We start from the raw sequence: 288,358 nt of genomic DNA on the forward strand, positions 1-288,358 counted from the left end.
AAGGAGAGACGGGGAGCCTGACATCCAAAAGGGAAAGAACAAGATAAGAAAGCGAGAAAAGGGGATAGAAATAAAAAGCCAAGTCAGGAAAAGAGAGCAGTGTGCTGGGATGGGGAATAAGGCCGTAGAAAAGGGGAAAGGTTTGAGAAAGGAGATGAAGACTAGAAAATTATGTGCCTGCCCTTTCAATTCAGAATGTTTCCTCCAATTGTACAACATTATTCTACATGTACCTGGAGAGATGTGAATTTCCACCTGTGGGCTATGGGCTATCCTGGTTTTCTTTAGAAATTTTTCTTTTTTTCTCTCCTGCCTTCCTCACTTTCCTCACGTCACAGAGCCTGAGGAAATGCTGATTTAGCCGCGAAACCATCCTTTTCAGTCCTATCCCTGATTGCTACCAGTGATATGTAAACACGTTAGAAAACACGCATTTCATGAAGCCACATGTATGCAGGGTTTATATACCACCTCTGCACATCCTGGCCACTGCCTCTGGAAATGACTGTCACTGTCTCCCTTGTGGTTTGGGAGTTGCAAAACCAGTTAATCAGTTCATCTGCACGGTTACCAGTGACTACCAGCTAAGCTAAAAATTTGTTTCATTTCCTTTATAATAACTTTGCTCTATTCCATGATTATCAGTCTATACCTAACCCCAGCCCACTGTCTTCCACTGGACAAGATAAAAGACAAGATTGGTCAATAGAAATCTCTCACTCCCCTTAGGACAGCTTCTCTAATACTGATGATGGGTTAGGAGGATTATAGTATTCAAAAGAGGGCATGTAAAAGAAAAGGCCTTTGTTAGGCTTACTTTTTTTTCCCATCTTGTCACTTAGTACCAAAGTTGGGGTCAGGATTATAAGCATCCTCTGTGAAAGAATATAAGTTTCAGTATAAAAGGATATTCCATACTGATTTATGTTAAACTACTCAACAGAAATCCAATTGGAGTTTTTGTTTTAAATTACGTAGTTTTTCTTAGTTTCCTAACTTCTTCAGCTGTTAACAGGATTAAAATGGCTCGAAGGTATTCTGATCAAATGGAGAGACCTAAAGGGAAAATTGAGATAGACCAAAAGAGACCTTGATTTGAGGGGAAAAGGGGCAGATGACAGCCAAGACAAGATTCCACCTGCCCTCTTCTTTCCACTTACCCACTACTGAGAGGCCCAAGTATAACATAGTATATTAGCAACTTGGAGAAGAAGGGACTGTAGTAGGAAAAAAATAAGAGTTCTTTACAAACACTATCAAATATTTACATTAAAAATGCTGGAATTATCCCACAAATGTATATTTTAGTAGAGGTTAATTGAAAGATTTTAGGTTTAAACATATGAAAAGCGAAACAACAATTTAAAACAGGTGAGTCATTAGCTTTCAGGTTCTCAGTGTCAAAGAAATATTCTAAAAGAGACTATAAGTTACATAACCCACTGATTTGCTGCTACACCCAAATGATTCTGCTAATCTCTCTAACTTCATAATATAAAAAGGAACAGGCAAATATAGCTGCTGTGGTCCTAATTCTCTCTGCAGGGTGAAGAGGGGCCTACCTCCTTTCATGTGAGGTGCATTCTTTCATGCATTTAAGGACCGGAGCCCTCTGTTTACTTTTACCGTGTTGCATCATGCAGGGATTCTGCCCCCCTTCACCATTTGACTATTGGTACACTCACTTCTTTTAGCACAGTGTCCCCCATAAAGTTTGAATCCTGTTCTGTGATTATAATTAACACTTGTTTCTCAACACTGGCAAAGTGATGACAAGAGTTGAATGAAGTTCTGTAATGGGCACATGGATGTGTATTATCCTACTGTTGTTTATGTTTGAAAACTAATAATAAAAAATTAAAAATAACTTTGTTATATTATTAGACTGGTATATCTAGAAGATGATCGAAGAACACATTCTTCACATGGATTTAACTGCAGGAGACAGAGCAGACTGACAACACATTCTTCACAGGAACTTCCATCTTCATGTGTATTCCAAGAACATGATTCAGTTGACTATTGTAGAGGCAGATATCCAAGAGATACGGAACAGCACAAGAGGTCATATTTTTAAGCTACTGCTTATAATTATAGTATGCCTGTCAATTGCAGAGCTGGAGAGCATTATGACTTAGCTTTAGAAAAAACTGCAAATGGTGCTGAGTAGTTCACTTTAAAAACTGCCCACCACTTATCTATATTTGCCCCCTTTGCATTATTACTGGGCCAAAAATAATTTCATAATAAGTTGTATGTCAAAAGGCAACCTATGTTATTACAAAATTAGCCATCTACATCTTTCAATTTTTTGTAAGAGTATAAATATAAGGAAACTATAATGTGGAATATATATAATTATTGCTTTTTCAGATTTATTGAAGCTCTATTTTTAGTTATATATGCTAATGAATTGCATTTCTGGTTGCAAACTATAAAAATAAATAATTTCCTTATGATTTTTTTTATTCCTTTTATAAGTACTTTTTGTATGCGTATAGCAAGAGATTAGAGCTTCCACCTAGTTGATTAAGCTACAAAATCATAGAGTTCAGAAACCCATCAGAACTAAATTTTTAAGTCAATAACTCTTTTATCCCTGGTAGTGACAGGAGAAGGAAAAATCCATCATAGATAGAATAAGAAACTACCTGAGCTTTATAGAATTTTTAGTTTCCACGTAGGCTTGCATTATGGATCACCTACCAGCTCTTTCCCATGGATTTCTACCAAAAGCACAGGGGTAATACCCTGGCAGAAGAGCTGGGAGAAATCCCTGCAAGGCCCACCAGATCGTCACTGAGTGCTAGGCAGTGGCTCCCTAAAGGTAGACAGAAATCTCAAGGCACAGAAAACTGACAAAGAAACCCTTGAGGAATGATGTGTAAGAGAAAGAGGAAGCTTTGTAAATTGCCCTTGAGCTGGCCACTGGAACAGGCTGCCAAATGACATATGGCAGTCAGGCGGAAGACGACCACTTACCTGAGAGCCAGTGGAAGGAACTCCATGGGATGCTTAAGTAATCTAGGCCTTTGATACTCAAAGTGTGCCTGGACAGCAGCACTGGCATTACCAGGCCGCCTGTTGGGAATGGGGATCCTCAGCCTCACCCCAGACCTACTGAATCATTTTTTATTAATTAATTTCTGTTTCAACAAGATTCCTAGGTGAGTTACATACACATTAAATTTTGATAAGCATGACCATTTTTTAAAAGATTTTACTTATTTGAGAGAGCGAGCGAGAGCAGGAACACAAGCAGGGGGAGTGGGAGAGGGAGAAGCAGGCTTTCCGCTGAGCAGGGAGCCCGATGCAGGGCTCAATCCCAGGACCCTGAGATCATGATCTGCGCCGAAGGCATACACTTAACCCACTGAGCCACCCGGGTGCTCTGATAAGCATGACCTTTTAAGGTAGATTCTTATCCTTAAAATTCTAATTAAATAATATGTGTGATCAAGTGCTGTGTGGTGAACTATACAGAAATTAATGCATGGTCCAAGAAGGAAACATTCAATGTAGGTAATGCAAGGAGGTATCATTGAGGACCCAGGATTTGAGCTGGTCCTGAAGAGCTGGAGGAAGATATAGGTCATGTCAAGAGATAATGAAATAAGTACACCAAAGTAGAAATAGTGGTATGGACCAGCCTTCCTGCAGTGGAGAGGGAGATTAACTAGGACTATTACCTTAGTTCCTGCTAAAATACCCCATGAGGCCAACTTTTCAGAAAGAAAGAAGTCACTTACCTTTCTCTGAGGATCTTAAGCCAGACATGGAATAGAAGGGTCTGAGGTCTAATGCAGGCCTAGGCCAAGGGCTGCAATAGCACAGGGAAGCAGCAGTTTATTCTGACCTGGAGATGTTCACTACAGGCATTTGAGCTGAGGTAGAGTAGGGCAAAGGTGTTCTAAGTTGAGCAAATAACCTGAACAGTGTTGGGTGAAGAAGCAGTCTACCCTGTCTGGAGTGTAGGTAACATCAGAGGGGTGGAGTGGGATGAAGCCTGGAGAGAGCTTTACAGGCATGGCTCAAAACGCTTAAGTGTTGGGCGCCTGGGTGGCTCAGATGGTTAAGCGTCTGCCTTCGGCTCAGGTCATGATCCCAGGGTCCTGGGATCGAGTCCTGCATCGGGCTCCCTGCTCAGCGGGGAGCCTGCTTCTCCCTCTGCTTCTCTCTCTCTCTCTCCCTCTGTCTCTCATGAATGGATAAATAAAATCTTAAAAAAAACAAACAAACTTAAATGTCTCTTGGAAAGTTTGACCTTATTTTGTAGGCAATGGAAAGCCACTGGTAATTTTAGTTAGGGGGCAATGTGATAAAGCCTGCATTTTTTTTTTAAGATTTTATTTATTTATTTGAGAGAGAGCAGAGGGAGAGGGACAAGCAGACTCTGCACTGAGCATGGAGCCTGATGCAGGGGCTCCATCTCACAACCCTGGGATCATGACCTGAGCTGAAATTAAGAATTGGATGTTTAACAGACTGGGAGCCACCCAGGTGCCCTAAAGCCTGTTTTTTATAAAGCTTATTCTGGCATTAATAGATTGGAGACAAAACCACCATTCCTGGTGGCAGGTCTTATTGGGGTGATAATGATAAGACTGGAAAGGGGAATCAAAATGAAAACTGTTGCAAAGGCAAAATACACAGGTGCTATTGATGAAGTTGATGAAGTCCTGGTTACTTGACACAGTGGTGTCGTTAAGGCGGGGCAGGTTTAAGAGGAAAAATAGAGTTTGGTTTTGGTCATTCTAAATACACAGTGTTCCCCATCTAGCTCCCAGGGTTGCCTCGCCTTTCTTCTTAGAACTTCATTATAAGGAGTGAGGCTGTTTCTTAGGTGACCATATCTCATTTGTCACTGATCCGTGTTCTCTGGTGAGCTTTGCTATTCACTATACATTCAACAGGGATATAAAAACAAAAAGTCAACTCAGGTATTGATGAGGGTGATGCCATCACTGTATCAATTTAAATTTAGACATTTATTTAAAATAGATAAACGCAAAAGGCATAGCAATGCTTCTATCACATGTACAGTCTTAAATACCACTTTCCTAGAGAAGGTTCATGGAGATACTCCTTCCCCCATTAAAAAATCCATTCTCCCTGTGATAAAACCAAATGTACTCAGCTGTATTAGATTCATGTACAAATAAAAACTTGGGTAGTTAACTACACATTGTCCTAAACACATAAAATAATTTAAACAGATCTATGTTCTCTTAGGAAATCCAGAATAGAGAGGCTTTTTTAGAATATGAGGCTAATTTGCGAGCTGCTACAGCATCCTGATGAAGGCTGTGGAAAGAAGTTGCAGACTGATGACATCTTGGAAGTAATGACATTTTTAAAAAAGAATATTCCTTGGCAAGATAAGTGGACTGTAATTGATAGAAAACACCCTTTATGTTTTAGTTAATGAGACACTGTGGTAGGTTCAATCACTGTGCCCACTGTTTCACTCCTCTTCTGTATTAGAATGAGTCATCCATGTCCTTTGCCATATGACCTAGCCACTCCTTCCAGTATTTCTCCAACTTGCTAATTGTTGGGTTTGTTCATATGACTTATTTTGGTCAGTAGAATGTAGATGAGAGTGACAGGGGCCTGTCCTGGCCAAGGCTGTAAGAGGCATCCTGTTCCGTCTTCCTCTCTGGTGTCCTTGCCATTCGTTTTTTGTAAGAGATACAAGATACAGGAGCAGGCCTGAACCACACCTACTGCCTGAAGGAGCACTACCCAGCTGATGCAGATCCATGAACACGAAAAAGTTGATTGTGGTAAGCCACTGAAACTCTAAGGTTATTATAATAAGTTTAAAAGATAAAACTCACACAAACTGAAAAGAAATATGGTTAGTGAGCACAACTAACCATAAGCAACTGTCCTATTCTAACAAGATAGCAACTATTAGAATCTGAATCAGAGAGGGACCAGACCAGTCTGGGTGAAATTCAGCTCATCTTTCAAACTGACAATAAATGAGAATATATTTTAATAGTAATTTTAATATAACAATATGGTAATCTTTGTGAGCTATTAAGAAACATTTATTTTAATATTCAAATTTACAATTTGATTATAGAATAGAATCATCAAAATTATCTTGTATCATCTTTGAATCCAGATTGCATTTTCCAAAGGTCTTTCAGCAGGCGTCTTGGCCTGAATAACAGGCATCTCTGCCTTCACAAAAAAGGCAACAAAATCTGAGGAGTAAAGTGAAATTCAGAGCTGAGATCTTAAAGAAGAATGTCTAAGAATATTTTAACTTCATATATAATAAATAATAGCAAGATGTTACAGTATCTATAGCTGTTTTTTTTTAATTTCCCCTCAATAGAAAGACAAAATATTGCCTGTCTTTTTAGCTTTGAATGTATTTTTAGACACGTGCTGTCCAATGTAGTAGTGACTAGTCATACATGGCTCTCCATCACTTGCAGTGTAGCTAGTCCTGATTAAGATGTGCTGTAACTGCAATATATGCAACAGCTTTCAAAACTTAATATGAAAAGCAAATATTAATAGTTTTTATGTAAACTACATGTTGAAATGATAATACCTTGGATATAGTCACTTTTTTTTAAAGACATTTTTTATTTATTTGACAGAGAGATAGCACAAGTAGGCAGAGTGGCAGGCAGAGGGAAAGGGAGAAGCAGGCCCCCAGCAGAGCAGGGAGCCTGATGCAGGGCTCGATCCCAGGACCCTGGGATCATGACCTGAGCTGAAGGCAGCCGCTTAACCGACTGAGCTACCCGGGTGCCCCAGATATAGTCACTTTCTTAAACTCTTCTTAGTTCTCTGGTTTGATTGCACCTTCTTTTACTTGTTGACTGATACAACATTAGAATGAAGTATACTTTTTTTTAAGATTTTATTTATTTGAAAGAGTGAGTGAGAGAGAGAGCGTGAGCACGAGTGGGGTGGGGTGGGGCACAGGGAGAGGGAGAAGCAGACTCCCTGCTGATCCCAGGACCCTGAGATCATGACCTGAGCCAAAGGCAGACGCTTAACCGACTAAGCCACCCAGACGCCCCAGAATGAAGTACTTTTAAAAACTTTTATTTATATTACATTTTATATTTCTTATTAAGAATTGGGTAAAGTGAAAATTCTCTCTCTCTCTCTCACACACACACACACACACAGCCTACTCAAGTAACTTCATTCTTTTGTCTACAGAAGTAACCATTTCTGATGTTTTCCCCTTATGGGTTCATAGAAAAAAGTTACCCACCTTCTAAAGGAATGGTAGAACCAAGTTTAGGTGAATGGCTGGGAAGGAATGGTAATCATTTATAACCAGTGGCCAATTCAATATTAAAATCAGTTGACAGTGACCCATTTTATTTGGCCCTTCTCATCTAGAATGGCTCAAAGCAGATTCCTGAATCTGACACAAAACCATATTTCCCTCCAAAGGAAATGAGATTAGGTTGTGCCAGCTGATCATCTCCATGAGTTGAGACTTAAAACAAGTGGAATTTGACTCCCAAATACCTTAATGGATTTTTTTTTTTGGACCCAGGCTGCAAGACAAAAATGGAATAAGAAAAGGTTTCAGTTTATTGAAGGAAACTGGTGAATTCTAATTCTAACTTCCTGAGGGGCAGTGTTTAGAAAAGACAAAACAATAAACTTGGGGCAAAAGACATGAATTTGCATATCTACTCTAACATCTGTTAGTTTGTGTGACCCTCATTCATAAAATGGAAATAGTACTTACACCCTCATGGGGTTTTATTAGAATAGAGAATGTGCATGACAGTGCTTTGTATACGTAGGCATAAGGAAGAAGGAAGCTGCCGTTGGCTCTATTTTATGACCTTTTATTTTCATTTTTATTTGATGCAGAATTGCTGTGCAGGGAGCAAGCATTATAATTAAGAAGCCAGGAATATGGGGAAATCCTTGATGAGCATCATACTCCATGTACGTTACCATAGTATGTGAACAGAATATCAGTGTTGCCATGACAGCCTTTGTGGACTTAAAGCAATATTAAATCACTAAGTCCATCAGGGAACAGGTCATCTGTCTACTTCCCTCTCTCTCATGGCCTGTATTCATACAGAGTTAAGTGTGTGCTTAGAAGTTACAAGGAGACAGTCTAGTATATTTGGGAAAGAAAATAATGGTTAAGTGCGTTGCAGGCTTTCAGGTCAGCGACTTGGGCAAGTGAATTAACCTCTCTGAGCCTCAGTTTCTGGTTCTATGAAGTGGGAAGACTGTTGTGAGGATTAAATGAGAAAATGAATGTAATGCACTTGAGCACAGAGCATGGGACACAACAAATGCTCAATAAATACTAAGTGTAACAATATAACCACTAGCACTAGCAGAAAGAGTTTAAACATGTTCAAACTTGGCTTTGGGTTCCTAATCCAAGTACAACAAGTTCAACTGTGAGTAGCAGAAAAGAAAAACTTCCTGCCCACAGCTTTATAAGCTTGTATTCACCTTGATATTGTAAAAAATGACTTGGTTATTCAAGAGTGTTAGGACATTTGGCTTCCAGTTCGTGGGAAAGCTTTTCTTTCCTCACCCCAGTCCCACCCTACGTCAATCAGCTCGGCAGTCTGTCCCCAGATCCAGAGATGGGGAGCTTGGGACAACTTTGGAGTGACACATCACCACTCCACCTGCTCACAGCAATCATTAAAGGAAGAAAGTATAGGGTCTCTTCATGTTTCTGTGACAAGGTCCATAGCTGCTGCTTCTCCCACCAAATAGTCCATGGAATAAGTAAATAGAGCCCATACTTGTGCGACAGGGGTGGCAAGCACACTTTCAGATCTGGTTCCTGGCACACTTTGATGAGCAAATACCATGACAGTGGAAAGGCGTGTTGCAGCTCTCCCACTACATTAAACCCTGGGACAAAAAGATATGGCATGGCTTTAAAACTCAAGGGGCATCTTTGCGGTACAACTGATGAGCATATTTGGCTGTTAACTGGAAGTTTGGTGGTTTGAAACTACCCAGGGATGGTCTTGCCTCCAGCTAATTTCTTGGTGGGGAAAATATTCCAGAATTAGACGGTCGTGATGGTTGCACAACACTGCGAAGATGCGAAAGGTGGCTGAATTGTACACATTAAAATGGTGGACTTTATGTTATATATGTATGACTACAATAAAAATAAAACCCCAATAGATGCACTGAAGGATGCATTTTCCAAACTCTTCATTGTAATTGTATTTTTCTTCCTGACATGTATACCTACCATGTAGTATGCCCTGATAGCTGAATGCCTATATGTTACATTAGCTTTAAAAAAAAAAATCTCTGGTCTGAGGGGGCGGGGTGTCCCACTCCATAGCATTTTGGCACCACTGAGGAATATATAACTAATCCACATCCCTGTTTTGGATTGGATTGAGTATCGTATAAACGATACAAGCACATAAGTTCCCTTGCAAGACTCTTTGGCCCTAGCACATATTTGTCTAGTCTAGAAAATACTCCTGTGCAAACAGCAGGATGGGAATGAGATGTGTGTCTGCCTTCTCCAAAGGCATTGTATGGCATTCTTAATAAATGGGCAATAGGAGAAAGAAAGGGTCTAAGTACAACTGAACCAGTTCCTGAGATCTTTTAGCCAGCACAACTTGCCAGTGCAGGACTCAGGACTCTGAGTTCTTCGGGACAAAGTCATGGTTGTTTTTTTATAAAGCAGAGATCATGAAAAGTAACAGGTCTTTAAGACCTACACAAGCACAGAGTACAAAAGAGAAAAGGGGAGTTGAGGACTCACAAAAGAGACGATGTCTTCTGGGTAGTCCTTGAGGCAGAAGGTGGTGAATACCTTCCATGGAAAGGCTTCAGCAAAAGCCATGGAAGCTTCATGCTGGTCAAGACTGGCCTTGGTGAGCAAGGAAGGATGATCTTGTACACCACTGTGGAGGAAAGTGCTCCATGGGCAAGTTTTTTTCTCACTCTAGCCAGCAGATTTCAGCTGCTCCTGCTATACCATGTCTTTCCAGAAATATGAAGGCTTGTGAAAGATAAACAAACCAACAATGGCCACTGCAACCAGGATCAGGGAGAAGAGGACCATGAGGAAGACATAGGTGGAGTGGGAGAGAGGTGTGGACAATGGCTGCTCAGCTGGGATCATGTTGGTCAGGTTCAGCATGTAGCCCAGAGTCCACCCGACATTGCTGCTCTGGATCTGCAAACAGTGGGGAGAGGCTGTTGTTTCTGGTTTGAAGATGAAATGAGCTTTCATGCAATCGCATCCATAACACTGAGCAACAGGAGGTGGAGAGCACCACGTTCAGTTCTCTAACTGCATTACTTCTACATTCTAAGCTGGGAATATGGTTGTGGGGAAAATGGAGCCCAAGCGAGTGATGAGGCAGAGTTTGGAGTCTCACTGCTCTATTCCTGAAATTCAGAGGAATTTGGTAAATAACTGCCCAAGTCTCCTGCCTCTGCCTAGTAGAACTTACTTCGAACAGCCTTTGGAGATTTGCATTCCTCTTTGGTTGTTAGAGTAAATGTGGAGGGAAAAGTGTAGAAGGCAGGGTGGTGACAGAAAGCAGGCAAAGGATAAGAGAATAATGATTGTCCCTGGTCTCTTACGTCTACGTCAGGCCCAGGAATCTCATCCTTATGTAACCAGGATGTCTTTATGATTCAATGAGGGAAGACTGGGAAATAATCCCAGCAAGTCAGTGTTATGTTATGGAAGTTGGAAGACTGTACACATGTTTGAGAAAGGATTCTTCCTAAATGATAAGACATGCTCTGGCCCTGCCATCTTCCTAGGAGTATTTTCCAGTCACCTCCAAACATATTAGAATGTAGATAGTCTGTGAATAATAAATAATTTTGAAAATGTTTTTATTACATGAGTTGTGCATGGTCATGGTAGAAAAATCAGGACATACAGATAATCCTCAAAAAGAAAATAAAAACCAGCTACATTTCGCCACTCGGACAGAAGTCACTGCTATTATCTTCTTGCGACACATCCTTCCAGTCTTCTCTGTGCACGTTATATGTAGGATTATTCACTTAACAATACCTCTCTAAACATCAACCCCTGTCTCAAAAGATCATCACTGCATGAACTGCCTTCTATGTTTACTTTTACTCACTTTATCCAATTATTTATAAATCCTAGGAATGAAGTAACTGGATAAAATGACATTCATATTCTAAGGCTTTTAGCATATATTGCCAAAACAGTCTCCAAAGATTGTGCCATTTGACATTCCAACCAGTTTCTGTGTGGAAATGCCCCTCTCCCTTTAACCCTTACCAGGACCGGGAATTAATAATTTGTGAAAGGTCCGCTTCCCTTTAGAGGGGGCAGGAACCTTATCTGATGGCTTGTATCAAGGAAAGCTCCAGAGTTAGAGGAGTTACCACCTATGGTTTAGAAATACTAGATCATTCACTGAAGTCCAAAGAATGTAAATCACTCGCAAATTTGACATAGACATATCCTTCAGAGAAAAAAAAATTGTGATGAGAGGAAGACTAAGGATTAAATCAAGGAAAAGATTAGTATTTGGATTAGCAGTCAATATCAACAAGAGTGTAATGAAAATAGTATCCTTTAGGCTGCTACAGCCCTCTGCCTCAATATTTTGCTTTGCTTGAAGTCACCATATTTAATAAAGGGAGTTAATTGTTTTTGCCATTAGTGGGTATGGGTTTAAAAGGTAGAGAAGCACTGCTCTGGATACTTTTCAAGCAGTAGTTGCTCATCAGTCAATGTAAATGTTTCTCTACGCCTGGATGCCTGCAGGTGGCGCTATGGCAAAGCACCGCGGTGAGGTTGCTTGCGTAAGGCTCCCGCTAAACCTGACTTCTAAGCAAAGACCCCCACTCACAGTCAGTCATCTCCTTTATGCTAAGCGTGCAGATTAGTGAACCTTGACGCTACAACCAACAAGGCCGTCAGCCCTTATGAGAAGCCATAATAATCAGTTCCAGATCATGGAAGGGGCCTTTGGGATGGATGTTGAAGTCAGCGAACAGAATCATTGAGGCTACTGAAATACGGTTACGTTTAATATTTCACTGTTTCATAAGGAACTAGTCACTGTTACATGAGCAGAAAGGCGAGGCTGAGAAGGCAGGTAGCTCTCCTTCGACAGGATATCCTCAACATAGGAAGGCTTGACACAAAATATCTGCTTGGGTTAGAGGTGAAATGGTAGAACAGGACATCAGGCTGACTCCTACCTCTTTCAAGCCCAAAGCTGCCTCCGTCACCCCATCTCCCCACAACCCGACAAGTACCCAAATTACCTTGCCCATGAAATGAATATTCTTCCAGGAATCAGCTGTGAAATGATAGCCACTCAGAAGGAGAGTTAGGATGTAGGCTCCGGAAAAGCAGTATTCACTCAGGTACTTCTCCTTCACGTCACCAAAAGAGGTCTTCAGCTGGAAGGGAGGGGAAGGAAATCTCACTCGTGTAAACGGGCACCTCCTCACGGCCCTCTTCGCCATTAGAGCTGATCAAGACAAGGGAAGGCCCAGCTCACCCAGGCGCGAGCGTGGGCTTCTCCAGAGAGCCCTGGCAGTGGGGCTGCACTCCTTCAGTGGGGACAGGGCTATAGTTTAGGGTCTGTTAAGGAAACTTTTCCTCCACTGGGTTCTGTGGGATCTTAAGTGCTCCAGGAAAACAGTGGTTTCCGTGACCTAGTAGTTTCCGAAACACGGACTTGCAGGATACTTCACCCCTTCTGAAACTTCCGTTTCACAATCACATTAGCATTTTAAAAACTGAAAAATCTTGCATGAAAGAAATCCATCAGTCTGTTTAATAGACTTTTCTATGTTCTCTTTTTAAGATTTTATTTATTTGTCAGAGAGACAGAGCGCGCGCACAAGTAGGCAGAGCGGCAGGCAGAGGGAGAGGGAGAAGCAGGCTCCCCGCTGAGCAGGGAGCCCGACGTGGGGCTCGATCCCAGGACCTGAGCTGAAGGCAGACACTTAACAACTGAGCCACCCAGGTGCCCCTGACTTTTCTGTGTTCTTGACCAGAGTCTGAGTTCAGAGCCTCTGAAGGAACTAGTGCATCTGACGCATGTTAAGGAAAGAGTGTCATAAAAAGCCTTGCCACTCCTGGGACGCCTGGGTGGCTCAGTCGTTAAGTGTCTGCCTTCGGCTCACGTCATGATCCCAGGGTCCTGGGATGGAGCCCCACATGGGGCTCCCTGCTCAGCGGGGAGTCTGCTTCTCCCTCTCCCTCTGCCCCTACCTCCACTCATGCTCTTTCTGTCTCAAATAAATAAAATCTTAAAAAAAAAAAAAAAAAGCCTTGCACTCAGGTTAGCACCTGGGCTAGCAGCGTCGGGGTGTCCCAGGAGCTTGTTAGTCCTCACTCCAGAACTACCAATGCAGAATGTGCTGTTTAATGCGATCCCCAGGTGATCACATGCCCAGTAATGTTTGAGAAACTCTACAACACAGTTTAGGATGCACTTTGCTCAGGACTGCTAACAGTGCCAACATCTCACCTTCTGCCCTCAGCCCTTACCTGACCTCTTTTTTTGCTTATGAGTCATGCAAAGGGGTCTTCTTGAGTCCTTCGTGTGTTTGCTCATCCTACTCCCAAACGAAAGCTGCCTGTTGACCCTTACCTCTCCTCCTGTTTAAATATATGCCCAGATGCCCACAGCTTGCTCTGCTCCTCTCTGAACCTCAGTAAGAGAACAACAGGCCAGAACATCTCTAGCTCAGCCCAGAGCTGTCTGCTGCCCTATTCCTCAGCCCTTGAAACAGGTATTCCCTCCTGGGCACCCTGGGCAGAGAGAGAACTAACATTTGTTAAGCATGTATCAAGGACTAAGAATCAGGCCAGATGTCTTATATGTAGGACCTCCTGGCTACCTGCCCACCCACACCACTACCTCACTTTTGCCCAGATTTCGCTCTCTTCCCAAGAAACACCCCATCTCTAAATGCCCTGCCGGCTGGGGTCAGTTTCTCACTTGGTTTCTGCCAGCTCCCAATCTCTGGAAGGCTAAGTCCATACCTAGCCTGCCTTGGCCTGCTCTGATGGAATTCTCTGAATGACCCAACCTGGAACTTGTCTTTTTCTCACAGTCCTAGAAACTACTCTTTGATCAACTCCTCTGCATGGGACATTTTCCCAAGACCTCGGTGTAACATCAGTGCTTATCCAGATCCTACCCCCTTCTTACAGTAACTGCGCTCTTTTTTTCCTTCATGGAAAGACTTCTCCTCCTATTTGATGTAGTCTCAGCAGGCCCATCAAACAAAAAACCACTATGAAAGTCCAAGAATCCACTCGGGCCAGACTTGAAACTGCTGCAACCCACAGGTCCTTAAAAGCTGGCCTATCCCTTGGGGGAATGCCGTTTTGGTCTAATTTTCCTGAATTCTACAAAGTCCTACCCCCTCCTCTTCCTGGAAAGGTGTACATTGCCAAGCAGTCTAATCTGCTGAGGATTAATTATGATAATAGCCAAAAAATATGGAAGCCAAAGGCATCTACCTGGTTCATCAGTCCAGATCTGATCATCTTAATGCTTTGTGGACTCAACACTATGTTCTCTCCATATGGGGGGATGGTTTGCCTTTCTCTCTCATACTCCTCTCTCTGCGTCTCTCTCCTCTCTCCCTTCTATTCCCAGGGCAGTGGGACAGTACTGGCTTCTCTCCTCCTCGTCCATTGCCCCTTACCACTCCCCCATATGAAGGGGCATCGCAAGTCTTCAAGAACGGGATGCATTTCCCTAGAAAGGGTAAAAGTCCATGAGGTTGAATGTCAGGACCCAGAATACATAGAGAAACCCTAGTTAGTAGTATACACAGAATCTTACAGCATTGTAGGCTGACCAGAGATCTTGAGCGAACATATTTTCTGAGTGGAAAAGTGATTATTCTGGTTGTCAAAATTAGAGGGTTACCAACCCTCTAATTAACCTATTAGAAGACAAGCGTGAAATGTCCCTTTCACCCACTTTATTAACCTCTCCTCCTCAGGGATCCAAGGACTGGGGGCCCCCGCAAGGATTTGGAGGACATCAGTAGGTGTAGTTTGCATTTTATTTCTCCCGCCAAAGCAGGGGCAGGCAGCACGATATAGTATGTACAAAGCTTCTAGCTCACTTTTCAGCACATAATATGTGCCTAAAAACTGTCAGTTCTCTCTTGGCCAAAGGTGTCTAGACAGGACACTCCCAAACTCCAGTCACACAGGCGTAGCAGGAAAAGAGTTGCCCTGTAAGAGCATACTTGAAACCTATGCATTCCACCTGGACAGACAATGAAGTTGGGGAAAATGAACCCTGGGTCATAACACCCACCTCAACATCAAGGCTGTGGGTGAGGGTCTAGGTCTCACCCTGCAACTCCCCCCATCCCCTGCCAAAAATTTCAGAATTTCTCGCAGGTGCAGGCCCTAATGAGTCTACTTCCAGGACCCGTACAGGTCTGCATATAGACACTGCCAACCTAGGGTAACCTGATGAAATTAAAACAAAACAAAAAAACAGACAAGGGTAAGAAAACAAAATGTGATAGAGCTTTCACTCTGAACAAGAAGTAATTTTTTTCCAGGGGCACCTGAGTGGCTCAGTGAGTGAAGTGTCCGACTCTTGATTTCAGCTCAGGCCTTAATCTCAGGGTCATGGGTTTGGGCCCTGCATTGGGCTCCACACTGGGCGTGAAACTTACTTAGAAAAAAAGAAAGAAATAATTTTTTCCAAAAAGCAGCTTAAATCTACCTCCTTCACAGGCATACACTGAGGTTGTTTCAAGTTGCCTCGACTCCAAGATGCTCACCTTCGTCCATAGATCACTACCAGCTGCAAAAAGCCTCCCTCGAGTGTTTTGCAAACTGTCAAGTGCTATGGCATTTCGAGGGGCTCTTTTGGAAAGTCCTGAATCTTCTTCCTTCCCATTTTAACTCAGACAAAATACGGAGGGAGAAGTCCACGCCTCTGGCTCTTGCACAACCTTCCTTCCTCTGTCAGCGCCAAGGAGACTGCATCCATTTCTAGTTAATTACACCTCCTCAGAATGAAAATACCACTCATGTGGACAACGCTGTCAACTTAAAACAGCTGCCGTTGGGAGGCACCCTAGCTGATCTATTTTGATTAGGGTAGACCCCATACCTCTCTCCTCCCTGGAAACTTCCATCAGGTAGTACTCGATCTTGAATGACTCAGTGCCTCAGACAAGAAACAGTTGTGCTTCAAATTTATGAACAAGTAGGAAGTACTTGGGACCTAGGCGGGGAGAAAGGGTCTTACCACAGTGGTGTTTAGAGCGGACTCTGAACTGCCAGTCTTCCTTGCTAATAAAACTCTGATTTGGGACGTGGGGAGAGGAATGTGCAACAATGTACCCAGCTCCAGAGAGTAGCTCAGGCTGGATCTAAGGCTCTAACCAGTCCTAAAATCCTGCTTTCCCAGCCAGTCCCGGCTAATGAGACGTAAGAGAAAGACTGCTATGGAGCTTCTGGGGTAGCTTCTGCTTTCTTGTTAAATGGAACAGATGTATCTGGCTCTGCCCTTCTTCTGACCTGGAACATAAGTGATCTCTGAAGCCACATCTTGTGTCCGTGAAGAAAACAGGCCTAACGACAGAATTGAAGAAGGAATGGTTGAGACAGAGTCAAGCTGCTAACCTCCCACGAGTGCCACGGGCTGCCAGGCTCGGTGTCAGGTGAGAAAAGTAAGACCGTGTTGGCTTCAGCCGGTGTATGCCCACTTATCAAGAAAGGCCCATGGGCTCACTCCGGACTGAGTGCACCCTCTGGGCTCCTCTACCCTGTTTGCTGGATCTCTGTCCGGGTCGCAGGACTTGACGAGCAGACTCCCATCCTCTGTGCCGTCAAGGGCATAGCTGCTCTTTCTCATCACTTACCTCCTCCCAAGGCTGAGAGCAGAACTTTTTCATAGTCTCTGTCATCTTTTCCTGCGAGGGGGTTTCCTCTGAGGTAAAGTTTAAAAATTCCATCACATAGTAATAAGCCGAAAATGCCTGCAAGAGAAAATGCAGTTTTGCACTGTGTCCAACACAGAGGGACACTGACTCACTCTCCAGAAGGCTGAACCCCTGGTGAAGGTGCCTTGGAAAGCTCTGTTGAGTGAATTAATGAACCAAGTAATATTCCAGACCCAAAAGTTGTTTCTTTCCTGGAAGAGGTGTCACTTTGTTGCTGTTGCTTTACTGCTGACATGCATTTCTGAGCCACCTGGTAACTGTCTGTCTCTATAATTTTAATGGAAGAGTCAGGGAGGAAAAAAAATGAGGGGGGAGAAAAAAGAAAGAGGTTTAAAAAAATCCCATCTTTAAAAAACTGTGTATTATATGTGAGCTTTTATAAATAAAAACTGGGAACTTCTATGCAGAGATATTAAGAGTTATCTCTGAATGGCAATTATAAGGCGTTTTCCTTTTTAGTTCTGCTTTTTTGGCTTATTTTCTAGAATGTCCATGCACTGCTTTCTTTAAATATTAGTCAATCTTTATTTAACAAATATTTATTGAAGTCCATCATGAACTAAGAACAACTGAAATGTTTTTAAAAATCATTATTATGACCATACATGAGTACTATGGAAAAGGGTACAAATGAGTAAAAAGGAAAATAGTCAATTAAAATTCACAGGATAGGTGCTTGGAAGCGTTTTCGACAATACTGAGTTCCATGTCTTCACTTTCCACTCATTTTTCTCACCCTTCAGTTGAACTTTGTGCCTCTCCTCCACTAACCTACCCACTCCAACGGCCACTTAGAAACAACGTGGATCAGGTTACTCCTCTACTTAAAAGCTTCGATGACTCCTAATTATACGTAGCAGCGTAAGTCCAAACTCTACCAGGTCTCTCAAAGCCAGGCGTGCTCCAACCCTTCCCACCTTGCTAATCCCATCTCCTACCCCCGCCACCTGCACACGCCACCCCCCCAGGCCTTCGGTCACTGCCAAGGTTTGCTTCCCCAGGGGGGCACACCTGCTCTCCCCGCTGGTGCAATTCCCTTCACGTTGACTCAGAGAGGTTCTCTAATCATGCCCCTGGACCAGGACGCTGTCTTATTCCCTTTCACGGGACCCTGCTGCTTTCTTCCCTGCGGTTGCCACAGTCTAATTTGCTTTTGTTTGTGTTTCCGGTCTTCTGTCTGCTTGCCTTCTAGAATGCCAGCTCCACAATGGCAGGGACCACCGCTGCCTTGTTCTCGGCTGAATCTGCTGCACCGGCAAGGCACTTGGCACGTGGGGGAGCGCGACAGACGTGTAAGTGGCAGAAAACCGCTCTCTCTCAAATTCCTAGAGCGCAGCCTCGAACGTAAGAGACGCTGGGTGGATCTTTGTTGACTGAGAAACTGGATAGATCCAGAGACTGGATAGCTCCAGTATGCATAGCTAATGCCCAGAAATGTTCCCCTCTATCAATTAAAACCACTCAGAGCATTTTCCTCTACTGAACTGACTGTGGGCCTGGAGGGAGAAGAGGACTTTTTAGGGTGTACTTTTAATTTTGTTGACATTGTTGTGTAAGAGCTTTTAACAGGAGATCTACCTTCTTAACAAATTTTTAAATGTACAATTCAGTATTGTTAACTACAAGAACAATGTTGTACAGCAGATCTCTAGAACTGAATCATCTTGAATAACTGAAACTTTACACCTATTAATTAGCAACGCCCCATTCCTCCTCTCCTCGGCCACCATTCTATTCACTGAACACATGGGGTGTCTTTGCATTTGTCTTTAATTTCTTTCATCGCTGTTTTGTAGTTTTCAGTGTACAAGTCTTTCTCCTCCTTAGTTAAGGTTATTAGTAAGTATTTTATTCCTTTTGAGGTTATTGTAAATGAGATTGTTCTCCTAGTTTCCTTTTCAGATAGTTCATTGTTAATGTATAGAAATGCAACTGATTTTTGGATGCTGATTTTGTACCCTGCAACTTTACTAAATTCATTTATTAGTTCTAACAACTTTCTTCTTTTTTTTTAATTGAAGTATAGTTGACACAATTTTACATCAGTTGCAGGTGTACAACAGTGATTCAGTGCGTCTGTACATTACGTTAGGCCCACCGCAAGTGTAGCTCCCATCCATCACCATACAACACTATCACAATACCATTGACTATATTCCCTATGCTGTACCATAACTAGAGGCCTCTATCTCCCACTCTCCTTCACCCATTTTGTGAAGGCAACCACCAAGTTTGTTCTCTGTATTTATAAGCCTAACAGGTAGGTTTCTTTTGCTGTGTGTGTAGACTTCAGGGTTTTCGTTACGTACAAGTCTTGTCATCTGTAAACAGAGACAATTTTACCTTTCTTTCTTTCTGATGTGGATCCCTTTTATTTCTCCGTGCCTAATTGCTCTGGTGAGTTCTTCCAGTACTATGCTGCATAAAAGTGGTGAGAGTGGGCATCCCTGCCTGGGTCTTGATCTCAGAGGAAAAGCTTACAGTTCTCACCACTGAGTACGATGGTAGCTGTGTGGTTTTTATATACGGCTTTTATTGTGTTGATGCAATTTCTTTCTATTTCTACTTTGTTGAAACTTATTATCATAAATGAGTGTTCAATTTTTTCAAATGCTTTTTCTGCATCTATTGAGATGTGTGGTTTTCATCCTTCCTATTAATATGGTGTATCACACTAATTGATTTTGTATGTGGAGCCATCATTGCATCCCAGGGATAAATCCCACTTAGTCATGGTATATTATCCTTTTAATGGACTGTTGAATTCACCTTGCCAGTCTTTTATTTTGGTTGTTCCAAAGTGTGTTCTTTCATTTCCACATACCTGTGGATTTTCCAGTCTCCTTCTGCTATTGATTTCTAGTTTCATTCTACTGTGGTTAGAAAAGATACCTAATGGGGTGCCTGGGTGGCTCAGTTGTTAAGTGTCTGCCTTCAGCTCGGGTCATGATCCCAGGGTCCTGGGATTGAGGCCCGCATCGGGCTCTCTGCTCAGTGGGAGGCCTGCTTCTCCCTCTCCCACTCCCTCTGCTTGTGTTCCCTCTCTTGGTGTGTCTCTGTCAAATAAATAAATAAAATCTTAAAAAAAAAAAAAGAAAAAGAAAAGATACCTGGTATAATTTGTCGTCTTAAATTTGTTGAGACTTGTTTTATGACCTAAGATGTGATCTGTCTTAGAGAATATTCCATGTGCACTTGAGAAGAGTATATATTCTGCTGCTCTTGGGTGGAATGTTCTATATTTGTCTGTTAGATCTATATGGTCTACAGTGTGGTTCGATTCTGTGATTGTTCTATCCAGTACTGACAGTGAGGCACTGAAGTCTCCTACTATTCTGGCATTGCCATCTCTTCCTCCATCAGTCCTGTCAATGTTTGCTTCAAAGATTCAGGGGCTCTGATTTGGGGTACATATATACTTTTGATTAATGTATCTTCCTGGTAAATTAACTCTTTATCATTATATAATGTCCTTCTTGGCCTCTTGTGACAATTTATGACTTAAAGTATACTTTGTCTTATATAAATATGACCACCCTTGTTTTCTTTTGGTTGGCGCTTGCATGGAATATCTTTTCCATCACTTCCCTTTGGCCTATGTGAGTTCCTTAAATCTAAAGTGAGTTTCTTGTGGAACATATGATTGGGTCTTTAAACTTTTTGTACAGTTTGATTTTTTTATAATGAGCATGTCTTAATTTTTACAATAAATATTTCCTTAAATTGTTACATTTCAAAAGACTTTCTGATATTACTCCTAGAGCTCATTCTACTGGCAAAGGGCTTAATGAGTTAAGCACCTAGAAATTCTCTTGCTTTTGCTAAGGTGTGACATGGGCTTTTTAAAGAAATACAAATTATTTTTAAAAACATTAACAAACAGGGATGCCTGGGTGGCTCAGTCAGTTAAGCATCTGCCTTCGGCTCAGGTCATGATCTCAGGGTCCTGGGATGGAGTCCCACGTCAGGCCCCCTGCTCAGCAGGGAGCCTGCTTCTCCCTTTCCCTCTGTGATTCCTCTCAAATAAGTAAATAAAATCTTTTAAAAAAAATCAACAAAGAGAAAATTTGTGTAGGCAGATATAGCAAAATATCGAGCCTTCAGTGGGATACATAGCTTGTCAGCAGGAACTCCTGGTCTATGCTACTGCCTACCCCCATAGCCCTGCATGCCATGGACTCTTGAAAATTTTCCCCAGTGGGGCACCTGGGTGGCTCAGTTGGTTAGGCATCTGATTCTTCTTTCAAAAATGTTGGATCACTTTATAACTGTAGAAGGGAATTTCTCCCAAAAGCTTAAAATATGTTCTGTTTTCTGTGAGTCCCACAAATAGTCCATTATATGCCCCTCAAACGATGTTATTCATTTCTTCCAAAACCTGGAATCATTTCTTTCTAAACCCCTGAATCATATCTTCATCTTTACTCTTCCTAAAATTACCCCCATTTTCCTGTACTATAGGAATCTCTGAGTTTATAGATCATAAACCTCAAACAAAAGCATCTAATGATCACAAAGGTGATCTTTCAGCTTAGGGGAGAAAGCTTCTAAAATACTAGAGGCAAGTCTCCGGCCTGCCCACATGGAAAAACCCATTGAACTACTTTCGGGTCTCTGAACACACTTCATGTTTTCCCACCTCCAGGCTTCTGTGCATGCTGGACATCTCACTAGAATATTCCAAATACTGAAGTTCTTTTACTGAGAATATACAATATTCTAGGCACTCTAGCAGTAATATATCTAGCAGGCCTAAAAATGAAAAGATGACACGTACACCATCCCTGCCTTCCAGGGCCTCAGGACATAGTTGGGGAGACAGATATATCAACCTATAAAGACAATACCCATTCTTGCCAGCCAAATTTTGTGCAACTTTTAACCTACACAGAATGCAATACATGCATTCCTGTTCAATTTAACTGAGCTGGTTTCAGTGCAGCATCTATCCTCTCTCAAAATTTTGTTTCTGTGGTATCAATTGCCCACCCTCCTCCCTGTCCTCCAACTTTAGAACATCTCCCAGGGAGTTGTTTACTTTCACATGGCTTCTAAAACTATGCTCATTAAAATCACCAGTAACCTCCTAATTGGCAAAATCAATAGCCATTTTATTTTCATTCCACCTCTTCCTTGACTTTTGGCTGCATATCATGCATGCCTGCATTCATTCAAAAACTATTGGCGAAATAACAACTATGTTCCAAGAAGTGATGGAAACAGATGAGAATCCCCACCCTCTAGTGGAAGACAGTGCAACTCAAACAAGTAACAGATGGTATGATAGACAGATAGATAAATTCTATAAAAATACTTTTGTTACATATTCTATATACATAGAGCCTTTATTCAGATTAGAGAAGTACAGAATAGGCATAGTTCATTAATTTCTTCCAATCCAGATACAATTAATTTCAGGGGTCACTTTTTTTTTTTTCATAAGAACTGTTGCCTAGTAATACAACTGACACTCCCATCTTTATCACGTTTCCAGGGAAACAAATCCAGAAAAGTAACCCAAAGCCACATTTGTCTGTAAAGGAAGAAAGGGGGTTTATCAAGTCATTTTCCAAAGATCCAATCAAAAACATATTTCTAGCACTTTGGAGTAGAGACTAAATGAAGCACTCATAGTCACAGAAGGGACAAGTATTACAGTCTAGCCCCAGGTTCTGCCCAAACTGGACCACTTGACTTGTTCCCCTACCCTCCCCCATCTAACTTCATTACTCATGCTAACTCGCTTCTCTAGCACGGCCTGCCTGTTTTTATTACTAGATACTAGGTTTGCTCTGCCCTGGCAGGAAGCATCTTAGAGGCAGGTGTGGCATCAATTTCAGGGTCATCTGTCTCTGGCACATGTGTCTACATTTACTTTCCATACCCATAAAGAGACTGACCTCTAACATTTGTGTGGTGTTCAATCCCAGCCATTGGCCTGCTTGGGCTCATGGTTCTACTTTAATCTCTACTTTCTGTGTACCTTTTGTTCTAGATTAAGGGCTCTTAACATGGGGCTCACAGGTCCATCTCAAGAAATCATGATGTCTTTTAAATTGTATGCAAAAATTTCAACACGCCTTTAAATGTCAATTTTTCTGTTTAGACGATCCTTAGCTTTCAACACATTCTCCAGAGTCTTGTTATCTCTTGAAGAGCTAAGAATGACTGGTCTATTGAAGACATTATGCTAAGTGAAATAAACCAATCACAAAAAGACAAATATATGATTCCACTTATATGAGATACCTGGAATAGTCAAATTCATAACGACTGAAAGTAGAATGGTGATTGTCAGGGACTGAGGGGGAAGAGGAGTTGGGAATTAGTGTTTTGTTTAATGATGGAGTTTCTGTTTGGGAAGACAAAAAAAGCTTTGGAGGTAGATGGTGGTGATGGATGTACAACAATGTAAATGTATGTAATGCCACAAAACTATACTCTTTAAAGTAGTGAAAATGGTCAATTTTCTATTATGTATATTTTACCACACACACACACACACACACACACACACACACACAAGAATGGTTGCTCCAGACAACCTTGATATTTTGCTTCCAGGTGTTGTCTTGATTATGCAGGTTATGATTTAGAGTCTTCTCTCAAAAGAGAATCAAATAAGCAATATGCAACTGTAGAATAATGCCATTATATAAGGAATAGAAAACAAAATAAATACAAATATGCCAGGGCACCTGGGTGGCTCAGTCGATTGGGTGTTTGCCTTCGGCTCAGGTCATGATCCTGGAGTCCTGGGATCGAGCCCCGTGTTGGGCTCCCTGCTTGGTGGGGAGTCTGCTTCTCCCTCTGCCCTTCACCCTGCTCGTGCTCTCTCTCACTCACTCTCTCTCTCAAATAAATAAATAAAATCTTTTAAAAAAATACAAATATGCCCTTCTAACTATTAGAAACACCTGAATCAAATTTGAAGTAATGTTTAAAAACTCTCTCCTTTATAGATTTTTTTAAGTGTCTCAGATAATAATGTTACTTTTATATTCCATATAGAAATGGCTATTTCTCTGTAGCCACAGTAGAGATCAAGTCTTAGAATTAGAATCAAGGGCAAATCCTGATTGTTGTCTGAGCTGGGAATGTGTCTATTCATCTTTCTTTCTTGGACAGTTGTGCTCCAGAATAAGGTCATCTATTTCTCTTCCCCTGCTCCAGAACCAGTCCATTCATACTCATATTCATATTTATTTTTTTCATTTTATCTACCTGTCAATCTTTCTGAAAGTCTTCCATGTGTCGAGGACTGATAGTCTTCCTGTCTGTGTATGCTCTTCAGAAACATACTCAATTGAGTTTAATATCTAATGTGCCCTCTTAAATCCTTTGGAAAGGTTTCTTCTAGGGTAGAATATTGTTTACACTAGCCTACAGTAAAATTGAACCCAGAAAAATTAAGCGCTAATGGGATGGGATGATGATGTTTAGGATGAATTTTTTTCCCTTGATTTATTTATATTATGTGATGAAAAAGAAACCTTAACCCTATTCAGAATGCTTCTATTTTTAATCCCAAGAATGATACTGAATGACAAAACCCACCTTCTTCTTTTAATACCTCATAAGGATACACTGATCAAAATCAGATGGTTCAAGGACCCATCACCAAGTTTCTTCCTATGGCTGTGGCAGATGACTCTTTGAAAGTCTTGAAGAAAAAAAAAATCATCCTGATTCTGTTCTTGGGGTATGACTTGGGAGACTCAATACATCAGATGTTCTGTTTCCAGAATGGACCCAAAGGTGATTCTTGAGGGAAATGCTGACTCAGCTCTAAGAATCCCTGATCTTGCCTTTCAGTACTGGGGAGATGCCCTATACTACTGAGGTCAAAATCTGTGATCAGCTTCGTAATTTCCATATTAGGGATTAACCTTACCATATAAACCTTTACTTGATTGTTATCTATAACCCGTGGGCCCATATTTAAGCAGCAACTGAGAATAGTAACACTCTAGGCCATCTTTAGAGAACATAGAGCCTCAAAAGTTCAGCTCCTCATCTTCCAATTTCCAGTTTAGATAATTAATATTTATGGAAGATGGACTTGAAAGATATTTGTCTCCCCCCTTTCCAGCCACTCTGAATTCTTTCTTTCTATCAAGTTGAATATCTATCAAAGACCTATACTGCCTCAGTCCATCACAGAATTGCTATGACTGAGTTGGCTTTTTAATATTATGCCTCTAGGTTACAGTTGCTATAAGAAATTGTGATTTTAAGAAATATGGTCAAAGACATTGTCTAATAAAATCTCCTTTATAAAATATCCTTGAGAAACAATTTTCGAATAGCTCTGCTTTGCCCTGGGACCTGGTATGCTATGCATAATAAAAACTATATCTGATTTTCCCCCTTGGCTACTAGGAAGCTCAGAGCTAAATACACACACTCACACACACACACACACACACAGGTATATGTATACATATGGAAACAAACAAGTTTTTAATGTTCTTTAATTCCAGTTCCTTGAATTTTTTTATATTCTTTCTTGTTTATATAAGTGATATGATGTGATCTTTTAAAAATTTCCTAAATTACCTCATAAATAATTCCCTGCCAATGTTCCCTCTTCCTTTTGGGTGTTTCTAATTTGCCTACAAATTGGATTCTGTCTAGCAACCAATGTCGCCAAACTGAGAAAAAGAATTGACAGTTTTTCATACTCTATTTACAGAGTAAGAATTAATCACCAGTGCTGAATACAATTGTGGCAAACATTCCTTCCCTGCAAATTCTCTGTGGCTTGAGAGTACCCAGGCTAACTGGTCCTGGAAATAACTGGAATGCAACAGGATTTTTGTGTTGCAAATAGCTATGCTTCCGGGTGCAGGACTGGGCAGTGGGGACTTCTGCAGGTATAACAGCCTAGAAAAAGGACTGCTAGAAGAAAGAACTAACCTTACTAAGGGCCCACCTGGTGCTAGGGTATGTTAGCTTTCTGCTACTGGCAGATATGCTGGAGGTGGCTCTTACCCACTCACAAGAGCTAACTGTAAAAATTTCAAGAGTTTTGTGAGCCAGCTGGTGTTATGTTGATTAAACTAGACCATGGTAGTACTTACACCACGTAAATTGGCAGATGTCACAAACCAGCCCCTACATCCCCAGAGAGCTGGTTGGTAAACACTTACCTATCCACCACCATTGTCTGGATTATTACTCAAAATTAGCAAGGAGATAGGCATTTCTGTCCTCATTTTATAAATGAGGAAATAGACCCCCCCCCCAAAAAAAACAATCTTTAGGCTTTAGGGAGAAATTACAGAGAGGGAAAAGTTCTGTAAGAGAAACTGCCAAAGCAGGAATAGGTAGAGGCACAGTGCTAACCAAAGGGCTATATGCAGAGGGAAAAGGTCCTCTTCAGAGGAAAGCAGTGAGCTAATGGGAGGAGACCGCCAAGCTGAGGTTCAGAAGGCTGTGAGGAGAACAATTTCAGTGAGGGACTAAGAGACCAAACAAAAAGGCATCCAAGGGGAGCGCAAGTCTCCTTCACCTCTTCCAACTCTCCACTTCTCCCTACCTAGGTTGGAGGAGTCACTTTCAAAGGTAAGAAATTCCACTACTGCCACCCTCCAGTAGAAAGGGTTTGCTCAAGCTTGAAGACAAGAATTGGGCTGTTTCCCAGGAGGTGAAGCTTTCAGAAAAGTTAAAAAGTCAATACACAGCAGCATATTTCTTTTCCTTCAGAGATACTTCCTATCAAGGACTGGAATGAAAAGGGCTCTTGGCTGTTCCCAGCACCCCTAGCCACCTTCCTCCCTTTTGTGGTCCCCTCTTTTATCTTCCAGCAACTAGATTCAGGGCAAGGGTGTTAGCCCAAAAAGTCCAATATGGGCCTTAAGTGCCAACTCAGCTATAGGGCAACCAGGTGAATTTCTAGTTTGTTCTCAATTTAGGTTTGGAGCTAAATAACCAAGTATTACTCTGCCAGGCATTGTCCTGGCATGTTATTTCCCTCAGGAACCTTGAGGGGAAGAGTAACTGTGGTCTGGGCCACGGTAAAGTTTAGCCTGGATCCACGGTACTGCCCATTGTTGTTTTCCCAGAGATGATAGGAATGAAGAGCTTGTATAGTTTATAAGTGGCAAAGCCAGATTTTAAACCAGGTGCAATTACTACAGGGCCTGTGCTCTATCCAGGGAGCTATTTCTGTGACACTGGGCTGAGCCAGGAGACTTGGGAGGAAATCTCCTGCTGGGGTCCCATAGGAGAGTTGAACCTCCCTTCTCACATGCTGATCTGTTCTCTGAAAAAGGGAGAAGGAGTGTGAAGGCAGACAAAAGCCCTTGTTTCTATGCATGATATCTTAAGTAATTAATGAGATAATGTATATACATTATTTAGTCAATAACTGCCTCTTGACTGATGGTAGCTAATTTTGCAATATACTACTATGATTATAATAATGCTTCGTCTCCAGGACCAAAATATGAAATTTGAATTATGAGTAGATCAAGGAGCACCTCTTCTACCTCTGCTCAAATATTTTATCTTATTCTAGAGTAATTAAGAAGAAACTGGCACTGGGATTCAAAGAGTCCCCCAGCTGTTCAAAATGTAATGCAAATGATGCTATCTTCAATATTTCCTTGGGATTTCTTGAATTTCTAACTTCAGTTTATAGAGGAAAGCCTTTAGCAGAGACATCTAACTGCTGCCTCTCCTTCTTCTGACATTAAGAAGCCAACTATGGCAGATCCCAATGGGTGTGCCTACCCAACAGCCAGCTCCTTCTTCTGGCTTACAGATTCCTGATCTCACCCATGTAGAGGAAAGCAATATATGTAGGAAAGATTCCCCAGTTCCAGGGATGAACAGTTATTAGTCTAAACCAAACATAGTAATCCATTCCCCTTTATCACAGGTTGGTTTAGAAGTGTGTATTTCACCAAATTCTGGCCAATGGCATCTTTTTGCTGGCACTACTGAAAAATTGGACAGAGATGTATGCAAGAGAAACTTTTCTTTTTTTGCATGTGGAACAGTAGCTGCCATCTTAGCACCACAAAAAAAGGCCAAGAAGATAATAGAAAAGCTGATCCCAAGTCCTGACATTGTTAAATCAAAGAACTAACCCTGAATTATCTACCTCAAGGTTTATCATCATATGAGAGAAAAATAAATCCTATTATTTAAATCCTTCGTAGGCATCTACTCTACAACTTGCAACCCAAATCATCTTGACCAATATACCTTATTATTTTACAGACTTACCCCAAAATCCCCGTGAACTGGTGGCAAGAAAATCCCATTGAAGGAACAGTGGGAGTAAGGGCAGTAACTGGTGTTGAAGAGTTGAAGAATGCTTTGCTGGCATTGTTGATAGTTTCCAGTGCCCTGGATGTGAAACTGATCGAATGGAAGAGTCATCTCAAATCTCTTGGTGCAGGGGCTACTGTAGAGATCACTTACATTCATTACTGTCTCGTATCCAGGGTGAAAGCATGGGTCCCTGAGGATTCCGTTTGTACCCTGAATGGAAAAATCACTTGAAGACATCATGTGCAAACGTGTTGGGTACAAAAAGCACCACTCTGACTTCCTTAATGTGTAGGAATTTTATAATAGCTTTGGCACCAATATGCCCCTGCCATGCCTTTTTCACCCTTGGGAACAGTCAGATTTGTATAATAGCCACCAGAAATGGTATCAGATGTGAATCAACTTTCACTATTCATAGAAAGCTAATAGAGCTGAAGCTGGCAGAAAGGCCATTGGTTTGGAATGTCCACTAGTGCTTAGTATGAATGAAATACATAGGTCAGAAGCAGATTCACAAGGAACACTCTCAAGGCTCTCACAAGTCTGAGCTGGGGGTAGTTCCCCAGGAGGAGTCTGCCCATACCCCAACCCCACCTCCAAGCAAAAAATCAGAAGCAACATGCCTTGAAAGTGCCTTAGATCACTTAACCCGGGAGTATCAAAATGATTTTTAACCCACAACCTAATATGTTCAAGAGAAGAAAGGGGGCTGCTGTGGATAAAAGGCTTCGTGGAGCCTTGGGGCTCAGTAGGCATCTCTAAGCATCGCCTACGCCAGTGGGGGTCACCTTACTGACAGTGCTTCTCAGAACCAGAGCAGGAACTTCGGAGGAGAGCAGAGAACTGGTTGTCCTTTCAGTGGAGACAGGGAACAGCTGGATGTGACAGCCTTGCTCTGTGTGTGTTTGTCAGGGTGTGCCTGGTACTCACATGATTTTGAGTGTGTTTAACTTCTCTTGTCTTCAGAAGACAAAAAGCATCTGGGGACAAGACATGAAGTGTTGATGGATAAACTCTGCGTTTTCCCTGAGTGTTTTCTCCTCCCCTCCAGGTTGTTTCTAACAACCCTGTTTTCTACGGTTGTAGGAAATGGAGACTAAAAAGTGCTAAAGAGCTTATAAATTACACACCTGTCCCAACAATACTCGAGCATGTAATTTTTACTGTCAAGCCCCCAGGGGTGAGAAATTATTTGCAAGAAAGGATTTGAGTTGTGTCCTTGAAGACAGTGCAGTACACAAACACAGGAGGTTGATGTCTAGATGGGAAAATTCACAGGGGTCGACCAGATGTAGTTAGATATCCTGCTTATAAAGGTTTGGAAAGTACAGTAACCAAGTTCAGACCAGTTACTGAAGTAAAAAGAGACAACAACAGGATGTGGGGGCTGGTGGCCCAGATGTGGGAAGGGTGGGTCTGCATTCAGTTATACTTGCCTGAATGTCCTTGGCCAGTTTCTGCCTGAGTGCTTGATCCTTCCCATAGCACAAGAAGCTGTGTGTGTACACGCTGTAGTCCCTGCCATAAAGGCGGAAGTGCAGAGCATTGCTTGGAGACTCGATCTTCTTGTTTGGGGGCACAAAAGTGATTTGTGTAGAGGCTCCCCCAAGGTCTAAAGCCCCGTACGTTTCAAGAGCACTGTCCTCATTTGGCTTCAGGTTGAGCCAACTCAATTTCTGAAAGAGAGAACAGTCACCAGTGGTAGCGGGCTCTGGATACCCACTTCACACTATATCTTGGACTCGGGGACTTGCTAAGGTGAAGGAAAGGGGGCGTAAGGTGACACAAAGCTCACTGGATGCTCCTGAGTCTGCATCAGATCAACAAGAAACATCAGATCAGCAGGAAAAGAGGGGCTTCAAAGATAGAGCTCAGACTGCAACGACACAGAATTGGCATAGCCAGTGTTTACAAACAAGGAGTCTGGGCTGAAAAGACTCAAGTTCAAATCTCCACTCATTTGCTCAATAGCCATGTGACACTGAGCAATAACTACCTTCTCTAGGCCTCAATTTGAGACTTGAAAATGAGAGAATTCCTCATGTAGTTGTCCTGAAGATGAAATCAGACAGTAATGAAAAGTGCTTAGCACAGCACAAGACACATAGCGCTAGGCAAATATTAGCTATTCTTATTTTTAATGATAGACTTTTAATTTCCTCTATGTCTCCCTAAGGTGAAGATATGATTTCCTTCTTCCCCAATAAGAAAAGTTCTTGTAATAAAGTTCTTGCAAATGTGGGGATAAATTAATTTGTCCATTCATCCAACATTCATTCTGGCTACAGATCCAAATACTGCCTGAGATAGCAATGGCATTGACCCCCAGCGAGCCACCTCCCTGGGGGCTTCGAGATAATCACCTGCGTGAATTTGCCCAGCAGATAGTTGATAGTAATCCAGCCGTAGGCCCCCTCCTCTTGGCCGGTGATGATTCTGGCACCCTGGAAGTCAAAGTGGTAATTGCTGAGGCTCCTCGCCACTGCAGCCAGGACCTTGTCTGCCAACTGTTCATTTTCTATCCTGCACAAAGGAAGATCTGCGTTTACCAGTTTCGTTTGAATAACTACAAGTACTCAGCTTTCGGCAGTTCTCCTAGCAAGTGAATCATAACTCCCTGGAATAAACAGAGACATGGAGATTCCCACACATGGCTATCTGAGGAACCCTGCTTTTGGGTGAGGCAGAACTAGTCTTTTGGCCCTCCTCTCCTCTCCAAGTCCAAATCCTTCCAGTCCCTACATAGGCTGCTCTTCCTAAAATACCATTTTTGTTGTTACTCCCTGGCTCCAAAATATTATCTAAGTAATGTTCATTTTTGTGGTGGTGGTGGCTGGCTGTTATTTAATCATCACACCTAGAGATGACGCATGCTACACCTAGAGATGACGAATGCTACATTAGCCATCGCTGGTGGCTTCCAGCTGGTTCCAGAGTCAGGCTCTGCTTGAGGTTTTTAATTATGGCTGTAGCAGATAGCAGGTGGCAAATGTCCTGGGACAGATACCCAACTTCTACTGGGGGGCCAGACTGGGAAAAACATCTTCCTCATATTGTACCTCAGTTCTTGGGTCTGAGATGTTGAGACCTAAAGAAGGAATCTTTCAGGGTTGTCCTAGTAAATATGGGATGCAATTACTTCCAACATTGAGAGCCTCTGGGTCAGAGGATGCTGTCTTCCAACCAGCGTTGAACCCTCTCACCACGCATCTGAATAGCTTCACAGCCTACCCCTGGCCTCCCCATCCCCAGTTTTCTTCCCTATCCCCTACCCCCAATCCCCCTCTCTCCCCCAGTGTGACCATTTGTGTACCACCCTGTAAGAGCTTCCCATTGTCTCTCAGATGAACACCAAATTCCCAGCGTGGGCCACAAGGCACTTTGTGAGCTGGACCCTGCCTCTTCCGAATTCCACTCAGAATCCTGGCTCTACCACTTTACCAGGCATGTGACTGACCTTGGGGTGACTTACTCAACATTTGTAAGCCACGGCTTCCTTATCTGGTTAATAAAAGTTAATAACTCTGCATAGAGTTTGATGACTAAATTAAAGCACAGTGCTAACAACATAGTAAGGGCTCAACAAATACAAGCTGCTTCATCATCGTTATTACTTTTTTTTAGTATATGTAGCCTATGTTCTATTTATGCAGAACTATATATGGTCCTCTGAGTATGCCCTGGTCTCTCACTCATCCCGGCCTTCGCGTGTCTGTTAGAACGCAGGCTCCAGGAAGGCGGGGACTCTGTCCTCTTCACTCTGTACCCCAGCACCTGGAACAGCGTCTGCCACACAACAGATGTGGAAGAAACACAGGTAGTGGGAGGCGTGATGTCTCCTCTGCCTCTAACATGCCCTTCCTCCACCCTCCAACTCCTCCTCTGTGATTCAGCTCATATGTTCTCTCCCCCCATTCTGGCAGGGCCAAGTATGCTCCCATAGCAGCTCTGAGCACTCCTCTGTTAAAGAATTGATGGCCTGTACTGACACTCTGATCTCCTTGACAGCTGAGTCGCCTACTTTCATGTCCTAGGACTGAGTAGGCAGGCAATACAAGCTGAGTGAATGAATGAACAAAGAAACAAATTATGCACACAGGTACTAAGTGGTGACCAATGAAGACGTGCTAGTTGTGATTATTTGTGTCTTGGGACATTTGTGGGTCTCCTCTGGTCTTTCTCCTCCCGGACACTGGATGGCTAAATTGGTAGCCTCAAATCCCAGAGTACATAGGCTCAACATTTCTCTTTGTGCCCCTTCCCCCGTTGAATTCTCTGTGGGGAGATGGGCAAGAAGACTTTTTTTTTTTTAATATACTTAAACTCCTACTGTTACACATACCAAATGTTTGGGAGTTTTACCCAGTTACTGAGATTTTCTTTCTCAAGTGTGGACCGTTAGGATGTTTAGAATGTGGGGTGTTAGGGAAGCATGGTGCTATCCCATAACTTCAAAGGCTCTCACAGTACCCAACCTAACCCCCAGACACTCTGTGTCTCCACGTGCTGCTATACCTGAGCAAGCGCATGCCTGCTGTAGCTCCCAGGTAAACGGGGGTCTCCTGGTGCTGGGACTTTGGAACCACTTGAGTGGCTCTTATCATGCATGCAGTCAGATAAATGTCTATTTCACTTAATTTTTGAGCATATCTTGAGATTCCAGGACCTAAGGAAAGATGTAGAAGCAGATGACAATTGTTTTTAAAAGTACAGGACACACCTGGACAATATTAGAGCAAAATACTGGTGTTTTCTGAGAAAAATCAAAGAAGACAATTTCTTAATGTGATATAGATTAGGTTGCTATACTTGTAACTCTCTGAACCTGGCCTTGGTAGGATCTATTTTCAGACCTCAGGCTGGGTCTGTCCACTGTTCAATAATTTTGCCGCTGGATGGCGCAATTTTCACATTTAATTGCATAACGTCTAATAGGGTCTCTCACATTTTAAGGGGGATAACTAGAATTTAAATAAAAAATTGAATTTAAAAAATTAAATGGGGATCTTATAGATAGTTACCCTATATATGTGCTTTTTCATGTTTCTTCTACAAAACTGTAACTAACACCACTAATTCCTAGAAGACCTAAAAGGAGAAATAAGAAATTTAGAACAAAAATTAAAATAAGCACCAGGCACACTGAAGAGATAGTAACTGCTGCTAACTAGCTATGTGATCATGGCCAGTCCCCTGAAATTTCTGAAGCGGAGTTTCTTCCTTTGTTAGAATAAACAGGTATAGAATCCGTGTCTCCTTAGCAATCTTTCCACTCTGAAAATACCGTTTTCCCCAGTACAACTGTTTTTCTAGTTCCAGAGCAAAACTGACTGTTGCTAAGAAGAGGATTAGAGCTAAGATTCCTTAAGTTTTTTTGAAGTTATGGTTAACAATCTCAGCTCACTTTAAAATGAACACCTACACTTTAGTGAAGATGTGCATTAAAGATAATTGTCCAGATATGTGATCCATATCTTTCACAGGTTTTTAAAAAGCCGGTTTGTTCAACAGTAATGAAAAGATCAGCTCTAAGTTATCAGGTAACTGTTTTGATTCAAAAATTCTGGCCTTCAAGAACTGGTGGCCTTCCACTCACCTTTCATCTAAATATCTGATTAGAGAACTCTCTTTTGAGAGGGGAAAAGTCCTGCACTTCTTTGGCCAGACATACCTGGGATGAGTCTCAGAAAAAAAGATAGCTGCTAAATTTAAAAAATACCAACATTTTTTTAAAAAGGGAAAACAGTGAATTAAATAGAAGCCAATAAAATGAGGGATTTGGGCTTTAAGAAATGCTCAGTGTACTGTCTCAGAACTGATGGGACCAATGTCTGCAGATATCAGGCTACTGGGTAAAATGACTTGCTCTCTTGGAAACATCTCCTCTCTACTGCTTTCTTGGCAAACTTTGAAAATTGGGGGACCTCACAGGCCATCAAAGTAAAAGTCAATCTTCTGGGAGCTAGGTTACCTGTCTGACTAAAAACAAATAGTGGGATGCTGCCGCAACAGGCCCAGGGCTATAAGCGGGTCAGAGAGAGGGTGGTGCAGTACGGTAACATTTGCAGGTGGCTGTGTTGAGTGGAGGGAGTGGAAAGGGCTGAACTGACATTAACCTGTTCTGTGGCCTTAGAAGAAAACAAACTAGGGGGAAAAAAAATCAATCTGTAATGTGGCGATTCAGAGTAGAAGGAAGCCTGGAGTGCAGTAAAGAGACCTAGACTCTTGCCCTGGGTCTGTTGCTGCTTGTAAGTCACTAGTCTCCCAGGTTTTTTTCCTTCTCTGAAAACAAGATTTAAATGATCCACAAGGTCCTTTTCCCAGCCCTAGGAATCTATGCTTTGGCCTCCCCTGCCCATATGAAAGCTATAGGCTTTTGAAAATTTCTTCTAAGCTGTAGCTTAAAGGACAAAGACTAAGAGCAACAATTCTTTGGACCAACAGCTTCAACATCACCTGGGAACCTGTCAGAAATGCAAATTCTGGGGCCTGTCCCGGACCTACTGCATCAGAAATTCTGGGGGTGGGGCCCAGCATCTGTGTTTTAACAAACCCTCCAGGTGGCTCTGCTGCAGATTCAAATTTGAGAACCACTGGAGAAGTCATGGTTTCAAAGTTGGGCAGATCTCCATTTGAACCCTAGTTCCATCACTTACTAGCTCAAGCAACCTTAACGAGTGGCATCACCTCCCTCTACATCAGTGCCCTCATTTTTGAAAAATGGGAATAGTAAGACATATCTCCCAGGGAGACTGTGAAGATGAAATCATGTATTTTCAGTACTTGGTGCATGGCCCACAGATGTGTGCTGTTGACAGAAGCCACTATGACTCGACGACTTTTACATTTGTTTCTTCTTCAAGGGCTCCCTCATTCAGGACTGATTTCAATATTTGTACAGTGACAATAAAATAACAGCAGCAGCTGCTCCACTATGTTCTTCACTGAACTTCCTTTTTCTCATGTGTTCCCCCGCCTGCCATCCATGTTCTCACATACGTTCCTCTCATGCCCCACTGTCTCCCTCCCCTTTTCCTTCACCTTACCTCTCAGCTTGCACTCTGTTATCTGACGCACCACCCCCGTGTCATTCTCCTTTTCTGCTGGCCACTTATAGATGTACAAACTTGTGTGAGAAGAGCCTGCGTCGAGCACAATCCCGTACTGAGGGTAAAACAACAAATCAAGAACTTATCAGGATTATATTATGTTTCTCCATACTCAGCTTGCAACAGAAAGGAAACAAAGACAAGAGTGTTCAAAAACATGAGGAGATGTATTTTAATTCAAGAGGAACATGTGGAGAGGGGAGGGGTTGCCTGGTGTCACCCTGATCACAAAAACTACCAGGACACCAAATCCCTCTAGAATAGTGGCTCTTAGTGCCGGTGGCACATTAGAAATAGCCAGGCCTTACCCACGGTGGGGCCTGAGCCTCATTACTGATTAGAAGCTTCTCAGGTTATTCTGATGGGCAGCCAGGAATCAGAACCAGATGCTAAAGCAGCTGAGACAACATGGAGGGAATAGAAAGCCATGAATCCAGTAGTTCCCACACTGGAATCGTCAGAATCACCTGGAGAGCCCCCAAAGCTAGAGATACCTGTGTTCTGCCAGATATGGGATTTAATTGGTCTGGTGTGTGGCCTGGGCTTTAGAAGAGAGACATGGAAAATACTAAGCATGCTTGCTTTTTCATTATGAATGTAACTAATCATTGTATTGAATAAATTTTAAAAGATATGTATTTTCATGTTCACGGCTCTTATGACTGAGGGGGGATGAAAGGAAGAAAAAAGGAAAAAAGAAGGTGGGAAGAAAGAGGGGGAAAGACAGTATGAGAAAGAACTCATTGGTCAGAGGGGAAAGGGCAAAGAACCAATTCCTCACAACACATTTCACAAGAACATTAAATGTACCAGGTAGGTGTTGCACAAAGCTTTTCATGAGAATTATCTGACTTAACCCTCAGAGCAGTGCTGTAGGGTAGGTACTCTGTTCATTCCTGCTATATAGGTGAGAAATTAAAGTACAAAGAGGTTAAGTAGTTTACTCAAGATACACAGCTAATAGGTGACAGAGCCTGGATTTGGATCAGTCAGACCCAAGACCTTATGCTCCATATACCAAGGGCAGAACAACCGTTTTTAAAGACTTTTAATGAAGGATAACTACAGCAAAGTGCATCTCAGTGAATTTTTGCATATGTGCACGTCCATATACACCACACCACCAAGATCAAGATCAAGATTCAGAACGTTTTCTACTGCCCCTCTCAGTCAGTTCCTCCTGAGGGTAACCATTGTCTTGATTTCTATCACCACGGCTGAGTTTTGCCTATCTTTGAGCTGCACAAAGGGACTCACACAGTGCGCCTCCTTTATGTCTAGCTTCTTTTGCTCTACCCTATCTCTTAGATGCCTCCAGACTGTGTGCAGCCATAGCTCATCCCTTTTCGTTGCTGTAGAATATTTCCTATTTTATTATATGTACTGTATTTTTATCCATTCTACTGTTGATGGACATTTGAGTTGCTTCCAGTTTGGGACTATTGGGAATACAGTCACCAGGAACATCCTTCCTTGCACATGTCATTCTGTGGATATAAGCTCTCATTTATTTTGGGTATTTACCTAGGAGTAGACTGCCAAATGCCCCTCTTGATCATTTGATGTTCATCTTTGGTTACATCCCTAAGTTTAAACAGGAAAAATGCCATGGTTGAGTAACAGTGTCTGCCATGGGCTTGTGAGGAGAGCATGACGGTACCTGTACTTTATCATCCCTCTACTAGAGAGAAACATGGAGGAAAGTAAACGGGGAAGCAGAAGGAAGAGAAAAAGGAGGCATGTCTAAAATGTGAGCCAACCACTCTTCACCACACTTCACTGCTGTGGACCTCAAAGTGCCATCTGCCTCTTGATAATACTTAACTCAGCAGTTGTTTGATATATATCCTTCCATACTGTCTTACTACCTGGTAAGAACCTAAGAACTTCCAGGGAGAAAAGAAGACAATGAGGATTAAGAGACCTCCCTGGACCACTGGCAATAGCTGAAAGCTGAGTCTGCTGAGGTGGCAAGCTTTATTCTGTTTCTCCAGATTAGGAGAGTATCAGTGTGCAGCAGAGGGCAGATCCTTGGCCTTCCGTAACCTCATGTCCTCGGCCTAGTTAGGCACAGCAGGACTCCCTATGGCAATGAGCATTATGACCTTAAAAAGAAAAAGGCCTGTATACTTGGCAAGAAAGCAAGCTGGACAGACTTCTCTGCAAACAGGCTTGCAGTGGGAGGAAACCAGGAACTGACTTAGGTAGTGACTATCGCAGGCCCATTGAGGAATGCCTGGGGTCCGGGGCCGTTGGAACCATGGGCAGCCTCCTGGGATGGAGAGAGAGGCTCAGGGGTTACACAGCAGAAAATTCTGTTGTTCCCTAGCAGGGTCCGTGAATTCTTCCTGCCAGAAAATGTTCCAACCACAGCGCCCTATGATAAAATCTGAGACAGCAGCAGCAAGCAGCCTTTATCTGGGATCAGGACATTCTAGTCTGTCTTTGTTGACATGAAAGCCACTCTTCCCTCAGAGCAAAGGAATCAGCCTTGCTTCTACCAGCCTGTTTCTCGAAGGCCTTACACAGTGAGGTGGTTGCAAAATGAAAGTTTCACTCCATTTGGTTTGGCAAGTGTTTGAGGGGGAGGCAGTGTATACTGTAACCCAGGAACTGAGGGCACTCCACCTTGTGTATACAGCAGGCTGGAATGCTAACCTGCCCAAATGTGCCATATATTTTTTCTTTTGGAAATGGTTTGCAGCTTGAGGGACAGATAAAAGCTTGATTGTGTAAAAATTCTGTTTGAGCATTTTGGAAGTTTGCCTTCCATTGTTACAAAACTGTCAGCATATTTACTCATTTTCATAGCTGGCCCATCATAGAGCTATAAGTTCATTCCATGTGATCTTCTTATTTGAGAGCTGAGAGATTGTGTCCGGTATAGTTCAAGGATCTAACTAAAAGTACAGATGGTGAAAGCCTTCAAAGACCCATCTAGAGCCCGGGTAGCCACCATCTTTTGTTCCTTTTCACCATACCAGCATTTTCCAATCATGTTCCAGAGAACACTAAGCCTGCAAGGATCTAGGCAAATAAGCCTTCCCAGGAGTTTGGGGGATGCTGAGTGCACTCACTCTCTCTCTCGCTCGCTCTCTCTCCCCTGGGCTCACAAACCCATTAGGTAGTGAATGCTTCAGAGAGTCTGGCAGTGGAGAAACTTGCCTTTGTTTGAGCCAGCATTCCCCAGACTCCATGACAACAGAATTCTGTTTAAAATAAAAATCTCTACCCAACAGAAATGCTTTGACCAATGCTGTGCTTTGCACCATGCTATCACTCCTATCCAGTGTTTCTCTGTAGCTCATATTTAAAACACTTCTAAAAGCCCCTGTGAGTACATTGTTCACATTAAAGAAAAATCAAAAGATGTGTGGTGATGAAGAGATAAGACATTCCCCTAATATTATTTCAATATTACTTTCTATTTTACGACTACTAAAAGTTTACTAAATAGCATCCATAAAATGAAGGGAAAAGATCCTACCAACTAGACATCACTGTTATTTTGATTTATCTCCTTCCAGTCTTTCCTAAATAAATTTTTATATGGCTGCAATCTTACTGTGTATATACATCTTTATCCTAAGCTAGTTTTTGATCATGCACATGATTTTAGCAATCATAACTGATCTTCATAAGCTATGGTTGAGTGAACAGAAGCAGTGTTCCAGGAAAGGGAACAATAAAAATGACCTTGCTTTGTTCATGGAGACACCAATGTAGGGCCTTTGGTGTAGACCTGGAGATGTGGGTGACCACAGACCCTGAGCTCACAGAGACTGGAGGCCATGGGGAGGTGGGCCAAGACTCTCCTTAAGATGGAAGTAATTCTAGGGGTGCCTGGGTGGCTCAGTCATTAAGCATCTGCCTTCGGCTCAGGTCATGATCTCAGGGTCCTGGGATCGAGCCCCATATCAGGCTCCCTGCTCAGCGGGAAGCCTGCTTTTCCCTCTCCCACTCCCCTTGCTTGTGTTCCCTCTCTTGCAGTCTCTCTCTCTCTCTCTCTGTCAAATAAATAAAATAAAATAAAAATCTAAGATGGAAGTAATTCCACCTGTACAAATGTCATAGGTCCAGGCATCTGAGTAAATCTCCCTAGATGTGGAAAGAAATAGAAAACTTGAGCATCATATGATCTACTTCTATTCCTGGCTCTGCAGAAGTGGGATGTTCAACCCTGTGAGTCTTCTCATTCAGAAAACACCTCCCCTGACACTGGCCAGCTCTCAGTTCCCTATAAGCCGCATAGCTTCTGTTCCAGAGCCTTAAACCAGAATTCCCTTCACCTGAGATCCCAGTCTTCTATGACCTTTTCAGATTTGACTCTACCCTCCTAATCCATGGCTCAGAGTACCTGTATTTTTGCTCCAAAGACAGCACTTACCATGATGCATAACTACATGTCTATGTGGCTATTTGATTAATATTTGTCTTCCCCATAAGGATGTGAGCTACATTATTAGGGCAGGTTTGTTTTGCTTACCATGGTATATCCAGCATCCACCACAGGATATCCTACCACATGTTAGGCATGAAGAAGAAATTCAACAGACAATTGTTGAATCAAATGAATGAATGAGGGGGTTAGAATTGCATGATTCCTGAACTCCTTCCAGTCCAAAAGAACTTAATACTCACAGTCTAATATAAAGTAGTACCATCGGGGTTGCGTTCCACCATCACCACTACCACCACCCAAACAAACCCCCCGAAGCCAGGGTACACAGGCAACAGTAAGAAAATTAACTTCTCTCGGTCACTTCAGACATATTGGTTCTTCAGAATCTTTCTTAAAAGTCCCTGTAGCTTTGGGATGCCTGGGTGGCTCAGTCAGTTAAGTGTCTGCCTTCGGCTCAGGTCATGATCCCAGGGTCCTGGGATCGGGTCCCGCATCGGGCTCCCTGCTCGGCAGGGAGCCTGCTTCTCCCTCTGCCTCTGCCTCTCTCTCTCTGTCTCTCATGAATAAATAAATAAAATCTTAAAAAAAAATTAAAAAGTCCCTGTAGCTTTAACTGTACTTTTAGCAACGTCACCAGTTTGTCTCAGTGAGTCCTACAAAATAAACAAAGCTAATCCTTTCGAATTTGACTCCAGTACTCTATAAACAAATCAGGTCTCCATTAGCTACAGCAATGCTGGCAGGGCCTATAAACAGAGATCATTTTCTGCTTTTTTTTTCTTTAATTGGAATTACTAGACCTTAAATACAAACCACAGTTTTATTGCTATTGGTTTGTTAATTGTGGTGAAATACACCAAACATAAATTTACCATTTCAAGTGTACAGTTCAGTGGCATTAAGTACATTCACACTTTGTGCAACCATCACCACCATCCAGCTCCAGGATTTTTGGGGTTTTTTTTAAGGTTTATTTATTTCAGAGAGAAAGAAGAGAGCACAAGCAGGAGGAGCAGAGGGAGAGAGAGAGAGAATCTCAAGTAGGCTCCACCCTGAGAGCACAGCCCGACGTGGGACTCAATCCTGCAAACATGAGATCATGACCTGAGCCAAAACCAAGAGTCAGCCACTTAACCAAATGTGCCACCTAGGCACCTCTCCAGGTATTGTTTTTTAAACAAAACAATATTAAAATCCAGTGAAGTAAAAATAATATAGATATTTTCCAGGAGTATTTGAGGTTGAAAATTGGAGCACGTTCTTCCAAATTCTCCATAAAAAGATACAATCACAAATGCTTAACGAAGAATAGCACTTTAGTTCCTTGTGAAAAAGCAGATGTATGGAGACAGGTCACTACCCTTTAGCTGCAGCTGGAAATCCTGGGAGCACCAACTCGGGGACCTTAACACGTTAGCAGAAAAGAGCCTTCCCTAGAACTCATCTCCCTCAAAGCAGTGTGGACAGCTGGTCTCCACTGAGGGCTTCTGATGTGCTGTATACTCTGATAAGGGAGTCACTAGTATCATTCCATGTAATCCTCACAACCACTTCCATCTGTGATATGAGGAAGCTGAGGGATAGAGAGAGAGACTTACTTGCCCAAGTCTCATAGTAGAAAGTAGCAGATCTGGGATTGAAATCAAAATCACCTGGTCCCTGAGCTAACAGGCATTCCACAGAAGTGGCAGCTGTTAATGAAGGCATGTAGTTTGGTATTGGGTCAGTCTGGTGCCTTCGAGAGAACCTTGTGGGGATCTGTGTGTGCCAGAATGTGGAATGTTTGTGCTAAAAGGAGTATCTGACAACTCGCTAAATGCCAGTGTTCACTAATGAGCAGGAAATTAAGGAAGTGATGAACTGAAAAGATCTGAAAGCTACCTCCCCACCTGGGTTCATCAGGACAAAGGCAGTTTCCCAGGGGACACTAAGGTATAGCTAAATGACTCTTCAGTTCGTTAACGCCTTTTTTTTTTAAAGTGTTCATTGCATATCTATAGGACAGTGGTTCCCAGACTTCAATGGCACGAGAATGTCCCAGAATGCCTGTTCAATGTGTAGATTCTCAGACCCTACAACCTGGAGGTTCAAACTGATTAGGGTCTGGGGGTGAGAATAGGGAACCCTGGTCTCCAGGGGATTTGGAGGCAGGGTCCTGCCTTCCACATTGACAAATTCTGTCATCAGGCTGGTCCTTCACATGCTTTTCACATCCAAGGAGGAGGCAGTTTTACCTGTTCAAGATGTTACTCTATTCACTGAGTCAGCAAACTTCCATGAGGCAACCAGCCAAGTCAGATTGCTGGTTGTAATTTAATATTTATTTTGTGATTATTTGATTAATGATTATCTCTTCCACTAGACCTTAAGTTCCATGAAGGTAAGGACTTTGCCAGTTTTGCTCATTGCTATATACCTAGGGCCAAAAATAAGAGTAGGTGGTCAATGACTATTTGTTAAGTGAGTAAATTGAGTGAATGAATAATAAAATGCGTACAAAGAGAAATGAAACCCAGGCCCTATCCTCAATACCCTTAACCATCTCAGTAGCTGGGCAAGTAAACAACACATCAGTACAATAAGAAGTTCTTGGTTTTGCTAGATATGGCCTGGGCATGAGGCCACCACCACCCCAGCAAGGCTGAACCCAAACCGGATCAGGCAGGAAGATGACAGGACTGGATCATCAGGATGGGAGGACTGACCCGGGCTGGGTTAGACAAGGGTGAGTTCGATGGGAAGAAGGGGGAATAAAATGGCAACTTGTGACCAGGCAGACAGGCTGCAAAGATGGTAACATATGAGCTATCAATCACTGAGTGTCCACAGTGGACCAGGACACCTGCTCATCACTTCACATTTGCATTTATTAATCCTACTTAATTCTTGTAGTAATCTATGAGATATTGAGCCTTGAGCAAGAGAACCTCAAAGGCCCTCATTTTGCTTATCTACATAAGATGAGGATAATTTTTCATTCCTCACAGCATTCCTGGAAAGAAAAAATATAAATGATTTATAAACGGCAAGCACTATATTTGAATGCTAGAATTCCTCAGGACTTGATCCTTGCCCTCTTGTTGCTTTTAACCCTCTTCCTCTAATCTCATCCACGTCTAGGGCTTCAATACATCAAGGCATCAGAGACATATCTTTAATCTAGACCTGTACTGTCCAATAAGGCAGCCACTAGCCACATGTGGCTATTGAGCACTTGAAATGTTAATGGCAGTTGACCCTTGAAGAACACAGGTTTGAATTGTGCAGGCCCGTTTATACATGGATTCTTTTTGATAAATGCAGTAGAGTCCTATAAATGTATTTTCTCTTACGATTTTCTTAACATTTTCTTTTCTGTAGCTCACTTTATTGTAAGAATACAGTATAGAATACATACAACATACAAAGAATGTGAGAATCAATGGCTTATGTTATTGTAAGGCTCCTGGTCAATAGTAGGCAATTAAGTTTTGAGGGAGTCAAAAGTTATACATGGATTTTTGACTGTGTGTTGGGGGTGGCTCTCCTAACCCTCATGTTGTTCAAGAGCCAACTGTAGTCTGAACTGAGATGTGATTTAAGTTAAAAAATCACACTGGAATTTGAGGATAGCATAAAAAAATAATGGAAAATATTTCATTAATAATTCTTTATCTTGATGAAATATTGAAATAATATTTTGGACATAATGAATTGCATTAAATATGTTATTAAAATTAATTTCAGGGGCACCTGGGTAGCTCAGTCATTAAGCGTCTGCCTTCGGCTCAGGTCATGATCCCAAGGGTCCTGGGATCGAGCCCCACATCAGGCTCGCTGCTCAGCGAGGAGCCTGCTTCTCCCTCTCCCACTCCCCCTGCTTGTGTTCCCTCTCTCTCTCTCTTTCAAAATAAGTGAATAAAATCTTTTTAAAAAATAAAAAAATAAAATTAATTTAATCTCTTTACTTTTTAAAAATGTGGCTCCTGGAAAAATTTAAATGTGGCTTACATTATATTTCTAAGGAGCACTGTGGGTCTGTACCTCTTCTATGAGGTCCAGATCTGATTATCCAACTGCTTGTTTAACATTTCTCCTTGAATAGCCAATACCTCAAAAACAAAAAAATTTTCTTCAAAAATTTAACTCCAAACTTTCTCCTCCTTCCAAACTACTGTAATAGCCTACTCTCCTATATCTGCTCTTATCACCCCACCCTCTACTTCATTGCAGCCAGAGTGATCTTTTCAAAACACAAATCTGACCAAGTCACCGTCTTCTCATTGCTCTTAGGATTAAAATTAAAATCCCCAACCTGACTTGCAAGACTCTGACTGAACCACCTCCCTCACCATCTTTATCTGTGAGATTCTTGGACTTGCTTTCTTTTTGCCTGGAATACTCTCTATCATTCTCTATCTCGGCTAACTTCCAATCATAGTTCAAATTTTACTGAAAATGTCTTTTCTTTCAGGGAAGACTCCCTAGCTCCCAAAACTTTTACTTGGTGGCACCCATCACAACTATAATTAATAATTTGTATCATCTATTAAATGTGTTTAATAGTAAGCTCAATCATATCTATATTGGCTTCCCAATTCTGTAGCGAAAATACAGTACCTAATACAGATACTTAATACATAATTGTTGATACATGAATTTGTGAACAAATGAAGAGCTGCTGAATGAGGTATGGTCATGAAGAGATGATATGTTTTTATTTATCTTAATTCCAGTATTGTTGCATACAACGTTATATTAGTTTCAGGTGTACAACATAGTGATTCCACAATTCTATATATTACTCAGTTTTCATCATGGTAAGTATACTGCACTTATTTCACCCATCCCCCCACCCACTTGCCCTCTGGTAACCATCAATTTGTTCTCTATAGTTGAATCTGTTTTTAGGTTTGTCTCTTTTTTTGCTTGTTTTGTTTCTTAAATTCCACATATGAGTAAAAACATATGGTATTTGTCTTTCTCTGACTTATTTCACTTAGCATTATATTCTCTAGCTCTATCCATGTTGTTGCAAATGGCAAGATTTCATTCTTCTTTATGGCTGAATAATATTCCATTGTATATATGTACCACATCTTCTTTATCCATTCATCTATCAATGGATGCTTAGGTTGCTTCCACAATTTGGTTATTGTAAATACTGCTGCAGTTAACACAGGGGTGCATATATCTTTTCAAATTAATGTTTTTGTATTCTTTGGGTAAATACCCAGGAGTAGAATTACTGGATCATATGGTAGTTCTATTTTTAACTTTTTGAGGAAGCTCCATACTATTTTCCACAGTGGCCACGCCAGTTTGCATTCCCACCAACAGTGCACAACAGTTCCCTTTTTTCCACATCCTCACCAACACTTACTGTTTCTTGTGGTTTTGATTCTAGCCATTCTGACAGGTGTGAGGTAATATCTCACTGTGGTTTTTATTTGCATTTCCCTGATGATGAGTGATGTTGAGCATCTTGTTTGTCTGCTGGCCATCTGTATGTCTTCTTTGGAGAAACATCTGTTCATGTCTTCTGTCCATTTTTTATTTGGATTATTTGTTGTTTTGTGTTGTGCTGCATAAGTTCTTTATATATTTTGAATACTAACCCTTTATTGGCTATGTCATTTGAAAATATCATCTCCCACTCAGTAGGTTGTCTTTTAGTTTTGTTGATCATTTCCTTCGCTGTGCAGAAGCTAATGGATTATTTTTGCTTTTGTTTCCCTTGCCTCAGGAGACATATCTAGAAAAATGTTGCTACACCTGACAACAAAGAAATTACTGCATGCTCTTCTAGGATTTTTATGGTTTCAGGTCTCACATTTAGCTCCTTAATCCATTTTGAGTTTATTTTTGTGTATGGTATAAGAAAGTAGTCCAATTTCATTCTTTTGCATGTAGCTGTCCAGTTGTCCCAACACCATTTGTTGAAGAGACTATCTTTTTTCCATTGCACATTCTTGCCACCTTTGTCAAAGATTAACTGACCATATAATTGTGTTCTGTTGATCTGTGCATTTATTTTTGTGCCAGTACAACAGTGTTTATAGTAGTATAGCTTTGTAGTATATCTTGAAATCTAGGATTGTGGTATCTCCAGTTTTGTTTTTCTTTTTCAAGACTGCTTTGGCTATTCAGGGTCTTTTTGGATCCATATACATTTTAGGATTGTTTGTTCTAGTTCTGTGAAAAATACTCTTGGTATTTTGATAGGGATAGCATTAAATCCATAGATTGCTTTGGGTAGTATGAACATCTCCCAATCCATGAGCATGGAATATCTTTCATTTGTTTATGTCAATTTCAATTTCTTTCATCAGTGTTTTATAGTTTTCAGAGTACAAGTCTTTTACCTCCTTGAAAGGTGAAAGAAAGTTTATTCCTAGGCATTTTATTCTTTTTGGTACAATTGTAAATGGGATTGTTTTCTTTCTTTTTTTTTAATTTTAAGATTTTATTTCTTTATTTGAAAGAGAGAGACCAAGCAAGAGAGGGAGAGAGAGAGAGCACCAGTGAGGGTGGGGGGAGCAGAGAGAGAGAAGGAGAAGCAGACTGCCTGCTGAGCAGGGAGCCTGACACGGGCTTCAATCCCAGGACCTCAGGATCATGACCTGAGTTGAAGGCAGATGCTTAACTAACTGAGCCACCCCGGCACCCCATGGGATTGTTTTCTTACATTCTTTTTCTGTTATTTCATTAGAGATGTGTAGTGTATAGATATGCAATGGATTTCTATATATTGATTTTTTATCCTCTGACCTTACTAAATTCATTTATCAGTTTTGGTAGTTTTTTTGGTGGAGTCTTTAGGGTTTTCTATATATAGTACGATATCATCTGCAAATAGTGAAAATTTTCCTTCTTCCTTACCAATTTGGATGCCTTTTATTTCTATTTCTTGTCTGATGGCTGTGGCCAGGACTTCTATCACTATGTTGAATAGAAGTGGTAAGAGTGGGCATTTTTGTCTTTTTCTGATCTTAAAGGAAAAGTTTTCAGTTTTCACCATTATGATGTTAGCTGTGGGTTTTTTTAATATATGGCCTTTGTTATGTTGAGGTATATTTCCTCTAAACCTACTTTGTTGAGAGTTTTTATCATGAATGACTTTTGTACTTTGTCAAATGCTTTTTCTGCATCTATTGAGATGATCATATGATTTCTATCCTTTCTCTTATTAATGTGATGTATCATGTTGATTGATTTGCAAATATTGAACCACCCTTGCGTCTCAAGAATAAATCCCACTTGATTGTGGTGAATAATTTTTTTAATGTATTGTTGGATTTGGTTTGCTAATATTTTGTTGAGGATTTTTGCATCTATATTCATCAGAGTTATTGGCCTGTAGTTCTCTTTTTTTCTTTATCTGGTTTTGGTGTCAGGGTAATGTTGGCCTCATAGAATGAAATTGGAAGTTTTCCTTCCTCTTCTATTTTTTGGGATAGCTTAAGAAGACTAGGTATTAGCTCTTCTTTAAATGTTTGGTAGAATTCACCAAGGAAGCAGTCAGGTCCTGGATTTTTGTTTGTTGGTAGTTTTTTTTATTACTGATTCAATTTCATTGCTGATAATAGGTCTACTCAATGTTTCTATTTCTTCCTGATTCAGATTTGGGAGGTTATATGTCTCTAGGAATTTATCCATGTCTTCTAGGTTGTCCAGTTTGTTGGCATATAATTTTTCATAATAGTCTCATAATCCTTTGTATTTCTGTGGTATTAGTTGTTATTTCTCCTCTTTCATTTCTAATTTTGTTTATTTGAGTCACCTCTCTCTCTCTCTCTCTTTTTTTTTTTTTTTGATGAGTCTGGCCACAGGTTTACCAATTTGGTTTATCTTTTCAAAGAACCAGCTCCTGGTTTCATTGATCTGTTCTATTGTCTATTTAGGTTTCTACTTCATTTATTTCTGCTCTAATCTTTCTTATTTCCTTCCTTCTAGTGGTTTTGGGTTTTGTTTGTTCTTCTTCTTCTAGGTCCTTTAGGTATAAGGTTAGGTTGTTTAAGATTTTTCTTGCTTCTTGAGGTAGGCCTGCATTGCTGTGAACTTCCCTCTTGGAACAGCTTTGCTGCATCCCAAAGATTTTGGACCATTATGTTTTCATTTGCATTTGTCTACATGTATTTTTTTATTTCCTCTTTGATTTCTTGGTTGACCTGTGCATTGTTTAGTAGCATGTTATTTAATCTCCATGCTCTTAACAGATTTTTGTTTGTGGTTGATTTCTAGTTTCACAGTGTTGTAGTCAGAAAAGATGCATGGTATGATTTCAATCTTTTTGAATTTGTTGAGACTTGTTTTGTGGCCAATATGTGATCTATTCTGGAGAATGTTCCATGTGCACTTGAAAAGAATATGTATTCTACTGTTTTAGGATGGAATATTGTGAATATATCTGTTAGATTATTCTGGTCCAATGTATCATTCAAAGTCACTGTTTCCTTGTTGATTTTCGGTTTGGAAGATCTATCCATTGACGTAAGTGGAGTGTTAAAATCCCCTACTATTATTATGTTACTATTGATTACTCCCTTTATGTTTGTTATTAGCTGCTTTATGTATTTGGGTGCTCCCATATTGCGTGCATATTTACAATTGTTGTATCTTCTTGTTGGATTGTTCCCTTTATGATTACATGGCGTCCTTCTTTGTCTCTTGTTACAGTCTTTATTCTAAAGTCCATTTTGTACAATATAAGTATTGCTACCCCAGCTTTCTTTTCACTTCAATTTGTATGATAAATGCTTTTCCATCCCCTCACTTTTAATCTGCATATGTCTTTAGGTCTGAAATGAGTTTCTTGTGAGCAGCATATAGATAGGTCTTGATTTTTTATCCATTCTGTCACCCTATGTCTTTTGGTTGTAGCATTTTGTCCATTTATATTCCATCTGATTATTGATAGATATGTACATATTGCCATTTTATTACTTGCTTTATGGTTGTTTTTGTAGTTCTTCTTTTCTTCTCTTGCTGCTTTCTCTCATGGTTTCCTGGCTTTCTTTAGTGATATACTTGGATTCCTTTCTCTTTATTTTCTGCATATCTATTACTGGTTTTTGATTTGTGGTTACCATTACCTTTATATATAACATCTTATGCATATAGCAGTCTATGTTAAATTGATGGTTGCTTAAGTTTGAATCCATTCTTTATTCCTTTCCCCCCCATGTTTTAAGTATATGGTGTCACACTTTACATCCTTTTACTTTGTGAATCCCTTGACTGATTTTTATAGATATACTTATTTTAACTGTCTTTGTGCTTCCTATTTTTCTTACTCCTGCTTATGGTCTTTCCTTTCCACTCAAGAGTCCCCTTTAACATTTCTGGTAGTGGTCATGAATTCCTTTAACTTTTGTTTGTCTGGGAAATTATCTCTTCTTCTATTTTGAATGACAGCCTTGCTGGATAGAGTATTCTTGGCTGCAGGTTTTTTTCCTTCAGCACTTTGAATGTACCATGCCACTCCCTTTGGCCTGCAAAGTTTTTGCTAAAAAATTAGCTACAGCCTTATGGGATTTCCCTTATAAGTAATTATTTTCTCTTGCTGCTTTTAAAATTCTCTTTATCACTACTTTTTGCCATTTTAATTACTATATGTCTTGGTGTGGACCTCCTTGGGTTGATTTTTGTTGAGGGCTCTCTGTGCCTCCTGGATCTGGATTTCTGTTTCCTTCTCCTGATTCAGGAAGTTTTCAGCTATTATTTCTTCAAATAAATTTTTTGCCCCTCTTTCTCTCTCTTCTTCTGGGATCCCTATAATGTGAATGTTTTTATGCTTGATGGTGTCACTGAATTCCCTGGTTTTATTTTTTTATTATTTCTTTCTTTGCTCCTGTTCAGCTTGATTGCTTTCCATTACTCTGTCCTCCAGTCACTGATCCATTATTCTTCTTCTTCCAGTCTACTATTTATTCCATCTAGTGTAGGTTTAATTTGAGTTATTGAGTACTTCATCTCTGATTGGTTTGTTTTTGTTTTCCTTTTTTTTTCCCCAAAGATTTTATTTATTGAAAGAGAGAGAGAGAACGGGGGAAGGGCAGAGGGAGAAGGAGAGAGAGAATCCCAAGCAGATTCTCAGCTGAGCACACAGCCCGACACAGGGCTTGATCCCACAACCCTGAGATCACAACCTGAATCAAAACCAAGAGCTGGTTGCTCAACCAACTGAGCCACCCAGGTGACCCTCTTTTTTGTTTTCTCTGTTAAGAGTGTCACTCTTTTCTCAAGTCCAGTGAGTATCTTTATGACCATTACTTCAAATTCTCTACAAGCATATTACTTATCTCCATTTGTTAGCTCTCTTGCTGTGATTTTGTCCTGTCCTTTCATTTGGGATCTATTCCTCTGTCTCCTCATTTTGTCTAACTCTCTGCACCTGTTTCTCTGTGTTAAGAAAGACAGCTATGTCTCATGTACTTGACAGTAATGGCCTTATGAAGAAGAGGTCCCGTAGTGTCCTGCCATACAGTGTCCCCGGTTCACCTGGCGCTTCAGGGTTATCTCCTATGTGTGATGCATGTGTCCTGCTGTTATGGCTTAGCCGCTTTTGCCTTCAGTCCAGTTGTTTGCGATGGCTCTCTTTGCCTGTTGTGGGCAGAGTTTGGGCTGTGTGTTGTTAGTGGGCCAGTATAGGGCCACTTTCAGCTTGAGTTGAGTTAGACCAGGAGTTTGCCAGAGATGCAGTAACACCAAACTGTAGGGCACTTTCCTTGTGTTGTCTTCTGAGAGGCTTTCACAGGTGGGCAGGATCTGCAGTCAGACCAGACATCTGCTGCCAGCCCACTGCTGGGGCTGCAGTCAGATTGGTGTGTGTGGTTATCTTCCACTCTCCCCAGGACAGGAGTCACTTTGGAGTGGTGCTGGCCTATCAGGGCTGCTTGCACACTGCCAGGCTTGTGGCACCACTTTGGATGGGCTTTGGCCAAGGGCATACTGGAGGGGGCAGGTACACAGGAGAATGCAGGGATGGGGGGGTGGGGCACACAGTGTTAGCAAGGTTTGTTTAGGTCTGTTGTGAAAGGGGACCTGTAGCCACCAGAACCGAGGTTGGCTGGATTGGAGGGGGTGGATCCCAAGAAGCACTTGGGGGCAGGGTGGGTGGTATTAGTAAGGTCTGTTGTGAGAGGAGACCTGGAGTGAGGCCTGGCTGGAGCCAGCATGTCCACAGGAGAACACAAAGGCAGGGCATGCTGTTAGCAAGTTAGGTAGTATTGGAGAAGTGCTGGTTCACAGGTGTCCATGTGTTTATGCTGGAGGGTGGGGGAAGGAAATGGCATCCACCAGCTCCTTTGTTTTTAGAGAAGTCTCCCAATGATCCCTGCCCCTCCAAGCACATGCTGAGATTAGTAAACAAATCTCCTTCCCGCACACCCCAGATGCTTTTCAAACTGCTGCTTCTATGCTGTATCTCCACAGGGCTGTTTGTTTAAGGGTGCTATCTCTTTAAGGGTGGGGACTCAGTTTCCTCTCACCCTCCTGGCTCTTCCAGAACTGAGCCCACTAATTTTCAAATTTCCAGGCATTAATCCCTGCTGACTATAAGAACTTGGGAAATTAGGCCCCTCTGGTTTCATGTAGGATCCCTGTGTGCATGGGGTGCTTGGTGTGACAGTCTGGTCCTCTCCCCTTTCCATGCCTGTATTGATCCTCCTTCCTACAGACAGGTCCATTTAGCTTCCCAATATGTCTCCACCCTCCCTACCCTCTTTGATATGGCCTCTTCTCTGCATTTAGCTGTGAAGAGTCTGTTCTGTCAGTCTTCAGATCGTTTTCTGGGTTATTTACATGGATGTGGGTGTTATCTTGTTCCATGGGATGAGGTGAGCTTAGGATCCTCCTACTCCACCATCTTCCCTGGAAGTTCGATGTTATGTTTTTAAAACAAATGTACCAGGTACAAATATTGAAATAAGTATTATCCTTAAATCATAATTTTTGAAAGAAAATCAATTTATTCCAACAAACTACTCAAAGCACTTTAGTAGCTCATGATATCTGGGATGATCCTGGTATTAGTTTATAAACCACACAAGAAAAAGTCTCATTTCCTGTTCCTTATTTTAGATTTTATAATGTTTTATCATATACCTTATTCCTCAAACTTGGTTTTAAATGATTTCAGAGATATTATCAAAGAGTATGCTCTAAAGCAGCAATGTCCAATTGAACTTCCTTCAGCAGTGGAAATGTTCTGTGTCTGCATTGTCCAGTTTAGTATCCACCAGCTGCATGAGGCTATTGAGTGCTTGGAATGTGGCTAGTGCAATTAAGGAACAAAGTTATTTTATTTTATTTTATTTTATTTTGTTTTATTTTATTTTATTTTAATTAAGTTGAAATAGCTACATATGGTTAGTGACTATTAAATTGGGCAGCATACACAGCTTAAAGCCATCACCAAAGACAAGTTCCTAAAATATTTTTGCCCTCAATATATGCCAGCAATCTTATTAAAATTAGTGTATGACCTTAATAAATCACTAGTTTGCATATATAAAATGATCTTTGTGTAAAATAAACCAGTGATATTGCTATGAAGATTCATTTCAGATGCCACTGTCTACCCTTCAAATACTCATACCTCTTATTTAAAGACCTGTTCCATTTTGTGGGGCCAGCACAACACAGAATCACAACAGAGTCAATGATGACCACTGTGAAGGCAGGAAGGTCACCCATGACCAGAAGTATTCATGGGGCACACAGAGCTCAAGTCTGTCATGGATTTTGCCTCCTAGGCAGTGCCCCTCTGCAATGATGCAATAATGAACATGTAAAAAGGTCAAATAAAGGCAATCATGACTTTAGCAGCTGGTAAACAAAGAGCAGAACCAAGATGTCACGAGGCTTCAACTGTGAGTGAAGTTTTGCCAAGAGAGCCAACATCACTCAACATTAAAAGGCAAGAGACCATTGACAATGAGACAATATCAGCCTTCTGAGCTGACAAAGGGGTTGCTGTGTACGGCAACACTGAGTTGAGTTCATGTCGCAAAGGAATGCCAATGTAACTCCAGGCCTCCGCTATATAGCAACTGATTTGGGTGGGTGGCAAAAGTTTTAGAAGCCTGGCATATGCATCCATCTTTCCAATCTCACAGTTTAGTATCTTCAAATACAAGAAAATAAACTTCTGCCTATGTATTTCAGAGCCTCCATGGTCAAGTTAACTTCTGGATATGGCATCGTCTGTGTGTACATATGTGCCAATATGTACAACATTCGCATATTGGCATATTCTGGGCCCTTTTAGATTTATTTACTTATACATTTATTTAATTTCAATGAAAGTTTAAAATGGTGTACTTACAACATAAATCTAAATTTTCCACATCCTTTTTAATTAACATATTAAAATAATGATATTACAAGCTACTTGTAAGATATTCATGTCTTTGAAATTTTACTTTGATGAATTTGAAAGGAAGCAGAAATCACAGCAGAGTTAACGATCCTAATTATTTTTAATGATATTAACTATCTCTTCAAATGTGGAAATTTCCAAGAAATCTGTCCACCCATGAATTCATTCCAAATCACTATATTTGATACATGTATGTGCTCTGTTTTTTTTTTCCATGGATTTTGCTGCTTTCTTTAATATATTTTTTTAAGATTTTATTTATTTATTTGACAGAGAGAGAGAGACACAACAAGAGAGGGAGCACAAGCAGGGGGAGTGGGAAGCAGGGCAAGTGGGAAGCAGGGGAAGCAGGCTTCCCGCTGAGCAGGGAGCCCAATGCGGGACTGGGTCCCAGGACCCAGGCATCATGAGCTAAGCCAAAGGTAGACGCTTAACGACTGAGCCACCCAGGCGCCCCACTTTCTTTAATATTTTGAAGATGAGGAACAAGTCTTCTCCACAATCTTTGACTTTCAAAGAGCTTTATACAATGTTCTCTAATAAATTTTATTATTTTTGTGATAGTAATAATGATTAAGAAGATCAAAGAGTGCAGTGTTGTGACACATCCACGGTGAAACAATGAATAAGAAGAAGAGATAGTACTAGATCACAGAATATCAGCACAAAATATCACCACATGATATCAGTACATATCTGGATGTAGTGAATAAAGTATTTGTTTCTGTTAAAGTATTAACAATAATTATTGCTGAACAAGCATAAAGACAATTATCTTCCTACCACTAATTGATTCAAGACATTTCCTCTTCCAGAATAAGCATCATTCCATTTAACCTCCCTAATTCAGTGGATATTGACTTGCTCCTGGGCTGCCAGAACCTCCACCCCTCCTGTATGCTCTGATTTACCACAACCTCTTTCCCCTCCCCCACCGCACTCCAGCCAGAACCCCTCAGATTTGAGTTACCTTAACATTTTCTGGCAATGTTTTGTTCTGGGTCAGCCCCACAGCAATCAAAGAAATCACAGCCATGATAGAAGAGAAGCCAAGGATGATCAGTATATTTCTGCAACAAAAATTCTTCAGTTCAGACTCTAAAACCAAAAGCAGAAAAGAAAACGTCAACAAGAAATCAACAAACATTGATTTTCCTCCACTTTCCATAAGGTCTTGTGATAGCTATCTGAAGACATCAAAGATAGGTAAAAGTTCATCTTTATCCATACAACACTTGCAAAGTAATAGGGAAATAATTCAAGAACAAAAGCATTTGTCTGTCCTGTGATAAGGGCCAAGACTGAGTTAGTGCCTGTGGTAAGGAGAATGGACAGAATTAGGTCAATGACCAGATAAGGAATGAGGACAGGGAAGAATCCCAAATTGGCAGTTTAATAGGTCATACCGGTCTATGAGGGTACAAGCAACAACAAAAAAGGATTGCCCTCATTTTTCAAATCTACCACAAAATGTTTAAGATTTAAAAAGATTCTGATATATTCAGAATATATCATCAAACATCAAAGTCCCAACATTCCATGCCATTTTCTGGCTTGACACACCCCTTGCATTTCAACCACACTTATATGTTGTAATTGGTAATGGTGTATAGGCTGTGGAGTTTTGAACATTTCAACATTCACATTATCTTATCTATTCTTAGTCTCAACCTGTTGTAGAACATAATAAAGCTCCAAGCAGAAAATTATATAAAAGGCACAAGTTACTTTGATCATTACAAACATAGCATATAGCAGAAATGAACAAGAAATGAAAAGCTGCCCCATGCCCTCCATTCTGACAACTCACTCTCTTCCTCTCTCAACTTCCCAAACTATCCCTAAACTTTTTTCTTAGGCTTTGGGTAAGAAGGATAGGATAAAGCAATAAAGAAACACATGGAATGAGATGGGCTCTACAGAATAGATTGCACTTCCCTAAAGACAGGGATTAAAGCAGCTGAAAGAGGAGCCGGACTGACTCTCCCCCTCTGGGTCTCCCTCTTGAACAGCAGTAGCCCCCACCACATGCTGAAACAGGAGCTCTTCTGCAAGCTCTTGAGTAGAAGCTTGGACTTAATCCAAAGGACTGTAACTGTATGGGTCTCCAGTCTGCTCATCAACCTCTAGAATCTTGAACCAGTCTTTACTCATCAGACCAAACAGTACAAAACTTAGGAGAAAAGTTTTAGCAACACCATTAGTTACTGCTTCCAAACATAGGAACAATAGATGAAATATACAGCACTTCCCCTCCTTCTCCCCACCCAAAAGAACCTCAATTTTCTTCAGATGACTGCCACTCCCCAAGCAGTCCACATACCGCATGGGAAAAGGATACACTCCACCACCACCACCCGTGCCCCGCCCCCACCAGCCCCTGGCTCAGGGTCAGGCCTTATTGTTGTGCACAATCTCATTCCCTCACCAATGATTAGTTCAACAATGGATATGTACCCAAAAATGGCCCATGAGACCCTGGAGGAAGTCTGGTGGAGCAAGTCTAGGAAAAGAAAGGCAGCATTCTCGTCTTCCTCAGACATTGCCCTGCCTGGATGACATTCAGTGATGGCAGAACAGAGAAATGGACAGAACTTGAGTATTTGATACCATTTTGAACTGCTAAAAGAATAACCCTTGCTCCAATCTTCCCATGAGACTTATGCTTTGACCCAGTTAGAGTCTGGATTTTAATACTTTGAAGCCAAAATATCCTGATATAACTGGTATGCCAGAAGTTCCCTGTTTGATGCCAGGTCTCTGGAATGTGGAAAAGAATCACCCTAGGTACTACCTGCCTCAGTTCCCAAAGTGATGCTGTTGACAAACACAGCTCATAACAAGCAGCACTTTGGATGAACAATTACAAATCTAATACCCAAGGGCAGCACATTGCAGCAGTTTCTATTTTAATTGAATTTTGAATGCTTTACTCCCTCAAGCTGTTAAAAAAAATCATTATTTTGTTTTCATAAATATGACAATTTTGCAACCTCATTTTCCTTCCACATGTATTTGGACACTAATCTTAGTAGTGACAAAGACCAACAAGATACCTGCTCTTTGGAGTTCACGATCTGACTGGGAAGATAAATAAGCCAGAACAGAAGTCATAAATCAGTGAATCCAGGTCATGATACATACTAAGAAGAAATTAAAACTAAGGGATGTTATACAGTTTAATGGAAATTAGAACCAAGGAATGGGATATGCAGCAGAGTTGGGGTGAAGGATTCAACTGAGGGTCAGGAAAGCCTCTCCGAGAAGGTGACATTTGACTGAGACCTGGATGATGAGAAAACACCAGCTATGAGAATGAGCAAGAACATTCCAGAAAGAGGGAACAGCAGCTGCAAAAGCCCTGAGGTGGGAAATAGCCTGACATGACTCTGTCTCTTCCATTTCCTAATGAGATTATTTGCTAACATTATTACTCCTGAACAGTTGGAAATATACTTTTCCACATTTGCCCAACTTTTGCGATGACATCCATATTATCAGAATATATTGAAGACTTTCATATTCTTATTACAGATATGATAAGAAAAAGAACTTAGATGGGAGAGAAACTTTAGGAATTTTCCATACATGATTTTTAAAAGCTTTATTACCAAAAAAATAAAATAATAATAATAATAATAATGGCTAAGTTTGTTTTTCATGTAACTGGCTAGATTACCAGGGAGGAGTAATTAAAATACTACCATGTTTTCTATGGCTTAAGGCAGGTAGTTTTCAAAAGCCCTATACATGCAGGAAGCCAGACTCTTCTTAGGAGGTGGTACTAGCCATACCACTAGATGTGGGGGTACATGGGGGACTTAGCTGGGATGTGCTTATAAAAAGGGAACCACTTAGGTCACTGCCCCCTCTTCTCTGGTCCCCAGAGATCTTTCAGATGCCATGACTGCTAGTCAAATTCTGTTATGGAAAATTCACAGTGACTGTCCCTCCCCCACTTCCCTGAGAGCCCTTCATTTGCCTTGTGGATAACAGAAATTCGGTTTCTATCACACAATGTGAAACGGCATTTCAAAAAACAATTTCAAGAAACACTTTTTATCAAAATATCTAATAGCAAAGTGTTGTGTTTGTTTTCTTTTGAATTGTCTCACTATACTGGAGAATTAAGACTACCACTTCCCTCCCGTTTTTTCCCTTTCATATGACAAGTGAGAAAATGTTTCTATTTAAAGTGAGAGTCAGGTAGAAAGTTCAGCTCTTCACCTGAGAGACAAAACTGAAGGAAACCTAAGCTTTGAGAAAACAGATTGATTTCAAGCCAATTAACTATGTCAGAGGAAAAGAACAAAAAAGAAAAAATGATCTTTTGATTCTTACACAAACAGTCATCCTGACATCTATAGCTAGCATCCTATTAAAGTGAAGATCAAAATTCTGCCAGAGAAATCCCAGCCATCTCATTTCATGATACCAAAGATGTAATACCTTAAAATTTTACTTCATTAATAAAAAGATTTGGAGTGTTGGAGGATGTGGTAGGTTTCAGGCAAAAACAACCAAAGTTTTACTCTGCAGATCCTGTGTGACTCACTAGTTTCAGGCCATTTCCAGTTTGATGGGTTACATCCGCACTAAGCTTGGCTTGTCACATAGAGAAGAGCAAACACACACAAGCACTGGAGAGTAAACAGCAAGAGTACTGTGGTCCTTCCTGTGGGCCTTCACAAAGCCCAGTGATGGGACAGTAACTGAAGTTAGGGACTGATCCTAATCTGGCCTAATCTGGTCCCAAATCCCAGCATCAAAGTCCCTGCACCATCTCTGCTATCTTCCTTCCCTTCCATCAGGTAGTTGTTCTTGGTGACACACATTTAGATTATTCTCACACTCCGGGGCTTTAAGATCCTTTCTCAATTTCTCAGTTCATTCCAGGTGCCTTTGACCCACCCCCTTCTATGGTGATATCCACCCCCCTCTGTACAACAGCCCTTTCTCGGACCTCCCACCCTTTCCAATGCCCTTCCCTATCAGAATCCATCCTTCCTGTGGCTGCAGAAATCTCGCATAACTGACATTCTCAGGGTTCTTCCGGATCAAGAATCTAAAGTAGCTTCCTACAGGCTGCCAGATGAAAGCCACACTGATCTAGACCTCTCAGCCCTCTGGAAATATAAGCCCTTCCTAACTCACCATTCCAATAAGCAGATATTTTTCTCCAAGATCATACTGCCTGACATTATGACCACTAGAATGTAAGTACCTTGAGTGCAAGGACTTTTCTTCTGACTTGTTCATTGCTGTATTCCCAGTTGAATAAATGAATTTTGGATTCTGACTTTTCCTGAGAAATCTGAAATTTCCATCACCTAGAATTCTATTCCCCTTTCTCCACCACATCCTTTTCCTTGTCTCCTTTAAAATCAAGCTCAATAAGAGGCTATGTTCCCTCCAGATGCTTCAAAGCTCGATTGTTCCAGTAGTTCTCTCTTCGTGTGCTGCTTCTAGATACTTCGTGAATTGACCCACTTCAGTTCGGGAGTTCCATAGCTATTATCGGGGAGGGGCTATGCTTTGTTCGTTCTTTCAATTAGTCACTCAACAATTGTTTAGGGAATGCGTTATACTGTGCACTAGCCCTGTCCTAGGCTCTGAACTATAGTAGTGAACAAAACAGATAAGTATCCCCATCCTCACGGTACTTATATCGTAGTTTGGAAGAAAAGACAATAAACAAGATAAGTAAAATTTATGGCATGTTACATAACTATAAGTGCTAAGGAGGGGAAAAAAGCAGGAAAGGTGAAGAGGAAGGTTAAGTTGATTAAGAAAGGCCTCTCTGAGATGGTGATATTGAGAGTCAAGGAAGTAAAAAAGAAAGCATGCATACCTGTTGGGCAAGAGCATTAAAGGCAATTAGACTGCATGTGCAAAGGCCCTGAGGTGGGACAGTACCTGGCCATGAGGTCAGTACTCATGGAGAGTGATGCAGGGGGACAATAATAAAAGATGGTCAGGTGGGAGGGGCACCTGGGTGGCTCAGTCGTTAAGTGTCTACCTTCGGCTCAGGTCATGATCCTGGGGTCCTGGAATCAAGCCCCACATCAGGCTCCCTGCTCAGCGGGAAGCCTGCTTCTCCCTCTACCACTCCCCCTGCTTGTGTTCCCTCTCTCGCTGTGTCTTTCTCTGTCAAATAAATAAATAAAAATATGGTCAGGTGGGTAACCAAGTTGCTTGCTCATAGGACCTTGCAGTTTCCAGCAAGGGCTTTGCCTTACTCTAAGTGATCTGACTTATTTCTAATCATTTGTATAATCTACACTCAGCAGAATAGGGGTAAATAAATCATTGGGGCCTATGAAGTCCCTGAAGAGGGAGGGTGTGGACTTTTAGGCAGCACACACCTGTCTCTTGTGATGAGGTGCTGGGGCTACTCCAGTGAGGTCAGGTCATAGGACAATCAAACAACCAAGTGTAGACAGAGCCTGGCTCTGTTGGAGCAGAGCCTATGCCAAGACCAGGGCTGGTAATGTGAATCCAGGAGGAATAAACACCATTACATGGGAGGTCTTCTCTATATCTTCTGGTCTTGGTGGATCCATACCTAAGAATCTTTGTTGAGAGAACATCATCATGAGGGGTTACCAAGCCAACCAGGATCCATGAGCAGAAAGTTCAACTCCACGAACTTCTGAAGGGTGGCTCAAGCTAGAGCAGAGTCCAGACAAGCTCACCTTTGCTCAGCCTCTCTAAGCCTCCATTTCTCCATGTGCAAAATGGGAGTCATAATAGTACCTACTTCATAGGGTTGCTTGGTAAGATCCAATGAGCTAACAATATGTAGCAGCCTATATTTCAAGAGCCCTCACTGTATTCCAGATTCTGCTCTTAGCACTCTATTTTTTTAAGATTTTATTTATTTATATGAGAGAGAGAGCACAAGCAGAGGGGGCAGCAGGCAGAGGGAGAAGGAGACTCCCTGCTGAGCAGGGAGCCCAGTGCGGGACTTGATCCCAGCACCCTGGTATCATGACCAGAGCCGAAGGCAGATGCTCAACTGACTGAGCCACCCAGGTGCCTTGTACTCTTAGCACTTTAACTATAACCACTCATTTAACCCAACAATCCTGGGAGGTAGATGTACTATTATCATCTGCATCAGCTTCCTACGGCTACCACAACAAACTACCACAAACTTGGTGACTTAAAACAACATAAATTTATTCTCTCACAATTTTGGATGTCCAGAATCAAGGTGTCAGCAGGGCCAAAGTCTCTGGAGAGGATTCCTTTCTTGCCTCTTCCAGCCTCTGCTGGCATTCTTTGGCTTGTGGGGGCATCTCTCTAAACACTGTCTGCATACAGCCTTTCTCCCTATGTCTGTGTATGTCACATTTCCCTCTCTTTTCTCTTATCAGGACATTAGTCATTGAATTTAGGGCCCACCCGAAATCCAGAATGATCTCATCTCAAGATCTTTAATTACACTGGCAAAGACTCTTTCTAAATAAGGTCAGAATTACAGGTACTATTATCATCGTCATTATTGTCATTTTACAGATGAGGAAACTTAAGCCACAGGTTAAGGAAGTTGCTCAGAGTTACACTGATGTAGAAGCAAGCACAGGTATTCTGGACCCAGAGGCCAGGTTTTTAACCACTGCCCTAACCTGGACCACATGACTAAGGCTTAGTACAGTGCCTTAGTACAGTACACTATTACTGTGTAGTAATAGTGCTGTATGTGGGAGCCAATCCCATCATCCAGAAGTGAAAAGTGACTGACTTTGAGGATTTGGCTGGAGGGGTTGTCGGGATGTTGTCACAGATGACACCAGACAATGTTGTACCTTTTAAAACAGAGTCCCCAAGGTAATTCCCCAAGAGGTAAAGGGACTTGCTCAAAGTCATACATCTTACAAACAGCAGAGAGGAATCCAATCTGGGTCTCTCATGCCCACTCCACTGCCTCAGCCATTGCTCTGCATTAGGGACATGTAAAAATTACTCAGCTTTGTTCCTCGACTCAGTGCAAAAGAATTCACCCCAAGTTCTGTTCAAATGGAAAGATCTTACTCCATCTCACACCCCCACCCATATTTTTCCAATTAATAAATCCAGAGTCAAGTTTGACGACAGAGCATTTTAATTTGGTAGGGTTTTTTCCTGCCTGTGTTTTTAAGTCAAGGAAGTCAGTACAATGTCACTAAATACACAAATGCTAAAAATAAACTGCAAGGCCAGTTAGTTAAAGGGCAAAAGGCAAATGAGAGGGAGGGAAAACATGGTTTACTCAGGCTTAGGAGACACGTGCAAGAAGACAGAATAAGAGGGGAAGGGAAAGGTGGAGGACGGAATGGAAGAGAGGTAGAGATGGATACTTGAGTAGATTAACCACGCCCTGTCCCACTGATCTCTTGAACCACAGACTTCAGAGGAAGTCATTTGCTTTTATTTATGATCTTTTATTCCTACTCTTTGAAATGTTAATTAGTTTGTTAATCTCAGTTCACAGCTCTTTAGAAAAGGAGTGCATTTATCTTAACAAAGTAGCCTGGCTGATCCTGAGTGAACCCCTTCAGAGATTCAGCTTTGGGTGGGATGAGCCCATCTAGGGACACCAGGCAATGGAAATGGAAGTAGGGGTGCAGAACAAGCTCTTCCTGCAAATCAGATTCTGCCAATCTCATGTTCCCCACCCCACAGTTCTTGCTGTGAGCTGTGCTCTTTTCAGATTAGCAGCAAGTAACTGACTTTGCACTTGGTATGCCTGACTCTAAAAATGTTAATGACTGCAAAAATCAAATGCCGACAGGGGCTCTGTGTGTGGGAAACAAGGAAGCAAAGGAGTCCCTTCCTCACTCTTCTTCTCCTTACTTCCTCCCACCGCACCATCTACCTCTTCACCCATACCCCTTCTGGCCTCTCCTGCATTATTTTGCCCATAGACTGCATGGAGCACAATAAGTCTTTGTGGTCATCATGGAATTCCATATTCAAGTATAGGGCTGGCAAGGAGGAGGGTTGTTTCCAGCAAAATATCACTGAGACTGCAGACAGGAATTCCCTGTGTCCCAGCCAACACACGTAACAATCTCATGTATTGATGGTCTCTGCAATAAGTACATTGCTTCCACTAAATGAATCCTCTTCCACATCTGAATTGAAGAATTGCACCCTCAAGATTCTACCCTTTCTCAAAGCAGCTGCATTTGTCAATAAGCTTTGGTTCTTTATAGCCAGTGAGACAAACTAAGAAAATCTGTACTGGCCACATATCACTAGTATGGGGGTCGCAGCCAAGGTGGGGTAAACTGACTCACCCAGGTTGCCTGGCCTTATAGTCCCCTGTGTTCTATACTTTCCATTCATAAATTCTCTCATTTCTACTTCCACATCTTTGCACCATGAGATATATTTAATATAAAACATAAAAATATTTCTGCAGCAAAATATGCCATTAAAAAGGTAAAAAATTAGTTTGTTTCTCAGAGTCCATAGTCTCTCATGGCTTGTCTCCCCCTCCGATTTCCACCCCCTTCATTTCTCCCTTCCAACTATCTTCTTCTTTTTTTTTTTTAACATATAATGTATTATTTGTTTCAGAGGTACAGGTCTGTGATTCATCAGTCTTACACAATTCACAGCGCTCACCATAGCACATACCCTCCCCAATGTCTATCACCCAGCCACCCCATCCCTCCCACCCCACCACTCCAGCAATCCTCAGTTTGTTTCCTGAGATTAAGAATTCCTCATATCAGTGAGATCATATGATACATGTCTTTCTCTGACTTATTTCGCTTAGCATAATACCCTCTAGATCTATCCACATCGTTGCAAATGGCAAGATTTCGGTTTTTTGATGGCTGCATAATATTCCATTGTCTATATATACCACATCTTCTTTATTCATTCATCTGTCAGTGGACATCTGGGTTCTTTCCATAGTTTGGCTATTGTGGACATGGCTGCTATAAACATTGGGGTGCACGTACCCCTTCGGATCACTACCTTTGTATCTTTGGGCTAAATACCCAGTAGTGAAATTGCTGGGTCATACGGTAGCTCTATTTTCAACTTTTTGAGGAACCTCCATACTGTTTTCCAGAGTGGCTGCACCAACTTGCACTCCCACCAACCATGTAGGAGGGTTCCCCTTTCTCCACATTCTCACCAACATCTGTCATTTCCTGACTTGTTAATTTTAGCCATTCTGACTGGTGTGAGGTGGTATCTCATTGAGGTTTTGATTTGGATTTCCCTGATGCCAAGCTATGTTGAGCACTTTTTCAGGTGTCTGTTGGCCATTTGGATGTCTTCTTTGGAAAAACGTCTGTTCATGTCTTCTGCCCATTTCTTGATTGGATTATTTGTTCTTTGGGTGTTGAGTTTGATAAGTTCTTTATAGATTTTGGATACCAGCCCTTTATCTGATAGGTCATTTGCAAATATCTGGTTTTGCTGTGCAAAAGCTTTTTATCTTGATGAAGTCCCAGTAGTTCATTTTTGCCCTTGCTTCCCTTGCCTTTGGCAATGTTTCTAGGAAGAAGTTGCTGCAGCTGAGGTCGAAGAGGTTGCTGCCTGTGTTCTCCGCTAGGATTTTGATGGACTCCTGTCTCACATTTAGGTCTTTCATCCATTTTGAGTCTATTTTTGTGTGTGGTGTAAGGAAATGGTCCAATTTCATTCTTCTGCATGTGGCTGTCCAATTTTCCCAACACAGTTTGTAATGTATATAATGTATGGTGATTAACATAACATAATAAAATAAAATTTTAAAAAAGTAAAAATTACAAACTAAGGAAAATATTTGCAACAACTATGAACCAGTTGATTTCCTTAATATATAGAGTCATTAAAAATCATTAAGAATATGATCAACCTACCAAAAGAAGAATAAGCAAAAAACATGAATAGGCAATTTGAAGAAGAACATATATTCTTAACATATTAAGTGTACTGTAATGCCCTTAATTAAAGAAATGTAAATGAAAAAAATGAGATAGCTTTTATCACTTACCAGAACAGCAAAGTTTTTTTATTAGATAAATGTATAATATTACTACATACTTATTAGAATGGCCAAAATTTAAAAAAAATACTGACAATACCAAATGTTGGCAAGGATGTGGAGCAACTGGAATTCTCATATGTTGCTACTGGGGATGCAAAATGGCACAGCCATTTTGGAAAGAGTTTGGCAGTCTCTCATGAAGTTAAGCATACACTTGCCATATGACCAGGCAATCCCACTCCTAGGGATTTATCAAAGGAAAGTTAAGACATACGCCTACACAAAACTCAAAATAACCCAAATGCCCATCAACTAGTGAATGTACCAAATTGTGACACAACCATGCAGTGGAATTCTAGTTAGTAACAAGAAAGAAAGAAACTACTGATAATGGCAACAACATGGATGAATCTCAAAAGCATTACACTAAGTGAAAAAAGCCAGACTCAGAAGGTTATATACTGTATGATTTCATTTAAATGACATTCTGGAAAAGGCAAAACTAAGGACAGAAATCAGATCAGTGGGTAGAGGTTCAGAGACAGAGGACTGACTACCAAAGACCACAAGGGAACTTGCAGAGATGTTGGAAACACTCTATATTTTGATTGTGATGGTAGTTAGATGACCATATACGTTTGTTAAAATCCATAGAACTGTACATCTAAGAAGGGTGAATTTTCAGGAAGGAAATTCAGTAAAGAAATTCTATTTATCAACAATGATGTGGGGAAACAGGCATTTCTTCCATGTTGGTGGGAGTAAAAATTCATACAACCTCTTTGGTGGGTGGCAATTTTGTAATACCTATGAAAGAGTAAAATACATATATCCTTTGAGCCAAGAATTCTACTCCTAAAGATTTAACCTCCTGATAATACTTATGAAGTTACAAAAAGATGCACGTATAGGGATGTTTGGTGCAGCATTATTTGTAATAGCTAGACTAAAAATGACTAAAGGTCCATTAATTGGGGTCTGGATATATAAATTGTAATACACTATAGATAATATTATGCAGGCATGACAAAGATTTTGATTTATGAATGTTGATGCAGACTGTCTTTGAAATATTTTATATGTGAAAAGCAAAATGCGAAATAACACGTACAGTGTGTTCTCATTGGGTAAAGGCATAGACATCTCTGGAAGAATATGGATTCGCTAGGACTCAGGACTCAGCATACGGTCATACTCACAACTAAGATTTATTACAGGGAAAGGATATGAAGCATCAGCTAAGAGGAAAAAAAGCATGGGACTAAGTCTGGAGGAAACCAGGCACAAGCTTTCAAGGGTCTTCTCCCAGTGGAGACCACAGGACATACTTAATTCCCCCCGCAGTGAGTTGGGACAACACATGTGAAATATTGTCTATCAGGGAAGCTCACCAGAGAGAGACCCAGTGCCCAGGGATTTCACTGGGGGACAGCTACAAAGGCACCTTCCATTCAGCATTCACCAATATTCCACTCTCAGAAGGAGAGCAGGTACCCAGCACAAACCACACTACCTGCACAGTCCAAGCACAGTGAGCCATCCCCACCAATCCTCAGAACGGTGAGAACCCTTCTGAAATCCAGACACATCCAAGGGCTAACCCAGCAAGCTGGTCCCCTCAAGGATAGAAGTCCCAGGCTTGCATGTTGATTCCCTTCTGCACCAAGCAGTTCTTAAAATATTTTACCACGTGACCATCCTTACTCTCTCCTTTTCCCTCCCTCCTCTCTCCTCCTTCCTTTCCCCCTTCCCTTCTTCCTTCCTTATACTGATTCTCTGAATAATTTAAAATTCTTAATAGAAATTCCTAAAAACCCAAAGGCTTTGAGCTGAAGAAGAAAAATTTACAGAGGGTTTCCAGTTTGGAGTAAAGGGGCAAAGACACTGGGAACCCAGAAGGTAGGGAATGGGTAAATAGGAAGTTGTGCTTTGGTAGTTTGATGCTGACTTTGCTGATTCTCTGCCCACTCTGCCACCCTTCTACCCACTCACCAACCTGATGAGGCCAAGCAGCCATCTCTGGGTCCCCACTCATTCATTCTTCCTAGGTCAGTGTAATCTCTTTTGTACTCTTTGGGGCAGAATCGTCAGGTGTCACTGGGCCAGACTTTGGGTGGATTCAGAGCTTTATTCTGAGGGAAATTTGGTACCTCCTCTCAGGCACCTCTGCTGTTATGTAACAAAACAAGAGGGAAGAGCTCTCTGGATGAGATACCGTCAAGTTTCTAAATGCCCATGGTAACTTTGTCATAGATCATCAGTAATTAAACAGCTGGCTCTCTCTCTTTAATGATCAACACAGAGTATTTGCACTTTAGATACTTTAGAACTCAACCTTAAGTTGATCAGTATCTAGTTCCTGTCAAGAGTGTAACAGACACAATTGATATTTGGGAGGGACAATCTAAAAATCCCCTAGATTTTTTAGCTTATTTTCTGTACTCATTTAGTGTGGTGGAAGGAAGGAGGGGTTAAAGAAAGTCCCTGGACCTTAGAGAAAGGGGTGTCCTCCTAGAGCAAAACTAGTAAGACCAACACATAACAGATGAGAGCAGCTCCTACCAACATTGCCCACACTTTTTAAAAAATGTATGTTCAGTCCAGTTGATGTGGGAAACAAAGGCAGAAGAAAAATTATTAAATGTCCTTACTACCTACAGTCCATTGACGAGTCCTTGAACCAGGCAGAGTGACATTCCTCTAGGAACTCAGCTGCCTCAATGTTAATACTTCGCTGAGGGCAGAAGGCAATCTTAGCCCAATCCCCAGGATCCTGTGAGTCTACTTTAACATATAAAAATTCCTTTGGGGGACCCCTGGGTGCCTCAGTCAGTTAAGCGTCTGCCTTCAGCTCAGGTCATGATCCCAGGGTCCTGGAATCTAGCCCCGCATCGGGCTCTCTGCTCAGCAGGGAGTCTGCTTCTCCCTCTCCCTCTGCTCTGCTCCCTCTGCTTGTGCTCTGTCAAATAAATAAATAAAATCGTTAAAAAAAAATTCCTTTGGAAACTTCCTTTATCTCTACCCCCTAAGATACATGTTGGCAATCATCTTCCAAGCATATGACCCACCGATATACATCTGAGGAGTCTCGTGACTGAGTTTTTACTACACAGTAATAAATGATCTTTTCCTAACAATAGCTAGCCCCCTCAGGACCCTGAAAACCTTGTTTTCAAAATACCTGGGAGACTTCTGCTATCCCTAACTCCCACCCAACTTGAAAGTATATAATGGGCCACTCCCCATGACCCTGGTGCAGCTTGTTCTGCCCACAGGTCCTGTCCCATACTTTCATAAAACCACCTTTTTGTACCAAAGACGTATCAAGAATCCTTTCTTGGCTGTCGGCTTTGAACACAAACGTCTTGCCTGCATCACTGTGACTTGAGTATTTCCTCAAATGCAGAATACAACTAAGAATGTAGTGTCCTATTCAGTTTTGCACGCTGAGTGAAGAGAGAATGTGTAAATACGGTGGGGGGGGTCATCTGCATGGAGTGTAAAGGCAACTAAAAGAATTGGACAGTGTGGTGTGTGTCTCTAGCATGGTCTAGGGGTAAAGATGCCTTGGCCCATGGAATCAAGTATGCCATTTCCCTGAAAGTTCTTTCTCCAGAGTAACGAAGGATGTCGTCTCTAAGGTAACAAGACTAACTCCCCCAACTGTGATTTCATGTCCACTGAGCTGTCTTGCCATGATTTTTCTTTCTTTTTTTTTTTAATTTAACAGAGAAAGACACAGCGAGAGAGGGAACACAAGCAGGGGGAGTGGGAGAGGGAGAAGCAGGCTTCCCGCCGAGCAGGGAGCCCGATGCAGGGCTCGATCCCAGGACCCTGGGACCATGATCTGAGCCGAAGGCAGACGCTTAGCAACTGAGCCACCCAGGCGCCCCAATTGCCATGATTTTTCTAACAGGGTAAAAATAAGCTGTTAAACAATAAGTGGTTATTATGCCTTATATACTCATCATTTGCATGTTTAGTTTCATAGGATTCTCATTCTTTTTATTCCACTAGGTGAAATAGATTGTCTTTCCCTTAAAGACAGAGGCTACCTGTAGAATACTGATGCAATGTGGAGGCCACAAGAGCGATGTGTGCAGCACATTCCATGCATTTCTTGCTCACAGCCAGTCTGCTATTTTACTTGCTCAGACACACAGAGGTAGGAGGAATACAGCCAGAGAAGGAAACAGACTTGGGGGGCCAAAGCAGACAAGAGTGATTCCATATGCTTTATCTTCTTTGGAATTATAATATTGTTCTGAGTGGAAGGGAAAGTGTCTCCACCTCAGCAAAAGCTCAGGATTCCACACAAAAGGAAACATACATTAGGGTCCTTGGAAATGATGGCTAAAATAGTTCAAATTCTTTACAGAAATTCCTGCAAACCCAAAGGCTCTGGGGAACACATGAGTTGAAGAGGAAAATTTTACTCCACCTTCTGGGAAAGTCTTTGTTGCGTAGAACTGACCTCTGGGAATGACACACTGGTAGACAGACCCATCTTTAAGGATGGGATAGTTTAGATAACAAAGACACTATTAGGCCCACCCTCCACCTATTCTCTCAGGACTGGGTGGGGAAAGGCCACTTCCTCTCTTCTTAGAACTTTCTATGAAACTGGTATGTTCATTCCACTTCTCTAGCGTCCAGCTCTCCCCCCTCCAGCATCCCCAGTGAGCTGACCCACGCCACAGCAGTTCTTAAGATCTGACTTCCTCTAACTTGTTTTTTTTCCTCCTTATACTCTGTGTATTCCTAAATTCCACCTCCTCACAATGCATCCCTCCTTGATCTACCACACCTGGCTTCTGTCCCACCAGTCCACTAAAGCCACTCACAGAAATAGCCAATGGATGCTTTTCAGTATTTGCATTTCCTATAGAATTTGACACAGTTAATTTCTTACTACATACAGTCTCTACTTTCTTGGCTTCCATAACACCAGGTTCTTGTAATAGTCCTCCTATTTCTGACCCCTGCTTTGGTGGCTTCTCTTTCTCATCATACCTTTTAAATAGGGATGTTCCACAGTGCTCCATCTTGGAACCCTGGTTCATCTCGTTTTATATACATATTTCCAACTCAATGGTGATGACTCCCTAATATGTATGAAAATGACTCCCTAATCTCTATGGTGATGATGCTCTCATCTATATTTCCAGTCCAGAACTTTCTCTTGAGCTCCAAATCTATAATTCTAGTCACCTACTGGACATATGTGCTTTGATATTCTACAGCCAAAATCACCACGTATAAAACTTAACTCTCTCTGTCCTAATTTTTCTGCATAATCTGCTGAGTGAAGGTCACCACCATGCCACCAGTCTCCCTAAACTCCTCCTTCTCCCTCCAATCAAACTCAAAACAAACAAACAAAAACCTCTACATTTTAATGATTCTACCCCCTAAATAGCTCTCAAATCCTTTCATTTATCTCCTTATTCCTTGCCCAGACTCCTACGACAGCTTTCGGAAAGGCTCCCACATCTGGGCTCTTCCCCTTCTGATTCATTCTCTACTTCAGAGCTAGCATGATCATCCCAAAAATGCAAACCGGATTCTACAGCCCTACCAGTGTGAACTTCTGATTCTCTGAGCAATGTGTCTCAAACTAAAAGTAACACTCTTTAACAACAATTTTGTATACATGTCCCCAGGTACAATTCAAGGTGTTAGTCTCTACTTTGGCCCTTCTTTTTCATATTCTCATGCCTTGCACAATGTTTCTGCTTCTTTCTTCTGCCTAAAACACTCTTCCTTCCTCCCTTCTTGTAACTCTACCTTATGAGGAAATTAAGGCTGAGCATAAGCAGTTTATGTGTCATTGTTTCCAGAAAGTCTTCCAGAAAGCCTCTTACCCCTCCTCTAATGATGGATAAAATATAAATACCCTCCTTTGCATCTGTCTCATGGCACCTGCCCACAGTGCTGCAATGGCCTTTAACCTGTGTCAGTGTCCTCTATGAGAACAAGTACCTTGAGAACACAGTGTATCTTTTAGATCTCCAGAAACCAGCAAAGGGGTCTGGCCTATGTCAGTACTCCATATGTCAGCTGAATAAATGAATGGGTAAGACTGATTTGAATTTTTAGTATACAATGTTTTCCATCAAGAAAAGGAGTAGGGAACTTGATTATTTCAAATGTGTTTTAACTTCTCAACTCCATGGTTCTATTTCTAGTGAGCTGCCAGGAAACCTCAACTTTAGTCTGCATGTACTGTAGGAAGCAAGAGGACAAATGTTTGGGTAGTAAATCCCAAATCTGGATCCCAGGGCTTAGTCATAAACTCCATGGAATATTTTCCCACTGAATTACAAAGAATAATAGCCCTGAATGATAGGTTTATAATAGAAGGAACTCCACATTTAGCTAGTTCTTTCTAAGCAAGCACAGTTAACTCTACATTGTCTCTGGGAACAAGTCATTCTGATTAAAGAGAGGTTACGGTATGATTAAGTAGTAATGCATCTTCTTATTTATGAGTATGTAATAATCTCATAGGATGGACTTTCAACCCTGACTCTTACTAGCTGTTTGACTTGGGCAAGTTACTTAACTTTCTAAATCTTCATTTTCTAGACTAAAATTTTTAAAACATCTATCACTTACTTTGGAAAGCTGATGTGAAGATGTAGTGAGCTCTGTATGAAAAGAGTGATTAGAGTGATCCCAATTCGCCCTGTGGCCTCAGTTACTACTGTCCATATGTGGGCAATAGTCTTAACTCCTATTTAGTCCAGAAACATGTATTCTTGAATTTACAGCTGCCTCCTTGCCCTTTCAGCTTGGATGACTCATAGACACCTCAAACCTATTCTATCCAAACAGAATGCATGCTTCTCCCAAGCCTGGTCCTCCTCCAGCTTCCCATAGTTCAACATCCACAGCACAGTAAACATGTCCACAACTCATCCATTTGTGATATCAAGAACAACAGCATCATCCTCAATTTCTTCTTCACCCTCACCCTTCACATCCAAGCAACACACTCATTCAGGAAATATTTCTGAGACCTTGTGTGTTTTCCTGGGTCCTGCTTCCCAAAGATTCTGATGCCTACCCATCCCCTTCCATCACACTGCTGCCTCCCTAGTCCAACTACCACCACCTCCCATAGCAGGCTCCTAACTGATCTCCCTGCATCCACTTTTGCCTCTCAACAATTTACTTTCCACATTAAAGCCAGAGTGATCTTTTCAAAGTGCCTGTATGATCACATCACCCACTAGTTACTTCAAACACTTCAGAGCTTCCCATCACTTTTGAATAAAAGCCAAAGCCCTTCTTGTATACCATAGGTCCCACATGCTCTACCCTCCCAGGCTTCCAGTCTCTCTTATCACCACCCTCCCCTCACTCTGCCTCCCTTCAGCCTCACTGTACCACTCTGCCCCTGCTGCAGCCCCCAAGCACAATTTTTTTACTCTGCCTAGAACATTTTCCTCCCACTCCCTTTGTTTAGCTATTTTTTACTCAGCCTTCAGATCCCAACTGAAAGTCACTTCCTCAAGGACCCCTCAGAGACCCCTTTTATGAACTCCACACTAGCTGGCACTCTGCACGGCACTCTAAACTTTTTCTATCACTTAAAGCTTCATAATTATTTATCTCCACACTTGGGTCTTCCATCACACCAGCCTCAATTCTGGCTGTATATTAGATTCACTAGAGAACTCTGTGAAAATACCAACTCCTGAGTTCCACCCCAGACTAATTAAATCAGAAATGTGAGAGGTGGGGCCTGGACGTTGCTGTTTTTTAATGGCTCCCTGGTACATCCAACATGCAGCCAAGGTTGGGAACCACTGGTTCGGAGGGCGAGGACCAAGTCGGCTTATCCACAACTTCATCCCTAGTGCCAGGCACACAGCAGTGTGTGCACACAGTAGGCACTCAATAAATGGTAGTTATGATTATTATTGTTATGGCTGATATGGTTAAGATTATGATCATAATTTTTTCACATTTTTGGTATCTGTGATTCTTTACTACCTAACTCCAAGAAAATAAACCTATAGCACCCAAATTGTCTTCTTAAAATTCAGCGAGTTTCTATTTTCCTGTCAACATAGGGCTTTAATTAAGGAACCTACTAGAACCTACTAGACATAATGTTCTCACAATAAGCCACATCTCCAAGGTGAAACAAAATACAGTATATTTAAAAATTCAGCTCATATTATACAATTCCTTTTTATGCAGTATGTATTAGTAATTATAGTCACTTGAATAATGACTTTGTAATTTTGTAATGACATGAATTAATTGGATTGGCCACTGTTTTGTCACTCTGATTCTAGTTGATTTTACTCTTCCCTGTTAGTTTTTCACTCCTATCACATGACCTATTATACTAAGCAAATGTCAACCCCACTCCCCACCCTGGCTCAGTGGTTAGAACTGAAGCTTTCGGTTTGCAGTCTTCGAGTTCAGCCCTGTGTCAAAGAGCAGGCTCTGACAAGTCCTTTAGAGAACCTTTTAAAGACACAGTTTCTGTAATCCAGTTCTCAACCATAAACCTGCTCAGAATCACCTAGGTGGCTTGTTAAAACAAAACTGCTGGACCCCGTCCTCAGAGTTTCTGATTCACTACATCTATGTTAAGGCCAGAGGATTTGCATTTCTAACAAGTTGCCAGGTAATACTACTGCTGCTGGTCCAGGGACCATACTTGGAAAACTACTGCTTTAATTCATAATGCACTTTAACTACCTCCTAGTTAATGACTGCTATTAAAAAAAAAAAAAAGAGCAGAGCATTTGTGAGGCCTTCTAGGGGTACAGTGAGTGAAGACCATACCATTTATTCTTTATATTTAAAGCACAACCATGGGCACGTCTCTTATGATTTCAGATGGATTTTCTCTGTGCTATTTTTGCAAACAACTCAACATGTCCCACCCATATTCCTCTTTTTATGAGAAAGATATTGTGAAAGTATGTGGAGGCTGCATAACCCTAGCCTGTTCCTAATAGGCCATCCCTCAGCGACCTCTAGCCTAGGTTTTTTTTTTATTATTTAAATTCAACTAACATATAATGTATATTGGTTTCAGAGGTACAGGTCTGTAATTCATCAGTCTTATATAATACCCAGTGCTCATTACATCACGTGCCCTCCTTAATGCCTATCACCCAGTTACCCATCCCTCCACCCCTCTCCCCTCCAGCAACCCTCCGTTTGTTTCCTATGATTGAGAGTCTCTTATGGTTTGTCTCCCTCTCTGGTTTTGTCTTGTTTTATTTTTTCCTTTCTTCCCCTATGATCCTCTGCTTTGTTTCTTTAATTCCACAAATGAGTGAAATCATATAATTTTCTTTCTCTGATTGACTTATTTCGCTAGCATAATACCCTCTAGTTCCATCCACGTCATTGCAAATGGCAAGATTTCATTTTTTTGATGACTAATATTCCATTGTGTGTGTGTGTGTACCACATCTCCTTAATCCGTTCATCTCTCGATGGACATCTGGGGTCTTTCCATAGTTTGGCTAGTGCGGACATTGCTGCTATAAACACTGGGGTGCACGTGCCCCCCCTTCAGATCACTACATTTGTATTTTTTGGGTAAATACCCAGTAGTACAACTGCTGGGTCATAGGGTAGCTCTACTTTCAAGCTCCATACTGTTTTCCAGAGTGGCTACACCAACTTGCATTCCCACCAACCGTGTAGGAGGGTTCCCCTTTCTCTGCATCCTCGCCAACATCTGTCATTTCCTGACTTGTTAATTTCAGCCATTCTGACTGATGTGAGGTGGTATCTCATTGTGGTTTTGATTTGTATTTCCCTGATGCCGAGTGATGTTGAGCATTTTTTCATGTGTCTATTGGCCATTTGGATGTCTTTGGAGAAATGTCTGTTCATGTCTTCTACCCATTTCTTGATTGGATTATTTGTTCTTTGGGTGTTGAGTTTGATAAGTTCTTTATAGATTTTGGATACTAGCCCTTGATCTGATGGGTCATTTGCAAATATCTTCTCCCATTCTGTCCGGTGTCTTTTGGTTTTGTTGACTGTTTCCTTTGCTGTGCAAAAGCTTTTTATCTTGATGAAGTCCCACTAGTTCATTTTTGCCTTTGTTTCTCTTGCCTTTGGAGACGTGTGTAGCAAGAAGTTGCTGCAGCCAAGGTCAAAGAGGTTGCTGCCTGTGTTTTCCTCTAGGATTTTGATGGATTCCTGTCTCACATTTAGGTCTTTCATCCATTTTGAGTCTATTTTTGTGTATGGTGTAAGGAAATGGCCCAGTTTCATTCTTCTGCATGTGTCTAGCCTAGTTTTTAAAGGTAGACCTTGCACTCTCCCTGAAGCCAGCTAGCTTTGTTAAGTCACCTTCAAGACTATTTAACACCATGGTGGGAGGGGGACTGAAATAACAGTGAGAGAACTACTAGGAAGCTCTTCAAAGAAACAAGCTTCAAAATCTCTAAGAGGTTTCAGCAGGAGCTTCAGAGAGAGGTAGGGTAAGGGATTCCCAGGCACCCCAAAGGGGGTGCACCCTGACAAGATGCCCAGCAAGCAAGCAAGGCCCCATCACTGGAACCAACAGCTAGAGGAGCATGAATTGTAACCTCTGCTGTTGTTCACTGCACCAATGTGAGGCACTCAGGTGAGGCACTCAGGAACCAACAGCTAGAGGAGCATGAATTGTAACCTCTGCTGTTGTTCACTGCACCAATGTGAGGCACACAGCTTTAGGGGCGCCTGGGTGGCTTCAGTTGTTAAAGCCTCTGCCTTCGGCTCAGGTCATGATCCCAGGGTCCTGGGATCAAGCCCCTCATCAGGCTCCCTTCTCAGCAGGGAGCCTGCTTCTCCCTCTCTCACTCCCCCTGCTTGTGTTCCCTCTTTCGCTGTGTCTCTCTCTGTCAAATGAATAAATAAATAAAATCTTAAAACACACACACACACACACACACACACACACACACACAGCTTCACTCTGCAGGGGGAGGGTCTAGGATAACAAAAGGTTTCCTGTACTATCCTCATTTAGGGACCTGTGGAACCTTCTTAGGGTGACCAACCATCCCAGTTTGCCTGGGACTGTCCTGGATTTGGCATCTTCTTCAGACGCCCACATTCTTCAGTCATGCTTTCTTCCCCTCTACCATTCCCACTCAGCCTCATTCCTACCTTTTTCCTGAAGACACAGGCACCCCCTCTTCTAAGATGCAGTCTCTCTGGTAACCTCTGGTACTTTTAGTCTCACTTAAACAATTCTCTTTTCTTCCCTGAGCTCAGTTTTGTAGTTGATTTCACTGTCATCTTCAGGCTTTCCACCATTTTGACTTTTTAATATGCCATGAATGTAGTATGTCTTTTTCAGATCAAAAAAATCTCTAAGTGGAAAGAATCCTTAAGACTCCATGCACTCCAAGGTTCCCAGCCCCAGTTTTACAGGAGAATCACCTGAGACTTTTTTCAATCCCATCCAGAGCAACCGAATCAGAATTGGGACAGGGCTCAGGCACTGGTCATTTTTAAAGCCCTTCAGGTGATTCTAACGTACAGCCAAGGTTTCGAGCTTCTTCTAAGCAGCAAACCTACTTCTATGGAATTCTCGAAAGCTGGGTATTTAACCTTTGCAGTATCCTTCTCCACTGAAAGAAGTGCATGTCCATGTAGTCCAGGTCATTGCCAGACATTTGTAATTGCTGGGAAGCTCTTATCGTGATCCAAATTTTGTTTCATTCTAACTCCCACCCATTGACCTCAGCTTTAAGCTACAACACAATGCAGTATGTTTACTTCTTCTACATTACAAATTTCCTCCCAAATCCTCAAAGATAGCCAGTATACAAATCCCATCCTCCAGTTTCCCATTCTTGAGGATAAATAGCCCCAGTCCCATTAACCATTCTTTACATATCATGATAGTTAGATCTCATGTCACCCTAGTTACCCACCACTAGATGCCCTCCAGTTTATTAATATCGCTCTCAAAACACACTGCTATGAACTGAGGATAATACTGCAGAGAGAGTGAAGTTATTACATCCTTTATCTGGAAAGTTAACTTTAATTGATGCCACCTAATATGACTAGTTATTTTAGATACTCATATTGAGAATTGTGGTCCAGTAAAACCTATAGATTTTTTTCAAATAATCTCCAAGTCAGGATTCTCTCTCTGTGTGTATCATTTAAATGTCAGCCTTGTGGCTCCAGCCCATCTTTCCAGTTTGATAATACTTAAATCTTTCATGTAATATATTGCACTCTCACTAAAAGCTATGTATTTTTGGCAAATTTGCTAACCATGCTTCCAATGGTTTCATCCAAATCATTGATAAAATGTGCCAAATAAGACTGTGACAACTGATAAGGAAAATCTGTGTCCTAAGATGGCCCACCGAGCCAGCGAGAGAGTCCCAGTCATTGCCCTGGGGCTCTTCCGGGTTCTTATCCCTGCTCTGCTTCCCAAGCTCACCAATCCGGTTCTTCTCCCTGCCCCCGCTTCACAAACGCACCAAAAGTGCCAAGTATGCGGAAGTAGAAGTGTATAAATTGGCCCCTTTTTTTGTGCTCGGCCTTTGGAGACCACTCTCCTCTGAGCCCACCAGCGTTAAATAAACCTCCTATCCTCCAAGATCTCCAGGTGCCGCTTGGTTCTTCCGTCAGGCGATCCAGTCCAGCTTCCAGAACACAAGGACAGAACTTTGTGGTATATTCCCCTATAACCTTGCTTCAAGGTGGATCTCAAACCATTTGTTGACATGATTTAGCCATGATTCACATTAATGCCAATCCTCTAAGTTCATTCTTATCCAGTCCATGTTTATCCAGCTCATCTTTAAACATATCATGAAAGATTTTGTTATACATCTTTCTCATCCTGTTGTATGTTACACATTTTTCTCATAGTGAAGTACTTACAAATGATATACCTGGGATTTGCTTTAAAGTATTCCAATACCAACAATGAAAAATCTTGTAGAGGGGAGAGTAACAGGGAAAACAAGTCTCAGAATACTAGTAGTTGTTAAAGATGGGTAATGGGTATATAGAGGTATATCATATTATTCTTTTTAGTTTTGTTTCAAAATTTCTATAAAAAGCATGATGAACCTCTTGCTGAAATAAAATACACTATTTTTATGAATTTGAGAGACTGTCAAAAGTTACTAACTCTAGCACCCTCCTACACATTTTCCAAATTGGGGTAATTTGATATAACTTGACTTAATAAATCCATGCCAGTTTCAAGTGATTGGGACTTTCTTTTCTAGGTGCTAACAAATCTTCCATATTTATTTTAAAGATTTTGCCAAGAATCAACCTCATGTGAAGTTTCCTGAATCCACCCTCTCCCGTATTTTGTGATTTAGATTACTAACTCTTAGAACTTAAAGACCATCATGTCTGTAAAGTTCTTTTTTTTTTTTTTAAAGATTTTGTTTATTTATTCGACAGAGACACAGCGAGAGAGGGAGCACAAGCAGGGGGTGTGGCAGAGGGAGAAGCAGGCTTCCCGCGGAACAGGGAGCCCAATGCGGGACTCCATCCCAGGATCATGACCTGATCCGAAGGCAGACACTTAAAGACTGAGCCACCCAGGCGCCCCTGCATCTGTAAAGTTCGTTAAACTCATTTAGAAAAGTCATGGACTCTCTTAACTTCTTATCTGTTTCGATGACTTCTTAATGATGTATATTATACTTTGAATTGATTGAATTGCTTTTTCTAGATTGAAGCAAAAAGTTCAGAGGTTCCAATTCCTTTGCATAATCCATTATCATTGTGAATCTCTCTTCCTGTTCATGTCTTGCACTGAACCATAATCAAAATAATTTTTTTTTTGTTATCTTTAGCATTTCTTCCTGCACACCTCATCTCCAAGTGATACTTAGCCCAAGGGATGCTACTTTTAAAAGAATCTCCTAGCTCCTAAACATTCTTCTCAATTACCTGCCATCTTTTTTCTCTATTGTACAAATCCTTGAGGGGAAACTTTATTTTATAAAAGCCCTAGTCATCATAGAAATTTTTAGAAAATAGAGAAATATATAAAATAGAATTAAACTCACCCATAATTTCTAAGCTCCTTCTCAAAGGTCCCTCAGGTCACATAAGTATTTTAAATGCCTTTCACTTTTCTTACCCATTAAGATTACTTAGGGTCACATAATCAGATTTCTCACATAGTTGGTTATTTCACTTTTAGACTCTTACCCTTTTTGAGCCATATTCTTTGGTAAATCTGACCATGAGATCTCACCTATCATCTTTCTGATTTTTTCTTTATTGTGTCTGGCTGCCTTATGTTTTCCTCCTTCAGGATTATTAATGCCTAAATGAACTAGTCATTTCTCCTACTTCTAAACCATTTCTTTCTTTTGAACCAGAGTTAAATCAAGGAAGAAGGGCACTAAAATCTTCCTCTAAGTTGCAAAAAGTATCGGCAAGGAATATCAAGAATTTTCCACATGTTCTATTTTTTGAAAATTAGATTTCTAGTAAATGTTTCAGAATTTCATAATTGAAAGGGGTTGGGTGGGGGTAATGGAGGAAAATGTTGCCAACATCGATTGTGACCTTCCATGCCAGGCACTGTACTAGGGACATCATGTAATTTTTTTTCTCATTGAATACTTTTTTAAAGTTTTATTTTATTTAAATTCAATTAAATAATGTACAATACATTATGAGTTTTAGAGGTAGAGTTCAGTGATTCATCAGTTTTATATAACACCCAGTCCTCATTATATCATGTGCCCTCCTTAATGCCCATGACCCAGTTACTCCATCCCCCCCAACACTCCAGCAAACTTCTGTTTCCTATAGTTAAGAGTCTCTTATGGTTTGTCTCCCTCTCTGATTTCATCTTATTTTATTTTTCCCTCCCTTCCCCTATGATCCTCTGTTTTGTTTCTTTAATTCCACAAATGAGTGAAATCATATGATATTTTCTTTCTCTGATTGACTTATTTCACTTAGCATAATACCCTCTAGTTCCATCCACATCATTGCAAATGGTAAGATTTCATTTTTTTTTTGATGGCTAGTAATATTCCATTGTATATATATATACCACATCTTCTTTATCCATTCATTTGTTGATGGACATTTGGGCTCTTTCCATAGTTTGGCTATGATGGACATTGCTGCTATAAACATTGGTGTGCATGTGCCCCTTCGGATCACTATGTTTGTATCTTTTGGGTAAATACCTAGTAGTGCAATTGCTGAGTCATAGGGTAGCTCTATTTTCAACTTTTTGAGGAACCTCCATACTGTTTTCCAGACTGGCTGTACCAGCTTGCATTTCCACCAACAGTGTAGGAGGGTTCCCCTTTCTCTGCATCCTTGTCCACATCTGTTGTTTGCTGACTTGCTAATTTTAGCCATTCTGACTGGTGTGAGGTGGTATCTCATTGTGGGTTTGATTTGTATTTCCCTCATGCTGAGTGATGTTGAGCATTTTTTCATCTGTCTGTTGGCCATTTGGATGTCTTCTTTGGAGAAATGTCTGTTCATGTCTTTTCTCATTTAATACTCTCAAAGGAACTGTTTTAGTACTAAGTACTGTTTTAGGTCCTGTTTTACAGATAAGGAAAATACAAATAAGATAGGTTAAGCAACCTCTCCAAGACCAGGTGGTATAGTATCTTTCTTTTTTTCTTTTTTTAAATTTTTTTATTGTTATGTTAATCACCATACATTACATCATTAGTTTTTGATGGGTATAGTATCTTTCAAATGTTAACTAGCATATCCAATTTGCAAAGTCCTCCTTTAGTTGAAAAACTCCATTCATCGTTAATTTTGCTTCTGTCCTTGCTTTGTAATTTGTATTAGAAACACTTCATCCAAAGCCTCCACTTGCCTGTGGTTGTTTATCTTACACTCATAGAACAGTGTCCTTTTTACTCTCCCTCCTTTGTAGCCTCACCCAAAACCCTGCATCGAGCTGCCAATCTCATGCTTCTGTATATTCATACAAACAATATCTTAACATACCCTCCCTCTCCTAAAATGTTTAACTTTGAATAAGAAATAGAATTCATTGCCTCCAATCAATTAGGAGACCCATCCTTGTGTTTATGTACAGTGGAAGAAGCAATAATTTCAATAGGTTAAACTTTGATTTGGAAAAAAAAAATGACCAAAATAAAGCCTGGAATTCTGGATCAAATTTCCTTAAAAGTTGTATCAATGAATCATAGATTTATTCTCCTTTTTTCTCTCTCAGCTCTTTTCCTGAAAATTAATGCAGCTTATGCTTCACATTAGAAGAGGCAAAATCCATAGCCCAAGATCTTTCCATGCATCATTGCATCATTCTAATGATGGTAGCACATTACCTAAATGGAAAAGCAACAGCAAAACAACACCTAGAAGTTACTAGATCTGGGATCTTGAGTAAGTCACATTCTCAGTCTTTGTTTCTTCAACTATAAAAGGAGGATTAACAGTAATACCTATTTGATGGGGCTGCTAAAAGGATTGAATCATGTACACGAAACTGCTATATGAACTGTAAATCCAATGATATGATTATGATATGATTATAGTTTACAAGGCCAAAACTTCATTTTTAATCAATGTATAAAATCAAATATGCAAATGTGTAATATCCAAGTAACCAGAGGCTTTTTTTCTTTTTTTTCTTTTTTAAGATTTTATTTGAGAGAGAAGGAGAGAGAGAGAGAGCATGCACGAGGACGGGGGGGGGGGGGGGGGGGAGGAGGGGCAGAGGGTGAGGGAGAAGCAGACTCCCCGCTGAGCAGGCAGCACAGCTGTTGTCATGGGGCTCAATCCCAGGACCCCAGGATCATGACCTGAGCAGAAAGCAGACGCTTAACAAACTGAGCCACCCAGGTGCCCCCAGAGGCTTTTTTTTTTAACAGCTGTAAATGGTGTTGGACATTTTTAAAATTTCCCAAATTTCCGGGATTCTTCTTTTTCTCGTGATAGAAAAGTCTAGGATGAGAAGATTCCTGTCACTTCAGTATTTGCTGATACTTTTCCCTACTAGATTTGGTGTTTTAGGAGCCAGGTTTTGCGGCTGACAGTGGGTGTTGGGAGCCAGAATCTAGGACTGAACCTAGCTTGGTGGCTCTCAGTCCTGAGTCACCCTATTCCTTGGGAAGCAACATCACTTTCAGGTTCTAGAATCAGGGTTCACCTTCTCAGGCAAAGACGGGGGATGCTATAGGGAGGCTGGGGAAACCCACACTGTTTTCCTCCCCTGCTGATCCTGCCCTTCCTCCAGGCTTGTCTTTGAGGGCAATACTGAAGTCCTCGGGCTCAAAGTACCCTCTCTACTCCACTACTTCTCACTCATTTCCCATTCAGGGGAGTAAAGAAGAAATACTTCTGGTGGCCTTAAAAGTAGAAGGGAGTTGTATGGTTCTTCACATCTCAAAGTGAAATGTTCCCAAAACCTGGCTGCAGCAAAGCTGCAAAGAAAGAATATGGGTTTGGAGGCAGTATAGGAAGGGAGCAGGGGGCATACTATCCCTTGGGATGGTTTGGAACAAAGGGCCTTAGGCAACACCCGGGCACTGGGCAGTAGTGTGGAAGGACATAAGACTCAGGAGGTAGAACAGAGGGCCATAAATGAAACCCTCAGATGCCATATCTACTTTACCAGCACCCAGTTTTACCAAGTACCCATGCTGTCTCTTTCCTGCCTCCTTGGATGGAAAGAGCAGCACAGCAACACTCTAGACCAGAAAAACTGTTGTCCTCACAGTCATCATTTGTTATGTAGTTGCTGGGTACCAGGCACTGTGCTAAACACTACATGCATTATCCATGAAATCCTCACAACACTGTAGATATCATTAGCCCAATTTGCACTTAAGGAACCTTGGGGTCAGAACATTTAGTAATGTGCTCATGGTCACACAGTAAGTGAAGAGCTGAAATGTGAACACAAGCATGCCTGATGCTGGGAACTCTATGCTTTTAGTTATTAGGAGGAACTGACACTCATTTAACTCTTCCCTTTTCTACTTTCCCCTAGCCTCCCCCACCTACCGACCTATCCACTTCCTTCAGTCAAGTGTGGCCAGTTTACATAGCCATCTTCTAAGAAGGGCACCACAGGTGGTTTCTGCCTCATAAGTTTCTAGGTTGGGTTTTATGGCTGCCTTTCATGTCCTGTGACCTCATAATCTTGGCCACAATAGATTGTTCTAGCAACTGCTGCTTGAGCCAAAGCCAGGGTTGGGCTTGCATTACCTCACTTAATCCTTTTAACAAATCAATACAATATTAATTGCATTGTACTGGTGGGAACACTGACACAGAGAAGTTAAGTTACCTGCCTGAGGTGATAGAGCTAGTAAGAGCAGAACTAGGATTGGAAGGTTGGTTCATCCAAATGCTTGAACATTCTGCTGTACATCTTTTTCTTGGGAGATCAGTGGAATCGGTCTGGAATAAGAGACTCTCTTAAATGCAATCTGTGACAACAGAAGGGAGTTGTCCAGACACTGCAGCAGGAGATACAGACCAGAGTACAGAATCAAAGATCTGAGTTCTGGCAATGCAACAGTGATCAGAGGGATGACTTCCACAGTGGCTGTCTAGTCATGCAAGCTAGTCATGCGATGCCCTCATCAAAGGGTCCCTGCCAGCTGATAGGCGGCAATAGAAACTGTTACCTGTGTTTTCTGACTTCTCCAAATGGGCCTGTCAACCCCTCTCACCTCAAATAACTTAACCCTGTTTTTGTCACTTGTGCCTCACACATACACTCTCCCCTTAGGCTCAAACTCCCAATAACATACCCCATCACTATCTTGGACTGTTGGAATGGAATGGTGAGAGCCTTGGAGCCTTGTAGGCTCTGATGCTTGAGTCCTACCCCCACTATGACCTCCAGCGTTACTTCTTTCTCCAACAAGTAATTCTTCCCCTCCTTCATTGTCTGCCAGCTCTAGGGGAAGGAGTATTAAGCCTAAGGGTGCTTTCCAACAGGCGCTGAGTGTTTGGGGTGTACATCAAATATTTTCTGGGGGAACAGCAAGTCAAATGCAGTGTATAACTCAGAAGGTCATACAAGTACAGAACTTCCATGTCCTGGGTCCACCAAGGCTTTGGAGTGACTAGGGAATGAAGCCGAATCTTTTTCCAGGTCTTCATACTCTTCAGTTAGCCCCACTGTCTACAAGAGACATCAGAGCTCACAGAAATCCCGTCTAGAGGGTGGCCAGAGCAACAAGCTGCTGGTAAGTTGTCAGTATTGGAAATGCTGGCAAGGAGCCACATAGGACATTTTTAGTGCTCCCATAAAGTCTGTGTATTCTGAGGAACTTAGACCCATGAGCAGCTAATGTTGTAATGTCACACATATGAGGCTGTTCCAAGAAAGATCCAGGAATATAAAAAGCTGGATTTCCTGGCTTCGTTGTCTTCCCTTTGAAACCCTGTCTTATGAGGACAATTTGGCAGGTCCAATTGCTACCCTGATCTTTACACACACACACACATAGAGAACAAAAAAATCATTTGGTTATATTAAGCATCTGATCATATTCCTCCCCCAGGAGGCAGAGTATTAGTAATCAGAAACAGACAAAAAGAAAAAATTGATGAGGCACCCGTTTTTTACACAGATCTACTTCTTTCCACCTCTCTTTCAGGGCCTCCAGCTGTTCTATTACTTGGTCACCAATTGCCCCAGCTCCAAATCTGTTCCTCCTTTCCATAGTCAGTAATATCTAGAAGCTGGGTTCCCAAGGCAACCACAAATATTTGTTATTCTTTCTGCCATGATTTCCCCTAAAAATAAACTCAGATATTTTTCCTACCACCAAAATGCCATGAAGAATGTAAATGGATATTTTTTTAATGCATACCTGTGAAATAAAGAATGTGCAATGCTACTCAGGCAAAATGTCCAGGAATGCTGTGAAAGTCCTAAAGTAGAAGATTATATAAAAGGTGGGGTGTTAGATTATTCTACCTTTAAAATGGTACAAGCAAAGGAAGGCATGTGGGGAAAAGGATTCGAACAAGCTGGTTCATATATGCTCACACGCACCCAAACAAGTAGAATTTGTTTTCCTTTTTATAAAGGCAATTGTTCTGAGGTCTTGTCAGGATTTAGCCTCTTTCCTTCGAAATGCCCCCTTGATGTGCCAGCCAAGGACTCCCGGAGACCTCCATTTGAAGCTGACAGAACTTAAAACCAATTAACAAACAAGCTTTGCTTTCTGTTCTCCTGTGAATCTGGAGTGGATGACCTTTCAGAATCATGGATAAAGTCACCATTTAAGACTCCAACATAGTAATGACCCCACTACACAAGTCATTGTGGCTCAGGGGGCTTCTAATTTAAAGGAGATCCTGCAAATGGTAGTGTCACAATAGCAATAGTGATAGAAAACTTTATATTTCAATGGTCTCAACAACAGTTTGCAAACAGATTTATGTCCCCTCTCTTTTTGATCCTCAGAGAAACTCCCTAGGACACAGAGGATACACACATACACACACACACACACACACACACACACAATCCCATTTTATAGGTATATGAAAGCTGAGGCTAAAGAGCAAGGGAACTTGCCCGACCTGTCTGTGGCTGGGTGTCCAATTCAACCAAGCTTTCTACTTCCAGTCTCGTGTCTTTTTATCCTAGATATTCTTTATGCTCCACCTCACCATCCGCACTATCATCCAAGAATCCTGAAACCAGTAGAATTTGTGATACAGAAGACCAGGAATCAAGAAAACAGACTTAGAGCTTTAGAGCATCGATTCATAAATAGATAAAATAATGAAAAGACTGTGGGGCAAAAAAAGAGAAAACAGCAAGAGCTGAGATGAACTAATGCAGGATGCAGTCACTACGGCAACAGGGAAAGTTCTCACTCCTTCCTTCACATCCTCACTGCTCATGACTGTCTGTCCTAAGACCTAGGACTTCTCCCAAATGGCCCTTTAATAACCCTTTCCTCCAATATTGGATAGTCTCGTAAAATACTTTGGCTAACCTTCCTAACAGACCAGGAGCAAGTTTCCAATTTTTCTTAGAACTACCATGTTAGTACCAGTCACATTCATGTCACTGCTTCCTTATACGTCATGGTCCCTGAATCCTTTCCCATTCTGGACACATCCACTCACCCAGTTTGTCAATATCTTACTTCCAGTGTGATGCAGAAAGGGAATGTACCACCCATGGTGATTTCCAGTTCTTTACTCAATGAATCAACAAAAAGTAAACAAGTAAGTATTGAATCCTGAGGGAACTCTTTGGGGTGGTAGAAATGCTCTATAGCTTGATGAGGGCAAAAAGTATTGTAGGGATAAATGAGATAGTGAAAGTCAAGCACTTAGGGTGGGGCCTAGCACAATATAAGTCCTTTATGGACCACTGCAAATCAGTGCCTTCATGGCACTCGCTCTGCAGTATTATCTTCAGTTCAGAGCAGTGTATTTTGAGAGAGACATTAAACTGGAGGGCAGAAAGTTGAAAGGAGAGAAAGAAACGCCTACTCACAGAACTTATATCAGCAATTTGTCCCTCTCTGTGCCTGTCCAGCTTTGCCCTGCTCTGGTGAAGACATAATAGGTTTATTTCCTGAGGATCAACTCTACCTAATTCCTTCAGTATATTAGAAACTTCTTCACCGTGGGGCGCCTGGGTGGCTCAGTTGGTTAAGCGACTGCCTTCGGCTCAGGTCATGATCCTGGAGTCCCGGGATCGAGTCCCACGTCTGCTTCTCCCTCTGACCCTCTTCCGTCTTGTGCTCTCTATCTCTCATTCTCTCTCTCTCAAATAAATAAAATCTTTAAAAAAAAAAAAAGAAAGAAACTTCTTCACCCTAATGAGAGAGCACCTGAAAATCTATGATTGCTTCCATGCCTTGGGTCAAGTGTCCTGGAAGGAATTTAAGCCCCCCTTTGGGAGAATCTGGGAAAACCTCCTTAGCTAAATCCATCCCAGAGTACATAAGAGTCTGTCTAGCTACCCAAGTCCTGGTCTTGTTTCATCTCCTCTCTAGGACTAGAGTCAGACCACAAATGTTGACCAAATTGGTAGGAGGCTGACTTCCTCTACTGGTTTCAGTCCACTCCTCTCATGTAGGATCTGAATTTAGTTTCTAGTGACTCAGACCTCCTGCCCAATGACTTGGCAACAGACCAAGAATGTACTTCTCAGATGCCCCTGCAGCTGGACCCCACACCTTGGATCAAAGCCCTTGAATATAACCATGGCCTGGATCAAACATGAGTTTATTTGTCTCACTTGGACACAATGATCTGGACTACCTAGGGCAATGTCCTTTTACACTCCCCCATCTACAAAGAGCTTCAGGCACATCTCATATCTATGGATGTTCCATTTAGTACACTGACTGTGAGGAATGAAAAATATTACAAAGAGCAAACATATGAGCTCATAAAGCAAAGCAGTCTGTTGAAGATTTAGTATAGGGGCAAACAGGTCTAAAAATTTAATAGGCCTAAAAACTTTAAGGTCACTGCTATTTTATAATTTCATTCATTCATTATGTACTCATTCATATATTCATACTTGCACTGATTTGAGTAACAATTAATTGTCTGGAATGTGCTTGATACTGGATATATAAATATGAATAATACCTAATCCCTGCTCTTAAAGAACCATAAGAATTAATGTTCAGATGGGGAGCCTGGGTGGCTCAGTCATTAAGCGTCTGCCTTTGGCTCAGGTCATGATCCCAGGGTCCTGGGATCCAGGCCCATATCAGGCTCCCTGGTCAGCAGGAAGCCTGCTTCTCCCTTTCCCACTCACCCTGCTTGTGTTCCCTCTCTTGCTGTCTCTCTTTCTGTCAAATAAATAAATAAAATCTAAAAAAAAAAAAAGAATTAATGTTCAGAATGTCAATGTCATCACCTTGACCTATCAAATAAAACTTTATTTTATTTATTTATTTATTTATTTATTTATTTATTTATTTATTTTTAAAGATTTTATTTATTTCAGACAGAGAGAGAGTGCTAGAGAGCACAAGCCAGGGCGGCGGGGGGAGGGGGGCGGCACAGAGGAAGAAGCAGACTCCCCACTGAGCAGGGAGCCCGACATGGGCTCTCAATCACAAGATTCTGGGATCATGACCTGAGATGAAGGTAGACACTTAACTGAGCCACCCTGGCACCCCTCAAATAAAACATTTTATACTAGGTATGCTCTGTTAAAAGAAAAAGATGCAATACACCTCAGTAGGTTATATAAAATAATTCCATTCAATAATATTAGCTATAACTAGCACGAAATATAATGTGTGCACTTCAATTCTCTAGGTAACAGCACTGTCAGCCTTTAGTGTGGTGTTCCTAGGACTGCATCACACCATTGGTCCTCCTAGTTATATGGCATTGGCCTCACTCCCTCAGCTTTAAAATGGGAAGATCAGTATTTCTCATACCATAAGATTATCATAAAGGTCAAATTAGATAATGTGTACAAAGTGTTTAACATGGTGCCTAGAAAACTCCTGTTTACATTGTATCTTCCTTTTCCTATGCCTATGTTAGTTTTTATTTGTGTACTTTACATTAACAAAATCTTTCCATTTTTCAATATTACCTTAGCACCTCCATTTGGAGTTAATATCTAAGGTCAAGAGCAAATGGCCTTGTAAAGGAGATCCTAAGAAGTAAAAGCAGTAGCCAAGAAGAACAACATAATCGTAACCATAATCAAAAAGTTAGTAGGGATGCCTGGGTGGCTCAATCGGCTAAGTGTTCGACTCTTGATTTCAGCTCAGGTCATGATCTCAGGATCGTGAGATCAAGCCCTGCATCAGGCTCTGCGCTCAGCACGGAGTCTGCTTGAGATTCTCTCTCTCTCCCTCTCCCTCTGTGCCCCCCACACCACCCCTCATGCATGCTCTCTCTCTCTTAAAAAAAAAAAAAAAGGCAGCAAGTAAGTAGAAGTAAGCAGCCTAGAGTCCTAGAATTTAAAATTTGTGTGAAACTTATCAAAACTACTGCCTACTAGGGAAAGATGTTAGAGCACAGGGAACTTTGTAGGTTAAACCTAAATTTCAAGACACATTAATAAAGTGACAGTACCCCCACTCAAGGCTTGGGCTTTCAAAGCACATCTGGACTCTGTATTAAGTTACAGACAACACACTTAAAGTGAGGTCTTGACAGCCAGGAGTTGATCTGAAGCTTTCTAAAAATATCAGCCAATGGGAGCTTGACAAAACAGTGAAATACAGTAGGAAAGCCAAGGCCTCTTTAGTTGGGGAATGGCAGACATGGAGGAGTCATGATAATACCTTTCAAATATCTGAGGGACTATCCTATGGAAAGGGATTCAGAACTGTCCATATCTATGACTCAGAGGGAAGAATTATTGCGAATAGCAGAAGGAAGATGCAGGGAAGAAGAAATATTTCCATTAAACTTTAAAAAGAGCAAATCTTTCAAATGAAGCTGTCTAATATGTAAGACAATGGTCTCTGGGGGTTGGGGAAGGTGTATAGGAGGGTAAGAAGAGACTTTAGGATTCAACAAAGAATGCAACTTGATCAAGAAGCTGGACTGTGGATTTGGCTGATTTGTGATAACTTTTTCAGACATCCATTGTAAGAAAAATAAAATAATGATATGCTTTCTAAGACACATTAACCATAACATGAAGATAATAATAATATCAACCTGACAGAATAGTGTAGAGATAAAAATAATTTGTGGGAAAAGTCTTCTTTCAACAGGAAAGACTGAAATGAAAACAAACAAACCCAGAGGAAACAGAGAAGAAATCTTCAATTATTGTCCTCATAGGGATGAGAAAATATGGCATCTATGAGACCAAAAGTGTGTACAGTTCTGCTTAAATTAAGCATCAGAAAATAAAAACAAGTTTTTAGATATTTAAACATTTATAATAACTGAAAAAATAAACAAATTTCTTTGAAATATGAAAGATAAAGTTGAGAAAATACCCTAGAAGATAGAGCCAACTGTCAAAGAGTATGGGGAGAAAACATAAGAAATTAAAATTATTAATACAAGAGAGACAGCATCTGACTAATATACCTTCCAGAAAGAAAGATCAGAGAAAACCATGGAAAGGAAATTATCCAAGAAACCACATGAGAAAATTTCCCAGAAATGAAGGATCTGAGTTGCCAGATGGGAGGGGCTGAGTGCCCAACACAATAGATGAAAATAAACACACACCAAAGTACATCACCATAAATGTTTAGTACCTAAGGGATAAAGAAAAAATCCTAAATACTTCCTAGAAAACAGAGGCTGGGGTGGGAGTAACAAGTGACATAAAAATAATTGGGAACAGAAGAGCATCAGATCTCAAAAATCCAAAAGACACAAAGGCCTCAACATTTTTACTCCAATGCACCTTTTCTCAGGAAGTTACCGAAGGATGTGCTCCACCCAAATGAGGTAGTGAACCAAGGAAAAGGAAGAGACGTAGTACAAAGGGAGAATCAACACAGGAAAAAGGTCAGGGGAAGCCCAGGAAGACAGCTATGCAGCAGACCAGGAGAGCAACCAGCTTAGACGGGGATTGGACAGCAGGTACAGAAAGGAGGTTTTAAAAAAAGAACAGACAAGAAAAAGACAAAAAGAAAAATTACTGACTATGTAAGAGATTATATTACAGGTTTGCAAAAAAGAACTAGTAATATAGAGACATAGAAAGCTAAGCAGATAAAGAAATGAGGCCTTATTAATGCCAGTAAAAACAAACAAAAAATCACATAGGAAAGAAAATCTAAGGCACAAACAATACTTACCTAGTCATGCTAAAGGAAACCTTGGATATTAATTTAACCAAAACTTGTGATATCATATACAGGGATGGTGTGGAGAAGGCACCCCTGCAGGAATGTAAGAAAGCAAAGTACTCAGCTACCAAAATAAATAACAGAAAACATCTAAATTAGCAGTGTAAGCACAAATACCAGAAGAAATTCTGAATCTCTTCTTAAATCCTTTCTCTTCCCATCCCTTTGTTAATATTGGTGTTTCTTAGGTCCCATTCTTAATCCTCTTCTGTTTTCATTCTCGACACTTTCCCAGGAGATTTATTCATGCCCATACTTTCAGCCACTGATTCCATGCTCCAACTCCAACTCTCATTATCTCTGGATTTCAGCCAGACCCCTCCAAGCTCTCAAATTTCTAGCAACCAACAGAATATGTCTGCCTTGATGTCATTAACATCTCATGTTTAGCACGTGCCAGGATGAACTTGTTATCTCTGTCTTCCCCTGCCAAATCTACTCTCCTTCCCACCCCCTTCCCAACCTTACTTTATAAACATTTATTAACCCAATTATTCAAATCTAAACTTTAGGATAAGTCTTGATATCTCCCTCTCCTTTTCTCCCAACCGACCACCTAGCCCTCTACTTCAGACTCTACCTCAGAAATATTGTCTAAATCCAGCTCCTCCCATCCTTCCCCTGCCCCCACACCTTGCACCATCAATGGTTTAGTGCAAATCCCCATCATCTCTCACCTACTAAACTACTGCAGAAATCCAATACTAGTCTCCCCCCATTGCTCACCAGCTTCTTAGTTCATTCCCTAGACTGCTGTCAGGGTGATCTCACAAAGCCAAGTCTTATGGCCACTGAGCATGATGGTAGCATAAGTGAAAATACATTTCACCACATTCTTGTGAAAATCTCTATTCCCTAAAGAAATGGGTTTTTTTCCCCAAATGAAATGCGAATGCATTAGAATTAAGACATGACACTAATGGGGATGCCTGGGTGGCTCAGTTGGCTAAAGCATCTGCCTTCAGCTCAGTTCATGATCCCAGGTTCCTGGGATCCAGCCTTGCATTGCGCTCCCTGCTCAGCGGGAAGCCTGCTTCTCCCTCTCCCACTCCCCCCCTGCCTGTGCTCTCTCTCTGTCAAATAAATAAATAAAATCTTTAAAAAAAGACATGACACTAATGGCCAGGATCCTCTCTTCTGAGACATGGCAGCATAACCAGGGGCAAGTAAGCAGAGGCCTTAGTTGGCCCTCCCAACACCCATTAACTTGGAAACAACAAATGAGCATTATGGGAGAAGAACAGCAGAGTGTGATGGGGGGGGAATTCTTTGGGAAGCCCCAGGTGTGTTGTTTTGTCTTGCTTTGCTTTGTTTGTTTGAGTTTGCTTTTGCATTTGTGAGTTGGCAGCCATGTGTCTATCATGAGTATAAAGAGACCTTAGAATTGATCTCCATAAAAAATGCATTACTCAGCTCACTCTCCAGCTCAACATAAATTTGCTCTCAGTGGGGAAGGGACAAAAGCAAGAAAATAGTTCCTGAGATGGGTCCTTCCTGGATGTCTTTATGCCACTGGACAACAATATTGGGAGAATTCTGAAAACTGTAGACTATCCTCTCTAACATGACTATATGGCAACAGGACTTTTGCCTTCTTCCCTGGATCTGAGTGAGGTTATTTTGGCTAGAGGATTGAAATGTCGTCCCACACATAGAAGGGGATCTAACACTTGGTGACTGCATTCTTCCAGGATCCAAAGGGAATCTGAGGGAGAGCCAAGGGTAGACCATGCATTCCAATCATCTCTAACATTAGACTAGGATGAATTTCCCCTAACACTTCTTTAAATTCTTTTTAGAATAAAGTGAAAAATACACACATTCATTTGTACACACATACAAAAGGAATCTCTCTTTTTTTTTTAAGGGTAAGGCCTTAGGTTAAATAAATTTTGCAGTAAAATAGAAAGACTAATGAAGGAAAAGTTTGTCTCTAAAATAGATGTGATGCAGGAAAGAGAAAGAAATTCTCTTTGTTTATTTTTTTAATTGGATACAAGAGGATGTTGCTATGAGAAAAGAACAGATTAAGATAAAAGATTTCATGGTAACCAAAAATATTGCAGCTGAATGAAAGTTTATATTGGAAATAATTAAGGAAAATTGAATCAGTGATGTAGAACACAGTCTTAGGAAAATATTCTCAGAATACAAAGAAAAACAAATGAAGGGGGGAGGAGGGAAAGGTAGATGGTGTTCAGAGATTAGTGATCCAAATAATAGGTCCCTGAAGGAAAAGATAAACAAAGCAGGAACATTGATCAGAGTTATGACAAGAGAAATCTTTCTTACTCCTAAAGAAGTCTTGAATTTGGAAATCAAGAGGGTTTACCATATGCGAGGCAAAAATCTATGAAAGGAAGTCTATACTCAGTTGTCTTATTGTAAGAAGTATAAATGTCAGGAATAGAGAACAGAAAAAAATTTGGGCTGAAAAACAGCTGTCCTCAAACTTCTTTTCAGCATCAGAACATCTCAAGACAATGGAAGAATATCTCCAATTACTTGAGGGGATAAGATTTCTATATTTAGACAAGTTGTCACTCTCCTACCACACAGATGCCCTTTCTAAAAAATTACTTTGGTATGCATACTAGATTGTGAAGGGAAGCAAAAATAAGAACTCAAGGATGGGATTTAAAGGCATAGTGAGAAAAAAACTATATTGAAACCAATTAAATTCATGGACGGATGAGTATAATTATTAATATCTAAATAAGAAGGAAAAATGTATGAAATAAATGACTAATAGAGTTTCCAATACTGGAATTAATAATATCAGATTAAATAATTAAAATAAGAAAGGAGGACTCAGGGAAGCAAAAGCTCTTAAATTCTTATCTTTCATGACACAGTCAAAATTACTCTTGTTTTATGGAATATTATGCAGCCATCAAAAGGAATGAGATCTTGCCACTTGCAATGACGTGGATGGAACTGGAGGGTGTTATGCTGAATGAAATAAGTCAATCGGAGAAAGACATGTATCATATGACCTCACTGATATGAGGAATTCTTAATCTCAGGAAACCAACTGAGTGTTGCTGAGTGGTGGGGGGTGGGAGGGATGGGGTGGCTGGGTGATAGACATTGGGTAGGGTATGTGCTATGGTGAGCGCTGTGAATTGTGCAAGACTGTTGAATCACAGATCTGTACTTCTGAAACAAATAATGCAAGATATGTTAAGAAAAAAGAAAAAGAAGCAGATAGCAGGAGGGGAAGAATGAAGGGGAGTAAGTCAGAGGGGGAGAGGAACCATGAGAGACGATGGACTCTGAAAAACAAACTGAGGGTTCTAGAGGGGAGGGGGGTGGGGGATGGGTTAGCCTGGTGATGGGTATTAAGGAGGGCACGTTCTGCGTGGAGCACTGGGTGTTATGCACAAACAATGAATCATGGAACACTACATCAAGAACTAATGATGTAATGTATGGTGATTAACATAACAATAAAAAATTTAAAAAAATTACTCTTGTTTTTACTTTGATATGAAGATAAACTTAAGCTCAGGAATGTTTTTCTTTTAAGATAGCCACAGATAAAAATAAAAATAAGATGCCTGTTATCCACAACTTTGTAGAAATATAGATAAAAACAAATAAAGTGAAAGTGCAGAGTCTATATAGCAAAAAGCATATGAGAAAACATTAAACATCAGGGAGAATAAAATAAGAATGGCAAGTAAAATAAATGTGAACTAATATATTTAAATTCCTACATGAAAACAGACTCAACTTGGATTTTAAAAGAGGATATATGGAAAACAAAATGAAAATTCCAGCTGACTTCTTTGCAGAAATTGATGAGCTGATCCTAAAATTCATACGGAAATTCAAGGAACCCAAAACAGTAAAAACAATCTTGAAAAAGAAACAGAACTGAAAGACTCACACTTTCTGATTTCAAAACTTACTTCAAAGTTATAGTAATCAGGACAGTGTGGAAGTGACACAGAGATAGACATACAGATCAACAGAATAAAGCTGAGAGTCCTCACATTTATAGTTAATTGATTTTCAACAAGGATGCCAAGAAAATTCACTGGGGAAAAGAACAGTCTTTCCAACAAATGGTGCTGGGACAACTTGATATTCAGATGAAGTTAGGCCCCTACCTCATAGCACATACAAAAATTACTCAAAATGGATCAAAGACCTAAATGTGAGGGCTAATACTACAAAACTGAAAAAACCTAAGTGCAAATCTTCATGACTTTGGATTAGGCAAAGGTTTCTTCTCCAAAGAAGATATACAAATACCCATTAAACACATAAATAGATGTTCAAAATCATTAGCCATCAAGGAAATGCAAATCTAAGCCACGAGATACACTTCACACTCAATGGGATAACACTAATCAAAGATCAATTATAAAAGGTTTAGGTAAGGATGGTTATACACGGCTGGTGGAAATGTAAAATGATGCAGCTACTTTGAGAACCAGTCTGGCAGTTCCTCAAATGGTTAAGCATAGACATATGACCCAGCAATTCCACTTCTAGGTATATATCCAAGAGAAATTAAGAACATAGGTCCACAAAAAACTTGTACATGAATGCTCAGAGCAGCATTATTCATAATGTCAAAAAGTAGAAACACCCCAAATATTTATCAACTGATGAATGGATAAAATGTAGTTTATCCATACCATGGAATATGTGATATGAAATGTTGAGAATAGGCAAAACTATAGCAGAAAGTAGATTGGTGTGTGCCAAGGGCTGTGAAGAAGAAAGGGTGCATAGAGAGGGAGTAGACGTGACTGCTAGTGGATATAGGGTTTCTTTCTGGGGTGATAAAATGTTCTAAAATTGACTGAGGTGATGACTGCACCATTCTGTGAATATACTAAAAAAACCCTAAAAAGTAGATTTTAAATGGGTGAATTATGTGATATGTGAATTATATCTCAAAATAATAATAAGATCAACAACTATGGGCTCAAATCTCAACTTCAACACTTACTGATGGAGAGACTTTAGGTAAGTCACTTGACTACTCATTCTTCAGTTTCTCATTTGTAAGAGGGACAGTAAACAGTACCAATTTCAAACACTTATTTGAGAACTGAGTTAACATCTGTAAGAGCAGGAGGTGGCCCAATACACACTAAACCTGTAGATAAACTAAAGCCACCACCATTTCCATTTATTAAAAACTTAATGCATTAGTTTCCTATGGCTGCCATAACAAGTTACCACAAACTTGGTGGCTTAAAGCAAAATACACATTTACTCTCTTATTATAGTTCTACAGGTCCAAAGTCTGAACTCTGTTTCACCGGGCTGAAATCAAGGTGTTGGCAGGGCCACTCTTTCCTTTCCATCTTTTTCCAAACTACATTCCATGCATTCCTTGGCTTGTGGCCCCCTCCCCCATATTCAAAGCCAGCAGAGTAGCATCTTGCTTCAGTGGTTACATTGCCTTCTATGTCAAATCTCCCACTCCCTCCCTCTTACAAGGACATTTGTGACTGCATTTAGGGCCCATCTGGATAATCCAGGATAATCTCCCCAATTCAAGATCCATTTTTTTTAAAGATTTTATTTATTTATTTATTTGATACAGAGAGAGAGAGCACAAGTAGGCAGAGCGGCAGGCAGAGGGAGAGGGAGAAGCAGGCTCCCCCCTGAGCAGGGAGCCCGATGTGGGGCTTGATTCCAGGACCCTGGGATCATGACCTGAGCCAAAGGCAGACGCTTAACAACTGAGCCACCCAGGCGCCCCAAGATCTTTTTTTTTTTTAAGATTTTATTTATTTATTTTTGTGAGAGAGAGTACAAGCAGGGGGAGGGGCAGAGGGAAAAGCAGACTTCCTGCTGAGCAGGAAGCCCGATGCAGGACTCGATCCCAGGACCCTGGGATCATGACCTGAGCTGAAGACAGATGCTTAACAGACTGAGCCACCCAGGCACCCCTCCACTCCCCAGTTCAAGATCCTTAATGTAATCACATCTGCAAGACTTTTTTTCAATATAAGATAACATACATGAGTTCTAGGGATTAGGAGCTGTAATCTTTGCAGCCTACCTTAGTTACTATATTGACCAAAAAAGAAGAAAAAGAAAGTAAATCTATGAAAAAGCTCTATTTCTATGAAAGAAATCTTTCTAAGTTCACCAAAATAAAGCAATAAAAAGAAGACATTAAGCAAAAGAGGGTATCAACATTTTTACATAGTTTAAATTAGAAAATGTGAGTACTGCACTATTAAGTTCTGTTAACTAACCCTGTTCACTGGAAACCAGGGTTGTTCAGGTACTCCCTACCCTGCCTTTTCAGCACAAAGCCTAAAAAAATTATTTTGCTGGGCGCCTGGGTGGCTCAGTCATTAAGCGTCTGCCTTCAGCTCAGGTCATGATCCCAGGGTCCTGGGATCGAGTCCCACATTGGGCTCCCTCCTCAGAGGGAAGCCTGCTCTCCCTCTCCCACTCCCGCTGCTTGTGTTCCTGCTCTTGCTATCTCTGTCTCTGTCAAATAAATAAATAAAATCTTAAAGAAAAAAAAAGATGTTCTGTATCTATTTAAAAAAATTATTTTGCTGATGACACATTGCTTCAGATGTCTTTTTGTGCATGTGTCTGAGACTTTATCCACTTAAGCAATACTGTTTCAATTTATGGTTCAGCAATTCTGACCCCACCTCTTAAATCCTGCCAACCAGACCCAGGGCCTGGTTCCGGCCTCCTGGGGCCTGCCATGGTTAGTTGGAAGGGAAAGACTTGGTAATTCTCACACCCATTCTGTACTTCCTAAAGTTAGGTCACCAGGCAAGGCTCAGCTGCCTCAGAAGCCATCTGAGAACTTCATCTCACTTTCTTTCTCTTTCCCAACACTGGATTACTCCTTCTCTGCATCTACTTTACCTTCCTTCCATATTCCCAACTTTCCATCCAGCCCCCACTTTTCTAATAAGCTACAATAAAAATGACTCACATCACATTTATTCCCCCTTGAACTGAAAATAATGGATACAGACTATAATTTCACATAGCAGAAAATTATGGTTGGAGAGAGATTACCATATGATTGAAATGGCTAGATAGATTTGTAAATACCCATTTTTATATCTTAAAAACAGAATATATCTTTATAAGTATTCATAGATTTATAAAAATTCACTACATGCTTAAGCACAAGAAATCTCAGAGATTATAAAGCCATATTCTCTAACCATTGTGAAATAAAATGAAAGATCAATTAAAATTAATGGTTTAAACAAAAAATCACTTGGAACTTAAAAAATATATATTATCCTGCATTAAAGAGATAATAAAAATGCAATATTAAACTACTTTGAAAACCAAACCACAGCACCACAGATAAAAGTATATTGGAGCTATTTATAGCTATAAGTCTTTATATAAAAAACACTAAGGGAAGATTCAGAAAAACTGCTGTGGATATGGCAGAAAAACTTGAGTATCTTTATTTGATGAAGAGCTCACATAAATTAATTTGAAAACATAAAATCCAAATAAGTAATAAATGGGCAAAGGATAGAAACAGTATACAAAAGAAGAAGCATATATTATGTGAAAAAATGTTGAATTAACTGGGAATTAAAGAAATACAAATTAAAACAACATAAAAGTAGATTATTTAAAAAAAAAAACATGGAAGCTGTCAGGAATGCTTAACAGGAACTGCTTGCAGAAGCAGGAAGGGTCCACCTTTAGGGAAAGTAACTTGGCAACATGGAAGCATGTTACACAAACTCTCTGCCTTCTTTTCTCCACCAGCTTCCTTTTTCCTCATATTCCCTAAATTTTTCAAACTAAAGGAATTCCATTAGTCCTCTCTGCACCCACTTCCTCCCTTTGCACCTGGAATCATTCCTACCTCACTTCTGTAGAGTGGAGACAATGCCCAGGCACACTGTTCCCAGTCTCAGAGCCCTGAGTCCTACCCCAGGTCCCTGGCACTCCAAACACCCAGCAAAGGGTTCTAGAGACAGCCAAATGTTCTGCTCTGATACTTCTCAGGTTGGAGGCAAGGAATGAAAGCAGCTTAGGGAAACTTGAATCCATGGAGAAAAGGTGGGAGATGTTTAGGAACTCCAACACAGAGCCTTTTTGTGTAATAATAGTTTGTGTGCAATAAAGATTCAGACTTCTTTCTTTTATGGCAAATTGGAGGCCTCAACTTCCTGTTCTAGGACATATACTGAATGAATGAATGAATGAATGAATGAGTGAATGAATTCGATTTCCCATGATCCTGCAATGACATATAGCAGGGACCCAAAGTGGCAGCTTGGTGGGGGTAAGGTGGCACTGGGGGAGGAAGGGGTTGGTCATTGGTACAAAATAAGCCCTGAGACTAAGGCATGCAGTGATCCTATAATACGGCTAGTTGAAGTGTGGCCTATGGAGGGCACCATTACCATCACCTGGGAGCTTGTTAGAAATGCAGGATCTCAAGCCCCACCCCAGGGCTACTGGATCAGAATGTGCATTTTAACAAGATCCCCAATGTAGCACATGTACGTTAGAGTATGAGAAATACTGCCTTAGAACACACACATACTCATTCACCAAGCTAGAGCTAGTACCTCTGCTCTTCTGTACTTCCATCAAACCATCAAGAGATTTGATGGTTCTTTACCACAAAGGCTTCCCTCAATTCCAGCCTCCCTCCAAAGACTCACAAATAACAGACCCTATATGATTTTCCCCAGGCCTCACCTTCACTCTGCACAGGCTTGAGCTCAGCACTATTGCTCAACCTCATGGCAGGTGGAATTAAATGCTAACGCTCCTAGGCACAATCACTGTTTTAAAGTTCAGAGGCAGGGCGCCTGGGTGGCTCAGTTGGTTAAGTGACTGCCTTCAGCTCAGGTCATGATCCTGGAGTCCCTGGATCGAGTCCCACATCGGGCTCCCTGCTCAGCAGAGAGTCTGCTTCTCCCTCTGACCCTCCCCCCCTCATGTGCTCTCTCTCTCTCTCATTCTCTCTGTCTCAAATAAATAAAGAAAATCTAAAAAAAAAAAAAATAATAAGTGCAGAGGCAACTAATAAGACAACACAAAGAAGAAAATGCTCTTAAAATGTGGTATGGTCAAGTAAAAGTAGGACCAATCACGATCATTTGTAAAACCTCTTTATCACATGTGCCTAATGACCATGGAAGACAATCATGATTAAGGAAGTCATTTAATATGCAGCTGATTACTTTGCAAAGGTTTATTCCATTACATTACAAGTAATCCCAACCTCACAGTCAAGACCACACTTTGGACTTCTGCCTTCAAATCTCCAGGATGGACATGAAAATAGGTTCCCTGCTTGGAACTTAAAAAAGGTAAAAGAGCTTTTTACTCTTAAATATAGGCTGTAGTTTTGGTAAAAGAGAAAGAAAAGGTCTTTAAGCACTGCCGGGACTTGAAAGGAGATTGTTGTGCACACCAGACTACTCATCTTTCTAAGTCCAACGGAAGTTCCCAACCTTTGAGAAGTTTTCCCAGAAATCATCACTCCCTATTCTGTTTCTCATGGCATTTTATTTAGACTTCTATTACAGCTCTTAGGGAGGTAAGAGAATTTATCCATTAGGAATCCAGGCTTTGCAGCATAAATATGTGAGTCTAGATTCCCGATCTGCTGAAGGAAAGATTCCAAATGCATTCTATGAGGCCAGTATTACCCTAATACCAAAACCAGATAAAGACACTACAAAAAAAGAGAACTACAGGCCAATATCTCTGATGAACACAGATGCAAAGTCTTCAACAAATATTAGCAAACCAAGTCCAACAACACATTAAAAAAATCATTCAACACAATCAAGCGGAATTTATTTTAGGGATGCAAGAGTGGTTCAATATTTGCAAATCAATAAACATGATACATCACATTAACAAGAGAAAGGATAGAAATCATACGATCATTTCCATGAATGCAGAAAAAGCATTTGACAAAGTACAAAATCCATTCATGATAAAAACACAACAAAGTAGGTTTAGAGAAAACATACCTCAACATAACAAAGGCCATATGTAAAATAAAGCACAGTTAACATCATAATGGTGGAAAACTGAAAGCTTTTCCTCTAAGATCAGGAATAAGACAAAAATGCCCACTCTTACCACTTTGATTCAACATAGTACTGGAAGTCCTGGCCACAGCAATCAGACAAGAAATAGAAATAAAAGGCATCCAAATTGGTAAAGAAGAAGAAAAACTTTCACTATTTGCAAATGACATCATACTATATATAGAAAACACTAAAGACTCTACCAAAAAACTACTAAAATTGATAAATGAATTCAGTTTAGTTGCAGGATACAAAATTAATATATAGATATCTGTTGCATTTTTATACACTAATAATCAAATAGCTTAAAGAGAAATTAAGAAAACAATCCCATTTACAATTGCACCAAAAAGAATAAGATACCTAGGAATGAACTTAACCAAGGAGGCAAAAAAAAAACTGTACTCTGAAAACTATAAAATATTGATGGGAGAAATTAAAGATGACACAAACAAATGGAAAGATATCCCATACTCATGGATTGGGAGACCCAATAATGTTAAAACATCCCTACTACTCAGATTTACAAATTTAATGCAATCACCAAAAGTATTTTTCACAGAACTATAACAAACAATCCTAAAATCTGTACAAAACCATAAAAGACCCCAAATACCCAAAGCAATCTTGAAAAAGAAAAATAAAACTGAGGTATCACAATCTTAAATTTCAAGATATACTACAAAGCTGTGGTACTATAAGCAATATGCTACTGGCACAAAAATAGATACATAGATCAATAGAATAGAATAGAGAGCCCAGAAACAAACCCACACTTTTATGGTCAATTGATCTATGACAAAGGAGGCAAGAATATCCAAAGGAAAAAAGATGGTCTCTTCAACAAATGATATTGGGAAAACTGGACAGCGACATGCAAAAGAATGAAACTAGACTACTTTCTTACACCACACACAAAAATAAACCCAAAATACAGTGAAGACCTACATGTGATACTTGAAACCATAAAATCCCTAAAAGAAAACACAAGCAGTAATTTCTTTGACATCGGCCTTAGAAATAGTTTTCTAATATGTCTCCTCTGGCAAAGGATACAAAAGCAATATTAAACTATTGATACTATACCAAAATAAAAAGCTTTTCCACACATCAAGAAAACAAAAAGACAACCTACTGAATGCGAGAATATATTTGCAAATGACACATCTGACAAGTGGTTAATACCCAAAATATATAAAGAATTTATACACAAAAAAACCTAAATAATCCAATTAAAAAATGGACAGAGGACATGAATAGGCATTTTTTTCAAAGAAGACATACAGACAGCCAATTGACACCTGAAAAGATGCTCAAAATCACTCATCATCAGGAAAATGCAAATCACAACCACAATGAGATACCACCTCACACCTGTCAGATTTGCTAAAACCAAAAACATAAGAAATAGTAAGTGTTGGGGATGATGTAGAGAAAAAGAAATCCTCATGCGCTGTTGGTGGGAATGCAAGCTGGTACAGCCACTGTAGAAAACAGTATGGAGCTTCCTCAAAAATAAAAAAACTACCATATGACCTAATAATTCCACTACTGAATATTTACCCAAAGAAAACAAAAAAACTAATTTAAAAAGTATATGCCCCCTTAAATTTATTGTAGCATTTTTTACAGAAGCCAAGATATGGAAGCAACCCAAGCATCCATTGACAGATGAATGGATAAAGAAGAGGTGGTAGGGGCACCTGGCTGGCTCAGTCGGTGAAGAATGCAACTCTTGATCTCAGAGTTGTGAGTTTAAGCCCCGCACTGGGTGTGGAGCTTACTTAAAAAAATAAAATAAATAAAGAAGAGGTGGTATATATATTCAATGGAATACTACTTAACCATAAAAAAGTAATAAAGAATAAGATCTTGCTGTTTGTAACAACATAGATGGATCCAGAGGGTATAACACTATGAAATAAGTCAGTCAGAGAAAGACAAACACCGTATGATTTCACTCATGTGGAATTTAAGAAATAAAACAAAGAAAGAAAAAGAGACAAAAATAGACTCTTAAATACAAAGAACAAACTGGTAATTGCCACAGGGGTGGTGGGTGGGAGGATGGGTGAAATAGGTGAAGGGGATTAAGAATATACTTATGATGAGCACTAAGTAATGTACAGAACTGTTGAATTGTTGGGGCACCTGGGTGGCTTAGTCTGTTAAGCCTCTGACTCTCGATTTTGGCTCAGGTCACGATCTCAGGGTCATGAGATCAAGCCCCATGTCAGGCTCCGCACTTAGCACAGAGTCTGCTTGTCCCTGCCCCTCTCCCCTAAAAATGAATAAATAAAATCTTTTAAAAAAATAGAATTGTTGAATCATTATATTGTACACCTGAAACTAATATAACACTATATGTTAATGACACTTGAATAAATAAAATAAATTCTCCCTCTTCCTATACTAGCTCTGTGACGTTGGCCAAATCATTCTCTCCACAGCTATAAGAAGCAGAAACCTATATCACAGCTTTGTTGTGAAGATTATATGAGACAATGCCTGGCACATAATCAATGTTAGCTGTTATTATTAGCATTTCAGAGAGTCTGGTTTCGATTAGAGTTGGTTGTATATAAATCTGTCTTCCTCACTAGACTGTGAACAAACTGTTTATATCCCACACATCTGACATAGGGACATAATGGTAGACACATAATAATATTTGTCAAATTGCTTTAAAGGTATGCCAGGAAGAGGAAAGGGAGGGTGCTGGAAACAAATTTAATGTACTTTATGATTTTACCCAGGGCCAACCTCTGCAGTGTATGTTTTTCTTCTATTACCAGAGCACATTGTCTCAGACTATAAGGTTGCTATTTAATGGGGTTGGGGAGGCACTATTTCTGGAACCAGATGTTCTGTTCAGAGATAGCAAGGTTGTACTAGGAGGCATCTGAAATCTCCAGTTTGGCCCCTGGCTGAATGGGGAGTGGGGGCTGAAGTTCTGCGAGAGCTGGACTGGCTGAACTGGGTACCCTGGCATGGGGCCACATCAGCTCTGAAGCTCATCCACCTAGAAGGGATGCATCTCGTTTCTCAGTGTATTCACTCAGAGGGATGTCTTACTAGAGTGCATAAAAGAACAGTATGTACCAGTGGGAACTCTATTACATATTCATAAGTCTCCTTTTAGTTCTTATTTGTTTTTGTAGCACTAGGATTTATTAAATTGTGCCTTAGTACAGATACTGGGAATTGCCAATGGTGCTCTTGATGTATGAAGCCTGGACGCTCTGCCAATTCTTCTTGAGCAATGACACCAGGAAATTGACAGCCAAGTAGATGTTGTACACAAACTCATCGTGTGTTATCTTCACAGGCCAATGGCCACTGCCAGACACAGCACCTTCTTTTTCTGGAATTTGATTGTGGACTTCACTTCATCCACTCTGGCCACCATGTTCTCATTGTGGGTCAGCAAGGAAGAGAACATACCAGCCTTATTCAGGCCTAGGCCCAGGATTTGTGGGATCTTCTTGATCAGAAATTCTGAAGCCAAAAAGGCATCATACTTCTTAGCTAGCTTCTTGATTAATTTTTCATTTTTGTTGAGTTTCTTCAGCACCTTAATGTCCATGTGGGGAACATCCACAGCCTTGGCCTCATCACAGTGCTGCCAGTCCCCCAAATCACATATGGAGAACTTGGGCGGGAAGGAGACTTAAGCCAGACGGTGCCTGAGAAGTGTTTGTCCTTCAAAGAGTCATAGTTCTTCAAGCTGATCTGCAGTTCCACTGTCTCCAAAATCTTCCAGCACCTGCACTGGTTCCTTGCAGGACTTCCCGCACCACTTCATACAGGGTGCGGTGGGAGACTCTGCTGCTCATGGTGTCACGCACCAAATTAACCAGAGGAGTCACAGGTCCCTTTTTAAACCAGCCTCCTGATTCTTGGATAAACATCAACCAAAATAATAATACTTAGTTTATTAAGTATTTGTTGCACTAGACAGTGCCGATCCAAAGGTGGATAAAGAAATTATAGTCAGGGTAAGGGGGAAGCAATTCAGACGACAGGAATGCGGATGAGTGTGATGAGCAACAGTTTAGGAGTAAACAGTGAGGTGTTGTAGAAACATCCAAGACAGGAGCTAATCTAAGGTTTAAAGGGCTGGAGAAAGCTTAAGGCAGGGTTTAACCACCAAGATAAAGCCTGAAGGAACAATTGCAACAGCTAACATTTATTGAGCACATACACTATGCATCAGACCCTGTTCTTAGAATTTTGCATGAATCCCTCATTTAGTCCTTATAATAACCCTATGAAGTAGATATTATTATTCTCTTCATTTTACAGATGAAGAAACTGAGGCACACAGTTAGTAGATAGTGGAGCTGGTATTCAAACCTAGGCAGCAGGGCTAGAGATTGAAGGGGAAGGAGAAGGCCAGACAGGCCTTCAGGGCAGAGGCAAGTGCCATGCAACAGTCTGAGGGGGCGGAAAGGAGCAAGGTCACTTGGGGAAATGAAAGTGGCTGGGGGTGGGGACAGAAGTTCAGAGATGACTGGGCTTACTCTGCAGGTTAGAAGAGAAACCAGAGGCAGGGGATTTCTGGTCTGCATGATTACTGTCACCGAACCCCTCCAAGCCAAAATCTCCTCCTTTTGTAAAAGGGTAAAAATAACAATAGCTGGGCTCTACCATAGAAAATGGCCATGAGCACCAAATGAGAAAAATGAATGTGATCCGACAGCAAAGCACAAATTCCTTCTCAGACTTGAGATTTCAGTAAGTATTATTTCCCCAGTAGCTTCAAGGCTTTGAAACCCAGAATCAACCGCGTCAGAGCAGTAGCCAGAGCCTTCAGGTGGAGTAACAGTGTGGGAGCATACAGAAAGAAAGGCCCACAGACCCTGAGCCCAACCACCTTCGTGTGATCCCAAGGCAAGCCAGTCGCTCATTATATCAACTCCACCAGCTGGAAAATGGGAATGATAATGATAGCACTCACCTCTTAAGTCGATGTGAGGAATAAATAATATGGGTAATGTGCTTAGAACAGCTCCCAGCACAGAGTAGAGACTTAGTAAACATTAACAGCTACAACTGCTATCATTATTAAGAATCTGTTGGCTACTCATCCCATTGCTCTGCATTCTATGTGATAAAAACGTGTGGGGATATCAGAAATTGGAGATGATGAAGAAGAAGGTTTACAACCCTACACAGCCACACTGCTGCAGAGACTCTTCCTGGCTCCCATGGGCTGGCAAGCAGCTGGCTCTCCGCTGTGGCAGAAAATGCCCAAAAGAGGTAAAAGACAGAGACTGCACACCATCTGTAAAAACCAGGCTGCTCTTACAGTTTTTAGACAAAATCTAAATATAGTCACTCAGATATGCCTTGCTTTTTCAAGATAAAACTGTTCATCCCTCCAACCCTTCACTCCCTGCCCCCCCCACCGCCCCCCACCCCCCCATACACAGTCACACAATCCAAGAAACATTCAGTCTTTTGCAAGACATACTCCGGGGTCCTGTTGTGACAGCCTCTTGCCACATTAACTTCTCTAACTCCTGGCCGAGAAGCCTTTGCTAATTTCACAACAGGAAAGCATGCAGGAAATTCGAAAACAAAACAAATCTCCTACACACAGAGCCCAGCATCTTCAAGCAAACTCACTGAGGTACAGACCCGAAGCAAGATGACTCTGGACTATAAATGAGGCAGCTACTTCTTAAACTGCAAAGGGACGGAAGAAGTCATTTGCCACTAAAACACCAGATCCGAATGCAAATTGATTATGAATATGCATGAACCCCTCCAGCTCGCTCCAGAGCTACCCTTGACTAAAACCCCCAGGCTTTGCTTCCTAAAAAGTTTCCCAAAGTTCTTTCTCTGCCTCCTCTCAGAAGGAGAGGATGGGAAAGTTCATTTGGGGATTTATCCCTCTTGCTCTTTCAAGTACTTGCTTTTGGTCTGGGCTTTTCGGGAGTTTGGTTTTTTGTTTGGTTTTTTTTTTCCTCTTTTTTGTTGTTGTTGTTGTTGTTAAGGATTTAGATCAAATCAATTTGCTCTTACCCTTTCTATCTTCCATAATTGGCAGCTTTTGTTTTCTTCGTCTTTGCTCTTTATTTTTTCAGCCTCTGCTTGCTGTGGTCGGTCTCAGTGAGAGAGGTACTCAAGGAACCGAGATATAACAGACCCTCGGGCTCAGGGGAGGGGCTAAATTAGCCAGCCCCATTTCGGAAGGAACCTCAAACCCAATGTCTCTTTCATTGACTCGACTCGACTCGACTCGACTCGAAAGAAGAGATTGGCTGAGTCCAGCTGCTCATTTCCCTAAAGACTACAAAGAGTTGCCCGGTTGTAATTCTTAAAGCAATGTATGTTCAAGTATGTTTCTTTCCCTCTCTCTTTGCTACAGAAATCATTTTTCTCCTTGAGCTATGTATCTTGACTGCAAGCAAAAAAAAAAAAAAAAGCTATTTATTTATTGCAGTTTTGAAACCAGATAACAAGAAGCTTGTTTCCTGATACCCACTGGAAAAACTGTGGGACTCGAGAACAGTCCTTCCCGCCCCTGAAAGTCGATCCCCTCTGGTCCTCTGATGAGCAATCCCTTTTGGAGGCTCATTTAAGACCAGAAGAGCAACAGGTCCTGTCACGGAGGGACGCTGTGGCAGGAGGAGCCGCATTATTGGTGGAAAGGCAGAGGAGGCTGGCTGCTCGCTGGGAACAGCTATCCAGCTGTACTGATGCAAGTCATCCACCTTTCCCAAACTTTAACCTCCTACCTCTGAAGTCTTGTGAACATGAATTGCCACACCCATGCTTTGCCAAGATGACCCAAATGCAGATGAGAGGCTGACCAAAACACTTTCAAACTGTGCATATTCGATGTTATTTTGAAACTGGGACAAGACCTAATCCTCCCAGAGGAAGGTAAGTACTCAAGACCCCTTGGGCAGATTCTCCCTCCACGAGGCTATAACAAACCTTAGCATTTTAGATTTGGAAAGAGACTGCAGACATCTAGCCTAACCAAGATTAGAGGCGAGGAAAAGTTAAGCCATCTGCTCCTGTTCACAGAGAGAGAGAGCATGAGCAGGGAGCACCACGGTCTCTCTTATTTGCTATCATGCTCCCCGGCACCTAATACAGTTGCTCCACTGTGTAGGCTCTCAATAAATGTTTGATAAATGTTTGAATTAATGAATAAATAGCAGCAAAGCAGGGGTGTAGATATGGTTTTCTGATTCTTACTTCATGCTTTTTCTACATTGCCTCTCTAACATGAGAATTTGTGTCTAAAGCCAGTTATACCATAAGACATTTCCCTTCATATAAACCATTAAATTAGTGACCATTACAAATTGTTTTTGACTCTATATAGAAAATACATTCTCCATGATACTTTAATAAAGGCAGGGGCCGACTTTTCAGTTTGGGCATCTCTGTTAACTTGCACAGTGACCGGCACGAGTATGTGCTCAATAAATGTTTGATGTTTTAATAAATCTGAGTCTGTACAACAAAATTCTTCTTTTATCTTACCATGTGGTTCATAGTTACAGGATTTTACCTTTATACTAACAATTAATTATGCTAAGTGAAAAATCCAATGCATGCCTCCTCCGGAGCCAGTTTAGATTCCATCTCTAATAAAGAATATTGGTTTGATATTTATCTTATTGTGGTAAAATTATTTTTAAGTAAGATAATGAGATATTTGTAAAAATCAACAATTTTTATAATGGGTTAAGACTGTCTTGGCATCACTGTTTTGGAGAAAAATTTGAAAAACAACATGTCTCCAAAATACCCTGCGAACTACAAAATGGAAAACAGACTGTCAAAGCTAGAAGGAGAAAAGAATGATCAAGTGGAAGATCATAGCAGATGAAGGTTTAGGTGGGAGAAACAAACAAGCACCGAATATCTCAAGCACGCACACTGGGCACTGTGGCAATAGTTCTCTATTTCAAACAAAAATAAAATTCAAAATAATAAAATAAAATAAAATTCAAAGCAACTCCTACCATGTTCTATTTTGACATCATATTGTTGACTAAAGGTTACTTTGACAACTGACTCATTTCTTTTTCAATGTCATCACAGAGAGAGAAGCTATCAAGAGTAAAGTACTCAACTTCTGGTTCAACCAGAAGAGATAAAATCTCATTATATTAACTAATACCTTATAAAGATTTGACGTTCACCCGAGTTAAATATACAGTAATAGAAACGTGGTTTTAGCCTCCAACTCAAATTATGAGAACCTTTTGACTAAATGTCAAATGCTTCTTATGGTAACATATTCTGTGCTACAGTTAAAACATACTGTCTGGTGTTCACATCCTCTTTGGCATATGAAAACACTATATAGTTAAGTAAATATTGCCTCTCATTCATCCAAGAATAATTACAAAACAGATGGGGTTTATGTGTGTCTTTTAAAAGCCTGAAAATGTATCTTAAAAAATAAACCCTATTTCTGAACAAAAAATTATCATTATTCATGTTATTGTTATTTGTAATAGGAAGTAGAAAATAAAAACTATACTCAGAAGGACAGAGGGAGTTCTTAGAAAGGGGTGAAGATATTTACCTTTCTTTTTTTTTTTAAGATTTTATTTATTTATTCATGAGAGACAGAGAGAGAGAGAGAGAGGCAGAGGGAGAAGCAGGCTCCCAAGGAGCAGGGAGCCCGATGCGGGACTCGATCCCAGGACCCTGGGATCATGACCTGAGCTGAAGGCAGACGCTTAACCATCTGAGCCACCCAGGCGCCCTATTTACCTTTCTTTTAATGATAAAAGGATCTTAGATAAATTCTTAGAATGACTGAAGGTTCATTTTTTTATACCTCCAATCTCTTTCACTGAACTGTCCAGATGATCTTTCTGAAGTGTATACCTGATAATGTTATTCCCAGGCTTAAAAAGTTCTAGTCTCCTTATCATCCATAAAGCAAAATTCAAATTCTTATCATGGAATATGTAAGGTCCCCCTCTGCCTCTCTAGACTCATTTCCTGCCAGATCCCTGTACTCCAGAAACAAATCATAATTCCAAACCCACAGTCCTTTCAGGACTCTAGACTCAACACAAGTTTACTGACATAAGACACCCTTTTCCAAACTTTAACCTCCTACTTCCTCTGTTGCTCCCTCTGCTCAGAATGCTCTTCCCCTCTTGTTCACCTGGTCCTCCTACATATCCTTTGTGACTCCGCTTAAGTATCTAGTCCTCATGGGGCTTTACCTGACCCCTCTTTTCTCCGTTCCCCCCAAACATAGCACTGAACCACAGAAGAAATGCTACTTATATTATCATGATGTTTTACAATTTCATTTATAGCTCAGGCCATAAACCTTGGAGTCACATTGAATTCTCTTTTCTCACAATCCAAGTCCAATCCTTTATCAAATTCTGTGGGTTCCATTTTCAAAATATATCCTGATCCTGATTCCTTCTCATCACCTCCACTACCCACACTGGCCCAAGCCACATTACCGCTCACCTGGTTTACTGGGATAGCCTTCTCACTGGTCCCCCAGATTCTGCTTTAAACCCTGTTTAGTCCATTCTCAACCCAGCACCCATAGTGATTCAGTTAAAACAAAAGATTATGTCATTCCTCTGTTCAAAATCCTCCAGTGGCTCCCATCTACTCCAAGCAAACCTAAAGTCCTTCCGACAGCCTATGGGGCCCCACCTGGCCTTCTCCCCACCACCTCTCTTTCTTTCCCACTACTTTCCTCTTCTTGCTCCCTCTGTTCCAGGCTCATAGTCTTTGCACCTGCTGTTTCTTCTGCCTACAATGCTATTCTCCCAAATGTCCACACAACTCATTCCTTCATTCCCTGTAGGTCTTTACTAAATTATCATCTTCTACTTCAGCATAAGACTATGATCTCTAAATACTATTTTCTGCTAAAATTAACCAAAGCTCTTTGGAAAAAAATGGCTGATTCCAAGTCTGAGGCAGGAAGTATATGAGACTGGAATATTCTGTCATATCAGAAAGTAAAGACACTATCTAAAACTACTAAGGTTATGTCAAATGGACTCAGGAGCTGACTTCAAGTAGCTCTTACTGGCCAAAGTAGTAAAAATTTGAACAGCAATAAGAAATAATAACCAATGGATGCAAACACATCAGATATGTTGATACCTACATATTCATAATGATATTCTAAAGAAATCATTGTTCATCTTTGGAACCAACTCACTATTTGGGAAGCAAATAAAAGGGGGAAATATCAACACTCAGCATGCCTTTGCTACACAGATTGTACCACAGGACAACCAAATAGTTGATGAGGGAAGTTTTCTTCTTGAAGTATTTCAAATAATGAAAGCATAAAATTGATAGCATTAGAGTATCACTGTTGTACAAACACCAAATAAAGTGCTGAAGCTGAGTAATAATTGTTAGTGGCTGCTGACGTCACAAAAGGAGGTACAAGCATTCACTGAAGGCCTTCTGAGGGAAGCACACACGCATCTTCTGAAGTAGTCTTGCCAAAAAACTGAAGCCTCCAAATCTAACTACCAGTTTACAGAAAATATAGGACACAGAAAACCAAGTTAGAAGACACTTCAGGAATACAATTAGTAAAATTTAGTCTGTAGGAAACACTACAAAGCAATTAAAGTTCTTTAACAAATGAATGTCAGGGAAGACAAAAGAGGATGTGGTACCTATAGGATAAAAGAGATTTAAAAGATATACTAAGCAAATGTACTATCTGGACCATGAAATTCTGATTCAAACCAATTTAAAAGAAACTTCACAACTGAAGAAATTTGAACACTATTTGAATAGTATTTTATAATATTAAAAAACTATTTATTTTTAAAGGTGTTTAATAGTATTGTGTCTATAATTTTTCAGAAACCCATACCTTTTGAAGATATATACTGAAATACATTCAAAATAAATCTGGGAGGAGCATCAACAAGAAGAGAAGGCAGTAAGGCACAGCTAAAACAAGAGTGGGGGTAAGGTGATCATTGCTGAGACTGGATCATGGGTACCTGGGGATTTCATTTACTATTTTCTCTACCTTGTGTGTTTGAAATTTTCTGATAAAAAAGAATCTCAGGCAAAAAGTGGGAGATTATCTGATAATATGCAAAAGTTATATGAGCGAATTGCTCCAGGGACTTAACACAGATGAATATTCACTGAGTCAGTAAGCCATATGTAAAACTGGCTTGGGGCTGAAAGATGATAAGGTTCAATGAAAAAAATTGCTACAATCTGGCAAGATGATGATCACAAAATAGGCTGAGCATTTCATTTAAGGAGCAAATAATCAGATGAAAGAGAACATCTGCAAGACAAATAAAAGCAACTGAACAACAAACTGGTCAAAACTAAAAAGCTGTATACCAGTGTAAGCTAGAAAAATATATTCACTGTGTGGTTTGTAGTGCAATAATCAGGCACTCTCTCCAATGTGCAATATCCACAGTGTGGTTTGACAACTTGAGGGACTCTCTATATACCCAACAATGACCAAGGAAGCAGGAATCACATAACTCGGACAGAGTAGTGATGGTAGCATCTGCATCACTGGTGGGTCATGATTGGGAAGGTAGCTGGTAGGATGGAGTGGAGGATGGGCATTCTGGTCTCTATCTAATTCTTCATTAAAACAGAAGTCTATTGATAAAATTCATGAAAAGAGGTACTCTGGTTTTATGTATCTTAAAATAAATGCCATGGGTAACTATTGTAAAAAATGACATTTTTCCAATTCTAAGAATGTATTTATCCATTTAGCTCTTGCTATATTTGAATGTACTCAAATGTTCTTCATAAGATTTAACATGTCATTTTGATGTAATGTAATGTCCTTTTGATATTTTTTAAACAGTCCTTGCTTGTGGTTGCTTTCAAGGCTAAAAGGAGACTATAAAAGAATGGGTTTTTATAATTGATAGTGATGCCAGAGGCATGGTAAGTCATAATACTTTAAGAATCATGGGGTAACATGTTACATCTTATATGGCAATTGACAGATATAATTCAGGAACTCATACATTTTTTTTCCACCAGCAACAGACCCAAGCTCCATCTTCTTTCACTCCATAAAAACCAAAATATTAAGTGAGTACTATTTGGTGCTGGTGTATGAATATTCAGCAAACAAAATTTGCCAGCACATTTTGAAAATCATATGAAATTTTCTTTTTTTTTAAATATTTTATTTATTTATTTGACAGAGAGAGAGCACAAGCAGGGGGAGCATCAGGCAGAGGGAGAGGGAGAGGGAGAAGCGGGCTTCCTGCTGAGCAGGGAGCTTGATGAGGGGCTCCATCCCAGGACCCTGGGATCATGACCTGAGCCAAATGCAGACACTTAACCGACTGAGCCACCCAGGCATCCCAAAAATCATATGAAATTTTCTTAACACTATTTGACATCATGCTTTGATAATCTATCAAACAGAAACACATGGGATGCCTGGGTGGCTCAGGTGGGCCTCCATCCTGTAGCACAAAGAATCTCCCCATCCTCCCCTTCCCCAAATTTAAAGCAATGATATATATTCAACAGCAGCTGTGGGACTGGGGTCATGTTGAGAGAGGGGAATGGGTAGTGAAGTATGACCTGAGATGACCCATGACTTTCCAGGATAAGCCTTAATAGTCAGGGAGGAATGTCCTGAACCCTGAGCTAGAGAAAATCCTTGCATGATGCAGAATGTCCATCTTTTCCAAAAGGGAAGTATGTGGCCAAACAGTAACACCAGAAAAAGGCAGGCCTCAAACACACATCACAGCAACTGCAAGCAGAGCAGACACTCAAGAAGGAGTTTACAGAATTGAAAGGAAGATCCTAAACTACAGGTCAATGTTTAACCTGACCCCAGTGCTCGATGGAGCCTGTGTGGCACAGGGATTATCATAGTTTACATCAAGTATCTCACAACCGACTCATAACCACCCTTATCTGAGCTACAAGAACTGCCCTTCTCTTCCCCTGCATGAATTTAAATTTCGTACATTTTCTGTTGAAACATCCTGTTTACCTCCTTCATCCTATTACCCCAATCCCAAGTGTCCTGATTCCTCTAAACATCTCAGAGGTCCACAGAAACAATGAGTGAACTGTCACTTTATTACAATGATAAGATTTTATGGCTACTTTAAGAGGCAGTCCCCCAAATCAGGTATGATAACTAATAACAGCTATAACTTCTTTTAGGTGAAAGATGTTCATTTCCAAAAAAGTACTCCTTACCTATGAAAGTCTAATCAGTTTATAAAAGTTCCAACTTAAAAATTTTTTTTAATTTAAATATTTTTTAAACATTAAATTTAAATAGAGATGGTAAATAGTTCAGTGGTTGCCAGAGATTGATTGCGGTTGGAGAAAGGGTTGAATATGTGAAACACAGGGGATTTTTAGGGTGGTGAAACTACTAGTATAATATGTAGTGGTAGATACATGACAATATGCATGTCAAAACTGACAGAACTTTAGAGGACAAAAATGAAACTCAATGTATACAAATTAAAAAAAAATCATTCAGGAGATTAAGAACCCAGAATGGAATGTAGATTGTAACAAAGGAATCTAATGTACCAAAGGTATTACAAATGCATGGAAAAACCTCACTGGGGGCATCTGGGTGGCTTAGTTAAGCATCTGATTCTTGATTTGGGCTCAGGTTACGATCTCAGAGTCCTGTGATCGAGCCCTGCATCAGGTTCCCTGCTTAGCAGGGTATCTGCTTGAGATTCTCCCTCTCCCTCTCCCTCTGCCCCACCCTCACCCACTCACATGCACATATGTTCTCTCTCTCTCTCTCTCTCAAATAAATAAATAAATCTTAAAAAAAGAAAGAAAGAAAAACCTCACCGAAGGAGGAAGGGAAAAGGGGTGCTAAATTTGGAAAGAAGTGAAGTTTGCCAGATTAAAAGCAAGAGGAACTGTACAAAAGTGCATTACTTGATAAAGCTTCCCATGGGGCTACAGGTTCATAATTCTGAGGCCACTATACATACTAGGATAAAACAATTAAATAAATGGAATACAGTGGGAGTCAATGTTCTCACTATTGGAGTGGAAGGTTACAAAGGCAAGGGGAAGTGGCTAGAACGACCCATTTGGTAATGTGCTACAGTTGGAGACATCAGTATGAACTCATATTTACTTTAATATACAGATTGCTTAATAAAGCAATATATAGTCACATGTATATACAAGGTTTAGAGTACATAAATACTTAGAGTACATAAATACTTCCTTGCTGGGGCAGCTGAAAGGGCCTCTAAGCAATGATACTCAAGTAGCAATAAACATGGCCGGCCCCTAGATCTTTCTGTTCTAAAACCATTCTCCAATAAAAGGAACCAGGACTCCCTGGAGAAAAATGGCTGATTCTAGGACTGGAGCAGGAAATATACAAGGCAAGCCTGGAGTATCTCATAGTGCCAGAAAGTAAGGGAGTGATCAAAAAACTGCACAGTAATGTAGTAGATCAAACTGACACAGGAGCCAATAGCCAAAATTGGAAGAATGTGAGCAACAAAATAAAATAGCATTCAATTATAACCCAAAGTATAAAATAAATATCCATGAGTTTATACTGATATAAATTATTGAATAAATAAATGAGGGAGAATAGACACATCTCCTGACAAGAAGAATTCCAAATAATTTATGTCGATATGCTGCCTTCTAGGAGGTAGAGCCTAACACTCCTTAAGCATGGGCTATACATAGTTACTACCTTCCAAAGAATGGACTGTGGGAAGGGAAGAAGAAAGAGTGATTTCACAGTGGAAAAACCTGACAAACACTACCTCAGGCAGGTGACCAAGAGAACATCAGCTATAGGTCATGCTGATGATAGTGCACACCCTTGGGGTGATGTGTTAAATTAGATGGCACTTTGCCTCTGTGGTAAAACTGTATAACCCCAGTATAATTACGAGAAAGGCATCAGACAAATCCCCATTGAGGAACATTCTATAAAATACCTGATCACTACTTTTCAAAACTGTCAAGGTCATCAAAAACAAGGAAAGTCGGACAAAATATTACAACCAAGAGGAGCCTAAGAAGACGTGAGGATTGAATGAAATATGAGATCCTGGAACAGAAAAGGGACACTGTATAAAAACTAAGGAAATCTGAATAAAGTATGAACTTTAGTAATAATAATGTATCATATTGGTTCATTGATTGTAACAAATGTACCACACTAATTTAAGATGTGAATAACAGGGGGAACTGGGTGTGAAGTGTACGGGAACTTTCTATACTATCTTCACAACTTCACTGTAAATCAGTAACTACTCTAAAAGTTCAGGAGCACCTGGGTGGCTCAGTCGGTTAAGCATCTGCCTCCAGCTCAGGTCATGTTCTCAGGGCCCTGGGATCAAGCCCCACATGGTGCTCCCTGCTCAGTGGGGAGTCTGCTTCTCCCTCTCCCTCTGCCCCTCACCCACGCTCCTGCTCTCTCTCTCTCTCTCAAATAAATAAAATCTTAAAAAATAAAATAAAAAGTTCATTTTTAAAAATGTTAGGTTAAACACTATATAAGTGTTTAAAAACCCAGATGTTGTACAAAAACCCCTTGCTGAAGAACATATTTATTAAAGTAACTGCTAAATGGACATAGTTTTGCAAAAACATTTGTTACACATGATTTCTTGTTCAAACAAAATTCATTGTATTTACATCCAGCAAAGCAAAGTTAACTCGGGCTGTATGCCAAGACATGGAAATAGCCTTGTTATATAGACTCAATGTGATAATTGTATTACTCAAATCTTTCTATCCATGACACACAATATTCCCATTGGTCTAAAAGTAAAAAAGCCTCTAAGTTGATTCTCCACTGGCTCAAAAAGTTTCCAAATGTCTCAAGGGAGAAGTCAGAAACTCTGGGACCAGGGGAGGGCAGGAAGGATTAGTGACGGCTGATTCCAGATTTGAAAAAATAATAATAATAAAAGGAAGGAAAATGCCTACATTTCTCCAGAGGGCCACCCTTAAATGGGAACACTGCCAAAGAACTTAAAGTAGCTCTGAGAAGGAGAAAAGTTGAAGTTAAGAAAAATTTACCACACTTTACCAACCCTAAGTGCCCAGGATTGTACTTGCTAGGCAATCAAGACTCCAAAGGGCATAAGTCTCTGTCTTTGAATTCTGGACATCACTGGTCCTAGGGGCAGGGGAAATTTTTAAAGAACACATGGCCTCTAGAATTTTATGCTCAAGACTTTCACACATGGCTCACACACCCAGTTTTTGAAGAAAATAATAGCCCACAATACCAGGCCCATCCATAGCAGGAAGCTTGCATGTTGCCTCCGCCTTTGCAGAGATCAGCCAGGGGTGACAAGCCCTGGAGACAAAGCCAAAGTCAGGTATCCTGCTCTCCTTTACTTTAGGCCCCTCATCCACTGGGGGCCAGCAGAACCTGAATAAATAGGAGAGCAGGAAAAGATAATAGTGGTTTTCAGACTTTTGATAGTACTACTTAGCCTAGGTGGTTCTGCCAGTTCATCCTTCAAGGTCTAGTTCAAACCTTAAATCTTTAGTCTTCCAGCTAAGCCTCCCTCCTCCAAATTCTGAGAGCATAATTCTCTTCTCACAAATGTCAAGTTGCTTGGCACTTGTTTAATGCCTTGCATTGCTGGCTTCTTTTCATATGTAATACATCTTGTATATATAGCCTAGAATTGACTTCAAATTCTTGAATCTGACTGCAAATTCTTTTTCTCTCCTCCCCATCCATATCCTTTCATATCCCATAGCACCTAGTCCAGTGTTTTGCATATATGCTTAATGAATAGCTGATTTTGAGTGGCTATTCTGATCTCCCTCAAATTGCCATTAAAAACATTAAATATAAATCAGATCCTTTTTATATCTTATCCTTCTGGATAGCCACTCAAAATAGCCAGGAGGTTGTCATGATTATGTTCAGCCTACTTATGGTGAGACTTGGTTTGAGGTGAGAAGAAATAGGTCTTCTGGCAGTCACCAACAGGATTATGCATTTCCCTGCCCAAACTGGTCTTTCACAACTCTGCTCACACAATACTCCTTTGTTCCCAGACAACTGACTGCTGCATCCGGTTTTGGTGCAGGAAAATGATGTTATCTTAGGCTCCAGACAGTGACCCCTGGTCTGATCCAGCAAAATGAACCCAAACCTGGAAGCTCAGTCCCAGCACTCACCCCTGCCAGGGCCCTGGGTTTCCCTACTCCCCCCATCTCATTCATATCTAATACCTCCCCCATCTTGAGAAAGGATGGTATGTATTCTTACCTGAGCCATTAGCATTTGGAAACCCAGGCAGGCACAGGAATTACCAGAAAAAATTCTAATCATTAGATTGTTATGCTCACATAGAGAGTCCAGGGCCTGATGCAAAACAGCACCTTTCCTTTTCCTGTGAGGCCGCTGATCAGTTCATGCACAATTTACCCCAATGAGCATCATCTGTGCATTCATTTACTGACTTTTCTTTATACATTTTTATATTGTTTCCAGTAAATATTAAACATTTTCATAAAAACTTTAGGGGAAAACGTTAGCTAGACTGCTTCAACAGATGTACCATTCCCAAGTAAAACTCCTCAGCACATGAACTGGTCACACAAATCTCTCCCAACTCTGAAAGTTTTCTGATCCAATCCAAAGTATATGACAATCCCCCTTTTTAAATTCATGGCTTGACATATAACAGGCAATTGTCCACATTTTTTAAAAAAATGAGTTTAGGCTTATGAATTATAATCTTTAAAAGCCAATTGGGCATCTAGAATTAAATGAAAATTCACCTGAAATTGTTGGTAAAACTGGACAGCCACATGCAAAAGAAGGAAATTCATTCATTATCTTACAACATACACAAAAATTAACTCAAAATGGGTGAAAGAATTAATTGCAAGACCTGAAATCATAAAAATCCTAGAAGAAAACATAGGCAATAAGTTCCTTGACACTGGCCTTGGTGATGATTTTTTGAGAGTGCCACCAAAAGCAAAGGCAACAAAACCAAAAATAAACAAGTGGGACAACAGCAAACTAAAAAGCTTCTGCACAGCAAAGGAAACCATCAACAAAATGAAAAGGCAACCTATCAAATGAGAGAAAATATTTGCAAATCATATATCTAATAGAGGGCTGATATCCAAAATATGTAAAGAACTCATACAACTCAACAGCAAAAAAACAATGTGATTTTAAAATGGCAGAAGATCTGAATAGACATTTTTCCCAAGAAGATATACATATGGACAGCAGGTACATGAAAAGAGCATCTTTTAATCACCAGGGAAATGTAAATCAAAACCACAGTGAGACATCACCTCATGCCTGTTGGAATGGCTCTTATCAAAAATGTAAGAAATGACAAGTGTTGAAAAAGGTGTGGAGGAAAGGGAACCCTTGTTCATGTCATTGGTAGGAATTTAAATTGGTGCAGCCACCATGGAAAACAGTAGGGAGATTACTCAAAAAATAAAAAATAGAACCACTATGCGATCCAGCAATTCTACTTCTAGGTATTTATCTGAAGAAAATGAAAAGGATATCCTCAAAAGGATATCTGCAACCCCATGTTCATTGCACCACTATTTACAATAGCCAAGATATGAAAGCAACATAAGTATCCATCAATGGATGAATGGATAAAGAATATGATGGAATATTATTCAGCCATAAAAAAAAGAATGGGATATTGCCATTTGTGACAACATGGATGGACCTCTAGGGCATTATGCTAAATGAAATAAGTTAGACAGAGAAAGACCAATACTGTATGATCTCTCTTGTATGTGGACTCTAAAATAAAACAAAAAACCAAACTCATAAATATAGAGAAGAGATAGGTGGTTGCCAGAGGCTAGGGGTGGGAGGTGGGGGATGAGTGAAAAGATAAAATGAAAAAAAAAATGTGAATACCTATGGTAAAAAAAAAATTAATCAGATAAAATAAAATGTAAAAATAAAAATCATCTGCATTAAATACCATTACAAATAACTCATCTGAGCTGGCAATCAGACGAAAAGAGAGCTTCCACACAACACTAGGCATGCTCGTGCACAATGACAAACACAGCACAACTCACGGTTCTGCCTGGAAACAGACAGATTGCTTTTGACATTGATTGCAAGACCCATCCTGAATTTCAAAACATAAAAATCTGTTTTTATCCAGTGTTTTAGAATCAAGGATATACAGACTATATATAGAAAATGTCTCTAAGCCTACCCACTCGACTGTTCGCCATAATTTCTTGAGGAAAAACAGAAATTGCATAGAGGTCTCTGCTCGGAAGCCTCTGGAATGACAAAGAGAAAGCTGCCAGTTAAGAAAGGTGTCTGTGGGAGGAAGGGATGGGGGAGCAAAAAGATCCGTACCCTGTGTGTCAGAATGCCTCACAAACTAATCTTTTTCTGCCTCTCTAATCCAGAGGACGAATAACATGGATTTTGCAGAATATGCTCAAATGATATATATGATTAGGGCAAGGCAGAAGGAATTACCAGAGAATACTTCATTAATGCTTGACTTATACATAAATTTTTACCACATGTACAATTATTTGTTACTATGCTTTGTGTTATGAAATGGGAGCAAGCTAGAACAGAATCAATGAGGAAAATAATTATTTCCCCCTCTTCTATTTAACTGCCCTAGTCTGGAAAAAAAAAAAAACTGTGAAAAAGAGACAGAGTGCTCCCAAACAGCTAATGATATGCCATGATTTATTATAGCTATGTTACATTGCTCGGGCTCCTGCAGAAACCTTGTCATATTCTTCTTTTTGTCTCATTTATGCATGGGACAGATTCAATCTTACGCCATGACACTTAGGTATCCAAATATTTTTCTTATCTTTATTTTCTTTATATCAGTTTAAGGCCAATATTAGCTCCCTCTGAGCTGGCAAGAAAGTCCATCATAATTGTAATTGTGGTTTACACCAGAATTTGGGAGAAGTGCATATATGAGAAAATGGGGGAAGGACTTCTAATCTCTCACCTGCCTTAATCACTAGTGATATTCTCACTGCCCAACTTGAAATGTGACAGGCTTTCTGTTCCAATGCTAAGCCTGAATGGGATAGGGCTGAGAGGGGGCTTTGCCTCAGCTAGAAGCCCTGGTACCTAGTATGGAGCCTCCCCAAGGCACCATACAACCTCCTTTTCTGAGGTCTTACCTACCAGGACACAACCACAGAACAAGCAAGGGTCCCTCCTACCCATGGCCCCCCAACCTCCAACCCCTTCCCAGTGCTCCAGAATTTCTGCTCTTTCCTGGCCCTCAAGGGTACCCCTTTATTTCTTCTTCATTACTCTATGCTTCAGAGCCACCTTGGGTAATTTCAACAAGTGAAGGTAAGATTGGGAACCTGCTATAATTAACATCTTAACAAAGTATCCTGCCACTTACACTGATGATCATTTCTTCCCACCCCAAATTTCCCTTCAGTCTTCACCCCACACTCCATCACTATTAGAGCTAGAGTTCTGGAGGGAAGGGACTGTTTATTACTCATTTCATTCCTCTAAAATACCTAACATGGGGATTTTCACCCCCTGTGCTCAAGAAATCAAAGCCCTCAAATTTTTCTTGATATGTAAAAAAAATGTATTTTTGCCACAGTTAGGTACAAATACTGTCACAGCAATGCCAGACATATGAAACGAAGCACATCAGGCAGCTGGAATTGGGAACAGCTTTGCTGTAACTAAGAGTATTAGGTTAGCACACTATCAGGTCAGCACCACAGAGACATTGCAAGAACTCTGCCTCCGAGAGGAAGAGCAGAGCCAAAGCAGAACCAGAACTTCTCAAACAGCAATCATCCTCAAGGGTAACCTGTAGATAACCGTGATGCTTTTACTGACATTATGGGGGCCATTGCATTGAAATTTTTGCTGGCCTGATTAGTGTTGCTTTGAATTATTTAATTTTCTCACACAATATGTCTCAAAAATTTTTAGAATTTGAAGTGTGCCTCTGTGGCTGCGGATGTTCACTCTTCTTATTCTAATTTTCTTCTTAACTAAAAAAATATCTATTGTTTAGCTGCCCATCATAAAGACTATAGTGCCCAGCCTGTCTGGCAGCTGTGTGTACACCGGATAGTGAATCACCTTGGGGCTAGCAACAATGGGTGTCCGTGACTAAGTCTGGCCTAAAGGGGCAAGGAGAGGAAGGAAGAGGTCCTTGGAACCCAAAAAGTAAGCTGTGGTTGTAGGAGACAGCTGCCTGACAAGAACTGTGGCTTCTTTATTGGGTTGAGGTCACCCAGAAGCCAACCTTGAAGCTAATATTCCACCACAAGTAGTCTATTTAGGAGGCAATCCCAGGAGGCACTGGAAGGGGCTGGGTAAGTGAGACAGGACAGGGAAGGAGGCCAATACCAGGTGCACTGATCAGTAGATCACCACTGAGTGCAGTTGGGGCTCAGTCTTGATAGGAACCCCTGGGAGATGATAAAGAAAACAGCTCAGAGTTGCCCCGACCCAGGGGAGAGGAAGGTGCAGTGTTTATCCACCTATTCCCAAACATCATTGGTTAAGAGCTGCTCCTTGGGGATCAATCGTCTCGCACCACTGACCTGCCCTGTGCCTGGGCTGGGCATGCTCCCATGCCACAAAAGGCCTCAGGCGGAGAGTGGCAGATGTTTACACAGGAAAGAGCCACCACCATGTATAAGGAGTGGTGAGGACTGAGGGTACATGGGTGGGGGCCCCACAGGGTACACCTTCAGTTAAAGAGGACAGCTCTGCCAATCTGGCCTAGCAGGGAAAGAAGCTGAGGAATAAATACCCAACCTTGCTCTCCCCACTCTCCCATCTCCTGCTGAACCTAACCAGAAGCCCACTGATGCAGTCCACTCTCTGGACACAGAGCAGGGTGGAGGAGAATGAACAGCAGATCTGTGGGGCCACGAGTATTCAGGACATCTGCCTTCCACTCTTTCCAAATTTCTATATTTAAAAGTACTGCTTGACTATAAAATATTACACTATTTGACTATAAAAGCATTATAAAAATATAAAAATAAAAATATTGTGATACATTTGTATATTTGCTAAAACCCAAGAAAAGACCTTATAACTGGAAAGGACCTTGGAAAACTTCTCTCTTGAGTTCAAGCAGCAGAAATGAGTTCCAGCTCTACCTAAATGAGAAGAGATTTCAGTCTAATAATTAGGAATGATACCACTTTAAACAAGTCACTTAGTTCAGAGTGCTCCTTGTTAGGTCATTGATCTAACATCTAACAAAGCTATTGTAAAAATCAAAAGGATGTGAATGCTCTGTAATTACAAAGGTTATTGTAATTACAAATGTGAAGTGTCAGTATGCCCATACTGCTCCAGACAGATGAGAAGTGATGCCACTTCTAAACACATTCAGGAAGGAAAGGCCACTATTTTTATTTCACTGTGTTTTTTCAATTAGGAAGACATTTACACAAAAATCTGCTACTACGATTTTTTTTAAATGAGAAAGCGCATAAATAACATGTATTTATATACATGTATTTTCTTACCACTAATCCCTCACCAAAAAACTATATTCAATTAATTACATATCAGTTTCTAACAAAGAGTCATTTCTTCCCCTATTTTATTTTTGACAGTGTGCTTCACTCTTTTAACCACTTCCTCTTTTATCCTTATATGATTCAACATTTCTGATGATCCAGTAATGTTATGCCCAAGATCACGATTCTTTGTCCTTTCTCTTTTCACTTCCCTTCTAATGTAGACAATGCCTAATGACAGGATACTGCTAGGTTATAGTGAGGAATGCTAGGCAGAACATCTTCTATGTGAAATCACCAAATTCAAGGAATTAATAAAATTATAGTTATTGTTCCTAAATGGGGATTTCAGAGTTTCTGCCTTGTTACAAATCAGGAATTAGGATATCCCTAATCCTAACAAAAGACAATATTTCTTTAAGGGCTATATTGTTACTGTTACACTGTTACTGCCTTAAGATCCCAAACAGTATAGCAGTGTAGTCCCTCACTTGGCCAGCCTAAAGTTTTTAACAAAAGGAACTTTGGGAGAGAGGAGATGATTTGTTTTTAAATGTACCACCACTGAGAAAATGCATTGGTCAGTTCTTACCCAAGGGAGAAGGTAGAGGAAGATGGAGACAAATGTTTGATTAAGGAAACAAAAGAAGATATTTCATAAGAGTTAACATAAAGGTTATTCTTACTGTTGACTCTATTGTTTCAAGTCTTTGTGTAGGTGGGAGCCAGAAGCTTTTAAAGTGTAGGGAAGGAAAAGGCTTTGCCCTTTTTCTTAAAGCAAATCTACTCTTTTTAATTAACTTTCTGGCTGTTATCTCTTTACTTCACACCAGGAACTTTCTAATACCCCATTATCACACCATCTTGAGGAAACAGATATTACCCTCCTGAACTCTGGTAAGAAGCCTAACAGCTCAGGACTGACTACTCAAAGAAAGTTTTTGCATAGACCCTCTGCCCAGTAAGGCTAAAGGAAACAAATTTTTAAAACTCTCTAGGACTTGATAAGCAATTTTCCATGTAGGTAATTTTCATTGTTCATATTTGTGTTTCTCTGAAATACAATTGGTAGGAACTCCATTTAAATGCTAGAATATCCAATATGTGTTTAGAAAGAGAGAGAAGGGGGGGGAGAGAAATACTGGAGAAGAACTGAGAATTCAAATAAAATTAAATATATTCAGTGATAGATAGCCTTAGTAAGTTACTATTTTTATATTCCTAAACCTGCTAAACCATTGCTCTGGTTTGTAATACCTAAACAATAATAAACTTACATTAGGATTTAAAAAAAATGGGGGAGGGGTTGTGGAATGGATACTGAAATAATTTAATTTACACATAATGTTTTTGTGAATTCTCTGATATTTATATAACTGTCACCCCAATATGGAAATTTTAAATTTGTTTGGGTTTTGGTATCAGACTGCTAAGAGTAATCATATAGATAATGGTTTTTTGGTGTTATTTTTAGGGTGCTGCTGTCAATACAAAATGAACAAACCTTTTAGAATCTCTAAAAGAAAAAAAGAGAGTTTTATTTGAGTTTTATTCGAGGGAACACACTCTTCATAGGGAAGAAAGTGCTCCAGAGAATGAATAGTTTTTGCAGGCTTAGGTCCTTTTTTACAACTTTTTTTTTTTAATTTCCAATTGGTTTTATTTCTTTTTTTTTAATTAACATATAATGTATTATTTGTTTCAGGGGTACAGGTCTGTGATTCATCAGTCTTACCAACACCCAGCCGTCACCACAACACATACCCTCCCCAATGTCCATCACCCAGCCACTCCATGCCCCCACCCCCTCCCCTCCAGCAACCCTCAGTTTGTTTCCTAAGATTAAGAGTTTCTTATGGTTTGTCACCCTCTCTGGTTTCATCTTGTTTTATTTTTTCCTCTCTTCCTCTATGATCCTCTGCCTTCTTTCTTAAATCCCACATATCAGTGAGGTCATATGATAATTGTCTTTCTCTGTTGACTTATTTCACTTAGAATAATAATACCCTCTAGTTCTGTCCACATCATTGCAAATGGCAAGATTTCAATTTTTTGATGGCTGCATAATATTCCATTGTGTGTATGTTTATATATCTATAGATATAGATATAGATATAGATATATACATATACCACATCTTCTTTATCCATTCATCTGTCAGTGGACATCTGGGCTCTTTCCACAGTTTGGCTATTGTGAACATGGCTGCTATAAACATTGGGGTGCATATGCCCATTTGAATCACGACATTTGTATCTTTCGGGGAAATACCCAGTAGTGCAATTACTGGGTCGTAGCTCTATTTTCAACTTTTTGCGGAACCTCCATACTGTTTTCCAGAGTGAATGCACCAACTCGCATTCCCACCAACAGTGTAGGAGGGTTCCCCTTTCTCTGCATCCTCACATCTGTCGTTTCCTGACTTGTTAATTTTAGCCATTCTGGTGTGAGGTGGTATCTCATTGAGGTTTTGATTTGGATTTCCCTGATGCCGAGTGATGTTGAGCACTTTTTCATGTGTCTGTTGGCCATTTGGATGTCTTCTTTGGAAAAATGTCTGTTCGTGTCTTCTGCCCATTTCTTGATTGGATTATTTGTTCTTTGGGTGTTGAGTTTGATAAGTTCTTTATAGATTTTGGATACCAGCCCTTCGTCTGATATGTCATTTGCATATACCTTCTCCCATTCTCTCTAGTGTCTTTTGGTTTTGTCGACTGTTTCCTTTGCTGTGCAAAAGCTTTTTATCCTGATGAAGTCCCAATAGTTCATTTTTGCTTTTGTTTCCCTTGTCTTTGGAGACATGTGTAGCAAGCAGTTGTTGCAGCCGAGGTCGAAGAAGTTGCTGCCTGTGTTCTCCTCAAGGATCTTGATGGATTCCTGTCTCACATTTAGGTCTTTCATACATTTTGAGTCTATTTTTGTGTATGGTGTAAGGAAATGGTCCAGTTTCATTCTTCTGCATGTGGCTGTCCAATTTCCCCAACACCATTTGTTGAAGAAACTGTCCTTTTTCCATTAGATATTCTTTCCTGCTTTGACGAAGATTAGTTGACCAAATAGTTGAGGGTCCATTTCTGGGTTCTCTATTCTGTTCCATTGATCTATGTGTCTGTTTTTGTGCCAGTACCATATTGTCTTGATGACCACAGCTTTGTAATAGAGCTTGAAGTCCCAAATTGTGATGCCACCAGCTTTGCTTTTCTTTTTCAACATTCCTTTGGCTATTTGGGGTCTTTTCTAGTTCCATACAAATTTTAGGATTATTTGTTCCATTTCTGTGAAAAAAGTTGATAGTATTTTGATAGGGATTGCTTTGAATGTGTAGATTGCTCTAGGTAGCATAGACATTTTAACAATATTTGTTCTTGGGATCCATGAGCATGGAACATTTTTCCTTTTCTTTGTGTCTTCCTCAATTTCTTTCATCAGTATTCTGTAGTTTTCTGAGTACAGATCCTTTGCCTCTTTGGTTAGATTTATTCCTAGGTATCTTATGGTTTTGGGTGCAATTGTAAATGGGACCGACTCCTTAATTTTTCTTTCTTCTCTCTCATTGTTGGTGTATAGAAATGCAACTGATTTCTGTGCATTGATTTTATATCTTGCCACATTACTGAATTCCTGTATGAGCAACTTGTAAAAACTTAAAAGATTATAGATTAACATAAAGGCAGGAATCATGAATTTTAACATGGAATGCAGAGGGTAGGAGTGTTGATCAATATCTTAAGCACAAGACAGTTTTCCTTTAGGCTATTCATTTACAAAGCAGGTGTACAATGTATGCTTGGCAGGCCATAAGTCAGGCTTTTGATTTAAACAAAGTTTATGTACACTCATACTGACTTAGAAAGAAATCTAACATCTTATGGCTTCCCATATATATCAAGCCTTGGAGAGTTTTGCTCTCATCACTGCTAAGAGAGACACAATCAAAATAAAAATATGTTTACCATGTGCCTGCTAATATCTTAGATTTCCTTAACTATGAGTGGGGACAAGTTATTTTATTCCACAATTAGTTGTAAATAGCCATGAGAAAAGTAACAACAGATTCTAGGTTTAAAATAGAAGGAAATGCCTGCATTTAAATGAATTATAAATATTGATATTGAGAGATGCCTGGGTGACTCAGTCGGTTAAGTGTCTGACTCTTGATTTCAGCTCAGGTCATGATCTCAGGGTTGTGAGATCAAACCCTGCATCAGGCTCCATGCTGCGCATGGAGCCTGCTTAAGATTCTCTCTCTCTCCCTCTCCCTCTCCCCTCTACCCTTCTAAAAAACAAATAAATATTGACATTGAATATAAATATCAATTTGACCAATAAATGGTGAAAGAGGGGGTAGAGAGATTGCATTCTCCCCACAACACATTTTGAGTCCTCCTTATGGCTGATTGACTAGTGAGAGAATCTTTCCACAAAGAAATGGGTATTAATTAAAATAAATATGAAGTACAAATTGCATACAGTTAACCAGAGGAAATTTCTAAACAACTTGCAAATAGGAGGTAGAGATCTTGAATCATCTCTAGAATGAATTCTGACTACAATTCTCAGATATGGAGAGGAAATTTCTAGAAGGTAAATGTAAGTGGAGGCCTCATCTTTTGGAGTTTGTCCAGACCCATTGATACAAGGGTTTCTCTTGGTTAAACAAGTCCCTTCCCCCCCCTTAAATAAATAAGAAAATTCAATGTACCAAAACTATTACTCAAATCTAAAGGTCAGGAAACATTGTGAGTACAAGTGCGATCACATCTCCAGATGTTGGAGCTCCATGTTTTGCCCAAACAAATCCCACCATTTGACTGGATTTGTTGGACTAAGCACTACAGGGGACAAATTGGCAGCCCATCAACTTTTGAACCTGAACTGGGCCATAATTTACTGTGGAAACACTGTTGAACAAATTTCACGTCTCTTGGAAGCTTCCTGGATTATAAACTCTGAACTAGAGCTAGCAGTGAGAGTGACCAGACAGACAAAATTTAAAAGGTTATGTTCCCAGAGAAGTGGAACCACCTTCCAAACCAGGTAAGAGGCCCCTGCCCTATTCCTACATCTTACAGGGACCCATAAACCAGAAACCCAAAATGATGAATTTAGTGAAAATCACATGGACACTTCTGTCACTCAGGAGACCAGTGCTCAGTGATGGCACTGGGCAACTCACAATGTTACACATTTGCTGCTGTGATTCACACAGTTCAGGCCCCAGAAAAAAAGCTCTGTATAGCTCTTGCCTTGTGTCCATGAAGAAAAGATGACTGTATCCAAATGAAGAATTGAAGACTGAGGCACTGCTGATATCAGAGATGGGCATTGTTTCAGAGTGTGGGGAGAATTTGAGCTAGAGAAATAATTAGGAAAAAAAATTAAATCATCATATCTTTCCTCTCAAATTAAAAAACTGCACTAAAGTTTTTGAATAATGAAATATTTGCCAATAGAGCAAAGTGTTCATTTTCTTGAACTCCTTATATCCACTATTCAAAATTTAGCACAGTTTTTTACAACAGTTGCACGTGGCAGCTGAGGAACAATTTGTGATATTAAACAGTTATATCCTAAATTTGTACACATGTAAGTCTAGATATAACATATATGAGACACAGCACCTATTCTTCTCATTGACAACTACAATTATAAACAGTTTCAGGTTTATAAAAATATTTAACAAGACCTAATTAAGCTTTTAAAAACTGAGTTAAAATTTTCAACTACATTTAAATAAATTTAAATTTTGATATTCATTATTATTTATGCTTTGCCTTGCCTTTAAATTTGGCAGGTAATTTTTAATATTTTTAATATTCCCCATGATAAATTTCTTCTAATGAAGAAAAACAATTTCTTGAAGACACTGAATTTCAAAGATTTTTACATTCACTTAAATTGATATACTTTGCATAACAAAATATTCAAATTTTATATACTTTTTGTGCCAGTTGTAAAAGTTGGCCTCAAATTTTTTGACATATCTCCCATAGAGAGATAGGGGGTCCATATACTCTCTGGATGGGCTTATAACTGCTTTAACCAACAGAATACAGTGAAAGTGACACTATATGCCTTTTTTGTTTTTTAAGATTTACTTATTTATTTTAGAAAGAGAAAGAGTACGGTGGGGAGGGGCAGAGGGTAAGAGAGAATTCTGAAGCAGATTCCCTGCTGAGTGCAGATCCGTGCACAGGGCTCAATCCCAGGACCCTGAGATCTTGACCAGAGCCAAAATCAAGAGTCGGCCACTTAACCAACTGAGCCACCCAGATGCCCCTGTTCTAACTATATTTAAAGTAATCATGTGAATTGGTCTTTAAGAGTTCTAATTAGTATGTAAGTAAAAGTAAGCCACTAAAATATGTTACGATTTAAATAGCTGGTGTCTTTTTTTTTTTGGAAGGCCATGCTAATTTTATTAATCTATATAATACATAAAGTATAAGTCTAGAATTTAAAATCACAAACTTTTCTAGAAATCAGTAATACAAATAATAATATTAATCAGGACAGGAACCCAATTCAATTATCTTAAACAAGAAAGGGACTTTATTGGCTCTCAAAACTTTAAAGTTCAGAAGCAGGGCAGGCTTTAGGCACAGCTGGATCTAGGGCCTCCAGAAAAATGATAACAGAACTTAGTTCTCATTGCTTTCTGCTAGCCTCTGAGTTTCTCCTCAGACTCCGCACATGGTACAAATTCAGACTTACATAGTCCTTAGTCTGTGGGATCTCTGCAGAAACTTTTTACCAATAGTCCCTGTAGAAGTTCTGTTGAAAGCTCTTTTTAGCCTGCCTTGAATTACATGCCCATTCTTTCACCACTGTGGCTAAGGAGCTGCAGGACTCAGGAAGGCCTGAGTCATAAGCATTGTACTAATTAGACATTGATTACCATTCCTCAATAGAAACTCATTTGTAGGAGTGCCTGAGTGGCTCAGATGGCTAAGCGTCTGCCTTTGGCTTAGGTCATGATCCCGGGGTCCTGGGATCGAGCCCCGCATCGGGCTCCTGGCTAAGCGGGGAGCCTGCTTCTCCCTCTGCCTCTGCCCCTGCTCATGCTCTCTCTCTCTCTATCTCTGTGTCTCAAATGAATTAATTTTAAAAAGAAAATCTTTAAAAAAAAAAGAAACTCATTTGTGAGGCTATCTTCTTCTTTAATATAAGAGGGGGGTATCTCCTTCTTTTCTTTTCTTCCCCCTCCTCCTTTTCTACCTTATTTCATCTTCTGGAGACTGTCTGTAGTCCCATCTTTTCTCCAGTCTGACTCTGTGTAAGTTTTACTCTAGGCAGAGGCTGCTAATTGCTGACCACTATCCATTCCTCCTTCTCTCTCAAATACACAGAGCCTGTCTTTTGCTGAGCACAAGGTAGCCAAAAGATGACATTTCACAGCCTCCTTTGCAGCTAGGTGGGGATATGCATACAGTTCTGACCAATGAGATATACATTAAAGAACAGATGGGACTTTGGGGGAAATCTTTTGAGAAATGAATGCTATTCCTCTTTTTCCTCCCTTCTCCGTCCTGCTGCTTAAATTCTGAGTGAGATGGCTGAAGCTTGAGCTGTCATTTTAGAACATGAGAAGACATGCTCATCATCTAAGCCACAGGGAATGGGTTCCCCATGATAAATAAGAATTCTGTTACCAGGGGATGGGGAAAGAGATACTGAACAAAAAACAACATATATCCACACATAACCCAATAGAAAAGCTATTGTAGGTAATGGATATGAACAAACAATCCTGATAAAACTATAGATGGCCAATAAACATGAAAATAACTTCAACCTCACCATTAATCAGGGAAATGCAAGATGATTCTTTTTTTTTCTTTCTTGCCCATCAAATAAAAATTATCAAATGTAGGTAAGGCTTGTGGGGAAATGAGCACTTTCCATACACTTGGTGAAAGTAGAAATTTATGCAGACCTTTGGGAAAGCTAAGATGGGTCTATCAGAAAGCACATCCTTTGACCCAACAATCTCCCTTATACAACTCCAGCCAAAGAAATTCACACACATGCCCACAAATATATGAAAAAGATGTTTACCTTGACAATGTAATAGCAAGAGAAAAAATAAGAAAATAGTTAAATATTGGGTTTTTCATAGTACTGAATCCTAATTTTAAAAAAAGCAAGCTGTGAAATAGTACATAAAAATGATCCTATTTATATAAAAATAGTATTTATATGTGTATGTATATTCATATGGAAATGTATGGAAAGGGACTAGATGGATGTACATAAAACTGTGGGCGGTGGAATGTAATTGGAAGCGCTGGAGAAAAGTCTCTCTCTCTGCTCTTATACAAGTATATCACTTAAGTTTTGTACAATGAAATGGTAGTCATTTATAATTTCACAATTAAAAAAAGAAAAACAGGCAAATGCAATTCACAATAGGAAATGCAAATGGACAATAAACATGAAAAGATGTTCCTCCTTATCAGTAATCAAAGAAAAGAAAGATAAGCTTTGTCTATCTGAGTGGTACAATTATTTAAGGTACAATTATTTACAGTCACTCTATTGATGGGGCTGTAAGTTAGTATCATCTTTTTGGTGATATTTCTCAAAATGTTAAATGTGCACATTCTGTCACGCAATAAATCTATTTCTAGCTATTTATACTATAGAAATACCCACATAGGCAGCAAAATATATCTAAAAGGATGTTAACTATGCCTTTATCTATAATAAAAAATTGGAAAGAACCTAATTATCCATCAATAAGGGGTTGGTTAAATAAATTATAGTATCTTCATGCAATGGAATAGTACGTAGCCATAATCAGCAATGTCTATCTACATCAAAGTGGATTGGAAGGCAAGTTTCAGTACAGTGAAAATAGTTGGTGTCTTTTATAAAATTATTTCTCCTACCTATAAAGGAAGTTCAGAGGTAGGAAGTCCTAGGCAGCCTTGAAGTTTCCATGGCTGTCAGAAATCCAAGTTTCTTCCATTTTGCTGCTTACCTTTGTTTAGCATGTCTTCTCATGTTCTAAAATGACAGCTCAAGCTCTGCCTAGAGTAAAACTTACACAGAGTCAGACTGGAGAAAAGATGGGACTACAGACAGTCTCCAGAAGATGAAATGAGGTAGAAAAGGGGGAGGGGGAAGAAAAGAAAAGAAGGAGATACCCCTCTTATATTAAAGAAAAAGCATCACAAATGAGTTTCTATTTAGGAATGGTAATCAATGACTAATTAGTACAGTGCTTACGATTAATACAAACAAGGTTTTTTCTTAAAGATTTCAAAGTGAAAACATATTTCTTCTCTCTATAATGTGTGCATTGTTTATTAAATGCTGTGAACCACTGTTTGAATTACATAGTTATTTTAATCATGGTTATAATAAAAATTAGTAGTGGTTAAAAAAATGGATCCTGGGGAGAGAAGTGGGAGGGAAGAGGAAATGGTTATGAAAGGACAACAGGAGGGACCTTTGAGGTGATGGAACTGCTCTGTGGTGGTGGACACATGAAACACACATATGATAAAATTGCATAGAACTAAATACAGGCACACACGAATGCTTAAAAGTAAAACTGAGAAAATGTGAAGATGGATGGATTGTATCAATGCTAATGTTCTGATTGTGTGTACCACAATTTTACCAGGTTTTACCCTTGAAGGTACACAGGATCTCTCTGTATTATGTCTTACAACTTCATGTGAATCTACACTTATCCCAAAATTAAAAATTTTTTAAAGTATCAGTTGATGAAAATGATACAATATTCATAGCTAATTTTTTTAAAAGGAAAAAATTTTTAGAAGCTTGCCTTTTTATTCTCTTGATGTCTTTTTATTAAGAGAAGTTCTTGGGGTGCCTGGGTGGCTTAGTCAGTGAAGCACCCAACTCTTGATCTCAGTTCAGGTCCTGATCTCAGGGTCATGAGTTCAAGTCCCATGTTGGGCTCATGCTGGGTGTGGCGCCTACCTAAAAAAAAGTTCTCAATTTTAATGAGATACTATTTAATCAGTCTTTTTCTTTATGATCAGTTATTTTTCTGCCCAGCTTTTTAAAAAAAGATTTATTTATTTATTTGAGAGAGAGAGAGAGGGGGGTAGCATAGACAAGCAGTGGGAGAGGCAGCGGGAGGGAGAGAATGTCAAGTGGACTCCCCACTGAGCAGGGAGCCTGAGGCAGGGTTCCATCCCAGGACCCTGAGATCATGACCTGAGCCGAAATCAAGGGTTGGCTGCTTAACCAACTGAGCCACCCAGGTGCCCCTTCCTCTTTCCAGTTTAAGAAATATTTGCCTACCCCAAGATCATAAGAATATTTTCCGATGTTATCTTGTAGCAGCTTTATTGTTTTACTGTCTACAGTTCATATGAAATTAATGTTTGGGTATGTATAGCTAGGAGTCAAGATACACTGTTGTCTGTATGAATATCCAATTGATATCCAGCACAACTTACTGACAAGATTACCCTTCCCTCACTGCACTGTAGTATCATTTTTGTCATAGATCAAGTGACCACATATGTGTAGGTCTGTTTCTGGGCTCCATTCTTTTCCACTGGTCTAGCTGACTCTCTTACAGCCAAAGCCATACCATTTTGTTCTAGTAATTATTTTATCTTAATAATAAGAGGTAATATATAGTAGGCCCTCCAACTTTGTTCTTCTTCAAGATTCTCTTGGCTATTCTTGGCCTTTTGCAATTACATATGACATTTGAAATCAGCTTGTCCATTTTTACCGAAAAATGCTGGGATTTTTACTAGGACTGCAATGAATCTATACATCAATTTGGGAGAACTGACATGTTTTCATAAGTCTTCCTAGCCATTAATTTCGTGTAGCTCTCCATTTATTTAGGTTTTATTTAATTTCCTCCCAGCAATCATATACAGTTTGATATGCAGAGATCTTGCACGATCATAGATTTATTCCTAGGTATTTAATTTTTTGTTATTATAAATTTTACCATCTAAAACTTCAGGTGATATTTATAATATAATTGAGTTTATATATTGACCTTGTGTTTATCTTTCTCATTGCTCTTATTCCTGCATTTCTGTGCTTCCATCTGGGATCATTTTCCCTTTAGCCTGAATAACTCCCTTTAGCAATTCTTTGTGTGGGTTTGTTGGTGGTGATCTTCTTTCTCAATGCTTGTTTTCTAAACACATTTTTATCTTATCTTCATTTCTGAAGGATATTTTGCTAGGTACAGAATTATAGTGTAGCTTCTTCTAAGACCTTACTCAACTTTTTATGGTTTTCCTCATTTTTTTTTTTAAGATTGTATTTATTTATTTGAGATAGAGTGAGAACAAGAGCACGAGCGGGGAGGCGGGGAGCAGCAAAGGAAGAGGGAGAAGCAGGCTCTCCACTGAGCAAGGAGCCCAATGTGGGGTTTGATCCTAGGACCCTGGGATCAGGACCTGAACCCAAGGCAGACACTTAACAGACTGAGCCACCCAGGCGCCTAGGCTTTCCTCATTTGTTAAAAAGTCAAGTTCAGAGGCACCTGGGTGGCTCAGTCGTTAAGCGTCTGCCTTTGGCTCAGGTCATGATCCCGGAGTCCTGGGTTCTAGCCCCACATCTGGCTCCCTGCTCAACGGGAAGCCTGCTTCTCCCTCTCCCACTACCCCTGCTTGTGTTCCCTCTCTCACTGTCTCTCTCTCTCTGTCAAATAAATGAAATCTTTAAAAATAAAATAAAATAAAAATAAAAAGTCAAGTTCAATGGGGCGTTTAGTTGGTTAAGTGTCTGCCTTCAGCTCAGGTCATGATCTTGGGGTCCTGGGATCAAGCCCCGCATCGGGCTCCATGCTCAGCGGAGAGTCTGCTTCTCCCTCTCCTTCTCCCTCTGCCCCTTCCCCTACTCATGCACTCTCTTAAATAAATAAATAAAATCTTTAAAGAAAAAAAAGGTTCAAGTCTTATTATTCTCTGTTTAAGGTAATGTCTTTTAACCTGTATTTTTTGTAGATTTTCTCTTTTTCATTCTGCCTTGAGGGTTTTGAAGGAGGAATGCGGCATGTGCAGCTTCACAAGGTGAGCTAGTATCAGTCTTCAAGATATGAAGTCTCTCTCTTCCTCCCAGATATCAAAAGCCATCACAGCTTTTCAGCAAAAGTACCTACATGGACTGTCCCTGCCCCCTTTAGAGCAAGTTCTTTTGCTACCCACTGCATGAGCAAGTGGGAGTAAGGCTGAGAGGCAGACTGTCTCTTCTTATAGCGGTACCTCAATCAATAACTCACATGTTGTCCAAGGGCCCTACTGATGCCAATCTTTTTTTTTTCTGTGTACCTAGACCGTCCCCAAGAGCCACCTGCATTTCTGCATTAAGCCTCTGTTATGCAACTTTTGTTTGTCTGGATTCTCATAATGCCTGGTCCACTGAGAGCACCCCTTCGTGTTTTTCAATATTAAGGTACATGCATGGATGCATATGAGTTTGTGTACCCATGTAACTTTTTTTGTAATTTCTAGATTTGGGAAGGAGGGGAGGATTTGGGAGAGGCTAGAGGCTAGAACTTGCTCTCAGTTGGCCATCCTGATTCAATCTGTTAAATTTTTAAGTACATATTGAACTCTTTTAATACCAAACACAGACAGCTGCTAGTATCATATGATCTAATTTGGAAATCTTTGCCTCTGAAGTGATGTCATATTAAGCTATTTCAATTTAAGACATGGTTTCCATGTTAAAACTGGCATCTGCAGGACATGTGTGAATAAATTCCATTCTCCCTCATCAAAATTACCTTTTAGATTTTAATATTAGATTTCAAAAGAATTGAGAGTTCTGTATCATAGATTCCTACAAACATAACAACAGCAAAAACAGAAAGAATATTATTGCTCAACTATAACAAAAATGAGGGGAATTTAAAAAATTTGTTAAGTGCTAAAATTAAAAATAAGAAAAAACAATTCAGAAAGATCCTGAGATTTAAAAAAAAAGATTTTGAGATGTTATTTCCTTGTACTCAACCCCAAAATTACTTCAATCAACAGACTTTTGCCAACACTAATAAATTCAGGAATAATTTATCATTGATTTACCTTGATTGTTACAGTGTAAATTCCAAATTTTTAAATCTAAAATAATCTCCAGGTGGTTGTACAATAAAAATTTTATATAAATAAATGCAATCCTGAAATAATATAAACTCTAAATATTCTTGAGTTAAACCCAAAGAGTTCAACAAAACAATCTTTTTAAAAATATTTAATGTACATCTAACATGTCCTAGGTACTGTTCTAGGCATGGGACATATCAGTGAACAAAACAGACAAAACCCCCTGGTTTGTGGAGTTTATATTCTAGTCAATATATATAATTTGAATAATTTGAATCTGGTCCTTTCCTACAGAAATTACTAATAAGGTAGATAAATGTGTCATGCCCAGACACAAATATACATATCTCTTATAGCAGTCCATCATACAATCATATGAAAATATGTTTGACTTCCAGCTATAAAATAAATAAGTCACAGAGACAAAAAGTATAGCATAGGGAATATAGTCAATAATATCATAGGGGTGCCTGGGTGGCTCAGTTGGTTAAGCAGCTGCGTTTGGCTCATGTCATGATCCCAAGCTCCTGGGATCCAGCCCCACGACAAGATCCCTGCTCAGCGGGGAGCCTGCTTCTCCCTCTCCCTCTGCTGCTCCCCCTGCTTGTGTTCTCTCTCTCTCTGTCAAATAAATAAATAAAATCTTAAAAATAATAATAATATCATAATAATGTTGTTGGGTGACAGATGGTGATTACATTTACCATAGTGAGCATGGGGTAATATATAGAATTGTTGAATCAATACACTGCACACCTGAAACATTTATGTTACTCATGCTTCAATAAAAATTAAATCAATAAATATGTTTGAGAACATTTATAACACAGAAATACATTTAGCTACTGACTTCAAAACTTTAGAAGTCAATACTTTGTCAGAGAATGTGAGAAAGGTCAGGGGTCCTAAAATTTATCTGCCTAAGTGATTCACTTGGAAAAGGAGGTATTGGCTAGATTTTAGGTAAGTATACCAGATTTTAGACAACTCTTAACATATCTCCATTTATATCTCTGAACTAAGCAACTGAAATAATCCAGATGTCGGACCTGTACGGACTGAGGAAAACACTGGGTCTAGCGGGAGCAAGATTTTGATCATCCAGAGTTGTACTGTCCAATATGGTAGCTGCTAGTCACATGTAGTTATTCAACTTTGAATTACCTAAAAATTTTAAATTCAGCCCCTTAGTCACAGGAGCCACGTTTCCAGGGCGCAGTAGCCACACAGAGCCCCTGGCTGCCATATTGAACCGGGTGTAGACAGAGAACGTTTCCAACGCTTAAGGAAGTTCTATTGGACGGTGCTGCTCTAGAGAATCAGAAGAAAACGCCGCCACTCCTGGGAAAGACCAAAACTTCCCGAAAAGGGTTACAACAAGTGTCGATTATAATGGCAAAAAGATAAGTTTTCTTCTCTATCCCTTGGCTATTTCCATTCCTGCGTCTTATTTTCCCTTCAGCCCCTAGAAAATGTCTTCTCCTTTCCTTACTCTCTCTCCCTAGCTTCTCACATTTTTTCCTACCCATTTCTCACTCCCTTCTCTATTTTCTCTAATAACAACTCTGCAGTCCACAGTTAATGACTGCAGCATTTATTGAGGTTTATATTCTTTTATATTTCTCAACGTTAAAATTTAAGAAGCCTAATCTTTCTGTTTCCAAAAAAATACAATATTTAGAGGGAGGTTTTTTGTTGTTGTTTTAGGTGTATATGACCTTCTGTGTATTTTCCTTCCCGAGATCATTATCCTTCCTTAGAGTTTCTCACCTTTAGAATCCGGGGTGGAAAAGAAGCAATTCTCGTTCCAGCCTCTGGGGTTTCCCTCTTGGAGGAAGGGCTCCGTCCTGTGGGCCGCTACGCCGGCGCGGCACTTCGAGGCACCTCTCGTTCCGCTGACCTTCTACTGTCACCTAGCGGAGAGAAGAAGCAAGAGCTCCTCCGCGAGTTTGGTCGTTACCAAGCGACAGAGGCGGTGCGCTGCCTGGCCTAAAGAGGAGGGCGCACACTAAAAGCTGTTGGAAAGCTGTAACAACGCCGCTTTCTATTGGCTGGAGAGCTCTCAGCCATCGCCTTGAGCCAATGAGCAGATGCATGCGGATGACGTCAGACGAGATGCGACTCCTCCCATCCACCCTCTCGCGAAGCGCCTGGCGACCGCTGAAACCGGCTTTGAACTCGTGGGGGTCTTGACTTCCCCGTGTTTATCTCGCCCCATGTGCACCTCGCAGCTCGCGCTACTGCAGGTGTTCTTCCTGATGGTCCCCGAGGGCATCTGGCCTCAGCCCTCTTTCTCCCTGTCAGGGGATGTGCCCACCCCTTCGGACGTGGGGCCAGGGTCGCCGGGCGGGACCCTTCAGTCGTCCTCGGAGGGGTCTGAAACTCCCTGGCCTGTGTCTGGGATCTCTACGGTGGACCCTACGGTCGTGACCCCCTCTGCACCTGGGAATGGGACCGTAGACCTCTTCCCAGGTTAGGAGAGGAGATGTGGGGTTGGAAACCACTGACTTGGATCTAAAATTGTGTGAGCAAAGTGAATTTCCACAAAGTGAGGAGTGGGGCTATCGGAAGAGGGGAATTCGCGCTTGGAAGTTTGGGATCCTCATCCCGTTCGCTCTGCTTTATCTTCATAGTCTTACCGATCTGTGTCTGTGACTTGACCCCTGGTACCTGCGACATAAATTGCTGCTGCGACAAGGACTGCTATCTTCTCCATCCGAGGACGGTTTTCTCCTTCTGCCTTCCAGGCAGCGTGAGGTGAGCTGCCATATGCCGGTTGAATCCTAAGAAAACTGGGACCCTAGAATAGGTCATACTTGGAAGTAGGAAGAGTTATCTTTCCTGCCTTAAGCCCCCACTTCCATTTCTATAAGTGGAATTACCTTGGTTTTTCCCAGGAGTGAAGTTCCTCCTCGAATTCTCTAGACCAGAGCAGTCCAATAGAATAGGACCTTTGTGTTGGCCTGTGGCTGGCCAAGGAGCCCTCTCTTAGGCATTGACTGACATCCATGCAGCACCTTTTTGGACCTAACCCTCCGCTTCTAAATATATCTGTTCTTCATTCCTATTTCCTCTCAGGTCTTCAAGTTGGATGTGCGTGGACAACTCTCTTATCTTCAGGAGTAATTCCCCATTTCCTTCAAGAGTTTTCATGGATTCAAGTGGAATTAGGCAGTTTTGTGTCCATGTGAACAACTGTGAGTAGAGATGTGTTGGCTATTCTTGTTACCTAACATTTGTTGAAAATTGGCTTTGTGTTTGAACTTTTGTTTTTGAACTTTTCTTTTGTCTGTTGAATTTCTATCATCTGCCCTTTTCTACCTTTCTACTTGTTCCCTCTCTCTTATTGTGAACATTTGCAATTTCTTATGCCCTCTTGGCTGTGGAACAGAAAACCCATACAGAACTTTAATTTCAGTCATCCTTGTTAGCCGTAAGGAGATGGCTGCAGGAACTTGAATAGATTTCTATATTGTTATAATATAAATTATAGAGTTATTACAGAATATACCTCTTTGGAGTGTCTGAAATTTTAAATGTAGAAATTTGAAGTGAAAGGAGGGAAACATAACAAATTCATATACTTGAGAGATGGAAACATTATTATTAGGACTGGTCAGTTGAAGTTTAGAAGAAACAGGAAGGAGAGGACGAATTTAATGTTATCTCCAACTTTGCCATGTTCCAACAGAAACAGTACCATTTTATTGTGCTAGAGACTAATCTGGTATGGGGCAAATGTGAGCATTATTGAACTCCTGTTTTCATCACAAATTGCTAATCACTCACATTCCTGGCATCAGGGACTTGGAACTGCCTGGTATTCATTGGCCATATTCTTACCTTAGATCTTAATAATAAAACAATAGTTCTTTTAACAGACTATACATGCAGTAGAAGATGATAAAAATCAGAATTATTATCTTTAAAAGTGGAGTATTATTGATTGTGAGTCTTCTGGGAAAATGTTCTATAACTTAATCTGAGTAGTAGGAATAAAAGTATAGCAATGTGTAAAAATTCTTTAGAGTTTACACTTAAGATGAGTGCATTTACAAACTTTTGCTGTGTATGTATTATGCCCCAATAAGAATACTTTTTAAAAGCAGTTACTTTCGTGCCAGATATTTTTAAATAAATATTTTTCTTTTATCTAAACCCCTTATCTTTTAAAAAACATTTTAGCAAAATTAAACTATTTCCAGAAGCTCCAAAAGGTCAACGCAACCCACTTCGAGGCCCTGGCTACAGAGTTTGGAAGTGGATCATTCACTTCAACATTCCAAACCAAGTTGCCACCACCTCATTACAGGGTGAGCCTGGGGATAGGGATGGGATTGTTTGGTGTGGTTTTTCCCTCATGGCTGACAGTTGACCAGGTATCTTTAAGGTATACCCCTGCAACTGGGTCAACCATTGTCAAGCTCTTTTAGAAGACAGTATTCTGCACATTCACAAGCCCTTGAGTTAATTTTTGTTTCTACTTTTTCTTTTCTGGTGGAGTTCAGTCCAATCTCACTTTCAGTAAATTTCTACTATACTTTGTTCAGGCTGGGGACCCCATTTTGACTTACTTCCCCAAGTGGTCTGTAATCAGCTTGCTGAGGCAGCCTGCAGGAGTTGGAGCTGGGGGGCTCTGTGCTGAGAGCAATCCTGCAGGTGAGTCCAAAACAGAAGTGCCAGCGTTTTTGTTCCATTTAAAATGCGCTTTCTGGGGCGCCTGGGTGGCTCAGTCGTTAAGCGTCTGCCTTTGGTTCAGGTCATGATCCCCGGGTCCTGGGATGGAGCCCCGCCTCCGGCTCCCTGCTCCACGGGAAGCCTGCTTCTCCCTCTCCCGCTCCCCCTGCTTGTGTTCCCTCTCCTGCTATGTCTCTCTCTGTCAAATCAATAAGTAAAATCTTTTTAAAAAAACATAAAATAAGCTTTCTTAGAAATCGCTTAAAAAAAAACTAAAAAAAATTTTTTTTCACAAAAATAAAATAGGCTTTTTCTTTTATCATTCCTTTAATTCTTTGTGTTCTAAGGTTTCCTGGAGAGTAAAAGTACAACCTGTGCTCGTTTCTTCAAGAACCTGACAAGTAGCTGCACCTTGGATCCAGCCCTCAATGCTGCCTCTTACTATAACTTCTCAGTCTTGAAGGTGGTATCCCTTTCCTCCCCACTGTCACTGTTGTGGATATAATGTCCACATGCTTCCTGCTATTGGGTTGTAGATAAAGCACTGAACTGAAAGTCAGAATGGCTAAGAACTACATAAAAAACAGAGGGCCCAGAAACCCTACCCTCTGAAGAAAGATGAAAGAGTTGGGGGTTATATCCAGGATAAGAGATTCTACCCTCCTGGATAATGGGGATTGGCTTAGGAGGGTGGCAAGGGATGACATTTCACTATTTCACCAAAACCTCTTGCTTTTGCTGTTCAGTAGAGCTCTGCTCAGAGTAGGTGTGTCATAGCCCAACCTCCCCTCAGCTTTACTCATAGCATTTTAGTATAAAGAAGAGTCAGGTAGAAAAGAAGAATCATTCTAATATGTTGATTTTTCCTCCCCACACGTGAAACCACAAGCTCCTGGAGATTTTCTCTCAGGTGTATGCACACTCACGGTTCTTGCTATTCTCTTTTTCTAGGTTCCAAAAGGTATGACTGATCTGCAGAATATGAAGGTATGACACTGTTTATCAGGGAAAAGGAAGGAGACTATTTGGTCCCTTTGCATCTGAGGCAATTTCAACCTAGACTGTAATTGTGAAAGGAAATCTATGTGTGATGTATCAAACTCTTTTTTTTTTTTTAAAGATTTTATTTATTTATTTGACAGAGACAGTGAGAGCAGGAACACACGTAGGGGGAGTGGGAGAGGGAGAAGCAGGCTTCCCGCTGAGCAGGGAGCCCGATGTGGGACTCGATCCCAGGACCCTGGGATCATGACCTGAGCCAAAGGCAGACGCTTAACAACTGAGCCACCTAGGTGCCCAATGTATCAAACTCTTAAGTGTGAATCTAAAACATTGTTTTCCCGTGTATGTTCTATATGATTAAAAAGCATCATGTGAAATACGAATTCATAAGGTGTTAGATAAGTTTGGGAAACGTTGGGTTAAGTAAAGTTAAATACTATATTTAGAGTGGACTTCTTAGAGTCTTTAACGTGCTAAAGGGACTTGGTACTCTCTAAGAGGGGAATACCAAATATAATATTTCTAAAATGTATTTGGGGGCACCTTGCTGGTTCAGTAGAGCTTGCAACTCTTGATCTTGGGGTTGTGAATTCAAGCCCCACACTGGGTGTAGAGATTACTTAAAGGAAATAAAAACTTAAAAAAAAAAACACACAAAAATTTGTAAAATTTATTTGACCACAGAACCTTTATTTTATATCTAGTGGAATTAATGTTCTGAGAAATATGTTTTGAGAAGCGCTGATTTAAAATGATTTTTGATCTTAAGCTGTAGGCTGGCAATGGAAGGAAAGAGGAAGGTGGTCAAAAATAAAAAATACTCATTTCAGCATAATATGTAGCTAGAAGAGAAAATACTGCTTTCAATTTCAGTTGATTTGCTTCTTTCCCTTGCTAGTTCCAGGTTCCTGTAACCCTTATCTCACAAGCTCGTTCTCCTCTCTTGTCTGGAAACACTTGTCAGAATGTGGTTTCCCAGGTAAGGACGCTAACCTCAGATTCTGGACTGATGTTTGTTGATCTACATTACCAGAGGTGCCTCATCTTGCATTAAGTACCAGACCAGCCCCACATGAATTTTTGTGCATGGAACTTAACATGTCAAGAATTGAACCCATCACCTTCCTCCCTACCATATTTCAGTTTCCATTACTACGATCCTCCAGTATTTCATGCACAAAAGATTACGATTACTTCTGACTCCTCTTTCTTTACCCACTTGCGGTTTATTACAGTTCTTACCACATTTTCTTCTGTTGACAAAATCAATATCTGAAAAACTTCTTTTCCTCCATTCTCCCTTTTGATCACCCTACAGAAGGAAGAATTACCTTAAACATCATTGTAAAGACTGCTCAGAAATCTAAGGTTACCTTAATTGCTTATGAATTCCATCTCCAGCTATTATCTTCATTCATCCTCAGACATTGGGAGAGCCAAGTAAACCGGGTGTCCATTCCATGCTCCCTCTCTACTCACGTCCTCTGCACACCTTCAAAACTCATTTTTCTTCCCTTTCAATCCTTACCATAAACTTACTTCTCCCATGAACCCTTCCAAAGAGCTCTATCCGGTCTCTTTGCATGTATAAGATTATGAATTCTGTCTTTTCATGGTATTTGTGTTTGGCATTTTTAAGATTACTTGTGTAGTCTCCCTCATTCAGTTATTTTTTTTATTGAGATATAATATCACTAGTTTTAGGTGTACAACATGATGTTTTCATATATACATATATATACACACACATATATAGTGAAATGATTACCACAGTAAGTTCAGTTGATATTCATCACCATACAGTTACCCATTTTTCCTTGCAATGAGAACTTTTAAGATCTACTTTCTTAACTTTCAAAAACACAATAAACTAGTCACTATGCTGTACCCTCATTCAGTTATAATAAAACTCTTATTAAGACAGAAAATCTTCTGTATAATTGGCCCGTTAAATAATTTTTATTAATTCTACTTTTGTATTTCAGGTCATCTATGAGATAGAGACCAATGGGACTTTTGGAATCCAGAAAGTCTCTGTCAGTTTTGGACAAACCAACCTGACTGTCGAGCCAGGCACTTCCTTCCAACAACACTTTCTCATTCGCTTCAGGGTTAGAGCCCTTCTGCTATAGGGGATTGAGAGGGGAGGAAATACTGGATTAGAAATAGTGCCCGTGCTTCTGTGATACATGCAAAATAGATTAAGAATATGAAGGCCTAGGGTTCCACAACCAGCCTAAAAAAAAAAAAAAAAGAACATGAAGGCCTAGTTCAGTCTGTCAGTTGAGGCCTCAACATTTCGTATTTCGTAATTTAACTACAAATGACAGAGATTCAGCTGTTTATTCAGTAACATTTTCTCAGATTATCTGGCTCCCCAGTGAAGCAGGACTTTAGTCTCAAATCCAAACTCTTTTTTTAAATAGTCACTTTGAATCATAAACTCAGCCTACCTCCCACAGAAATTCTTTAACTATCTTTTCTCATATTTCTGGGCATTCAGCAGATTTTTGTTTGTTTTTCACTTTTACTCTTTATATTTCTGCATTATTTGAGTTTATATACTTACAATGAATTTTTACTTGTATGTATTTGTGAACATGTCAAAATATAATGTGACAGCATTTTACTCATTTCCCACTTAATCTGACTTTCCAATCTTGATCACCATCTCTTGGCTTTCTTCTACTTCTTTCTTCTTTTTGAACCCAGCAGAATCTTGTTTCTTCTCCACTCTGCCCTCAAGTGATCAACCAAGTCTCATGTCTCTCAGTTTATCTCTGGAACATCTGTAGTTAATTAAAAGATATTTCTAAATTATGTTTAAAGTCCTTTCATTTCAGCCAGGCTGAACATAGCGTCAACTGATGGTAATTTTTGAGAAACAGGGTTGGTTGATCCTTGGTTGTAATCCTTGGTAGAAGTAGCATGTAGTGAATTTCAATTTTCAGATCACTCAGCACCTATTTTAGTGAATAAAAAGTAAAACACGAAAGTTTTGCAAGAAACTTCCACAAAATGCTCCACTGTGGAAGGGAGCCAGATTGTTTGGTGTAGCTAACTTACTGCATTGCCATAAAGAAGGGGATGAAGCCAACCAGTGGAAGATGTGAGAGCATGCTTTTCTCTGTAGGTGACTTTCCTTCACTCTCTGCAGGCTTTTCAACAGAGGACAGCTGCTTCTCTTGCTGGTCCTAGAAGTGGGAATCCTGGCTATATTGTTGGGAAGCCACTTTTGGCCCTAACTGGCGATATAAGTCACTCTGTATCCTTTTTCTGGAGCTGTGTAGCCTGTTACAGCCTAATGAGAAAAGCTGTGGCTACTGATTTTTTGGGTTTCCCAATTCTGAGGTCCTCTGATTTTTTTTAGGTATTCAGGACTTTCTTTACTGAACCATTAATACGTTATGTTCTCAAAGTTGTTGCTACCAAAGGCTTTAAAATGTGTTAAACTGATGAAGGTAAGGATAGTGACTCATTTCTGTTTGTTTTAATGAAACATTTTTATACTGCTATGTGGTTAGCCATTTTTTGGGAAAATAGTTACTGTCTCTGTGTGTTTTTTAATTACTAGAGAAAAAAACGTATTTGTGACTTGAACAATGTCGTGACATTGGTAAAATATAGTGTTAAGGAAACAATAAGAGCATAAATTTTCCAATCTGCCGCCTTTTTATTCTGTTATACTCTCCTTGACCATTGCTTTCTACCTCAGATGACCCTCTTACAGAGCCAGGGTGATGGAATTTGCTCTGTTAAGAGATATGAAGTACAATTTGGAGTGAATGCAGTATCTGGATGCAAGCTCAGGTAACTCTTTGCTTCCACATCATTTCCCACAATTTTGTCTCTCTAGGGAGTATGTTGATATGACAACTTTTTTTTTAAGATTTTTTATTTATTTATTTATTTATTTATTTATTTGAGAGAGAGAATGAGAGAGAGAGAGCACGAGAGGGAAGAGGGTTAGAGGGAGAAGCAGACTCCCTGCCGAGCAGGGAGCCCGATATGGGACTCGATCCCGGGACTCCAGGATCATGACCTGAGCCGAAGGCAGTCGCTTAACCAACTGAGCCACCCAGGCGCCTCGATATGACAACTTTTATATTTTGAATGACAACGCTAGTTAGGAGTAGTTTTATAATCTAAGTAATGTTAATATTGCTGAAAGTTTTCTGACAGTCTTCTACATCTAATAATAAGGATTATTTCCTCTAATTTATTTTATAATATCATTTTTAAACTTTGGATTAATACGTTAGCATTGGACTCCAGCCTCCGTGGTGTTTCATTTCAGGCTGAAAAAGGTGGACTGCAGCCACTTACAGCAGGAGATTTATGAGACTCTTCATGGAAAGACCAGCCCAGAACATGTTGCCATCTTTGGTAATGCTGTCCCAGCCCAGAAGAGAGAGTGGACAAGGATTCTCAGCAGGAACTGCAGTGTTTCAGTAAGGAGAGAAATACACGTTCTCACAAAAACTCACTTCCCGTTTTGTGTGTAAATTATGGATATCAGAATTAAAACCAGCCCTGTTTCTAGAGATGATGGGACTCTCATAGAAGGAAGATAATGTAGTTATCATAAAAGGAAGAGTACAAGAAATCATGCCCATTTAAAGTCATTATTTCAGGTTAGGTTTATACCTAACTTATTTTCCTTACTTGGAAAAAAAATTTGAAGGTAGAGATTGTTCTGTGGTTCAAAATCAACCTACTCATAGTAAGAGAAAAATAAATGTATTTATTTCATATATATTTCAAATATTCTCTCATACTCTTGAATGTTTGGTCAACATAAATTCTTTCAGGTTGAAATTGTGTTCTTTCTATTATAAAAGTTTACGTATTTACATTTAATAAAAATACATTAACAGGTTAAAAATTCAAACTATGTATAATGGTATTAAATGCAAAGTAAAAATCTCAACAACCCCTGCCCTGGAAGGAACTGCACGTAGCTGTTTCTGTTTTTACTTTTCCTGGTGGCCTCCTAGATCAGTGCCAACAGGTGTATCTCTTGACTCCAACCCAGGTGAAATAAATAAATCTGCTGTGCTAGTCTGTCTTCTTCCTCTTTTGCCTACCCCCTATCTCCTCACTGTAGTCAGCCATACCTTTAATTTTCTTTTCTAATTTTCAATTGTTTATTTTTCTGTATAAGTAATGTATACACTTGGCTCAAAATTCAAAAAGTACAAAATAAAAATCTCTCAGACAGCTCTTCCCTTCCACACAGGCAACTGAAATTACTAGTTTTTTTCCTTCCACAGATCCTGCATGCTCACACAAGTAAATACTCTTGTACTTTTTTTTTAATCCAAATGGTATAATATCATAAACACTGCTCTGCACCTTCCTTTTTTCACTTGATCTTAGAGTTTGTTCTTTATCAGTACATAATATGCTTCTTCATTCTTTGGGAAATATAGCTGCATAGTACTCCATTACATGGATGAACCAGAATTCATTTAGCCAGAGTTTTTGGTGGACATTCAGTTTGTTTTCAGTCTTTTGCTATTATACACAATGTGGCATTTTGTAACCTGGCTCAGGCACCATTTTGTACATGAGAGAATAAACCTATATGATAACTTCTAGAAGTAGAATTGCTAGATCAAAGGTATGTGCATTTAAAATTTTAATAATGTCAATTTATTCCCCATACATACAATATCCAGTCCCATCATTCATCTGTGAGACTGCTTTTTCCCCTTACCCTCATCAACACTGTGTTATGAAACTTTAATCTTTTTTTATAAGTGAAAAATAGTATCCCAGTATAGTTTTATTTTTCTCTCACTATATTTTGATATATGGTTGAACAGTTTGTATTTTATTCACTATTATCTATTTATATTCCTTGCTTGTTTTTACTGAATTACTGGTCTTATAGGAAATCTTTGCAAATTTGAGAAATGGATCTTGAGAAATACAATCAATACAAATCTTCTGTGGTATGATTTGTAGATTCTTTTTCCCAGTTTGTCATTAGTCTTTTGACTTCATTTCTGTTGGGTTTTTTGTTTTGTTTTGTTTTGGTTTGGTTTTTTGCCATGCAGACACTGATTTTTATATTGTGAAAGATACCAATTTATTTTTTTTTAACTTTTGAGTTTTGGTTCAGACTTCAAAAGGCCTTTCTCCTTAGCAATTATTTTGGAAGTGCCCTTTTTCCCTTCGTCAGCACTATTATGACTTTATTCCTTATACACTTTGTTCCTCTTAAGAAGACAGGAGGGATAAGTAAACACATGTACTTGATCCAGCCTTTGGGCAACTGAAGTCAAATTGAATTCTCTTAAACCTCCAATATAGCCCTACAAAGGAATTGTGGTTTGGGGTGATTGTGACTGAGCCTAGTAGGAAGAGGATGGTTAGTGGCAAGGTTGAGATTATACTGGAACTATTCTTTATTCTTTCTCTTTTTCTTTAATCTACTATTTATATTTTAAAATCACATTTTCAAAGAAGATTTGTCAACATAGAAAAGTATTCCTAACGTAGAATAAATGAAAAGAAAGATGTTTAAAAATATTTGGAACAAACACATGAAAAGCTGAACACCGTTAGCCATTAAGGAAATGCAAAATCACAATGAGATACCACTTCACACCCACTAGGATGGCTATACTTAAAAAGATAGACACCAACAAGTGTTGTCAAGGATGTGGAGAAACTGGAACCCTCAGACATTGTTGATGGGACTGCAGATGGTGCGGCCACTTTGGAAAACAGTTTGATAATTCCTGAATAAAGTAAACTTAAATATGTTCTGTCTTCCCCATTCCTAGTTTATATATGTTATTGCCAGTGTCTGAGCTTTACTACAAAAAGGTATGAAGCTGGAAAAGCACAAGGCATATTTGAGGATAGTTTGTATGTGCTAAGTTATAGTAACTCACTTCCATCAATCCTTCTTACCTCTTAGAATTAATCCTCCTGGAGTCAGACTGCTTGGTTGGATGTCATAATCTAATCCTGAAATGTCTTCCTTAACCTTTCACTGCTTCCGTGTCCAAATCCTTTGCTTCACTCAAGTGGCCTGCTCAAGGCCAGTGCCTCCATCACACCTGGCACATAGAAGACACTCAGTCACTGTTATTCAGATTAATCAATGAATGTCCCTCTGTGGCATCATGTGCTGTTCTACTTGCACACCTTTTTATAGGCCATCTCTCTACCTGAATTTCCTTTATCATCACCATTCCTTCTAGTCACATATTACTCATCCCAGGCCCATGAAGCCATCCTTAACCAGAAGTGGCTGTTTCGTCTGGCATTCCACAACACTGACTGTGCACCACTCATAGAGCACTTCTTACAGCCATTGTACGTGAGCTCACATTTTTATTAATCTCTATGTTAGTCATTTCCCATTTCCATTTTAGAATATTAATTTTTTAAGATCTAAGACAATAGTATGATCTATTGTGAACTTTTGTGTTCTTTCTCTAAGTCATATTACCTTCTCTGTTATATATAATGTTTTAAGAAGCAGTGGCTACTTAATGCATGGTAACTGACTAGGCAACCATCAGCAATTCAAGCAGATGCTTCTTTACCCTTCTACAGGCTATGCGTTGTGTCATACCAGTTTCCCTGGAGATCCAGGTATTGTGGGCATATATAGGCCTCCAGTCCAACCCACAAGCTCATGTGTCAGGAGCCCGGTTCCTATACCAGTGCCAGTCCATAAAGGTAAGTCATGGCTCACCTTGCAGTGGCTTATCTTGCAATGCTAGATTGTCTTATAAGCTGTATGATAAGCTTTTGACAATGAGAGCCAATTTATGCTACCAGCCAACATTTGGTTTTAGTGAGTTGACACAGCTTTTAAGTCAATCCTACCTGCCTGGTTATTGAAATTAGCATGTTGTCATGATAAATACAATCTATATCCTTTTCCCCAGTTTGTTTTCTCTTCTAATTTCCTGAACCAGGCTATAGTATAGGTTAATTTCTTTTCAATTATCATAATAGTGTTACTATACCAGTTGATTTAACTACAGGAAACATTTTCCATAACTGTGCATTCAGTGTGGCAGTCACATTCTTATCAGTGTCTCTGAGCCTGTTGATTGCTTAAAGATAATGCTGGGGCTAGTTTGTAGTCATCAATTCTTGATTGATTGCACTCCATTAAAATGAATAATTTTACTATGTAGTAAACATAAACCTGTTTTTTATGATGTGTGTTAACTCACCTTTAACACATCTGCCTTGATTTTAATATCTAATCCTTAGCTTTAGAATTGTGAAAACAAATGGTTAAGTCCCAGTGAACTGATTTACATATAAATTGCATGCTAGTTTATTAACTTTTAATGAAAATTAAAACTAATTGAAATTATTACCTATATGTCATTGCATTTACATCCCAGAAAAGAAACTAGAGACTATATGTAGGCCAGAAATAAAATATCTTTAGCTCCTTCTTACAACAGGGTTGAGTACCTTAGCTCTCTTTGCCTACAAATGGTGTTAAAACTCAGGTTACCAGAAATTGTTAGTGAGAGCACTGCATTTTTTCTCTGTATTGGTTTACTGAATAAAATAGCACTATTTCTGTAAGACTCTTTTAATCTGTTACAGATCCTACACTGAATATGTTGTTTTATTTTTCTAAACTGTATCTTTATTTGTAAGTACCTATGTAGTTTGCGAAGATACCCACAGAACTATTTTTTCTCTGAATCTCTGGTTCTCTTAGGCGTGGAAGCGACCCAGTGCCTCTCTCTTATGTAGATATTGTAATCATTATCTTATTCTAATACTTAGTAGAGGTTAGCTTTTTGGGTGTGTTTTCCCCCCTCTACAAAATCACACTTTACAGTCATTCACATCTAACTGGCCTGAATGGTTGACAATTGAGAATTTCAGCTGTACTTCATTCATGCATAACAAGACAGTACCTATTCCAATCATGGAGCAAAAATTAACTGTGTTGAACTTACTGAGAAGTGGTATGGGATATACAAAATCATGTGCCTTTACTTATGACAATTTAAAGGATGTACAAAGGTAATTTTGACTATACGAAAATTTTCACCTTAAGGGCTGACTTGAGAAACTTGCCCTCATGAAAGTTGCCATGCCCCTATAAACATAAAAGGAGTTGTGAAACAATAGTGTCATATCAAAAAGTTAAGCAAATACAAATATTTATTTCTATAATAAAGAGACTTATCTGTATTGAAAGACTTTTTTACTTCTTCAGTCATGAGTGGAAATTTTCTCCTGAAGTCCTATAAACATACTCACTTTTCTTTGTGTTTATATTTTGATTATTCTTAACTTTAAAGATTTTTTTTTAAGATTTTATTTTTGTTTGACAGAGAGAGAGACAGCAAGAGAGGGAACACAAGCAAGGGGAGCGGGAGAGGGAGAAGCAGGCGGGGAGCCCGATGTGGGGCTCAATCCCAGGATCCTGGGATCACGACCCAACCCGAAGGCGGACGCTTGATGACTAAGCCACCTAGGCGCCCCATATTTGTTCTTAACTTTAAACCTTTATCCACACAGGCTTGTTTCTCAGGACTTCCTGTGAAATTTTTTTCTTAGAATAGCAAGAGACTATTCTGAGAAAGCTAGTGTACATGTTCCCAAAGCTTCTAAAGGGAAAAGAAGAGTTAAACTTTAAGAAGATAAATGTTCTATGATTTTCTCCCTACCCACTGGCCATAGTTGATAGCAGTCTCACGTAGGCTGTGTCAGTCAGCCTGGTATCTGAGTGATGGCATAAAAGTAAAGCTGGGTGGCAAACTGTAGGCTGTGGACTAGAGTTAGCCTGTACACTTGTTTCATTTTGCCCACAGTGTTTTGTTTTGTTTTGTTTAAATTTGTGCCACATTTAAAAATGAGGAAATTTCATGTTGACATCCACATTTCTGACTTCTCTTGAAAATCTAGCAATAGTGATCCTGCAGTCCTGCATGGCATAAAATCTTGTCACTGAATGGTGGTTTCCACTTTTAAATAGAGTGCCCCTTTCACACAACGTATGCCTACTCACCTTTAGCCATCCCACTCTTTCATTGAGGTTATATCTTTAGAGTGGTAAGCATTTGTGTTTATGACCCTTGGGATGAAGCTGCTAGGTGGTCAGTTAAATTTTGAACTGAGCTGTCTGAATGACTTCATTGTACAGATGCTGCTTTAGAAACACTTTAAATTCCTCTCACTATAGAAAGTGAAGTAGCAAAATTTTGGAAAGTCCCCAAGAACAAACTACAAAGCAGGGAAGAATTTAAGCAAAACACTGTGTAGACTTCCCTGTCTTCTTGTATGATAATAATAGCTAAACATTTATTGTCATTTACTTTGTGATAGCTACTTATAGTGTTTTTTACAATTTTTTTTTTAATAAATGTTGCATCCTCACAACAAACCCATGAAGTAAATAGGATTTACTCACATGGTACTTTGCTGCTTATAATTTTGTACTAATTGAGCATTTAAAGGGATCTTTAAATTTGGGAATTAATAAAATACAATATGTCTGCTATCTGAATAGAAACTTTTTTTTTTAAAGATTTTATTTATTTATTTGACAGAGAGAGACACAGCGAGAGAGGGAACACAAGCAGGAGGAGTGGGAGAGGGAGAAGCAGGCTTCCTGCTGAGCAGGGAGCCCGATGCGGGGCTTGATCCCAGGACCCTGGGATCATGACCTGAGCTGAAGGCAGATGCTTAAAGACTGAGCCACCCAGGCACCCCTGAATAGAAACTTTTTTAATTTAAAAAGAAAATTATCTCTAGAAAGAAACAACTACTTTTGCAGAATATTCTGAATCAGTCAAAACCAAAACAATAAGTGAGTGACAAGAACAATGTAGCATCACAGGATCAAGGCTCTGAACCTTTATAGAATTATAATATTCAATTCATCTTTATCTTTAAATGGATTATCAAGCTTTTTAGATTATCTAGGAGATCTATTTTTTTGCAGTTTAGAGAGCTTGGGTGCTGAGTCAGTGAGACAGAGGTCTAAATCAAGTTATTTTATTTCTCTAAATCTAAGTTTTCTCATCTATAAAATGGAGATTAATAATATTTCATTGGATTATACAAATTAAATAAGATCATAAAAGTAAAACATATTTCCTGGCACATAGTGAATACTCAGTAAATATTGCTCATCATATCATCATTATTTTTATCATCATAACTCTTTTGGTTCCAAATTTCCATAGAAGTAGCATATCAAGAAGGTTTAAAGCAAAAAAACCAAGAGATAAGCAGGCATTAGAGCAGTATTTTTCAATCTTTGTTGGCCATCACCCATGGTAAGAAATATATTTTACAATACAACCCACATTATAGCAGACACATATATAAAGCTGAAACAAAAGTTTTAGGAAACAGTATTTTATGCAGTGTACTGTGTGATATTGTCTATTCTATTGTTGATTCTGTTCTTTGTTTAATGCTAGACTCTAATGGGTCACAATTTGCAATTTGAAAGACACTTTTAGAAAATGCATCTCTGACTACATTTTAAAGCTAATTATATTATTTAATAATTCCTCTTACTCATTATAACTGAGGGTTGGCAGTGTTTTATATATCAATCATAGCATATGCTAGAATGATTGCCAATCTAGCTCCCAATCTGTCACAGTGGTTTTTAATCTTATGGACCCCACTGAGAATCTGTTGGAAGCTATTCACCTACTAGAAAAATGCCCAGACACACAATATTCTTTATATAGTTTCAAGGGATTTATTGATTTCTTAAAGCCAGACTAAGAACTATACTAAAAAAGATAAAGAAGACTAAATAAAATAAGAATGAAATTTACTGATTTTAGAAATAATCGCTATAAGGGAAAAGGCTAGGAAGTGGCTGGATTGGATCACCACCATTGGGTTATTGTGACAGTCTGTAAAGTTTGTCACTAAAGGCTTCCTTTTTCAAGGGTCAATCAACCACTGTTTGCTTCTATCTCTTAATGAATGATAAGACTATAGAAGTACTTGACCCCCTTCTATAGTTCTTAATAGCCTTTATAGAAGAACTTTACTTAGTTCACTGGGTTGTTCTCTTTTTACCTTTTTTTGTTGTTGTTAAGAATTGTGAAAGTTATGCTCATTGTTCCATGTGTTAAAATATATAACCACTTGAGATATCTCCCTGATACATGATGTTTAACCACATTTTTTCTTTAACATATTTGTTCTCTTTGACTCATTTGAAAATCTTGATAATTTCATTGACATCTTTAAAATACTGAGGAAATTTGTAATTTTTCATTGGCTTCTCCCTAAATATATGTTTGGCCCTAAGAAAACATGGAAAAATAATGCGTACATTATCTAGCAGAATATTGTACATAAAGAATTCTTTTTTTCCCCAGAAATTATTTTTCTCCTTAATTTCACTTTATTTAAATCATCAGTTCTTCTAAAGTTATAGTGTCAATATCAGATATCACCTAACTTCCTAAAGATCATGTACTTACATGAGGAAAAATTACCTTTACATGGGCCTTTACAGTATGCTTTATAGTTAAGTAAGTTCTAATCATCGTAATAGAAATCATCATACCTGATTGTGTTAGATTTAAAGAGACTCATGAATAAAACAGTCAGATGCAGTTCATTTTTTTGCATAGGATTCTGATTTGGACAAATGTAAATCACATTTTGGGATAGTTGGGAAGCTTGAGTATGAACTATATTTTAGAAAGAAATATTATTAACAGGAAAAGGTAGAGGTTTTTTTTTTAAGTAGGTTAGTAAACAGTCTGCACAATATGATTTCACATGCATGTCTGTGTATAGGTCAAGATATAAATGTTAGTAGTGGTATTCTTAGAGGTGGAAATAATGGTGTTTTTATTTCTCAGTTTTACTTATCAGTAGTCTTAACTTTTTACATTATGATTTACTGCTTGTGTGATAAACTTTCTTAAGGTCACTAGAAATAACTAGATGTGACTTTAAAGATGAATTTATTCAGTTTCATTTACAGTAGCATGAAAAAACATAAAATACTTAAGAACCAATTTAGCAAAAGAGCAAAAGGCCTGTTCACTATAAAACATTACAGAGAGAAATTCCAGGAGACCTAAAGAAATGAAGCGATATACTGTGTTCATGGAGAAGACTCAACATTAAGATATCTGTTCCCAAATGGATATATGGAATAAATAGCAAACCCCAGAAAATCCTACCAGGCATTTTTGTGGGAATTGACAGCCTGATTCTAAGATTTACATGAAAATGCAAAGGACTTAGACTAACCAAAAGAACTTTGAAAAAGAAGAACAAAGTTGGAGGGCTTATTCTATTTTCATTTTTTAAAGATTTTATTTATTTATTTGACAGAGGAGACACAGCAAGAGAGGAAACAGAAGCAGGGGGAGTGGGAGAGGGAGAAGCAGGCTTCCCGCCGAGCAGGGAGCCCTATGCGGGGCTCGATCCCAGGACCCGGGGATCATGACCTGAGCCGAAGGCAGACGCTTAACGACTGAGCCACCCAGGTGCCCCAAGGAGGGCTTATTCTATTGATTTCAGGATCTACTCTAAATCTCAGACAGTGTGGTACTGTTATAAAGGTAGACAAATAGACCAATGAGGAGAAATAGAGTCCAAGGATAGATCCACAAATCAATTCAATGAGAAAAGGACTTTTTAAAAAACAGTTGGTGCTAAAATAACTGGATAAAACTAGAACTACTAGATAAATATTGGGGAGAAAAATGAATTGACTCCATACACAAAAAGTACTTAAGCTGGCATCATAAACCTATATATGAAACCCAGAGTCACAAAACTTTTAAAAGAAATATAGGAGAATATCTTTGCAAATTTGAAGTAGGTAAATATTTTTTAGATAAACAAAAATCATAAACCATAAAACTAAAAATTTGATAAATTGGTCTTTATCGAAATTTACAATATCTGCTAATCAAAAGACACCTCTTTGAAAATGAAAATGCAGGCTATAGTTTGTGAGAAAATACTTTTCAATGCATTATCTGACAAAATACTAATATCCAAAATATAAAAAGAATGCCTACAAATAAATAATGCAAGGACCCCAAAATAAATAAAACAAACAAACTGAAAATGGAAAGATTTGAGCAGATAACTATACAAAAGGAGATAAACAAATGGCCAATAAATGTGAAAAGGTGCTCGAAGTCTTTAGTCATCAGCGATATGCAAATCAAAACCATGAGATACCACCTACTAGGAATTAAATAGAATATCTACTAGAACAACTAAAATCAAAAGGACTGATAACATGAAATCTCAGTTTTCATACATTACTAGGGGATGAAAAATGTTACAACCATTTAGTCTTTTACATATTCATCTTCCCTGTGACCCAGCACTTCTACTCCTGAGTATTTACCCAAAGGAAATTGAAACATATATCCAAAACAAGACCTGTAAAGAATGTTCATAGCAGCCTTATTCATAATAGCACAAAACTGGAAACAACCCAAACATCCATCATCAGGAGAATGGGTAAATTGTGGTATATTCACATATTGGAATTCTCACAACAAAACACTGAATTACTGATACACAAAACAGTATGGATGAATCTCAGAAACATTTGTCTTGAATGAAAGAATCTAAACACACACAAATAACACTTTAAGGTTCCATTTAAACAAAGTTTAAGAACAGGCAAAAATAAATCTTTAGTGATAAAAATCAGAAAGTGGTTGTTTCTGGGAGAGAGGGAATAGACTGGAAAGAGGCACAAAGGACCCTCTGAATTGATGGATATATTCCAGATCTTGTTTTGGGTGTTGTCTGTATAGCATATACAATTGTCAAAACTCATTGAACTGAACACCGAAGATGTATATATGGTATTGTGTATGAATTATACCTCAATAAAAGCTAAAATGAAAATACTCAGGGAAAATGAAAATGAAAGGCACTGATTAAGGGGAAATACTTGCAATACCTGTATCTAACAAAGTTCTTGTATGTAGAATAGGGAGCTTTCAGAGCTCAGTTATGAGTTATATACTTGAGCAAAGATGGATTGTTCTAGTTCATGAAATGTGCAGCTACAAAAACGTAAATCTAAGAGATGGTATCCACGGCTCTTCCTCTAATAATGATAGTTTTTTTCTTTTCATTTGTAATGATTGGACATAGAGAATTAATATATAATGTTTTAAAATTTGTGATTATAAAGTTGTAATAATAGTAATATATTAGGTGTATTTATTATTACCAAAGCCAAACAAAACCTAATCCAAACTTTTCATGTTGTTAAAAGTAAATCATATTTGGGGCGCCTGGGTGGCTCAGATGGTTAAGCATCTGCCTTCGGCTCAGGTCATGATCCCAGGGTCCTGGGATCGAGCCCCACATCAGGCTCCTTGCTCGGCGGGAGGCCTGCTTCTCCCTCTCCCTCCACTTGCCAATCCCCCTGCTTGTGCTCTCTCTCTCTGTAAAATAAATAAAATCTTTAAAATCTTTAAAAAAAAAAAAGTAAATCATATTTGGGGACAAAGGATTTTGCTGCGTGTAAGCTGGATTGAAACAAATAAAGCCCCTAAACCCCACAAAGTGTTAAAACAGAATTATTGGTAGTGATTTCGGAAATAAACATAAAATATTATAGTTTAAGGTAGAAATAAATTAAATCAACCATATACAACAGAACCAGATCCACAGTAAAAGAAATGTGCTGACTTGGCTGTCTATCTTTTGTTTGTTTTGATAAAAGAAATGAGATGACCAGACTTTGAGGGTTTGGTTTTTTTTTTTCTCCAATATTCTTCCTACACATTCATTAAAGAGTGAATTCTCTAATTTTGCTTATACATAACTTTTATACATAACTTTTTTTTTAAGATTTTTTTTTTATTTATATGAGAGAGAGAGAGCATGAGGGGGGGAGGGTCAGAGGGAGAAGCAGACTCCCTGCTGAGCAGGGAGCCTGATGTGGGACTCGATCCCAGGACTCCAGGATCATGACCTGAGCCGAAGGCAGTTGCCCAACCAACTGAGCCACCCAGGTGCCCCTATACATAACTTTTAAAACACGAATAGAAAAACTTGAGTCTTCAGATTTTATGTATAACACACTGAACTTAAAATTAAAAACCTTGTTCTTCATGTGGTACTAAAACACAAATTCTAAAATGGGTCAATAACATTCAGTATTATCCAGCGACCTGGCAAGTGCATTCAAGTTCCTTTTTTTTTTTTTTTAATAAGATTTTCTTTATTTATTTGACAGACACAGTGAAAGAGGGAACACAAGCAGGGGGAGCTGCAGGCAGAGGGAGAGGGAGAAGCAGGCTCCCCGCTGAGCAGGGAGCCCGATGCAGGCCCAATCCCAGGACCCTGGGATCATGACCTGAGCCGAAGAGACAAACAACGACTGAGACACCCAGGCGCCCCTCAGGTTCCTTTTAATTGTGGACTGTCTACTAGATTGTATTTGTTCTAAACCTCCACACAACTATGGAGGCAATATTCTTAATATATGAAGAAAAAGCATTTAATTTGAAATACTAATTTATAAATAAGGAAGGAAGGAAGAACAACCTTTAGGGATCCTAATTACAGTGTTGTGGGGAGAATAATGGGTCAAAGTGATCTGTAATTGCTGACTATTAATTAGCTGTGGCAGGGTGCCTCGGTGGCTCAGTGGGTTAAGCACCTGCCTTCAGCTCAGCTTGTGATACCAGGCTCCTACGAACAAGTCCCACATTGGACTCCCCACTCTGCGGGGAGTCTGCTTCTCCCTCTGCCCCTCCTCTCTGCTCATCCTCGCTTGCTCTCTCTCTCTCTCTCAAATAAGTAGAATATTTAAAAAAAAAAATAGCTGTGGCATACTTTCTTCCTTGTGTTGTATTATCTCTTGCTACTTTGTATTAGTGCCCTATCTCCAAAAATACCTCTAATCATTTGTCAAAAACAAAAAAAAATCTTTATTGAGTGCCTATTTTGTGCCAAGTACTATGGTGGATGCTCTAGGTATGATGCATGGTAAACAAGATAGACATCATCCTTGCCCTTATGGAAGGTATAGGGTAATACTGAGGTAAAATTTAGAACACTGTTAGAGAAATCATCAGGAGATACTGATAGCCTGGGCCCAGGTGGGGGCTGTGAGGGCTGCAGGAAGTAGACAGAGTTCAGGAAATTTAGGGGTGTCACAGATAGGACCTGACTGCTAGGCTGTGGAAGTTGAGAGAGAATGAGTCAAGGATAATAGATAGGTTTTCAGTTTGGGCATTTCATTCATTTATTTTATATCCTACACGTGATAGATACCTTGTTGACTACCAACTGTAATTTTGCTTTTTGCAGTTACCTTTCTGTTTTTCACCCTCTCCTTTTTTTTAATTTGGTGGGTATGCCTGAGGTTTTCTTCCCCTTTCTGTTTTGTTTTGTTATGTCTTTTGTGGAAGACTGCCTTCACCCTACCAGAACCCACTTTGCCTGTAAAGTGCCTGGAAATATACCTCTTCCCAAATGGCCCTTAACCAATGCCTGAAGGATGCAGGAATAGAAAAGCCCAACCCCCTTGCTTTGGGTTAGGACAACACAACCTGTTGGGACTGTGAAACCTACCTTATATTTCAGAGTTCCCCTACAGATTTAACTAATGCTAGATAATGGTATAATTTATCAAATTAATAATTGCATAATTTATCAAAATAATACATACATATGTCTTTTAAAGTAAAAAATACCAGAAAAGAGGATCTCTTAACAAATATGCGATATCCCCTATCGCCTTGAGTCTAAGCAATATTGAACAGTTATCTCTTGAATCATGAATTTATAGGTTATTTATTGACTCCTATTTTAGTAGATGAGTTTAGCCTGTTTCTCTCCTCCCGCCACTCTCCCAATATAGTTACATCAAAATATTAAATCAATATTCAGTGTTTCATTATTATGATTATATAAATATGCTAAGCCAGGTCATTAAATTTTTGCAAAATTTTTCATTTCTGAAATTAATAATTACCTCATATTTCATTTGTTTAGTTTTCTTTGAGCTAAGGGCTAAGACGTCTCAACCTCTCCAACATGTCTAAAATTTCTCTCAATGCAGTTTTCTAAACAGTTGAACTTGCTATGAGATATTATCAATTCTACTTTTTCCTATGTATTTTCCTCATAGTGACCTCCATTACCTGGTGTAGTATAAACTATGTATTGCCCATCCGTTGTTATGGAACTTTCCTGTCATCCTAGGAATTCCTCTTGTTTCTTCTGTTAGATTCACTGTTTGCTGGACACTACTTTTTCCTTCTTGGTTGACTCTCTTGTTTTGATGGAGCTCAAAATCTAATATTCTCTTTGAAAAGAAGGCACATGTAAAGTACATTTTTACTTTAGTTCACATGTCTAAGGATAGCTTTATTCAACCATCATCATTGTCATCATATCAATTATGATTGATCATTTGACCAGGCATTCTAGATTGAATTCTAAATTGGAAATGATTTTCACTCACAATTTGAAGGCATTCTTCCATTGTCTTCTAGTTTTCAATATTGTTCAGAAGCTATTTTTTTTTAAAGATTTTATTTATTTATATATTCATGAGAGACAGGGAGTGAGAGAGAGAGAGGCAGAGGCAGAGAGAGAAGCAGGCTCCCCACTGAGCAGAGAGCCTGATGGAGCCCTGGCTCCATCCCAGGACCCTGGGATCATGACCTGAGCCGAAAGCAGACGCTCAACCATCTTCAGATTTTATGTATAACACACTGAACTTAAAATTAAAAACCTTGTTCTTCAAATTCTAAAATGGGTCAGTGACATTCAGTATTATCCAGCGACCTGGCAAGTGCGTTCAAGTTCTTTTTTTTTTTTAAGATTTTCTTTATTTATTTGACAGAGAGAGACACAGTGAAAGAGGGAACCCTGTTCAGAAGCTATTTTAAGATCTTTTGCTCCTAGGAGTCTGAAGCTTCTGCAATATTATGCCTTGGGTAGGTTTTTTTCTGCATTCTTTTTTTCATTATACCAAACAATTTTGGGGATTTTTTTTACTCTGAAACCTCTGAGAATTTTCAATTCTTATTATTTGTTTAATAATCACACACACACACAATTTTCTCTGTTCTTTTTGTAACTCTTGTTAATCTGTTACAGGGTCACGACTGGTTCTCTAATTTCTTTTCTTTTCTCTCATTTTGTCTCTTTACCTTTTTGTTCTTTCTAGAAGAGTTCCTCACCTTTCTTTTTTAACCTTTTTACTGATTTTTTCTGACTATCCATTTTTAAAATCTAAGAGCTCTTATTTTCTATTTCATTTCATAATATCCTTTTTTATATATATGTAAAGATCTGGGGCACCTTCTGACTCTTGATCTCGGGGTCATGAGTTCAAGCCCCACCTTGGGTGTAGAGATTACTAAAATAAATAAAACTTTAAAAAAATAAAACATAAAGATCTTAAGTTTTCATCTTTCTTTCCTTCTCTGTTTCTTCTGAGCTTATTTATTCTTCTCACTTGGTACAGTTTTTCTCTTTAATGTGAGAAGCTTCCCCTATACATCTGGCAGTCCCTAAGCTGTCTGTCCAACATAAGAGTAAGCTGTTAAGCTAATTGAAAGCTCTGTGCTCATGAATGAGACTTGCTGACTGGTGGCCTTCATAGTAGGGCAGTTAGGTGCAGTTGCTTTTGGGGTTATGGAACTTGTTGCTGAAACTCATCATTTTCTCCAGAAAAGACCCTCATTCCTGACTGATGGGTATGGATATAAGGCCATCTGTCAGCATTTTGGAGCTAGATGAGGGAACAGATTCCATTATACAGAATAATTTTCCTATTTTTAGTTCCATACATCACTCTGCCCTTCTTTATGCCCAATGTCCCTAAATCCAGAATTTCTCTTATTTAAATTGTCCAATCTCTTGTTGAGGTGGGGAAGGGGTAGTTGCCTGATCACACTGAGGGGGTATCATTCAGTAAGCACTTTCTGTCCCTGCCTCATGCCTGCCACCATGTTATAGCCTGTCCTCCCCATTTTCTTTGTCTGGTTAGTCTCAGCCAGTCTTCCATGCCTGGCTGGAGTCAAGATTGCTGCAAGATTTCAGCCTTAGCCTAAGCAGGCTGTCCTGGAATGCATGTGGTTCTTTCAGTGCCTCAGAAGTTACATTACTTCTGTGCCAAGTCCCTCAGGAATGTCACTGTTTTAAAAAAAAAGATTCCAAAGAGTTAATATGACATGCAAGATTATCACATCACTGGCCCCATACCCATTTTTTTAAGTACCTAGAAAGGTTATTCCAGGCAAAGTTGTGTTCCCAGAGCCTGGTATTTGTTGTTGCCAAAGACCACAGCAGATAGTATATAGCATCAGGGTAAACAAAGCTGAGTGGAGAAAATACTCCTTTATGGTTCAACAAGATGTTATTTACTGTCAAATTATAATCAGAAGTCTGATTGGTAAGCACAGAGTCAGAACAAAAGGAATTTATTTTACATAAACTTGTCTCAGTCATCAGGCTACAACTGTACCTACCAAAAGCTATGCATATTATTAGATCAGATACTTGAGTCAGCTTGACGAGGTCCCTTCTTCCCAGAGCATGTTTCATTTGACTTGAATTGGGTGGTTGACCTTTCAACCCTTTCTAACCCCGAGATTCTGTGAATCTGATGGGCTTAAATTTTATCTACATTACGGAGTTTCTTTGTTTTTCCATGAAGTTTCACATTTCTTTCTGCAATTGAAAATGGAATAGAATTGCCATTACTACTTGCACATGTGTGCTGCTTCAGAGCCTGGAGCCTTCTGGGACTTGATAAGGTAAAGCTGCTAAGCACATAACAGCACAGTTTCCCCATCTGGCCTCTCTGATATCAGCCAACTCCCCATTTGGGGGAAGCTAGAGTCAGTCTTTCAGCTTTAGGTAGGTGTAACTATTCACAGTTCTAGTGTCATGGACTGCTGCTAAGAAATTCATTTTCTGTGTATCACAGAATGAGAACTACATAGGACCAATATGAGAAAAAGGCATATCCTGCTTAGAGCAATTTGGTTTTGGTCTTTTTTCGGGGAAAGTAATAATCACAGTCAAGTTAGAGAGCTATATGAATGGGTACCAAGCACTGACCTGTCACGGACTTTCTTCCTGCAGAATTCCCAAAAAGTAACAGAAATACCTTTGACAACTGTTGTGACCTTTGTGGACATTACCCAGAAGCCAGATCCTCCAAGGGGCCAACACAGAATAGACTGGAAACTGCCATTCGACTTCTTTTTTCCCTTCAAAGTGGCATTCAGCAGAGGAGCAGACTCTCAGAAAGGCTCACCTTCTCCCATCCTTATCCTGTGTCTCTTAGTACTTGGAGTTCTCAAGCTAGAAACCAAGTGAAACAAGAAGAATCAGATTTTAATTTTCCCTATGGGAAGTTCTGAGACAGCCTACTTATCTTGGCTAAGTAGGTCCATACCTGCTCGTGACCAGAGGAGAGTATTTTAAGATAACAGAGGACCTAACTGAAGGAATGGTTGTATGTGAAAGAAGGGATTTTTCGAAAGCAATAAAAATAGCTTCTTTGTCATGGCTCTCTGCTTAGGACTCTGCAGACCACCAAGTACACATTAGGTTCTTCTCAAGCTAGGAAGAACACAAAGAGCCCTTCCTGCAGCCCTTCAGGTGGTGTTATGCCTCACTAAAGTTTTGCAAGATCTTCATCCATCTGCTCACAGGCACAGTTAGACCCAGCATAGAAAGGAACATGTTCTTGCTGTCCTCTGGATGAACTTGGGAATAGATGCCCTCTGGACTTAAGAGGAGCTGACTGTTGGGAACAGAAAACTGCTGGCTAAGGATTTCATCTGGCTTCTCTCCACTCCCTTGGGCCACACTCTGCTGGAGCATGAGTGAGGAGAGCAGTTCTTTCTAGTCAGTTTCCAAAATGAATGTGGAATCCCAGCCCCCCCTTTTTACTAGCAAATGATCCTACCAGTCATTTCTGTATTTTTCCTCCCTTCCATTGTGGTGAGAGAAATAAAACTGATTGAGAGCTTTGTTGTACTAATTCCAGCAACCAACAGAAGCTGACATGTGATCACCTTATGATTATTTATCTATGTGCATGAGGCTTAAAAAGGGGGGAAAAAACCTTTCATACATAGCACAATAGCATTCAAATCTAAGTACTTGGGTTCTTTTCCTGGGATTGGAGCTAACATAGCAGGATAGGTAAGATTGGGAGGGAGCGTGGAAGGGTGGAGGTGATACCAGGAGCCAGAGGGTTGGGATCCTAAAGTGACTAGTAGAAACACTGAATGGGCAAAATAGGTGCTAAGACGGGGTAAGTAACATGGGAGCTCATTATATGAGGACTTGAAAGCCAGGCAGAGAGAACTGGGAGATAGTCTGTTTTTTTCCACAATGTATTAATTATCTGAATCTAGAACTGCCTTTTAATAAAACATACACTTAGTTGTAATAATCCTACTTCATGAGCAGAAAATGCTAATTGTAAAAGCCATCTCTGACAGGTTTATCATTTTGCCCACTCCAAAGTACCCTGAAAGTAACCTACCTCCCTGGAGGAAAGTGGCAAAGTTCTTGTAGCAGTTACTACCAAACGAGGAGGAAGTGTTTCTGTACAGGGGAGATTCTGCACAGGGGGCGTTGGGAGCTGGGAAGCTGATGGCATGGTTCCCACTAGAGTCCATTATGTAGATGTTAATGTGAATTCAGCAACCCTGCCTCCAAAGAGGCCTGTACCAAAACAGACCACAAAGCTACTAGAGTATTTAGGGTCTCCAGTTTGGGCTTCTTAAAGGGGAATAAACTTATGTGACAACCCTATATTACGGCGTAGGAGACATCTAATTTACTCCCAACAGCCTACAAGTCCTTCTTAGAATCTGGTCCCTCTATTTCTTCATTTATATACTTATTCCCATGCCCGGGTGCTATGAAACTATTCTGTGCCTCTACCAAAAAATTTTAAATATAACTCATACACCATAAAAGTCACCCTTTTAAAGTATACAATTCAGTGGTTTTTAATATATTCAGATTTATGTAACCATCACCACTAATTCCAGAACATTTTCATCACCCTAAGAAGAAAGCCCATAGTGATTGGCAGTCACTTCCCATTTCCCCTTTCTCTTGGGTTCCTAGCAGTTACTAATCTATTTTGTCTCTATATAAATTTGCCTGTTCTAGACGTCTCATATAAATGGAATCCTACAATATGTGACCTTTTTTGTCTGTACTTCTTTTGCTTAGCATAATATTTTCAAGGTTCCTGTTGTAGCGTAGATGAATAATATTCCAGTGTATAATTATACCACATTTTTATGTATTTATCAGTTGATGGACATTTGGGTGGTTCCTACTTTTTGGAAGTTATGATTAATGCTGCTTTGAACATTCGTGTACAAGCTTTTGTGTGGACTTAGGATTTTTATTATTTTTGAGTATATACCTAGGAGTGGAATTTCTGGGTAATATGGTAACTCTGTACTTAACTTGTTGAAAAACTGCCGAAGTACTTTCCAAAGTGGAAATCCCAGCAGCAGTGTGTTAGTATTCCAATTCTCCACATCTTTGTCAACACGTGTTATTGTCTTTCTTAGTTTAGCCATCCTAGGGGGTGTGCAGTGGCATCTCGTGCTCTACCATGCCCTTTTAAACCCCAGAAATCAGCATATCTGTTCATCTAAGACAGGAATACCTCAAGTGTTCTCTTCCTCTCTATGTCTCTGCTAATTTAATTAGCTTGTAAGCCAAATTTCCATTACAAGACTACTTAATATACCTTAAATAAGATTTTATGGTTATCTCTAGTCACTCTCCTTGTAATAGACCTTCAATACATTTTTTAAACCATCTATAGAACAATGCAGTCTTCTTAGTTCCCTCCCTTTTATCTATACAGGTTATCAGCTCTTTGACAGTAATTACTGCACAAAAGGTCTGTATTGTAACCATGTATTCAATTTAAGGAACAAGTTTTATTGTAAAGGGGTATGTACAATTTGAATAGAATGAAATTGAAATCCTAGGCAGACATTGCAGGTGTGGAGAAACAAGTACTATCAAAAGCTTTTTGGGTAATTAAAAACTGGTAGAAACTTGGGAGAGAAGGGCAGATAACTATTTGATAATACGTATCAAAAACCTTAAAAATGTTCACAAACTTTGTTCCAACAATTCCACTTATTGGACATTTTCAAGGAGGGAAAAATATCCAACAGTGGAGAATTAAATATAATATATCCATAAATTGCAATGTTGTACAACCACTGAAAATTGAGTAGACTTACCTTAATTACAATATGGTCTATTTTTAAGTGAACACAACAACTACAAAGTAGGCATATATTCTGTGATCTCAAACAAAATCTATACATGTACACTTAGGCAAACAAAAAAGCCTAGAAAGCTAGCATGCCAAATGCAGATTTTTTAAAAAAATAATAAGCATTCCTGATTTTTATAATCACAGAAAATAAAACTATATTTTGAAGAAAATATATGCTCTCCAAAAGGAACCTCCCTGTTCAGTGTATGTAAGAATGTTCTATATTTATGAGTAATTTCCCTTTTCTGTTGATATATTTATTTGGGATTCTCGGCCTGTCTTTGGAATCAGGGGTTCTGAAGTGCCAGTCACATCATAATCTTCTGTGGTACTTTATAAAAATGCTGATTTCTGGGCCCTACCCCTAGAGATTGATTCACTGGTGGGAAAAGGAGACTCTAAGAATCTGTATGTTTAAAAGGCTTTCCTGGTACTTCTGATGTGCAGCCTGGGTTGCAAAACTACAAAGTAATGTTGCATAGTGCAGCTGAAATGGATTTCATTGAAAGCATCTGTCCTATCATTGCCAAGTCATGTGATATGTCCACCAGCCTAGCCTACTGCCTTTTCTCTAAGAATTCCCATCACTCAGAGTTCTGCCAAGGGTGGGCCCAGCCTCCAGGCTCACATCACCTGCATGATCCTGCCTCTCCTTGTCACAGCTGACCAGTCCGAACGTGGAGTCCTGGACCAAGTTAGGCCAGTAAGATTTTTCTCTCCTAGGACGTTGGAACTGGGACTAAGACGGGAAGTCAATCAGGAGCCAGCACTAACTAAGGATATTTGAGGGCCGAGGAAGCCATTTTCCACCAAGTGTTCACTGATGAAGAGCCTACCTTAAAAGGGGGAAAGAAAACAGATGTGCAGAGAGAAGTGTAAATAAGACATGCAGAGAGGAAGGGTAGTTTTGGTTCTCAACTTCCAGTGCCTTGTACCCATCTCTCATGAGATTCGGTTTTACCTCTTGCTCTTGGAGACTGTAAGTTACTCCTTCTAGTAAATTGCCTTATTTGAATGTTTATCATCAATCAAAGAACCCGAAACTAAGATAACTTAAACCAATACTCCATAGCATGTAAAAAAGTAGTCTTCAATCCTGTATTCCTATAGCCCAATTCTAAATAATCCACTTTCTATGTGACTTTCTAGTCATGGCCAGCTCTATTTCCATTTGCTGAGACAAAATTTAGGTCCCTCCCATAAAAAAAAAATCATTTTTAAAATCATATGGAGGAAGGATACCATGGCTATTTCTTCTATTTCTGCAGAGACACAAACTAGCTTTTATTTCTGGATTTGGTTTCTCCCAATCCACAGTCACATATCCCACTCCTTTCTCCTCACTGGTGGGGTAGAATATTAATAGTAAAATAGTAATAAAAAATAACAGTAATAAAATAGAAAATGCAGTGTTAAAGGATTTCTATATTTGTTCCTCTTAACCCCTATGGAATAGACAAAGGCCGTGTTATTAGTCCATTTCTTATTTGAGAAAACTAAACCCAAAGGAATTAAATTCATTCATTTATCAAATATTTATTGTCTATTATGTGCCAGGAACATACCTCTCTACACTCAAGAGCTTATATTCTAGCAGGGAAGGCAGACAAGCAATTACCTAAGGCGATGTGTGGTTTAAGAGAAGAACTAGGAAAGGATTTCCCAAGTGGAGAAGGCCTGTCTCTAATGGCTTTGGCTATCCCCACATTTACCTAGTTTGTTCTAAGTTCATGGTGAGAATCTTAAAAGCTGAAGTACCAGATGAAACTTACTGGAAAGCACTTCTATTACTTTTGTATCCTCCAGCCTACCTCAAACCCAAACAGCTGACAACTCAACCCATGTTCAGTGTTCCCATCCTTCACCTCAAAGAACTCCCTTCATCTGTTTCCTAACTTAATATAGTACAACATCACCAGATTTGCAGGTATCCCTCTTCTTCTCTTACCACCATCCCCACCAACTTTGAAGTAGTAAGTGATGTCAGCTCTCCCCACTTTATGCTCCCCATGCCCACTGCTGGAGCCTCCTTTCCAGTCATCATTTCTTAACTTGGGCCTTTGCACTAGGCTAAACAGCCCCCTAGCTTCTACCCTTCTTAACTGATTTCAGACACACAAATCTCATCATTGTGCCATTCCAGTACTTAAAAGTCATGGTTCTCTATCTTTGAGGTTGACAAATTTCAAGCTCTTTGGTGTGGCACAGAAGTCCTCTTGCAAGGTGGCCCCCCACCAAACACCTCTCCTGTCATGTGCCGCATGCAGCCTCTTCTCATAGGACCATCTGATGTCTTTGCTTATTGCAGCTTCTCTTCCTCATATGATCCTGTTTCCCATTTCTAGGTGAACGACTTATTTTTTGTCCTTCAAAGTACAATTCAAATGTCTACTCTCTTTTTAAAGCCTTGCCTGAATCCCTAGGCACCCCTTCCTCTAGCATTAATCGTATTGCATTGTAATCATTTGCTCACATATCTGTCTCTCCCATAAGGCTGTGAATTCATTTAGGGAAGGGATGATGTCTTCCTTCACATCTAGGGAATGCCTGGCACGTAAAGTAGGCAATGTTAATGAATGAGGAAATGAATAAGAAGGCCCAGCAATGTTCTCAAGAAGAGGAAGACACTTTGTCACTGACCTCCAGTCAAGTGCTGTGCAGCTCCCCGCCCCCACACTTGCTCAGCCCTGCCTGTGCCTATACAAAACGTGCCCTCTGAGGAAAATACAAGTAGGAAAGAGGGAGGAGACTCTGAGTTCTAATTTTAAGGGTGGATCTGCAATCACATTTGGAATAGTTTCAATTGTCAGGGATTAAATACAACTTTTTTTTTTAATACAACTATTTTTAAATGCAATACTCTCACCAATGTGCTTGCCGAACAAGAGTTGGGCTGGGACCTTTGGGGAAAGCTCCAGACGACTAGGGGGTAAATCATTTTATCGCAGTGACAAAATTTTCGCATTTAAACAGCAGAAATTTGCCGAAAGTGTAGGTTCTGTAAATACAAGTATGTGCAAGTTGCACCAACCTATTTCTGAGGCGCGCCTGGGATATAAGCTCAATACTGACAGACACACCTTATGGAATCTACCAGCACCTACGGGAGCTAGGGATATTTCCCCCCTCCCTGTGAAGCCTGGTGGGGCCCCTATCCCCTAGCGGGACGTGGACGTGCACCCCCAGATGTCGAGCCCCGCCTCCCTGCGTCTGCCCGGGCCTGGGCGGGCGGGGCCCGCCACGTGGAGCTCAGACCAGATTCTCCAAGGCGCCTACGCTGTTGCCGCGGCGTAGCTCCGGCTCGGCCCTTCGCCCCACGTCAACAGCGGAGGCTCCGCGGCCTTCGTTTACACCAACGCCGCTGACGTAACGTCATCTTGCGGGACGTGGACGGAAGAAAAAGGAGAGTAAGCCGGCCCCAGAATCTGCCCGGCGTGGAGTGCGGACGAGGCGGCGGGCCAGGGCGGTGAGGTCGGGCGGCGGCGTGAAGCAGGTACGCAGCGGGGAGGGCGCGGCGCCGGCACTTCCGCGGGGGCTAATGGGGCGCGCGGGCCGCGGCGGAGGAGGGGGTGCACGCTGGCCCGCGGGCGACCCCGGGGGCTGCTGGGGCGCCGGCCGGGCGGGAGGCTCGCGGCGACCGGTGGCGGCTGGCTGGGCGGCCCAGGTCGCCCTGGCCGCCCTTGTGGTCCCATACGCCCGGGCGGGGAGGCTCCAGGGTCCGAGGGGCTTGGGGCCCCTGACTTCTGCGGCCGCCCTTGGTTACTCCCACGTGGAGGAACTGGTCCAGGTGGAGGCCTCAGGGCTCAGCGGACCCCTCTCCGGGAGTCCGGAGTCAGCTTCCAGTGCATCTGCCTCGCTGCTGGTGATGTATCCTGGTTTATAACCGGCCACACGCCGACTCTCAGCAGCCTGTGTGTGGTCCCCTGCGCTTCCCCACGCCCCCTGGGCTTTCGTGACCCTCTCTTTCAAAAACCAGGCCCCCAGCAGCGGGGGAGTTCACTCACGACCGCCCTTTGCAGTGTGGCACACGGTCTGTGAGTAGTACCTCCGTGGCACAGCAGGGAGCACCTAGACTCCCCCGCCCCCCATCATTATTCCCTTCTCTCTGAGGCGGCGAGATTTATCACACCGTCTTTGTCTTTGAGTAGTGAACCATATACCAAGCCTGTGTTTCTGGGTGAAGTTTGTTGGGACTAAAGTTCAGTTCTTTGTCCAAATCAGTAAGATAAAGGCATTCTGTTTAAGACGAGTAAAAGAGGTACTTGAGAAATGGCCTGAGTCAAAACATGGAAACTTTTTTTTAACCGACGGCACTTGAGTCTAGACATACACATACCCTTTGCTCCCTGGAATCAGCTGTCTGCTTTTTGAGAGCATAATAAACTCTGGCAGGAGAACCATTCGTTGCAGTCAATCAGAGGTGTGGTATAGGGGGGAGGGCAGGAAGGCTTGGTTTCTAGGTCGGTCTTGAACCTGACAAGTTAGTGACCTTGAACATTCAGAGCTTTCACTTAGATAAGAGAGAGGTAAGCAATCAATAAGCATATTTCGTGATTATATCCATCAGAGAATATTTATTGAATTCTTATGCCTGTGACACATTCTGAAGGAAATAGAAAGTTGTAGGACATCATTAGTGCCTAAAAGAAGCACAGCTGACATTTGTTGAGCATCTGTTGTACCCAAGATTCCATGCATTGTCTCATTTAATTCTCACAATCCCGAGAGGTTCTTCCTGTTACCGTCCCTGATTTACAAAAGACGAAACTGAGGCTTTGAAAGATTCAGTAACCTTCCAAAAGGTACACCGCTTGTGTAGCAAGCCCAGAGCTGAAACCCCAGTCTGTCCAACTCCACAATCCATGTTCCCTCTCCAGTGTACTATGCTGTCAGTGGGAAATTTATAATCCAGGTGGAAAAAGCAACAGTAACACATAAACCAGTTAAAAGCTAACCTATAGGATTATATCCAACTTTGAATGCTAGAGCTGCTGAGAAAGTTTTCATGAAGGAGACAGAACTAGAATTTTAGTGTCACAATTTGATTCTTTTACCCTCTTGGCATTCCTGTTAGAGAATTCATATGTGAGTAATTGCTTAGCAACAATTACTGAAGGAGGGATGCCTGGGTGCCTCTGTCGGTTAAGCATCTGCCTTTGGCTCAGGTTGTGATCCCGGGGTGTTGGGATCGAGTCCCGCATCTGGCTCCTTGCTCAGCGGGGAGCCTGCTTCTCCCTCTCCCTCTGCTGCTCCCCCTGCTTGTGCACACGAGCTCTCTCTCTCTCTCGCCTTCTCTCTGACAAATAAATAAAATCCTTAAAAAACAAACAAAAACAATTACCGAAGGAATTTATATAAGCAGCACACAAAGACCATGGGCTTATGTCCTCCTTAAATGTTATGCAGATAATTTTCTCTTGGGATCTTCCAGACTGTCACAAACTCAAGTCAACAAAGACAGCACTTAACACTTTCTGTTGCCTATTGGATACATATCTTTTACAGCAGATGTATCCTGCCAATCTCTTCTCTCCCCTTTCTGTGCCTTTGTGCAATATAAATTGAAGAGCCATCATGCCACTCCTTGTTTCTCTTCACTATGGGGCTAATTGCTAGTCTTTTTAGACACATTTAAGAGGGTTGGAATATATTCACCAATCCATAGAGCAAAAGTTAAAAAGAAGCTTGCAAGCAAAGAGGGTGCAGTGTTTTTCTTATCTTGTGAAAACAGCAATGTCCCTGTAGCATGAGAGCTGCAATAATGAATGGCTTATTCTCCATGTATATATAGGAGGGAACCCCCTACCTTTTTGTGAAATAAACTATTCTTTATCTAAAGCCTCAAGTTTGACCCAGGGCCAGAAAATGCCCATAACCACCATATTCCCAGCTCGGGTTTTTAGCCATGTACTCATCCTCTATGGGATATGCCTATAGTCATTTAAGATGCCAACCATTTGCAGGCATTTCACTCCTTCCAGGCATGCAAGAGTGTGCTTTAGATTCCTGTGGGCAGCAAGAAGAAAGATGACAGTAGCCTCTGGCCTTTCCATCCTCTTGTGTCAGCCTGGGTCAGACATTTCAAATATGTGGTTTTCAGACGTCTTTGGGGAGGTGATAGCAGGAAGGTGGAGATGGCCGCTTATTGGATGTTGGATCTGTTTTTGATTTGTTTGAGACTCCCTAATGGTGTAGGAATTGTAGTGAAGATTTAGTATCCATACAGAAACATCATATTTTAACTTTTTTGTCACTTGGAGTATTTATAATCCTTAATTGCCATTTGCTTTCATAAAAACTAAGAAGGTCCTAGGAAAGGAAGGTTAGAGGTGGGACCTGGAAGGAGCCATTTCTTGTCTCTCTCTTTTCTATATACAGAGCAGGTGGGAGTGTCCCTAATACAAAGGAGTTTGGAGCAGAAGAGTCAAGCTTTTACTCTGAGAGTATGAGGAAGTGGAAGAAAATAAAGTTAATTGCCTGTTATTTTCATTTTCATCTTTTAAAAATGCATTCTACAGATACTTTGATCATTGACTACATCGCAGCATGTTGAGTCAAGTCTGCAGCTCCGGGTCCCAGCCCTTCCGCCAGCGTCTCCTGCCCTGGGTCCAATCCACAGCCCTCTCCAGATCTCGTATGTACCATAGGAAACTTAGAAGGATGTGGGAAGTTTGGAAGTGTGTTTCAAGCAAGGTTTTAAAGGAGAAAAAAACATAATTTGGCAGAATCGGACAAAGACAGTAAGCAAGGGAAGCCTTGCTTCCAGCCAGTGGTGAAATGTTCTGAGTGTTTGTATTTATCAATAAAGTGAAACTTCTGGAGGTGATAGCTTTATGGCATCAACTATGGTGATGGTTTCACAGGTGTATGCTTACAGAATCATCAGGTTGTACACATTAATTTTGTACAGCTTTTTGTAAGCCTAATTAATTTAAAATTTAAAAATTTTTCAAGTAAGATGTTACCTATATTTGTTTTCCCAGTTTTTTACAGGCTGTTTTTGTTCATTTTTATTGTAGTTAGTTTTAATTTTGAGACCATTATAGATTCATGTGCTATAGTAGGAACTAATACAGAGAGATTTCTTATGCCCTTTACATGTTTTTCCAGTTTCTCAATCCAGATATTGACATTGATATAGTCAAGATAAGGACATTTCTACTACTACAAGATCCTTCACTTTTCTCTTTTATGGCTGTCCCCCTCCTCCCCATTCCTAACCCTGGCAACCACTAATCTGTTCTCCATTTCTATAATTTTGTCATTTCAAAAAATGTTATATAAATGAAGTTATACAGTATGTGATCTTTGGGGTTGGGTGTTTTTACTCAGCATAATTCTCTGGAGATTCATCCAAGTTGTTGTGTGTATCGGTTGGTTCCTTTTTTTTTTTTTAAGATTTTATTTATTTATTTGAGAGAATGAGATAGAGCATGAGAGGGGGGAGGGTCAGAGGGAGAAGCAGACTCCCCGCTGAGCAGGGAGCCTGATGCGGGACTCCAGGATCATGACCTGAGCCGAAGGCAGTCGCTTAACCAGCTGAGCCACCCAGGCGCCCTTGGTTAGTTCCTTTTTATTACTGGGTATACCACAGTTAATGTAACTATTGACCCATTGAACGGCATCTGGTTGTTTATTTCTTACTGGTATGAATAAGGCTGCTATGAGCATTTGTGTATAGGATTTTGTGTGGACAAAGTTTGCATTTCTCTGGGATAAATGCCCAAGAAGTTCAGTTGCTGGATCATATGGCAGTTGCATGTTTAGTTATATAAGAAACTACCAAACTGTTTTTGCAGAATGGCTGTACCATTTTACATTCACCCCAGCGGTGTATGAGCAATCCGCTTTCACTTCATCCTCATCAACATTTGATGTTGTCACTCTTTGATTTTAGACATTGTGATAAGTGTGTAATGATACCTCGATGTGGTTTTAACTTGCTTTTCCCTAATGGCTAATAATGTTGAACATCTTTTCCTGTGCTAGTTGGCCATCTTTATATCCTCTTTAGTGAAATGTCTCTTTCTCATTTTTAATTAGATTGTTTTTTTAACCTTTGGATTTTTAGAGTTCTTCCTCTTCTAAATACTAGTCCTTTACAGGGGAGCCTGGGTGGCTCAGTCGTTGGGCGTCTGCCTTCGGCTCAGGTCATGATCCCGGGGTCCTGGGTTCGAGCCCCATATCGGGCTCCTGCTCGGCGGGAAGCCTGCTTCTCCCTCTCTCACTCCCCCTGCTTGTGTTCCCTCTCTCGTTGTGTCTCTCTCTGTCAAATAAATAAAATCTTTAAAAATAAATGAATAAATAAATAAATACTAGTCCTTTACAGATATGTGGTTTGAAAGTATTTTCTCCCAATTTATAGCTTATCATTTCATTCCTTTAACAGGATTTTTCACAGAGGAAAGTTTTCTTATTTTGATGACATCCCATTTATCAATATTTTCTTTCATTGATTGTACATTTGGGGTCAAGTCTAAGAGCTTTGTGTAGCCCTACATCCTGAAGATTTCCTCCTATGTTTTTTCTAAAAGTTTTATAGCTTTACATTTTACATTTAAGTGTGTGATCCATTTTGAGTTAATTTTTGTATAAGGCGTAGGGTTTAGGTCAAAGTTCATGGTTTTGCCTGTGGACATCTAGTTATTACAGCAGCATTTGTTGAAAGGCTGTGTATCATGTTTTGAGTGGCTGTCTCCTTGATAGCAATTAAATCTTACCAATAGTCTGTCTCCAGACCTTATTGTAAGAGAATTTGCTTATCAACTAATGAAGCTTATCATCATCATCATAATAGAAAAAAATTTCCATTTCCAAAAATTTCTATTTCCCATTCACATAAAGAATATAAGAGAGAAAAGATCAAGGTCCGGAACCAGGGGCTCTGGGTTTTAAAATTAGCTGTGCTACTTACTTACTAAGTAACTTTAGTGACTTAAAACAACTATAGATTTAGGTAACAATTTTATGTTGGACCAGGCTCAGCTGCACAGTGTTTATGTGTTTGTGTCAGAACTCTTTGGCTCAGGGCTGATTGTTGAGGGCTGGGCGACCTCTGCTGGGATGATGGATCATCTCTGTTCCATGTGGTCTCTCATCCTCCAGCAGAATAAACATGGCTTCTTCATAGGATGCTTTCGGGGTTCCCAAATAGAGCATGCATGGAAGCTACAAGGCCTCTTGAGACCTAAGCTCAGAATTTATGCAGTGTTACTTCTGCTACATTTTATTAGTTAAAAGAAGTCATAGGGCTGGCCCAGATTCAAGGGGTGGGAGAACAGATTCTACCTGTTGGTGGAAGAAGCTTCAAAGTATTGTGGCCATTTTTGCAGTCTGGTAATGTTAGCAAGTTACTCAGCTTCTCTGGCCTCAGTTTCCTTATTTATAAAATGAGTCTAATAATAACACCAACTAACTCATACCTAACTCATGAGACTTAAGTCATGAGAATTCAGTATGATGACAGCAATAGTGGACACTTTTTTTTTCTATGATATCAGCTAATATTTATTGAGTGTTTATTTTGTGCCAATTTTTGTTCATGCATCAATGAATTTTGCCTTATGAGATAGGTACGGTAACAGCAAATAAGCAGAGGATTGAGATTCCAACCCAGATAGTCTATTTCCAGAACCCACACCTGTCCTTTTGTATATCCTCTGCCTCTGTAAAAGATGTGTGAATACCTAACACAGCTCTTAGTATATAGTAAGTATTCAGTATTTTTATTGTTACTGTTTATTCTTATTAGTCTAATTCACAGAAAGAGGTATTTTCTGATCTTTTCTCTAGATTTTTCAATTTTTGTATCCAGATTTCTCTGGATTCTGGAGCCTTAGAAAGGCCAAGTGAGAAAGCATATACATATAAACACAGAAGGAAATGGAAGGCCAGGAAGGGAGATAGAAATCCTGTCAGGGTCCTCTCTTGTTCGGGCCTGGAACACAGGCTCATTGATTGCTGAGCATAAGGACTCTGATGCTGAAAAGGTAACAGACTTCTCCTTTGGAGTACGGTGCATGGCATTTTTGAGGAATATGGACAACCCTTTTCTCACCCCCCACCCCCAATATGGTGCACACACATACCTCTCATACTAACCAGGAGGAGATGGCTTTTCTGTGGGACTTAGAGCCTAAAGGTTCCCTAGAAGATGGGAAGAGATTGCCCCTCCAGAAGCCTTGTTTTTTTCCTAACTAATCAAGGCCTTCTCAGTCCTCAATATGGACTCTAAAAAGTATGAAACACTGTAAAACATTAAAAACAAAAATGCCCCCAAGAAAGATAGGGTCAATCTGGGAGTAATACAGGTTCTCAGCATTGTTGAACAGGAAGCCCAAAAAGCGCTGGATCCCATAGAACTCTACCTGGTGCTGGAATCCACTGGATGTAACTGATCCTTTACTTGTTTGAAACCTTATTCATAGTTGTTTCCTCTTGAACCTTGTCAGCCCTGATCTGCTGTTATCCATTTGCCTATAGCCAGAATGACCCTTGACTGCCTGGTGCCCAGGTGTGTTGGTATCTTTGCTGATAAAGACTGTGGATCAGGAGCCTATTTCATGCTAACTTGGCCTGCTAGATTCTGATTGGTTTCTGCCATTTGATCACCTGGACTGACATGCTTGCCACTATCTGTGTCTTACTCTGCTCCACCCATGCTTAGCACTCTCCAGGACAGGACAAGGCCTGCAGGGACAGGAAAGAAAAATGGCTATCAGGCCTAGTCCTGACAGCTATCAAAGGGATACTTGGTACTTAGGTGTAGCTCTGAGCTTTGCAAATAGCCACTAAGATCCCAGGTCCAAACCCTAGGGGAGTAAGTCTCTCCCTCTACCACCCCTCTTTCTATCAGGTCAGTGAGGCCAGAATTACTATGTACATAACTTTTAAGCCTAGACTGAGGTGTATATATTGCTTATAATAATATCACTGAAGACTGATGAACTTACTGAAGAAAGGGAACTCTCCACAGAACTTAGCCCCAACACCAAACCAGCGGGTAGTCCCTGGGATTCCCCCAGCAGGAAGAGACAGCCCATTTGTGGGTCCAGCAAGGGTGCCAGGTCCCAGTTCCATCCCAGATGATGGACTGACTTTGTGCAAGGAACTGGACTGCAAGCCTGTTGTGAAAAAAAGACCATATCATCTTCCTTGTATCTCCACAAACCTGAAACATAATCACTTTTTATTTTTATTTTTATTTTTTAAAAATATTTTATTTATTTATTTATTCATGAGAGACAGAGAGAGAGAGAGAGAAGCAGAGGGAGAAGCAGGCTCCCAAGGAGCAGGGAGCCCAATGCGGGACTCGATCCCAGGACCCCAGGATCATGACCTGAGCCGAAGGCAGACGCTTAACCATCTGAGCCACCCAGGTGCCCCATAATCACTTTTTAAAGTGGTCATTTAAGAGAGGGAAAAAAGGACTCTTTACTGCTTCATTAAAAATATTCATTCTAAGAGAGGAGGGGGGTGGGGGGATGGGTTAGCCTGGTGATGGGTATTAAGGAGGGCACGTTCTGCGTGGAGCACTGGGTGTTATACGCAAACAATGAATCATGGAACACTACATCAAAAACTAATGATGTATGGTGATTAACATAACAATAAAAAAATTTAAAGGAAAAAAATACTCATTCTAAGATTTGTGTGTGAAGGAGGCAGGGAGGAGAACACACAATGATCTTCTGGTCCATGAGAATAAGATTCTGCTCACTTTACCCTCCATTGTTACAGCATAGAGAAAACAATAGAAGCTACATTATAGTTAGAGGAGTTAGTGGTCAGGAGTTAGAGGTAGTGGCTCTAGAGAAATCTGGGAAATCTGTCTGTAAATATAAAGGGAGGTGATAATGGTTGATTTGAGTGGAGGAAGTTACTCTGCAATAGTACCAGTGTAGAATAGTGGCTTGGAATGATTACTATAGTGATTCATTCAAATATTTATTAATTGCCTGTAATGACACATAGAGAACTCTTTGAGGAGGAAGTACCTAAAGTTTGGTCCCACTGAGGACCTGATACTCATCTTGACTTGCTTCTTGCAATCAGGGAATCCCTCCAAGAGAAGGTCCATTTGTTGTGAGTGAGACCATCCATTAGCAAGGCCTCACCTGCCCCTTGGCCTGGGCACTCTTTCTGCTGTATCAGTTACAATTAGGTCAGGTGTGTGTAATAAACTCCAAAATAATAATGGCTCAAACAGGATAGAAGTCTATTTCTCTCTCTTTTTTAAAAATATTTTTATTTTTAAGTAATCTCTACACCCAGTGTGGGGCTCAAACCCACAGCCCTGAGATCAGGAGTTGCATGCCCTACCCATGGAGCCAGCCAAGCACCCCTCTCTCTCTCTTTTAAAAGGAACCTGGGAGGGCGCCTGGGTGGCTCAGTCGTTAAGCGTCTGCCTTCAGCTTAGATCATGATCCCGGGGTCCTGGGATCGAGTCCACATCGGGCTCTCTGCTCTGCGGGAAGCCTGCTTCTCCCTCTCCCACTCCCCCTGCTTGTGTTCCTGCTCTCGCTCTGTCTCTCTCTGTCAAATAAATAAATAAAATCTTTAAAAAAAATAAATAAAAGGAACCTGGGGTTCTCTAAGAAGGTCGGCAGTCCAAGGCTTTCAGAATAGCTCTGTGAAATCATTAGGCATCCACACTCCTCCTTTCTTGTTACTCCAAAGTTCTTGATGTTTTCCTTGTAGTCTAAAATTGAGCTCCCGCCTCATACCCATGTTCTAAGCAGCAGGATGGATGAAGGGAAGAAGGAAGGGAAGAAGGAAGCACTTCTCTTTTGAATGAAATTCCTAGAAGTCCCACGTAACATTTTCACATGTATATCACTAACCAGAACTTAAGTCCCATGTCTAGCTGCACAAAAAGTCTGAGAAATGTAGTCTTTTGACTGGTGGTGGTGTGCCCTGCTCAAAGTAGAAAAGTCTTCATTTGTGAGAGAAAGGGCTAATGCATAATTAGTAAGCAGCCAGCAGGAGGAGTTGGACCCTTGAGAAGTGGCTGACATTCAGCTTCTACTGTTTTACTTTAGGCTTTATGTACTTTTTAATCAAGACTATGTATACCTATATGTGAGTGTGTGTGTGTGTATGTGTGGGTATATATACATAGATAATATTTGCTTCCTTAGAAATCCTGTATAGCATTGCAAGAAAAAAGAATCAGGAAAGGATTGCTTAGAGGTAGATATCCAAAAGGATTGAAAGTATCGGACTCCAACATTCCTTGTCCTTCAGAAAGCTATCCCGTTTTTTTTAACCATTGTTAACAGAGATCTGGAATCATGCTATCATGTCAGAGAGAAAATTTGTAGGTGGATTAGTTATGATTTTTTACTACTCATACCAATTACTTCGCTGTTTATTGTCTTTGTTAGTCAGGCTCACTTTTTATAGTGGTGTGGTTTCTTTAAAAGCACACATTTTTTTTGATGATAAAAGCAGTGTATTTTTATTACTTAAATTTCGAAGACATAGACAAGAATAAGGAAGAAAATTGAAATCACTTGTGATTTCATTAATCACAATGAATGAAACATTAACATTTTGATTTATTTTCATCTTTTTTCTGTGCATTTAGACACATAGGAAACTTAACATGATGAGCATTTTCCTGTGTTATTAAAAATTATGAAAAAGTTAATCCTGCCTTTTTTGGATATTTACTCTGTGATTTTTCCTGTTATAAATAACACTGATGAACAGCCTTCTGATAAATCTTTTTTTTTCCATCTCTAATTAGTTTCTTAGAATAAATTTCCGAACAAAGAATTACTGGATCAAAAGACGTGAACGTTTTTAAGACTTTTGATATATTTTGCCAACTTGTCTTGAGGAAAGATTGTTTTGTTTAACTCTTCACAGTGTTTGAGTGTACCTGGGACCTGTGTACTGGGTGTAATACTAGAATAAGAACATGCTGGATATACTGGCTTTTGATTTACTGGTTTTAGTCAGTTAAAAATGATAAAACTATTTTTCGGCTAAACTGGTTAATATTATATGTGTATCTTTTTATTTTTTTATTTTTTTAATTTTTATTGTTATGTTAATCACCATACATTACATCATTAGTTTTTGATGTAGTGTTCCATGATTCATTGTTTGTGCATAACACCCAGTGCTCCACACAGAACGTGCCCTCTTTAACACCCATCACCAGGCTAACCCATCCCCCCACCCCCCTCCCCTCTAGAACGCTCAGTTTGTTTTTCAGAGTCCATCATCTCTAATGGTTCGTCTCCCCCTCCGACTTACTCCCCTTCATTCTTCCCCTCCTGCTATCTGCTTCTTTTTCTTTTTTCTTAACGTATCTTGCATTATTTGTTTCAGAAGTACAGATCTGTGATTCAACAGTCTTGCACAATTCACAGCGCTCACCATAGCACATACCCTCCCCGATGTCTATCACCCAGCCACCCCATCCCTCCCATCCCCCACCACTCCAGCAACCCTCAGTTTGTTTCCTGAGATTAAGAATTCCTCATATCAGTGAGGTCATATGTTACATGTCTTTCTCCGATTGACTTATTTCACTCAGCATAACACCCTCCAGTTCCATCCACGTCATTGCAAGTGGCAAGATCTCATTCCTTTTGATGGCTGCATAATATTCCATTGTGTATATATACCTATGTGTATCTTTTTAATGAGAAATTTATATTAAATATTTTTCTTTTTTCTTGCATTTGACTTTGGGAGCTACAGATCGTGTCCAGCCTTCAGCCATCAGACATGTTCGTTCTTGGAGCAACATCCCCTTTATCACTGTACCCCTCAGTCGTACACATGGCAAGTCTTTTGCCCACCGCAGTGAGCTGAAGCATGCCAAGAGAATCGTGGTGAAACTTGGAAGTGCTGTAGTAACCCGGGGGGATGAGTGTGGCCTTGCCCTGGGGCGCCTCGCATCTATTGTTGAGCAGGTAATTGCCAAGATGGAAGATTCTGGGGAACAAAAATAATATGGAGTTTTTAAGCTGTCAGTCCAGGTTTGTTTGGTTTTTTTTCAACCCTGATTTTATCCCTAACCCATCCTAACCATCAGTTCAGGTTTATCAGCTTGTAAAAATAATTTGAGTACAATAGATGTAACCCAATCTGAAAATTACCTTTCCAATAAAGGTACCAATGGATCCAGCATCCCAGGGCAAACAAAGGGGATGTCAAGGAGTAAAGTTGATTTCATGCAGTTCATCCCTCAGGCTTCTTAGTGAGAAGGAGCTGTATATATCAGTGATTCTTAATCCTGGCTACACATTAAAATTGTCTGGAGGGGCGTAGAGATTCCTAGGCTTCACACTCAGTCTCTGGGATGGGGCTCAAGCACCTGGATTTTTGACTGATATGTTGAGTTGAGCACCCAGGGTTGAGTACCCAGATGGATGTTTGTGAATATTGAGCTTTTTTTGTTCTTGTTTTGCTAGGCTTTTTTTTTTTTTAATTAGGCCAGTAATATTGAAATAAATATGAGCTATCATTGCAAAGATTTTCCAAGTTCAGATATTTGAAAGGATTCAGAAGACTCCACAGAGAATACCCATATAAGACTTTCATTTAAAGGCAGAGGATACCAGGCAGCAAGAGAGAGAGTGCAAGCAGGCATTGGGGGTCTGAGAGACATCTATGCACAAGCACTCCAATGTCTTTATTTGCACAGGGACCACAGTCTGTCTCCAGATCAAATTACTAAGAGATCTGTGCAGGGAATCTTACCTTTGCAAGGACTCAAAGCAGAAGTTTCCAGTGGGGACTTTATGCCCCACTGGCTATGCGAGCAAGCAGGGCTGACTGTAGACTATCAGTAAAGAAACTGACCTTCAGGGGTGACATGGGAGTTTTAGACTTCAACATCATATTACAGATCCCACTCCCTGTCTTTGCCAAGAGCAGGTATCAGTAAACTTTTTTTTTATGAAAGTCCAAATAGTAAATATTTTAGGCTTTGTAGTCCAGATGGTCTCTGTCTCAGCTACTTGTCTCTACCATTGTAGCACAAAAGTAACCATAGACAATATATAAATGAATGGGCATAGCTGTGTTCAAGTAAAACTATTACAAAACCAGGTGCAGGTGAGATTTGACTCTGCTGATATTTATAAAAGAGAGAGACTTCATTGACGTGTAACTGCCTGATGGAATGACCTACTTTATTTCCCATTCTCCCTGGTGAGACCACCACTACTGCTTTCAAGCTTACTTCCTCCCTGGCCCACCAGCATGTCATACTCATTCCTTTCCTTGTCCCCCACCTGGAATTCACTCTTAGAGCCTCCTCTCCGTCAGAACCCCTTGGTTGCACAGCTCCAGGGGCACCCTTCACACCGTGTACTTAGCAGCAGTTGCAAATGCTCTCAGTCCTGGAAGCCCAGGCTGAGTCCCAGCTCTCTCCGAGGTGGCCTCAAGAATAACTACACTCCGATTTGACTTCCCCATCTTTGGACCCCTCGAGGAGTCACTGTCATTTGGCAAGCTGAAAAAATTGGAGCAGTGTTATAACTGATTAGATCTTTTACGTTAAGGAGTTATTGAAATGTTTTAGGTTTTTTGGATGTATGCATATATATTCTGTCTTTTAGCAATTCCTGCTGAAATATTTGCAGATGAAATAATATGTCCGGGGACTGGGATTTGTATTAAAATAATGGCGGGGCTACTGTACAGGCAGTACTAGAGACTGGGAAATTGGCATTAGAGATAGTTGTTGAAGCTGGGTGTTGGGTACATGGCGATTCATAATACTGTTCTTAACACTGTGGTTATTAAGCATGAAATTTTCTTTTTTTTCCTGTGGTACATTTGTTACTATTTTTTAAAGTAAGTTATTTATTCATTCATTCATTCATTCATTTGTTCGTTCGTTTTAAGTAATCTCTATACCCAGCGTAGGGCTCGATCTCACAACCCGAGATCAGGAGTCGCATGCTCCTCTGACTGAGCCAGCCAGGTGCCCCAAGTATGAAATTTTCTATGATAAAAGGTTATTTTTCAAAGTCATGATTCATCACAAGTGTTTGTGAGTTCCTGAGCCAGCTTCTAGGGCTCAAACATCAAGAGGAATGGACATATTAGGAATATGGACTCTATTTGCAGCTTGAATCTTTGATTCTTTCAATGTAGATCTGTCCAAAGTAGGGAACAAAGTGACCACAGCTGTATCTGGGCAGACAGAGCAGAACAGGGTCAGCATCCCTTGGTCTAGCCAAAGTGACCCATAGGATCAGTATAACTCAGAAAGAGCCTCAGTCTTCCACATCATGCCTTAGAACCTGAGAAGCCATCTGCTAAGTTTACATTGCAGTTCTTAGCTCCAGACTTCTTTTTCTGGAACTGCTAGACCTTCTGCATTATAGACTCCCACAGATACCATCAAGTGCTGTGGATGTGAAAGCTGCCTGCACACCAGAATCCCCTTATTCAAAATTCTGATCTCTGTCTATTCTCTATTTATCAGATTTGAGTAGCATGTAGGGATCTGTATTTTTACCAAACAACCTGGGTGATTCTTCCAGAGCCAGCCTAGTGCTGGTCCATAAACTGGCATTTGGGATCCACTCAGTCATCTACCCTACCTGAGTCTCTTGTGAAGAGAGGAAAGAGATGATACAGTGACTCATGCCTTTTCCTTCCTCAATGTCAGGTGTCAGTGCTCCAGAATCAAGGCCGAGAGATGATGCTGGTGACCAGTGGAGCCGTAGCCTTTGGCAAGCAACGCTTGCGCCATGAGATCCTTCTGTCTCAGAGCGTCCGGCAGGCCCTGCACTCGGGGCAGAACCAGCTGAAAGAGATGGTGAGTGCTGCTTCCCCAGCCCCTGTAACTGGTCAGCAGGCCTCTTTCCCTCACTCCCAATCACACCATATCTATTTATGTGTTACAGGCAATTCCAGTCTTAGAAGCACGAGCCTGCGCAGCTGCCGGACAGAGTGGACTGATGGCCTTATATGAGGCCATGTTTACCCAGTACAGCATCTGTGCTGCCCAGGTGAGAGGCTTACCATTGCAGAGAGGTGTGGGACCTGCGAAGGTGATTCCCGTGGAGCAGAGGGGTGATGAGCAAGGCTCTAGAACTAGACTGCCTTAACTTCAGCACTTGCTAGCTGGGAAATCTGGAGGAAGTCTTTAGGTCTAACCTTTTTGTGCCTCAATCTCCTCATCTGAAAAAAGAAGATAATATCAGTGCCTACTTAAGAGGGTTTTTGGAAGAAGTCGATGAGAAAATATAGGAAAAGCATTTAATGTAGCGTTGTTTCCAGTAATTATTAGCATTTGGTATTGTGCTAGTAACTGTTATGGCTACTACTTTAAGGGTTTATCCTTTTCCTGAAGATAGGGAGGTTAGATATCTTTTTTTTTAAGATTTTATTTATTTATTTGACGGAGAAAGACAGGGAGCACAAGCAGGGGGAGTGGGAGAGGGAGAAGCAAGCTTCCTGTGGAGCGGGGATCCCTATGCGGGGCTCAGTCCCAGGACCCCAGGATCATGACCTGAGCCGAAGGCAGATGCTTAACAACTGAGCCACCCAGGCGCCCCAGGACAGTTAGATATCTTTATTTCATTGGCTTCTTTGACTTCAGGCAGCTTGCTTCTCTTTGTACTTGGTTACCTTATATAATAAATTTCTACCAAGCATTGAAAAGAAAGAGGAGTGCTTATCGTTGGTTTTCATTCATTCAGCAAATATTTATTGAGCACTTATGGTATACCAAGAAGTATGTTAGTCATTGGAGATACTGTGATAAACAAATCAACCATGGTTCCAGGCCTTATGAAACTTGTACATTTTTAGTGGTTGCCCCTGAATGTTCTAGAATCTTCTTTCCACATTGTTTTTTACCTAAATTTCCAGAATTATTTTTTCAATTGTATCTTTGATCATCAGTACAACTACACACTAGAAACATGTAAATATCACAAGACAACTCATTTCACAAAATAGTTGAAAAAAATTGAATTCCCCAAGTTATTGTCTTCCAACTCGTTGGCTGTCCCTGATCCTACCACTTACATAAGTGTTATTTTACATATTTGATGTTGTTATGTATACATCCTTTCAGATTTTGGTCTTTCATTTCCTACTGCTTTTTCTGTTTCTTCCTAATTCTCACAGCGTTATCAACAGTGATGTGGTATTGTTCCAAAGTGTCCTTGATTAGGTGAACTGCAGCAGAAAGGCATAGACTTGTCCACCTGTAGTCTGTAGCTGGGGACCCCACTTTCTTAGATTTTTTTCTTCCTGTTAGCATAAATATAATAAAAATCTCAATTTCTGTCAGCCACGATTATCAGCTCTCCTCTTCTCCACGATCCAATGGCAATTTCAGCCTTTAATTTTTTTAAAAGTGTCTGGAGCCAGATGAGGAAACTTAGGTCTAGTAACCATACTTTTGTTTTTTCCTGGGTATGATGCTTTTTGAGGTTTGGTTTTTTTTTTTTTTTTGGTTGGTTGGTTTTAATGAAAGTAGCATTAAAAGTCACTGCACATTAGCCATGGCTTCCATTAATATTGATGTGAAAGAGCTCTGTCCCCTCCAGTTTGCAACAAGCATACATCCATGGGTCCATCTCACACATTTGCCTTCCCTAGGATCTTATCTGCAAGAAATCTTTGATCTTTGCCCTTTGTACCTTTTCCTGTGGTTCCTTTTTGTCTTTAGTAATCCTGTTTTAAAGATTACTATCAGGGGCACCTGGGTGCTCAGCCGGTTGAGCATCTGACTCTTCAGCTCAGGTCACGATCTTGGGGTCATGGGATTGAGCCCTGTGTCGGGCTCCACACTTAGCGGAGTCTGCTTGGGAGTCTCTCCCCACCCCCCGCTTGTGTGCATGCACATGCTCTCTCTATCTTTCTCTCTCTCCTCTAAAAATAAATTAATAAAATCTTTTTTTTTTAAGATTTTATTTATTTATTTGACAGAGACACAGCAAAAGAGGGAACACAAGCAGGGGGTAGTGGGAGAGGGAGAAGCAGGCTTCCCACGGAGCAGGGAGCCCGATGTGGGACTTGATTCCAGGACCCTGGGATCATGACCTGAGCTGAAGGCAGACGCTTAACGACTGAGGCACCCAGGTGCCCCAAATTAATAAAACCTTAAAAAAAATAAAGAGGGTTATCAGTGGCTTTTGGAAATCTCCACCAAGTTGTTTGTCAGGTTAAAGACTTAAACAAGTAAAGCAGCTTATTTTTTCTTCATAAAAATGAAGTTGATTTGCATCCTAACAGACTGCCCTTCTTCACACATATACTTTTCTCTTAGGGCTCTTGTCTTCTACTCCTTTGTTAAACTGTTTGAGCAACAGGTATTTTCACTGGACCTTAATACCTCCTGCTTGCCTATTCTACACACTTGTTTATTTTATCATTTGACCTTTCACCCCCAATGGCTAGAATCTATATGCTTGCCTTGACCAGGTCCTGTTTCCTACAGGACTGACTTTCCTGAAAAAGAGTTCGTGATCCAGCCTTAACGAAAAATGTGCCCCAGTCCACCTTCCCCGAACCATCAACAGTTTTATTCTCTATCTCGGCAGCTCATATAGGGCCTGACATTTCTGAAGTACTGAATAAATTTTTTACCAATTTATGAGTAGATTATTTCCCTTAGTCGTGTTACCATGTTGTCTTCCTTACCTACATTTTGTGTATCATTAAGGCTGCTGTTATCATCTTCTCAGTTACCATAACCAGACCCTCAGTGCTTAACTATGCCTACTTTTACTGTCTGGGTACCTTCTTTCTTGACCGTCTGCCTGCCGCCTTTCCTACTTCAGCCACATTGCAAGAACCTTTTTCCTTAAACATCAGAGAGATTTTATTGAAACATTTATTTATGAGCTTCAGGGCTTATTACCATTAGTTTCTTGCTATCCTCAGTTACCTTCTCCTGCTAACCATTGCCTAATATTCTGATTTAAACAAGGAAGTGGAGCTGTCTGCCCACCCCCACACCCAGCTCTCCCCTGGACCTTTGAGTAGCTTATGCTCATCGCCTCCCCTGAACTAAGTTAGGTCTAGCCCTTCTTTCAGTTTCTGACTGAAGACTCGCCTTCATAAATCTCTCAGACCAATCCCACACGATCAGACAGTCTTTGCTGACTGCAGCTGTGGGGGCAGGACAAACTGTTCTTTGGCTCACGCACCTCATGTTTCAGTGCCTACTGTGGCTAGCCCCTGAATCCATTGCTAGCATACAGAGATATTTTAGAAATTAATGGATGGCCATCATTTCCTCCAAAGTGTGTCTCTCTAAAGTTCATACATTAATTTTCTTAATTCTGTAAATAGAAGAGATTTAGTAGCTCTTTGAGAATTACTTTTACAAGAAGTCTTGAGCATCCTTAAATATTCCAAGTGATGCATTTTTTTCCCATCTCCATCCAGAGATGTGTGTTCCATTCCGATCTGTATGGGGTCCAGAAACCTAGAGTTTAACTCCTCTCTTCTTAGCATCTTGTGTATGTTGTTGCTGTGATGTTCATAATTTCCCTCCCTTCTGCATTTTCAATCCATTTAATAACTTACAGATTTTGGTGACCAACTTGGATTTCCACGATGAGCAGAAGCGCCGGAACCTTAATGGGACACTTCATGAGCTTCTCCGAATGAACATCGTCCCCATTGTCAACACAAATGATGCTGTCGTGCCCCCAGCTGAGCCCAATAGTGATCTCCAGGGGGTAAATGTGGGTAAAGTATTCCTAAGGGTTGAGCATGCTGGAGACTAATGCTATGCTGCATGTACTAACACCGGAAGTTTGGCATAAACAAGATGGAGAAATTGGGACAGAAGCTGGCCTCATGGAGCAGTGGCTGCATAAGCTCTTCTGAAGTCAGGGGGTTCTCACTGAACAGGGTGAGGTGCTACAGTGATTTCAGGTGGTGCTGTGAGCATGGCTTGGGCGTGGCAGTGGAGTGAAGGGTGTGTGTTTGGAAATGGGGTGGCCAGTAGGCACAGTGTTCTGCAGACAGAAGGGGCCTATAAAAGTTGTCATCCGTGCACTTGGTTATTAATTTTGCCTGCCAGAACCTAGCAGAATGCTGTGAACACCCTGAACTGCATAGTTCGCTCACTTTTGACTTTTTACCTGCATTCCAGGTTATTAGTGTTAAAGATAATGATAGTCTGGCTGCGCGTCTGGCCGTGGAAATGAAAACTGACCTCCTGATTGTTCTTTCAGATGTAGAAGGTACAAAGTAATGCCCTTTCCTTTTATCTAACCTTTGCTTTAAATACTAAATAGGTGAGCACATGAATTCCCCTCTTCGTTTGAGTCCTTTTGACTTTTTTTTTTTACTATGGACCATTATTTTCTGATCCATATGGTCTAACAAAGGGATTTTATGGCTCAAAAGAAGGTGAGGGAATCTGGGAGATGCAGTTTGAATGCTAAAATTTCAGGTTTGTTTTTTTAGAACAGCCTCATACAGATATAGTTCAAGTACCATACAGCTCACCTATTTAAGATTTATAATTCAGTTCATTGATTTTTAGTATATTCATACAGTTACTCAACCCTGACAACGATTTTAGAACATTTTTATCACCCCAGTAGGAAACCCCATCCCCATTAGCGATCACTCCTCACTTCCACTCTCCAGCCCCAGACAACCTCTCATCTACTTTTGGTCTCTGGAGTTGCCTGTTCTGGACGTTCTTTCAGAGTGGAATCACACAATATGTGATCCTTTGTGACTGGTTTCTTTCATTTAGCATCATGTTTTCAAGGCTCATTGATGGACATTACGGCATCTGTCAGTACTCCTTTTCCTTTTATTGCCAACGACTACTCCATTGTGCACACGTACCACATTGTGTTTACCCGTTCATCAGGGGATAGACTTAATGCTGCTCTAACATTCATGTCCAGATTTTTGTGCGAACATGTTTTGCCTAGGTGTAGAATTGCTAGATCATTTGGTAATTCTGTGTATGTTTAGCCTTTTGAAGAGTGCCAGACTGGTTTCCAAAGCAGCTGCATCATTGTACATCCCTGTAAGCTCTGTATGAGGGTGCTAGTTTCTCCACATCCTTGCCGACACTTACCTCTTATAATCTCCCTTTTCGCTGATAGCCATCTGAGTGAAGTGCTATTTCATTGTGGTTTTGATCACTTTCAGTTTTTAATGTAAATCGTGAGACCGATGATATTAAATGGGAGCCACACTGTAGAAGTCCAGGCTATGTGGCCACCATGGTCCTAAATGTTAACTTACTCTTCCCTGCTTTTGCCTTACTCAGAGGGGTCCCTCTTGGTTCACTTTTCTCACTCTCTTAAGCTGTTCCCATTTTACATTTTGACCCATAAGGAATATGGTAGCTGTGTCTAAAATAGGCCAAACCTAACAGGATCCCAAAAGTCCCCCATTACATTCCCAGGAGATCAGAAAAACCTATTTTGTTCCCAGCCCATACCCAAGGCAGGCTCCTTTGGCAGAACTTGTTTTCCATTTACACTCCAGTGGTGTAAGATTAAGAGCGGGGAGCTACCCAGGAAACAAACTGAGGGTTGCTGGAGTGGTGGGGGGTGGGAGGGATGGGGTGGCTGGGTGATAGACATTGGGGAGGGTATGTGCTGTGGTGAGCACTGTGAATTGTATAAGACTGATGAATCACGGATCTGTACTTCTGAAACAAATAATGCAATATATGTTAAAAAAAAAAGAAGATAGCAGGAGGGGAAGAATGAAGGGGAGTAAATCAGAGGGGGAGACGAACCATGAGAGATGATGGACTCTGAAAAACAAACTGAGGGTTCTAGAGGGGAGGGGGTGGGGGGATGGATTAGCCTGGTGATGGGTATTAAAGAGGGCACGTTCTGCGTGGAGCACTGGGTGTTATGCACAAACAATCATGGAACACTACATCAAGAACTAATGATGTAATGTATGGTGATTAACATAACAATAAAAAATTTTTTAAAAAAAGCAGGGAGCTACCTAGTGGAGGCAGGGGCAGATATAGATTGATTGAGCTGTCTTCTGCCCATGTGGGAAGTCTGATATATCAGACGTATGTATCAGTTTCTTTACCTGTGGGAAGTCTCGGTACTGTGTTGACCCACTGTAAATTTGAAATCTCAGGACAGAAATAGCTAGATTGGGATAAGATTGAGCCACTCTGGAGAAGAAGGCTTTTCAGTAAATCAGATTTTTAGTAAATTTCTACTATGCACAAATACTATGCTAGGTGCTTTATAAATGTCAATTCTTTGAATCCTTATAGCAGTCTTGCAAAGTAGATAGGTTAGCTCTGCTCTTCAGATGAAGAAATTAAAAATTAAGTTCACACCAGTTAAATGGTATATCCAAAGTCACATAGTACTTAGCAGAAGCTGATTTTAAAACTAAAACTGTTCAGTTTAAAAATCTATGCTCTTCCCTCTCTTCTGTGCTGCCTGGCAAGGTAAAGGACATGAGTTTGAAAGATCAATATATAAAGCCCAATTTGAATTAGACTCTAGTAAACATTTGTAATGCAGCCTCAAACACCAAAATTGGTCATCAGTGTGACAGCATATATCAGTACTTTTCTTGTTATTGCCAAATAATATTCCACTCTGTAGATATACCGCATTTTAGTTGCCCATTCATCATTTGGTAGACATTTGAGCTATCATAACTAATCCTGCTATGAACATTCATGTACGTAAAACAGGCTTGGTCTAAACCCTGATTAGTTATCCACTGAATGTTGATTTTTAGCACAATTTTAGAGTTTTAAATATGCTCTTGATGGGTTTGAGAAGCTGCTATAAGGGAAAAAGAGGGAGGAGTAAGCAGAATATCAGAATGCTAGGCGCTCCTCAGTGTCTCTGGAGGTCTAGCTTAGAATTGTACAACCTTGCCCATGCTGTTTTTGTATGAAACCAAAACAGCCTCACAATCCAAATTTGTGATCTCATAGCATAGTGCCTTCTGAGAAGACTCCAGCCCTGAATCCAGGAGCTGTGGAGTGCTGAGCTATGGTGGACAGAGGTTGTGAGAGGTGGTTTTTCTCTCCCTGTAATTGCTGCCCATGGTTAGCACTGCTTCATTCTGTACCAGACACCATTTTCCTCACTCCTTTGATTCCTTTCTCCTAGAGAGGACGTTTATAGCAGGGTTGTGTTAGAGATTTGGAATAATGAAGCAGAGAAGGCTGTATTTTCATACAGGAAAAGCAGTAACTTATTTTTTTTAAATTTTTTTTTTAAAGATTTTATTTATTTATTTGTGAGAGAGAGAATGAGAGACAGAGAGCATGAGAGGGAAGAGGGTCAGAGGGAGAAGCAGACCCCCTGCCGAGCAGGGAGCCCGATGTGGGACTCGATCCCAGGACTCCAGGATCATGACCTGAGCCGAAGGCAGTCGCTTAACCAACTGAGCCACCCAGGCGCCCAGAAAAGCAGTAACTTAAAAACATCACTGCCTAGATGTCCTTGAGCCAGTCCCCAACTCCGGGCAGTTCCTCTCTGTGTCCCACTAAGGCCTTAAGGTGATTCCATTTTCACAGACCCATGACTTTTTTTTCCAAGCCTCCAACTTGCTCTTTTTACAAGTGAAATTGTGAAGATATTTAATCATGGATTGTATGCATATAACATTTCATGTAACTCATATTTTATGTTATTCTATTCAGTTATAAAAGGGACATATGCTTTGTGGTGATAAATCCAGACTGAATACTGAGAGTCGTGTGCTCTTCTGCTGACTCAGCCTAACCTTCACATTGGCTTACCCATAATATGGAGAGTGTAGTCAGTGGCTGTTTCAGAGGGTGCTGTGAAAGTTAATGGAAAACCTGTCTCCCATTTCATCCCACTTGGAGGTAATCACGTTATAGTATACAGCTGCTGTGTCTCTTCTGCAGTGGCCACTCATCCTTTTCAGTTACTTCCTTAATTCAGCATCATAAATAGCAGTGGCAGAGGTGAGGACAGCTTCCCAGTAGACAATGGGCAGGGCTGGTAAGTTTTATGCCAAGGATATGGTCATGCCATAATGCTGGCAAGCATTCATTCATTAAGCCAGGTTATAAAAGTGTGTAAGGAGAGTCCTCCTATTGCTGATTTTCAGCATGGGTAGACTGTACAGATCCCTTCTTCCCGTTTCTGGTTAGAGCTGGTAGAACACAGAATTCATTTCATCAATCACATACAGAGTGGTTGGCAGGTGCCCAGGGGGTCTGTATTAGGGGACACTCACTTCCATTACAGCAATATTACTGACTCTTGTCTGCTTTTTAGGTCTTTTTGACAGTCCTCCAGGGTCAGATGATGCAAAGCTCATTGATATATTTTATCCTGGAGATCAGCAGTCTGTGACATTTGGAACCAAGTCAAGAGTAGGAATGGGTGGCATGGAAGCCAAGGTAAGGGTTTGATGCTCTTACTGCCTGTAACAGATATAAAACCAAACAGTATTTTACCCTTTTTACTTCGTGAGTGTTTGGGGACTAATGGTTACGATACTAAGCACACACGTACTTAAATGTGCACGTCTAAATAGGGGTTTAATGCATATTGTTTACCTATGTTTAGCCGTGTCTGTGTATGTATTCTCTTTACTAAGATTACATAGTGCATTCATGCTATAAACTTGTGAAGGGCAGGGTCTATATATTTTTAATAATTCATAAATCCTCTAATGTTATCAGCTCAAAAGCTTCTTTTTTTTTTAAGTTTTTTTTTTTTTTTTAAGTAATCTCTACACCTAACATGGGGCTCAAACTCACAACCCTGAGATCAAGAGTCGCACACTCCACTCACTGAGGCAGCCAGGTGCCCCAGCTCAAATATTTCTTATGAAATCTTTGAGAAATTCTTCCCTCCCATTATTCTAAGAAGTGATACCCTTAAGATACAGCATATCATATGTGGCAATGGCAGAGACATAAAAAAGAGATACGGAAGCAAAGGCTAAAAGACTTTGGTCAGACCAAACACCAGACTGGACACTAAGTTGAGGCACAGTAAGTCAAATGTAGAAGTTATGAGTCCCAGTACTAGAGAGTCTTAGAACACCGAGCACAAAGGGCAGATTGGCTCATTGTTAGGCAGCACACGCTGAAGTTGGGCTGGAAAGAGAGGGCACAGGCTGGAAAGAGGGCCCGGGCTGAGTGTGTTTTCAGAGCTTCTGAGCTGTTGGAAACATTTGATTGTTCAATATTACATTGTATTCTCTGTTTTTGCAACTTTAAAGTGTGGATGACTAGACCCTGTAAAGGTCTGAATCTAACCTCTCCTATTAGGTGAAAGCGGCCCTCTGGGCTTTGCAAGGTGGCACTTCTGTGGTTATTGCCAACGGAACCCACCCAAAGGTGTCTGGGCATGTCATCACAGACATCGTGGAGGGAAAGAAAGTTGGCACCTTCTTTTCCGAAGTAAAGCCTGCAGGTAAGTAGTTCTTCATAGTCCCATGGTCTGGATGATAGGTAGCCACACCATGGCCTAGATGAGACTGAAGACTGAGCTCGTCTCTAGGAATAGAGATCACAAGATCAATGTGTTGATATCCTGAATTCTGGTATTGTTTCAGACACTCTTTGCAAAATTGGATTTTGCTTTGCTTCTGTAAAATTTAGCTAACCTGCCCAACTAGGCTTCCTGTTTTCTCTAAAACCACTAATTTAAAGAATATAAGCATCCGTTTTCTTAAGAAACATTTGCTAGGCCCATGCTGGATGCCTAGAGATGCAAAGATGCGTAAGGTATGATATGTACTCTCAATTGTTCACAAAAATAGAATTGCCATATAATCTACATTCCAAAATGCAAACATATTAGAGAATATAAGCCAAAGTGGAATTGAAAGAACTCTACAAGGCCTAAATTATGTTGTCCGCTTTAGAAATATAGACAAGTTTCTTATATTTATGCCTGAGTTAATCTAGTATATTCTTTTGCCATTTTATGGGTCCGAGTGACCTCTGGGAAACAAGCACACCAGAACACTGAGCATTTGTTCTGTGCACATCCTGGAGTAGCTGTCCATGATGTGATGTTTGCAAATATTCTTATAGGTCCTACTGTTGAGCAGCAGGGAGAAATGGCTCGATCAGGAGGAAGGATGTTGGCCACTTTGGAACCTGAGCAGGTAATAACCCTAGCTAATAGTTTTGTTGGTTTTCAGAGTGAGTCGTGCTGTGAGGTTTAGTGCACAGTCAAACCTGTCTCCCCTTTTGTTCCTCATGGCCCCACAGAGTTATTCTAGTTACAAGTGTGATTCAGATTTGTTCTGCCTTTTTTCTTTCTCCAAATTTTATTTTCCCTTTTGTCTTTTGTAGCCTGAGGCCTAAGGTTGCTTTTCATCACTATGATGTTTTGATCAAAAACATCATGGAAATGATGAGACCAAGGATGCTCCCTAATCCTGCCACATCCCGGGCATGGAAATGGAGAAAAACTCCCTGTCCTAACCCATCTGAATCACCTAACTTACCTATTAGATGCAAGCTCAGGAGCCTGCTCTCTAGTCAGGGTCCTGCCCACAGTGAATTGGCAGACACGATGAGTTTGGAAATGTAAGGCAGTCAGGTGGAAGCTGGGAATTGGCTTCTCAGGGCTTGTGTTGTTAAGGATGGATTTGAGAGTGGTGTATTTAGGTTTCTTCAAGGGAGCACTTTGGCCTGAGAAAGAAGAGAATTTAAAATAACCACAAGTAGAGAAAGGGAAGCAAAGGAAGAGCTTAGCTTGTCTCTTAAACCACTTCCCTCTGCTCCTTCAGTAATCACACTCATTTGCCACACTTCTTAATCTAGGTGGGTAAGGATTGGGGTCTCTTCAAGCATCCAGGACTGGATTTTCTCTCTTTGGTGGAATTCATTAAATAAACAATTGTGTAAAAGAAAACTTACCTGGGAAATAAACTATACAGCCAGTGGTATTGAGTATGCGGAGATGGATATATCATGCTGATTCAAAATGCTGGCCCCCTTCTTGGGAACAGATTGTGTCTGTCATTCATCGGGAAGATTAGTAGTGAGAGAGGAAGGAAAAAATGAGGAGAGTCGAGGTGGAGAATGAATGATAGGAGGTAAGAAGATTTCAATCAATGGTGACCTTGAATTTAGGAGCAAGGCCTGGCTCATTTAGAGGAGTAGGTTTAAAAATATGCTGTGCGTTCTTCTTGGATTAATGTGTTTGCTTGTTTGTTTAATGTTTTACCTTTCTTCCTAGAGAGCAGAGATTATCCATCATCTGGCTGATCTGTTGACGGACCAACGTGATGAGATCCTGTTAGCCAACAAAAAAGACTTGGAGGAGGCAGAGGGTAAAGACCAAGTGATTCGGAGTCAGTGTTACAGAGGATTTCATTTTGGTTTTTGTTCTTTGTTTTACTAATAATTCTTATATCATAGTCTGCCGAAAGACAAGATTGTTATAGAAGAAATTATACATCATACATCATTTTTATTGAGTTGCTTGCTAGCATTCATTGGGCTTTTTCAATTTATACATACCATCTCCAGCTTCTTTCCCAGATACCCTCCAAAGGGCTTTTTCTGTACCCAAGGTCCTGAGCCATGGATACTATGGCAGTTTCAGGACAAAAAAGAAAGACTGAAGACCGCCTCACTTTAGACATTCCACTAGTAGCAGCTAACACTTACTGAGGCCTTTCCATGTTGCAGGCATTGTGCTAAAGGCTTTACAGACAGGATATCATTTTATCTTTATAGCATGGGACCTTTGAGTTAGTTACTATTTATTATCCCTATTTTATAGAGGAGGAAACTGAAGCACAAACAGGTTGTCATATGCCTAAAACCATATGGCCAGTGACAGATCCAGGATTCAAACCCATATGGACTATGCATATAAAATTGTTGTGGAAGTAATTTGTGGGGCCTGTGATGAAAGATAGCGTATCTCATAGTTAATTAATCAGTGCATAGGCTGCCCAGAGTTAGCAACAGATGCCATCCACAAATGCCCTAAGGTGCAGATGGTAGAGTGAATGATATGGCTGAACTCACACTGCAGATAGCTAAATGTGTAGAGAGTCAAGTCAGCCCTCAGTCTTTCTCTCCTTCCTAATTCTCTGTATCTCCACCCTAAAAATTGGGGGATGATTTTATGGGGTTTTGAATTTCCTTTTCTCTTGAATAAATGTGCCTTAAACATCCAGATTAGTGGTGTTCCCTTCAAAGAAACCTTGCAAGGTTCATCAACATTACTTTGATTTCTTTAAAACATTTTGTAGCTGTTGCTTTGGAACTTCCTTTAGAGTTTACATCTGGTCTTTTGAATTTTTGCCGTATTGGAAAGTCATAAAATAGATTCTCAGAAATGGAAGAAATCTTTGATGATAATCTTATCCAGTTGTTTAAAAGTAAAAGAATTAAGATTCACTAAGGTTAAAGCTTTTGCTCAAGGTCACACAGCTAGTTGTTGGCAGACTTCTGACTTTTGATCCCAGTTATATCTCTCTGGAAATTCATAAGGACACAAGGTGGCTTAAGAACAAAGTCCTGGGTATATATGAGGATGGTGGTCCCCTTTGACTCGGTAAGTCCATTTCAGGAAATGTATCCTAAGAAGCTATTTCAAGAAGAGAAAACTGCTCTGTATGCAAAGATTCTTGGAGTAGGGTTATTTATCACCCTGAAGACTGCAAACCTCAGTGTTTAATAACATAGGTTTGGTTAAGTGCATTAAGCTATGTTAGCTCAGTGGAATATTTAGCAGTAATTACAACAATTTTGGCAACATGGAAAACATAGATGCATTGTGAGGTGGAAAATTGGAATGTAACATTTAATACACTGTGTTTAAAACTTGTTAACACATAGGGAAAAGTGAAGAAAATGGATTGATGTAATTGGTAAAATGATATAACTTTTTTTCTTAATATAATATTGGTTCCTTCCCTCCTAAGTAGAAAACTTTTTATTATTTTACCTTGGTGGATGTGACTATAAAAAAGAAAGGGAAGGGAAAAAAGGGAAATTTTTTATCATCTCATCCCAACATTAACCATAGTAATGATTTGTGGTATGTGTTTCCAGGTGATTTTCCTGGTGTGTATGCATGTGTATTAGGAATGTGTGTGTGTGTGTGTGTGTGTGTGTGTGTGTGTGTGTGTGTAGAGAGCTTCACACCATGCAAATGGTTGTATTTAAATTTAAAGAATATGCCATATGTGAAATTATCATAATTCTATTTAAGTTTTTATTTCAAAAGAAAACATCTTTATTGCTTCTGATTATAAAAATAAGTCAGTCATTACAAAAAATTAAAATAATGCAGAAAGATAGAGATCATTAGCAGATAGCTCCGTGTGCACATGCATATATGCAAAATTTGATAAACAGGATCTTACCATGCATGTTTATTTGTAGTTTTGCCTTTTTCACAAACTATATCCTGGACAGCTTTCCATATCAGTACGTATAGATATATTATTTGTAATAACTGCATTGTAGCTCATTGTCTCCATTTTTAAGTTGAATTTGATTCTGTTGTAAAAATGCTGTGACAAGTATCCTCATTACATGCAAGTTTGCTCGTGCACATGACAGATTTCGGGGACTGAAATTGCTGGCACAGTGGGTATTGGTGTACGTGCCTTTACATGATGAGCTACCCTACCAGAAGCGCCCTAGAGAGGCTGTATAAGTGGCATGTCGTTGTCTTCTCGAGACCCCCTAAGTTCGTGTCTGTTCCTAACATGGTGCCGTGTGTTTAGTAAAGCCACTGCAGCCTGCCCAGAGCTGCTCCTTTATCTTGTGTTCTTCGCACCTCTTCAGGGAGACTTGCAGCCCCTCTGCTGAAACGCCTGAGCCTCTCCACATCCAAATTGAACAGCCTGGCCATCGGTCTGCGACAGATTGCAGCCTCCTCACAGGATAGTGTGGGGCGTGTTTTGCGCCGAACCCGAATTGCCAAAAACTTGGAACTAGAACAAGTGGCTGTGCCGATTGGAGTCCTGCTGGTCATCTTTGAGTCCCGTCCTGACTGTCTGCCCCAGGTATGTGCCTGCCATCGGCATAGGAGAAGAATGTGTTTTCAGGATTCAACAGAAGTCTCCCAAAGAGAGTTTCCTTTTTTCTCTTTTTTTGGTGAGAAAGACTTACCTTTTTTCCTCCCCCAAAGATAATTTTTGAGACTTTGCATGTTGTTCTTAAAGTCATTTATGTTATTGATTCTTCCAGTGATTCCAAAGTAGGTATTCATATGTACATTTTACAGTGGAAGAAACTGAAGCTTATAGAAGTTACTATTCCTATCACTTGTAAAGAGTGGAGCTGGGACTGGAGCCCAGATGAAACTTCCATAGCACAATGCAGGAGCACTTTTCCATGTCTTAGCTCACTGGGGCACTTTGTTCCCTGACCACTTCTAGCTTCCTGCAAGGTAATTCATCTAGTAGCCGGTTTTGCCCATGTGAAAAAGACCCTTTATTGTTAGTGTCACAGATGGTCTCCTGTAGGTAAATCAGGGTAAATCAGGAAAAAGAACTTTCAGTAGTTCATGGAAACCAGAATGCAACCCTCTTTGAGGAATTTGACATACCACTGTCTAATATTGAGAAACCATGTGTTAAAAGATTTTTCTAAGCAGCCATGCCTTGATTTATAAGGTGGCATTAGAGGGTTGCCCCATTGGTTACCCACTCTTCCAGAAATCTGGGACCATTTTCCCACCATACTGACCAGCAGGATGATACCAGCTCTTTCTTTGCACTAGCCTCAAAGTCTCCGAAGTTCTACTTAAAAACAACAGACAAAAAACCAGCACCTCTTTACTGTAGGGCACAGGGTGAGCATGGGAGTCTGACATGCTTTCTGGTGAATACTCCCTGATGTGACCTAAAACCAGCTTGTTCATCAAGGACTTCCATCCCGTCGGGGTCTGTCCTCAGGCCCTGCCTGGTGCTGGCACATTGCCCCCATTGCCCACCTCCTGTTTGCAGAGATACTCCACTGAAAACTGTAGAACCCTAATCTGCTAGTAGGAATGGGTCCATGACATTTCTCTGCTCCTTTTCATCCATACTAGCTGATGCTTCACATGGAGAAAGATGACTTCTTTAGCCAACTACAGCTGAGGTTCCTCCCCTGGGATCTTATCTCTGGATGGCATCACAGAATCCATGTATACTAAAAGTTGTATGCAGCCTGGTGTGCTAGTGCATTTAAATAGAGAAGGTTTACATTAATTTTATAAGGGGTCCATGAGCAACAAGAACAAAAAAGGATTAAGAACTAATTGAGATTAACATGTTCAGGCAAGGTTTTTAGTAAAGTTTCTTTTATTACATTATAAAAATGGGAAGATTTTCATTCATTCCAAAAACATTCAGAAAGTTAAGCTTCAGGTCTTGGATGATCAAGTCATTAGCTCTTTGCTCTAAGAGGATAGCTAACCCTCCTCCTGAGTGGCCAGCTTTTCACTGGAGTATCTTGGTGGTATGAGAGTCCTTGATGAACAAGCTGGTTTTAGGGCGTGTCAGACTCCCATGCTCACCCTATGCTCCCTGCCTGTGCTTCTTTCCCGGCAGTCTCTGCCACAGCTTGTCCGGGGGCTGGCAGGAGCTCTGGTCTTCTCCAGGTTCTCAGCACCAGGCATTTAGAACTCTCAGAACAATTACAGGGCCAGAGTAGGTGTACATTTTACAGTTGGAGATGCCACCCAGCCTCAGCCAGAGGCAACCGAGCTGCCTGTCCTCCACCATGGCCAGAGTGGGGAGAGGGCCATGTGACGCTGGCCACTTAGGTTACTTTGCTAATGGTGCTGAGCATGCCGTACAGTTTAGTTGCTGAGATCGGGTGTTTTGGCTCTGGAGTCAAGGCTTCTAGCCCTGCCAGGTATAAGCTATGTGTCTTTGGGGAGTCACCAACTTCTCTGAGCTTCAGTGTCCTTATCTGCAAAGCAGGGGATAAAACAAGTATTTAATTCACTGGAATGTTGGAGGATTAAATGGATTAGGCCTTATAAGTGATGAGCACAGTGCTAGGCACAGGAGGCATGCTCGGTGAGTGCTAACTGTTCCAGTGATTGGTTTTTCCCTTTGGCTAACTGCTCCCCTCTTTGATCTGCAGGTGGCAGCCTTGGCTATTGCAAGTGGTAACGGCTTATTACTCAAAGGAGGGAAGGAGGCCACACACAGCAATCGGATTCTTCACCTTTTGGCCCAAGAGGCCCTCTCAATCCATGGAGTCAAAGAGGCCATACAGCTGGTAGGTCCTTGGGAATGAGCCACATGAGGCCCAGAATGCCAGTTCAGGTGTTCGGGTGTTTCAAGCAAAGTTTAGGTCACCTAAGGCCAAGCCATTTGTATAGGCAAGCTTGACTGGAAGAGCGGCAGGTCCTGTGCACCTGCTGACATTGGATGATGCCAGAGGCTTCCATGGCCCAGATGGGCCTTCAGTGGCTTGGTAAGGCCACTCGCATACAGCTGTGTCCTGGCACTGTGATTTACAAGAATGCCTGTTAGCCCTTCATTTTTGGGGCGTACCCACCTAGAGTATGAGGTCAGGGCTCTGCTCACTGGCAGAGTGATTTAGGGCAAGTCAGATGAAACACATGAAGCCATTATGCAGCATGTGAGTATGAGGTCATGCTATTATCACTATTGTTATTGTGCTCAATCGTCTCACTCTCATCGACCAGCAAGTGGAGTCTAATGACTCCATAATAGCCAGAGGTTGCTGAGCACCTGCTGTAGGCAAGGCAGCTTCCATCTGTTGCCTCCTTCAGTCCTCACAACAACCATAGCGGGAACATACCATTATTATTAGGGAAAAAACAGGCTCAGTGCTAAAGGTCACTCACCTAAAATCCCACAGTCTGTGGTAGAGTATAGATTTGAACCTTGGCTAACTCCAGAGGCTTCTCTTTCTGCATTGAGGCCCACTTACTCCAACATTCCAGGATTCTGCTGGCTGCTGGGACAATGTGTATAAACCCACTGCAATACATGCTCACTGACAAGAGTTGGTTTTTTTCTTATGGCAACGTGGGGGGTCGAAAGGGCACAGATTTTAGGGATTCAAACCCCAGCTCTGCCACATCCTAGCTTAATTAGATAGGTCTCCTTCCAGCCCTCTCCCTACTGCTGTATCACATCCATACAGTAAAGTATGCAGATCTTTTGTGAACAACTGTATGACTTTTTCCATGGATCCACATACACACATACATAACCGCCAGCCATATCCAGCTGTAGAACATTTGCAGCACCCCAGAAGGTTCCTGTGCCCTTCCCAATCAGTATGCTTCCCCATAGCCACTTCTTTACTTCTTTCACATTCAATCTGTTCTGCTTATTCTTGAACTTCATTATAGATGGAATCATACAAAATACACTCTTTTGTGTTGTTGGGTTTTTTTATCTATTTATTTGAGAGAGAGAGAGAGAGAGACAGTAGGGGGGAGGGGCAGAGGAAGAGGGAGAAGCAGGTTCCCTGCTGAGCAGGGGCCTCAATCCCTGAGATCATGACCTGAGCTGAAGGTAGACGCTTAACCGACTGAGCCACCCAGGCACCCCCACTCTTTTGTGTTGTATTTTTTTTGTTCATCTTTATGTCTGTGAAGGTCATCCATGATGTTACTTACCTCCAGCCATCGTTTTCTCTTTTTTATCACCATGTGATATTCCATTTACATGTATATGCTACAGTTCATTCTTCTGTTGGCCACCTTTTGGGTTGTTTCTGGTTCAGGGCTACACAGAATAAAGTTGCTATGAAAATTCTCGTATGTATGTATTTGTATTTCTGTTGTAAGTAACGTGACCATATGGGTGAAATTAAAAATCAAGAGGAAGGAAAAAGGCCATCACCCTAGTGTTCTGACACAAGTATTTCATCCCAGGGTAGAAGTGGTCAGCAGCACTTGTGGGTGCTGCTGCTTTGTATTTTGTGAGGTCAGATGTCATTTTTGTTTTTATTCTGTACCTCTTCAGGTGAATACCAGAGAAGAAGTGGAAGATCTCTGTCGCCTAGACAAAATGATAGATCTGATCATTCCACGTGGCTCTTCCCAACTGGTCAGAGATATCCAGAAAGCTGCTAAGGGAATCCCAGTGATGGGGCACAGTGAAGGGATCTGCCACATGTATGTGGATTCAGAGGCCAGCGTCGATAAAGTCACCAGACTGGGTGAGCCAGATGGGGCCCCTGCTGTGTGCAGGCAAGATATTTATCACATCCTGTGTGGCTCGGGAGCATGTTACTAGAAACAGTTCTTTGTCTTCCTTCTTTCAGTCCGAGACTCTAAATGTGAATATCCAGCTGCCTGTAATGCTTTGGAGACTCTGTTAATCCACCGAGATCTGCTGAGAACTCCATTATTTGACCAGATCATTGACATGCTGAGAGTGGAACAGGTATGACAAGTGCCAGGACTCCTACGTCACTTCCTGTCTTCCATTTTGAGATTTAGAAGCCTGTGGGATTAGACCAGGAGCAACTGCCATACCATTTAAGGCAATTTAAGAAGCAGTATTTTTGAGCATTTACTGTGTACAGAGTTCTGTGCTAAATACACGGAGAATAAGACACATCCCTGCTTTGTCACCGTTTAGTAGATGGAAGAAACCCGTACTCAGATAGCTGTATTACCAAGTGGAATGTGGTAAGTGCTAAGAGAGGTCAAAGATAAGACGTGGCAGTCCTGTTTCTGGGAACCTCTTATTCAGGCATCATAGTTTAAAGTTTGTTTCTTTTTTTTTTTTTTTAAAGATTTTATTTATTTATTCATGAGAGACAGAGAGAGAGAGAGAGGCAGAGGGAGAAGCAGGCTCCCAAGGAGCAGGGAGCCCGATGCGGGACTCGATCCCAGGACCCTGGGATCATGACCTGAGCCGAAGGCAGACGCTTAACCATCTGAGCCACCCAGGCGCCCTAAAGTTTGTTTCTGAACACACATTCCTGTTTGGATTTGATTTGAAAAGATTGTGCAGAAATGTTTTCAAACAGAGATTTATATATGTCCACCCCTCCACCAATGTCTTCAATTACCAGTATTAATGTACTTCATACAATGAGTCAACAATTTGTATAATGTTCTCTCTGGATTATTTTATTACCATTTCATTGAGGTTGTAAAAACTAGTGCCGGTAAGTTTCAGACAAATATATGTTTCATCTTAAATTACTAATTGCAAAAGAATAGAGGCTCTCCAGGCAAAATCTTAAGTTTTCTGGCAGAACACATTGTAAATTTTAATATCTGATGTCATGGCAGCCTTTCATAATTACATAAACAAGCACAGCATTTAGAGAGTGACTGCTGGCCTTGGTTGCTTTGACCCTGTGTGTGTCTTTTTGCTTTCATCCTTTAGCTGGAAAGGAAGGTTCCAGTCAGCTTATAGATGGGTGGGCACGGTCCCAATGAGAACCTGAAAGGATTGTTTTGAAAATGAAAATGCACCCCACAAATTAAAATGGAGTTAGCTCACATGATCACTCATGTTTAGGTCCTTCCTTGACACTATCGGCCTATTTGATGGGCCACCTATGTATGCCAAACACCACACTGGACTAGACTAGACAGGAGGAAAATTTTCCTTTAGCAGCCAGGAATAAACCTCCCAGTCCTGATTCAGACAAACCCATGATATCCTTAGTTATTATCAAGATTGCCTTGAAATTCTTTAAATCAAAATCTGTCAGTATGTGTACTTCATGTAACACCTTTGTGTTGCAGGAAGTAAATCAGCAGGGTGACTTGCCCAGAGCAGGGCTCAGGGATGGGTTTCCTGTCCCGGAGGCGCATGGTTGGACCCCAGGCCTGGAGGAAGTAGGGTCCCAGGTAAAGGGCCTCAGGAACAACAGGAACAGGACAAACACTGCTTGTTATAACTTAAATTCCTCCAGCCAGGAGCACGATCAGCCCCAGAGCCTGTGGCTGAGCTGAGCCTCGAGGTGGGGCCTGACCGACCAAGATTTGGAAGTCCTGACAGGTAACCACAGTTTGAGGTGGCTACGAGCTAGATACTCTTTTCCTCTGAAGCACACCTAGGACTTCTCTGGAGGGAAGGGAGTAGAAATGTATATGAGCCATCTCCCCCTTTCCATATGAGTCCATGTCTGGGTCCCCTCTGCAGGGGACGGGATTTTTGTAGTCAAGTGTTCATTTCAGCAAGATGCCAGCAGTCAAGGGCTTATGTCGATAGCCTGTTAAATGCCTTGCACATTCTTAACATTCAGAGGCTTCCTGCTTAAATCCCTACTCCAGTTTTACTGAGGGCCCCTGGCTGGCAAGTGGCCAGTCGGCGTTTTCAAAAGCAGAGCATCCTGGAGGGTGGTGGGCTGCTTCTGAAAGGAAGGCAGGGCTGGTTTAATTGTTCGTGCCGCAGCGGCCACAGGCTCCTCACCTTCAGGCTCATCGGCTGTTCGGTCCTAGAGGAAGAAGTGCGAGCTGGCTTCTTGCTGCCGGGTTTGTATTGTCACCGCTCAACTTCCTCTGTTCCAGGTGAAAATTCACGCAGGCCCCAAGTTCGCCTCCTACCTGACCTTCAGCCCCTCTGAAGTGAAGTCCCTCCGAACGGAGTATGGGGACCTGGAATTGTGCATTGAAGTGGTGGACAGCGTCCAGGAGGCCATCGACCACATCCACAAGTACGGCAGCTCACACACAGATGTCATCGTCACGGAAAATGGTCAGTGCGCACGTGCCTGAGGCCTACGGCACCCGCCCTTTTCCACCCTGGTCTCCGTGGGGCCCTCCTCTCAGCCCCTCTGGCTGCAGGAAGGCACAGTCTGGATGGGCGAATGACAATGCCTGGCATCGTTGTATTTGTGGGTTCACTGAGTGCTCTCCCATCTGCTGCCTCGTTGCATTGTCACTGCGGTCCTGGGGGAGGAGGCAGGGAAGAGATGGTTAGCTACACTCTGGAGATGACTCACTCTGTGTCACAGGGATTACCATTCAGTCCAGACAACAGTCCCTCCATGCTATTGGAATAAACCCATTTACAGCTGAGGAAACCCAAGCTCAGAAGGTTGAAGACAGAAGCAGCTCTCCACACACATTTATTCACCGCACAGATATGTACTGAGAAATCACCGAGCTGTCAGGCACTGGAGCCCAGCGGGACAGGCAGCCAGCATGGCCCCTCCAGGGATCTGCAGTTGGTTTATTGGGGAATCACACCACCACCAATAATAATAGCTAACGTTTACTGAGCACTTACATATACTAGGCTCTGGGGTGAGTGCTCTATGGATATCAAGTCCTTTTATCCTCCACACAACCCTGTGAGCTAGGTAATATTGTCAGTCCCCATTTTGCTCAGGCACAGAGAGCTTCATAAACCTGCCCAGAGTCACCCAGCTAGTGGGTATGGAATTGGAATTCAGACTTAGGCTTTCTGGTTCCTGAGCCTTATAAAGATCTAATATACGGGGCGCCTGGGTGGCTCAGTTGGTTAAGCGACTGCCTTCGGCTCAGGTCATGATCCTGGAGTCCCGGGATCGAGTCCCGCATCGGGCTCCCTGCTCGGCGGGGAGTCTGCTTCTCCCTCTGACCCAACCCCCTCTCATGCTCTCTCTCTCTCTCATTCTTTCTCTCAAATAAATAAATAAAATCTTTAAAAAAAAAAAAAAAGATCTAATATAGTCAGGCCATTGCAGCATCAAGGGTGTGTCTACAGGGGGAGATTTGGATTCCAACCCAGTCTTTCCCAGGCAACTACTCTTTCCATAACAGGGACTGATGAAGCTGGTTAGCCTTCTTCCTCTTCAGATTTTTCACAAGTCTGCATGTTTAATGTGTAGGGAAGCTCTTCAGGGGCCTGGGCCCAGCCCTGGTCAGTCACCAGTGTGTGACTGGAAGGAGGAATGTTTTCCCTGGGTCGCCCTAACTCAGTGTCTTCTCTTTATGTGCAGAGAAAACAGCTGAGTTCTTTCTCCAGCACGTAGATAGTGCCTGTGTGTTCTGGAACGCCAGCACCCGCTTCTCTGATGGCTACCGCTTCGGACTGGGTAAGAAAGATTCTGGTCAGGAGAAAAAGAGGTCCCTTTGTGAATCACTGTGTGGTCCAAGGAGCATGGTGAGGGTGGAGGAACCACATGAAGTCACGTGCTTGATTAAGATGGAAGAGTTGTGGGAGGGTAGTTGATGAGAGAGAATCCTCAGAGCAACCTTGGGCCAGGAGAAGTCCTGTGCTCTAAGCATTTTGTGTATTAAGAAGGTAGGTGCTTGTTTTTTTTTTTTTTCCATAGATCTTTGAGATTCAGAGAAGTGGAGTAATTTGCCCAAAGCCCCCCAGCTGTCTCTCAGACCCACACTTACACAGGGCCAGAGCCTGGGTTGCTCCCACTACGGTACGGGCAGAGCACAGCATGCCTACTGCGCAGGTTGTGACAGGCGTGTGTGCCGAGGTCCCTCGGGAGCTGTTGCAGACTCACTTCTTCAAAGAGAAAGATTGCCTGAGAGGAGGGATTCCCCAAGAAGACAGGACAAAAGAAGGTTTTAATACGTATACTGGGCTTAAATAGGCAGTATCAAAAACAAACAGGTAAGCCAGAGGTGCAAGGTTTATTTCTGAAGCACACCTTTGAAATAAAAAGCTTCAGAAAAGTACCCTTAAAAAAAAAAAAAAAAAAAGACCTCCCTTCTCCCCTGTATCATTAGAAATACAATCTCCAGGGGCACCTGGCTAACTCAGGTGGAGCATACAACTCTTGATCTCAGGGTTGTGAGTTCAAGCCCCATGTTGGGTGTAGAGCTTACTTAAAGTAAAATATTAAAAAAAAAGAAAGAAAGAAAATTTCTATTCCCCAGTATGGAGATTTTTCAGACAGTCCCTCGTTTTCAGGGGTACCATTATAAAGAGCACCAATAGGTATTTATGACACATCTGAGAATTTTTTCAACCACTTAAGACATTTTAAAACTCTGAACTTTTGAATAGATCTGCCTAGAGAATAGTTCTCACTGAATTACTAAAGGTTGTTAAACAGAATGTTACTCAGTTATTCTTAATCATGAGACTCTTTACTGTTGGTTACCTGTTTCTGTTATGTTGGGGTTTTGATTTAATTGTCACATCCCTTGCACTGATTTTTGTCTTTCGTGTTGTTGAAGAAGAAATAGCAGCATACTTTCAAGGGCTGAGGTACCTAGCTTTCAAGCAAAAGTCCAGGATGGGGGAAGAGCAAAAGACCACTCCATTGTCTTTCCATCACGTGCTCAGAGCAAATGCTCAAACTCTGGTTGAGTTAAATTCCTATGAAGTGCATTAATAACAGTGACGGTGTTTATTGAGCATTTACATATTCCCAGCACTGTGCTAAGTGTATCACATGCATTGTCTCACTTAGTTCTACATGATGGGTTCTGTTCTTTTCCTCATTTTCCAAATGAACTGAAGCACGGGAGATGGTTTGGCCATGTGCCCAAAGTCATGTGGTCCCTGTGCTATTAACCCAGAATTAGAATCTGGTGGTCACACTCTCCTTGCCAACCACTACTGCCCAGCCCCCACTTGGGCCTCTGCCATGCTGGTCTCTGCCTGCAGCGCCTCTCCACCTGCCCTTCCACTGGCTGGATCCTTGTCATTGTTCAGGGTTCAGAGGAAAGGCCCTTCCTCAGGGAGGCTCTCCCTAACCACTCTACCAGTGTGGTGGCCCCCCAGCCCACACATCTGTCCCAGGACCCTTCCCTGCACTCCCATCACCACATGAAATTATTTGCCAAATTGTTCTTTGACTGCCTTGCCCACAGAAATACGAGGTCCAAGAAAACACGATCTTGCATAGGTTATTCACCACTGCCTCCCCAGGGCCCAGCGTGGTGCCTCTTACATAGTACATGCTCAGTAAAGTTGTGACAGACAAGGGAACCCTGCCTCCACTATATACCATGCAGAACATCCAGACAGACCCAGGAAAACCCCTAAAGCCCCAAGTCTAAGCTTAGAGCAAGAGGGAGGGAAAATGAACTGTCCCCTTTTCATGTATTAACTATCTAGTGAGTGCCTCTGTGCTAAGAATTCTGGGGGATACTGAGAACATGTCCCAGCCCTTCCATTCTGAGACTTAGAGAATATTTGAGGAGATGAAACCTCAATACTGGACATTGTTGTATACCTCAAAAAATGCCTGAATGTCAAATTATGATACACAGCGTAGACACTAAGATATCAGCCAGCACTCCTAGTATTGTCAAAATGCATTTGGGATAGGAGTGCAGAGGAGAGCCCACACATTGTGTTTCATTAGAAGAAGGGGACTTGTCATGATTCACAGCGCCCGGAGGACACATTGACGGGGACCGTGGAAGCCAAGCTGATCTGGGGAGGATGGAGCAGGAGTGGGCGGGATGAGAGGGTGCCACGTGGGGAGAAGGAAGAGCTGTGGGTCTGGTGGGTGGACAGGAAGCAGGGCTGGGAAAGGCCGCATCCTCATCCATGCTTTTTCTCAGGAGCCGAAGTGGGCATCAGCACATCGAGGATCCACGCACGGGGACCAGTAGGACTTGAGGGACTGCTCACTACTAAGTGGCTGCTGCGGGGGCAGGACCATGTGGTCTCGGATTTCTCAGAGCATGGAAGTTTAAAATACCTTCATGAGAACCTCCCTGTGCCTCAGAGAAATACCAACTGAAAGCATTCCAAGAAGAGCAGGGAAAGATACAAGAGGTCTTCACAGTTAAGCTTGTCTTCAGAATCTCCGGAGATGAGCCAGGTCTCATCTCCCACTCCCGGAAGGGTCTGCCTGTTGGAAAGTGCACCGAGATGCCTCTGGGCTCCATTTGGCTATGCCAGTCTTGGCACATGTGCATATTCCAATTCACCCTTCTCTTTTATAGTTAGAAAATAATCGCTATGAATGGGGACTTTGCTTAATTGCTGCAGTTAGGGACTTCGCTTCACACAGTGCAGTTCCCTTCATGATAGAAACAGAAAGGTGCAGCTTCCCCACAAGGCAACAGGAAAATCATGGACGCTTTTACCTTTTTATCGCCTCAGTGAGGTAACGTCTCCCCTGACGTTTGGTTGGCACTAGGGCCCCTCACACCTAATCTGTCTTTCCACATTTCATCTCTTTATGCTCACACTCATCTTCAAAAAGGAAAGGTTTGGAATTTAGAAGGGGGGGCAGCTCTTTTTAGCATTCTCATCAGAAACAGTCACAAAAATGGACTGAATCATTTCCATTGGGAAGATTGACCTTTTGTATTTATTGTGGAGTAAAGATAAAGCAGCATTTCAGATGCTCGTGCCTTTCCGGACCCAGAAGATTCGGCATGACTCGGGATGCAGTTGGAACCTGGAGCTGCGAGTCCCAGGATGAAGTATCTACAGCAATTATGCTTGAAATTTTTATATAAATTATTTTGTCATCCTACCCTTTTCCTCCAAAACACAAATTAGAAGGTTATTTTAATACTTTGGATTCTTCCCCCTTTTTGAGAAATAAAGTTCTTATGAAAAGCCTGTGTGCGTGGTTCAAGTCCGCACGCTCACTTTCCCTGGCCCTCTTCTTCCCCCAGCCCTCCCTGTGACCCGCACACCCGCTTTGACACACTGGCTCTTCTCGGAAAGCTGGTTGGGGAGAGCATCTGTCTGCCTTGTGTTTCCATGGAGGCAGCACAGGCAGATCCCACAGGACGGACCCAGACTGAGAGAGAGAGGAAAACAGGAGATTGGGCCCCAGGAACGTAAGGACTGAGCATGGTGACGGAATGAGGTCGGTGGATATGGACAGCGTGAGCATGCCGCCACTCGGACGGCCGTGGCCCCAGTCCTGACATCCTTAGTTCACTTCGGAAGACCCTCCTTCCTTCCATCCACCTCCTGTTTTAGGGTCCCTGGTGCCCAACAGTCTGCAGTTGAAAGCTTTCTTGTCTCGTGGGGGCCCTTCCAAAGAGAGAAGCGTTCACTGACATGCTGCTGCTTATCCTCTGAGGATGTTTTATGAGCACAAGTATCACGGTGTCGTGTGGAACATGTTCTCAGGCCGGCTTCCAACTCTCCCTCTCATCCAGAGCCTTACATGGTCCGGCAAGCCACCCTGCCTGCCCTGCCCTCAGAATGGGGAATTCTGGCATAGCTTGCCTGAAAAGGCAATAAACAAAGTCCTGCCGGAAGCTGTGTGGCAAATACCACAATCAGCTCCCAAGCAGACAACAAATACCCCTGGAGTTGAAAACAGAAAGTGACCCCAGAAGGCCGGGGCCCTTGGGGAAGACTCAGCTGAGGAGGCAGGCCTGGATCCGGGCCCTGAGCACGATGAGTCACAGGAGTAAGGAGTGGGCTGAGCATTTGGGCAGGGGACTGGCCCAAGCAGAAGTCCAGAGGTGGGGATGAAACAAGTCTGTAGAGCAGTGAACACACCAGTGCAGGGCAGAAGTTTGTGTGGGTAAACAGGAAGGTGTTACATCCCAGACAGCTGATAGTGGTAGAATCCCACGGGAGCCACCCTTCTTGGGGCAGGGGATGGGAATGGGGTTTGGGCTGGAAAACACAGCTAAAGCTCACTCATCCCACAAGGCCATTCCCCTATAGCAACCTCAGGCTTAGTCCTTTTCTACAGAGGACTGTAGGGCCATTGGCATTCTTTATTTTTCCAGCACAAGTGAAGAGATCCCCCAAAGGAGGGTCAGAAGGCAGCCATTGCCTCGTAAGTATCCCCACTCAGGCAGTCTTCAGTACTTACCGGTTTGTCCCTTAGGAAGGGGGCTTTTTATTCTGAAATCCCTCCTGTGTTCCTGCCCTTTTCCTAGCTACCAACTCTGGACAACAGACTGTTGAACCAGCCAGTCCAGAAGTTCCCACCTCCCCACCAAGGGGGGAAATAGCCCTCTGTGAGATGTAAGACCACAAACATTCTTCAAGCCAAGTTTACTTGAGTTTAGGTTTTCTGTTAAAGCCAAAAGTATGTCAGTGATACAGTATATACATACGTCATGGGGCCATTTAGAAAAGTATTCATATGGGGGCCCCTGGGTGGGTCAGTCAGTTAAGGGTCTGCCTTGAGCTCAGGTCCTGGGGTGTCGAGCCCCACATCGAGCCCCACATCCCGGCTTCCTGCTCAGTGGGGAGCCTGCTTCTCCGTCTCCCTCTGCCTCTCCCTCTGCTTGTGCGCTGCGCTCTCTTGCTCTCTCTCTCTCTCTCTCTCTCAAATAAATAAATTCTTAAAGAAAAGTGTATGGAAAGAAAGGTGGGCAGCCAAGGACTAGATTATAATGGTGTTATTTGCTCTATATCCCTTATGTTGTGGAACCATCTCTCCTGTGTTTTGCAAGTAATCCCAATCTCTGTGATTCAGGGGAGGTTATGCTGATCACCCCCCTACCACACTATTTTTAGTGGTAATCACATGACTCGGCTCTGATAAGTCAGAGTGTTCTGTTTCCCTGCTTACAGTGACTGCTTCAAGGCTGGGCATACAATGATTTAAACTTGGCCAAATGGCATGCTAGTAGAACTAAATTTTTACTGCGGTTATTAGGAGAAACAAACTGTCCTCCTCTTTACACATAGAAGTGTCCAACACAGAGGAAAGGGAGCCAGGGGATATATAGAGACTTTGCCCACCTGGCTCCATCAGTGCCTGAACTGGACTGGTAGGCTGGACTCCATTGTTTTCCTTTTTTGCTTAAGCTAGTTTGAATTTGGTTGAGTTTTGAGTTCTATCCCCTCCATCATAGAAGACTCTGGATGACATACCTGTGTTCAATTGTCTGCTCTGCCGCTTACTAAACAAGTGACTTTGGGCAAGTTACTTAGGTTCTGGGAGCCTCAGTTTCCTCCTGGGAACATTAATATCTCCTTTGTCCTAAGTGGTAACGTAAATGCTTGGCACAGCATGGGCACGTGGCAAGGACTCAGTAGGGGCGGGATGGTCATTTGCTGTGATTTTTAAGGTGCCCAGCTGTGTGCTTGGTTCCGTACTCCACAAGAAAACAGTTTTCTCCTGTTACTCATGAGGCAGTTTTCAGAAGCCGGATTTTCCCATCGCAGCTTCATCTGGTCACCAGAAGCCCAGCTTTGCCCTCTGCAGAGCACTGAGCCTGAGATCAAACATTTCAGCACGTAGAGTGTGTGGGCAGCTGCTACTGAAAAGGGAGTGAGCAGTAGAGACCTTATTTGGGGTCTGGGAAAGAGAAGGTAGACCCAGGTGAGCATCATGCTCTGCCTGAAAGAAGAGGTGGTCCTGGTTTGGCTGAGGGGAGCAGCCCTGCTCTACGCAGGGGGTGGGAACAAAGCAAGACTTTGGGTCTCCAGATACTTAACTAACATGAGCTCTGCAGAACAGCACAGAATACGTGCGGTGTGTGCGCACTTCTGAACTAGAAATTCATTTCTCAACCTCCAAGCGAATGCAAAGGTTTGGCATATTTAGATGAATCCTCTGGCAATCTCATCTGGGTAAGGCTTTACATCTAATCAAGTCTCTTTTTTGACTCGGAGCAGTTGTTGACGTGATTCCTCCTCACTTCTGCCTCTCAAATGTATGCGAAACAGAGTATTTCTGGGTAGCATTTTGTGCCCTGTAAGGATAGTGACCATGAGGCCGCAACTGTGGGAGTGTTTTCAGGTACAAGTAACAGAACCCTCAGCTCAAAGTAGTTTAACAAAAGAAAGGGTATTTATCGGGTTACATAACTGAGGAAATCCAGATGCATGGTTCAGACATGATTTGATCAGGGCTTGGCTCCCTTTCTCTGCAGATCTCTATAAATCAGTGGTTTCCAAACTTGAGAATCTCAGAATCACCGGCAGTGTTACTAGAATAGATTGCTGATTCAGTAGGTCGGGGATAGGGGCTGAGAATTTGCATTTCTAATAAATTTCCAGCTGCTGCCGCCAATCCAAAAACCACACTTTGAGCACGACGGTTCTAGAGGTCCACCGGCAGCAAAGCTGTCCACGTTGTGGGTTGGATGATGGGAGGGTGTCAGATAAAACTATCATCAGACAGAAGTCCTACGCTCCACTCTTATTAAACTGGCCTGAATCAATCACTGTAGTAAAGTAGAAATTGAGTTGCATTGTCCCAGGAAATGCAAACAGCTAGGGCTTGAACATGATAGAAGTTCATTTTTGTGTCCAGTAAGAAGAGGTCTGGAGGTAGGCTTCCCAGGGCTGAGACCAAGGCTCCATGATGTCATCAGGCAGTTGGGCTCCTTTTGGTTTCTGCTCTCCCATACTAGGGTAAGGCCCTCATCCCTGTGATAGTGATCTCCCTACCATCAGGACCATGTTCCAGAACCACAGGCAAAGGAGTATGTGCCAGCTGCCTCATCCACGCGACTTTCGGGAAGACCTATCCAACTGCTCGTCCAGAACTGGCTCGTGACGCCCCTCCTCGCTTCTACAAGGGATCTGGGGCGTGTGACTTTTTTTATCTGGGCATATTGTAGCTCTAAGAAGGAGTCTATTGGTAAGGGAGAAGAGAAATTGGGTAGGGGAAGAAAATTATTCTGATTCGCAGAGATGGGAGGGGGATCCATTCACCTGCACAACATGGCTTCTATGGAGGAGCCGTTTCGTGCAGCCACGTGGACAACTCCAGCTATAAGGGAGGTTGAGAAATACAGCTTCACAGCTGGGCACACTCCTCCCTGAACAAAAATCTGGATCCTTTTCACAAGGAAGGAAAAGGGATAAACATTGGGTAAGCTGCTAGCACTGTTTGCCACAATTACCCTAAACCCGCTCTAAAGACTAGCTTTTTCTAGAAACCCCCTTGTTCTCTTGAGCTCATTGATGGGTTTTGTAAGTCGGGTTTGGAGGTAGGCTGTGGGAAAGCCGAATTGCTCTGTATGAGATGGAGAAAAGGTGAACCTCCTGGGCACCTCTGGAGAGGAGGTGGGAAGTTAGAGTTGCCCTAGGCAGAGGGGACAGACTGAGGATCTGCAGGAAATTAGGCTGGAGAAAGCTAGTCCACCGAAGTGTAAAAAAAAAGCCATCTGTTTGTAAGCTGATAGCTCCATGGGGCTAATTCTCTTGGAGGTTCTTGAATTTTAGAAAAAGGCAACTGTCACAGTAACAGTTATTTCAAAGAATTAGCCAGTGTTGTATTGGAAAGAGCTTGCAGCTGAGAGTCATACTGGCCTGCATCGCCATCTATAAATTGTGTGAACTTAACAGACTTTTACCAAAATGGGCCTCGATGTCCATATTTGGAAAAAGTAGACGACTAACACCTACCTGTCGGGAGAGATTCAGGTAATGGAGTTGAACACCCAACTCAGGGAAGGAGCTCCATCAGCATTAGCCACAATTAGCAATATGGCCCCTCCTGGTATGTCCGTCTTTATATTCCCCAGTGGCCCAGCTAGGAGCAATGCCTACAGGTGCTCGCTGACCACCTGGTGAAACAGACCACTTTGGCAGAGTTATGGATGCGGCGGCGGGGGTGGGGGTGCCTTCTCTGAGACCCTTGGGCCATTAGGGACTCGGTGTGAGGGTGGCAGCCTAAAATGATCACACATCTTTGCTGACCTCAACTTATTTCTAAATAACCAAGGAGTGTCATCATTCTCACGTAGTCTTGAACGTGAACATGCTCTTGGAGTCTATTGGAATGGATGGTGGGTTACATGTTACAGTCTCTTTTCTGCTGGTGCTTCTGGCAAAAATCAATGAATAACTTTATAACTGCTCTTACTGGCTGAACTCCGTCTTTAGTGAGAATGAGATTTAAAACTTGGTTCAGTGCTCACTGAGCACCTATTAATGTGCCATATGCTGAGAATAAGAGACATTCCCTCTACCCAGTGGTTTGAAGCTTAACCTGGAGAATTGCTGCTCTGTCCCAAGTTAGTTCTCCTTAACTCCCAATCTTTACCACCTTTTTGACCCCCATTCCTAGGAGAACCCTTTGGCCAATAGGAAGGCACTAAACAAGACAGCCGCACTCCAGGATGGAAGGGAGGAGGGTTCACTCCCACCTCAAAAGAAAAGCAACTCTCTTTATTCCATCTGGCCCTCAGATTCCTCTAACACTAGAGGGCAGTCTGGCCCCATGGACCTAAGGAGGTCTGCCCTATACCTCCCCGCCATCCTCAGGTTTTTGACCTGGAGACAAGGGCTGGCACAGTAAAATGACTTTCAGAAACCAACTTACCTAGAGGATAAGAGCGCAGGCTTTTTTTAGACGAGAGACAGGACAGGGTTTGGACCTTGATTCCCCCATCTTCTAGCTGTTTGCCCTGGGGTAAGTGTCTTAACTTCTCAGAACTTTGATAATGGGTTTTGTGAGATTATATGTAAAGCACAATGTCCAGCCTGTGGTAAACCTTCAACAACTGTTAGCTGTTATATTTATTTTGTTCTAAGGAATATCTTTCTCTTATTTCTGGACGTTGCTCTTTTATTTAAAGTACAAACATCTCTTCCTAGGAAATGTGGTCGGGGACACTCTGAGGAGATATCTCTTATGTATCGGACACTATAGTAGGAGCCTTGCCTGTGATGTCACAGCAATCTCAAAGAGGGACTTGTTATCCCCAGTTTACAGGTACAGAAACTGAGGTTAAGAGAGGTGGAGTAAATTGCCTAAGGTCACACAGGAAGTAGTAGAACCGAGATTAGAACCCTAGACACCTGGGCTTTGGAGCGCTTCCCCACCACAGCGGGGTGTAGCAGTAGTATTTCCCTAGAAGCTTCTTGTACCTTAACCCAAGGTAAGTTGTAAGACTGAAGAAGGAGGTTGCCATAGCTACTAACTGGACCCCTTTTCAAGTAATCAGATCCTAGGTCTGCTCCACTTTTGCAAGAGGAGATGCTTGTCTGGAAACTCTCCTCAGCACCTGCCCCTGGAGGGAGCCAGCTGCACCTGAATTATTTAGAGAGTCTCTAGACACTTGATATAACGAGCAGGTGTGGATGCTTCTCTGACTTTCCCTGACATGCCTTTACTTACCCCTTTTCCCTCCCCCTAGTTGCCTGTGAGGAAAAGGAGGCTTCAGCTGTCTCCATAATGTGTAGGTGTCTATCACCTCCTGAAAATTATTTGTAAGTGGATCATTTTCCTTGCAAATTTCCAAATCATGTTGATTTGAGTGGAAATTGGTGTAACTAAGACCCTAACTAGTAAATGGATAAATTGTCCTTTCCTATTGATACACAGTTCCTTTTCCTCTATCCTAAATTTATACAAATCAGTCTTGGAGACTGAGTTTGTATAAGTGAAAAAAAAATAGCAGGTAACAAAATTGTTCATACTATAGATTTCACCAATGTAAAAAAACAAAACAAAGCAAATTATGCTTAGAAAATAGACTGGAAGGAAATATGAATATAAAGGGGGCACTTAGACTATAGATTTTAGGCCATAGCAGCATAGGGAATAGCATGATAGCAAATTATTAATAACTCCAATGATTAGGGTCATGGGTTTTCTAGGATCTGCTCCCCACTCACACACCCTCACCTGGGTGCTCACATCTACCATGTCCTCTCTCTCACTTCCTGTTCGTGGGCCGCTGTGCAGCCTCAGTTGTCCTGGTGGGGAAGAATCATTTCCACATCTGCTCCTGATCCTCTCTGTCCAGTCTGTGACTCTGTATTGTTTTCAGCATCCTCTTCAGTATTCAGTGTGAAATCAAACTGAATCCATTGAATCCTAGTTAATAATATTTTAATCATGGATCTCTTTACAGCAAACTATTTGAAAGCAATTAGCCATTAAAAATCTTGTTGTTGTTCTTGTTTTAAAGTAGGCTCCACACCCAGCATTGAGCCCAATGCAGGGCTTGAACTCACAATCCTGAGATCAAGACTTGAGCTGCGATCAAGAGTTGGATGCTGAACCGACTGAGTCACCCAGGTGTCCCTAAGAATCTTGTTTTGTTTTAAAGATTTTATTTATGTGAGAGAGAGAGAGAGAGAGCTAGAGAGCACAAGTGGGGGAGGAGAAGCAGGCTCCCCACCAATCAGGGAGCCTGATTTAGGGCTCCATCCCAGGACCCTGGGATCATGACCTGAGCTGAAGACAGCCATTTAACCGGCTGAGCCACCCAGGTGCCCCTAAAAGTCTTGTTTTTAAAGAATATTTATTGATGTGGGGGAGAGGCTCACTACAAAATGCTGAATAGAAAACTAGGCTAGGGGCACCTGGGTGGCTCAGTCAGTTAAGCATTTGCCTCTGGCTCAGGTCATGATCCCAGGGTCCTAGGACAGAGCCCTGCATCAGGCTCCCTGCTGAGCAGGGAGCCTGCTTTGCCCCTCCCACTGCTACTCCCCCTGGTTGTGCTTTCTCTCTCTGTCAAATAAATAAAATCTTTAAAAAGAAAAAACTAGGCTATAAAATAGTATAATTTTTTATAGTATAATAAATGTTTCCCAATTTTATTATAGATATTTGGTTAAAAGGACTGGCAGAAAATACATCAAAATATAATGAGTGATTCTTACCGAACAGTGAGACTACTAGTGACTTTTTTGTCATTATGCTTTTCTAAACTTTCCGAAGTTTCTCTTACTGCCTGAATTATTTTTAGAATATCTTTCTTTTGTTCACAGCTACTAGTATTTATTCCTATGGGAAATTAATGGTATGATGGTGAACATAAAATTTGTCATAACAGTCTTTTAAATCTAAAGAGAGGCTTGTTTTTCTGTCCCACCCCCCTTCACGGTCTGTCTTTTGCAGACAAGAAATCGAGGCTCCGAGTGTTGAGGTCCAGACCAGCATCCAGGGGCTGTGGCCTCGGAGGAGAGATGGAACTAGTTAGTTCTGGGGCACCTCCAGCCTGTGGCTCTGTCTGCTGATGCTCCGGTTCCCCTCGCCCTGTGGTCACAGCCCTCCCAAAGCAAGAGAACTTCAGAAAGCCAGGAAGCTTTCCTGCTCCAGGGACTTCTGGACTCTAGCTTTTTCCTTCTCTAATTCACAAATAAGGCTACATCTCTGACTCCGTGTTTCCAGATTCTGTTTCAGTGCAGACAATTAGATGGTAAATAATTCAAGAGAACGGAAACTGGCAAAGTGGTGTGTGATGTCCAAAAAGCTATCTTGTTTACCCTCTGGTGTAAACTTCAGGCTCCTCTGCAAGTCAGGAGCCCCAGGAGTAGGTAAAATGTGCAAACATGGGAACCTTCCTGTTTCCATTCCCTCCCATCTTTGAATATTGTTGAGGGTAGGAAGCAGTTTCCCAGTTTGGTTAACATAAAACAGCACGGTTTTGGCAGGCAGATTTAGATAACTTCTTAGGCAAGTCTGAAGTTCCTCCCATGATGGGCTGGGTGTCCAGAATCCAGAAGCATCCATCTCTCCTCAGGGTGAAGATTCATGATCCAAAGCTGAGGTATCAGCACTAGTCACCATCCATCCCCCAACTCTTTCTCTGTGCAGTGAGGGAGATAGCTTTCAGTAGGCCTTCTACGCCTGCCATCATTAAAGAAGCAGTCTTAGTTAAGACTCTTTGAGTTACGGGTAACATAAACCACCTTTACCTTGCTTAAGAAGAAAAAGATAACGTATTATATGGACCTAGGATGTCTCATAAAGTCAAGTGCAAAAAACATAGAGCTGACCCAGCCTCTTAAGAGACTGGAACTAGGGCGCCTGGGTGGCTCAGTTGGTTAAGCGACTGCCTTCGGCTCAGGTCATGATCCTGGAGTCCTGGGATCGAGTCCCACATCGGGCTCCCTGCTCAGCGGGAAATCTGCTTCTCCCTCTGACCCTTTCCCCTCTCATGCTCTCTCTCTATCTCATTCTCTCTCTCAAATAAATAAATAAAATCTTAAAAAAAAAAATAAAAAAGAGACTGGAACTAGCTCTGACAAGAAAGAAATTTGTGGCTCAGGTAAGCCAACCACAGCGAGCATGAGTGACTAGAATCAGGGACTCCAACATTGTCTGGATGCTCCTATGATGCTTCTCCTTTCTGTGAGGGCTTCATTTCCTCCTGCTGGAGATTGGCTTCTTCCATGAGTATGGGACTGGGCCATTGGGAACTTCCAGTGAATAAGTAAAATTTATTCTCACAGCTTTGTCCCACCTCCCACCCACTGCAAAAATAAAAAGGCTCTGGCTCCCCATTCCAGTGCAGAAGAACTTTGGTTGGTCTACTTGGGCCACCTGTCCTCACTGTAATAGAGATGCAGTGGAGAGGCCATGGCGTGATCTGGGTTGACTCAGCCACATATACCTGTGTGACCACACATGGCTAAATCTTGAAATAATTTCATAGGACTTCCTCTCTGGATAGGATGTAGCATAGGTAGCAACAATCCAATGTTCCTGCTGAAACAACTAGAAAAAACTGGGTAAGTTATGGAAATCATATTTTAAAAGACACTGGAGAGTTGTAGCAGCAAGAAGGACTGATAAAATTCTGGAGAGGAAACTGATGAATTGTTAAACACTGCATCTGAAACTAATGATGTACTATATGTTGGCTAATTGAATTTAAATTAAAAAAAATAAAATTCTGGAGAGAAAAGAGCATTTTCTGAATGAGCTGATAATCGGTAACCATTTTCTTCCCTGGGGGTATTTGCCAAAACTGGGTGCAGGCCAAGGATAGAGATTAGCCCAGGAGTAAGGTCTTTACTGGGACGAAATGAAACTGGCAGAGCTTTCGTTGGTCGATGTGATCTGGAGCAGCCTAACATTGGAATCTAGAGTAGCTCTAAGCACATGGCCAGTTTTCCCCATGGGGGACACGGGCTGAATTCTGAGATGAGCAGGAGATGCTGGGATAGAAGTATCAACTAGCAGAGGGAAATTTCCCAGACTTGCAGTATTTAGGAAAGAAAGTCCTGTTAGAAGGAGGAGGGCTGCATCCATCGTACAATACATCCAACATCTCTCTCAAGATATTTGCTAAATTTTGAAACTTTGTGGGGCAAGAGACCAAAGAGCCTGAGCTCCTGAGAACAGAACTGAATTTTCCACAGGCTTTGAGGGTTAGAAAGACAGAGACCTGCCAGGCTGTCAATCAAAAGCTTGTGTGGGCTCCTTCCAAGGAACAAGATAACCCACAGTTGGAATGGACTAATAAAGCTGTAGTCAAGCCCCCAGACAGCCGAATCCCTGACTAGATGGGGATGATCTGTCACTCACCCCATCTGCTAAGAAGAAAATGAGAATCACCACTGGAGAAAAATATCATCATCTACAGCATTTATGGTTCTTTTATATAATCATGAGACATGTGAAGAACAAGGAAATATAACTAATAATGAAGAGAAAAATCAGACTATAAAAGCAGACCTACAAACAATTCTTTTTTTTTTTTAAGATTTATTTATTTATTTGACAGCGAGAAAGGGAACACAAGCAGGGGGAGTGTGAGAGGGAGAAGCAGGCTTCCCGCTGAGCAGGGAGCCTGATGCAGGGCTCGACTGGGGTCATGACCTGAGCCGAAGGCAGACACTTAATGACTGAGCCACTCAGGTGCCCCTAAACAATTCTGATACTGAGTTAGCAGACAAGGACTTTATAATAAGTATTATAAACAAGGAAAAGGACACAATATATGTAAAGATAAAGAATTTCAACAGAGAATTAGAATCTATAAAAAAGAATCAAGTAGACCTCCTAGAACTGATAAATATAGTATCTGAAATTAAGAACTCATTAAATAAAATATTTCCATACCTGTTAATTAATACCTACTGGTCCCAGTCTCTTGAGGTTCCTATCCTGCCTGTCCATGGCCATGTGGCCCTCACTGGGACATTCGGGACTTCCTCGTGATCCAGCAACTCCAAAGAGTTCAGTGCTGACCCAGCCGGGGCTCTCTAGGACCTGCTTTACCGCTGTTGCAAATGTCCCTTCCAATTGGTTGGGGTCGTACTTTCCCATTGTCAACTATTTTTACGTCATTTCTCGGCCCTATCATTCAAAGTCCCCACCAGAACCAGTGATTAAAGTTTGGGAGAAGGAATTCCCCAAAAGGAGGCAATACCAGAATCAGAGGAAAAATGGAAGAACATGAAAAGGGATTTTTGTTCACTTATGATACTCACTCAGAAAGCCAAAAATCTGGGACTGAAGCCTGCTGTGGTTCTGCGTTTCCTCTCCACCATGGCAGGAGAGAATTGAGCAAGCCATGGCAGAAGGGACTGAATGAGGTGTTGAACTAGCTGGAGAAGTTTGCTCTGTTGCTTGGACCCTTGAAGCTGACTTACTGGAAGTGCCCACACCAGTTCTTCTCATGTATCAGCCAGGATAGCCTTAGTCACTTGAGTTCCTCAAAGGCTAAAGAATCTAATGAGGACTAAAAACATACAAAAAACCCGAAAAGCCCAGAGCCTAGTGAGGACTGACTGCCTTCCAGAGCATAGATTAAGAGAACAGGTTTTAGAGACAGTTCAAGGTTCAGATCCCACATCTGCTGTTAACTGGTTGTTTGACCTTGGGCAAGCCACTTTCACCTTTCCTGTACATCCCATGAAGTTTGTAGCAGACACTGTTGGTTAACTAGCGATTTCCTCCCTTCTTTGCTGAGAAAGGTCTCATTCTCTTTTTACAGAGGGTTTCACTTCTTCCCCTCTCAACTTGGGGTGAATCACATTTGGTCTAGGCCCATTGCAGTGATCTTACTTGTGGTCAATGTTTGGATTAGGCATGCGTCTATGGCCCACTTCTGGCCGTTCAGGTGGGGCGGTGATCCAGGGGAAGCTTCTTAGAAAGCTTTTCTTGTACGTAAAAAAGAGCTACAAGGAAGAGAACATCCCTCTGCTAAACCTTGTCATGTTCCATGTGACTCCTGGAAATTCAGCAGCTATTTTGCAGTCACGAGGGGCGCCAGCCTGGAGACCAGAGCCAACTGAGCAAAGAGGTGGAAAGAACCTGGGTCCCTGATAACATCATTGGGCCTCTAAGTTAACCAGGCCTGAAGCTGCCCTTGCTAAGGCTTTCTTGTCACAAATAAAATAACTTATTTCCTTATATTTAAGCTATTTTGAGCTTGGGGTTTCTCTTATGCAGTGTCAAAAGCATCTTAATGAACCCGATATTGTTTTTGAGGATTAGATTCATAAAATAATTTATGTAAAGCACTTAACACAGTTCCTGATATAAAAAGTGCTAAAAAAAGATAGTTATTATTATTGCTATCATCATTTTTTTATCATTATTTCGATTTCACCTTATTGCTTCAGCTCTGGTTATGAGAGGGTAATAAATCCGGCATTTAAAGACGTGATGATAGGGATGGGGGTGTCAGAAGTAACGGAATGAATCCAGGTGCTTTGGCTCCTCACCCAATGCTCCTTCTGACAATGGTTTTAATTAAGGGTTTTGTGCGTGTGTGCGCGCATGCATGTGTGTGTGCATGCAGGCACTAGAAACTGACTTAGGTTAGCTCATACTAATAAAAAAAATAATCTTTTTGAAGGCTGTTGAGTGTGTCACCTATTTGAAGGAAGAGATTAACAAAGAAGATCTAGGCAAGGAAGGAATTAGGACAACTCCAGGCAGCTCAGCAGCCAGCACCCATGGACATCATGCCAAAGACCAGTACTGCCCTATCATTTACAAAAGGGCAGATATTGCCCCATGTACCATTGTCGAAATGTTTAAAAGCTATAAATCAAGCTATGCCCCACTTCCATCCTGTGTTCCAACCAAGGTTTTCTCTCCCCCCATAGCCCACTCCACTTCTTTGAGATGTGGAAGCTAAAGGAACAAGGTCCTTCCTGGTTGTTCCTACCGTCTGGACACCTGAGTCATAGTTAGCATGGACATGCTAGGGCAGGGCAGGGCAGAAGCTGGCCCCAGGACCCTGGGTGATGGCTGGATGCATCCAATCCCAGGATACAATCTGACTTACTGCCCTAAAGTTAGGGCAGGCAGATTACCCTCCCCCACATCGTACTTTTCCAATTCAAGAGTGCCAGGCAGTTCTAATTGCCTCCCAAATCTATGGCAATCCAGCCAAGGAGCAGGGAGTGGGGAAGGGGGAATGCACGGGAGGGTAGTTATAGAGGAATAAGTTCTGGCTAGACACCCATTTGGGTTAATTTGAAAGGCCAACTTTAAACTGAGGTAGGCAGTATTTTCGTGATTTCCCAGGGCAGAAGCTGTGATTTTGTCTCTCATCTCCCCCCTTGCCCACCCCCCAACCCATTGTCAGCCTTGGCCCTCCTCCTCTGGCCTGAAGGGACCAGTTGGGCCCACACATGACCCCTCCTTTCCCGGACTCAATTGGTCACCTACCTTTCAAAAGACTTTCCTATGAAACCTGAAAAGAGGAAAAAATACTTTGTGTCTCATTGTATATAATATGTGTGGCCAAGGGCAGGAGCTTCTATTTCCCCGCTCCCAGGCAATGCTAAGGAGGACCTTAGAAGTTATCTCCAAAGTTGAGTCTACAGAAACTAAAAACCTACCAAATACTATCAGAGCTGGTCCACAAGATTCTAGAGCAGATTGGAGGCCCCCACGATGCCACTGGCCAATAATGGGGTAATCAATAAGAATTATAACTGCATCGAACTCAAACTCCTCAAATATATTTAAACCCATGAGTTCATAGTAGTGCTTAAAAAAAAAAAAAACCTCTCATTTGTCATCTTTTGAAGGATGCTAGGGAATCAGCCTATTATTTTGAAACTGGTAAATAAGGGGAAAGACGTAGCATTTATTCTGCTGTTATTTTTCCAGCCATGTGCCAGAATAACAAAATAGTTGATTAGGAGAAGTTTTTCTGTATAGAAATATGCCAGATATAAAGATAAAGTTTTTCTTTATGGAAGTAAATGAAGGGGCACCTGGGTGGCTCAGTTGTTAAGCATCTGCCTTCGGCTCAGGTCATGATCCTGGGGTCCTGGGATCGAGCCCCGCATCGGGCTCCCTGCTCAGTGGGAAGCCTGCTTCTCCCTCTCCCACTCCCCCTGCTTGTGTTCGCTCTCTCGCTGTCTCGCTCTCTGTTGAAAAATAAATAAAATCTTTAAAAAAAAAGGAAATGAAGAAGTGAAGCTAAGACATGAAGTTAGCATATCACCATTTTGCAACTCTTAATGAAATAATGGATCTATCTATGCAATGATCATGCATGCTAATGTCAGAAAAAGATAACAGGGCATGGTGGAAATACAAAAAGCTGCCTATGAAGCATTCTTGACAAAGAAGAAGTAGGAAAAGGAGGAGGAGGAGAGGAAGAAGAAGAACCTGAACTAGATTAAGTCTTTTTTTTTTAAATTTTTTTTTATTTTATTTCAGAGAGAGTGAGCAAGAGAAAGAGAAAGAACACAAGCAGGCGGAGCTGCAGGCAGAGGGAGAAGCAGACTCCCCCACTGAGCAGGGAGCCCAATGTGGGGCTTGACCCCGGGACCCCGGGATCACGACCCAAGCCAAAGGCAGACACTTAACCAACTGAGCCACCCTGGCGCCCCTAGATTAAGTCTTTGGATCCAACTACCAGTGTATAGGAAATATAAGGTAAATATTAAATGACACTTGGAGAGGCAACCAGCAATATCCAGACTTTGGGAAAGTCTGGGGCAAGAGACCTGGTCCCTTCAACAAGTAAATCACAAGGAGTGTGTGTATGCGGGGGGGGAGGGGATGCATGTGGGGTGACTCTAATTAAACAAAACTGCATATACATTTAACCTAATTGCAATCTTTAGAGCTTAAACAAACCTTAAAAAAATATTTAGGACACAATCAGGGAAATTTGAACACTGAATTGACATTAGATGATATTTATTTTAGGCGTGATGATATTGTATTTACAAAATACTTTTCAGAGTGACACATTGAAATGTTTGCAGGTGAAATTATATGCTATCTGGAACTTGCATCAGAATTATCTGTGAGGAGGTTTAGATGTCGCTTGGGTAGGAGCACAGAAAAGCTAGATTGGCCCTGAGATGATTTTTGGAGCTGAGTGATGGGTACATGGGAGTTTATTGGGTGTCTCTCTGCATTTGTGTATGATGGAAACTTAATGAGCACTTAAGGAGGTGCTGTGCTGGCAGCTAAGGTCTCTAAGCCGAAGCCGTCAAGGTCTCTCCTCTAGTGTCTTACAGCCTGGTTCCCAAACTCTTACCACCGATCACCTCTCTTATTACTCTTTTTCCTAGTGAACTTCACATTTGAATGATTATGATCACTAAATAAATGTATTTATTATGTAATAATGTAAAAGTCCTGTATTCTTGGAGTGGTTTGAAATGTTCAGACATTTTTCTTTTAGAGAGCCTTAAAGGAAGGCTTGGATGGGAACCCCAAAGTGGTCCAAGTTTTCAGTTTGACAGAGGTGGAAACTGAGGTAGACAGGGAAACTGCCAAAGTCCCCCTTTGGCAGAAGTGCCATTGGAGCCTCCTTCTTCTAAGCTAAGGCCATTGCTTTTTCCAGGGCACACTGTCTGCTGAGCATAGAAGGTCTTTTTGCAGGGTGTCGATGATCTAGTTTACTGTACTAGAAACAGTCACTATATTAGCCTGTCACCTGCTCTTTTTAAGGCTGAGGTATGTCAGTTCCTTCAACTTTTCCTCATAGATTTTATTTACTTGCCACCTTCTGAGACTGTTCCAAAACTCTCTGACACATTACCAGTTGGTTTAAATTTTCCCTTTGTGACAGGTTGCTTAGCACTTACTTTCCCCACCCCTTGTCAGTTAAGAGTGGAACTAATTAAAGAAGTCAAGCGCAATCATCTCTTGGTGATCCTGGAGCAGATTGGCAAATTTTCCATCAATCATGGCAGAAACAACACAAAAAACCGCAAAGCCACCATATATAATAGGAGTAGAATAACTATCAATAGATGCCACATGGTGTTATTTTGCTTAGAATGTCCCTTCCTTTCACCAATTCCACAGTATGTGCTATGTGCAGGTTGATTTATTGAGAAATATTGATCTATGAGTGTTTAGTACTTTATTCTGGATGTTTGTTGCAAACGCTTTTACTGCATTTTCCCAGTGTTAAAGTGTACCTCAGCAATGTTTCAATTGCTTTCAATTGCTTTTCAACTTCTTCTCCATCAAAAAAGATTTTCCTGGGGCCCCTGTGGCTCAGTCATTAAGGGTCTGCCTTTGGCTCAGGTCATGATCTCGCGGTCCTGGGATCGAGCCCCACACTGGGCTCCCTGCTCAGTGGGAAGCCTGCTTCTCCCTCTCCCACTCCTCCTGCTTGTGTTCCCTCTCTTGCTGTGTCTCTCTCTGTTAAATAAATAAAAATAGGGCTCCTGGGTGGCTCAGATGGTTAGGCGTCTGCCTTTAGCTCAGGTCATGATCCCAGGGTCCTGGGATCGAGTCCCGCATCGGGCTCCCTGCTCCTTGGGAGCCTGCTTCTCCCTCTGCTTCTCTCTCTCTCTATCCCTCTGTCTCTCATGAATGAATAAATAAAATCTTAAAAAAATAAAATAAAAATAAATAAATAAAAATATTTTTAAAAAAAGATTTTCCCGTCAAAGTGGCAGAACCACATCTCTGTCAAGCTGACAATGTAGAGTGAGCAACTGACCTCGGTTGCCAATGTTCTCACAGGCAAGATTGAAATCTTTAAAAGCCCTTTTGGATGGTCCTGTGGTCAACTCTTGTCTCTGTTGGGAATTATTTGGTTTCCTTCCTGAATTTCCATCAGGGAGAATTGCTTGATCTGCCCACAGCAAGAACAAGAAGTGGCTTTCACAGCAACTGATTGGAATGGAAAACCAGGATCAGATCCACCTCCAAAAAAGCTTTCACGTGAAAAGGGATGAAGTTTCAGTTATCTGTTCCAATTCAAGACGGTCAAAGGCTTCTTGAAAATCCAGAATTGCTTATTTAAATTAATAAAAGAAGAAACGAGAACTATAATGAGAGCCAAGTTTTGTCATTGCTACCCTCAAGGGTCCAGTAGAGTCTTTGAATCACAGTCTCACACTTCGTCTGAGAGCAGAGCATGAAGAATACTATCAGTGCCATGCCAGTCCCTCAGGACAGGATGCTGCATCATCCCCCAGCCTACCCGTTTGGCCTCAATTCTTTCCTCTGATATTCCTGGGCTACCTCCCAAGCCAACCTACTTACCACCCTGCCTCCCTGGTTTTCAGTGCTGCACTTCCAATCTGGAAACTCAAGCCTAGTAACCACAATGACATATCACTTAAGCTTAGCAAACTAGATGTAGAAGAGAGCTCCCCCCATTGGATAAAAGCTATTTGGCACAAAGCCTGGGGGGGGATCATAAGTAATGGCAAAATATTAGAGGCATTTCCATTAAAGTCAAGAACAAGACAAACAACTATCACCATAGTGTACTAATGCAGTGGGCAAGCAAAGGAACAAGAAGCATATGCACAGAGGGAGAAAAAGAGCTTCCTATTTCTCCTCTGCCCACACTGCTGCTGGCTCCTTGTTCAAACTTGGTTTTTACCACTCAGTCTATGGCAAGGAGCAAATGGAAACTGCCTGTAACTTCAGATGACTATGTGGTGAGAGAGGTAGCATGTGCTGATCTTATTGTCATCGGGTCGATCATTTCCTCTTGGTTTTCTGGCACCCAGGTAGGAGGCAGAATAGAAAAATGGGAAAAAAGAGAGAGAGAGAGAGAGAGAGAGAAATTTCTGGTTAGAGTTTCCATGACATAAAGAAAGATAGGGGGGAAACCAGAAACAAGAAGAAAGAAGTGAGCCAGAAGGACAAGTAAGGAGGAAAGGGAGGATGGATATGTGGTGGATGGATATGCGTGAGCAGCAAGGAGTAGGAGTAGAATCCAGAGGCGGAGAGTTAGGAGGAGAAAATAGGAGAAACAACCAGAAAAACATTCAGATGCAACACCTGGAAGCCTCATCATGACTGAAGGGGTGGAGAGGTATCTGAGATGGAGCTGGGTTCAGAGGAGGATTTGACCGGGGGAAAGGAGAGCTACTGGGTCAGAGGTAAAATCTGGGAAAGCTCCCAGTCCTGAAAGATGGGCCCGGTGTTCTGCTAAGTGGTTTACATCTGTTGTCTAACTTAACCCTCACACCCACCCTGTTACGTAGGTGCTCTTATTTTTCCCATTGTACAGATGAAGAAACTGGGGTTTAGAGAAACTTGTATTTTGCTCAAGATCAGTCTTTTAACAATAAGTGGATCTGGGATTCCAACTCTGTAGCCCTGACTAGGTAATCTTTAGTTTCACTCAAATTCTTATCTGGCTTGACCCAGTTTGCCTTCCAAGATTGGGTGTATTCAGCATGGTATGGGACAGATGGCTATGCATCGTCTGGCTAGGTAAAAAGAATTTTCTCAGACCAGTGAAATTATGGATGCTAATGCTCTAAAATCCATGTCATCTGAGGAACTTTTGGAGGATCTGGGTTGATTAGCCTGGAGGTGAGAAAGGTGGGACATTGGACGTTTGAGGGACCGGCATGGCAGAAGTAATGATTTCCCAAGTTGTTCCAGAGAGGAGACCAGCTGGTACGACAAGGAAGCAGATTACAGTTCAGTCTTGGGACAGGCTTTCCATTAAGGTTTTTTGGCAGTGGGATGAGCTGCTTTATGCTGTAGAAGATCCGCCTTCCTGAAATTGTCCAAACCAAGTTCCCGTCATTCATTCATCCCTTTATAAAAATTTTTGTGGAGGATCCACAACATGTCATCTCTATCCTAGGGATTGGGGTATAAAAGGCAACAAGACAAACGTACTCACTACGCTCCTAGAGATTTCATTTTAGTGGGGAAAACAGACAATAAGCAAGTAGAGAGAGACAAATAATTATATAAACTACTTATAAAGCATGATGTGTGTTATGAAGGAAATGAACAAGGGCCTGAGACCGGAAATAGGGAGGGAACTGGAGTGGATCCAGTCGGTGCTCTGTTGAGGGTCCCTGTCATGCTTTCTTTGTTCCAGTGTCCCAGCTTCTGTGCACTTTTGCTAAAATGACCAGTTCTTGCAAATTAGTTCCAAAGATAGCCCTTAGGTCCCTGGAGCTCTTGGCCCACATGCACAGAGAGCTCCTCCTAACCTTCTTTGACCCAGGACTCAGCTAGTAGAGTAGGAGTATGAAAGCCTAGCTCTTATCTTCAGCAGGAACAAAGTTCTGGATGCAATGCAGGCTTCCAGGCATCTCCTTTGCTTGGTGTCTTGTGCTTCCCTGTTCAAGTTCCCCCACTCTCTTACTGGCTCCTCCTAGAGCATTTTTTTTTTTAAAGAAAACACTTGCTCACGAGTCTTTGTCTCAGGGACTGCTTCTGGGGAACTTGACCTAAGGTAGAGAGAGAGTCATGGTCAGATTTACACTTTTAAAGGGTACCCTGGTTCCTGGGGGAGAAGACACTGGGGAGTTGGAAGTGTGGGCGGAAGGAGGCCAGTTGGTGCTGGTAGTCTAGGCGAGGGCTGGAGGAGGCTTGCTTGAGGACCGTGGCAGTGGCAATAGGGAAGAGAGATCCAAGATCAGTTTTGAAGATGCAATCGACAAGGTTTGCTTGGAAATGACTGAGAGAAAGGGGGGAATCCAGAGTGTCTCCTAGGGACATGTAGGGATATTATGGCTAGAAATCCCTCATTGAGTGGGAAGTAGAATCAGGTGACTCCAAAGGCCATGCGTCCATTTGAAAGTATATCTGCAAAGGCTGGATTTAGCATCAAAAGATAGCAGCTGAGGATGGCTACACCTGAAAGTAAACATAAAAATATAGGGAACGCACATAATGGGCAGGTAGCTTGCAAAAATCATCAAAGCCCCCCAAATTCCTTTTGTGTCATCTAATAGGGGGTTTCCATTTCCTGCTTCTGTAGTCCCCATCCACTTGAATCCAGGCCATAGCTGGCCCTTAGGAAGTGTGCTGGGCCTTTGTCTAGGAGGAAAGTGTTTGCTGGCCTTCTGGCTTGGCTCTCTCATGCTCTTGCTGACTGTTCACCTTGCTTTTTTGAAGAACAGATGCTAAGTTGTTCTTGTCACTCCTCTGATTTACTGAGCACTTGCTAAGTGCCAGGCAGTTTGCTTAGTCCTTTGCGTGTATCACCTCATCTCACAGCTCTTCCAGGCCGGGCTCTTGTAGCCCCTTTGGAGGCTGAAGCCATCATGACTGAGCCACTTGTCCAGAACTGAATAGTCTGAAAGTGGCTAAGTTGGAATTGGAACCAGAAGTCCCATACCAGACCCCAAGTTCTCAACCGGTATGATTGAACCAACTGAAGAAAAGTTGGAGCCTGAGCGCTCCCTCCGCCTACACAAAACTGCAGTTACTCCTTGCCATTGAGCCCCAGGGCAGCTGGGCTGGTTCTCACCCCCACCCGCCAGAGCCTCTCGCCAGACAGACACACCCACTGGCCTCTGTTCCCACCCAAGCCCAGCGCCCCAGTTCCTCTGGGCACCCGTCTAGCTCGGCTCTACAAGACAGGGCTCCCTAATCCTATTCTTAGGTTCCTAGCGAACAATGCAAGCTCTTAGAGAAGTTTGCCCTCTCCGTGGTTCAGGAATTTCCTTAGAGATGACCCCAAAATAACTTGATTAGGGGCACATCAGATCCATTCAACCCATGTTCACCAGTACTTGCTATGTGCTGGACTGTGTTTGCAATGAGAGGAGAAAAACTGGTAAACATTTTCTCTGACTGCAGGGAACGCACAGTTAATGTCAAGCACATTGCCAGGTGACACATATCATGTAGACTGACTGTTCCTAATTCTCTGGAGAGACTCAGGGCCTTTTCTAGTTTGAGGGGCTCTCTAAGGCCAGAAATGCTTCCTGCCACAGATGAAAACGGTAAAGGATTGGTTAACTCACTGATAGAATATTCCATACTAGGAAACATTCCTGAAGGCTTTAAAAAGAACTCTGAATCATATGGGTTCCATAATATATTGTTTGGATACTATGATGCCATTTATGTGAAAAAAAGATATATGGTGGGCACCTGGGTGGCTCAGTAGGTTGGGTGTCTGCTTTTGGCTCAGGTCATGATCCCAGGGTGCTGGGATCGAGTCCCACATCAGGCTCCCTGCTCAGTGGGGAGCCTGCTTTGCCCTCTCCCTCTGCCTGCAGTTCCCCCTGCTTGTGCTCTCTCTCTCTCTGTCAAATAAATTTTTTTTAAAAATTTAAAAAAAGAAAGAAAGAAAAAAAGGTACATGTTGTTCCTGGCTAATAGTGATTACCTCAAAATAATGAAATTCCTGGTGGTTTTTGTTTTCTTCATTATAGTTGGCTTTAAATGTTTGATCTGAAAATAATTCATTCAGAACCCTCTCTGCAAAGGCTATACATACTGTATGATTCCAACTCTATGGCATCCTGGAAAAGGCAGAACTATGGGGAAAAGATCAGCGGTTGCCAGGGCTTTGGGTGGAGGGAGGGAGGAGGGAGGAATGACTAGGTAGGTGGAGCACACGATGTTTAGGGCAGTGAAACTCTTCTGTATGACATAGTAATGATAGATACATGTCATTATACATTTGTTAAAACCTATAAAATACACAACACAAGGAGTGACCCCTTATGTAAACCATGGCCTTTAGTTAATAATAATGTACCAAGATCGGTTCAGCTGTAACAAAGGGATCACACTCAGACAAGATGTTCCTAATAGGGGGGCCTGTGTGTGTGTTGGGAGAGGGGTGAGAATGTATAGAAGAACTCCCCATACTTTCTGCCCGACTTTTCTGTAAACCCAAAATTGCTCTAACAAATAAAGTCTGTTAATTCAAAAAATAATAACCTATTCTATGCATGTGAAAAAATACAGAGACTGTAATGAGCACACATTTATTCACCACATAGATTTAATGTCTTAAGATTTTGACATATTTGTTTTGGATCATTTTTCAAAGAAATAACAAATTATAGAAACAATCAAAGCCTCTTTACATCTGTCCCTAATTACAACCTCTAACCTCCCTCCCTAGAGAAAATTCCTTCCATTTATTTTTCTATACCTTTTACATATTTGTCAACATTAACAATATATAACAATATATAACATTAACAATATATAACATTATTTTTTTAAATTATATGATACATATAATTATATATTACATAACTACATATATATAATATTATTTTTGAAGATTACCTTTTTATTCATCTTATGTTAAGAATTATTTGTTTGTATATGAAGCTCTGGGTTACCCGTTTTAACTGCTATATACCATTCCTTCATATGAACATATCACAATAAGAAGTTTTAAAATAATGCTTGGAAATATATCTTAATGCTCTAGGAAAGTACTCATGATATTAAGTGAGAAAAACAAGGTATAAAACATTATCTGTAGTCTAACACAAAACACACGCATACAAAATAAAATGCTGCAATGACAAATATATCATGCGATTTTGGATAATTTTTCATTTTCCTAAACCTTCTACAGTGAATAAGCATTGATTTTATAATTTTCTACGAAATAAGGCTAAGAACATGCTGTATTACTGAAACAGGAATGTGAGCGGTGTGTCCCGTGGAGGCATCACGCCCCTCCCCCGCTCTGCCGGCCGAGCCCCTGGTCGTCCGTGAACGTCTCTGCCCTGTTTTCATCCATTCATCTCACTGGCCCAGCGGCCCCCACCCCAGTAGCCCTGTCCTTCTGGGCTCCGCAGCACATTTGGTGGGTTTTTGGTGCCTGATACCCGCAGTGCAATTAGAGGATTGGCTATAATTATGCCTGCAGTGATATTATAGGATTGGATATAAATATACTTGCTACATGTGGGGAGTTTATTTCTGTTCACAGTTTACCATCTGGCCGCGGCACACCCTTTCCTGGCCAGGAGGGGGAGAGCCCTATTCAAGCCAGAGGTGACACGGGAGTCTGGCGGAAGGCTTTACCTGAGCAACTTCTGAAAACTCATCCCCACTGTGCAGTGGGGCCGTAGTGTCAGGAATGACAGGAGGGAGGCAGCAGGGTGGTAACGCGGGCTATCTTGGGCTTTCTCTGCTCGGAGCCCGTTCCTTCCTAAGTCACGGTACTCCCGCTGGGTTGGTAGCCCCTCTCCTCACAGAGGTAGCCACTGTATCATCAAACTAAATTCAGAATTCATTTCTCCGATGCCCAAGCTAGGTCTTTCTTCTGATTTCTCCATTTCTCTTCACGGCCAGACGGTCATCCCCATCCTCTAGGGGATCATCTTTGGTTGCTTTCTGCCTAGCAGGCCGGCACCTGTGCCCCAGCAGACAGCGAGTCTTGCCCCATCTTCCTTTATGAGGTTGGTGCCTAGATCTAGCACAGTTTCTGGCTCTGGGTGATGAACAACTCTTTGTCGAATGAATGAATGAGTCAATGAATGAAGTGCCAGCCTCCTTTCTGTTCCCATGGTCACCACCCTAGTTCTCCTCCTTATTACTTCAGAGCTGGACTGTTACAGTGACTTCTCAACTGGTTGTTCTGCCTCTGGCCTTTCTTGGCACTAATTCATCCCGCTGCTGCCGCCCGTTGGGATGGTCACACACGCCCCCTCTGTCACACCCCTCCCTTGTTTAAAAACTTTTGGTGACTCCTCACTGGCTACCAGATGCAACTGGAAATCACGAGCTTGGCTTTCAGGGCCACTGCGCTCTAGCCCTTATGCCTAAAACTGCCCACATTCCTAGACCCTCTGCTCTCCTCACCCGCGTCTTGTACCTGACAATCTCTGGCATGATCCTCAGGCCACTCCCTCGGCCTGGATGGATATTCCCATTTTTACCTTTTCTCCAGAGGAGGTAATATCTAAGCTAAGACCAGAAGCACGATTAGGAAGAAGTAGAACCATCATTCCCTTATTTAACAGATAGTGAATTTCCACTGTGCTGGGCACCGGGGCTGCCATATATCACTTCAGCCCTTGCTCTCAAGGAGGGAGTCATCTACTTCAGATTATCCACAGGTTCTCCGAGGCTCTGGAATGGCCTCACCCTGAGACTCCTTGGTCAGACTGATTTTGGGGTTTTAACCTGTGCCCTCAGTTTTCTGGCCCCCTTTGGGTTTAACCTGCTGACCCTGCAGGGGAAATGGGCCATTGTTTATCCCTAATGGTTGCCTTGGAGCTAGCTGACTGGTGAGGCCTATTGGACTCAGCTCCTTGTCTAGACCCCTGTTCCTGCAGGACACCCCTAGTCTGGGATCAGACTTTGTGTTACCTATTTCCTTCCCCACTTCCCTGACCCCAACCATTCCAGTCAGTCCTCCCAAGGACTAAGTGGGCTTCCAAACAAACAGGGCAGCAGTGGGGGCCCGGCCCTCCCAAGCAACATCATGACACCGTGGAGAAGGCCTTTATAGAATAAGCAATTCCAATACAGTACAATTTTTTTAAAGGAGGTTCCAGAACAGATATGTGTTACATGGTTTTATTCTTTTAAATAATTCTGCGTGGGGAGAAATTTGGCAAGATAAACATAAAATTTAATAGAGATGATTTAAATTGTTTATTTTTGCTCATCAATAGTTTCTAAATTTTTCACAATGATCGTATCTCACCAGTAGAATATTTAAGGGAAAATAAACTTGGTGGCACAAAACAATGATAAGATCTTAAAAACATCACTCTATATTTTGTGTTGTATAAATGTGAACTACTAACACAATACTTTTGTGATTTGCTCTCTTGCAAAGTTCATAATTATGTTCCTTGCTAATTATGTCACCTGTTAGAGGGGTTTAGAAACACAGAGGTTAGTGTTTGCTTAAAAAACTGAAAGTCCTCATTTCTCACATGTTGGCTACCCAGGCCTCTCTGTGGCAGCCACCAGATCTTAGCATTTATCAACCCCCTGGGCACATGAAACCCTGGGTGAGGGAGTTCTCCTGGCCTGGCCTACAGAAGCTTAGACAAGAATTGCCACAGAAGCATCAGAACAATAGAATGTGATGTCGTGGGCATCCCAGGGGGAAATAACACTAGGTTGAAATGCATTTTTGCATCATTGATTTTTCCCTGCTGATTGAGCCCTGTTTATCTCATTTGGCAGATTAGCCTCAAAGTGCATGAACTATTTGTGCCTCATTAGTTTCCAATAGATTGATTTTGCTAGGATTGCGAATTGGCCATCTTGAATTGCGGGCTGCAGAAGCCAGCCCTGGCTCAGCCTCGGGGCCAGGGGCGCACGGAACAGCAGAAGCCACTGTGGGCTCCGCCACCAGAGAAAGAGACTGGAAAGCCAGTCTGGGGCCACAAAGGCAGCGGTGCCTTAAATTTTTCTCTGCAACCAGGCAGGATAAAATATGAAGCTATAAGAAAGCAAACAAGGGTCACGTCTGCTCTTTTTCCTTTCTCACTCGTGTATCCTCCTTGGCATTTTCCTCCCTAAATGCCCCCCCGTGTCACCTCAGCACCCCCTTCAAAAGTAAGAAGACTAAAGATAACATTTTAAAAAGAAAAACAAGGTACGCCTGGGTGGCTCGGTCGGCTGGGCATCTGCCTTCAGCTCAGGTCATGGTCCCAGGGTCCTGGGATGGAGCCCCACATCGGGCTCCCTGCTCCGTGGGAAGCCTGCTTCTCCCTCTCCCACTCCCCCTGCTTGTGTTCCCTCTCTCACTGTGTCTCTCTCTGTCAAATAAATAAATAAAACCTTTAAAAAAATAAGAAAAAATAAATTTGAAGACTGGTTTATAAAACAATGAATGCTGAACTACTTACAATATGATGATCAGAGAGAAAAGCAGAATGTGAAATACAAAATATAAAATATACTAAAACTGAACATACAACATGACATTGCTTCATAAAAGGCATACAGAGAAAAAGAAGATTAAAAGGAAAAAAGCCATGTGGGGATAGTGGTAGCTTCAGGCAGTAGGGATATGGATGATTTTCATTTTTTTCCTTTAAGCTTTTTTGTATTTTCAACATTGTCTGAAATGACTAGTAGTATACGTACGCTCAGAAAAATCTTATAGAAATATATAAAGTAGTAATACACACACAAATAAATAAAGTGGCCTATGCCTTTCATTCAGCAAGGTGTATTGGCCTCGGCCAGTTAAAATAACAGAAATCTAACTCAAGTTAGTCCAGCAGTTAACTCAAAAAGTTAAACATAGAGTTACCTTATGGCCCAGCAATTCCACTTTTAGGTATATACCCAAGAAAACATATGCCCACACAAAAAATGTTCATAATGGCTTTATTCATAATAAACAAAAAGTGGAAACAACCCAAATGTCTATCAACTGATGAAGGAATAAACAAATTGTGTTAATACATACAGTGGAATGTTATTCAGTCGTAAAAAGCAACAGAGTCCTGATACATGCTATAGCAAGGACGAACCTTGAAAACATGATGCTAAGTGAAAAGAAGCCAGATGCAAAAGGCCATATATTCTATGATCCCCTTTATATGAGACGTCCCGAAATCTATAGAGACAGAGAGTAGATTAGCGGTTGCCAGGGACTGAGGGGAGAGGGGAAATAGGGGTGGGGAGTGACTGCTAATAGGCATAAGGTTTCCTCTTGTGGTGATGAAAATGTTCTGGAATTTGACTGTGGTGATGGTTGCACTACCTTATGAATATGCTAAAAACCACTGGATCATGTACTTTAAAAGGATAAATGTTCTGGTATATGGATTACACCTCAGTTTAAAAGAGAAGTTCGTCTAGGACCCTGTCTTGTAGTTACCTGTGTATTTACTGGTCTCTCCCAGTAGATTGTGAGTGTCTCGAGGATCGGTCCTGCCCTTATTTTCTGGTTTTCCAGCACTGAGTAGAGGACCCGGACACAGTAGGCACATGATATTGGTTACTTGAACGACTTGAGATCCTCGTCCCACAATCGCAGGGCTAGCTGGTAGTTCTGCTCCTCACCCTCGACCTCCCCACCTAACCCTAATCTGGGGGTTAGAAGCTCTCATCCAAATATAGAACACCCTGGAACCAAAGAGTGGGAGCAACTTATACCAGCAGTCTGAATACCAACTGGTGGGATCACATTGTTTAGCCCCACTGAGCCTTGTCCCGGGGTCACACTGAGTTCGATAAAGGGGCTGCCACTGACCCCTCGTGGGTCCTTCCCAGCCTCCTTTAGGAGGGTTCACCAGGAATAAACTTTCCTTCTTTGAAGGTGGCAGCTTGGGCTGCAACAGATTCTGGGAACCTCATTTTAGCATGCTTTCTGGCTCTGCTCTACTTCTAATCAGGGTCGAATGAAGAAGTCCTTGGTTCTTTTGGCCTAAGGGAGGAGATCGTTATCTCTGTCCACTTCCCTCTTATATGAGTCCAGTTGCCTTCAATTCCTTGTGGTAGAACATGATTCTTTTAGATTATCTCCTTCTTACAGGGCCCAATAAATAGGTAGGCCATGCAAGCACTGCTGAGACTGCCGATTTGAAGAGGGCTCCAGACATCCCTGGAAATAGGTGACTTTCTGAGGCCTCCCGTCACAGAGAGCCATGTATGCCTAGATGAAGCGCTTGGTTCAGCCTGATGGAGAAGCAGAGGGTAAGATCCCTAAGGGGATGGCACAGTGCCTAGAGGTGATCACTAACCTGCTGTTCACGAAAGTGAGTCTAGGTCACTCAGGTTTAGGAACCAGGACAAGCCAGTCTGGGGACAGAACAGATCTGCTGAGGTCATGGAGAAGGGGCTGATACTTGCTAGGCACATCCTCCATCTTCCCTTTTGCCCCTTCCCCACACAGCACTTGGCATCCCCCCTTGACAAACGCTGACAAAGCGTTATTAGCCTTCCCAGGGCACCCGTGTGACTCAGTTTGGCCCTGTGTAATGAGTTCCTTCAGTGAACTCTTCCAGTCACCTCTGACAAGCTTCCGACAGCTTCCAGAACGTCAGTTATCTCCTTAACACCATTGTTGTTGATTTTTTAACCTTGTTAAGGTTACAGTAGTTTAGTGAGGCTAGTTGCCCTGTTTCTGAAATCGTTTTTTGTTTTCTGTTTTTTGCTTTGCCTCAGGACATTCAGTGATCTCTCTTCCCCTCACATTCCTCTCTCACATTCTCTTGCTCTCCCCAAGCCATCCTCTTTTTCCTCCTCCCTCTTTGTTCTTCCTTCCTGGCCTTCTCCCTTTCTCTCTCCAGCCGCAATCAAAATGCCTGTCTCAGAGTTGGCAGCTGGATCCACCAACCCTAAAAATGCTTCCCTCAAGTAAATACTTCATTAACTTAATTACTTCAGAGTAGTAAGGCTTCTAAAGTAAACCCAGCATCTTCTACTCAGTGAGTGCCCTGCCCAGATGGCCCCCGCCTCTTATCCTTCTCCAAAACCCCTGACCCAGTCAGACCCTCCCATCAATTCAGCAACAGTGGATAGAAGTGTGTTTTTGTACTTCTGATTCTCACAGAGGTCCACCCAGGTCAACATCTAAAGTGTCTTATTTTAGCTAATAACATAAAACAATCTCAAAACCAAGCCTTATGCACTTGGTCAAATACAATTGTATAGGATTGGTATTCTATTACATACATGTGTTTTCATCCAAGCCACGACACAAGGGACGCTGGAGCAAGTGTTTTTATTTTTTATATATTTTTAAAGATTTATTTATTTATGGGGGGTGGTGGGCAGAGGGAGAGAATCTTCAAGCAAACTCCCTGCTGACCATGGAGCCCGCTGCAGGGCTTGATCTCACAACCCATGAGATCATGACCTGTGCCGAAACCAAGAGTCAGACGCTCCACCTACTGAGCCACCCAGGTGCCCCAGAGCAAGTGTTTTTAGATTGATAAATGGAAGCCTGTCACTAGACTCTTGGGGTTACTGGTTCATACTCATCTTGGCACTCTTCCCAAGCACAGTGATCCCCAGGGCTCCTCTTATTTCTACATGGTCCCATAGACTTCTGACCAACGTCAACCCGTCTCACCAAACTTCCTTAACACAGTATCTGTCAGTCCGGACCTCCAAAGAATGTGGAATTCTTGGGTCTGGCATTCCCTGATCTTCAAGTCAGTTCTGTGCCCTCAGGCATGAGAGTGTAGATTCACTTTTTCTCAGTAATTAATCAGCAAGAAACAAGAGAATTTGTTCTTTAAGGAAGTTTGGCTCTTTCCACTACTTGCTTCACTTTCTTTAAGATGTTACAAAAGAAATTAGGTACAAAGGGTCACCAGAGATTTAGAGATGTATCAGCTAAACTCTCTGATACATAATTCCCTTTCCCTCATCCTATTTTCTTCTCCCCCATTCTGGCGTTCTCCAACTGGTATGGCTGAAAATGATTATGATTCATCTTTTGGGTAACTGGGGAAAGAAGTTAACAAAACCAACACATTTTAGGAAAGCGTCTTTCACGACTTGGCCTCCTAGTAATATTAGTAATAATATCCACTTACTGAGTGCTTATGTGTCAGGCAGTGTGTAAGCACTTTCCATGCATGCTTTCATCTACAGCCCACAAGTAAACCTCGGAGGATTGTGTGTTCCTCATGTCGCAGATGAGGGACCCAAGAGCTTACATGAGAATTCCCTATTAGGTGTTGGAAGCCAGGATTCTGTCCACAGGCTTAACCACTGTGCTCACTGCCATCTCTAGATTGTCTTGTTTATTTCCCTTTCCTACAGTCTGTGTGACCCTAAAGATGGAGGAAAAGCTGACAACTCTGGGCTGTCCTTTGCAAAATCCTTCTCCCTGTTCCCCTAATTCCTCACAGTTATGGCCTGCCAGGGGGTTGCTTCCTATAGCATGTTTATGATCCTAGTTTGTGTGCTCACCTCTCCTGCCTGATACTGTAATTTCTCTCCAGCAGCAGCAGGACTGCTGGGAATGATCTGATGCACATGAAGAGAAAACAAGGAGTTACTAATAAGATTAAATTAAGTTTAAGCACCTTTTTAACAGTGTGTAAAGCACAGTGCTAAGCACTGTTGGAGATGAGCAGACGCAAGCCAGAACCTCATGGAATTTACAATCTGGTGGGTAGAGAGGATGAGGAATAGGACTATACACAGAGGTACATGAGTTCATGCCAAATATGGTGAATTCCATGAGAAAGGAATAAGTGAAGTGCTGTAGGACTGGAAGGCCAGGGTGCTCACTTTCCCTGGGAACCAGGAATGCGCGTGTGATAAGAGATGGGATGAGAATGGAAAGCCCTTGGTTACTGACACCCTGAGAAAGGCTTGGGGTTTCTCCTTCCCAGGACAGGCCCCAGAACTTACAAGGTCCGGCACAAAATGAAAATGTGAGGGCCCTCACTTGAAGAATTTAAAGATGGTAATAAACTGAGAGTGGGACTCTTCTCAGCACAGGTTGTGTACCCATGGAGCTGGCCTTCCCTGGGCCTCTGCTTCCTCAGGGGTCACCTTTGGGAGGTCAGGAGTCAGGTCTCACCAGCCCAGCACAGGGCCTGTGACTCAGATGAATCAGTTGAATGACTGGAGACAAGAATGAGTGGACAGGGTTACACCCGCTGATTTCTTGGGTGGCTTTCAGCGTTAAGGTGTTACTAGACCATGACTCTGACCACTTCTTGGAGGAGACATTTGAGTTGAGTCTTGAAGGATAGTAGGATTTTTCTTTCTCTCTGTTTTCCCCTCTTCTCTTCCCTCCTGTCCTTCCAGTATTTTTCCATTTATCTCATAAACACACAGATTGGAACCAGTTGAGTTCGATATCTGAGGGATGACTCAAAGACTTAGACCTCACTTAAGATTCCTCAAGGCACTTTCCCACTTACAGGGATGGACTTGTCTATATATAAAATTTCCAGAGGTAGAGTCTGGTTTTTCATTTTAAAGTTATTTTGCTTAAAAAAAATAAAGTTATTTTGTTTTATTTTAATTAAACAATTTGATAGATATTTTTGAAGAAAAAAATCAGAAAAATACAGATGAGCAAAAAATACTCGCAATCCCATAAAAAATAGTTCTAATGGGATTGCAGTATTAAACTAGTTTTCAATCTACTCTTTTAAAAAAGATTTTATTCACTTATCTGAGAGAGAGAGAGAGAGAGAGAGTGCGCGCGCACGAGTGGGGGGCGGGGCAGAGGGAGAAGCAGACTCCCTACTGAGCAGGGAGTCAGACCTGGGGCTCCATCCCAGGACCCTGGGATCATGACCTGAGCCGAAGGCAGACGCTTAATCGACTGAGCCACCCAGGCACCCCTTAATCTACTTTTCTATTTGATAATGTATTATGGACATCTTCATGTGTCAGTGTCGCTGTACTTTTCCTTTTATCGTGGCCATATGGTGTTCTGTCATATGGTTGTACTGGATAGGTTTCTTGTCCAATTAAAATTGGACATTTGAATTGTTTTAATTTTTTTTTTATTCTGAACGGTGTTGCCTTGACTTTGCGAGGTTGGCAACTTATCTGGTTTCTTTCCCTGTTATTTTCCTCCTCTGTCGACAACCTCGGGATAACAATAGGATGCCCTCCTGGGGTGGTTGTGTGGTGTGAGTTAATGCATGTGAAGCTCTCAGTACAGAATAGTGCCTAGCCGACTAGATGTGCTTGATTAAAAGTCATTTTCTTACTTTACAGGCGCAGAAGGAACGGTCTTGCCTAGATCAGGGAGTAAGCTAATAGTAGAGCCTGGGAAGCCTGATTCCTAATCTAGTCTTTGCAGAGCCACAGGATAAGGTGAAAGTGGAAGGAGACATGGGCTGGGAGCTCCCTAGGGTGAGTTCCTGGTGGCCCTTGCCTCCTCAGTTGTACAGTAGGCTCCCAGGCGGCTATGAGTGTTCTAAATCTTTTTTTTCTTTGCAGGGAAGAGGACAGCCGATGCTCAGCAAAAACTCGTCACTGTTCCTTGACATCCAAGAACCTTAGCAGATGTGTTTCCCATCAGCCCGTGCAGTCATTAAGGCCTGGTCTTTACCGCACCACACACAGCTTGTTAACTGGGAAGGTGCTTTGGCTGAAGATTCTTGTCAATGGCAGCTGACAAAAGTGTTTTGTTTAGCCCAAGGGATGACTGCTGTACCTTCAGGGATGTCCTGGGGATGTTGGGAGCTAGGCGTGGCTGCTTGCTGGCCCTGAGACCTTGGGTAAGCAGCTTCCCCTCTCTGATTCCTTTCCTGTAACACTGAGGGGGTACTGGAGGAGGTCAGGATGGTATGCCCAGCGGTGGTTAGCTCTGAACTTAGCAAAGTACCCTTCTACCCTTCTCTTCACTTGCATATTGCCCTGTTTTATTCTATTCACTCTGTTTCACTTCGCAGATGATTTTATTTTTTCACTTGTCTGTCTCCCTCACTAAAATGGAAGCCTCATGAAGGGAAGCCTCACTTTTTTGCTGTAACCCCAGGGCCCATCACATGCCTGCCATGGAGTCCTTGAATGTGTGTTGCACGAATGAAATTTCAGAGCCTGGGTTCAAATCCTGATTGCATTGTTTTCTGTGTGACCTTGAGCAAGCCACTTAAACCTCAACAGTTTTCCCGCTTGAAAAATAGGGATTAGTGACAGTGCCTTTTTTATAAGGCTCTGAGGATCCAATGAGAAAATATCCAGGAAGCATTAAGTCCACTGGCTGGTACAGAGTATAATTATGATAGTAGCAAACCTTAATGTAGCACAAAGGCCAGGCACTGATCTAAATGCTTTACATAGGTTAACTATGTTAATCTTGAATACATCCTATTTTTTTTTAAAAGATTTTATTTATTTATTTGAGAGAGACAGAGAGATTGAGAGAGCACAAGCAGGGGTAGAGGGAGAAGGAGAAGCAGGCTCCCCGTGGAACAGGGAGGCCGAGCTGGACTGGATCCCAGGTGGGATCATGACCTGAGCCCAAGGCAGCCGCTTAACCGCCTGAACCACCCAGACACCCCACTACAACCTATTACACCATTTTACAGATGAGCAAAATGGGCACAGGGGTTAAGTAACATATGCACTCAAGACACGTTCGCTGTTATTTTTATGCCCTAGGTTCCTTCCCAGCTCCCCGCGGGCGACCCTTCTCAAGGACCAGAGGGCGCGAGGCCCAGCCAGTGGCCGGCCAGGACAGAAAGGGTTACTGAGACCGCGCGCGCCTAGTCGCCGAGGATCCGCAGGCCCGCGCTCTCGGCTCACAATGCCGCGGGGCGGGGCGGCGGGACGCTTCTTCGCCTCCCATTGGCGCACACGCCCCTTCCTGTCACTGCCAGACCGGGCACCGCCCCCTGGCACCACCCACCGCCCGGGCGCTGCCGGAGTGGACGGTTCCAGACGCATGCTAATGAGGGGGCGGCCGCCGCGGCCCATTGGCCGGCCGCGGAGTGTCGGTGAAGTCAGCGCCGAGTCCCAGAAAAACAGAGCGGGGCCAACTGTAGCGTGTAGTGCGAGTGGGGCAGGACGCGCGCCGCCCGCCCGCCCGGAGACCCGCAAGGTAAGCCCGCGCCAGCCGCCCGCTCGCCCGCCCGCGCTCTCCGGATCGGCGGCCGCGGCGCCGGGGGCGTGCGGCGGCCCGGCCCCCGCGGGCGGCGCCTTTGTTCCGCGCTTGAAGGAGGCGCGTTTAAAGGGCCAGCTGTTGGAAGGACTTGGGGGACGCCCTCCCCCAGAGCATCCCCCGTAGTCACGGGGAAAACCGTGGTCCTCCTCGGCCGAACCTTCCTTCCTGCTGGGTGGATCCCCAGTCTCTCCAGGAAAGTTCCCCAGGGTGCGGGGGTCCCCGGGATTCAGGTTTTGTTTTCTTTTTTGTGGGTGGGGGTACGTGCGATCATGGCCACTTCTTCAGGCTGGCTGCAATATGGGTGGGTGGAGGAGACATCAAAGCCCGGGGGGGTTTGCGCTGTAAAGTGAAACTACCGAGGAGGGGCTCCTCTGCAGCAGCCAGAGGAAGAAGGAGGGAGCGAGCGGCAGGATGGAGGCATCGCAGGTGTGTTCATTCATCAGCATCCCCCGGGAGGAGAGGGCGGCGGGAGGGGCGCTAGGACGATCCGTCTGGCCTAAGGACCCGCCTGAATGAGCGGGTACGTGTGTGGGTCCGGGAACCTCGTGCGTGCCCATCCGCCCATGCTGCTTCATCCCCCGGAGTGACTGGCAGCATCTTGCTAGGCGGTTCATCACCGACATGGACGGAAGGCAACTCCTTTCTCCGAATTCCCCAGGCATCCCTAGCTCCCACCTGGCTGCTTTCCGATGTGGCTTCCTTGACTAGCGGTAGCGCCATTCAAGACAGAGGGGGAGAGAGGCTTGAAGTCATTATGTACCTTTCATGGGGGGATGTGCTGTCGAATTCTGCATCCCCCCTGCATCCGCTGTCGTAATATGGCTTTGAAATTCACCAGTGCATGGTTTCTTTGGGCAGACAGAATTTATTACGCTATTACATTGCTACATAAAAGCAGAAGGGATCCCACTGAGCGCGGCTCCTTTTATCCAGACCCTGTGTTTTCCCAGCATGTTCTGGCTGAACCTTTGGATTTTTGTTTTAAACTGAGCGCTGGGATGCTCCTGTTGTCACAGGGCCGACCTGCTGAAATTGCCAGAATTGATTTCACTGTCAATAGGAGGGAGGTTCATTTAGAGACATCATGGAACCTATCTGGCAGTGAGGCCTCTGACATCACCCCCCCCCCCACACACACACATCCCTTTTCCTCTCGTAAGTGAAGGCCAGGGATGGCTTGTTTGTCTCCACTCTCCTTGGTTTTTGAGCTCCTCTATTCAGATTCAGCTTTATGTTTTTAATTGGAAAGGAAGCTTGGTGGTGGTTGAAGAGAAGGGGGTGGATTAAAAGTGGGGTGGGTGGCAGATGGGGACAGCAGCTTCAGTGACAGAAAGCACATGCTGGACATTTGGAGACTCCAGATCTACAGCCCTTAGAGACACAGGTGAGATAGATGGCTGTCTACCCACTGTGTGTGTGTGTGTGTGTGTATGTGTGTGTGTGTGTGTGTGTGTGTGTGTGTTGTGTGTTGGCTTGAGGGAGGGGTGGAGGAAGAGGATGCTGCCAGCAATTTTCTGCCCCACCCTCTTGATGCTGCCTTAAATAGCTCCTTGCCCGCCAAGCTTGGCTGTCTGGGGCTCTTGGCCTGAGGGGATGGCAGGGAAGGGTGGGTCTGTTGGCACCTTTGCTCTGGGCATTTTAGAGAGGACTGTTAGCAAAGGGGTAGTTCTGGGGTTGCAGAGAGCTCATTTCTCAGCTGGAGGTCCCTGAGTTGAGCTGTCTCTGGTGACTTCCCTGCAGGGAATTAGCAACTGAAAAGAAATGCTTTCTACCCTGTAGGGCCAAGAGCTGGGAGGGTGTTGTCGTCTTCCCTTGGAGCCCACCCTGTTCGCTGGCCCGACCCTCTTACCTGCCGCGTTCCTGCTAGTTGGAGAGTTTCAGTGAACTTTTCTGAAGGGATTGGGAATAATGAGGGGTGAGGTTGGAGTGCTGGGAAGGGACGAGCAGTTGCTTCTTACTGGCAGAACAAAGACCTGTTCAGCGCTCCCCTCTTTCCCCCTCCCTAAAATAGAGTTCTATGTAGATAGCAGACTCTGGGGTTTTCTTTGCAGAGTATGAATGGGCAGGGTTCAGGAAAGAAGGCTTTTACTAGGCAGCATTGGTAATCATCTGGTCATCCAGACTTAGCTCTGGACCCTTCCCTGGATGTGGAAATAGATTTGCTGTAGAGGGCACTCACAGGTCATTTAGGATTTAATCTGTCTCTGTAAAAGGAAATGGATGGTCCCAAAAAACTTTGGTGAAAGAGCTCTGGACCAGAGGCGGGGCAGCTGGCTTTGATCCTGGCCACTGACCTGCTTTGGGCTTTGGGCTTTGGGCTTGTGGCTTCCATGCTCTGGGCCCGTGTCCTTGTTGGGGAAAAAGCAGAAGGCTTTGGAGCAGACTATTTTCCTGGGTTCCTGACAGCATTACTGTTCTTAGATTCACAAGTCCAGTTTGTGGGAGGGCCTTTTAAGATTCTTTTTTGTTTGCTAAACGATGGTAAAGTCATAATGTTTCTCAATGGCATGAAAGAAGTATTCCAGAACTCAGGCTTCTGATGGCTTCAGACTCACCTTTTCCTCAATTAGTACAATTTATGAGGATTTACTGTGTGTAAATACTTCAGAGCTAGAATGGCCTGGAGAGGCACAGACCCTCTGAGTGGTGGTTGACTGGGGTGACTTGAATTGACAGAATGCTAAGGAAAAGGAGTTTCTAGAATTCATTCTCCTTTCCTGTGTATGTTTAACTCAATGCTTTATTTATGGTTATACAGGTGAATGTTCAGTTATTTAGAGCATGAGTGTTGGAAGAAAACCATGATTGCCATGTTTTGCCCCCCCTCCTTGAGGAATTTGGGTTTGGGAAAGTTTGGTGATTTGTCCAAAGTCACACAGGTAGCAAGACGCAAAGCTGGGACAGGACCCCAGGTGGGTAGATTCTGGGTCCTATATTCTAGATGTAGCTTTTACTCCCTCCTCCTCTGAGATTGTAAAATGGGATAGAGAAAGTGAGGAGGAAATAGGGCTGAAGAAGGGAGAGGTTGGAGGCAGGTCAGGTAGGGAAGGGGAAACACAGCCTCCAAGCTTGGAGGAGGGAGGGATGGAGCTGAAAGGGGGGTTCTTCCAGCTGTGAAAGAGCAGATTTCTGCAGCCCTTGGGTGGAGGAAGCAAGAAGGGGCTTGGCTTAGACAGGGGTGAGAGTGGGTGGACCTGCCTAGGCTTGGGGCTGAGGTGGAGTCTCCTTGGGATCTCTCCTGTTGACCCTCAGACTGCAGAATGTGGTAGAAGCTGCTTTGTTGTAGGGTCAGCTGAGGCCTTTGGAGCCACTGGGTACATACATGGAACTTGAACATGTGGGAAGTCAGGTGTGCTGGTGATGACAATACTGAGGTGGGACCCAGTTCTGCTGAAGTCCCAATTTATTTTTAAATGCAAAACAAAAGAAAGTTTTCTGTGGAATTTCTTTTTTTTTTTTTAAAGATTTTATTTATTTATTGGAGTGATTCAGAGAGAGAGCTAGAGAGCACAAGTGAGGGAGAAGGAGAAGCAGGCTCCCCACAGAGCAGGGGAGCCCGATGCGGGGCTCGATCCCAGGATCCCGGGATCATGACTTGAGCCGAAGGCAGATGCTTAACGACTGAGCCACCCAGGCGCCCCATCTGTGGAATTTCTTTTCAGCTCAAGCATTTCTCCTCTGACTTTCATCGGTGTTTTGTATGTTTTATGAGATAGCGTTTAACGTACTCCCTTTTCAGAAGGCATGCTTGGAGCTGGCTGATTCACTGATGTAGCTCATGTGTGGGGAGCTTCTGGCCTAGGACCTGAGCTAAACCTCTGAATGTTTCAATGAGCAATTAAAGAGCTGTGAACAGTGGTTAACCGGATCAGTAGCCATTCAAAGGCAAGGATGAAAGGTGATAATACTTTGAAGTCTATAGCCCAAGCCAACAGCCGGCCTGTGTGGTGTAGTTTCCTTTGGCTTGTTGGTCAGGCCCCAGAAGTGTCTCTGTAGATCCCTTGATAGGAGCCACCCCTAGCGGCTGCTTCCTGCTCTGTCCAACCCACTGGGTGCCCCAGTCACGAAGACCTCATCCATGTCCCCAAAGACCAGGCTCTCCCTCACACCAGGGCTTGTTCCTCACCGAGCAGGGTATGGATAGGCCTGTGTGTCTGTGAATCGCACTGTCTTCCGTCCTTGCTTGCCCCCGCCTCCATCTCCCTCCTCTGTACATTTCTCTCTCTCTCCTCCTGCTGTATCTTTCTTTTTTTCTTACCCTCCAGTCCCTTTCTTTCTTTACTGTCAATAATACAGCTTTGTAGTGTATTTTAATGTGTTTACTGTTATTAAAATTTAATCTTCTCTGTTCTTAATTTACAGTCAGTTGAGTTCACTCCCTTGCAATGTGTGGGTATGTGTTTTATACACAGAACAAACGAACAAAACAAACCCTTAAGTTCCTTCTTACTTCTTTCTGTGTGGCCTTCCATTGATTTCCGCCTCCCCTTCTCTCCCCTCCCTCCTTTTCTTCTGTGGTCAGTAGTGGCTCTTTATAGAAAAAAAATTTCCAGCTCACTGTCATGTGGATATTATTGTTTTTATAACAAAAACAGTTACAACAATAGAAAAAGTTTCCACCTCTGTATTGTGGACACAAGGGACACCCTCTCCCAAGAGATGTGCCCTGTTTCTTGACTTCCTTCCATGGAAACAGTGTCTGCAGTGTAATCTCCAACAGAGGCCTGTACTGTAAAGGTTGGGGGTGTTGATGGTGAAGCTGGGGCTCTTGTCTCTGATTCTGGTAATGCTTAAAGTCGGGGTGGTGGGTGGGCTTATGGCCAAGAGAGGACATCTAAGAATTCAGGGTGATGGTTTTTCTTTGTTTTCCTAAGCTGGGCTAACCCAGTAGTCAATGGCAAGACCCAGACCCCTTTGGAAAAGAATCTCAATTTTCTGATTCATCAAGGTTGGGACCCAAGGGAAGCTAGGCACAAGGAGGGTAGGCACCCACTGACAGGTTGTAGGTGTGAAGTTCCGGGTACTTTGATGGATGCTTGCTGTAGTGCTTTAAAATTTTTTTCTGACTCAGATTAATTACAGAGAAGACCGAGTCTTGGTGCTCAGTGGTCAGCAGATAGCTTAGCGTCTAAAGCTGGCCTTGCAAGCAAGCAGTCTCCTTGAAATCTCTAGTTAATATGTTAAAAATTCACATGAGTTTTGTATTCTACTCTATAATATGTCTGTGCTGGTTTTAGTATAAAGGTATTTAAAATGCTTTACTGTTGGGGTGCCTGGGTCGCTTAGTCGGTTAAGCATCTGACTTTGGCTCAGGTTGTGATCTTAGGGTCCTGGGATCGAGCCCCATGTCCAGCTACCCACATAGTGGGGAGACTGCTTCTCCCTCTCCCCCTCCCCCCTGCTCGTGCTCTCTCTCTTTCTCTTTCTCAAATGAATAAATAAAATCTTTAAAAAAAAATGCTTTGCTATTGAGTACAACTGATGGTCCAGGAAAATGCTGTGTTTATATGGGGCCTTCACTTGTCCATGTCCACTTGAATTATGCACAGCAGGTCCCGTCCTCCAGCTGGAGAAGCCAGCAGTGGGGCAGGCATCAAACCTGGTGGTGTGGAGAGCTGCCCACCGCCCCCAGCCCTTCCTGCTGGCTCTGTCAGACTCACTGGATGTCCCAGTCACAAAGACCTCATCCATGTCCCCAAATACCAGGTTCTCCCTCACACCAGGGCTTGTTCCTCTCCTTTGCCTGGCTGACTGCTCCTTCTCCTTTCAGGCTCTCCTCACATCTGAACGAGGTGCTTTTCTTCCTATGTTAAGCAGTAGCTGGTTCCCTGTCTGTCTTTTCTACCAGATGTGAGATCTGGCAAGACAGAACCTGTGTTTCATCTCTTTTTAAATTCATGTTTAATTTACATCAAAGTCCTATTTTATTTATATATATGTATATATGTGCGTGTGTATAGTATACATACATACTTCTTAAAAGTATGTATATATATACTTTTTAAAGTCAAGTAACACTGCAAGGCTTATAAAGAAACGCTCTGTCACCCCTTCTCATTCCAGGGATTACTCCCCAGAGTCAGTCACTGAATGTGATTTTCTATGGCTGCAGTAACAAATTACCACCGACACAGTTGCTTGAAGCAAAATAATTCATATTATGGTTATGTAGGTTAGAAGTCTAAAAAGGTTCTCACTGGGCTAAAATAAAGGAGGTAGCAGATTCTTTTTGGGAAGAATCTTGGGAAGAACCCCTTTTGGGAAGAATCTGTTTCCTTGCTTGCCTCTGCTAGCTTCTCGAGGCTGCCTGCATTCCCTGGCCCGTGTGATTACTTTGGGCTCGCCTTCATAATCTAGGGTAGTCTTATTTTAAGTTCCCTTGATTAGCAACCTTTATTCCATTTGCAACCTTAATTCCCCTTTGCCAGATAACATGTTTATAGGCTTGGGGATTAGGTTATGGACACCATCTTTGAGGGGCCATTGTTCTGCCTACTACAGTCACTTCCAACTGTATTAGCTATTTTTCCTGATATTACTATTATATTTGTGAGTTCCCTACTTACAGTGCTGTTTCCTGATTGTTCAATTTGGATATTATTTCTTGATGTCCTACCATGGATTAGAGGAACCCTTATTCCCCTCTTCTCCCCATACACCTCTGTTCACCCTGTCCCCCCAGTATGGTTACATCACAGTTTTGGGTTATATTGATATTCAATGCTTACATTATCTTGGCTGTGTAAATAGTGTTCATGGCTGAGCCATATAGTTGTGCTATAATGATATTTTCTTTTTTGTACATCTTTTTTTTTTAGTTGATAATTACCTTCTTTTTTCTATTTAGTTTTGTATGTACTTATTACTAATTCTCAAAGTCTCTGACAGAATTTTAAAACATCTATGTTTTATAACACATGTTCCTCTTCATTTTATTCCCTTGGAGACCTCCCTCCCAGAGGCCTCCATCCCTCTCCTCTTTTTTGGGTCGATTGACCTATAGGCCTGTGGTATGACTCATCCTGGGGATTCCTTTGCCTTGTCCTAGGCTGGATCCTCTGTTTCCTCTTTCTTGGTTTATTTCCCCAGGAGGTTCTAAGAGAGGGTCTGTGGAGGTTGATCACTTCAAACTTGCATGTCTGAAATATCCTTATTCTACATCTATACTTGATTGGTGGTTTAATTTGTCTAGACTTTTAGGTTGAAAGCCATGGTCCCTTAGAATTTTGAACGCATTGCTCCACTGTCTTCTAGGTTCCAATATTAATGGCAAAAATTCAGATGCCATTCTGATTCTTGATCACTTATGGATAACCTGCTTTTTTTCTCACTGAAAGTTTTAGGATCATCTCTTTTTCTCTGTACTGGAAATTTTCTTGCTTTTAAAATTATTGTGCTAGGTCCTTAGTGTGCTGTTTTGATCTGAAGACTCACATTCTTCAGTTTTGGGAAAATTTCTTCTATTTTTCTTTGAGAAGTTCCTTTTTTTCTTTTGTCTTTGGAACTCCTCTATTAGTTGGATGTTGGACTTCCTGGGTTGAGTTTATAATTTTTATTTTTATTTTATGTTTTTAAACATTTTATTATTTTTTAAAAGTAATCTCTACACCAGTGTGGGGCTTGAACTTACAACCCTGAGATCAAGAGTCACATGCTGTACTAACTGAGCCAGCTAGGCGCCCTGAGTTTATAATTTTAAAATCTTTTATTTCTTGTTTTTCATTTTATTTTTGTTTTACTTTGTGAGAGACCTCTTCAGCTTTGTTCTTAACCCTTTTGAATTTTCAAATTTATGTTTTCATGGTTTTGCATGAAACATGCTTACGTGTGTACTTTCTGGAACTCCCTCGTTCTCTGATGCTCACTTTTTTTTTTTTTTAATAGTATCTTGTTCTTGTTTCATGGGTACAATAAATTCACTTAGGTTAGGTTTTTGTTTCTGTTTTTGATGTTTTTCTGCTGTTTTCTGCTTTGTCTTTGTTTCCTCCAAGCCCCTTTTTCTGCCTGTTTTGGTTACTGAATTTCCCATTGGAGCTGTTCTTTTACTGATCCTTGACTGTCCATTCATATTTTAAGATTGCTGATTGGGCATTTGTGTGACAAGGAAGGGGGCTTAACTTCATTGTAGGGTTCCAGAAGAGAGCCCACTTTCAATGTCTGTGCCTATAGATCTTTTTTCAGGGGGATGTTGGGTTTTCCTGGAGAAAAATGTTGCCTGGTGGTGCAATAGCCTGGATGTCCTGCATCATGGGAGCCTTGATGGGAAAGGAGGCTAGGTACCCTGTTTGGTATGCAGACTTTCACTCACTTGGTCCTTTTCTGAAGGTTCTCTCCCTTCTCTCAGCTGTGTCCCTCCCTCTACTGTGTCTGGATCCAGAGTCTCTTAGTGTAGTTTGCCTAAACAATGAATCTCTGCCTTCTTCTGCCTGGGGGAGGGAAATCATCAGACTGAGTAGATTGTAGGAGAGGCGGCCCTGGGCTGGAAGTGCTCCTTCAACAAACTTTTAGTGGACTCTCTTTTTAGCCCCTCTCCCCTCCCCTCTTAGTCCTCGGTGCCTTCCAATTTCTGAGGCTTCTTCTGTTTCTGTAGCGTAAGTCCCCACTTGCTTAGTGTTTCCCTCCCCTGCTTGCACCTAGCAGAGCAGAAATCTGAATCAGCTACTGCAGGGCAATCAGTTCTCTGTCTTCCAGAATTCTGTTGATACATCTCATCTGCTGTTGTCTTCTTTCCATCAAAAATCAAAATTTTCTACTGTCCTTTTAGTGGGGTTCTACAGAGAGCAGGGATAAATATGGGTGTTTAACCCTTCGATTTGACCAGAAGTTTCATCTGTTTATCCAAGCCCTTAAACTGGTACCTGCGAGATATAGCGTATATTCTCAAGAACTGTTTGTATACTGATTGAATGCATGTTTCTGAGGTGGTATGCATAGTTAGTCATGAGATTTCAAGAGAGTCCCAAGCATACAGTCTTAACAAAAGTCAATCCATTGTTTATTCTGAGATAGACAGCAGATCCTCCCTTCTCCCATGTAGCATAAGAAGCACTGTTAGACAGCATTGTCAGCTGTTGGGCTGGAGAGTGACCAGGCAGGCTCAGGTGCTATCTCCAGTCCTATCACTAATGACCTGGGTCACCTTGAAAAGTCACTTAACCTGTCCAGGTCTTGGTTTCCCCAGCCTTAAAATGAGCTATTGGTCAAGATTTGATGCAGTTCACCTCCATAAACACCTGCTGTGTCAAGGCATGGTGCCAGCATCTTTCTGACTATCTCTTCTAAGGCAGTCAGGTCAGTATTTTGTAGAGAACGTCTGTGAGGACTTTTGTCACACTGAATGACTGTGGCTTGTGTGTCTTGCTCCTGATTGTATTCCGTGCCTGATACAGTCAGTACGCTGCAGATTTGACCTCTCCCTTTGGACAGCGGGCTCCTTGTGAGGGCAGCGTCGCAATCATGTTTGTGTCTGACAGAGCCCAAGGTGCAGAGCCCAGGGTGCAGAGCCCTTGGTGCATGTTAGGTTTTTCCACTTAGAATACATCAAGGAAATAGCAAACAGGAGCTGCTTTGCCAGAATCCCTAGACGCCGCTTGGAGAACGAGGCCTTGCTCCTTGGGAGTCCAGCTGCACACTCCCTGGCGCAGCTTTGGAGCTAGGGGCCCAAATCTCAAGTGCATTGATGGGAAAGTCAGCAGAGATAGCCGATCTGTACCACAGCCCTGACACTAGAGGATTGTTTCCCCCAAACAGGTCACCAAATGTATTTGTTTAATGAGCCACATACTGTTACAAGTTAAGATCACATATATCTTAACTAAGAAAGTGAATTATAGATATAATCCTGTGTTTACAGTGTTTACAAATGTTTAAGTGCTTTTTCATAATTATTTTGGTTTTCCTAAACCTGTGAGCTAATATGCCAGGACTAGTAAGTAGGAATTTCAGGGAGATAAATTTGGCTTCATAGAAGCACTTTTCATCCTGAGAGCCATTCCCTGCTGTTGCATTTGGGAGGCCCTGAGCTCCTCGCCAAGCCAAGGCTAGATGTCCATTAGCCAGGGAGCCTGGGAAATCAATCCCGGGGTGGGAGAGGAAGTCTTATTAGAGCACCTGAAAAGTCCTTTGCTTTTGGTTTGTTCAACAAATCATTACTGGGTACCAACCGTACACCAGGGTCTGGGCTGGGCTCTGGGAATACAGTGGTGACCGTAGAGTAATGGTCTCTGCCCTCCTAGAATTTATAGACTAGAGCTGAGCTTTCCAGTGGTAGACACCAGCCATATTCATTTTAAATTAATTAAAATGAAATACAGTTTACAATTCAGTCTCTTGTTCACACCAGACACATTTCCAGTGCTCATAGACATAAGTTCCCATCATCCCAGGAAGTTCTCTCGGGCAGCCTGCAGTGGACTACAGAGCTAAACTTCTGTGTTTCTAGACCAGGCATCTGTGATTAGCCTTGTTTCACAGCGGAGACAGCTGATGCCGAGAGAAGCCATTTGTTTTAGGCCATGTCGCTGGATGGGCCCGAGCTGGGAGCAGATCTCTTCTCATGGAGCTTGGCTCTTCTTGCTTGGAAGTGAGGTGGGGAGCAGAGTGATGAAGAGCGTGGTCTCTGTGCTCAGGCTGCCTGAGTCCACAGCCTGCATCTGCTGCTTCCTAGAGCAAGTCACTCCTCTGTGCCTCAGGTGCTGCACCTGTCAGATGGAGGAAATAATGGTACCTACCTCACACGATTGTGGCTGATTCAGTGATGCAAGTCTTTAGACTGTGCCTGACGTGTGGTAGTGCTGGTTGCTATGTTGAAGAGAAGGAGACAAGTTATTGGTGGAGTCAAGAGGCATTTTCAAACAGGAGACTGTAGAGTGGAGAAAGAACGTTGGCAGGCGAGGCTGTGTTTGCAGAGCTGACTGACCACCTGGAGAGGGACACAGAACCGAATGTGTCTAAGCCAGGAGCTGCTTTGGGCATGAGAGCTGATGTAAAAATGCCAGCAAAGCTCTCTCAATCCCAGTACTCATCACTGACACTTGAACAAGGATCCCTTTGATGTCCTTTCCTTCTGGTCTGCCTCTACCCATGGACCTTTCTCCTGTCCCCAAACATTTCTTCTGCCCTTACTGTATTTCCACCTTGGAGGGATGGGGTGTCAGACATTTGCCGTCAGCCCCAGGGAGCAGAGGCATGGCCAGAGGTGTGTGGAGGAGAGAAGGTACAGATCCTGGGTGATTTGGCAGCTGGCTTTTTGGCTTCTCTTTAGGGTTTCTGTCACTTGGTGATTTGCTCAGTCTTGCAAGCAGGTCCACCTGGTATGGCCTGATGTGCTCGGGGTGCCCTGTTTTGTGGAGAAAGGGAGCTCTGATGTTTGCCCCAGGGCCGGGAGGGTGCTCCATTCGATGGGCGGATCCCTGCTTGCACGTGGAACTTTAAGAAGCACTTTAAAAGCCATGGGCTCATTTCATCCTTCGAACAAGTGTTGGTGAACATGTAGCCACAGCCCCCATCCTCCCCGACTTCTTTCCTCCTTCCCGCTGAGAGTGCGGGGCTCTTGGCTTCCCCCGTAGGCATCTGGCAGTTTGTTTCAGGTTTTGAGGTGGGAAGGTTTTGGTAGGACAGTGTGGGTGGGGGTGGGGTGGTGACGGTGCTCTAGACGCACCTGACTGATACGGCATCACGCTTCGGCCAGGTGAGGCACACAGAGCAGGTGGTAGAGCAAGGCCAGTGACAGACCCCAAGTCAGGTGTCTGGTGATGGTGGACCCAGGAATGACCTGGGTGGAGACTGCTCCTGGCTACCCGGATTCTCACCATGCCATATGCATACTGCCTGAGGACCTGTGACCAGGAGTATTGAATACTTGAACGTTATCCTCTACTTGGCTTTGCCAGGCTCGTTCTCCTTTGGGCCGCGACTTTCCACTATTCATGGACGATGTTCTAGCTCAGAGCAGCTGTGACAGGAATGGGTGCTTAGAAGATCCCGGAATTGCCCACGTGTCAATGCACAAACTCATTACTCATTTATATAATGCCTAGTGCATCGATTATTAACATCAGCCTGTAGGCCAACCTTTGAGTTTGGTTTCCCAGTATGAAGGGTCACCAGGACATATCTTTTGAAATACAAACAGTTTCTCTTGTTGCCTGGAATTTGTGTGGAACCTGGCAGCTGGGCATCTGAGCTGTTTCCTAGTGTGACCTTTAAGAACTCGTTCATGTGCTGATTGCTCTTATTTAGAGTTTGTCTTTCGTCTGTCCGTCGGGGCAGATCCAGGGTTGAGTGACTGTTTCCTGCGAGCACAGAATGATGGTCAGGGGTTGCAGCTACTGATGCTACATCGAGGGGAGACAATGTAAACATTTTTGTGTTATGTTGATGTTTGGGAGTCTTTCCCAGGCTGCTGTACCATACACACTGCTGACTCTTCTGTGGGTGCACCTCTCCTTATGGACAGTGTACGCAGAAGGCTGGCGAGAGGAGGGGATCCTGCAGCCGGGGGCGGGGGGTGTGGTGGGGGAGGGGAGGTGAGATGGGCCGGAGCTGGAGCTGGGGGATCTGTCACTGTGGGCTTGAGAACAGGCCAGGGATCTGGATGGAGAAGCCAAGGCAACAGGAGGAACTGGGCCGCTGTAAGCAGGACAAAATGAATAGCATCTCCAGAGAAAGAAAAACCCCGGCAGGGACGGAAGATAGAGTACCTAGAGAAAGTTGGACTCAGGAGGCCCGAGGGCCTGAGCCGGGTCGGGTGCCGGCTGCTGACAGATGGGTTGCCAAGCCCATGAGCCTGGCCCAAGACAGTCTCAGGCCTTTTAGGACAGTTTTGTGTTTGCTTTGTGGGGCCTTTATGTTGGGCTTGGTGCACTAGTGAGCCAGGACTGGCAGGTGTGAGGGGGCGAGGCCCCCCGGGAACTGGGAAATGTTAGTCATGCCTGAGCACGGAGAGAAGATGGGCTCCTCTTCAGAACAGCTGCTGCAGGAGGAGGCCCTGCAGCCTGTCAGCCTACGGTACCGTCGACGGTCTTGGTTTGATCTTGAATTATTAAGGTTGTGGGCTATTTCAGCACTCACCTGAAGCATCGCTGTGAATAATGGAAAGGAACACCCAGCGAAAATACCCATCCCTGGGGTCCAAGGGGCTCCAGTAGAGAAGGGGTTTTGTGGCCGTGGTTCTGGATTCCCCAGGTTGGTCCCACAAGGAACAAACACCTGGGCAACCAGTTAATCCAGAGGTTACCCTTGATGGCAGGGTGCGCACCTCCTTGGGCTGTCTTGATGGGTATTTTCGCTGGGTGTTCCTTTCCATTGTAGCAAGGAAGAAACAGTGCTGTTAGAAGACGTAAAATATTTAATACTCTCTTTAAAAAATTAAACTGCCCGGGAGTCTTTGATTGGTGATGCCCGTAGCAACAGGCATGGTTTCCAGGAGTGTCTTCCTAGGAGTGTTTTCCTAATAAGCTTTTGAGCTTCTCAGAAGGGGTGCGGGACCCCACTCCCGGCCGGCTGGGAGGCCTGGAGGAGGCCCACCTGCCCGCTTGGTCCAGAGGCCGGGCAGTGTTGGCACTGAGCGACCCCTTCAGAGGTTGGAAGCTGGGGTTTGTTTTGATAAGTAGTGGGGAGCAAAGGGAAGGAGAACTCGACATCCTTTTGGGGCTTGTTCATGCATTTTGTTTTATTGGCCTGTTAGTCCCTGGCACTTAGGCTTCTCTATCCAGCCTCCGGACTTTGCCTGTACAGTTTCCTTAGCCTGGAGTGTTCTCTCCTTCCTTTACCTAGCCAGCTCTGTTCATCCTTCAGATGTCACCTACAGCAGCATGTTCCTGGAGAAGCCTTCTCTGATCCCCTGGAGCAGTTTAAAACCTCCCGTTTGAGGCTCTCATGATTCAGTGGTTCTAGACAGAACATTCTTCGCGGCATCTGTCTCAGCTGCTTTGTTACACTTGTTTGGGAAATCATTGTTTGTCTGCCCACCCCTCCAGTCCGTAGGATCCACGATGGCCGTGGCCAGGGCTGTTTCTCAGCCACATTCTGTCCCCAGTGCCCAGCATGTGTCTGGCTCACAGAAGGGGCTCACTAGCTGTGAGCAAATTAATTCATATACTAAGTTGTGGGTTCTGCTGCAGATTCTCGGAATATAAAGAGAACAAAACACCCCTGCTGTCCTTACGCTGTTCCTAATCTAGAGCAGTGGGTGAGCTCTCAGGAGATCGATTGAGTGGCAGGAAGAAAACATCAGTTAAAGTTCTATTTATTCTTTAACTCAAACATAAGAAAGATGTAGATTTCCTATTTATAGTAGTACGGATTTTATAATTAACTTATAAGTAAATATGCTCAAAGCTATTTTACTAACAGGAAGGTATGATCAGAAAGTTGGGTGACTTGGTCTGAAGGGAGAGGTAGGCACGTGAAAAGGTTTTTGTGCCCAGGTGTGATAAACACTTAAGTTAGAGCAAGTACCAGCTGCAGTGGGGGCCACCGTGGAGGTGGGAGGGGGCTGGAAGAGGACCAGAGGAGGGTTCCTAATAAAAGGCAGTGGCACCAGCATGAACAAAAGTGGGGTGGCATGAGAAGGCTTAGTGCATTGGGAGAGGTCAATACTTTAATAAGGCTAGGAGTGTAAGGCCAGGGGAGGGCCTGCTAGATGTCCCTACTGGTTTGGGGAGGGATTGAGAATTGGGAATACCAAGATGGCTGAGACAGGGTCCCTGCCTGCAGGGTGGACATAGTCTAGTTGGGGAGAGAATTGTGCATGCATGCCCTAAGGGGAAGACAGTGCAGTGAGTGCCTGGATTCAGAACAAGGTGGATATTTGGGTTAGGGGGGGATCAGGCTGGTCATGCTTTCAAAATCTACTGTGCCCAACCACACAGCCCCCTCTTCAATGCAGGAGGGGAAGGAGGAGGGCTGGCCACTGACTTTAAGCCTCTTTCAAAGCCCATCTCAGGGTTAGGCTCTCCATGAAGTTCTCCTTCATCTACTCCTACCCAGTGAGCTTTTTACCTTAATGTGATTTAGACACCTCCATGAACTATATTTTCCAGGTTACAAAATGGTATATGAACAGAAAAATGGCATATGGCATGTAGAAATATGCGTATTTGACGTGTTTACTTACCTGTGTAATGATACACACTCCTTTCTTTCTTTTTTTCCCTTAAGTCCCAAGGCTTGGAGTAATTATGTAATTAGAATCCGCATAGAGTATGGTTAGATAAGGTGTAATTAAAGAGGAAAGCCTAATTTTGGAAGAATGATAAGAGGTCATTTGATTCAGTCTGGGCCCAAATCCAGTCTTGGAAGAACAGTAAGAGGTCACTTGGATGTACGGAGCTTGGGGCCACCCAGGAGCCCAGACTGGCCTGAGAATTGGGCAGATTCTGTTTCTTTCAGTTCACTGTGAAAGCTATTCATTGAGCATCTCCTTGGTATCAGGCAATGTAGGAGGCCCAGCTGTGGGTGAGGAAAAGAAGGTCTGCGTTTAGGGAGGACATGGGGCTGGTGGAGAGATTGGCTGGAGAACAGCCGGGAGGTCCCAAGGTAGAGAGATGAAGACTCCTTCGTGGGGGGGGGGGTGTGTATGGGGGAGGTTGGGGAAGGATTCACAGATCACGTGGCATTTAAGATTGCTTGAAGGGTAAGAAGGGTAAGAAGGGTTTCGAGAGTAAGGCCAAGGACTCTCTGGCCCTTTAGTTAGATGCACTCAGATGATATTTGTGGAATGGATGCCAGGCTGAGGTTGGAGTTGGAAGGAACTTGGCCAAGCTGGTGGGTGGCCATTTGCAGTTTGATGAGGTAAAGTTCATGCAGCTCAGGCAGTAGAGGGACAACATGAGGCCAGGAGAACACCAGGCTTAGGCCCTTCCCTGCACAGTGGTGACTCCTCATAGAGGAGTCAGAGATTACTGTGGGCTGTGGAGTTCAGAGGAGGTGTCCTCATGGAGGGGCCGACAGGATGGGAGGAGGGGAGGGCGGGAGGCTTGCCAGCGGAGGGGAGTGACATGGGCAAAGGTCTAAGGAGGGAGCCAGGAGATCATCCAGGAGAGAGGAGAGGGGGCACATAGGGAAGCAGGGCAAAACCAGGTGGGCTGGAGTAGGTGAATGGGGTTCCCGGGCCTGTTGGGCAGGAGATCCAGTGGGACAGAGGAGTCCACGGGAGGTCGTGGGGCAGAGAGTGGCATGGAAAAGGTATGTTGAGGGGAGAGGAATTTGGCCCTGTCTGTAGAATGGGCTTCTGGGGAGTTCAGCCTGGGCCCCTTGTCATGAGGTGATGGGAACCAGGCAGTGGGTTTGGAAGGGTGGGGCTGGCTGTTTGCAGGCCCTTATCACAAAGGGCTCCTGGTCGTGGTGATAAGAGGATGAGAGAAATAGGGCAGGGGAAGAAGCTGAGGTGATGCTGCCTTCGGAGCCTGGGGGAATCGTGGTGCCTGAGACGAGAGGGGGTGCAGCTAGTGGGAAAGGGGGGGTGGGCACAGAGGCCTGGTGTGTCTAGAGCCCGGAGACCCACGTTCTAACCCAGCCCCACCTCTGAACTGGCTGAGACCTTGGGCCTATTCCTTCCTCTCCTGCCGTCAAATTTTTGGTCAGTAGGCATTTCTACCTTAGGATTCGAGCTCACCGGAGACCGTGGAGTCATTATAGTCCTAGGGTTCGGGCAAAAGGAAGGGTCTGGGCTGGAGATGTGTGAGGCCCTCCCGTGGAGGGGAGAGAAGAAACCACATGATCTTCCTTGTCTTCCTGGAGTGAGTGGGCAGTGGGCAATGGGAGGGACTCCGGGTGACTGAGCTGCGGGGGAGAGGATGCTGTCCTGACTCCTCCTGCCCATCAGGCTGGTTATGGGACTCAGACATAATGAGTGTGTAAACTCCACGCCTACACAGATGTTGCGGTCAGTGCTCCACTCGGGGGTGGAGCAAGGGAGGGGTTAATCTTCCCGAATTCACAGACAGACAGTTCTCAGGCAGGGAACCTCTTCCCCACCTCCCCTTCCCTCGCCGAGCCAGTCTTTGGGAAACTTATGGCCTTGGACCTTTAGAAGCAGAGTCCATGCAGAGAAGGCTTCCTGGCAGAGGAGGACTTGGACAGAGGCCTGGGAAAGGAGAGAACGAAGGACTTCCCAGAGGAGGAAGATGACATGGAGTTATTTTCCCCAATTTGAACTTGAGTCCGGAAAGGAAGGGCTGTGTTTTGAATACCTAGCGTGTGTACCAGCTCTGTAGTAGGTGCTTTCCTGATGTGGGTCTCATAATCTGTACATCATTTCTGCCTCTCTTATTATCCCATTTTACAGATACGCAACAGTGTTAATTTGCTCAAGGTCTCGGTGGTCTGGCAGGATTTTATTTTATTCAGATCTGACTCCAGTGGCAACAAATACCCACTTCTGTATTCTGTAAATACCGTATTCTGCTGGCTCTTGGGGGAACATGGGGAAAAACAGGATGATTTGACTTTGTGACCTCTATTCCCAGCGAAGCACTTACTTGAAATGTGGATCCAGCCGCCGTCCACACGCAGCATTCCGACGCAGTGTGGCATCTTGGAGAATGGTAATGGGGGGGCACTTAGAGCTCCTCGGGGCCTGGAGCCCTCATTTCACAGTTGGGAAACTGAGGCCCAGTAAGGAGAAGGGATATGCCAGGGTCTGGGCAGAGTGGGGATGAGAACTAGAAGAGTCTGGAGGCTTGGAGACTCGTGGCTCTTTTAAGGCCTCCCTGTGGAAAAGTTTGTTTTTAGACAACAATGGAAACCTTTGTCTGGAGAGTTGGTCTGGGCAGGGTTGGATCTGAAAGGTTCTCTGTGTGTGCGTGCATGCGTATGTATGTGTGTGTGTGTGTTTTCTTTCCTTCACTTTAACCTCAGATGCCTTTGAACCACAGGAAGGATTCCTTAAGACCAAAGGTTAAGACCAAAGGCATTTAACAGGTGGAAAGGGCATAGGAAGAAGGGGGAAGATCAGAAGCCACAGAAATAGAAGACTAAACTCTAGGCTTGACCAAAAGGAATTTTCCAGGCCCATAAATAATCCCTAACATTTATGGAATGTTAAATTCACTTACTGTGCCAGGCAATCGTTAGGTGTCATTTTATGTAACTTCAGGGCCTCCCTATGAGGTAGGTGCTATTTTATTGCTCCCATTTTAAAGATGAAGGAACTGAGGCTCAACAAGGCTAAGTGACCTACCTAAAGTGGCAGAGTTGATAAGACGGAGAGAGGCAGGACTCCAACCCAGGCCCACCCAATCCAAAGCTCTGCCTTTAATGCCCAAGCTGTTTTGTAGGACTAGGAGTTCCGGGTGCCTGAGTCTGGAGATGTATGGACTAACGCATTTAGGGAGCTCACCCTCTGGCAGTGGTGCTCAGCCAAGGGCAGTTTTATCCCTATAGGACATTTGGCAATGTCTGGAGGAGACATTTTCGGTTGTGGCGATATATAGGGGTGCTGTGGCCTCTCGTGGGTGGAGGCCAGCATGCTCCTAAACATCAGCAGTGCCCAGGACGGCCCACAACAGAGGTATCCTGTGCCAAATGTCAGTGTGCTGAGATCCAGGAGCCTTGCCCTTTGGGGACCTGGTTCTGTTTTCCCCTCAGAGCACAAGGCTAGTGGAAGGCCATTTGGAGAGCCCGTCTGAAGAACTCAGTTTGTTCCCTTATCTTCAGGGACTTACGTTGTTGTACCTCAGTGGATGTTTGCGGTTTGGGCTCCCCATTGACTGAGCCCTGAGAGGCTGGCGTGGGGTCGTGGTGGGTGGAGGCCAGGAAGAAAAATTCCAGCAAGGCATGACAGGCCAGGGTGGCCCAGGGCCACAGGTGAGAGGTGGGCGGGGTGCAGTCTGGGCTGCCGAGAATGGATTCAGCTGTTTCTGTGTGTGGAATTGAAATAAGTCAGGTCCAGGGAGTTGTGTAGTTCAAAATGCAAAATTTTTCCTATGACTACTCACCATCGGAAAGGTCTGAGAAAGGGGTATACGTGTTGTGCATCTAACTTGGGTAGTACTCTAATGCTTGCCAGACATCTTTGTTACTGGTTACTGTTTAACTCTGGTCTGTTCCATGCCACATAGGGCAGAACAGCAAACAAATGTGGGGAAGCCCCAGGACCCTTGGCCTCTAAAGTGAGCTTCTCTGAGCAGCTTCTGCTGAGTGTTGCTGGTGCCCGATAAGTCTGACAGAACAGCCCCCTCTCCTGAGAGGGCACCGCTTGGGCAGTCCTAAGGAAAGCCTCCCTGCTTCAGCCCAAACTGCTCTTTCTTCAGGCCCCTCTTCCAGGTCAGACGTGGAAAAGGTGGGTCTGTGTCCTGGTCTCAGATGGTCTATATCACCAGGGAAGATTTTCACCTCCCTCTGTGACCCTGGTTTCAAGCAATCCCTCCCTGACCAAGCTTTCTACTATAGTGCCTTTCCCCCTGCTTGCTGACAGGAATGATTCCCCCACTACTTTCCATCCCCTGGGCCCCACCCCAAAGCTCCCTGGCCACTCCAGCTAGCAGGGTCACCTCCCTCCTCCAGACACCCTCTGTTCCAGTAAGTCCTTTAGTTTTTATTCAGGCAGTGAATTCTAGGCTTCCTGTGTCACCTTTCAGACACTAACTAGCCGTGTGACCTCGGATGAGTCACTTAGCCTCTAGAGAAGTAGCATAGGATTGAAGCAAGTCAGGTGACTTCAGTTCAGTTCCAGCATCAGTGCTGAAGAGAGTTACAGCCGTAGGACCTGGGGTGTTTTTCTAAGGTCGTTGGCAAATCAGGTTCCCCTTTGATCTCACACAGATTCATGGAGGACTCAGAACTGGTTGTTAAGGAACCGTCTTTGGACCAGCTAAGCAAGCTTCTTTAATATTAAATCTTTACTCAGCAAATGTTTGTTGAGTGCCAGCTATAACCAAGGGTGTGTGGTAGGTGCAGTAGGGCTGTAAGTTGGGGCCTCTTGGGCTTTGTCCTCAAGAGCTCACAGCCTTGTAGGGGCCGGGTATGTCTACACCGTAATAGAGTAGACTCTCCAGCGTATCACCCTATGTCCATGCTTAGTATCAGTTATCACAATTGTGATAACTTCCCCCCCTGCCTATGAGTTAAAGTTCTGTAAGAGGTTGATTTTTTTCAGTCTTATTCACTATGCCCCTAACACAGAGTGAGCAGTCAGAGTTTTGTTGAGCGAGTGCAGTAAAAGATGGTACCAGTTGGCTTGGGTTTTGAAGGAAGGGTAGGAGATAGACCTACCTAGATGGGGGAGGGGGACATCATGGACTGACAGGGGATGTGGGTGGGGTAGAGGCAGGAGGAGGAAATGTGTGAGCAAATGCACAGACCTAGCAAGGCTCAAGGCATGCTGGGGAACTTGCAAGTCCCTTGTGACCGGACCCTGTGATAGGATCAGTATCAAAAAGACTGGAAAGGTAAAGTGGGGCCAGATGTGGAGAGTCCTGAATTCAAGATGTGTTAAAGGGTTTGGATTTACCCTACAGTAGGATGACCTCACATTCCAGTTTCCCAGCGTAGCTTTGGCTGTTGTCCCCATGTGATTATTAATAGTGCCCCCCCCCCCCCGGCTCACGGGTGTCCCTGTTTGGATGATAGATTGTATGACCCCGCAATCCTAAAGGCTACTCGGAGCCCTTGAAGTGTTCACGGTGGCACACGGTCCCGCTGGTGTGGGGAAGGTCAGTGCCTGGTGGCACCTGGAGGCAGGAGACAGGACCTTCTCCAGTCTTGGTAGAGAAGGCCTGATCCCAAGAAGTCGTAGTGGCATCTGAAAGGAGGAGAGAGTCACAAAAGAGACTGAGGCCAAAGTGACACCATGCACGGTCTCTAAGATGGCCCCAAAGTGGCTCTTCCCACAATAGACACATTCTAAAGTTCAGACCCACTGGGTAAGTTGTCCTCTAACTTCAAGTTATGACTGATAAGAAAAACATCTACATTGTGCCTGTTTCCTGAGCAATTAAAAGTCAAAGAAGCTTCTCTCCAGCCTCCAAAACGTTCTGGTGAAACACACTGGTATTCACTTTCCTAAACCCCAGCATTGTTCTTTGGAATTTAAAATAGGTTATGAATGTGCTTGATGTCAGGAAAGATAAATCTGTGAGGAGGACTGTAGTCAATACATTTCCTTTTTAAGTAGAAACAATATAAAGAGCTTCATTCAGTCCCGAATCAATCTCACTTTGTTGCCATGATTGTGTAAAACCTGACCTGCTTTATGTCCACCTCACTGTTTATATTCCTCTGATGTTCCCCATCTCAGCTGGCCCTCCATGGAGTCAAAGCCTTTTTAGGCCATGCACTGCTCCCTTTTCCCAGGGCTGGCTTATTGCAAGCTGCAAAGGGGCTATGCTCTGAGCAGTCCCTTCATTCTGTATCTGGGGTGCTCTTCAGGGTGGCTATTCTGTGGTGCCCCCAAATGAGCCGCCTCTGTCTTGGAGTTGGAAGGCCAAATTCCTTGGGTTTTTAAATTCCCATTAAAAAGATGATGACATTTTAAGATTTTATTTTATTTTTAAGTTATCTCTACACCCAATGTGGGGCTTGAACTCACAACCCTGAGATCAAGAGTCGCATGCTCCACCTCAGACTGAGCCAGCCAGGCGCCCCCCCCCGAAAATGATTACATTTTGAAATAGTTGCTACATGCACATGGTTCAGAAATCAAAACACTAAATGTATGCATTGAGAATTTTCTTTTGTTTTTTTAAGATGTTATTTATTTATTAGAGTGTGCATGAGGGAGGAGTGCGGAGGGGGCAGAGGGAGAAGCAGACTCCCCGCCGAGCAGGGAGCCCGATGCGGGGCTCCATCCCAGGACGCCAGGACCATGACCTGAGCCGAAGGCAGATGCTTAATGGACTGAGCCACCCAGGCGCCCCTGCATAGAGAATTTTCATTCTTACCCCTGTGATGTCCACATCACTCCCTCCTCCAACCTGGCCCCTATTAGGTGGGCCAAATGTAATATTCCAGTTTACCTATGACACTCCTAGTTTGTGTTTTACATCCCAGTGAATGGTCAGTGACACCTGCTTTCATCCTCAAAAATGTCCCAGTTTAGGTACTAAATGATATATTCCTCTACGGACAGGTAATTATTTTTATTGGTTTCTTAGATTTCCTTCCAGAATTTCTATATTCCAGAATTTCTGTATGTAAGGGGGGGTAACATACATTGCCTTTGTCACTGAATATACCTTGGAAAACTACCTATCAGTAGAATTGGGGTGTCCTCATTTTGCTGAAGTATCTTTGTGTTTGTAGAGACTAGTGGGCAGTTAACTTTCCCTTGGTTTATCAGTTTAATTACTGTGTAGGAGTTGCTTCTGTTTACCTAGAGAGAAACAAAAGACTGTGGGAAATGAAGCCAGCTTCCTTCCCTTAGGAAAGCCAGTTCAGTAGTAAAGTCATCCAGGAAGCTTTAAGGCACCAGATTTCTGCTGAACATGGTACTGGGCACTTTGGATGAAGTGGGTCCTGCCTTTATCTCTACTTGTCTAAATGCTTCAAGATCTAGCTCAGATGCCTCAGCCCTGAAGGAGGCCTTCCCCGATTCCCTGGCCAGAATTCTTTGGCATCCCCATCTCCATCCACCCACCCATCCATCCATCATCCATCCATCCATCCATCATCCATCCATCCATCCATCCATCCATCATCCATCCACTCATCCATCCATCCATCATCCATCATCCATCATCCATCCATTATCCATCCATCCATCCTTCCATCCATTCTTCCATCTGTCCATCCATCCATCCATCCATCCATTCATTTATCGTTTCGGCAGCCAGCCTTCACTTAGCGCATCCTTGTGCCAGGATCTGTGCTAGAGATGAACAGAGGAGGGGCTCCTTGCTGTAGAAGACAAAGAGATGGGTGTGTGAGCTGAGTTACAATGTAGTGCTCAGGCTGGTTGAGGAAGCACAGAGTGAAGGGTGCCCCAATGCTGTTGAATTTGGGGAGGGCTAGGGAGGCTTTCTGAAGACACTTCCCCTAATGGGACTTGCTTTTTACTCTCTTCTCTAAGTATTTGCCTTATCTTCACTGTTAAACCGAGGTCCTTCATATTACCCTCAGCTCTGGCCCCTTCCCATTACTGCACGCCCGGTGTAGTGCTCTGGATTTCATAGTCATTCAAATATTTACTGAGTAAAAAAGTCCAAATTGATTAAGTAGACCTAGCCTCAAGGATCTTAATATCAAAAAGAGCAGGTGAGATGTTCTTTGCTGCCTTTGGCCTTAACGGTTTATCTAGGCAACTGGTATCCTGCAAAAGCCCCTCTAAATTAGTGCCTGCCCCTCCCTTCAGTTTCCTTCTCTCCCTGCTAAGTGTCCCCCTCCATCTGTCACCATCACTGTGGTCAGGAGCCCCCTGACTCTGACGCTGACAAAGAGCTGTGTGAATGGGAACCCCAAGTCCCACCCCCGTTGGTCTTGGTTTCCCCCGTGGAATGAGGGGGGTAGGGTATGACCCCCAAGGACGTTGCACCTCTGACATTTCAAAAACAATGATCTCGGGAATGAGCTGTGGCGCAGCCAGCTTCTTCTTTTATCTCCTTCTAAGAAGTCCAGCTTCCCCTGCAGTTTCCTGGTGCCACAGGGGGTGATCAGTCCAGGATAAGAAACAGCCAGGCCAGGAAAATGACCTTTTAATAAAGCTGAAAGGGCCACCGGGCGAGCGGGGCTGACCAGCCGTGTGGCCGCCAGCCACCGGGCCGCGTGCTGTGTGCTGCGGTCTGCACCGGAAGAGTCCCGGGGAGTGACTCCAGCTGTGGCTGCTGAGGAGGGAACAGAGTCCGGTTGTCCTGGAAGAGGGTTTTGGCCAAACGTTAGCAGATGTTTTTCTAAAAGTGTGCAGAGCAGCCTTTGTGGGAAGAGGTGAGATCTGTCTGACAACTCACACTCCCTTGCCCTCATCCGTTCTTTCTGCAGTAGCTTTACGCAGGAAGTAGGACAGAGGGGCTGGTGTTTCTCAGATAAATCCACTTTGGACCGATGCTGAGTGTTCACTGTGTGCCTGGCACTGCCCCGGGCGTCTTCACATCCCACCAAAGTGGCAGTTCTCAAACTTTGGGGAGCATCAGAATTCACCTGGGGTACATGGTAAAAATGCATAGCGTTCCCTGCTGGGGCCCAAGGATTTGAATTTCTAACGTGTTCCCTAGGTTAGGCAAGCTATCTCTGGATATCGTCAGCTGCACATAACACACTGCAGCTCAGACTGGCTAACTATAGCAAAACTCGTTTCTCAACTTGGCTGGGGTGCATTGTATAACTCCCAGACCCACCAGCCCGGTGGGCTGCAGTGTGAATGGTGCTCCCTGGAGTTGGCAGTGGGACAGTTCTGAATCTAGAGGGAGGTGGGCTTTGGGCTCATTTCGGTGGCTCAGTGACATCAGCAAGGCCCCAGGTTCTTCCCCATCTCTGCCATCTTTGGTGTTGGCTTCGTCTGCAGAGAATAAGACGGCTGTGGCGTTTCCAAACGTCTTAGTGAGACAACCACAGCCAGAGGAAGAAGAGGGATCTAGATGGACTTCTGGCTCTCTCCGGGGCCAGGAAGCTTCCTGAGGCCCCTCCAACTCTCTCCCATGATGCCTCCTTGGCTGGAGCTTGGTTGGACGTCCATCCCTGAGTCAATCACTGTTGACTGGAAGGTGATCACACTCCTGGGGCCATCTGGAAGAGAGGCAGGTATCCGAACAAAATGGAGGCTCTGCTAGGAAGGAAGGAGCAGGGAGTAGCGGTGCGGAAGGCAATTTCCAGGTCCCAGTGTGCAGGTGGTCCGATCAGCACTGCCTCCTGTGGTCCTGAGCAGCCGGCCTGTTGGTAAGGTTATCTCTGTCATGCAGATGAGGAAATGAGACTCCCTGAGCTTCAGTGACTTGTAGATAACACACCCATAGCTTGTGGGGGTTGGGAGGGAGGGAACTGAGGTATTTGTGCGTCCTTTTTAGCCCTAGGAGAGTAATCATACTTTTGTTTTTTGTTTTTAGCCTTTCTGACGTGTCAGAGCTGCCTCCTTCATTTCTGATTTCTCTTCCATGACTGCAATTATTCATGGCAGGAGGCCTTCCTCTGTTTTTCCTATGGGGAGATTTCTCAAGGCGTGAGGAAAAATCTACACTGAGCTTCCCCCACCTCTGCTTTGGTTGTACCTGAAAGCAGTTGAGATCACAATATCCACCCCAATTTGGGGGGGAAGGAGGTTGGCTAGCACGTCAGCCCCTATGCCAGGTGCAGTGCTTACATTATCTTAAATCCTGGCAGCAACCTATCACGCTTTATTCTCCGTATTTTAGGGATGGGGAAACTGAGTCGCAGGAAGGCGAAGCTGACGGTGGTGGGTTGCACAGCTTGGGGGCGGTGGAGCCAAGCCTGCCGGCTCCAGCTCAAGTGCCTTTTCCCTACTCCACGCTGGGGTTATCAGCGGCTGCCAGCCTTGTTTATGCCCTTGAAGGAAAGTTCTCAGCGAAGGGGGTTTTAGTGTCAAAAGAGTTCCTAAGGGGCTGAATGTTTCCTCTGGGAATAATTCTCAGGGCACCAGGAATAATATCCTGAGCATAATATACACAAGAAAGAAACAGGAAATCTGGTTTGCTATATAGCAGCTAAAATGCCACTAGGAAAACCCTCCAAAAGGCCTAAAGGTTTGTTGGATTTGAAAATGGCTGGTGCTGATTGAGAGGGGAGGAAACCCTCTATGGGTTCAGGAGACGACTGGTGAACGTGGACTGAGTGGCAGCCAGCAGGAGTGCGAGGTGGAGAGTAAACACCCCGCTTTTCCCCCAACTCTGCTTCCGACTGTGTGATCTCGGGCAGGTCACTGAGCCTTTCAGCGCAGTGTCCGCACATGTAGCCTGCGGTCCTGGCCGGCAGCCGGCTGGGCAGGGGGACCAGAGAGGCAAAGGGGGGCAGTGGGCCTTGCCAGCTATGCAGGGGTGAGGGAGTGTCAGGGTGTATGCCACAGAGTCGACACCCCAGAGTTTTAAACTTGATGCAGCTCTACCTGGTCGTGAGCTGTTAGCTGCCTAGCGGGGGCATGTCGGAGCTGGTGGAGGGCAGCCGGCTGGCTTTGGCCTGTGCTCAAGGAGAAATCCGCTTTGCCTGAAAAAGCCCCTTTTTAGCTCTGGACCCTTGGGTCCCTCCCATGGCGCTTTGCCTGGCCTACGCCTTGCGGAGTGTTGCCCACAGATGCCCAGGGGGAGATAACAAGTAGTACTACACGGTGGGCCGAGATGTGTGCCCCACGCTGAGCACAGAAGTCACAGACCGGGGCTGCTGTGGGTTGTGGGAGGACCCTGGGGGCTCAGGAAGCACTGGACAAGCCGGGAGGACGGAGCCAGCAGTGTGTGTTGAAGATGGATCGCAGGTGTGTGTGTGTGTGAGAGAGAAGAGAGAGACAGGTGAGGCCCTTTCCAAGTGCAGCCAACATACTTTTCTGATTATGGTGGTGCTGGAGACACAGCGACCTGACTTCAAATATGAACAGAGGAAACAGAGGGAGTTGTCCCCACCAGTGAAACCTATCTGTTTTGAGTCTGTAGTAAGAGATTTAAGATTAGTTTCTCCCTCCCAGCCTTCTTACCCTTCCCATTTATATTGGGCAACTTCTGCATAGCAAGCTGAGCTTGGTGCTGAGGTTTCGAAGACCAAAATCGTTGTCCTTGAGGAGTCGTCTTGTTGCTAAATGAGATCATTACAAAACTGTGTGATAAGTGTTGACAGGTATGTACAGGGTCCTCTGGGAGAAGTAGGAGGGAACACCTGGTTGGGTCAGGTCGGGGGGAGGGACAGTTATTTCTCTGAGGAGGTGATACCTGAGCCGGGGCTAGAAAGCTGGGAGGGAAATGTGCCAGGCAGACCAGCCTCTTGGAAGGAATCTAGGCAGAGGGTGGTAATAGCTTTCACCTGACAATAAAAACAGTTCCTGAAAGCCTGCTGTGTGACAGTGGTGAGGCAGAGGTGGATGGGACTCAGGCCCGGCCCTACAGGTGCTTGCAGTCAGGGGTGAATAGAAAATGACAGTGCAGGTGACAGTGTGATTTAGCGTATGGACAGAGTCTGCAGAAACGGGACCCTGCAGAAGTTAGTTGTGCTATTGGCTTATCAGTCTTTGTCCTACGGGGCCTCTTTGCAGGTCTTTCGTTGGTGAGAGGCTCTGTTTAGGAAGCTAGCTTGCTGTCTGCTGCCCTGGGGTGGACTCTGTCCTTCAACAATTTGGATTATTCTATGAGACATCTATTCGTACTTATGGATTTCTTCCTTGTGGAGTCTGCACTGGGTTTAGGAAGCTGGACTTAGGCAAAACACTTCACTAGTCTGAGCTGCCCGCCACCCCCTGCCCAGCCTCCCCGCTTATGGAAGAAAGGCTGTTGGATCAGATCAGTGTTTCTCAAACAGCAGTCCAGGGACCAGCTCCTTTAGAAAGGCAGGGGTGCTTGTGGAAATGCAGCGTCCTCGTGGGGTGGCGCCTCCTCCCTGTTCTTAAGGCCAGACTCTTGGAAGCGGGGCCTGGGATGTTGCATTTAACAGGCACTCCAGGTGATTACTAAACATCTTAGAGTTTGGGGACACCTGGGCCACATGATTGCAACCTCTAATCCTTTCAGCCCTGATCTCCTCAGCCACATAAACGTCCACAGGAACTGGGAGGATAAAATGTTATCCTTCCCTAATGTTTTATCCTTGCAGTGGATGCCTTCAGCAAACTGCTCCATAGTTGAGGTGTCCTGGCTGGACCTAATCCGCACGCTGGTTTTGCTCTTGCTTAAGGAAGAAAAGCCTTGTTAACACGCACCCGAATGTGACTGTCAGAATCTGTTTATGAATCATTATGATAAACACCCACCTTGGCTTTTCATCTTGGCTCTGGACGTTTGACCGGCTTCCCTCTTCTGGGTCCTTCCCGCTCAGCCTCCTGCATCCTGACAAGGTCATCTCCGTTTTGATTCCCTTCCGATCATCTTTGCGAGGTTATTAATGGAGGTTCACAATATTTTAATAGCCACTGCATGTGTTCTCATTTTTTTGATATTGTGTCTGAAAGCACAGGTTTTAATGTTCAGAGTAAATAAGGGCTATATATAGCTGCCTGGGAATCTTCTCCAGCTTCTTACCCCCTCCCCCCCCGCTCCGAAATCTAATAGCCCCTAAGATGCCACAGTGCTGGTGACTTTGAGAAGCTGTTGTCTAAGACCACTCTCAGCCTGACCCCCTCCTTGTATTCAGGTGTGAATGAAGCGGTCTTCGGTGAGGACCAGGCACATAGTCTGGCCCATCATAACGATGAAACCTTGGCACCTGGTATTCCATACCTTAAAAATTAAGAACTTTCCTCTGGATCTTGGTTCAGTTCTGGTTCTCTTATTCTGTGTTGTGGTTTTCCTTGTCGAAATCAATCCGTAAGCACAATTCTATACTAGTAAATTCTGACAAATGTTTCAATGTAACCCAGGTGGGAGGAATCCAAAACCGGCCTTAAACGATGAAAGTGCCAGATGTAGGAATAGGCGCAAGCAGACAGGGCCAGCGTGACGCTTCTCTGCCTTCCCTAAGGGGCTTGCCCAGTTTCTTGCCCCTGGTGTGTGCCCAGTGTGTGGCTGCTGGAAGGATGGATTTTTAAAGAATGATAGACTGGTGATTAAACTGGTGAAGGTAGGGTATTCAGAGGGTGGACAGTATGATTTCGAGTTTGCCCTTGGTTCTTAAGTTGAATTTTCATGGAAATATCATTAGATGCTGGATTAGTTGCACTGTGGAATGGCAGCGAAGAGACAAGGTAGATGTGGTATGCATGTTAAGTACTTTGGTACATCTGTTAGTTGTTTATTATTTGCCAGTCATTAGATAATCCCCAGAGACTGATTGACAAACCCCTTCATTTTGTGTCCTGGGAAACTGAGGCACGGGAATGAAGTAAATAGTGTGTAAATCCATAGCGAAGCTGTTGGCAGGTTTGTTGACCAATAATCAAGGAGGATTTAGAGGACCTGCTCTCTACTGGAATACACAAGAATTAAAGTTTTGCTTTGCAAAGGCTGTTAGAGGTGCAGGAGGTCACCTTGGAGTATGTAGTTGCTTTGTGACATTTCTGTCACTTAGCTGTTTAGCTTTTGCTGGTGTGTCTCCAAGGACAAGGAGCTCATTATTCACTGAGGCAGTTCCTTTTATTTTTTTAATGCTTCTAATTATTAGGATTGTTTAATATGAGCCATCATCAACTTGTCTGTTAATTTTCTACTTTAGGACACATTTCTCACCATATTTTCATGCCATGATTCATTCATTCAAGTATATGCGTTGAGCACTGGTTGGTTTTAGATTCAGGAGAAATAAGAGTAAACAAGATAGAGTTCTTGCGTCCTGGAACTTAAAGTCTCGTGTTAGTACAGTGGAAGGAGTATTGAACTAGATGTCAGAAAATGAAGAAATTTAAAAAGAAGAAAGCAAAGGTTTTGTACCACTTGCAACCCGTATAAACTTGGCTAAGACACTTCATTTTACAGAGGACATTATCCCCTCCGACCTTCTAAAGCAGTGAAAATTCACTGGGTTGATGTATCTTACGGAGTATTAACTGCTGATTATTATTAGGAGCAGTAGTAGCTGTTGCTTCTAGAGCAGTAGTTCTCAAACCCGGGGTGGGGGGTGGTTGGTGGGGTTGGTGCTCAAGGCCAGCAGCATCAGTGTCCCCTGGGAGCCAGCTAGAAATGCAAATTCTGTAGCAGCACCCCAGACCTGCTGGCTCAGAAACTCGGGGTGGGGTGTGGGGCCTGCAATTGTTTTTTCAAGGCCTCCAGGTGATTCTGATGCCTGCCTAGTTGGAGAATCACTAGACTGAACTGCACCTTGGATTCACCTGAGAGCCGGGCTTTTCAGCCTCTCCCTACTGTGCCCTGAGGAGTTAGATCAGAATCTGAAGGCGGGGCCGTGCGAAACTGCCCAGGCTCTTGTGTGGAGCCAGGGCTTATGGGGTGAGGAGCACAGACGGTGGAGGTACTTTGCTTTGGTTTGAGTCCCGGTTTTGCCCATTATCAGCTCTGTGGCTTTTGGCAAGAAGACTCTGGCCTCAGTTTCCTTATCTGCATTACGAGGATAAAAATGCCCACCCCTCAGGGTTGTCTTTAACAGTCAAGTGGGGTGACGTGTACGAGTCTCCCAGGATGTATCCAGCATGCTGGTAAGTGAACAAGGACTGACGCTATTGGTGGTAGCCGTGCGTCTTTGAAATTGATGATGCTCATCTTTTCTCCTAGCCCTCTTTTCTCCACACTAAGCCTCTCCTCTTCCTTCTGGGACATAATTTCCTGCCCCCTTTTTGAGAAACTCCCTTTGTCCATGACTCTCTTTAAAGGGCAGTGGCCCATTTGACAGTATCCATCACAATTACAAATGCACCTGCTTTTTTTACTTGTAGTTCTAGTGCTCGGAATTTGTCCCACAGCTATACCTCCTGCAGAGGGGAGAAATGATATGTATGTTGATTTCTTACACACTGGAGTAGCAAAAGACTAGAACAACCTCAGTGTTCGTCAGTCTAGACTCTCCATGCAGTTGAATCCTGTGCAGCCCCACAAAGAATGAGGCTGCTCTTCAGGTCCTGGCAGGGAATTCTGTAGGATCGATATTTCAGGTGAAAAAAGCAGAACTGCCCATATAGTGTGCTTCCATTTGTGCAATAAAAGGGGAGGGCAGTATACCTTTATTTGCTTGTATATGCATATAATACCAATGGAAGGGAACAGAGAAACAGGTAACGTTGTTTGCCTCTGAGGAGACTGGGTGCCCACAGGACTGGGGAAGGGGGACTTTTCACTATAAACTGTTGGGTGCCTTTTAAATTATGTGATTGTAACCCATTGAAAAGACCATGTAAAAAAGTGTGCTATCCTGAGCAGCATCCGCCACTTGTGGCCTGACCGCTATGGAGTACAGTAGGGGTGTTACCATTTTCTCCTGAATTGGACAGTGTCCTACTTTTGATGCCATTTAAGATTGCATTACTCTTGGCACAGCGGGCTCCGATGGACCTTGTGGTCAGCAGCAGCACCCAGCTCTGGTTCTCGGGAGCGCTTGCCAGGGCAGGCCTCTCGGACTGGAGGAAGTTTGGAACTGCCCCCAGCCTGTACTTGCACACCCGGCTCTGTGTTTGGCCCAGGATGCCAGGCTGTTGGGATCATTTGCATCTAGTTTCGGTCACCTGTAGCGTTAGCTCTTCTTCTCAGCTTTGTGCCATCTGGGGGTTTGATAAGCCTGCCTCCTGTGTCCATCTTTAGTCCAGTCATTGTCCAGAAGACATGGGACAGGGTGTGGCTGAGGATTGAATACTGTGTCGTGTTATCAGTAACCTTTCTCTGGCTTGTCATCGGGCCATTAAAGATGGCAGGGTGCCTATTTACTCACCAGATGTTCAGTGTGTGCCCCTTATGTGCCAGGCACTGTGCTGGTGCTGAGGGTATACAGAGGAATAAGACCACCTTCTTGCCTGAGAAGAGAGAATCATTTGGTACAGAGGCTAGAGAACTTTTCTTCTAAAGGGCCAGATAGTAAATATTTTTGGCTTTGTGGACCATAACAGCCTGTCATAAACACTTAACTGCCCCTGTAGTGTAGCTATAGACAACATGGGAAACAATAGCCTGGTTGTTCCAGTAAAATGTTACAAACACAGGTGGCTGGCTGGGTTTGGCCTGTGGGCGATGGTGTACTGACCCCCGGTCTAGTGGGAAGACAGACTAATAGTTCAGTCAAGTTTAATAAGTGCTGTGAGAGGGGTATGGGTATGTACAAAGTACAGTGGGCCCCAAAGCAGGAGAGAGTGAGGTATATTTTGTGGGGGTGGTTGTTCAATGGGTTCCATAGTCCTACACTAACACCAGTTGCCTGACTCTGTTTCCCTAACTTCAGTGAATCATGGGAGGTGAAGGTGTTTTGCTGACATCATGATACATTGTAGCTCACATCTCACCTCCACCCATTTGGTTATCACAACAAGAAAACACTGATTGCTTTTTGGCGTGACTTGGTCATCCTGTACTCATGTTCATATTCTTTTCTAAATGTCCTCAAATAATTTGTTGTACACTTTTGCCAGGAATCATTATTGGTTTGTAGTTATCAGGGCTTATTTATTTGTAGGTGTCGAGGGATTGCCCACTTTCCTACTTTAAAATGGGGACATTTGCCCATGTCTTTTGCCATCAGACCTTTCTCTTTTGTGTGATTGTTGAAGTTGATCAATTGCAGTTCTAAGAAACTTTCATAGTCCGTTAAATGTGCATGAGAGAAATTATATATTGTGTAAAGAAAATTTGGAACCACATCAAAAAAGTGGAAAGAATGCTGAAATAAATCGGTCATGGCTCACCACTCCAACTTGGCCCCTGGTAGCATTTTGGTTCATTTCTGCCAACTATTTGAAAAATAATCAAAGCTTACAATCAGACTGCTTCGGAAGGGCTTTGGCTTGTAGGAGGAGCCTGACGTATAAGCTAATTACTAAAATTGTAGAGGAGCAGGATTCAAGTGTGTTCAGAGGGTAGTGGAAGCATGGAAGAGAAAAGGGTCCGATTCACCTGTATAGGGAAATGGCTATGGAAGACTCCACTGAAGAGGTGACTCTTGATAAGCAGAAGCAGTAGTTGGAGGAACAGGAAAGGGAGTTGTATCTAAGCTACAGTCACAATCATGTGCTAGATGTATATAAAAAAAAAACCCAACAAACCAAATACTGCAAGGAAATGTGCCAAAATAATACTGTGCTAGGAATGTTGGCAATTGTGGTTTTATTTTCTCTGCTTTTCCAAATGGCAGTCTGTTGCCTCTTGTTAGTATTTTTCTTAACACCACACACACGTGCCCCAGTCTTCAGTGAGTCAGGGTTGCAGAGCGTGGCTGCAGTGTGCAGCCAGGTCGGGAGCTCGAGCCGGGCCGGCAGGGTTCGTGCGGCCTTGTCATTTTCATCTGTGGCACCCGAGGATGAAGTTGAGAAGCCAATAATGCTCTAGTAGGCCAGATCCCTAGGAGTCCAATATTAGCTTTGACATTTGAAAGTTCTAAGCAATTCTTGGATGTGACTTGAGTAAAAAGGTACAGATTGCTTCTTTGCAGCCCGGCCTGATTAGGTCTGACCTTGCTTCTCTGTGCTGAAGCCGCTGACATACCAAGAGTCACTTTCAAAATGTTCAAGTGCAAAAGCTTGAGATAATGGTTTGGGAGGTAAGTGATGTTACTGGGGACATAATACATGCAGATTTCTCTCCCCCCTCTCCTTAAAAATCATGAGAAACAACCAGGCATTTACTGCCATCATGCATCCATTTCCACCAGCCATGTCCAAAGGGCACCCAGGACTGGGGAGGGCCTCCCCACGTGTGCTGCGCGCATTGAGTCGTATCTCACTCCCGTCCTCCACCGAGGAGGAGAAGAAGAGTTGTCGGGTCGTCCTGGGTCCAGATTTGGCTTAGCCTCTTCCTTCCTGTGTGACTGTAGGCAAGGTGTTGGAGCTCAGCTTCTTTCCTCCATCGAACTGGGATGGTAAAATGAACCTCACAGTTGTAAGTAATGTGGGTAAGCACTGGCCCAGTGCCCACCCTTTGAGCAGGTGCTCCGTGCATCATGGCTGCTGTTAACTCATTACTACCATTTGATTGTTGGCGCCGGCCTTGTGAGTCGGCTTGTGTGTGTCCTGGAGGCGGTTGTGCAGAAAGAACTCTGGCCCTGAGTTATGATCAGCACTTTGCTGATCTGAATCAGTGATTCCACTGAATTCAGTGATTCTGAATATGGACAGGAAGATGGCTGGGTGTGGGGTACTGAGGGGAGTTGTGGTCCACCTGCCTGCCTAAAATAACATTTGGCGGAGTTTCACCTGGAGAGATCATGACTCACGAAAGACTTCCTATAAGATCCCCAAAGGGTGGACAGCAGAAAACGTCAGGTGCTTTGTACAGTTGCATTGTGTTGATGATGAAGCGGGAAACACTTGAATGTGAAGGCCTCAGATAGGTGTTGATTGACTAGAAAAACAAAAGGGGAATAACTGGCAACAGGGGAGAATGGAGAAAAGGAGGCCCTTCTGCGTTGGGTCTTGGGACCGTGTAAAAGCTCCCTCACCCTTCTTGTCCTTCTCTAGCCTGTAACCACACTGGGGGCTGGCTCCGAGCTTTCCGAAGGCCTGGGAAATTTGTCTTCCTGCAGTCGGTGGTGTGACTTCATCCTCTGGGAAAGCCCCAGTTTTTACCTTTTTTTACTGCTCCGAAGTCCAGCCGAATCCCAGATTCAGTCTTATGCGTGACCAGAAACAAGATAAAATTAGGAGAGAAGGTTCTGCCCTCAGTCAGGAGACCCTGAGGGTGGGAGGGCTGGCTCAGAAGCCACCAGAGAGGGCGCCTGGGTGGCTCAGTTGGTTGAGCGGCTGCTTTCGGCTCAGGTCAAGATCCTGGAGTCCCGCATCGGGCTCCCTGCTCAGCGGGGAGTCTGCTTCTCCCTCTGACCCTCCCCTCTCTCATGTGCTCTCTCTCTGTCTCTCATATTCTCTCTCTCTCTCTCTCGAATAAATAAGTAAAATCTTAAAAAAAAAGCCACCAGAGAAAGGATGATGAAAGGGTTAATCAGTCTACGTTTGTCAGCCTCTTCAGGTGAAAAAGTCGTCTCTAAATTAGGGCTGACATAGTCCTCAGTTACTGGAGCACGGAGCTCTCTGTAAGCCACGCACCTCTGCCTGCTGGTAAATACCGGCTGTATCTGAAGGCCTGGGAACACCTTTGGGCCTTTTTGTCCATTCTTACCCTGGCACAGCCGTTTGGGCACAGGGAAGACGAGTCAGGCAAAAGTGGGACCTTCGCTCTGAGGGCTGGCACACCATAGGTGTTTAATAAAGACTCTTTGGTCTCGGCATCAGATGCAGCCCCATGTGTGGTAATTATGTTGAATTCAGGGCACAGATAGCACTGGAACCATCCTGTGTGTCTTTTTTAATACCTGCACAGTCAAGGAGATGGTATTCAGAGGACTCAGGTCAATATATAAAAACCACTTTAAATATCTTTGCAGGAATGTCCATGTTAACACATTTTAGAGAACGTGGAAATCTGTTGCTCTTAGTTTAGCCGCTCATTACCCTTCTCCCTGATGTGTGGAACCATCGCTTGGGACCTACCAGCTGAGCTCCATTCTCCATCTTGCTGCAGGTCGCCGCCGCCTCCCAGCATTTAAATGCGCAATGCTGGCAGTTCTTTGTGCTCTTTCAAGGGTGCAAGCAATAACACTTTATTTTTATATACCTTAGCATTTTTACTTTGTAAATGTATATTTTATCATTTCAAGGGTTTGCCTGAGTATATTTAGGTGTTAAGAGCTTATTTTAGGAGCTAGAAAATGTCTTCCAGTTCTATGCCTGGTATCTGGGTGGTGGGTCCACTCAACATTCGTCCGTTTGCTTTTCGTCTTTTCTGGGAGGTTGAGTGTTCATGTAGTACAGTTGGTGTGTCAGGCCTGTTGTGTCTTTGATGTTTGATGTTTACTGGGAATCGCACACCTCCCTCTGGGAGGCAGCCTGGCTAAGTAGGGCCAGGCGCTTCAGGGCGCTGGCTCACTGGGTGCCGGGCTTCCTCTTTAACCCCATTCCCTGTTTTTCCTTCTCTTCTCCTCTTCTCCTTTGATTTCCCTAGTTTCTCCTGACTCCCGTGCCACTGAAGTATTTTGTATATGTTGCTAGATTTAGTACATTGAGGCTTGAGAAGAAGGGGATGTTCTACCCTCACCCTGCCTTCTTCTCCTCCTAGCTCAGGCTTTGTTTATTTATTTTAAAGCATGTTTATTTTTTTAGTAATCTCTCCACCGAACGTGGGGCTCGAACTTATGACCCCGAGGTCAAGAGTGGCATGCTCTTCCGACGGAGCCAGCTAGGTGCCCCACTTCGGCTTTACACTGACGAACGTTTTACAAAATGGCTTTGATCATTCTCCGTGTCTTGCTGTACATGTAAAAAAAAAAAAAAGTCTGAATGGGTTTTGCAAAGGATGTGATGGCTCAGGGATCAGCAACCTTCCCACAAATGGACGTCAGCTATTTGTGCCTCCTATTTTGGTGCTGGGGGTGACGGTGCTCCCCCTTGGCAGGGCCTGGAAGGAGGTGGTGACTTTCCCAGGGGGTGGTGGCCAGCGCCAGGCTCCTTGGCTCCCGCTGCCCCCGTTGCTGACTCTGCTTTTCGGCTATTGTGTTTTGGCTTGTGAAGTGTCGTTTGTATTGGCCATAAAGTCTGTGCTGTTCCACAGCCTTTTCACCCTAGGAATTACACAACTTGAGCATTTTTGACCTTGTAAGGCTTGGTAGAGAGACTGTAAATCCCAAATCACTCTGCACAGCCGTGCAGGGGCTGACACTAGGGAGAGATCATTGCTTGAATGGATGGCCTCGGCCTCTGAAGGCTGATCCTTCAGTTCGCCTCGGCTTATATGTTGAAGACCTCCCAGAGGGAGCTGGTGCAGTATAGACGGCTGGTGGGCAGGAGCCTGAGGGAAACTGGGGGATAGACACCTGCTTCTTTCACAGCAAAGGATATTTTTTCATTTTCCTGCTGCAGAAGGGAGGTTTGTGTTTCACGAAACATATGGTAAACTGGGCCTTTTCCCTTATTGCGTATGCTTGGTTCATTCCAAGCCAGTGCTCAGGGGGCCTAGTAGAAAAGTCAGTGGCCTCTGTCCTTCCTTCCCCACCAGCAAGCGTAGGGTCTTTGGCTCCACTTAACCTCTGCTTTGGGTGAGGGAGGGCTGAGCAGCCGCATGGTGGGGTCCTTGGTGAGAGCCTGGCAGATGTGACTGGTTTTGACGGGTAGGCCTTTGTGTGTGCCCAACAGCACTGGCTCTCCTCTCGAGATGGTCATCTGGTCCTTTCTTCTGCACTACTGGGGAGGAAGCCTCCCTGGAATCCAGGGAGGTAAAATGACTTACTTTGGGTCCCATGATAGCAGAATATCCCAGACTAGAATTGCCTGCTTTCTGCAGTGTGTTTACACCACTACATTGGCTCACCGAGGCCTGTGTGTCCTTCACAGTCTGGAGAAACTTACACGGAATCAGCACAGCGATAGGAGCTGAATATGGCTAAGAGCAAACACTTGCAGTCTAATTTGGGTTCCAGTTCTGGCTTTGCTGCCCATTAACTTTATTGACTGTGAGGGTGCTCCTAACCTCCCTGATTCTGTTTCCTCATCTCTAGGATAGCAGCCATCCCCCCACCTTGTGGGGGGGCGTGCGCCCATTGGAAGGAGACGCCTGTGGGTTTCATAATCCTCCTCTCCTGGCTGAGTGATATGGCAGAGGCAGATTGTTTTTATTGGGATAGGAAGAAAAGAGTTGCCTGCTTCTCCAGGTAACCCTGGGTCTCAGCCCACCAGCTCCTGAGTTATCTGCTCCTGTGTAGAGCAAGCTGTGCATGGCCTCCTGTTTCCCTTACCCAGCCCTGCCCAGCTGCCCTGGTATGACTCATTCTCTGAGGATCTTGAGTACCTGCTATGTTCGAGGCACAGAGCACGACACAGTGGTGAGCATAGACAGAGCTAGGCCTTGATTCCATGGTTGTGGGGAAGATAGACATTAAGCAAATAAGAATAAAATTATACTTGTAAGGTTGTGAAGAGTACTTTGGGGCCTTCAGAACATACACTAGAGAAATTTCACCCAGTCTGGGAGGCCAAGGAAGGTTCCCAAAGAAGTCACAATTGAGCTAAGAGCTGGAGGAAGACCAGAAGGGAGAGTTGGGGGTGACCAGCCACCCTCCTTCCTTTCCCTGGGTCTTTTAGGAGGCAGTCCACCCTCCTCCAATCAATCCTTTTGTAATTTCAAATGTTTGCTGTGTGTGTGTGGTTTGTTTGTTTTTTAATTGCATAGTTTTCAGGGCAAAAATATAGCATGGCTGCTACTTTAGGAGTTCAGCAAGTGGTGATAGCTTATATTTTGTAATGTCTACTGTGTGGCAAGCACTGTATGTACAGTGTCATTTAATTTTCCCAGCAACCGTGCAAGGTGAGGATTTTGATTTCTAGGCAAAGAAGCTGAGGCTCAGAAAGGCAAAGGGACTTGAGCTTTGTCTCATGTTGTTTAATGATGGGAAAGCTGGGCTCTGATCCCTCTGGGCCACTGCCAAACCTACCTGTGCCTTCTGCCTCTCCCGCTTGCTGATGGAATTTTGTGGCTTGACCTGGGGATCCAACCATTTGTCCATGCTATGTCCATGGGGAACATGCAGTCTGAGCTCTAGCCCTCCAACTTAGAAATGAACTTTTGGAGCATGGCCTACTTGTCCATTGAGGATTGTTGTCTGTGTCAGGTCAGCATTGAGACTAAGCGGATCTGTCTCACAGTGGTTTTAAAATCGCTTTTTCAGTTCAAATCCAGCATTAATGGAGGATGGTCTTAGAAATAGTCACTTGAGGTGAGTAACAGTGGGCCAAATAGAAGAGATGCCTATTTCATTCTTGTTGCCCACAGTCTGCCTGTGGGCCATGGGGAAAGAACTTGGTTTGGACTGGTAGTTTTTAATTACTTAGAGTTAGGTCTCTGGCCACTCTTCTGTGGCTTGTCAGTGAGTGGCCTGTGGGTGGGGGTGACATGTGTCAGTCACTTCATCTCTCCGAGCCTCAATCTCTTTACCTATAAAATGGGATGGTAATGCTGCTTGATCTCCTCAGCATTGCTGTGAGATTCAAATGAATTATAGGGCCTTAGAACTAGAAGAGGGTATCCATAAGGTAATGTTTAAAAATGTTTTGTAGGCCTATGTGAATGGATGCCACTCCATTGTTGATTTACTGTTATGGTTCATATTATTAATAGCATAGCATGCCCCTTCTCAAACTTCAGCTATATCAGAATCAGTTGGAGGGCTTATTAAGCCAGACATTGCTGAGCTGCTCCTCCAGAATTTCTGATCTCGTAGCCCTAGAGTGGGGCCAGAGGATTTGTATTTCTTTTTTTAAAGATTTATTAGAGAGAATGTGCATGAGAGCGAGCATGCGTGCACAGGGGGAGGGGCAGAGGGAGAGGGAGAGAATCCTCAAGCAGGCCCCTGCCCCGAGCACGGAGCCTGACACAGGGCTTGATCTCACGACCCTGAGATCATGACCTGAGCCGAAACCAAGACATGGTGCCTTAACTGACTGCGTGACCCAGGAGCCCCAGGTGCCCCAGGATTTGTATTTCTAACACGTTCCCATGTGATGCTGATGCTGTTGGGCTAGTGTGGCCACACTTTGAGAACCACTGAAACACACCATTTAGATCTGGAGCCCCTTGGCCCTGCCACTGCCTCAAGCCTAGAGAGTGCTAGGTGAAACCCATTGATTGTTGGAGGATAGTGCATGTGATGGTCCGTACAGGCCCGTGTTGTAGCCACATAGAACTGAGTGGGCATTGGTGACCCTAGGTCAGTGGCTACGATGTCAGGAGTTGGGTGGGAGCACTCACTGTTTCTTTGAATCCCTTAGGACTTAGGATGGCTTGTGGTAGTCCCCACTACTCAGGAGCAGCAGGTATCTCTTACAGGTTGCTTTGGGCCAAACTTGGACAGTCCCATCTGCATTGGCAAACTCTTTCATTCTTTAGACTGGCCCAGACCCACCCAAACTGAAGCCATCTTTGGTTCCAGTAAAGGAATCACCTTTCTTGTGATCTTCCCAGGTGGTAGTGGAGGGAGAGTTTCCCTGTGCGGCTGGGTGGCTCATCTTCATATTCTCTCTCTTACCCTAGGAGATTCCTAACTGCTCAATCACTTTCCTCCCTCTCTCCATGACATGTGTGGTTTCTGCTGAAATCTCTTTCCTAATTGGGATACCCAACGTTTCTCTTAATTATCCCCATTTCAGAAGAAAGGCTGGAACAGGCTAGCAGCAATTCTCACACTTTGGGGATCAAATTGGCTTGCTTAAAAACACGGATTCCCTGGCTACACCCTCAACGACTTTGATTTCTCAGGTCTGGAGAGATTTTAGGGATCTGAGACCTAGACTTGGGGAGACAGTTAAAGAGAATTTGACGTGCTTCTCAGTCTGCCAACATGTGGTGGGCGCTTTTACTCTAATCACCCAGGAGCCCCTGCTTGGATGTCTGTCCTCTGAATCTATATACCATACCTGAGAGAGACAAAGCTGTGGGGCTGGGAGGGGAGAGGGTTGGTTGGCTTAATGTTGCCTTTCTGTTCAGCCAGTGGTTCTTTGAGGAGAAGAATTTCTGTTTTGGTCTCTAAAGAGATCATTTACCTTCCATTATATTCTGCTTACCAAACTATGCCTACCCCAAGGCCCGGTGTAAAGTCTGGGTGACGTTTGTAGCCAACACTTGATCCAGTCTCTCAATTTCTTGTGACTGATAATGGTTTTTTAACCTTTTTTTTTTTTTTTTTTGCTTTATATGGCTGTCTGACTAGCTTTCACTGGATGGTTTTTTATCTCTGAATTTCTATTGTAAGCATCATGGAATTTCTGTTGTAAGCATCATGTCTGCACGGTACTGGGCGTATAGATATCTAATCAGTGGGGGGATGGGTAGGTTTACTATGACCTTTCTGGGCTGGGATGACCGCTGCTTGATACCTGCACAGATCTCAGAACCATGGCAATAAGGGGCTAGAACTGGCTTGATTTCCAGTGTCTTAGATGGAAAGTCTTTTATGTGTATGTGTGTGTGTGTTCTTTTTAGGCCCTTGAAGATTACCATCAAATAGTGCTTCCAAGGAGGGAGCTCCCGGAAAGTCTGGGCCCTAACTGAAGCTTGAGTTTTTAACCAAAAATAGATGAGCATCAGGAAGGGAACTGGTCAGATAACTATTCCACTGCATCAGTGGTTGGCAGAGGCTGCTGGCTACCACAGAGTCCGCCGGGCATCATCTCTGGCAGCGGATTACTCATAAGGCTGGTTGAGTGTGTGTGTATGAGGAAGAAAGAGAAAGAAAAGGTCCTTACTTCAAACAGCATTCTTCCTGTGTCTCCCAAGGATATAGTTTGTCCCTTTAAATGTTTTTTTTCTTTTTTCTACATAATAGTCAATGTTCAAGATTGTGGGGAAAAAATTCAGGAAACAGCCCAAAAACCCAATTTTCAAAAGAGCCTGGGCAAACCCTCAGCATTTTGTAAAGGGCCCTTTCTAGCCTGGATCCTTTCTGTGGTGGCCTGCCAGGTCCCTCCGGCAAGATTGCCGGCTGCTTTGCCCATTCTTTGCTCTCAGTCTAAAGTAACTTCTCAGTTCATTCTAGTTCTTTTTAGTTTTCGTGGCTTCTTGCATTTGGGTAACGAAATTTAAAGGGAGAGCATGGAATCAGTATAGTACAACCACAGACCCCAAGACTGTTGGAGTGGCAAGAGTTTTCCCCAGATGGGCCTCTCAGGCCCGCAGAGATCCTGCAGCTGCTTGGGGCCATGGTCCTCAGCCCAGGGGCCCTGTGTCTGAATCAAATACTCTACTCCTGCCCATGCTGCCATTGCAGAGATCCTGGTTCCCTCCACCCCACCGCTTGGCCGAACACAGGTGTGGCCCGTGGAGAGCAGAGGGCTTCCAGGGCCAATGGCCAGTGAACTGCTTAAGTTCAAGGAGACTAATGAGGAAAGGCGTGTTGTTCAGATTGCATTTTAACATGGGTTGGGAATAACACTGGCTGTAAAAACATGATCAAAAATCTGCAAAATCAACACTCTTTCTTCCTGGTAAGCATGAAAGCCTGGCAGCTGCACCTCCCTCACACGTGTTTGGCCAACTGTCGTTCGGGACATCATGCCTCCCGCAGTGGCGTCTGGGAGCTGACTGAAGCCAGGATTGGCATTCCAGCTCTTTGCTGGGTGGAACAGGGCATTTCAGGGCTCTCAAGAGCTGTACCCGTTCAGGTTGTCGTTGAACTTAAACTGGAGCACGTATGCACCCATCTGGGGTTACATGGACACCTGGATACGGCCCCACATCCCTGGTCTGGCTTTGCCGAGTCAAGACCCAGTGCAGGTGGAGGAATGGATCTCACTTAGAGGTGATTTGTGGGTGATTTCTTTTCCGTCAGAATCCTCACCCTCTTAGTCACCCCTAACCTCTGTTATACAAGAGAATTTTGTTTATTTCGGAGAATCAGCCCACACACAGGCTTGAAGCAAGTCCGAAAGGAACATTTGCCACTGTACGAAAACTCGTCTCATCTTGCTACTCTTTGATGAGAACTGGTGCATCCCTTCTATTCACCCCTCCGCCCCCTTCCCCCAGGGGCCTAAATCCTATGTAGAAAACTTACTGTATGGGAATTTACTGGTTTCTGTCTCGAAATGGAAACTAGTGCCTGACTTTCTTAAGGAAAGCAGAATTGCTTTATCTGCGCTCTCATTTTTCTTTTTTTCCTAGGAGTTTTCATGAATCTTCATAAGGAGATGGTTTAGGGACAGTTACAGAGAAGAATGCCTCAGTAATTAAGAACCAGTATTCCCGGGACAGAAGCCCATGAGGAGCCTCTGGCTAAAATGGGAAGTGAGGGCTGGGTGATAAGGCTGCAAGTAGATTCACTGCTGGCCGGATTACCAGAACGGCTCCGAGTTCTCTATGAGGGAGACCGCTCGTTGCAGACCTAGAATTGTGCTGGGTTTCTATCCCGGTCAGTATTTTTTCTCAGACACTCGGAGCTGTAGAGGACAGCCATATGAAATGCACAGATCTCTTAGGGCCGGGAGAGAGAGCTTACGTTTCAAAGAGTAATCAGAACCCAAAAAACTCTTTAAAGATATGTCCAGCATCTAGGTTATAAAAAAAAAAAAAAATCTGGTATGTGTAGGATGGGGGTGACCTGATTTTAAAAGAAGCTCTTATGAGGGGAAAAAGGACTCATTTTGGAAGATCAGAAAAAGAGGCAGGTCCCTCTTAGAAGGACGGAGAGGGGAGTAGGTGGTTCTTTAGCTGGATGCCCTGACAGTTTTAGGTTTCCTTCTGGAGCTACTACTCCCACCCCCCAAGGTATAGTTGGGCTAGGTACATGCCCCTTCTGCCTACAGGCACCGCAGGTACAGTGTGAGTTGGCTTTGACGTTAGTTCTCCTCCCTGGCCTCTCTGAGAAACCACCACCTTGCCCACACAAAGGCTTTTTCATGCCTGCACTGGCTTTTCCAGGCAGGGGTCTGAGCTCTTCTTATTTCTGAGGGTTTCCTCATCAGGCCCTAGGCCCTGGAGCTGACAGCTGCCTTTGTTTTGGAAAAAAAAATCTGCAACATGGTCTGTAGAAAATGGATAAATGGAACGCTTTGTATTCCTGTTTTAAACTTAAAAGACACATCTGTTCTGCCAGTGCAAAAAGTAATTAGAGTATGAGTTCAGTTCCTTAGTGCATCAGGTTAAGTAAGGGTGGCAGGAAGAAGGTATAGGTGTGAGAGGGGAATAAAACGGGAAGCTGTGGGGGGCGGGGAATAAAACAGGAAGCTGGGGAGGGCAGCTAGTGACAGGTGGGCGGGGAGAGAGAGAGGCAAAGAGACTTGCACAGGAAGAAACAAGACATGGAGTCAGAAAACAACAATATCAGGTGAAACCAGTTTGTAGTAAGGCCTCCGCCCCATTGCAATTTTATATCCAGGAATTCTGGGGAAATCCCAACCACTATCAAAAAAGAGCTTGTTTTTTCTTTGTCATTGTACCATGTAGTTATAATAGGACAACCTGACCTGCCTGTCCTTACAGAAAGAAATTTTTATTGATGGTTTAAGAAGCTAAGGCCCAGTTTAATACACTGGGAAATATTCCTTCTCCCTCAAAAGCCCTATGATCACTGGATGAATCCAAAGAGTTAATGAAAATTCTGTTTTTATTGATATATGGATATACATATGCACATATATCAGAAGAAACTACCTCTAAGCCATCCCGTGGTTCTCTCTGGATAACTATCTTCCTCTTTTTCTCCCTTTTTTGGAGGAGGAAAAAAGTTATTAAAACAGAATAACTCTGGAAAATATGGGGAAATAATATCATTGACTTAAAGTATTCCCCCCAACCCTAAAGTATTGTCTTTTTAATAAAAACTAAAGTTGGGAAGTAGATGCATCCAAGGTACCCTAGCCCCTCCCCGCTTTCTTCCTTTTAAAAGTTGTAGTTTTTATCAAAGTTACGTATGTGTATAGTTTCAAGAATCAAATAGTTCTACAGGACCACACAGGTTCCTGTCTCCTCACCTCCACCCCCATTCCTCAGTAGCATTCACTTAAAACCCTTTTTTTTTAAATTTGTTTTTTAGATTTTATTTATTGGACAGGGAGAGACAGTGAGAGAGGGAACACCAGCAGGGGGAGTGGGAGAGGGAGAAGCAGGCCTCCCACGGAGCAGGGAGCCCGATGTGGGGCTTGATCCCAGGACCCTGGGACCATGACCTGAGCTGAAGGCAGATCCTTAATGACTGAGCCACCCAGGCGCCCCATTCATTTAAAAATCTTAACAGATTCTTCTAGTATTTACTTCTACATTTTCAGTAACTTGCATGTGTTGCTGCTTTGGGGCATTATCTGTTGACTCACCACATAAGATGAGCATTTAGCTCTTCCCTCTCCCTGTATACTATCCCCTTTTGACTCTGGAGGAAGGAAAATCCTGTCCTCTCTAAAAGTCGTATCATGACTTATCCGAGAGGGACAAAGGGTCCTTGCGTGGAGTGAGGCCATCTTTTGGCTTTTCGTGATCTTGCCAACAAGACTTTTGAAGTTTGTCCAAAATTCAAAGCTCTTGGTTTGAATTGAGCCTTGTGTTGTTACTAGCTCCATGGACCAACCAATACGAAGAGCCTGTTGGAATCTGAGTTGAATTAGGGTGTCTCCTGGATGTTGTTTTTTTGGACCAAATATCAACTCATTTTGTTATCCTTTGCTTTTCCATAAAAGTAGAGTGTAGAGAAAATCCACCATCCTAATTAATGGTGGGCCATTGTTTGCCAGACTTGGGGTCTCGGACACTCTCAAGGAGATAGCTTCTGCCTCTATTTGACTGGTGGAGTTTGTGAGATGGTGCTAGAGATACTTGTGTCCTGGGAACCCTAAGGAATTTATGTGAAGTCCTTTTAAAAGTGCTCCCTTTTCCAGAAAAGCTGCTGCAGTCCAGTCTCCGGGTAGAGCATGTGGACTCTACTCTGAGTCTCAAGAGTTTCACTTTGTTCCCAGAGCCACCCACAGACACCTCTGAATTCTTTGTCCAATTCTAGAGGCCATTCCTCTGGCCTCACCTATTTTCTCCAGGCTCGTGAATGACTCCTACCTCCTGTCCTTGCCCTCTGTTTATGGCCCTTCTGAGTTCTGGAGGAGACTTTGCTGGGCTTACAGCAGTGATCTTCCGGTCTTTCTCACTCATGAGGGATGAGGGAAGGCAACAGGGTGGGACTTCCACTGTGAGGAATGAAGGCTGAATCTTAAAGGTGTCAGGGACCTTGGAAACCACGTGGTTGGTTCAGCTCTGCTTGCCTACTTCCCAGGAGTGAGGGAGCCACTCTTTTGAGAGGCCTCCCCTTTCAATGTTGGGTGGCTCATCTCATTGGGAAGTTCTTTCCTACTGGACTAATGTCCTTGTCTGGGACTCCGCTAAACAGGTGAGGGCAAACTTGAAGGTCCAGTTTGTTGAAACTAGTCAACAAATTATTCCCCCCATTACTCTTGCATAAGCAGTATTAAAAATTATTTTAAGAGGCAGCTGTAAAAGATGCTGGTAAAAATTAATGTTTTCTAAGCACCGAGTGTGTTGCCAGAGAGGTTCAGTTTTGTTTTTCTTTTTCATTATGATTTTGATTTATTTGAGTCTGATAGAATGGTATCAGTGACAGGAGGAATAATTACAGTATCTTTTGAAATCCTA

At 42.3% G+C, this 288,358-nt stretch overlaps 3 protein-coding genes and 1 long non-coding RNA gene across 20 annotated transcripts in view; 3 read left to right on the plus strand and 1 right to left on the minus strand.

The window, feature by feature from the left end:
- Positions 1–4,951: 4,951 nt before the first annotated feature.
- On the minus strand, positions 4,952–137,371 carry ENTPD1 (ectonucleoside triphosphate diphosphohydrolase 1). 8 transcript variants are annotated; one of them, XR_003209967.2, is made up of 12 exons: positions 131,399–131,444; positions 127,662–127,768; positions 54,087–54,214; positions 35,289–35,406; positions 32,758–32,908; positions 30,606–30,765; positions 29,679–29,918; positions 28,195–28,452; positions 16,879–16,995; positions 12,280–12,417; positions 9,770–10,186; positions 4,952–7,541 (listed from the first exon to the last, which is right to left on the minus strand). XR_003209967.2 is itself a non-coding variant. In XM_073904409.1 (11 exons), exons 3-11 carry the CDS (start codon positions 54,150–54,152, stop codon positions 9,980–9,982), a joined length of 1,455 nt encoding a protein of 484 aa, XP_073760510.1. In that variant the 5' UTR covers positions 54,153–54,214; positions 127,662–127,768; positions 137,247–137,371; the 3' UTR covers positions 7,556–9,979. The 8 variants fall into 8 exon arrangements, 7 of the variants coding, with proteins under 7 accessions (XP_073760510.1, XP_025736343.1, XP_073760511.1 ...); XM_073904409.1 differs by lacking the exons at positions 4,952–7,541; positions 131,399–131,444 and adding an exon at positions 137,247–137,371 and having other exon boundaries at positions 7,556–10,186; XM_025880558.2 differs by lacking the exon at positions 4,952–7,541 and having other exon boundaries at positions 7,556–10,186.
- An 84-nt stretch (positions 137,372–137,455) lies between these two features.
- Positions 137,456–163,143, plus strand: TCTN3 (tectonic family member 3). 2 transcript variants are annotated; one of them, XR_003209966.2, is made up of 15 exons: positions 137,456–137,948; positions 138,110–138,233; positions 138,555–138,673; positions 139,662–139,789; positions 140,027–140,135; positions 140,501–140,616; positions 141,105–141,140; positions 142,054–142,134; positions 143,141–143,266; positions 144,313–144,420; positions 144,871–144,965; positions 145,453–145,606; positions 148,731–148,856; positions 160,000–160,093; positions 162,252–162,361. XR_003209966.2 is itself a non-coding variant. In XM_025880557.2 (14 exons), the coding sequence occupies exons 1-14, from the start codon at positions 137,567–137,569 to the stop codon at positions 162,486–162,488; spliced, it is 1,941 nt and encodes a 646-aa protein (XP_025736342.2). In that variant the 5' UTR covers positions 137,456–137,566; the 3' UTR covers positions 162,489–163,143. The 2 variants fall into 2 exon arrangements, 1 of the variants encoding a protein (XP_025736342.2); XM_025880557.2 differs by lacking the exon at positions 160,000–160,093 and having other exon boundaries at positions 162,252–163,143.
- Positions 163,144–168,758: 5,615 nt separating this feature from the next.
- ALDH18A1 (aldehyde dehydrogenase 18 family member A1) lies at positions 168,759–208,818 on the plus strand. Of its 8 annotated transcripts, none has more exons than XM_073904414.1 (18): positions 168,759–168,940; positions 171,966–172,081; positions 180,154–180,377; positions 183,092–183,241; positions 183,330–183,434; positions 186,975–187,127; positions 187,547–187,637; positions 191,676–191,800; positions 192,680–192,824; positions 193,451–193,524; positions 194,607–194,721; positions 197,180–197,400; positions 199,475–199,612; positions 201,340–201,535; positions 201,641–201,762; positions 203,853–204,039; positions 205,268–205,363; positions 207,807–208,818. In XM_073904414.1, exons 2-18 carry the CDS (start codon positions 171,994–171,996, stop codon positions 207,986–207,988), a joined length of 2,412 nt encoding a protein of 803 aa, XP_073760515.1. In that variant the 5' UTR covers positions 168,759–168,940; positions 171,966–171,993; the 3' UTR covers positions 207,989–208,818. The 8 variants fall into 8 exon arrangements, with proteins under 8 accessions (XP_073760515.1, XP_073760514.1, XP_073760518.1 ...); XM_073904413.1 differs by having other exon boundaries at positions 168,760–168,940; positions 186,975–187,133; XM_073904417.1 differs by having other exon boundaries at positions 168,761–168,940; positions 194,607–194,700.
- Positions 208,819–242,260: 33,442 nt separating this feature from the next.
- LOC141374656 (uncharacterized) overlaps positions 242,261–288,358 on the plus strand; it is a 76,357-nt gene continuing 30,259 nt past the window's right edge. For both annotated transcript variants that reach the window (XR_012381706.1, XR_012381707.1), the window contains exon 1: positions 242,261–242,471. This is a non-coding gene — a long non-coding RNA (uncharacterized lncRNA). The remainder of the gene's footprint in view (positions 242,472–288,358) is intronic.

Source organism: Callorhinus ursinus, unplaced genomic scaffold, assembly GCF_003265705.2.
Source record: "Callorhinus ursinus isolate GAN/ISIS: 27379988/994484 unplaced genomic scaffold, GSC_fseal_2.0 scaffold20, whole genome shotgun sequence".
Taxonomy (NCBI): Eukaryota; Metazoa; Chordata; class Mammalia; order Carnivora; family Otariidae; genus Callorhinus; species Callorhinus ursinus.

Coding starts and splice junctions, on each gene's coding strand:
- ENTPD1 (XM_025880558.2), bottom strand. CDS start 131,421: ATGAGAAGACATGCTAAACAAAG. Junction 35,407..54,086: donor CATTGCCAGAAAATGTTAAG/GTAACTCAAATC, acceptor TTTTACCCTCAG/TACGGGATTGTGCTCGACGC. Junction 28,453..29,678: donor AACTGGCCAAGGACATTCAG/GCAAGTATAACT, acceptor TTTTCCATTCAG/GGTACAAACGGAATCCTCAG.
- TCTN3 (XM_025880557.2), top strand. CDS start 137,567: ATGCATGCGGATGACGTCAGACGAGATGCGACTCCTCCCATCCACCCT. Junction 139,790..140,026: donor TGCCACCACCTCATTACAGG/GTGAGCCTGGGG, acceptor TACTTTGTTCAG/GCTGGGGACCCCATTTTGAC. Junction 148,857..162,251: donor ACCAGTGCCAGTCCATAAAG/GTAAGTCATGGC, acceptor TTCTTCCTGCAG/AATTCCCAAAAAGTAACAGA.
- ALDH18A1 (XM_073904413.1), top strand. CDS start 171,994: ATGTTGAGTCAAGTCTGCAGCTCCGGGTCCCAGCCCTTCCGCCAGCGT. Junction 183,242..183,329: donor AGAACCAGCTGAAAGAGATG/GTGAGTGCTGCT, acceptor TATGTGTTACAG/GCAATTCCAGTCTTAGAAGC. Junction 192,825..193,450: donor TTCCGAAGTAAAGCCTGCAG/GTAAGTAGTTCT, acceptor ATATTCTTATAG/GTCCTACTGTTGAGCAGCAG.